The sequence below is a fragment of the Sapajus apella genome, unplaced genomic scaffold (genome assembly GCF_009761245.1).
Source record: "Sapajus apella isolate SASKATOON/1434 unplaced genomic scaffold, GSC_monkey_1.0 scaffold47, whole genome shotgun sequence".
NCBI lineage: Eukaryota > Metazoa > Chordata > Mammalia > Primates > Cebidae > Sapajus > Sapajus apella.
Genome location: NW_022436987.1, coordinates 17,179,926 through 17,464,124, shown reverse-complemented (window position 1 = coordinate 17,464,124; position 284,199 = coordinate 17,179,926). Strand labels below are relative to the sequence as shown.

Sequence of the window (284,199 nt, the reverse complement as noted above, 5' to 3'; positions counted from 1 at the left end):
AAAAAAAAAAAAAAAAAAAAAAAAAAAAAAAAAAAAAAAAAAAAAAACTCAAAAGCTAGCAAAAGATAAGAAATAACTAAGATTAGAGCAGAACTTAAGGAGATAGAGACACAAAAAACCCTTCAAAAAAATCAATAAATTCAGGAGCTGGTTTTTTGAAAAGATCAGCAAAATAGACAGACCACTAGCCAGATTAATAAAAAGAAGAGAGAAGAATCAAATAGATGCAATAAAATACAATAAAGGGGATATCACCACCAATTCCACAGAAATACAAACTACCGTTAGAGATTACTACAAACAACTCTATGCACATAAACCAGTAAACCTGGAACAAATGGAAAAATTCCTGGAAACTTATACCCTCCCCCCTCAAAAAAAAAACAAAAAACAAAAAAAAACAGGAAGAAGTTGAAACCCTGAATAGACAAGGGCTGAAGTTGTGGCAGCTTTAATAACATACCAACCAAGAAATGTCCAGAACCAGACAGTTTCACAGCCAAATTCTACCAGAGGTATAAAGAGGAGCTGGTACCACTCCTTCTGAAAGTATTCCAAACAACCCAAAAAGAGGGAATCCTTCCCAAATCATTTTATGAGACCATCATGCTGATATCAAAAACCGGCAGAGACTCAACAAGAAAAGAAAACTTCAGGCCAATATCCATGAGGAGCATAGGTGCAAAAATTTTCAATGAAATACTGGCAAACTGATTCTAACAGCTCATCAAAAAGCTTATCCATCATGATCAAGTAGGCTTTATCCCAGGGATGCAAGGCTGGTTCAACATATGCAAGTCTATAAATGTAATCCACCACATGAACAGAACCAAAGTCAAAAACCACATGATTGTCTCAATAGATGCAGAGAAGGCCTTTGACAAAATTCAACAGCCCTTTATGCTAAAAACTCTCAATAAACTAGGTATTGATGGAAGGTATCTCAAAATAATGAAAGCTATTTATGATAAACCCACAGCCAATATCATACTGAATGGGCAAGAACTAGAAGCATTCCCTTTGAAATGTGGCACCAGACAAGGATGCCCTCTCTCACCACTTCTATTCAATATAGTATTGGAAGTGCTAGCCAGAGCAATCAAGCAAGAAAAAGAAATAAAGGGTATTCAATTAGGAAAGGAAGAAGTCAAATTGTCTCTATTTGCTGACAACATGATTGTATATTTACAAGACCCCACCGTCTCAGCCAAAAATCACCTGAAACTGATAAGCAACTTCAGCAAAGTCTCAGGATACAAAATCAATATGGAGAAATCACAAGCATTCTTATACACCAATAATAGACTAACAGAGAGCCAAATCAAGAACGAATTGCCATTCACAATTGCTACAAAGAGAATAAAATACCTAGGAATACAACTAACAAAGGATGAAAAGCACATCTTCAAGGAGAACTACAAACCACTGCTCAATGAAATAAGAGAGGACACAAACAGATGGAAAAACATCCATGCTCATGGTTAGGAGGAATCAATATTGTGAAAATGACCATACTGCCCAAAGTAATTTACAGATTCAATGCTATCCCCATCAAGCTACCAATGACCTTCTTCACAGAACTGGAAAAAACCATGTTAAACTTCATATGGAACTAAAAGAGAGCCCACATAGCCAAGACAATCCTAAGCAAAAAGAACAAAGCTGGGGGCATCATGCTACCTGATTTCAAACTATACTACAAGGCTACAGCAATCAAAACAGCATGGTACTGGTACCAAAACAGAAATATAGACCAATGGAACAGAACAGATGCCTTGGAAGTAACGCCACATATCTACAACCATCTGGATTTTGACAAACCTCACAAAAACAAGCAATGGGGAAAGGATTCCCTGTGTAATAAATGGTGTGGGAAAAACTGGATAGCCATGTGTGAAAACCAGAAACTGGACCCCTTCCTAACACCTTACACTAAAATTAACTCCAGATGGATTAAAGACTTAAACATAAGACCTAACACCATAAAAACCGTAGAGGAAAACCTAGGCAAAACCATTCAGGACATAGGCATAGGCAAAGATTTCATGACTAAAACACCAAAAGCAATGGCAACAAGAGCCAAAACAGACAAATAAGATCTAATTAAACTCCAGAACTTCTGCACAGCAAAAGAAACAATCATTAGAGTAAACCAGAAACCAACAGACTGGGAAAAATTTTTTGCAATCTACCCATCTGACAAAGGGCTAATATCCAGAATTTACAAAGAACTAAATCAGATTTACAAGAAAAAAACAAACAAAGCCATTCAAAAGTGGGTGAAGGAGACGAACAGACAGTTTTTAAAAGAAGACATATATGAAGCCAACAAACATATGAAAAAATGCTCATCATCACTGGTCATTAGGGAAATGCAAGTCAAAACCACATTGAGATACCATCTCACGCCAGTTAGAATTGGGATCATCAAAAAATCTGGAAATGACAGATGCTAGAGAAGATGTGGAGAAATAGGAACACTTTTACACTGTTGGTGGGAGTGTAAATTAGTTCAACCATTGTGGAAGACAGTGTGGGGAATCTTCAAGGGCCTAGAAATAGAAATTCCATTTAACCCAGCAATCCCATACTGGGTATATACCCAAAGGATTACAAATCCATCTATTATAAAGACACATGTACACGTATGTTTATTGTGGCATTGTTGACAATAGCAAAGACTGGGAACCAACCCAAATGCCCATCAATGATAGACTGGACATGGAAAATGTGGCACATATACACCATGGAATACTAGGCAGCCATAAAAAATAGTGAGTTCGAGTCCTTTGTAAGGACATGGATAAATCTGGAAACCATCATTCTCAGCAAACTGACACAAGAACAGAAAATCAAACACTGCATGTTCTCACTCATAGGTGGGTGTTGAACAATGAGAACACAGGGAAAAGAACATTGCACACTGGGGTCTGTTGTGGGGAGCCTGGGGGAGGGACGGAGGGGGTGGGGAGGTTGGCAAGGGATAACATGGGGAGAAATGCCAGATATAGGTGACAGGGGGATGGAGGCAGCAAACCACCTTGCCATGTATGTACGTGTGCAACAACCCTACATGATCTGCACATGTACCCCAGAACCTAAAGTATAATTAAAAAAAAAGAAAATAGAATTCCTAAAAATGTATGCTATCTAATAAAGATGCATCCAATATTGATCTTTTAGCCACACCTTATCTAGATTGAAAGTTAAGTACTCAACAATTATAAAGTGTGACTGTTAATCATTCATTTTACCTTTGCTTTGATGATTGTCTAAAAATTAGTTTTAGGTCCTAAAATTCAGGATTATTTTTCTCAGTAAGGAGTTAACTGTCACTCCAGCTAAATAATCAACCAGTATTTCCTCTTTAGATTTATGTCATTTCCAGGAGCAAATTTCTAATTATCATCACTTTTGAAAATTTTTTTTTCAGATACAAATTAGGCAAGAAGAAATTTTTCTATCGCTCTAAAGTTCACACTTCATGGGAATGGAATCATTTGTTTTGCAATGAAAGTTAATTACCATTAGGAAACAACAAAAAAAAAAGTATTTTTGTGCTGATAGTTTTATGTGTGAGGATCTGCCTTTCAGTATAAAGTAGGACGAAAGGATTCTGTAACATTGACTTTCAAAAATCAGAACATACATGAGAAACCAGGAAGAGCAGGCTCCAACATGTTTCTCTAGGCTGACTGCATTCAGGGGAAGGTGAATCTGGGCAGATACTACAGGGCATGAGAAAATGTTTAATATTAGCCTTTGGATTCTTGTGTGTGGGTTTGATGAGCTGATAGTACAACTGGGTCCTTTCTAGAAAGAAATTGTGCTTTCAGTCTTTCCCAAAAATTTTTGTGTACTTTGATACAGGATTGACAGAAAGTGAAAACATTCCAACTATGAGAAAAATAAACTACTTGGGGTGCAAATATCACAAACTTTTGTTGTCAGTTTTACTCTTTAAACTTTCAGAGATGTAGCTAAAATAGCTAAGTTTCTGCTTATAATAATTAATATACATCTATATTTAAACCCGTTTTATTAATGTTTATAAATATCCTATATAAATTTAGAATTATTACTTATTTATATCCCCACCCATTTCTTTAAACAGTTGTATTCAACTTCTTCATATGTGTGTTTGACATTACTGTTTTAATTGTCATTGGAGCCTGGGCATGGTGGCTCACACCTGTAATCCCCAGCACTTTGGGACGTTGAGACAGGTGGACCACTTGAGGCCAGGAGTTCAAGATCAGCCTGGCCAAAACAGTGAAACCCCATCTCTACTAAGAATACAAAAATTAGCCAGTCCTGGTGGCACACACCTGTAATTCCAGCAACTAGGGTGGCTGAGCACAAGAATCCTTTGAACCCAGGAGGCAGAGGTTGCAGTGGGCCGAGATGGTACCACATACTCCAGCCTGGGCCACAGAGGGAGACTCTGTCTCAAATAATAATAATAGTTGTCACTACAACAACTTTTTGCATCATATAGTGATTTCAAAACCTTATCCTTTCACTTCCATCTCAGTGCCTTCAAATGCAGCACATTTTAAGTTCTAGTTTGATGCTGTTACATGTTACAGGGAATCTATCCAAAGCCTAGACGCTCTTTCATATTATACTAGAATAGTTATTCATTTTTATTTGTCCTTTAAGTGTGTATTTAGGATCTCCAAAGTGTAGCCATTTATTTATTCTATTCGCTTTGAAAGTTATCTTTATGGCAGGGTGTGGTGGCTCACACCTATAATCCCAGTACTTTGGGAAGCCGAGGTGGGATCAGAAGGTCAAGAGATCAAGACCATCCTGGCCAACATGGTGAAAACTGGTCTCTACTAAAAATACAAAAATTAGCCAGGCATGGTAGCATGCACCTGTAGTCCCAGCTACTCAGGAGACTGAGACAGGAGAATCAGTTGAACCTGGGAGGCAGAGGTTGCAGTGAGCTGATATTGGGCCATTGCTCTCCATCCTGGGCGACAGAGCGAGACTCCGTCTCAAAAACAAAAAAGTGATCTTTAAAAGATTTGCTTATAATTACCTTCAGAACGCTAAAAGGTGAAGTTTTACCCCAAGAAACAATGAGTAACTTTTTCTTGACTTTTTTTACAGATTCAGCTAGGGGATACGAATAAATATTAAAAGTTAGCATTCATTACTTCTATTTCCAACTAATGTGTTTTCCTAAAAAGAACTTTATTTTTCAAAATAAAATAATTGAGGAAGAGCCCTGAAATAGAGACTTCATAAGGGATCTGACGTGAAGCAACTCTCTTCTGTGAAATAGCTTTAAGGAATAACTTGACCTTATCTTGGGTCGGGCATGATATGTATGAGTCAGCAAAGGTAAGGAAGCTGAAAACATAGATCAAGTTCAAAATAACTAAGAAGAACATTTAAATGGGTGGACATAATTGTTCCTCAAACTCAAGAAGTTGGAGAGATGGGTAGAGGAAAGAAAGAAGAGAGGCAGTGAGAAAAACGGCAATCACCACGGGTTTGGGATCTCTGAAGCTGATTTATTTCCCTTTTCTAGTATCAACTCTTAGCTCTGTTTTTAACCATTTAACCTTACCTTCTTCAACTGCTAGATTCCACCCATTAGTCTCTCCTGACTATAGGCTAATGCAAAGATGTCCCTTACATGGTCCCTCCTGGCCTATAAAACCATTTCTTGTGAACTCTCTCTGATTTCCCTCTTATCCCTCCTCTGATACATTCATAACTAATGTATTAATATAAAGTTAATTTAAGAAAAGGGCAATGCCCACTTCTAATTTCCTGAACCTTGTAGACTCTCTCTAGTTCAGACCCCTCATTGCCTCTACTGAACATGCTTGTTCTGCCTTATCCTTTTTGGCAGCAGACTTATGACTTATGGCCTTGGTTTCTATTCATCTACCAAGATTCATGATTTATGATGCACCAACACCAGCCAGCAGCTCACCTCTGCCAGCTTGTGCCTATGCCCAGCCTCCACTAATCCGCTAGTCCAGAAGGAATTCAGAGACCAGAAACGGTGAAATGTGACAGTCATACCAAAAGGGGTATGTGATTAAAAGTGCATAATGAAATTGTCAAAGACAAATTCTCATATGTAATAACAGCAAAGGAGGCCATTTATAACTTCCTTTTTTTTTTTTTTTTTGAGGCAGAGGATCTCTCTGTTACCCAGGCTGGAGTGCAGTGGCATGATCACAGCTCACTGCAACCTCAACCTTTCTGGTTGAGGTTGGGAGAATCAGGTGATCCTCCCAGCTCTGTCTTCCATGTAGTGGACTACAGGCCTGCAACACCATGCCTGGCTAATTTTTTGTAGAGATGAAAGGGTCTTGCTTTGTTGTCCAGGCTGATCTTGAAATTCTAGACTCAGGTGATCCAGGAGTTCAAGATTAGCCTGGACAACATTGCTACTTTTAACATTTGAACTGCAGCTCCTGGTTAATTGCTTTCCTTGCAATGGCCCAGTGACCTAGTGACACATTAAGCATGGCCCTAATGTGGTGGCAATGCTATTAGAAGCTATAGCTCCGGGCAGCAGAAAGAAGAAGCAGGTCCTTATGGGGCAAAAGAAAAGAAGGTGAAATTAGCCCCTATCAGGGAACAGATAAATCATGGCCCTAAATATGGAAAATGTGATGCCCTTTCTGCACATAATTCAAAACTAAAATGCAATACTAAATCTGATATGCTGATAATGACTAACAAATATGTGTCCACATCCTATCCCTCATCCCTGGAACCTATAAATGTTACCTTATTTGGAAAATGAGTATTTGCAGATATGATTAGGGTTTTGAGAAAAGGAGACTATCCTGGATTATCTAGGTGGACCCTAAATGCTATCACCACTGTTGCTATAAGAAGGAGGCAAAGAGGGAAATTTTAGATACATACAGAGGAAAGGGACATGTGAAGAATAGAAACAGAAACTAGAGTGACATAGCCTCAAGCCAAGGCAGCCACCAGAAACTGGACCAAATAATCATTTCTATCCTAGAGTCTGTGGGAAGCAAGGCCATGCTGGAATATTAATTTCACACTTTCAGCCTCCAGAACTGAGAGAGAGAATCCATTTCTATTGCTTTTAGTAACCAAGTGTGGTGACTTATTACAGTGGCAATAGGAAATGAAGACACTAACCCATAACACAAGTTTAGGGAAGTCCAACAAAAATGTTGTCCCTCTACCCTGGTGTGACTCCTTCATTGGTTTTAGTTTGTCTTTTTTTTTTTTTTTTTTTTTTTTGAACATTTTTGTCTTTCCCCCAAAATAGAGGGGAGTGGGCTGATTTCTGCTCCCCGCAAACTCCGCCTCCTAGTTTCAAGCGACTCTCCTGCCTCAGGCTCCTGAGTAGCTGGGACTTCAGGTGTGCATCACTAATGCCTGGCTTAATTTTTTTTTTTTTAAGTAGAAACAGGATTTCACCATGTTGGGCAGGCTGGTCTTGAACTCCTGAGCTCAAGTGATCTGCCCGCCTCAGCCTCCCAAAGTGCTGGGATTAGAGGTGTGAGTCACTGTACATAGCCTCCTTCATCGATTTATTTGTTTAATATTAAGTCTGCAGAATTTCACCTAAATTGTTTTTAGAGGTAGGGGGAAATTACTAAACAATCTTCAATATGGACTAGTAGCCTAGAATGTGTCTATGTTTTAAGAATACATTTGAAGAAGTATTTTATGATACAGATTCAGATAAAATGGATATAGTAAGAACTAGTTGAATGCAAATTTGAGTGAAAAAGAACTGAGTAAACAATTCTATTAAAAGGTACTGGTAAATCAATAATGATCAATATGAAAGAAAGCTTTCTGTGCTGTGCTACAGAGCATACTTCTCAGCACTGTTCTATGCAAGGTTTGCATCACAAATTTGGGTGACAACATGACATACTGAACTAGTCCACTGATATGGAGGCATTATGTTGCAGAAATGAATAAAAATGACTTTCGACAACATAGAGTGATAAGTTAAATATAAAAAGATGCAATTTAATATAGACAAATTAAAAACCCTGTAACCAAGATTTCACAAGTTAACTGTACAGGCATGGAAAAGGAAATATCTGCCATATATTCCTTACATGGCAACAATAGTAAAACAGGACATTAAATGTTACCATGTGCCAGATGATAAAGAAATGATATAGATAGATAGATAGACAGATGATTGATAGGTATATAAGTAGATAGATAGATAGATAGACAGATAGACAGATAGATTTCTTGCAAAGTTTGTGGGGTAGATTTATGACCATCTACATAATTTGCAGGTTCTACCACCAAATAAAAATTCACAGCCACTTGTTCAAAAATTAATAATTTTAACAAAAGCCTAGAGAAAAACCATATTAACTCTTCTTTGTACAAAGCCTGTGTGACTGCACAGGCCATATACTATGAAGCCAGCCGCATACTGGTATTATTTTGCATGGTACCCATTCATATAGCAATCATAAGCAATCATATCTGCCTTGTTCAGTACTAAAACTCTAGCACAAAATATAGAGCTTGGAAGAATAGGATGCTCAGTAGATATTACAGATTCAAAGGATGGCCAAAAAGAAAGAGTCATGGATCTCTCAACATCCTATTTAATAAGAGGACAAATAACATTTTGTTTGGAAGGGTAATAGACTTTAATTATAAGAAAAATTTCCAGTATTTAGAGAATCATAGGGCCATAAAAATCTTTACCGCCCCCCCCTTCAAACTTTGTTTTCAAGAAGAAAGTCACAGGACAATACTACAGATCTGAATTACGATTCTCTCATTTACTTTAAAAAAAAAATGGCTTCAGATTATAGGATAAACAGTTATATTGAAATCAAACTAAATAAGTGAAAGTCTATTAATATTCCCAAATGGATTCCAGGGTCCACTGGAAACCCAGAAAACAAACTAATAAAACAGAAAATCAGTGAATGGTACAAGATAGATCAGTGTTGATATTCCATGTCTATTTCTGCTCAAGTTCTTTCATTTATGTGGAAACCCTTACAAATTACTTTTTAAGAACTTACACTGTATTGGTATAAACTTACAAATGTAAAATCTAATTATAGAAGCATCAGACAAATATGACAAATGATTTCCTTAAAATGTAAATAAAATATTTGATGTTTCTATAAATTTGGTTGCCAAATTACCAAGTTTTAAAATACTGGGGGTAAAAGAAAAGAAAAATGGAGAGACATACACGTCAAATTATTTTATCTAAAAAATGAAAAAACAGTATTTAATATTGTTAGTATTTAAATTAACAAAAATTGTGTGGTGACTCAGGTAATTCTTGTTTGGCAGGATATAGACATAGCATTTATTAGTGTAATGCTACTTTAACTAATTTCATCAGTACATATGTATCATGTACCCAGAGAAAAATAAAACAGCAGCTGAAATACAGCACACCTTAACAAGCTAATCTTACTTTAATTATGAAATAGCATTAAACATGTAAAATAAAAATTAGCAAATATTGCTTAGACAGAAAAATGAGAAAAATAATTAGATGTGAGAAAATATGATTTAAGTATTAACATTCCAAATTCTTGGTGTAGTTTATGATATAACAAGGCAATACTTAATATAAAATTATATTTAATTTTCAGACATAACTGATGCAGGATTTTTCTCAGCCCCTTTGCCAGACTTGCAGAAGTGGCATCCTGTCTACTCATTCTGCCATGCTCAACCCCTTGTAGAGGGAGCACATGAGCAAGTGAGAGAGGGATCTGGCTAGCTGCTCCAGGCACCAACATAGAAGCAAGCTCCATGAGAGGCCAGACAAAGCATGTTGCCAAGACGGGAATGCAGCAGTACCCAGCTGAGGGTGTCTGTGACCCTGAAGTTCCAGAGAGGGTGGTACAGTGCTCCTTTAGTTCTGCTGTCCATGGATAGTTGTGTGTTAGTTAGCAACTTAGTTGGCCCCTTGCCTTGTTGCATAGGGTGGTTGCCCTCCGCTGGTGAGGGCAAAGGGTCAGTATGATAGCCTTCCTTGGTTCCCACACTCAGTGGGTCCCGGACTTTTGCCTGGTGTCCGAGAAGAATGAGGTCACATGGATGGTTGAATGATGGTGAAGGTGGAGAATTTTACTGACAAATGAAAATAGCTCTCAGCAGCAAGGGGAACCAGAGAGGGAATAGGAAGGGAAGGTCATCTTCCCCAAAGTCAGGTTGTCTCCCGCTAACTCATGCTCTCTCTTTTCCCCAAAGTCAGGCCATCTTTTCCCTGAAGTCAGGCTGTCTCTTCCTCTACTGACTGAATCTGGGGTCTTCATAGGCATGGGATGGGAAGTACCTGCTAATTAGTTTGTGAGTATGTAAAAAGATTAAAGCAAAGACACCACTCAAAGGTGGGCATGACAGCATAGAAAACCAATTAGGAAACACTAGGTATATGTAAAAATAGGTGAAGGGTAGGGATCAATCAGAGGAAACCACTCCAAACATAAAGACAAGTTCTCAATCTGGTCCAAGGACTTAACTTGTAGCTTGGCTTTCGGGCTTTAGACTATCTTTGGCTTAGATGTGGGGCTTGACCAGGTACCCACCACTATCTGCCTAGACATTTGGCTGCCTCCTGTTGCTATCATAACTGCTATCTTTAACAAAAAATCCTTCACATATAAGTTAGAGATTATATAAGGCATGCTGCCAGGGAGTCCCACAAGAAAGTAAATTGGGGAAACACTGTACAATATATATGCTTCTGAAAATTCATAACCACTTTAACATACTATAGGTTCTATACAGAAATATTTGCATGTGAAAAGTTCTACACAAAACACTGTACAATATATACACTTCTGAAAATTCATTACCACTTTAACATACTATAGGTTTTACACAAAAATATTTGTGTGTGAAAAGTTCTACACAAAAATATTTGTTAATATTTGTTTGACATAAAACTTCCAAAAATTATTTAAACTCCAAACCTGATTAAGGTTGGAAAATAGGTGGCTTGTTTACCTGTTTATTTTTACATCAAATTATAAGCCTTTTGAGATGGTAGTTTTTCCGGAGTTCACTTGGAATCACAACTATATCAAACATGTACAAACAAGAATACTGCCTATGTTTGCATTTAATATTCACAACTTTTCACAATTCATTTTACAGTTTAACTGTACTCACTTTTTGAAAATGTAATGTTTATGAACATTATGTATGGAATCAGGGAGCTAATACTCTTTCCCCTTACAGTTTTTACTCTGTGTATTAGTCAGAGTTGTCCACAGAACTAGAACCAATAGGATATATCCTACTAAAACATTATATAAGTATCCTATTTTATATACAAAGGAATTTATTACTTAAGGGATTTATTTATGTCTATAATCAGTGGGAGTGCTAAGTCCAAAAACAGCCCATGCTCCAGTTTGAATCTAAAAGCTGGCAGGCTGCTTTACAATCAGGAAGAGCTGATGTCCCAGTTCAAAAGTCATTAAGCAGGAGAATTCTCTCTTAATTGGAAAAGGGTCATCCTTTCTTTCTATTCAGGACTTCAGCTGATTGGATAAAACTTCCCCATTACATGGAGGACAATCTGCTCTAACCTACTGATTTCAGTATTAATCTCATTTTAAAACATTCTCACAGCCACATTCTAAATAATAGCTGTCTGAGCACTTTAGCCAGATAGTTGATTCATAAACTTAACTATCACACTTGGCCTGATCATAATTTTGAGATTTCTGTCCTGTGTGGGATACTGGCTGACTATGGTATAACAAAGGTTATCAACAGATGGTAAGGAAAATGGAAACCAGTCTAAGAATGTCTTAGTCCATTTTGCAATACTAGAGAGCAATACCTGAGGCTGAGTAATACATAAAGAAAAAAAGGTTTATTTAGGTCATAGTTCTACAGGGTATTCAAGAAGCATTGTGCCAGCATCTGCTTCTGGAGAGGGCCTCAGCTTACAGTCATGGCAGAAAACCAAAGGGGAGCTGATGTGTCACATGGCAGGAGAGGAATCAAGAGATAGGGAGGAGGTGCCAGGCTTTTTTTAAAAATCAGATCTTATGGTAACTAACTGAATGAGAACTCACTCATTGCCATAAGGAGGGCACCAAACCATTCCTGAGGAATTTACTCCCATGATTCAAAAACCCCTTACTGGGCCCCACTCCAACACTGAGGATCACATTTCAACATTAGATCTGCAGAGGACAAATATTCAAACTATACCACAGAAGTATCATTGAAGGAATGCTTGTGGTTTAGCATGACATGGTTGGTGCCACTTATTAGGCTGTTGTCCTTCAAATGTAAGTTCACTCTTTCATATTCTACTTTGTGAAGGCAGGATTGGAACTGTTCATGTTTTATTTCTTTTTAGAAATAAAAAGCTACAAATTTATCCAGCTGGAGTTCTTGTAGGTGTAGCCAGTATGGAGGACTGGAAGGAGACTGGAAGGCAGGTGGAGGGGGTAGGATCTTGCTTGTTAGTTTGTTTGTTATTTATTGCTCGCAGTGTCATCCTAGCAACGACAATCGACTTTGCAGTAGCAAATGTTTCTAGCAGCAGTTGTTTCCAGTTTCCAAGATCTTACTACATTCCCAGAACTGGTTTTATCATTCTTCCCTATTCATACCAACACCTGCCAGATACTGCCCCCTTATAAGACATCTCTAATCCCCAGCTCTGAAGGACCATTCCTGCCCCACTCTGCCACTACCCTCTGTCCAACTTCTTGTGATTCTGTCTCAGATTGGCAATGTTCCTCTGCTCAGAGGTATGACTCCTAGCTTATGGAACTGCTCTTCTGAACTTCTAGATTCTGACAATCCCAGCCTCTTCCCCAGCCCTGTCATCATGTAGAAAATAATGAGTTTGTTTAGTGAGGACTTTGAGAAGATCACTAGGACTAATAGAGTAACATATTTCAAATCAATGTAGGTAAGAAGGTTTCAATAATTGGAGGTGTCAAAACATTGAATGGGTTGGATTGAATTTTCGATCAATGATTTAATCAAAACAAGCCAAATTGCCACTAAATGAAGATATTGTCAAGGGGGAGGCAGTATCTTCAGTTAGTGGCAAACCCCTTGGCAATATCATCATTTAGTGGCAAGTAAGTAGGAGATTCGGCTGAATGACATCTAAGGTTCTTTTCATTTGAAGGATATTACAATGTAATCCACAGAAAAATATAACTACCATGATCAATAACCACTACCTAACAAGTACTGGATTCAATTCCTTATTTATATTATTTATAAAGATTGTTACGACCCTATATTGTTGGATATTATCATTCTCATTTTAAAGATATAGGAAAAGTAATTGAGGATCATGCATAATAACAAATTGGCCTCAAAAGGTTAAATTAAATACTAGCAACTTATATACCTTAAATGATTATCGAAAATTACTGGGTGATATTAATTGGCTTCACCCCATCTTGGCCATGACTAGTGATGTTGCAAAGCCTGTTTTCTATCTTAAAAGACAATGCTGCCCTGGATTCTCCCAGGTATTTTACCCTTGCTGCAAAAAAAGGAAATTGAGGAAATAGCAAGCTATTTCTCAGAGGCAACTACATTACATAGACCCAAAATATTCAGTCCCAAACAGGATTACTAGGACAGATGGCCCCAGGGCTACACTTCCTAGAATGAGTTTTTTGCTCACATATCAGGACTAAAACACTATTTTCCTATATCCAGCCAGGATATAGGAAGTCATCTACTTAGTAAAGTCATCTACACGTGCTGCAGATGATGTAATCTGTTGCTAGGTTATGACTCTGATGTCGTAAGAATTCCTTTGAGTTAAAAGCAGTTTGAAGCAGTATTGCCCCTATCTCTAAATATTCAGATAGCACTCTCTGATTAGGCAGGCCACAAGAGCATGCCCTTCTTGCTGACAAACTACTTCAGTTCTTATCTCATACTCCTATAGCAAATTGTTTGGAACCACACCATACATTACTATTCAGTGATCACATCACTGAATAGTAATGTATGGTGTGGTTCCAAACAATTTGCTAAGATGGGAAAGAGGGTATGCTTGTGTTCACACCCCCTCAGGTCCTCTTTGGAGTCCAGCACATCACAAACTATACCATGGTGTGGCTAGGACCCAAACTGGTACCAGAAATGAAAGAAATGACCCTGTAGGACCTGCAGCCCCAGACGATGCAGCTTTCTTGGATGACACAAGCCCGGACATTTCCTGGGAAATGCTGAAGACAACTCAGAAGGCTGAGCAAATCCTGCTCTGGATGCAGACACCATTCACTCCAGATAATTTGTTCCTTTTTTATTTTCCCACTTTGCCTGCTACCTATACCTGCTACACTCTATTGAGCTCATCTTCTAAATCTGCCTTTTTTCCAGCCTGTTACCTGGGCAGACACCCCCTTCCCAGTCTCTAATAATGTAACTGCTTGGTAAAGGAGGGACTGACTTACCCCTAGTGGAGTCCCTCATTAGTTGCACACAGTGGACTGAGGTGCCAAGTAACACTCAAGAATGTTACTGATTACAATCATGTTTTTCTTACGTTATTTACTAATTCTAGGATGCAAAGCCAGAAGATGATTTGTAACTGTTGTGCCTGGCAAACCTGTTACTGCACACATCTGTACTCTTCAATCAACAAAACCTGATGCAAACAAGCAGAAAGGGGGAAATGTATGAGATCAGTCAGGGTAGTGGGAAAAATTATAAGAAAAATGTAAACCTTCCTGGAAGGCCGGAAGATTTTGCAGAAGCTTTGAGGAAGGATTAGGGCTGAAGGCAGCGTAATCCACTTACCTTGAGCTACTAGCAAAGACCAGATAACAAGGGAGTGCAAAGGAATTTATCTAGATAGGTTTATTTACCTATTTCCCCGGAAACCACCTTTGACCATCTGCATGCAGGACTGCCCCCTACTTGAGGGTTCGACGATATTAATTACCCACAAATGGTGTTTGCACTAGGCATTTGTAATTAAATCTGTACTAAATAAATGTGAGCATCTCCAGCTTATTGGGGGCTGCTGCTGACTCTAGCAGGGGTCCCCTAGCCGTGCTGACAGGCAAGCCTGTGTCTGCGTACTCTATTCATCCATTGCTCAGCCAGGGTCTGTGGGACAGACTCAGCAACTGCCTTTGAGGGAAATAATTTAATTTATTAATTTTGTATGCACAGGACCTGGCAAGATATCTAATAGTAGTATTCAAATCATTTTCTATGGTATAGCAAGTCAATTCCTGGTTTGTGATAATGGGGAAATTTATATAATTTTTCTAAAACTAATTGCTCCCAGAGGGGAGAGTTTCAAGAAGAGCACAGTCAATGGTTTTGAACATGACACTTGGGCAAAACTGTTTACTTTTTCTAAGCCTAACTTGTTGGAGAGAATTTTCAGTGTTTCTAATGTGATACAAAAATCATATGATAGAAAGTGTCTGTTGAATTCAGCAGAAAGATCATTTGATTTGCCATTTTGAGAAAAGACACCAGTGGAACAGTGGGAGTTGAAGGAGTTTTCAGTGAGCCAAGCCTTATGCTGAACACAAAGAAAAGGCAGAGGTATAGATCACTCTCATAAATACTTACTTTATATAGAGGGGATGGGCAATAGGTACAATTGGTTGTTATCTAAAGAGTTTCCTTTATTAGTTTGGAGAGGAGGAGATTTGAACATATAGTAGTGAAATGTTTAAAGAAAAGAGGTAATATAGAGAAGTTAACAAGGAGAGGAACAATTCACAGAGCTAGATCTAAGGAGGCCCTTAGGAGGGAAATGGTATGGAAATGCAAATGGAGTGATTTATTTGAGACAACAGAAGGGATGCCAATTTTTTTTTTTTCCACTTCAACAGGGTTACAGGAAAAAAGATAACGTGGATATTGATAAGGCTACAGGCTTTTAGATGGTACTGACACAGCCCCAGTGAGGGCTTCAAAAGCAAATTGGTAGCACAGCACATAATTAGAAGCATGTCGTCTAAGGGCCGACTCTGGATTTAAATTCCAGCTTCCCCTCTTACTAGGAACATAACCTCGAGCAAGCAACTTAACATCCAGTGCCTTGTTTCCCAGTGATTATAATCATGCACTTACCCTCCTTGAGGGGTCTAAAGAATTGATCAGTTAACACATATAAATTCACATAACAGTGCTGAGCAGAGTAAGCACTGAATGTGTACCAGCATCAGTGTGTGAAACACAGGTTGTCCCACTTCTGCTGGAAGTGTCTGAGAGATGGTGGATTCAGAGATTTTAATAGAGAGAAGACAATTTGAACAGAATACTGCAGAGCACAAAAAAGAGCCGGTGCAACATAAAAGTGGTAAGTAGCACTGAGGACCCAGTTTAAATTGGAGGTCACAGCTAGGTGCAGTGGTTCACGCCTATAATTTCAGCACTTTGAGAAGCTGTGGTGGGCGGATCACCTGGGGTCAAGAGTTTGAGACAATCCTGACCAATATAGTGAAACCCCGTCTCTACTAAAAATACAAAAAAAAAGAAAAAAAAATAGCCAGGAGTCATGGCATGCACCTGTAGTCCCAGCTACTCAAGAGGCTGAGACAGGAGAATTGCTTGAACCTGGGAGGCGGAGGTTGCAGTGAGTCAAAATCATGCCACTACACTCCAGTCTGGGTAACTGAGTAAGACTCTGTCAAAAATAAACAAATAAATAGGGGGAGAAGAATATGTATTGCAACCCTCTTCAAGCTTCTCCTCAGTTCATTTGGTATAGATAAATGGGAAGAGGGCAGACAGTTGGGTCACCCAGCTAGAAGCTGTGATGGAACAATAACGAAGTGGTGGAATTGAGAATCCTAACAATAGACAGACTGAAGTGACAAAACATGGAGACTAAGCTAGACACAAATGAAAGGGGCTTTATAAAGAGAGAGACTAGAGAGATGAAGGCTAGAAAAGGTGGGAAATTGGTATTATGCAATTTTCTGAGGAAGAAGGAGATGATATAGGGAATCATGGTAAACTGACATCCATAATTCAAAGATACTGTGGACAACTTGAGGCCTTGCCTTCCCTGCACTGGACTGAAATACAGCTGGGGAAAGGGAAGGGGCCATAGCAGGAAGGAGAACAAAGAGAATTGTGATGGAACTGGGTGGGCGGGGCTTGAGGGCTGTGGGTGGTGGGTCCCGCAATCAGTTGGTCCAGGACAGGCAAGAGGTGCCAGGCGGCACCCTTAGGTTCCGAAGCATGTGCCTGTACTGCTGGGACATCGAGCCTTCCCAAGTCAACCCTGTGAGTCCGGTGGGGCCCTTAACCTCACCTCTGCCACTCCGTCCTGGGCTTTGAACTCCAGGCTGCTGTGGCTTTGGCCATGGCACTTCTAGGTGTTGCAAATGTGGTTTGGTGCTAGGGGTTGGGAAATTCCAGGTGAAGCAGACAGACTAAATCCTGACTGCTAGACCTACCTGAAAAAAGAAAAAGCCCCACCCACTGTTTGCTAGGGGTCAGACACCTCACCTGTATGTTGACTGCCCCACTGATCTGCCCTAGGAGGTGGAGTAGAAATTACAGAAGTAGGGAGAAGGATAAGTTCTCAATTGCCAGATGTGGAACAGATTGCTCTTGGGTCTTCTGGTTAAAAGACTGGATCAAAATGGGGGAAGGGGGATATATTTAAGGTATGATCAAGAAATAGAGGGTAGGGTGAGAATCTCAAAAACTAACAGCCAGGCTCCCTGTGCTTCAGAAAACCATCTGATCTCAATCACATCACCAATTATTCCTAGGCTTTGAAATCAGCTTAAAGACTAGATTGTTCAATGGCACCACTGAAGTCCTGTGCAAAGTGCAAGTAGAAACATGCATTTTTGGATTTCTCATACATTCCTTCCCTCCCGAATAAGTCTCCATACTTTGCCTGTTATCTGCAAGGTGGTTCACAGCTGGTTCTTTTTTTTTTTTTTTTTTTAATCATAATACTGTCTCCATCTTCCACCACAATCTTTATCTTACATATTTTGAACCTGCATTTTTTGTGTGTTTTTTTAACCTGCCTCTTACTGTTGAAATGATTCATATAATACATATATTTAAAAGTAGCATAGGCTTCTTCCAATTATAATAACTAATTTGCTGTTTTTTAATGACTTTTTAATGTGTGAATCTGTTTTGATTTTGCATATTATATAGGAAGGACCAAGACATCATCCTTCAGAGGTCACTGAGCGGCAGGTAATGTTGAAATAAAGAACTAGGTTCTGGTTGTTTCAACACTGTTCTTGTAACTTGTTCCTTTATGTAGTAGTCCCTAACATAATAGACCTGTACTGGTAGACACTTCAATATATTTCTTGGGACTCTGGGATCACATGACTACTATTGGAATGGTCTTAACTATATACTTAGTTTTTAATGTGACATTTGATACATATACAAAAAGTATTTATAAAATATCATATTTCTCCCATTTAAGGATTAAAATATTATGGGTACTTTTGAATCCAGCTAGGGAATGCTTTTCTATTCTACCTCCTAAGATTTCTCCCAGAGGTAACCACCATCTTGAATTTTAGTTACATCAATCTCTTCCTTTTCCTTAAGTTTGTTACATATGTGCCTCTAAAAGTTCATTATTTGCTTTTGCTTGGTTTTAAACTTTATAAACATAAGATCACACAAAATTTAGTGTGATTTACTCTTCCTTCTCAATACTATTTCCTAAGATTTGTCTATATTGCTATATATAGTTCCTTTATTTTCACTGCTGCTCCATATTTTCTCATGGAACACATCACAGTTAATTAAACCTTTTTCTCTTGTTTAGACATTGTATCATTTTTACATCAAACATTCTAGTACATGTCTTCCTTCCCCATGTACAAGAATTTCACTTGATTATTTAGGCAGAAGTGCAATGGTTGAATCATAGGGAAAGCAAATTTTTCATTGTTAGAAAGTAATGCCATATTGTTTTCAAAGCAATTGTTCAAGTTTATACTCTGTTTGGCAGTGAATTTTTTTTAAAGTTTATTTTCAAAGCAATTGTACTAACTTATACTTCATTGGAAGTAGATAAAAAAGTTCTTGTTATTCATATCCTTTCTATTCTATTTCTGTATTTCATTGTCTGCAAAGCATTCGAGTTTGATCTCCTAGGTCTGCTACTTGTAGATGCCATACAATGGTGGCATAAAAAGCTATGTGTGTCATGCAACATTTCAAGGAAGCAAATAATTGTTTTCTTATTTCTACAGAGAAAATCCCCTAGGAGTCTTTAATGAACATTACTTTTAAAATAAAAGTAAACACACTAATCCATGAATCTGGATCTGTTTAAAAGTATACAGTGGTAAGATGAAATCAAGAATAGTCTTATTTGAAAACTCTACTGATGCTCCAATGTTATTTTCTTCACCTATGAACCACACATTTGAATGAAAGGGATTTCCCCCATTTCTACATAGTTATGGAAACTGTTTGCAGTGGTGGTGGTGTTTACCTTTTTTTATTGACACAAACCAAAAATATAATCAGCATGTTGCCTTTCTATGTTACAAAAAAGTATGATTGTTCTTTCCTTTTAATTTTTCTAAAGCTTGCAGATAAACGTATTCAGAATATGCAAAACCTAAAGAAAGAGAAGAGGAGACTGAGTAAAAGGTTTGCAAGGGCTTCTCCTGTTCCAGAACCAGGACTCCTAGTAAGTATACAGGTTTCACTGAAATTAACAGATAATTAAATGCAACTGATATCCTCATTTTAATTCATGTAATATTCACTATAAATTTTGTTGTTCCCTTTCTCTTTGAGAAATTTGTAATTTGTCTTAAAAGTCTTCTAATCAAATTCTCATCTAATATCTTCTGCAGTCATCTCCTGGAGGTGATATGGTTTAATGAAAACAGGAGTATCTTTGATAATCCAGGTTGTTTTGGATTCCAGCTCTTATTTTGCCATGTTAGCTGACTACATAAGGTTATTCATTTAAGACTTTTGGCTCTTTATCCGAAAATTTATTGCCAAATTTAAGATCATATAAGTTCTCCCATGTATTATCCTGTAGAAGTTTTGCAGTTGCATATATTACATTTAGGTCTATCATCCATATCTAGTTAATGTTATTGAAAGGTGTAAGGTCAGTGTCTAGATTATCATCATTACTGTTTTCATGTAAATATCAAGTTCTAGTACCATTTGTTGAAAAGACTATTTTAGGTTTGTTGACTATATATTTGTGTAGATATATTTCTGAGCTCCCTATTCAGTTACATTGAAAACTATAGATTTACAGTAAGTCTAGAAATCAGGTAGTGTCAGCCCTCTTCTGTTCTTCTCCTTCAATGTTGTGTTGTCTATTCTGGAACTTTTCCCTTTCCATATACAATTTAGAATCGGTTTGTTGAAATCTACAAAGTAACCTGCTAGAATTTTTATTGGGATTGTGTTGGATCCATAGGATCAGTTTGGAACAAATGCTATCTTACCAATATTGAGTCTTAGTATAAATTAACATAGAATTTCTATTTATTTAGCTCTTTTTATAAGAGTTTTATAATTTTCCTCATCCAGATTTTATACATGTTTTCTTGGATTTATGCCTAAGTGTTTTATTTTTTGTTGCTAATATAAATGGTGGGCTGTTTTTAACTTTGCATTCCAATTGTTCATTGCTGGTATAAAGGAAATCAATTGAATTTTCTGTATTAAACCTACATCCTCTAATCTTACTATAATTGTTTATTAGTTCCAAGAGTTTTTTGTTTTTTATCGTTATTGTTGATTCTTTGGGATTTTCTACTTAGTCAACTAGGTCATCTGTGAACAAAGACAGTTTTATTTCTTTCTTCCCTAACTGTGTAACATGTATTGCCTTATCTTACTGCATTAGCTATGATTTCCATTATGAGGTTGAACAGAAGTGAGATGGTACATTTTTGTCTTTTTTCTAACATTAACTGAAAAAAATCTCGTTTCTCACCAGTAACTACAATGTTAGGTATAAGTATTTTACCGACATTCCTTATTCAATCAAAGACATTCCTCTCTATTCCTAGTACTGAGAGTTTTTATCATAAATGGGTATTGGAATTTTGTCAAATTCTCATTATGTATCTGTTGATATGATCATATGATTTTTCTTCTTCAGCTTTTTGATGTGATGGATTTCATTAAATAATTTGTAGATGTTGAAACAGCCTTACATTCCTGGGATAAGTCTTGGATTGTATATATTAATTTTTATACATGGTTGGATCAATTTGCTAATTTTTTGAGAATTTTTACATCTATGTTCACGAGAGATATTGGTCTGTCATTTTTTTCTTTTAATATATTTTTCTGGTTTTGGTATTTGGATAATGCTAGGCTTACAGAATGAGTCAGGAAGTATTCCCTCTGCCTCATTGTTCTGTAAGATATTGTAAAGAATTAGTAAAGTTTATTTAAATGTTTGATAGAATTAATCAGTGAAACCATCTGGGTCTAGTATTTTCTATTTTGAAGGATTCCTAATTATTAACTAATTTTTAAATAGATAATAGCCCTATTTAGATGATCTATGTCTCCTTATGTGAATTTGAATAGACGGAATCCTTTTTAGATTTAGTCAGTTTCATCTAAGTTTTCAACTTTATGGGCATAGAGCTGTTGGTTATATTTTACTATTCATTTAATGTTCATAGACTCAACAGCTATGGTCTCTCTTTTACTTATGAGGTTGGTAATTTGTATCTGTTTTTTTAGACTGGTGGAATTTTATCAATTTTATTAATATTTTCAAATAATTATATTTTGGTCTTATTGATTTTCTCTGTTGTTTTTTATTTTCAGTTTCGCAGACTTCTGCTCTAATTTTTATATCTTTTCTACTGCTTACTTTGAGTTTAATTTGCTCTTTTTTTCCCCTGTTTTCCTAAGGTGAAATCTTAGACTATTGAGTTTAGATCTACCTCTTTTCCAATAAACTAATTTAATGCTATAAAATTTCTCTAAGCATCATTTTCACTATATCCATAAATTTTGATAAATCATATTTTCATTTTTATTTTGTTCAGAATATTCTACATTTTTTGAGACCTCTTCTTTGGCACATGTGTTAGTTACAAGTATGTTCTTAATTTCCAAATATTTAAGGATTTTCCAGCTATCTTCCTTGTTATTGATTTCTAGTTTAACTTCATTGTGGTTTGAGAACATACTTTGTATAATTTCTATCCTTTTAAATTTGTGAAGTTGTGTTTCTGCTTTGTTTGTTTGTTTGTTGTTGTTTTTAGATGGCGTCTTGCTCTATTGCCCAGGCTGGAGTGCAGTGGCATGATTTTGGTTCACTGCAACCTCTGCCTCCTGGGTTCATGCGATTCTCCTGCCTCAGCCCCCTGAGTAGCTGGGATTACAGGTGTGCACCACCATGCCCAGCTAATTTTTGTATTTTTTAGTAGAGATGGGGTTTCACCATTTTGGCTAGGCTGGTGGTGAATACTGAACTCTTTACCTTGTGATCTGCCTGCCTCAGCCTCCCAAAGTGCTGGGATTATAGGCGTGAGCCACCACATCCAGCCTAAGGTGTGTTTTCATGACATTGAATGTGATCTGTCTTGGTGAATGTTCCATGTGGCTTGAGAAAAATGTGTATTCTGCTGTTGTTGAATAAAGTAACTATTAATGTCAATTAATTCCAAATGACTGATGGTGCTGTTCAGTTCAAATATATTCTTAACTGATTTTCTGTCTGCTAGTTCTGTCAACTACTATTAGAAGGAATTGACATTCAGTTATGATAGCAGATTTGTCTACTTCTTCTTGCATTTTTATCAGTTTTTGCCTCACATATTTTGATGTTCTGTTGTTAGGCACAAACGCATTAATGATTACTATGTAATTTTACCCCATTATTACTATGTAATGTCCCTCTTTATCATTGATAATTTCTTCTTGTTCTGAAGTCTGGTTTGTCTGAAATTAATAATGCTACTTCAGCTTTCTTTCGACTATTGTTAGCAAGGTATAGCTTTCTCCATCCCTTTATTTTGATTCTATCTGCCTTTATACTTAAAGTGAGTTTCTTGTAACCAACATACACTTGTGTCTTACATCTTTATTTATTCTAAGAGTCTTTGTCTTTCAGATCATTGACATCCAAAGTGGTTATTGATATTGTTGAATTAGTATGTGCAATATCTATTACTGTCTTTTAGTTGTGGAGTTGTTTTTTCTTTCATTTGTGTCTTTTACTTTTCCATTCTTCTTCTGCATTCTCTAGTTTTGAGCAATTTATATTATTTAATATTCTCTCCAGTCTTAGCATATCAATAATACTTGTTTTATTTTATTTTTTAACATTTTTAGTGGTTTTCTTTGCATTTGAACGATAAATTTATAAGTTGTTCAAGTCCACTTTCAAATAACACTATGCTGCTTTACGGGTAATGCAGGTTACTTATAACAGAGTATTCCCCTTCTCTTTTTCTTATTCTTCAAAACATTGTCATTCACTTCTCCATAAAATATAGACACCACATACATTGTTGCAATTATTATTTTGAACAAACTATTTTTCTTAGATCAGTTAAGAGTAAGACAGATAAAATATTTTGTTTTACCTTCATTTTTTTCTTTTCTAATGCTCTTCCTTTCTTTATGTAGGTCCAAGTTTTTGACTTACAACATTTTCTATTGCTATTTGGGCAAGCCTACTAGGAACAAATATTATTTTCGTGTTTGTTTGTCTGAGGAAGTCTTTAGTTCTCCTTCACTTTGAAAGGATACTTGCATATGTTACAGAATCCTAGATTGCTGCTCTTTTTTTGAACACTGTAAATATTTCACTCCATTCTCTTATTGCTTGCATGATTTCTGTAAAGAAGTGCTATGTAATTGTTGTTATTCATGTTCCTATTTAGGTAAGGTATCCTATCACTTTTCCTCAGCTTATTTCAGATTTCATTTTTGTCTGATTTTTTTTTTTTTGCAGTTTAAATTTCATATGTCTAGATGTAGTTATTTTGGTATTTATCCTGCTTGCTGTCTTATGAATTTTCTGGATCCGTGGTCTGTTGTCTATCATTAACTTTACAAGCTTCTTGTCTATTATGTCAAATATTTATTCTGTTTCTCCTCCTCTTCCTTATTCTTCTACTTTTTCATCTTCTACTTCTTCTTCTCCTTCTCCTTCTTCTTTTCTTATTCCTCTTTCTTCTCCAATCAGGTAATATTTAGACTTTTTGTAATCGTTGCCCAGTTCTTGAAGAACATATTCTATTTTTTATAATTTTTTCTCTTTACTGTTATTTTGGAAAGTTTCTATTTACATATATTTAAGCTAACTAATTTGTTTCCTCTTAGTCTATTAATGAGCCTATCAATGTCATGCTTCATTTCCATTAAAATATTTTAGGCTTTTAGGGTTATTTTGATTTCTAGATTTTCAATTTTGCCTCATGTTACCCATCTTTTCTTGCATCATGTCTACTTTTTCTATCAGAACTTAGCATATTAGTCATAATTATTGTAAATTCCTAGTCTGACAATTCTAAAATATCTGCTATTATCTGAGTCTGGATCTGACTGATAGTTACTTTTTTACTTCAGAGTGGTTTTTGCCCTTTTTAGCATGTCTTGTTATTTTTTTTCCTTTTTTTTTTTTTTTGCATTTTAGGTTTTGGGGTACATGTGAAGAACATGCAAGATTGTTGCATAGGTACACACATGGCAGTGTGATTTGCTGCCTTCCTTCCCATCACCTATATCTGCATTTCTCCCCATACTATCTCTCCCCAACTCCCCACCCCCCACTGTCCCTCCCCTATTTCCCCTTGACAGACCCCAGTGTGTGATGCTCCCCTCCCTGTGTCCATGTGTTCTCATTGTTCAACACCCGCCTGTGAGTGAGAACATGCGGTGTTTGATTTTCGTTCTTGTGTCAGTTTGCTGAGAATGATGGTTTCCAGGTTCATGCCCTACAAAGGACACGAACTCATCGTTTTTGATGGCTGCATAATATTCCATGGTGCATATATGTCTTGTTATTTTTTATTGAAAGCTGGACATGATGTATTGGGTAACAGAAACTAAGATAGATAAGCTTTTAGTGTAGGTTTTATGCTTATCTGATTAAGATTTAAGCTGTGTTTTCTATTTACTGTAGCTGTGATATCAAAGGATAAAATTTCCCCTGGTTCATTTTTGTCTTCCCTCTTATTTTTGGTCTCACTAGGAACTCTTTCTTAAATAAAATGTGAAGCTTGAAATTTTTTTTTTAAGCTTGAAATTTTTAAAGTTGGAATCATCTGATACATACAGGAGACTGACTGATGTATTTATAAGCTGTAGGGGAAGAAGGGTTCCATAGCCCTATGATTAGAATTCAGTCTTTAAGTGAGGATGTATCTGTAACTGCTTAATGGGTTCATTTTACACACTACCCAGACAGAGCCAATTTATCAAGACAGGGGAATTGCAATAGAGAAAGAGTCTAATACACACAGAGCCAGGTAAGCAGGAGACTGGAGATTTATTATTACTCAAATCAGTCTCCCTAAAAATTTGGAGGCTAAGCTTTTTCAAGGATAGTTTTGTGGGCAGGGGCCTATGGGAATGGGTGCTGCTGATTGGTTAGGAATGAAATCATAGGGATGTGAAAAATGCCTCATGAGGTGAGCTTACTTCTGGGTAGGGACCACAGGACCAGTTGAGCTAAGAGTCTTTGGTCCATGTGGGCTGTCTGGTCATCCGAAATGCAAAAGCCTGAAAAAACATGTCAAAGTCAAACAGGGGAAGCTGCAAATCTTGTGGCCTCCAAAATAATGGCTGGTAATCATTTGACTATGCCTGCATCTTAGCAGAATTCAGGCCTTTCTCATTCTCCTAACCTGGTGGCCTTCCACTAGTTTTACAAAAGTGGTTTATTTTGGGGGAAGGGCTATTGCTATTAAAACTATAAATTTCTCTCATGGTTAGCTTCATTAGATGATCATAGTTGATTGGATCAGAGCTTTCTACTGTCATAATTTTTTTCACTGCAAGGGCAGTATTTTATTCCTGGGATGTAAATTTCACAACTTCTTCTTATCTACCCTCCCCATTAGGTAAAAATAGGAAGGCTATAGGGAACAGGAGTTGTGTATTTCCTTTCCCCTAAGTCACCTGTGATTTGGTAAAACCCAATTTATTCAGGCTCTTCTAAAATAGTTTCTCTTGAGAGCATGCTCTGGTAAAGAGAACGAAGAGCTCCGAGGTATTTTTAAATGATTACTTTTCCCCTTTCACTGCTAGAAGCAAATAAAAGACTGTTCTCTGATCTTCACAGTGAGATCTGGTGAGGCTCCTGGAGGTAAAATTCAGGAAACTATGGGGGCTTCCCTAAGACTGTCCTCCTTAAACACCGAGTTTTTAACTTTAAAGGTTATACACCCTGGGCCTACAGCCACACATCAAATAAAGTTGACGTGTTCCCACTTGCATTTGCCTTAGCAGAAGCTTTCCGTTCCTGGCAAGCTCTGACTCTCCACATCCACTTGTCTGTCTCTCTGGTTTTCAGGGCAGTAGTTTGCCTTGTGCCCTCATTTCTCTGATGAATATAAGAAGATTAATTGCTTTTCAGTTTGTTCTACCTTTTTCTTATTGTAAGGATGGAAAGAATAATTTGCAAGCTCTTTATATGTCAGACTGGAAAGCTCCACATAAATTTCTTTGATCAAAATTGGTTTACTGGCCACCCCTAACTGCAAATAAATTTAGAGATGTGAAAAATTAAACTGACTCCTTTGCTGCCCCGAAGAGAATAGAGGTAACATCAGTATAGAAGAAAGTACTTTCCTTCTTTATTTAGACTGTGAGGATTCTCTTTCTGTAACTTGCCCTCCTCTCTGAGTTTTTGGAATAAATGCATATTATGAGTAAAAGTTCAACCCATTTGCTTTGTTTACCATTTGTTTTTGCATAATGAAAAGAACCTATACGCTGCCATATAGAAACCCAGGACCATCAACTATACACTGTTACCATTTTGCCTTAAATATCTACAAAGCTCCTCCCTTGATGATATACCAGTGTTTATAACCCCAACCGCATAATCTTTGTCTCTCTTTTAAGCATTAAAATATGTCTGTGCAACATATATTTTCACTTTCCAAGTTATGCCTTAGTATAAAGTATAATAATTTGAGGTATGGGAAAGAAAAGAGAATTATTCCTGAGTCCACCTTTCTATATGCAAGACAATTGCCACCATTTCTGAACCCTGTACCTCTTGATTGATTTACATACAATTATTTTGGTTACTCTTTCTATCCCTTTGTCATTTCAATACCTAGTACCATCAATTTTTTTTTCTTTCATAACTTGCCCCTTAACTAACCATCTAAGGATTTTCATTTCCAAAGCTCCCCTTTTTAACTAAAAGTAGAACTACCATTTGATCCAGCAATCCCACTACTGGATATCTACCCAGAGGAAAATAAGTCATTACATGAAAAACACACTTACACATGCATGTTTACAACAGTGCAATGGGCAATTTAAAAAATGTAGAACAAGCTTAAATGCATATCAAGCAACCAGTGGATAAAGAAAATGTGGTTTATAGATATACCATGGAATACTACTTTGCCATAAAATGAAAGAAAATAATGGCATTCACAGCAACCTGGATGAAGCTGGATACCATTATTCTAAGTGAAGTAACTCAGGAATGGAAAACAAAATATCATATGTTCTTGATACAGGAGTTAAGAAGAAGTTACTTAGGCAGATAGTGAGGGTATGGAAGTCCTTATTAATGTTTTCCCTTTAATGAAAAGCAGCTCCAAATCATTTTCCTTTCTAACAAAGAGCAACCTATAAAATTGAGCTGCGGTCATAGGTGCTGGAAGTTGTGCCAATCATGTTCAAAATGGCGGCTCCATCTTCCCTTCTCTGCCAGTGACATGTATAGTAAGAAGCAAAAAAGATGGCGAAGGCCAAGAGGAAAGTTCATTTGCATAATAAGATTAGGGTGGGGTAGCCAGCCTTCCCTGCGTGCTATGTAAACATCATACCTTATTGAACCAATCTGTGAGCCCTATGTAAATCACATTCCTATAAAATCCATCACCTCCACCACTGGCCAGTCTTTCCTCTCAGAAATCCCCTCTCTCTCACTAGAGAGCGAGAGAGAGCTGTTTTCCTTTCTCTTGCTTTGGCCTATTAAACCTCCAGTCCTAAACTCCTCGTGTGTGTCCACCTCCTAAATTTTCTTGGCATGAGACAATGAATCCCAGGTATTTACCCCAGACAACATAGCTGCTTCATTCTCACTTATAAGTGGGAGCTAAACCATGAGGTCACAGAGGTATAAGAATGATATAATGGACTTGGGGGACACATGGGGAAGGAAGGGAGGGTGGACAGTGAGGGCTAAAAGACTATATATTGGGTATAGCATACATTGGTCTGGTGATGGGTGCAGCAAAATTCCAGAAATCACCACAAAATACTTATGAATATAACCAAAACCAACTGTTCCCCCAAAAACAATTGAAATAAGTTTATATAAACTGAAAAAAGCCCCACTTTTTTTTCTTGAAGTGCCAGATGTTTTTTAGAGAAATGTCTACATAATTGTTCTATATCATCCATCCCACCAACTTATTTGAGGTTTCAGAAACAACTGAAATGTTTCACAAATAAGTAAGATTATATAAAATAAGATATATTAAATATGAAAATCCTAAGTTCACTCTGGTGCTTATGTTTTCATTTTCCTTAATACAAAGATTTGGAATTGTCTTCAGAATATCCAGATACTTTTCACTGATGGTATTTGGCAATTATAAAAGCTGTGATAACCCATAAAAAAGAAAGTATACCTTTCTTCCAAGAAAGAACATCAAGAAGCTCAAAGGCCCCAAATACTCACTTTGCTAAAGGGCTTCTCTTCATTTTTCAAAGAATAGTAATAACAAGGAGTTACTGTAACAACCCTATTCTAGTTTTTCTTCTATATATTAACCAAGATGTATAGTATCTCCTGTTTAAGCTCGGGTATTCCATGCTTCTCAAATGTAGTCAAAATCAGTTTGTTTGATTTTTTTTCGTTTCGTATCATTTTAATTTTCAAATCATTCTGAATAAATTTTAACATACAATCATTCAAATTGAGAATAAACATTTATTTTCATTTGTAACAATTTCATACTAATGTCATATTATCAAATTGTTACAAATGAAAATAAATGGTTACTGTCAATTTCTCTATTAATCTTGTCTCAAAGTGATAATGAATATGACACACCACACCACACCACAGAGTAACACTGCTTTAATCTGTGTTGATTCTTCTTATTTTACCTTTCATCTCTTAAATATTTTGCAATTTGCTTTGTTATAAGCAGTATCCCCACTAATACTCTATTCTCATTTTTTTTGCTTAAACTGATCTTTGACTTTAAGAAAAAAATGCAATAATAGTCTTTGTACAATTTAAATGTTTTGGGACAAAATAAAGGCCTGGATTCATACGAATAATTACTTCATTTGATAAGTAAGTTGTGCCCAGTAGAACAGAGGATGTGTGATGAAGTTAGAACACTTAGTTGTTAAAAGAAGTTTGAAAAAGTATTTTTGTTTTTATTTTTGTGTACTAAAGGTTTATATAACCTTTTAATAATTACATCATTAAGTATATATATTTATGAATATTAAAATTATCCTTAAATATTACTTTAAGGTTAAATTTCTGCCAGTATTGATACAGTTTTTTCATTTTTCTTGTATGTTATTTGTCCATGTTGTTCACTTCATTCTGGGTCATTTAAAGACATAAACACACTCAACAGATGCCTAAAATATGCTGTGTTAGTCACTCACAGAACATAAGACTTGAAAAATAAAAACCTTATATTTAACATCTCTATCACATCTATTATGTATAGAAATGACTGACATTTCTCAAAACCGATATACTAAGTTCCTACAAATCCTTTCTGCTTGCTATATTTGTTGTATGACTAATAGAGAATTGTTTTATATCTTATCCATATTCAGATATGATTTGATAATTTTTTCATATCTGGCTTCTATCTGAACATGACCTTACTTTAGTTTAAAATAGCATTCCCAGCTATTAAGAATTATTTTTACAATACATCTTGTATGAAATAGGTTTTCCCGAGACCTTTTCCAAATAATTTATAGTATATATAATCTTTTCTTGTAGAAATTTTAATTGAATTTTTCTTTGTGTATTCTAATCTTGTCTAGTGGTCATCTTGACAAAGTCGGAGTCTATATGAAGGAAACCATGCTCCAGACCAAAAGATGTGAATTTCAAACATCAAGTGACATATCATGAATTGATCATCTGAAAAATAAATGCAATACTCCGCCATTTCAGGAAAATAAATGCAGTGCAAGTATTTAATATCCAAGCTATAGGCTCTAGAATTTAATTAAACACCATATCTCACTACCATGTTTTTTTCCTTGTGGTGTACTTGAGATCTGCTGCTTTTCAACAAATAATAATAAATATGTATAGGTAGGCTTTTGAAAAATATTATTCTCATGTTTAAATTTTGCAGATGTTTTATGACATATTTAGAAGTATGTTTTAGTAATAGAACACCAGAATTCTTCTGCTGTATATTTATAATGACTGCTGTTCAAACAAAATGTTAAATTCTTTAAATAGTCCTAGGAGACTGTTATTATAAGTAACTCTATATTATGTGTTGCTATTGCAGTTAGGCCAGAGTGTAATTAAAATTTCCATTTAAAATAAAATTTGAATATTAAAATTTTATCTTTATGTATGAAATAAATGATAATTATCCCTATCTCTCAAATACTTTCTTAATTAAAATAAGTAATTTCTAATATGTAGGTTAAATTATCACAATTCTTTTATAAATTAAAAGATTACAAACTATTAGATAAACATGAACATTATATTTGGTAACTGACTTACAATCTCTAAAATGCAATTTAAAGTAAGGTACAGGGAATTCTACTATTGGAAACGATGGAAGTACTATAATTGCATTTCCACAAGCAACTAGAAAATAGGACAAAATATTGAAAACAATGGCTTTCCAGAAATGGAACAAAAGTGAAAAGGACTGTGATTCCTAAGACAAGAGAAATAAATAAGAGGAATCCTATAATTACCCCTTTACTGCCTGGAGGAGCATTCCAGATAATGATCCAGCAAAAAGCATTGTAAGTAGAGCACAGCAGTTTTCCTGAGTTAAAGGTGAGTTGATGAACCAAAATAAAAATTCAGGGAGTCTGGGGAAGCTGGAAGTTGTAGGGAAGGGTTCCACAGTAAGACCTATGCAAAGAACTTTGTAGATGTGCATATTGCTCATGTTGAGTCTTTGCTCACTGGTAAGCTACATATGCACAGAATGAAACTGGAAAAGGTCAGATCTTTTTATTTTTTCTCTTCCCCACTATGCCAGGTAGTAAAGAACTGGTTAGTTATAAGCTAAACAATCCTTAGCATTCACACTTCCATAGGTAGATGCTTGAGTTTTGGCCAGCAAGCACGGACAGTCCTTGTTGCTCAAACAGGGTGTTTAGTAGAGAGACCAGAAAAGTCATGTCTCAGTAGCAGTGATAAATTACCTGCAGCATAAAGATGGCTCTAAACCTAGCCTAAAGATGCTTAAAAACTAGTTTGAAACAATCAGACTTATCTACAAGTAACTGTCCACTATAAAAAAGACTACAAAATCCAGGTATTTAACATACACAATGTCTAATATCCAACAATAAATTTCTAGGCATGCCAAAATCAGGAAAACAAAACACATGATTAGGGGAAAATAAAATCAATAGAAACAGACATAGAAATGAAAAAGATGATAGAATTAGAAAAAAGAAATTTAAACATACATTATAAACATGTAAACTATGCTCAGTAATTGAAACAAAAATGTGAACACAAAGAGAGGAATGAAAGATATTAAAAAGAAGTAAATGAAACTTTTAAAAAATACCAAAAATCCAAAAATTCACTAACTTAAATTAACAGCATATTTAATGCAAATAAAGAAGTCACTAAAATTGAAGATATAATGGATAGAGCCAAAAAAAATCCAAACTGAAGCAAATATTAAAAAAAAAAAAAAAGGAAAATAATTAGTGCTTCACTGACTTGTGAGACCATATCAACTGGCCTAACATATGAATAATTGGGTATGTTAGAATGATTTAGGATAAGAATTTTAAAAACATTTTGTATTAGTCTGTTCTCACGCTACTAATAAAGATACAGCTGAGTTTGAGTAACTTATAAAGAAAAGAGTTTTAATGGACTCACAGTTCCACATGGCTGGGGAGGCCTCACTATCATGGCAGAAGATGAAGAAAGAGTGAAGGGACTTCTTACATGGTGGCAGGCAAGAGAGAGCTTGTGTAGGGGAAGTCCCATTTATAAAACCATCAGATCTCATGAGACTTACTCACTACCATGAGAACAGCATGGAAAAGACCCACTTCCATGATTCAATTACTTCCTACTGTGTCCCTCCCACAACAATGTGGGAATTACAGGAGCTATAATTCAAGATGAGATTTGGGTGGGGTCACAGCCAAACCATATCATTCTTCCCATGGCCCTTCCCAAATCTTATGTCCTCACATTTCAAAACAATTATACCTTCCCAACAGTCCCCCAAAGTCTTAACTCATTTCACCATTAACTCAAAAGTCCACAGTCCAAAGTTTTACTGAGACAAGGCAAGTGCCTTCTGCCTATGAGCCTGTAAAATCAAAAGCAAGTTAGTTACTTTCTAGATACAATGATGATACAGGCATTGGGAAAGTACACCCATTCCAAATAGCAGAAATTGGACAGAACAAAGGGGCTAAAAGTCCAATAAAAGTCTGAAATCCAGTGGGGAAGTCAAATCTTAAAGTTTCAAAATGATCTTCATTTATTTCATGTCTCACGTCCAGGTCATGCTGATGCAAGAGGTGAGTTCCCATGGTCCTAGACAGTTCTGCCCCTGTGGCTTTGCAGGGTACAGCCCTCTCCTGGATGCTTTCATAAGCTGGCATTGTCTGCAGCTTTTTCAGACACATGGTGCAAGCTATTGATGGATCTACCATTCTAGGTTCTGCAGGACAGTGGCCCTCTTCTAACAGCTCTACTAGGTAGTGCTCCAGTGAGGACTCTATGTGGGTGCTTGTACCCCACATTTCCCTTTCTCACTGCTCTAGCAGAGGTTCTCCATGAAGGCTCCACTCCTGCAGCACACCTCTGTCTGGACATCCAGGCATTTCCATACATTTTCTGAAATCTGGGCAGAGATTCCCAAACCTTAATTCTTGACTTATGTGCACCCACAGGCCCAATACCAGATGTAAGCCACCAAGGCCTGGGGCTTGCAGTCTCTGAAGCAATGACCTGAGCTTTATGTTGGCCCCTTTTAGCCACATCTGGAACACAGGGCACCAAATCCTGAGAGTGCACAAAGCAGCAAGACCCCTGGCCCACAACATCATTTTTTCCTCCTAGGCCTCCTGGCTTGTGATAGGTAGGACTGCCATGAAGACCTCTAACATATCCTGGAGACATTTTCCCCATTGTCTTGTCAATTAACATTTGGCTCCTCATTACTTATGTAAATTTCTGCAGCCAGTTTGAATTTCTCCTAAGAAAATGATATTTTCTTTTCTATTTCATTGGCAGGCTGCAAATTTTCCAAAGTTTTATGCTCTGCTTCTTTTTGAACACTTTGCCACTTAGAAATTTCTTCCACTCATACCCTACATAATCTCTTTCAAGTTCAAAGTTTCACAGATCTCTGGGGCAGGGGAAAAATGCCATCAGTCTCTTTGCATAGCAAGGGGCAGGGGAAAAATGCCATCAGTCTCTTTGCATAGCAAGTGAGCTTTACTCTAGTTCCCAACAAGTTCCTTATCTCCATCTGTAACCACTTCAGTCTAGACCTTATTGTCCATGTCACTATCAGCATTTTGGTCAAAGTCATTTAGCAAGTTTCTAGGAAGTTCTAAACTTTCTCACATCCTGTCTTCTTCTGAGCCCTCCAAACTGTTCCAACTTCTGCCTGTTACCCAGTTCCAAAGTCGCTTTTACATTTTCTGGTAACTTTACAGTGGCACCCCACTCATCCAGTATGAATTTACTATATTAATCTGTTCTCACATTGCTAATAAAGACATACCTGAGACTGGGTAATTTATAAAGAAAAGAGGTTTAATGGACTCACAGTTTCACATGGCTGGAGAGGCCTCACAATCATGGCAGAGATGAAGGAAGAGAAAAGGGACTTATTTTTTTCCTTTTTCTTTTTTTTTTTTTTAAGGCAAAGTCTCACTGCATCACCCAGGCTGGAGTGCAATGGCAAAATCTCAGCTCACTGCAATCTCTGCCTTCTGGGTTCAAGTGATCCTTGTGACTCAGCCTCCTAAGTAACTGGGACTACAGGTGTGTGCCACTATGCCCATCTAATTTTTGTATTTTTTTTTTTTTTTTTTTTTTTGTAGAGACAGGATTTCAACATGTTGGTCAGGCTGGTCTCGAAGTCCTGACCTCAAGTGATCTGCCCACCTCAGCTTCCCAATATGCTGGGATTAAAAGTGTGAGCCACCATGCCTGGCACCACAAAAGGACTTCTTACATGGGGGTAGGCAAGAGAAAGCTTGTGCAAGGGAACTCCCATTTGTAAAACTGTCAGATCTCCTGAGACTTACTAACATGAGAACAGCATGGAAAAGATTCACTCCCATGATTCAATTACCTCCACCAGGTTCCTTCCACAACACATGGGAATTATAGGAACTACAATTCAAGATGAGATTTGGATGGAGTCACAGCCAAAACATATTACATTTCTAAAACAGTTTCAAATTTGATGAAAAAGAAACCCACAGACCCAAAACGCTGTAAAGAACACCAAGCAAAACAAAGAATAAACCTGCTCAAATAACCTTGTAATCAAATATCTGAAAAACATTGAGAGAGAAAAGCAGCAGGGGAGGGGCCACATTAAATGCTAAGAAACAAAGATAAGGAAACCACAAACTTTGTTGGAAACTATGTAAGCTAGAAGACAATGAGAAGACATCTCTAAAGAAATAAAAGGAAATAAAAAATTGTCAACCAAGGATATTTTTATGTAAAGTAAAAATATCCTTCAAAACTGAAGGCAAAATGCAGATTTTTTTTCAGAAAATAAAAATCAAAACAGTTATCACTAGCAGAGCTGTAGGAAGAACTTCTCTAGGTGAAAGAAAATGACATCAAATAGATTCTTGGATCTATATGAACAATACAGGACTCTGGAAATGATACATATACTGGTAAATAATAAATTATTATCATTATTATTTTTTTTTAGATAGATTCTCACTCTGTTGCCTAGGCTGGAGTGCAGTAGTATGATCTCAGTTCACTGCAACCTCTGCCTCTCAGGTTCAAGTGATTCTCATGCTTCAGCTACCCAAGTATCTGGTTTTATAGATGTGAGCCACCACATGCATCTAATTTTTACATTTTTAGTAGAAATGAGATTTTGCCATATTGGCCATGCTGGTCTCAAACTTCTGGCTTCAAGTGATCCACCTGCCTTGGCCTCTCCAAGTGTTAGGATCACATGTGTGAGTCATTCTGCCCGGCCAAAATCATATGCATTCTAATTTTTATTACTTTAAAAAATAATTGTTTTAAGTAAAATTAAAACAAGTTATCTATCTATCTATCTATCTATCTATCTATCTAACTATCTGTCTATCTATCTGAGACAGAGGTTTGCTCTGTTGCCTAGGCTGGAGTGCTGTGAGCAATCTTGGCTCACTGCATCCTCTGACTCCCAGGTTCAAGTGGTCCTCCTGCCTCAGCCTCCCAAGTAGCTGGGATTATAGGCATACACCACGATGCCCAGCTAATTTTTGTGTTTTTAGTAGAGGTGAGGTTTTGCCATGTTGGCCTGGCTGGTCTTGAAGTCCTGGTCTCAAGTGATCTGCCCGCCTTGGCCTCCCAGAATGCTGGGATTACAGGCATGAGCCATCTCACCTGGCTGGTTTTTACATTTTACATGAAGAAGTATAGTTACAGTCTTGCCAATGCACCATAATGTAGCAATTTCTCATTGTGAAGTACTACCTGGAGTCCTTTGTGTCATGACCAAGAGAATTAAGTAGAGTGGACACAAAGGGTGATGTTGGAATGAAAATTTAATAACATGAAAAGAAAGCTCTCCGCAGTAGAGAAGGGGCCTGAATGGGTGGTCATATTTTATAAGACTTAGACTGTCATTTTTACAAGCTTGTGAATGCAAAGGCTTTTATAAGAAACTGGTGAGGGGTGGGCATCTCATTTGCATAAGGTGTGAATTTCTGGTAGCTTCATTCCATTCTCCTAGTGGGGATGTGGGCCCTTAGCTTGAGTTACTCCATATTGCCTTGTTCCTTTTACTGTGCATATATCAGGGGATGAAATTTTCCATTGTTGGTATGTGTGGGCAAGTCATTAGTGTAGCCCTTCTTATCTGTGCAGCAGTGGGCATGTCTTAAGCAAGGACCCCTGTGCAAGTTTCCTTATCTGTGCCTGCAAGCTGTTCTTTTCTTTGAAAGAATTCAACCAAGGACACACCCTAACTTCCTATCTGACCAGTTTCTACCTTTCTCCCCTCTCAATATATTATTTGAACCAATTATCAACCAAAAAATGTTTAAATTTGCCAATAGCCTGGAAGCCCCCACTTTTGAGTTGTTACACCTTTCTGGACCAAACCAATATGTTCCTTAAACGTATTTGATTGATGTTTCATGCCTCTCTAAAATGTATAAAGCCAAGCTGTTCCCTGACTACCTTGGGCACATGTTCTCAGAACTCCCTGAGGACTGTGTCATGGGCCATGGTCACTCATATTTGGTTCAGAATAATCTCTTCAAATATTTTACAGAGTTAGACTCTTTTCATCAGCAGAAAACAGTTTTGAATTTTTTTTAAGTTAAAGTGCCTGTACCATTTTCAGTCACATCAGAAACAAGACAGTACCAAGTTGTTTCTCATCCTAACCAACAGTTAATACAGTCAATGGTTAAGTTTTACCAATTCAAATGGCTGCATAGTGGTATTAATTTGCACTTCTCATCTTTTCATGCACTGATTGCCATTTACATATCTTCTTTTTAGAAATATCAGTTTAAATATTTTGTTCATTTGATTGGCTTGTTTATATTATTTGATTCAGTTCTAACAGGTTTTTAAAAAATAATTCATAGATATAAGGTTTTTTTTTTTTTTTGGTCGGGTATAGTTATTGCAAATATTTTCTCCTAGTGCTTGGCTTGCTTTAATTTTCTTGTTACTTTTCAATAACAGAAGTTCTTAAAGTTCTTAAACTTTAAAAACGCAATATTTTATCCCTTCTTTAGCCAGAGCAACAGCTTTTAAAACTAGATGTCTGTTTACCTTGGAAATTCCATTTACAAACCAAACAGCTCATGAGAACTATTAGGCACTGTAGAATTTAGCAGTCCTCACAATTAGTCCTAGAAAAGAGGCTCTCTGCTTATTAGGTATCAAGATTTTGTGTAAGTCATTTTTATTTATCACAGAACTCTCTTGGGAAATATTATTTCCATTAGCATAGGGGTAGCTTCAGCTAATATTTCATAGCTAGGCAGTAAATGCACCAAGTAGAAATTCTCTAGTTCAGTCATTGTCATTGAAAGGTACTCAGTTTTTCTCCATCAGCCCCAATAAAGCCTCCACATAAAGGCCTATGGAGCAGAGGAATTGGCCCAAGTAGAACGCCAGCTTTAGCCTATATTTTGTGGGTTTAGACGATGGTACTAATTCCTATTTAGTGTGTTTACATGACATTTCCTAAAGAGCCAATTGACATGCCTTCAGTTTTTATAGTACTAGAAATGGAAAAAACATTCCCCAATTAGATATAGTACCCATTTTCATAAGACTTCTAGGTAAAAGGGGTTACAACTACCTTACATAAAGCTTGCTTAAACATCTTAAATTTTATAATTATATTAAACTGTATGTTTTTATGTTCAGGTCTCAGGAATCCTTTTTTACCCCTAGACCATTTTACCTTTTCTGATGAAAGGGGTTGGTTTCCCAGCAGGGAGTTACATCTATCAGGGGTATGAGGGACGGCAGATTTGATAAGGCTTCTTAAACAGTCCTGTAATTCTGTCAGAGGGATACCCATATAAAAGGGGTCCCCATAACCCTCAAATTTACCATGACTTAGGTAACAAGCATATTTGGCAGGAGGACATCCCAGTTATCATAAAGCTAGTCCAACATGGCTTGCATATGAAGCTTATTAACGGCTTCATCTGGGATACTTTACTTTGTATTTTATAGGGAGAGTTGGGCAGTTCCCTTCTCAGGCCAAACAGACCTTACAATGGCATTATGTGGCCCACTAGGCTGATTGCTTTCTTAGGAATAACCCCCTGTGCATTTGGAACCCATATACACAGTGATTGTTCAGTAATGAGTATGGGTCTTACATTAATCCAAACAAGCTCTTAAATTCTATAGCATTTAAAGTTAATAATTTTGTCGTTAGAGTGGTTATTTTTACAATCTACTACAGTAAAGATATTTTTTAAAAAGCTGAATGATACGAATCTACAAAATTGAATGATTGCTTTATATTACACCCTTTGGTTTTAAATAGTTATTTGGTTTCACTCCTCTCTATAGCAACTATTTTCTTGGTAACCATGGGGCTCAGAGTTTTGCTGCCCTGGCTTGTGTGTGTTTTTTTTTTATTTATTGAGTTTTATCTGTATAATTTCTTTCATTATAAAGCAACTCTTAGTTTATTAACCCAAAAAACTCACATTTTTTGAGAATTGACATCCTTGTGCTTATCAAATTTTAACAAAAGCATACTTTATGCTTCTACTTCTTTAACTTTTTAGTGACCCAAATTTCCAGTGGGAAAAACCTGAGGGTTTACTCACTGCTTTAAGATTTTTAAATTACTAAAGAGTTTTGAGATTGAGATTAAATTTACCAAATTAATTTTACTAAAGATTACCAACCTTATGTGAATTAAAAGGCCTCTGAGCTAGCTTCTACCAACTTGATAAGCACTTACATTTTTTAAGTTACTCAATTAGAGCTCTTTTATGTACGGTGGTGAAATATCACTTCCACATGATACATATAAAGATAGGTATATAACAGGCATGCGAACTAAAAGTCATGTCTTTATTTGCCTGTTTTCAAAAAAAAGTCTTTCCCTTATTTTAGATAATTAGTACAAGGTACAGGAGCCAACAAAAGGTAAGGGAAAGAGCCATTATTCTAGGCCTTTTCAAAAGAGAAAAAGAGTGGTACTTTTAAGATATCAGTCTGAAGAATGCTAAAGAGGAGGTTATAGAATTGAGAAACTTAAAAACTTCTTGCATTAAAAATAAGTCAACATTTGTAATAAAATCTTGTTTTCATCAATTATTTAGTTTAGTATTAGTGTATTTTTAATATTAAAGACTCATCTCCAGAAAGATTATTGTAGTTTCTTTTTAATTACAGCCAACTGAATTATACAACCCTTTTAAAAATTATTTTTAGTAACCAAGTTATGACTTAAATAGACCATTCACGGTGGTTAGACTTTCTGTTTTATCCTAAATATCCCTTTTTCTCGAACAACCCAGTTGTTTATATTTTAGGGGGAAAATTCACCATGCAAAATTCTTTCTTATATAAAATTACTTTCCTTTTTACCTTCTTTACCAAAAATACCTCTTCATATCTTTAACTTTCTTTATATCTCTTATTTCCTGATTCCTTTTCCTTGATTCATACATAACTCTTAAATAAGCTTTGAATTAGATGAAGATATTTTACCTTTAATAACAACATTTTAAAAAAGTGTTTCTACAATTTTTAAATTGGAAATTACCCAGATAATATCAAATAATAACCTTAGATCCTAAATTATGACAAGTTTGTTTACAGGAATTTATTCCATTACACTTGCCTGATTATTAGTTTACCTAGATTATTTATAAAAACCATGATAGCCAATATTTAAAGTTATTTCCCTATTAACCATTTTTATAACTGAATTTCAGGTACTTACTTAAGCAATAAAACTTATCATTAATTTTAAGGATATTTATACCAATAACTCAGGATTTAGTTGTTTTCTTTAAGCCAACAATATTTCATAAGTATATACAAGCAAAGATCATTCTTTCTTGGGCTGGGCTTTGCCTTATGGCAAATCTTATAGTATTCTGCAGGAATAAACATGAAACTATTTGATCAAAGGATGCAAACAAAATGATAACATTGCTGATATTATTGTACCAATAATTTTAAAGCTACCTTATTTATTAAAGATTTTACTTAAGTCATATAAACTTGAAAAAGTATTTAACTAGTCTTTTTTATGTATTTGATTTAAGCACTTTACCTTTTTTTTATTTTAATAGTGAAACACTGTATGCACGGCATAAATACATGGACATATCTAGGTATGCTGACAGAGCTACATTTTATAGATTCATAAAGACCTCATTTTCCTTTTTTTTTTTTTTTTTTCAATTTTAGACTTTCAAATTCTTGATAACATGTTGCACCAGGCTAAGCAATTGTCAGCTAAATAGACCTAAATTTGCATATTAAAGAAACAACTCAGGTGACAATCATTCAGCAAAATTTACATCATAAGGTACAGGGAGAAAAAGTTTGGTATGCCAAAGGAAAATTAAAACGGATTTAACTACCAATTGAAAATAAAATTATACAATTTATAAAGGCCTTCAAATATATACACACATATATACATACATACACATACACATACAAAGATTCTATAGGTTTACTTTAGTACTTTGGCCATGAGATGAATATAAATTCGCTGGCTTGCAAAAAAGTGGCTAGATCCAAACTGGTTTTTTTTAATCTCAATATGAAAGTAACACTAGATTTAAGGCAGGCAGAAAAGAAAATAGAGAAATAGAATTTAGGAACTCTATAGTTTGTGGGTCACCTTCTGGCTCTTTTTCCTTAATGTAAATGTGCACAAAGACTATATTAGTTCCATTTTACATAAACTCTGGAAAGTAGAGGTGCCATAAAACCTACAGAGTGCTCAAAAGGGGGTTATTCTCCTTGTTTTCTCCATATTCTTAATTTTTTTCCTACTTTTTTTTTAAAGGAGGAACTGATGAGCTGTAGATGTAAATGACAGTTCGTTTCCTCATGCAAATGTGCACAGACAAGCCAAATTAAGATTAATTCTGAGAGAAAAGCAATTGAGGAGTGCCTTTAGAAATGGATCTCCAGGCCAGGCATGATGGCTCACACCTGTAATCCCGACACTTTGGTAGGCCGAGGCAGGCAAGTCACAAGGTCAGGAGTTCGAGACCAGCCTGGCCAACATGGTGAAACCCCATTATTACTAAATATACAAAAAATTAGCTGGGCGTGGGGGCAGGTGCCTGTAATCCCAGGCACTCGGGAGGCTGAGGCAGGAGAATCACTTGAACCCAGGAGGCGGAGTTGCAGTGAGCCCAGATCATGTCATTGCACTCTAGCCTGAGCAACAGAGTAAGACTGTATCTTGGAAAAAAAAAAAAAAAAAAAAAAAGAAAGAAACGCATCTCTGAACTCAAGCTGGCATCCTTAAACAACAAATTCCTAGGAGAAAAACCAGTCCAGAACAAATCAAGGAACATCAACCAAAACAGGAGGTAGAAGGCTCAGTGGGACTTACCAGTTCCTCAGGAGGAGAAGCTCAAACTCGGTGAGGCTTCAATGGGCTCCAGCTGGTACCTTAGCTCTGATTTCCAGATACTCCTTCTGCAACTTGAATCTTCTCTGAGGCCCCAGCTGGTACTGATTAGCTCTGATTTCCAGATACTCCTTCAGCAACCTGAGTCTTCTCTGAGGCCCTACATGTTTGGGCGCCATATTATTGTCCATGCGAAGAGTTGAACTCTGTAAAAGATTTGAAGAGATTTATTCTGAGCCAAATATGAGTGATGATAGCTCATGACACAGCCCTCAGAACATGTACCCAAGGTCCTTCGTGCGCAGCTTAGTTTCATACATTTTAGAGAGGCATGAGACATCAATCAAATACATTTAAGAAATACATTTGTTTAGTCCAGAAATTCAGAACAACTCAAAGCAGGAGCTTCCAGGCCATAGGTAAATTTAAACATTTTGTGGTTGATAATTTGTTGAGTTTGTCTAAAGACCTGGAGTAGACAGAAAGGGAATGTTCAGGTTAAGATAAAGATTGTGGAGACCAAAGTTTTTTTGAAGTCTTATCGTGGCCACCCTTGGAGACAACAGGTGGGAAATGTTTCCTATACAGATCTTAGTTAATCTCTTTAGGATTGGGAGGGTCTGGAAGAAAAAGATCTAGCTATGTTAATAGGGATTCTTTACAGATACAAATTTTCCCCCACAAAGAAAAGGTTTAGAGGGCCATTTCAAAATATGGCAAAGACATGTTTTGGGATAACGTATTTTAATTTTCTTGTCTCCTAATATTATGCCAGAGTTAGGTTGGAATATAAATCATGATATACAGGGTTAAATAAAATCCATCTGATGGGAATTTATGATTTGTAGAACATGACTTCCCAGAACCCTTAAACAGGAATTTGGGCAAGATAAAAAAATCAGAATTTAGCCGGGCGCGGTGGCTCACGCCTGTAATCCCAGCACTTTGGGAGGCCGAGGCGGGTGGATCACGAGGTCAAGAGATCGAGACCATCCTGGTCAACACGGTGAAACCCCGTCTCTACTAAAAATACAAAAAATTAGCTGGGCATGGTGGCACGTGCCTGTAATCCCAGCTACTCAGGAGGCTGAGGCAGGAGAATTGCCTGAACCCAGGAGGCGGAGGTTGCGGTGAGCCGAGATCGCGCCATTGCACTCCAGCCTGGGTAACAAGAGCGAAACTCTGTCTCAAAAAAAAAAAAAAAAAAAAATCAGAATTTAGTCCTCATTTCCACACATGTAAAATATAACTCAGTTATCCCATTTTTAGGTAGTCAAGAGACATGAAAAAATTTCATACAAGTAACTGCACACAAATATTCATGGAGCTATGTTCCTAATGGCCTGAAAAGGCTCAAAAGAGCCCATAAATCCATGGATAGGTAAATTGACTTTTGGGAGTTTGGGGGGGTTGTTGTCATTGTTTGTTTCGAGATGGGGTCTCACCCTGTTGCCCAGGTGGGAGTGCAATGGTGCAATCACAGTTCACTCCAGCCTTGACTTCATTGGGCTCATGTAACTCTCCTACCTCAGCCTCCCCAGTCTCTGGGACCACAGGCACACACCACAATACCCAGTTAATTTTTGTAGAGATGGGGTCTCCCTATGTTGCCCAGGCTGGTCTCAACCTGCTGGGCTCGAGTGATTCTACCTCTAGGCACAAGCCACTGTGCCCCCTGGCAAATTATCTTTTTAAATGCAGCATACCTATAACAATGGAATATTACTTAAGAAAGACACAATATCACTGATGAATTTCAGAAACTTTATGTAGAAAGAGCAGAGACAGACAAAAGAAGAATTTATGATATAATTCAATTTCTATGAAATTCTAGAAAATGCAGTTAATAGAGACAGAAAGCAAACCAATATTTATCTCGGGCTAGAGGTCAATGGGGGTTATTTGGAAAGTGGCACAAGGTAACCTTTTAGGGTAATGAAAATGTTGTATACTTAGAGTGTTTACATGGGCACATATAACTGTCAAAAACTCAACTAATATCGAAGACAATTTGCATCTGACAGAGTTAAACAGGAACAAAAGACTTTATTAAGACTACTGTAATAGAGCACCAAAAGAGAGGGCTCAATGTCACTGAAAAAAAAGCAGGAGCAATTTTAAGCACAGAGGTCACTAAGTGGAAATGCACTGTATGTTAGTCAATATGGTTGTACCATCTGTGTTTGCTGATTGGTGCTTAGGGAAGTCAGAGTAGGAGATAAGGAAAGGTTCTACTTTCTTAATTATTGCATTTCAAAGAGATGGCACCCAGGTTATTGAGAAAGATGGTTCTGCATTCTAGTATTGATAAGAGGACAGAAGATTTACATCTTAAAAAAGCAGAAAAAATTTACAATTTGCAAGTTTTCTAAAGAAAATGGTCTAAAAATAGAGAGGTCAGAGGCCAACAATCAGACCCTGTCTAAAGGTTAGTCAGGCAATGGGAAGCATTAAGGCCATCTTGGTCAGTGACTGTTTCTGCACTTTTTTTCTATACGTAATAGATGATGCCTTTTATGTATCATCTCTGATGCCTATGATATCATCTATTACGTATAGAACCTAGGTAACTATACCTATGATAAAGTTTAAAGTTAGATGCAATAAGAGATTAACAACAATAACTAATAATAAAATAAAACAATATAACAATATGCCATCATCACTACTCTTGCACTTGGGTCCATTAATAAATAAAACAAGAGTTACTTGAACACAAGCACCATAATACTGGAACAGTTAAAGTGACAACGGAGATAGCCACTAAGTGACTAATGGGCGGGTAGCTTAGACACTGGATATGCTGGACAAAGGGATGATTCACATCATTAACATCCTGGGTGTAATGGATTACCACAGCCTAAGATTTCACCAGATCCTTAGAAGGCATGTAATTTATAATTTATGAATTATTTCTGGAATTTTCCATTTCATATTTTTGGACTGCAGTGGACCACACAGTTGACAATATATGCAAAACATAGATTGCATATTTCATTTATGTAAAACTTAAAGACTATAGTGATATTAATATTTATGTAAAACTTAAAGACTATAGTGATATTAAACAAATTAATCGTTTCCTGGATCTAGTTTTGGGATAGAGTATTGAATGGAACTGGGTACAACAGAAGTTTTTTGGGTGATGGAAAACTTACATATCTTGAATGTGGTGATCACATGAATTAATGTTTTTTAAAACTCAGTGAACTCTATAATCAAAATAGGTGCATATTATATTTAAATTATATATCTATAAAAAAACCAGTAAGAATATACATCAAAAAGCTGAGAATGGTTTCTGAGATACTATCAGTATACATCCTACATTTTCGTTACGTTTGAAAATTTTCAAAGAAGCAGAAATAACTAATAGAATGCAAAAAAATAAAAATAAAAATAAATCAAAGCATTGTGTGGAAAGGAGATACGTAACTTCAGTATCACCTATGGGTTTACTGGAAATGAATCTCAGGCCTCACCTTATACTTACTAAATCAGCAGCTAAATTTTAACTAGGTGCCCAGGTGATTCTCATACTTACTAAAATTTGAGAAAAATTTCACTAAAATATTTCCCAGTAGATGAAACTTTATTATTACTCTTCGAGGTATGATTCCTAAATACCAGACACTAGTGAAAATCTCAACTAATGCCACATTTATGAGGCAAGATTCATAGTCATAATAATGGATTTCATATTCTGCCCTCTCAACTGGAATGGCATTGTCATTAAGAAGGCAGCAAACGGTGCTGATGTTAACTTGGAATTTTGGCTTTAATTTCTAGGACATCAGGGTCCCATCTTATAAGAAGGTAGCACGAACTATCTAACTCATTTGTAATTGGTAAGGCGAGCTTAGCAAGAAGAGCTTTGGAACCACAGCCAAACTTTTCCATCCTTTCCCTGCATTGCTGCCTGCAGCAGGTGTTTCCCCGAAACCTAGCCTTTGGCCACAGGCCCGGCTCTCGCGGTGCGGGGCTAGGAAGAGCTGTGGGTGGGGGACTGGGCAATGCCTTAGGTGGGAGCAGCTGAGCTGCGGGGACGGGGTGGAGTCGCGAGAAGAGCGGGGCGGGGCCACAAAGAGGCGGGGCGGGGCGGGGCGGAGCTGCGGGGGTGGGGGTGGGGCGTTGCCGCAGGGGCGGAGCCGAGCCACAGGACGGCGGTGGGGGCGGGGCAAGCGCGGAAGACCAGGGACGCGCACTGTACCGCGCAGTTAGCGCCGCCTGGCCTGGGGCGGACCCGTTAGGGGTCCCCCAGTTGGTCGTCCCTATGGGGCTGTGTTTTCCTTGTCCGGGGGAGTCCGCGCCTCCCACTCCTGACCTTGTGAGTAGAGCAGGTCCCCGCGTCCGCCGGTCCGCGCCTCGAGCACCTGTCCTCGGGCGGCGGGCTGCGGGGCGGGCCGGGCTGTTGGACCTGGTGGCGCAGGTCGAGAGCTCGCAGCCGGGGTGTGGGGGGGACCCTGGTGGCGAAGACGGGTGGACGCGTCCCGAGGGTCGTTGGGTCCTGTCAGTGCGACCTAGACCGCCGCCTACGGGTGGAGCTGCACTTTTGTAACAAAAAAATTGTCCAAAGGCGGCTGTGGCGTCTTTCTACCTTCGGCTGACTGCCGGCCCCGGGAATTCGTAGGGCGCCGGCGCACGCAGAGGGCGCAGCGCGTGGGATATTCTGGGAGATGTGGTAGACGGAGTTAGGCGCAAAAAAGACGTTGCTTTTTCTGGGAGCTGTTTAGTCGTCTAGGAGATGTGCATTTTCACCTGTCTACCAACTTTTAAAAGAAGGTGCTCAGAAAGTCGCTTATACGCCTGAGCTTTATCAGATATTTTATTAATGATTTCTTTGTAGTATTTATCTCATTCTTTTAAGTTCTCATTTTAAAATAATATTTTATGTAGTATAGAGTGTCCAATTTGTAAGGTAGTCATATTGAACAAAAATACTGGACACCCAGTTAAATTTGAATTTCAGTTATACAAGGAATACATTTATAATACCGTTTTGTGCCATGCAATAGTAGGTATCTAGTTCTACAAAAACATTACTCATTGCTTATCTGAAATTCAAATGTAGCCTGTGGGCGTGTGGTACACACGCTTTCTGTTAACAGTATCTTTACATTGGTACTCCTTACGCGGAGTTTACATAAACCTGTTTCTCTCTCACCTCTAGCTAAAAATTAGTTGAAGAAAATGAAATATTTAGGGAAGTACATTAACTCAACTTATTAAAGTATACCTACTAAAAATTTAGCATAAATTTTATGTGGGAAAGTTCAGCTTCTCTGTTGCTGCTGTTGTTTTAAGTGATGTTGATTTTGTTGTTGTGGCTGTTGAGAAAATACAATGTGTCAGATTTGTTAAACCCTTCTCCCATCCTCATGCTATATACCCTTTTCGCTTGATAATCACACAGCTCACTGCTTGGATGTCACTTTATCAGAGAAGCTTTTCCTGACCACGCTAAATTAAATATATTCCCCACAATACCACCCACCCATTCTCCCATTACTTATCTGCCATATCATCTGACAGACATTTATTAACTTCATTATATTTGTCCGTGTGCCCTCAATTGGAAATTGTTTCATTTGGGAGGAGATATTTATCTATGTTTTTTCGCTGCTGTATCCCCATCACCTAGAAAAAGTGTTTTATAATAAGTAGTACATGGTCTAGAAAAATAATATTCACTGTTTTCTGTTATGGAACAATACCTCTCATGAAATTACTCCCATCCTTCCCTCCTACACACTGAGATTAGCCCACTTTATTCATTAACCTCTTCTAAAAACACTAGGTTACTTCAGACTCCATTTTTACAGGCAGTACCAAACCATGTATTTTCCTTCTTGGATTTTTAAACATTATTTGTTTTATTATTGCCCTGACTAGCTGTAGACCCTTTTGTTAAAAGAGAGAGAGAAAAAAATAAATGATTATATAGGGAAACCTTGTGTTCATTTTAACATGTGCTGATTTGAAGGTATATTCAAGAAGAATGAAATTCGGGAAGTTGAGTAGCAGCATTCTTTGTGGGACATTTAGGGCCAGTACTGAATATTTTTGTAAACTGTTACAGTGCCTATGAAATATAGATGTATAATTTATTCATAATAATGTTTTTTATTATTTTAATACATATTTTTACACATTTTCCTTAGGAAGAGAAAAGAGCAAAGCTTGCAGAGGCTGCAGAGAGAAGACAAAAAGAGGTAAATTTTGCCCACTTAAATAATTTTCTACTTTATTTTTCATAGATGTCCATAGCTAGATTCTCTAATGCAAATGGCCTTTGAGATCCCAAAAATTTACATTTAAAGATAATTGTTTTCAAAATGATTTTCATGTTTATATAAATTGCATTAATATATTTATATTATTTAATATATGAAAACTATCATATCTTCTCTAAATGTAGATGCTCTTTTAGTAACATCCTTTTAAAATGGCTGTGCATTGTAAAATAAGATGTGAAGCAAGTTTAGGAGAAAATTTGTATAGTTGCAAAATACCCAATGAAGAAACGATGTGTTATGTTAAGGCTGTTGTAGAAATACTCCTTCTGTGTTACCAAAAATAAACCAACTCCCTACCCGCAAAGAGAAACCTAGAAAGCAAAGACAGACAAAAGAATGTTTTGCACATTGGACAGATTTTTGTTTTCTTTCTGTATTTCTTATCACTTTTTTAAAGGCTGCATCTCGGGGAATTTTGGATGTTCAATCTGTGCAAGAAAAGAGAAAGAAAAAGGAAAAAATGGAAAAACAAATTGCTACATCTGGGCCCCCACCAGAAGGTGGACTTAGGGTAAGTATTAAAATTTACTTAATGTTGAACTTAACTGGGCATTTAAAAAAACTTAAGTAGCTATCCATTGAATAATTTTCTCCTGACGCTCATTATCAGAATATTTTGAAATTATTTAAAAGCATGAATAGTAAATATTGGAAGTAATATCAATTTATTTTAACATTTATTGGAATTGATTGGCTTTTCTTCCCCAAAGTGAAATAATAATTTGTTTCTTATTATAACACTATATTTTAATGCTCTTAGGCTTACTACTAATCTTAAATAAGTCAAAAATTCAGGCAATATGGAAAAACATAAAGAAGTGTAAAAGTTATCCAAATTAAGTATCATTTTAAAAGACATAATTTCTAACCTCCATTTACATGTTATTAAACTGGATTACACTATAAATTCTGTTTTATGACCTGAGTTCTTTTACCTATTGATTTGGAGTATTTGATCTTTCCATTGCCTCCCTTTTCTATAGTTCTGTAAATGTTAATTGGGATCACAGAAGGTATACAGGTGTGGGTATCATGCACATACCCTCCCAAGATATGGATACCAGAGCTAGACTGGTGGACAAGTTAAGCAGAGTCTCTGAATGCTGGAGTCTTTACAGTCTAGCAGGACTTTAAAGGATTTATTTTAAAAATCTTTTAAAGCTCAGGACAACAGTGGTTCATATGTTAAGATTTTATTCTTGGTCCATTTTTAAAGTAAATGGAAGTAAATATATTTGTTAAAAGGAGAATGTCTTTAATTTCAGTCATTTATATTTGTCAGTGATTTATGAGTGCTTTTCAACAGATTAATTGGTTTTGCTCTCAAAACACACACACACACACACACATATGTGTACATATACACATATACATGCTTACATGTAGATACTCTTCTAACGTGTGGGGCAGGCAGCTTATCAACACCCTGAGCAGTTGATTCTGGCTCAAGAATATCATAAAAATAAGAGTATGTGTCTGTGTATTTTAATATTGTAAATTACTTCATCTAATATTTAATGAATGAAAAATTTTTTATAAAGTTTGTTTTTTATGGGGTGAATTTTTAGTGATGTATAAAGTAGTTTCAATATAAGGTAAATAAGTCTGACCATTTTGCCTTTTATACTTCTATAAGAGAGTAGATCTAGTGTAAAGTAAAACAGCTGGGTGACAACAAGGTCAATTCTTTATCAGAAATATAGATTCATTCTTTCAATATTCTGTTGAGGTAAAGTGCTGTGTTACTAGGTTTACTTCATACAGGATTCTCAGAAACACCACTTGAAAATTAAATTGTAGGACTAGAAATGTTGAGATCCACTATTTCACAGTAGAAGTGGTGAAGGTATTACGTTAAAGTTATATGTATTGTTATAGGAAAAGGATACTTTAATCAACACTTAATCATAATTAAGAAGACACTTATTTCACAAGTTCTAATGAAATTAACATCAGCTTTTAAATTATAAGAAAGAAAGAAAGGCTTTCTTAATTAAACTTGAAGCTTCCACACTTTGACATCTGTACATTAAAAAACAGGCCTTGTATTAGTTATGATCCCTTCAAAAGTGCTCAAAATGTAAAACATTCCCAATGTTAAATTTAGTTCCTCTTTTTCTTTGTGTACTGTTCTTGTAAGAAATCTCTCAAGAACCCTTAGTAAAAATGACCCGCAGGACCATGAAACTAGGTAGTAGCAGGAGGATTTTCTCCAGTGGCTCACTGTCATTAGCCACTGCTGTTGCCCACTGTTAGATTTTTCCCTTGGAATATTCCTCATCACCTACCACTAACACATTGGCTTCAAGGGACATGCTTTATTCTGCTTGACACAAGCACAGCATGTCAAGAGCATGAAGTTAAAAGCAAAATCCTGGGAGGCTCAGGGATAACAGAAGGGAAAAATATAAGACAGAAGGTACTTAACCCTCAAAACTCTTGGCCTGTGGTCCTTTAAGGGCTCCTGTCTGGCTTGTTCCATGGGCTGGCCTGAAGTATCCTATAGAGTAGGTAGAGTCTTCCTAACCTAACTTCACAGTATAAATCTAGTTTGTATTCCCTGTCTTCATGCCGTGCACATATTCATCTCCTGACCAGCACTGCATCTTTCCAGGGTAATTAGCATGGGTAATGCTCACTGTCTTCTGCAAAAAGACCCTTACCTGCAGAAGTCAATGTGATGACAGCATCGAGATGCAAAGTACTATCAATACAGGAGATAGCAGCACAGGAGTAAGGGTAGACCTCTAGTACAGTGACTTCAACCTTAGCTGCATGTTGGAGTCTCATAGGCAGCTTTCAAAAAGAATTGACCATTGGGCTCCACCTCACATCAGTCAGTGTCTCTGAGAGTGGGGTTTAGCCATTAGAGTTCCATGGGAAAAAAATGTTTAAAAACGCTAAATTGTATATTGTAGACTATCCCCTTCTTAGAGATTAAAAATGGCACAAAATTATGGCCTCTAACAAGTCATGCAATAAGGAAAAGCAAGTTTACTTGGATTAATCTTTAATTTTGAAAATTTATTTAAACATAGATTATATATATGTATTTATACATACCCGTACATATGTGTTTATGTATATATATACATATACACACACACCTATATATATAAAACACCCAGTAATATTCCTTGGATGTGCTTGGAAAAAACTATCAAGAGATTGCCAAACATCTCTTGTTGTATCCCAATGGCTCTTTAGAACCTATCATAGATTTAATAGACTTGGTTAAACAAAACATCAGATGGAATATTTTCTCAACTTAAGCAATGAAAAGACCTTGCCAAACCATTATTTAATGGCTTCTGCCATTTCTTGACTCCCTGGCTAAAATAAGAATTTTTAAATTTTTGTTTTATGGTGGTTTATTTTGTGTTCCTTTACTGATTATTGGATATTTGGTATCTTGCTACTGAAGAGCAGGTTCACTGTGCAGTGGTTAACAACTTCAGAGTCCAGTGGACAGAATACCCATGCATGTAACATTTACTTGAAGAGTCCAATCACAGTCCCTCATACCTGTAATCTCAACTGAGAGGGGGAGGATTTGGGAGGCTGAGGTGGGATGATGACTTGAGGCCAGGAGTTAAGAGACCACCCTAGACAACATAGTGAGACCCTATCTCTAAAATTAAAAATAAATTAGGTGTGGTGACCTGTGCCTGTGGTCCTACTACTCAGGAGGCTGAGGTGGGAGAATGACATGAGCCTTGGAGGTTGAGGCTGCAGTGAGCCATTCCCAGCTCACCCCAGCCTGGGTGATAGAGCAAGACCCTATCTCAAGCAAACAAAAAAACAAAAACAAACCCAAAAACTTTTATGTGGAGTGAGTTTATTACTTATAGATAGGCAGCAAGGGACAATAGAAGCCTAGGATTCATCATAAGCTGGTCTCCCAAAGAAAACTGTCTGGGGTTGATTGCATCTGTGTGTGCCCTGCTTGAACCTTAGATGAGTGCCTGGGTTTTATGTCCGGGGGTTAGAGGGGGAGGTACAGCATGACTCCTTGGTCTAAAGCATTGAAAGACATCCTGTTTTTAGGGAGGGACTAGAACAGAGCTTGGACTATCCTGGCCATTACATGCTATCCCAGGATATTACATTACCAGAATATTCTACAGTTATTCTTGAAAACTACAGGCAAGATAGTGGGAGAGAGCTATCCTGTAACTACCCACCAATCTGACCAGATATTTGCCTTCCTTATACTTTTAAACTATCATCTTATTTCAGGCCTTGGACTATAACGTAAAATTTTATTAATAGCTACAATTCACAAAAATTATTTTATAGTTCTATGTCCCATATTCCTCTTTTTACCTGTTTATTCACTAAAATATTGTTATAATTTAAGTATTATATATAATTATATATTATATATTAATTATGTAATATAATTTTATATAAGTAAATTTAAGTAAAATTTACTTTTCTGTTTTTTGTCTTTTCTAGTGGACAGTTTCATAAAGCAGAACGTGAGTAGAAGAGTCTACTGCCAATAACTGTTTATCTACGATCAAGTGGACTTCCTCAATTTAATTTCTTCTCTTTGAATAAATAAAGATTCAGACTTTGTAATATTATTGCCCTTAAGTGCAATGCTAAAAAAAACCTTTGATTTTCAAGCTTAGAAAATGGCTAGACTTTTCATTAAATACTAATTTTCCTACATTTGCTCTTCTGCAGTTAGTAGGTGATTTGCTATTTTTCTTAGTAGTTAAAAAATGGAACTAAATCGTGAATATACATACATTGCATGTAAAAATTTTCCATACACCTGTAAGATTAAAATTCGTAATTGTATTTTCATCCTTTATAAAATGATCTAACTACTTATATTTATGCTGCTTCGCCTTACATCTGTTTTTATTTCACTATGTATGAAGATGTTTGATTAAACTTACGGACTTAGTGCCTTTAAACTGATCATCGGGGAAAATCTTGAAAAAATAATTTGAAGGGCTGATGTGAAGGAGCACTGTAAATTTTTATAACTTACTAAGTAATGAATATTCTTAGGCAGATGTTAAGTTTCTTCTAATTTAATTTTATGTTTTACATTTATGATAAAGGATTTTTTTATTGTTTGCTGAATTTAAAATTATATATTAGTGATACCATCAGAGGGCAGTGATGTTCTATTCTATATTAGATTCAGCTCTGTAAAGATCTTTGTAGTAATTCAATGAGTTAAACTAAGAAGCTGGATGGGTTATGAGTGGTAATATATTTGTCCATATTTCATAAGTAGTGTTAATCTTGTCTACTTAAAAAGAGAATGATGTAAGATTTATACAGATTTGGAATTGTCAAGGCAAGTATGAATGTATGAAAAAGAAACAGTAGGTACTGTACTTAAAAAAGGTTTACTTCAGATGTAAAAATATTGAGGTAATTCTATATAATGCATGTTCATAAACCTTTACATTTTTATTAGAAACCTGAATTTTATAGCGTTTTTGGTTTCTCCTTCTATAATACACTGAAAATAATTGCTATTAGCTATTAAAGTTGATAGCTGTTTTTAAATGGCAAGGCCCCACGTTGAGCCCTAAATTAGAATTTGCAGATATTAAGTACCAATAGAAGTTATAAGTTAAATCGACCAAGTCTACTTGCTCTACACAAAGGAAACTGAGACACTTTCTTCACCTATCCCTACCACAAGACTTAAGTTATATTGTGGTGTATTGTACATGTTAATTTTAAAAACTTTGAACTGTTATATAATACAGGTTTCTTGACTTCTCACTGAAAAATTATTTTTCTTATTATCATATGAAGTATTCTGTGAATATCTAGACAAAACATACAGTTAGCCTCAATTTCTTTCTCCTTTAGAGGATTAGTGCTGTTTTTGTTCATAAAGGATAGTAAAATCATTGAACTATATTTTAGTGAAAATTTTTGATTTTATTAAAATGATTTTTTTCAAAGGAAAAGGAATAATAGCTGAGTGCACACAGAGCTAGAGCATAGCATCCTTGAACTGTGCAAATCCTTTCTCCCAATAGCAAGAACAATTTTGTCTTTAATACATCTTAAAGAATTGGGACTTGGGTTCATGTAAATGGCTTACTTCCGTGGAATTATGTCCTATTTCTACCAGCAGTTTATACTCAAATGTCACGCTTATCTATTGTTAACTATTAATTATATTCAGATGTATTTCTTTTTGGGAAAAGTGGGACATATTCCTTCCAACCATTGCCTGTCACCATGAGTGTAATCAGCTTTCTCCAAAACCACAGGGGTTGTAGGGGCTAAGGAATGGTACCCATATGTTAGGAACAGTGTTAGGAAAGGGCAAGGAAAAAGATGTGACTGGATGCCTAATGAGAAACCAGTAGTGTGTATATATATATTATATTGGTGTGTGTGTGTACATATATCCAGACATCTCCCTCATAAAGTAACCATCAGTTCCTGTGAAAACCTTATGTCGAAGCCAATTTCCCATAGTTAATAATTTAGGAGACAATTATAATGCCTAAAGTGTCACTTAAAACCCCTAACCAAATTACCAAACTATAATTGGAACAGTAAAATGCATATATGTAACTATCATGATGTAAAATGCTTAAACCACTGCTGCTTAATACTAATGAAACATGGCTGCTAACGAAAGTTGTGAATTATTATACAGCCCCTCTGTAACATGCTGCATGTTTTTTAAAACATTTCCGTGTTTCTGTTTGTTCCACTGCTGGCATTTGGAATGTAATTTAACAGTTCCCATACATGGTTTGGTATAAATTCTGTATTGCCTTTTAGGGATATAAATAGACATTTTTTTCTATGTAAAAATTACTTTTAGCTGTCTCTTTACTAAAATTGTATCTTTACTACATCCTAAATACTTAGAACCTGAGTTGGTGGCTAGGGAAACCTCAGGAACCTTTTAATCACATTGGGATTCAGAAGAGCAACAGAACCAAAGGTTGTTTGGTATGTTCATATAATCCCTGGATTTATAGGTGGATTTTCTATAAAGGAAAAATGATGTAATTAGTACCCTGTTTTTCTCTAAAGAAATAATACTATAATAAAAATTTTGTCTGTCGTCATCCTTTGTACCCCAGGAAAATGGAACATGAACTTCGGATTTTCCTTTTCTCCAAGAGTTTCACTTTTTATATTCACTGATAAGTATTACACTATGTCCTTAGAAAACGAAAGTAATTCTTCTCAGTTTTGAATAATTTGTGTATAAATAGACCAGTAAGAGGTAAGTAGCCATGACTGCCTGTATGTGTTGAGACATACAGTATATTTCTTTTAACATCTTCTCCAGCAAGCATTCAAATTCTCTTTACCACACATGCTCTAAATTAATTCAAGTATAGTATTGTGGCTTTTTTCTTGATTTTTCTCAAAAGCTGTAGACACAAGGCAGTTGTATGTATAACAGACTTTGATGCAGTTTTGGTTCCAGTAACTCAAACACTTTAGTTTCCTATTTGACATGGCTTTTTATTGTCATAGTCTCCTTCTTTTAGTTATGCTTCATCTTGCAAATATTGACTTTGAATGTGATTACTGTTGTCTAAGAAATAAGTATTCATACATTACTCCCCTGGATAAGATACTTCTTTTTTTATTCTGAATTGCATTGGCTATTTTTATAGTACCAAATATGTGTTGAGTTTTGTGGTGTTAATGTTTTTTAGTTATAAAATCGGGTTTGAGCCATTCTTTGCAAGCATCTCAAACTTATCTGAAATGGAACTAATTAGTTTTGCACACAGATTGATGCTCTCTAGGCTATTTCTTTGAAATTTATCTTGTCACATAGGTCAGATGTCAAGGAGTTACGCTAAACTCCTTTTCCTACCTAACTCCTAAAATGCACTTTTCTCTGTCTATATTTCTTAGACATAGTTACATTATAAGTAACAGACATATTTGAAGTAGGTTAAAAAATACCAAGTGTCTTATAGGTAGAAAATTCTCATAGGTTCCACAAAAACTTATGGAACTAATAAATGACTTTAGCAATCTTGCAGAATGAAAAATATATGAAAGTCAATTCTATTTTTATATGCAAGCAATGAACAATCTATAATTGAAAGGAAAATTTCAATTATAATAGTATAAAAGGAAAAACAAACTCTAGACATTAAAATGACAAAACATTGCCAAGAAATTAAGATCTAAATGAAGAAATATTGTATGTTTTTGGATTGAAAGATGGTATTTCTCAAATGGGCCAGTAAATTCAGTGCAAAATTCCAGCACATTTTTCTAGAGAACTTAATAAGATGATTCTTGAATTTGTATGGAAAGCAAGACTTAGAAAAGCCAAAACAATTTTGTAAAAACAAAGTAGGGAGGGAAGTACTTTGACGCCAGAACAATCAAGCAAGAGTAAAAAATACAAAGCATCCACATAGGAAAAAAAGTTGTCAAACTGCTTTTCTACGCTGACAACATGATGCTGTACCTAGACAGCCCTAATGACTCTGCCAAAAAGCTTTAAAATGGATAAACAAGTTAAGTTTCAGGATACAAAATCAACGTACCAAAATCAGTAGCATTTCTATACACCAATAATATTCAAGCTGAGAGCCATATCAAGAATACAATCCAATTTACAATAGCCAGACACACAATAAATACCTAGGAATGCATGTAACCAAGGAGGTGAAATATCTCCGAAAGGTCAGTTACAATACATACTGAAAGAAACAAATGGAAAATTAGTCCATGCTTATGGATTTGAAGAATCAATATCATTAAAATGGATGTACTGCACAAGGTATCTATAAATTCAATGCTATTCCTATCAAGCTGTCAATGTCATTTTTTTCACAGAGTGGAACAGAATAGAGAATCCAGAAATAAAGCTGCATAACTAGACTCATCTGGCCTTTGACAAAGTTGATGAAAATTGGCAATGGAGAAAGTACTCCCTAGTCAATAAGTGGTACTGGAGTAACTGGCTAGCCATCAGCAGAAGAATGAAACTCAAGATTGATTAAGATTTAATTGTAAGGTCTCAGACTATAAGAATCCTGGAAGGAAACCTAGAAAATAGTATTCTGGATATCGGCCTTGGGAAAACATTTATGCCTAAGTCCTCAAAAGCAATTGCAACAAAAACAAAAATTGACAAGTGAGAAACAGTTACTGCAGAGCAAAAGAAACTTTATCGATAAACGGAGTAAACAGACAATCCACAGAATTGGAGAAAATAATCACAAACTATGCACCTGACAAAGATCTAATATCCAGAATCTATAAAGAACTTAACAACTATATTTTTTAAAAATGGCCAAAAGACGTGAACAAACACTTCTCAAAAAAAGACATACAAGTGACCAACAAATGTGAAAATATGCTCATCATCACTAATCATCAGAGATATGAAATCAAAACCACAATTAGCTACATTTCATGCCAGTCAGAATGGCTAGTATTAAAAAGTTAAGAAAACAACATGCTGCTGAGGCCACTGTGAAAAGGGAATTCTAATACACTGTCGGTGGGAATGTAAGTCATTCAGTTCAGCCACTATAGAAAGCAGTTTGGGGACTTCCCAAAGAACTTAGAACTGGCATTGTATCCGGCAATCCCATTACTGGGTATATATCCAAAGAAAATAAATCATTCTACCAAAAAAGACATATGTATTCACATGTTCATTGCAGCACTATTCACAATAGCAAAGACATGGAATCCACCTAGGTGTCCATCAATGGTAGACTGGATAAAGAAAATGTGATACATATATACCATGGAATATTACACAGCCATAATAACAACATAATCATGTCCTTTGCAGCAATGTGGATGCAGCTGAAGATCATTATTCTAAATGAATTTATGCAGAAACAGAAAACTAAATACCACATGTTCTCACCGAAAACTAAGCACTGGATGGATACTCATGGATGTAAATATGGCAACAATGGACACTGGGGACTACTCTAGAGGGGAGAGAGGGAGGATGGCAAGGTTTGACTATTGGGTACGATAGTCACTTCCTGGATGATAAGATCAGCTGCACCCCAAAGCTCAGCATTATGCAGTGTATCCATGTAACCTTCATGTGTACCTGCTGAATGTAAAATAAAAGTTGAAATTATCTTTCGAAATTGTAATTTCTGAGAGAAGAAATAGGAAAATTTATACTACCTGATTTATAAATGTACTATAAAGCCACAATAGTCAAGATAGTGTGGTATTGGCTTAAGGATAGCTAGCTAGATCAGTGAAACAGAATAGAAGGTTTAGATATAAACTTAGATTTTTTACAGGGCACTTCAATGGAGAAAAGGGGATATAACATTTGCTGCTGGGAAAACTAAATCCATATGCCAATACAATTAAAAAGCCTTCACACCATACACAAAAATTAAAATGTATCATAGAGCTGAATGCAATAACCATTTAATTTCTAGATGAAAACATGGGAAAAAACCCTTATGATCTTGAGTTAGGCAAAGATTTCTTAGATACGACACCAAAAGCATTATTAATTTAAAAAATTATAAATTTAACTTTGTAAAAATTTTAATTTCAAAAGCACTATTAAATTTCAAAGGCAGCTGTGTGCAGTGGCTCATGCCAGCAATCCCAGCACTATGGGGGGTAAAGGTAGGTGGATGGCTTGAAGTCACGAGTTCGAGACCAGCCTGGCCAACATTACAAAACCCTGTCTCTACTAAAAATACAAAAATTGGCCAGGCATGGTGGTGTATGCCTCTAGTCCCAGCTGCTTGGGAGGCTGAGGCACAAGAATTGCTTAAGCCCGGGAGGCAGAGGTTGCAGTGAGCTGAGATTTGCACCATTGTACTCCAGCCTGGACGATACTCCATCTCAAAAGAAGAAAGAAGAGAGAGAAGGATGATACTCCATCTCAAAAGAAGAAAGGAGAGAAGAGAAGAGGGGAGAGGAGAGGAGAAGGGAGGGGAGGGAGGAAAAAAAAAGGAAGTAAGGAAAAGAAAAAAAAGAAAGGGCAAACCATAGACTGTGAGAAAATACTTGCAATTTTACATCAAATAAGTAGCTTATATCCAGTTTTTTTTTAGAACTCTTACAACTCATTAAGATAATCCAATTAAAAATGGGCAAAATATTTGAATGGTATTTCACCAAAGAAACTGTAAAACAAGCATTACTACCAAGGTATTCAGCTTCATTAGTCATTAGGAAAATGCAAATTAAAGATGCCCTCCCTTTTTTCCACTAATGGCTATGATCAGTAAAAGTGGAAATACCAATTCTTGGCGAGGATATGGAGAAACAAACGATCGTACATTGCTGGTGGAATAAGGAATTGGTACACCCATTGTGGAAAACAGTTGGATATTTCTCAAATGATAAAAAATAAATTTCCCAAATAACTCCCCAAAAATAATATTAATAACTTTTAAAGGAGATAAACACATTATATAGCAATGTGAACAGCAGTTATCATAGTCTTCAATAATTCAAGGCTCCTAACTCTCAGCTACTAAGACCCTTTTATGCACAAAGGTTTTGACACTAGAGATCATAGAAATAACACTTAATTGTGCATCTAAAGGCATGAGTTTAGATGCATGTTTAACTTTGGGGAAATGTAGCTATAAAATCTCAACTCTGAAATCAGAGGATTTGAGATAATTTTTAATCTTTCCACTTTTGAGTTTCTATGAATTGGGATTGAGATTTGACCGTCTTACCTTACTCTGATTAAGAGTCATGAAATAGAACTCTAAAAAGAGAAAAGCATTGGAATTAGAGCCATCACCTGTTTAACCTTAGGCAGATTATTTAAACTTTCTGATGCCTATGGCTCTTAAAACGCAAAATGAGAGGATGTAGGAATTCATAACTTCACAGTTAATCTGAAGATACTGTACACATTAGAGATGTAGTTGGTTGGTTTCCTTCTTCATATGTCTAGAAAAACTCATTTCATGCTCTGTTCTGAGAGATAGTCAATGCTCTTCAGAAACCCTAATGACAAAGAGCTGAACATGACCCAGAGAGAGGATCTGAGAAAAAAATTTAATTACAAACAAGTTTAAATTTAATTTACTCACCCAGTGTTTTTAAATGTTCCTTTGGTAATATCTTTAAGAAAGTCAACCATCTAGTTGATACTGTCTTTTCAATGACAAAGTGTCAAGTACCTTATGAGGTGGGCATTGTGTCTGGATCATTTCTGTAATGAAGTTCCTCTTTCCTTTGAGCTACATTGGTGATTTGTGATCCAGAGTTTTCTATTCATCCTCCCTGTTTCTATTCTTTCGGCTAGTACAGAACAATCTGTAGACAAGACAGCTAACAGTTCTTCCAAGTAATTTAACAGTAAAAAATGAACACCTCCCAGGGTTCCTGAAATCTTTCTTTATATGTCTCTGATTCAAGAACTTTGACCAACCATCCTGTAGGTACTATTCTGTTCTCACCCACATCAGAAGACACTGAATATGATAGCAGAGAGTCAATTTCAGAATTGGCCTTGTCTGCTCAATATGTTGATAATATTTCTCACTGTGGCCTTTTTACTTGGACTTCTGGTTTGAGATGTTTCCACTCTTTGCAACCAGATTATTACTTAAGACTTTTAAATCCGTTATTCATTGGGTACAGGACACATCTCTCCATTGTTCTTCCTTGGATCTTACATCTAGCTGAGAATAAGATGACATTAACTTACTTTGGTCTATGTCCTGGCCAGTCTTCAACAAGAAGTTGAGGAGTAAGAAGCTGAATATAGTCTAATTTTTTTCACATCACTGTTTCATGCTGTTTGACTAGCAACTAGACTCAAGTGCCAGTTTTCAGTGACACTTAAAAGACCATCTCAGATGTGGTATGGGTGTGATAATCCTTCCCTCCCTTCCAAATATGTTCATGTCCTAATCCCTGGAACCTGTGAATATGTTGTTACATGACAAAGTGGATTTTTTAGATGTGATAAAGTTAATGAACTTAAAATAGATTATCCAGGTAGATCCAATCTAATCATATAATCCTTAAAAGAAGAAAAATTTTCTAACCTATGAGAGAAAGATGTGAAGAAAGAAGATGGGTCATAGAGATGCTACATTGCCAATTTTGAAGATGGAGGAAGGAAATAATGGAGCCTAGGAATGCAGGTGGCCTCTAGAAGGTGGAAAAAGAAGGGAAATGGATGCTCCCCTAGACTCTTTTTTATAGTGAAACCATGATGAACATCTAACTGCAGAAATATAAGATAATAAATATGCTTATTCAGCTACCAAGTTGGTGGCAATTTAATGCAGCAATAGATAACTACTAATGCAATAATGAGGTTAATATTACTTTTGTTAAGCTACACTTATTCTTTAAATTAATGAAGTTATTTTTAAATTTCGTTTAGAGATAGCCAATGGAATAATTATAAGGATACAAATATGCTTATGGAACAAATTTAGGCACAGGAGAAAATTTTGATGGAAATATTGTCATTAACTATACAAAGAAATACAGTGTCAATATTAGGTAATTTAAAGATCTTAATCTTTATCACTCCATGTTATATTTTAAAATAGATTAGAATTATTCACTATACCAAGGTGACTTTATCTCCTACAACACTTCAGTGTCGTTTTTAATTCATTTTTATAGTTTCACTGACTTTATTTCCCCCAAATGATTATCATCACTTTCAGCCCTACAAAATTGTGCTATGTGTGTTGTTTACAAACTTCTCAGTTAACAGGTTGCGTGTGTTTTGACAAATTTGTCATGTGACAAACATTCTCCGTTCCTGACTTTTTGGAGCAAGAAAGGTAGATTTCTTTGTTGATGTTGAAAAATGAATAAATGAAAATTTAATTTCCTATCCTTTTTATACTTGGAGTAGCACTTACGTTACTACCTATAATAAAACCTGAACTCTCTGCTAAGGAAAACTATCACCCCACAATCATTCATCTCCCAAAATGAAAAAGTGCAAGGGAGCCCTAATTTGATTCTTCTTATAACTCTTGGGGAAAGTTGCCATTTGAAAATTAACTTGATTTCAGAATGAGGCATTGATTTAGAGACAGATAACGTTTTAAAAATTTATCCTTTTAATTATTGAATCAGTAAGGACTATATTTTGCTGTTTATTGGTATAAAACAGCCCTGTCCCAGGTATACAAGGGTATACGTAAGTCTGTAACATCATTAGCTACGGTGAATTTACTAGACAGCATAGCAAAATAGGATTAACTAAAGATATATTTTTAATAAGAAAATGCTTTGAAATAACATGAAATCAATGAAGAGTTGACTGTACAATTTACTCAAAATATCAACGTATGTCAGCTCATGTGTGAATTATACTAGGTCATTCTAAACACAGCCATGTGCTCAGGAATGTGTGAAATAACTCATAAGCTATTCTCTAAGGGGGTGTACTGACAACTTCCAAAAGTACCCCAGATATTTGGTCATAGATAAGAGATATACTTTAAGGCAAACTTCCATGTAAATGTAAACTTTTCTAAGTGGCTTTTCCAGTAATGTATTACTACTGTGAATACTCTGTACTTATTTGTAGTACTGTTGGATATTTTTTTGGTAGCACATTATCACACTAATCATCATTTTGTTAAAAAAAAAACAGTGTAAAAATCCTGCAATTATAAAAATGTCTGGGGTGCTTTTACTCATGGACATAAAGCAGGCACTTTCTGTTGACATATCTGCAAATCCTAAATGTTTTCTCCTTATAGTGTTTATGTTTAGCTAGAATTGTTTCTAATATTATTTGTGTTCTAAATACTGTTCACATATTGAGAAATAATTTGCCTAAAATTTGTCTAATTTAAATCTGAGTTTAGAATTTCTTTTCATAGGTCATATTCTACAGAAGCATTAAAAATAAATAGTGCTACTCTTTGAACATTTTTCAACATGATGACATTTTTCTGTCTGTTATACCTTTCTCCAAAACAGTTTTCAGAGCATATGAACTAAACTGACTATACTGGAGAAGCAGATACAGGCCATTATAGGGTCCCCTTGTCATGACCAACTTGTTTCATTTAATCTCCTTCTTAGCCTTATAATTGGCAGAGACCACCAAGTAGTTATCTGGATTCATGTCCTTTAGAGTTGGAGATTTGCTTTGGATAGGGGATGTTTTGCCATCCACACGGGAGATCTGCAGCATTCGGCAGGGGTCGTGTTTCAACAAATACCCTGCAAAAGTTTCCCAGCCTCCTCCCACACGGACCATGACATGTTTGTTGTGCAGCATCTGAAATGAAAAAACATTAAAAGTGTTAAATTTGCGAATTCTTACAGTATCCTGAATCAAACCCTGGTTCTAGTGAAATTAGTGTTTTGGTTCATATTTCATGAACCATTGTTTTTCTACTTGGTGTACAATGTCTGAGTTAGCATACAGTCTATGAAAGAAGTCCTGCTTTTTTCTATGGAAGTGGATTAAGGATAAACATCCTCAGAACCCAGCTTTGCTGTGCTATGGGAACCAGCACCTACATATAATTCTTTGGTTTAGTGTGCCTGGAGGTTTCTCTCTGACATCTAATGTTCTATTACAGTTCTTATCACTGCCTCTGGTTCCTGCCTACTGACTTTGCTTGGTGCTCCATTTTCCCCAGTGGGTTATTCTCCTCTGAGTCAGGATTTTAAAGACCATGGAAATGTCTGCTATTGAATTATAATGCTAAGATTCAGACAAATATTCCATACAAAATAACATTGAAAATGCACTAAAAAAATTAATGGAGTTTTACCCAGTCATTGTCTGAGCCCTTGAAGGCAAGGTGTTTTTGAATAGGCAAACATCTATATTTTTCTTTATTATTTTTCTTCCTAATTTTTGTAAAATATGGCTTTTAAAACAAACAAACAACTTACATCTAGGACCAGGAGCCATCTAGAGCTCCAACTTAACAAAGTTATTGATTTAAATGTGAAGAATGCATGAATCTTTCTGTCTAGCAAAAATATGTTATGGAGGTTTGGCATTGAAAGCCAAAGAATTTGTCATCAGCTTCTTTCAAATATCAGAAAATTTACTATTAAGAGGTAATGTTGCATAATCATCAAAGACCCTGCTGACTCCCTCTCCCCCTCTCCTGCCCACTATGTTATGATACATATGGGCACCATAATGTTGAGAAAAGGATGTGATTATGAGAGAACGTCTGGGAAGTCACATCATAGAGGCCACAGAATCTGTTTCAATTCTTCTTACTCTGTGTCAGCTTGAGATCTAGACTTTTTTTGACTCCCAGCCAGTGGGAGATGACTTGTGTTCTTACCACTTTCATGTAGGTTTTGATGAAGGTTTTGGACCCGCTTTCTATATGCTTGTACCTAAAATTTATACATGTGTATTTGGGGGTTTCACAGAATCTCATTTATGTGGTTGACATGAAGTGGTTTTCAAAATCAAATATTGTACCAACTAATAAAAATTTAATAAAAAATAGTAATTAAAACTAATAGATTTATAAGAAGTAAGTGTATTTCTACTGGTTATTCTCATTTAGAATATTAGAATTTTATAAAGTGAAACCAGCAGAACTGTCCCATAGAACTGATGTTTTTGGTTTATTTTGAATAAACATGGGAATTGACCTACCTAGTCTTAAAATTTGAGAAAATTACAATTGTCTTATTTGAGTTCCCTTCTCAGGAAACCAACCAGCAGACTCCCATATTGTATGAAGGAGCTGAAACTCACTAGATCACCGCATCTAGACAATGAGACCTCCGATCCCTCCTCTGTTGTGATTGCCTAATGGACCATCTGCTTCCTGTTGACCAATTCCTCTTCCTTACCCCTCCGTAATTCCTGTTTTCATGGTTACATTTCTTCCCTGGTATATAAATCCTTAATTTTAGTCCATCAGGGAGATGGATTTGACACTGACAACCTAGCTGTCTGGCTGCAGCACCTGAATAAGGCCTTTTTCCCTGGCAATACTCATTGTCTCAGTGACTGGCCTTCTATGCAGTAAGCAGCAGGACCTAGATAGAACCTCTGGCATTTCAGTAACAAAAGGACCTTAGAACACATCTTCTAGCTGGAAGTCTTCAAAGTTATTTTAGCATTGGAATGTACTCATTAAATAAAATCTCAATGAGAACCGCTGAAATAAAAGCAGATAAAAAGAGAGTTTAGCTTGTAACGACTTTGCCTTTCCTAGCCCTGCCAGTGGTACTGAAATTGGCTCAAGTGTCCCACAGAACTAGTATTTACTTATATAAATAAATATAGAAATTGAAAATTTGAAACTTAAACTTGCAACTTAAATTTGCCTTATCTGAGTTTCTCCCTAGCAAACTGACCTTTGGTTAAGGAACAGATGGTACAAGATAATTAGATGCCAGACTCCTTACCCTCCCTAAAATTCCTATTTTCCTGTATGTAGCTACATTCCTTCTCCACTATAGAAACTCTGAATTTTAGTTGATTGCTAAAATGAATTTGAGACTGATTTGTTCTTCTTTGCTGCAGCACCCAAATGAAGCCTTCTTCCCTGGCAATACTCATTGTATTAGGGATTAGCTTTCTGTGTACCAAGCAAGAGGGCCTAACCCCTGGTGTTTTGGTCACAGTACCATGCTGTTTTACAGATGCAGACACTGAGAACCAGATCTTAGGACCTAAGTAAACCAAATAAAAGATCTGATTCTCAGTGTCCGATTCTGTAAAACAAGAACCTGACTGAAGTCAGGTTGGACTGGAGTCAGGTTGGACTAGAGCCAGGTTCTTAGCACCTGATTCCAGTTTAGTGCTTTTCTCATGACAGTTTTTACTAAAGAAATAAAATCAACTAGGGCTTTTATAATTTCATCCGCATATTCATAGTCCCACATGTTTCTGCATGTGTCTCTACTGCCAGCTTCCAAAACTTAAAGTCACTGGGACAAAAGCTGCAAAGGCCAATGTCAGAATAACACTTTGCTTCTCCCACCGTTCTAGAGAGCAACTTTGCCTATTGTTGAAGTTCTGGCACTTCCTAGCTCTGCAACTTACATTTAAGAGTTGCCTCCAAATATCCTCAGTTTCAACACCCCTGGCAAAATGCCCAAGTTCAATTCAGTGCTTGTGAACAGGCCATTTCAACCAGAAAGAACCGCCAGTCAGAAAGGTTTTTAAACAATTCTGGGAAGCAGTGACAGAAACATTTTTCAGCCTGGGGTATACCGGCCATTTAGGCACAAATTCAGTTTGCTAATTTCTTAATGAATCCATAGTACTATGCAAAGTGGATACAGCATGAAACAGAGTCATACAGAATATGAATAACACAGGAATTAAATTTCTGCTCACTTCCTCTTCCACATCCTTTCTACTGCAGATATTAGTCTCAGTCCAATATTCTTACCACAGTCAATAAGGGAGAATTAGCCAGAAATACTTAAAATGTATTTAGGTTCACTTTCCTGCCTTGGTAAGTGGAGTCTAATGGACATAATTGTATTTTTGTGAATAACATCCATCTCCAAAGTCTAGCTTCATTATGTGAATGTTCCTTTAATAAGAGCTACAGTTGGAGGAAGCATACAGATTTGTTGATTGATTTTGTGTGATTGTTGGGTGGAGGAATCTATTTGTTGTTTTCTCATTTTGAAACATGAATCTAGGGGTTTCATGAGATCATCTCATCCTTTTGAAACTTGCCCTAGTGTCCCATAGAACTAATGTTTATGATTTCTTTTGAATAAGCATAGACATTGACCCTCCCAGTCTTAAAATCAGAGAAAGTTAGAATTGTTTTATCTGAGTTTTTCTCAGAAAACCAACCATCAGGCCTCCCAGATAGCGTCAAGGAACTAAAACTTACCAGATTATCACATCTAGACAATAAGGGCCAGACCCCTCACCCATCATGATTGCCTAAGGGACTACCTGCATCTTGTAACCAACTTCTCCTTACTCATTCCTAATTCCTATTTTCCCACACATAGTTATATTTCTTCTCTGCTCTATAAACCACTAATTTTAGTCAGTTGAGATGGATTTGGGACTGATCTCCCATTCTTGGCTGCAGCACCTGAAAAAGCCTTCTTTCCTGGTAACATTCATTGCCCAGTGGTTGATTTTTGATGTAGAGAACAATAGGACAAAGACCAAACTGCTGATCCATTGGTAACAATTTGCCTTTGATTGTGGTTCTGTAGGCAATACCTGGAGAGGTGTTTTTCTCCAAGGTATGAGCCGACCTCCTTCCACTCCCAGAATTTTAAAGGAAATAATGAACAGACAATTTATACCTACATTTTTGAAACATGTTCCACAAAAATAGAGAATTGTTTTAGAAACGGATGCAACTTCTTGTAAAACATTTACAGGAGACATTGCTTTATATGCACACCTTAGGAAGGGATATTACTAACAGTAAAATCAGATATCATAGGTTTCTTTCTTTTGGAAGATTTCTATTAGGTATCAGCCTTAGTAGTCTGTTTGACTTTTCCAATTATTGCAAAAACAGTTTATATTTTTCCTTATCTCCTCTATGGACCTAGTCACTGCCCTCTGGGTTGGGTCCTTATACATTTATCAGAACTGTAAAATGCTTCTCTCTTGCTTTGAAGGAGTTGTTTTTTCCTTTTTCTTTGCTTTTCTAAGCTACGCTGGAAAAAAAAAGAGAAAACATATATAAACACACTATTGCCTTTCACTGAATGCTTCCTTGATGTTGTATTTGACAAGCATCTAAGCATCCACGATTCATGTACTTACCCATAATACTTAAAACCAAAAGGACTTTCTACAATTTCAAAGAAGAATATTGATTTCATATCGAAGAGGAGTAATTGTGGAATCCATTACCTTTCCTCATGCCTCATTTTGGCTACTCTTGGGAGATGGAAGGGTTTTAGGTCAATATTATCAGGTTTCCACAGCAAACATTGCCACTCCTCTCCATGAAATTGGTGGTCCTATCTGAGAATATACTCTAGAAAACAGATTTTCAATTCTGAGTCATTCTTGCTGAATTCTCAGACCTGAACACTATAATTTGCTAAGAAAGCCAGTGGCTAAGCTGTTCAAAAGTTTCAAGCATGGATTAAGATGTTAGGGTTATATGAAAGATAAGTGTTGGCAAGAATGTGGAGAAAAGGAAACATTTACACACTATTGGTAGGAATGCAAATTAGTAGAGCCATTATGGAAAACAGCATAAAGGTTCCTCAAAATATTAAAAATAAAGGTACCATATGATCCAGCAATCCCACCACTAGGTATATATATATATATATATATATATACACACAAAGAAATGAAATCAGTATATCAAAGAGATATCTGCACTCTGATGTTGACTGGAGCACTATTCACAATAGCCGCTATAGGGAATCAACATATATCTCCATTAATGGATGAATGGATGGAGAAAATGTGCTATATATACACAATGGAATACTATTCAGCCATAATACAGAAGAAAATCCTTTTGTTTACAACAGGAATGAACCCAGAGGACATTGTGTTAAGTGAAATAAGCCAGGCACAGAAAGACAAAAATACCACATGATTTTGTCAGAGGCATTTGAACAAGAGCAGCTCCATCTTGAATAGGGGCTAGGTAAAATGAGGCTGAGACCTACTGGGCTGCATTCCCAGATGGTTAAGGCATTCTGTCATAGAATGAGATATGTCACAGGATAATTCATAGGATAAGATATAGGATAAGGTCAGCACAAGATACAGCTCAGAAAGACCTTGCTGATAAAACAGGTTGCAGTAAAGAAGCCAGCCAAAACCCACCAAAACCAAGCTGACGACGAGAGTGACTTCTGGTGGTCCTCACTTCTACACTCCCACCAGTGCCATGACAGTTTATAGATGCCATAGCAATGTCAGGAGTTTGCCCTGTATTGTCCAAAAGGGGGAGATGGATAATCCACCCCTTGTGTAGCATATCATAAAGAAATAACCAGAAAATGGGCAACCAGCAGGCCTAGGGGCTGCTTTGTCTATGGATTAGCCATTCTTTTATTTCTTTAGTTTCTTAACATACTTGCTTTCAGTTTACTCTATGGACTCATCCAAGAGCCCTCTATTGGAGTCTGGATCTGAACCCCTTTTCTGTAGCAATTTCACTCATATGTGGAATCTAAAATCGCTGATCTCATGAAAGTAGAGAAAAGAATGGTGGTTGCTAGATGCTGGAGTGGTTGGTGGATGAGGGTCATAGGAAGATGTTGGTCAAAGGACGTATAATTACAGTAAGACAGGAGGAATAAGTTCAGGAGATTTATTGAACTGCATGTTGACTATAGTTAAGAATGATATATTGTATTCTTCCTTAATTAAAAAAGAAATGCAAAAAGAGTGGATGTTAAGAGTTCTTGCCATAAAAATGATAACTATTTAGGGTAATACATTTTTTTACTTTGCTCTATTTAGTGATTCTGCAATGTATATTACTTTAAAAGTTTATGTTGTAAATGATGAAAACATATAATTTTATTTGTCCATTTAAACAAATACATAAATAAACTGAAGAGGACCCATATATAAATTCTTTTTTTTAAAGGTTTTAAAGATTTAAAGTTCATAAAGATTTATTGTCCTGATTATAGAGATTTAAATTCCATGCTTTTCTGGTATGTGACCAATCTCAAAAAAATGTTTAACACTCACCCCCATCTCCATAAACCAAATTCCTACTGTTTAACCTAAAAGCAAATCAACCTGCTATTATTATTCAAACTCTTCCCTCCCTTCCCCTAGAATGTCTATACTATGAGCTTTTCCAGCAGAGATGCTGAGCTGGTTTAGAAGGAAGATTATATACTTCATCCAATAACTCATTCCATCTCAGAGATTAGTGACAGACCAACTGCAATTAATTGATCCTTTTACTTTTTGTTTTGGTCAGCTCCTTTTCCCATTTTTATCTATTATTGTCAAACACACTCCTTGTACCCACCCTCAATCAGCCTACTGATGACTTCACCTTTATCAAGCATGCATCCTGTCTTGACATCTCTACTGGCTAATATACCTGAATCTTTATTTATCCTTTACTCCATCTTTCTTATCTCAGAAAGAAGTCCTGTCCAAGTTCAATTCCTCCCACTATGTTCTAACTCTCGTTAATTCCCACTCTTATTCTCATAACTTCTCCTCACATCTGACCTTCTTGGTAGTTACATTCACACTTGGTGTCATCTCTTCTAACTTGCCAATCACTGTACAACTTGCAGTACGCTTTGCTTCTGCCCCCTACATCTTAACTGACTGCACAGGGAAAGGGAACCTAATGATATTGACCACTCCTTCCTTGAAACTCCCTACTCCTTAACTACCTATGACAAGTTTGTCTCCTGAATTGCCTACCACCTATCTCATTGTTCTTTCTCTGCCATTCCAAAATATTCTGTCCTTTGTCTACCACTTTTATGACTCTAACCACTCTCTTTTTTTAACCTCATGGTTTTCACTACCATCTACTTTTGTCTCACAAATTATAACTCTAGGCCTTGCCTCTTCCCTGATGTTCAAAACATCACCTTCCCCTGGAAAACTGTCCATGGTCATCTCTTTCCCCAGACATGTGAATCCTTCCTTGCTGTGGGATGTTTAATTTACACATGATTTCATTGTTACATGCATCCCACAATATTGCAATTGCTGATTTATCTGTATGTCCCTTTTCAGAATATGTGAGCTCTCTGAAGAGAGGGATGATGATGTATTCTTCATTTTTGGAATCTCATATATGCAAGCTCAGAACTGGATCAATACTGTTATCATATAATACTTCTTTTCATTTTATACTTCCATAGGTTGTACTCACTTTAATCTACAATGCCATTATCAGTATTACTCCTTTTATAGATAAAAATACTGATGCTCTCAGAAGTTAAGCAACTTAGGCAGGATCACACAACAAATCAGTAGCAGAACTGGGACAAGAATCCTTCATTCCATTATACCATACCTGCGTATTCTGCAAAGTGCTAGCTTTTGGTTTTCACCCATGCTTGGTTCCTTGCCTGTGATAATTCAGCACAGGCAAGATATCATTAATATCAGAAGTAGTAAGTAGTGTAAGCAGATTAACTGTGCTTATTTAAAATGATTCATAGGCTTATGTCCTAATAAATCTAAATAAACATTAAATTTAACTTCAGAAGATTATTCTCGAGTAGCCCTAATTATTTCAGAAGTAAACATGTGTCAAGTGAGGTAACACGAAGGAACACATTCATATCTAGTTATCTGTTGGCATAAGTAAGTAGGAGCTTTGATTTTTGTTCAGTGTGTATCTCACTGCTTTTTTATTTTAATGCTTCACACAGTTGAACTTTGTGCTCTTCATTCCAAAAGATAGCCACTCCAGTAGCATCAATGCATATGCAAATTGGGTATGGTCATGCATCATGTAACAATGAGAATAAATCGCCTAACCACACATTTCTCAGAAGGTAGGACTACATACAGCATACTGCAGTTGTGCAGTGCACATCCTGCACAGTCATACGTGATAACTCTGGCATAGTGAGAAAGAACGTGGGAAAAGAAAATAGTAGCTAGGCCATAAAGTGCTTTGTGAGCCAGGTTACTTATTCTTATGCAGGGATAGGGGTAGAAGTAAAAGAGAAGATATCAGAATCACTGTCAAATTGTCCAAATTATGTATGCTTCTGACCACCATGGGGATGCTGATATCCCTCTCTTACATGGTTTACAAGAGTAATAAATTGCTTCATAAAATTTTCACCCTTTCCTTTTCTCTCTTTTAACGCTTAAGTGCTGTGGTTCCCTCCGTGCAACTCTGGGTCTCGTTAAACGATTCCCCACTTAATAGACCACAGAGGCTCATGTTTCTGCACAATCTGTTAACTGCTCTCCACTGAAGCCATTGTTTTAAGAGGCAGTGGTATCTGACACTGACTGCCTAGAGGAGACAACCCACCTAAATTTAGATCTGCTCAGCCCCCTGGGATATCATATACTTCCCAGCACCTTCTTGTCAACCCCATTCACTGCGTGTTTTTACAAGCCATCATAACTTGAAAGAAAATATTGTTTTTAGAATGCAGTCATCTGCTCTCCAGAGGAAGAATGTTAAATTAATTTATAGGACGACAGACTTTGTCATTGTCTAATATTATTCTGAAATGGCATATGCTCAAAATTGGGCGACTGGGAATTCAGCTATCTGCCTGAAGTACCCTGACACATGGAGGAGTGAAATAGCAGGTGTTCCATGGATAGTTTGCCATGTCGAAGGCTTGATTTTAGCATTTTCAAGATAAGTGATAAGGTCACCTGTTAGCAGGGCAAACTGAAGCACTACTAATAACAAATAACATTGGAAGATATCCTTGCCAAAGGTGGAGAATTCATTTCAACCTCTCTAGTTATGTATAGTTATAAATAGTTAACCACAGCCCAAATAAACCAGCTTCTAGAATTAGCACTTTAGTGTTTACAAGTATTTTTCTTATTTATTATCTTATTTACTATCTCATTTTAACTTCCTAATCGTCCTTTAGCTTTTTAATCATTTTCTTAGATAAGAAATCAGAGAGATAAATAACAGTAAACAGAGCAGAAGCTACTAATTGTTTTTTCTTTATCAGACTGCCAACTTGCTGTATGACTAGAGTAAATTTATTTAATCTCTCTGTGTGTCAGTTTCTCATCTGCAAAATAATGACTATAGTAACTCCTTCTTCCTATAGTTGTTCACACACAGATTTTAATATGTATACGCATGTAGAAACAGTGCCTGGAACATGGTATATACTCAGTAATAGCCTGCTTTTGTTATTTTAAAATAATAATGTGCTGCTGCCGCCACTGATAATGATAAGATCCTTAAATATTTCATTTCATTTAATCCTGGGAGCAACTCTGAATGGTTTGCATTATGCCCACATTTAAAAATGAGAAACAGTCGCTCAGCAAGGTTAAGTGAATCGCCCAAGGTCACCTAGCTAAGAAGCAACAAAGTTTAGATTTGAAAGTCTCAGGATTCAGACAATACTCATTACCACTCAACTATACACCTAAAGTGACTTTGCCAAGGGTTACAGTCACCTGAGTTTTTATCCAAAGTCTTTCCAAGGACAACAGCTCTTTTATTTAGGGACACATATTGTCATTTGATGAAGTCCTTTGTAAATATGCTGATGATCATATTGCCCAACTGGGAATGAACCCAAACTTACAACAAAGAAGGTGTTTTACATGCTTGGAACAATTTACTTGAACCTGAACCTGACTGTTTTACCCATACAAAAATGCTGAAAGTTAAGTGCAGGCCAGTGTTCTTAGCCCTTGAGCCCACGTACAAAAACTGAAAACTTATTAAAATCCTGACAGTACTTCCTCATATATAATTTTGTTATCACAATTACCCAGTGGCTCAGTAGGCAAGTGTTACTATTACCATTATCTGGATAGAGAAATAGAGCCCCAGAGAGGTTGAATGGGTAGCTGAAGGACACACAGTGCACTACTCTTCTGATGCCCGGTTGTGAGGCATTGACTCCAGTGATAATCATACATCAGGGTGAATGTAATCCTCAAACCTTTATTTGAAGGGTAAACTACCACAGTGCCCTAAATGGTGAGAACCAATCTCCAAACATGGACAGGGCATTGGGTCAGAAATATTCTGGCTTTTGGAGCTGAAGAGAAACAAATTCCTGGCCTGCTGTAGTTGTTTCCCCCTGGTGCGGGAGGGAATTCAGCTTCATTAAAGTAGGCTCATTGTAGAGAAAAATGACTTCCAGTAGCCTCTTTCTAGAAGCAAACATGGGAAAAGCAGCAAGCGATGATGGACTGGTGAAAAGTTCCATTTGCATGTGCTTGGAAATATGTGTAGGAGCACTTAATGCCAACTGCCTGTCAGTTCTCATCTCCTTGTTATGTAATAAGGTCTCCATTTTCCCAGCCCTGCACCAAATGAAATTAAGAAGGCTTAGCATCCATGTAATTACCAGTGTATGGTACCATTTCAGACAGAGAGGACAAAGTCATAATAAATATTTTATAGAACAATCAGCATAGTGAAAGCAAAGAGATTGAAACTGTTGATGCTGGAGGAAGGATTTGTAGCTGGTCTATACCAGAGTGAAATTATAATTTATCCACCCCAAAGATGTAACAACCTATTTAGGAAGAGGAGCTGAGCTCCACGAGGCAAAGAAAAACCATTTCCTCTACTAAGCAGACAGGGTCACATTTGCCTGATTCAATCAGAATTCCATTATCTCTTCTAAACGCTAATACTGAAATCCAACAGGCAGGTTAGAATAAGTAAGCACTGAGAGAGCCAAAGTTTAACACTACATGATGATGATACACAACAATGGTTTCCAAATTGGTGTCCTCTTGAGTCTTCAAAGGCAACAAAAAGGTTAGTAACCTAGATATTCCAAAAATCTATTACTTTGCCACTGGTTTTAATGTATCTTTAGTATATTGATATTAAAATGAAAAATTTAGTATTAATAAATACATTCAGTTCTTTCTAATGGTAAAATATTTGAAAATATGAGCCTCTTTTCTTTTAAAACCCTACTCCACTGAAGGGGAAAGAATAAAGATATTACAAAGTCAAAGGACAAGGGAAATTGAGAGGATAAAATGATAGTGAAGAAAGAGTATAGATTTTTAGAAGCTAGAAAACAGACAAATGAGTTGTAACTAAGAGTAACAGAGATGGAACTAAAAGCCTGAAATGGCAGCTGTCAAAAAGAAGCAAGCCAAACAATTCTATAAAACTATAGAAAATGTAGGCTTTGGAATCACCAGGTACCTCCATCAGGTGAGGAGAAACATGCAGTTTAATAAAGGAGAATGGGTTGAAAATTGGTATAAGGATTGGTTAGCACCCGGAACTGCTAGGTCCCTACCCCAGATTTCCTATGCCAGTGACTGTGTCGTCACAGCAGGAGACTGAAGGTTTATCTCTGCAGAAACTGAATCAGAGACATGTCTGGCAGATGACTCAGTCATGGGATGGAGAGAAGGAAATACATATGATAAAGCAAATACAGCAAAATTTTCATTGCAGAACCCATTTGGCAGTTACGTGGGTATTGGCATCTCTATGTGTTTGAAAATTCTCACAGCAAAATATTAGAGGAAAACTACATCCAATCTGCTCTCATCATCTTTACTGCTATCTCCTTAGTCCAAGTTTTTTTTTAATCTCACCCAAATTATTGTAATAATATTCAGCTCAGTCTTTGGGCCTTCCCCTTTTGCCCCTCAGTGTATTCTCAATGGAGCAACTAAAGGGATCTTGTTAAAACAGAAGTACCTCATGCCCAAACTCTTCAAAATCCTGCATGGCTCCCCATTTCACTAGGAGTAAACTACAGAGTTCTCCCAATAGCCTAAATTTTCTAGGGACCTGGACTCCCATTACTTCTTTGACTTCATCTCCTACCACTGGATCCTTCAAATGCTCTGTGACAGTCACACTGGTATCCCTGTTATTTCCCAAACACTCAGGTCCACTCTAGACATTCTTCACTTGGTGTTCTTTCTGTCTAGAATCTTTCTTCCCAGATGACCTCAGAGTAAACACCTCACCTCCTTCATGGCCTTGCTAATATCTCATCTTCTTAATGAGGCTCATCCTAACCACCTTTTAAAACTTGCTATCCCTCCTCCTGGCACTCCCAGTCTGCCTTACCCTGTTCTGCTTCTCCTTCCCCATGGGAGCATGGCATTTATCTCTCTCTAACAAGCTATTTATTTACCTAGGTTTTTTGGTATATGGTCTAATACCTCCCAGTTAGAGTTGTCATATTTAGCATATAAAGATACAGGACACCCAGTCGAATTGAATTCCAGATAAACAATGAACATTGTTTTTAGTATATCTCTTATAATATTTGGAAATACTCCTACAAAAAGTATTTGTTATCTGAAGTTCAAATGTGATAGAGCACTCTATATTTTAGCTGGTTAGCCTACACAGTACACACATGAATATAAAGTCCTTTAGAAGACCGGGCACAGTGGCTCATGCCTGTAATCCCTGCATTTTGGGAGGGTGAGGCAGGTAGATCACGAGGTCAGGAGATGGAGACCATCCTGGTGAAACCCTGTCTCTACTAAATAGAAATAAAATTATCCAAGCATGGTGGCACACGCCTGTGGTCCCAGCTACTCAGGAGGCTGAGGCAGAGGAATCGCTTGAACCCGGGAGACAGAGGTTGCAGTGAGCCGAGATTGCACCATTGCACTCCAGCCTGGGGACAGAGCAAGGCTCCATCTCACAAAAATAAAAAAAGTCCTTTAGAGAGTCATGGATCTCCTGTTTTGTTCCCTGATATATCCTTACTTCTTAGAACCCTACTTGTTTCATAATAGATGTTGAATTACAGATTTTCTCAGGAGGAGCTCTAGAAATCAAGGGAGTAATCCACAAAAGACTCTGATCCAGTAAACAGAGGATCCAACAGAACAAGGTAGAAAAGCTTCAGGGGGCACTGTGAACAGACCTGGCGAGGGAAATGGGACGGGGTCAGAAATTAAATGGATAAATTCACTGGCATGTTTCCCTGTGGCATGATTGTGAGGGTTTTACACTTCTCTAAGGGGATCTGGTAAGGGCCTCTTTATCGTACTCAGGACAACACAATGAAGCATTACTGACTTCAAGAAAAATAGGAAAAGTAATTTTTTTTATTGCAAAAGGAAAAGTAATCATGATACACTGTAATATTTACATGATCATTATAAAGCAAATGCTGAATAATGATTTGACCAACACTGTGGCATAGCTAATGATATTGAGCAAATAGAAAGAAAGGAAGTGTAATATGTGTGATGAGTGAGGAAAGGGGAGAGAAAGACGGCTAGATCATCATCTTCTACTCCTGCTACACTGAGTTCATAAATATGCCATAGAAAATATCTAAAATTTAAAACTAAGATAAAGCAGCATAATTAAATAATTTAGAAGCTTGGAAGCAAATACAAGAAGAAACAGCCTTAACAGCTGCCTCTGGGGAGAAGTAAAGAGAAAAAAAGGGTGGAAAGGGGTAAGAAGGGAGGAGCAGGTTTGCTGTTTTGAGGGTGTAAGTCTTACAGCACCATTTTATTAATAACGTATATGTGTTTTTTCATAAAAATAAAATTAGATTTAAAATGCCCAGCTCAGCTACTTAAAAAAAAAAAGCAAGAGAGAAATATTTCCAAAATATCTACCCTAAGAAAATGTTTTTTTTTTCACTAAAAAAATTGTTTCATTACTATGAATATCTTATTCTTGTTTTGTGGACTAGCTGGCACACTCTCATACAATTCAAAATTTTACCTGAAATCATTACAAAAGTAAGGATGAATAATGATCGTATTTCTGCCCCTCTCTTAGCATACTTCCAGAGTAGCAGATAATGGAACAGTCCTCAGACTTTAGGCACAATTTAGCCGCCCAATTTCAAATCTTTTCCTAACATGTGAATAGCACTTTATGGTTACAACATCCTCTCTTAGGCCCTTTCACTTTATCCTTTAATGTTACTTTTTAAATTATTTTCATATTACACATTATTTGAACTCTTCCCATCCCAAAACACAACCATCATAATACCCTCAGACAAGGCCATGACTAAATTAGGATTAAAAGCTTTGCTTTTTGTATTGCTTTTTCTTTGTCTTATCTTCCCCTTTCTATAACATACTTCTGACTCCTGAATAATTAAAAGCCTTAGTATTTCTCCCTCAGAAACCTTCTCTCCAAGATCATCATTCCCCGTTCTTCCTATTTCTCATCACACTTTGTATAGCTTCATCACTGTGTTCCCTATAATTCTAATAGGCTCCAAACATTTTCTCTGGGGCACAAAGTGTTCTTCTTTTTCTAACTCTGTTTCTCAATCATTTTTTGCCCAGGCTACACTAGTTTACTTATTTCAAAGCTTTAATGATCATAAAGTTTTCATACTATCTGAACAGTTCATGAGCATAGAAGAAATTATAAACCCATTTCATTTATCTAAATGTAAAACTCAATTTTGTAATTATGGCTTTTTTTATTTTTTTGAGACTGAGACTTGCTTTTGTCACCCGGGCTAGAATGTAGTGGCATGATCTCAGCTCACTACAACCTCTACCTCCCAGGTTCAAGTGATTCTCCTGCCTCAGTCTCCCTAGTAGCTGGGATTACAGGTGTGAGCCACCACGTCCAACTAATTTTTATATTTTTAGTAGAGATGGAGTTTCACCATGTTTGTCAGGCTGGTCTTGAACTCCTGACCTCAAGTGATCCATCTGCTTCAGCCTCCCAGAGTGCTGGGATCACAGGCTGAGCCACCATGCTTGACCATGGCTTCTTTTTAATCCCTGTTTTTGTCTTCCATACTTATGATCTTTGTTATGTCTTTTAAATTATTTGACCTATTCTGAATTCCAAAGTCTTTCTTTACTGAATATTTTGATCCCACCACTTATTTTCCAATATGAGTAGGTGAAGCTTGGAGCTCAGCTCCAAATTGTTCAGTCTTCTTAAAGATGAAGTCCAGAAGAATTAAACAATTCATCACTGACTATGCCTATCCACCCTTGCTTTAGAGCTGGCCACATGCTGACCTATAAATGAGCCTATTGTTCCATTGGGCCACCCAGAGGTCTCTGGAGGGAGGTTGACACAAACACTGTTTATAAAAGCCACACATATCGAATGCCCTAGGAACTTATCACTACAAACTGCCTGCTGAAATTCAGCCAGTTTTTAGACATGAACTCCCAAAGCTCCCATGTTGACTCTGCTCTTAAATTTACTTTTGCCTCAAGAAATTCTAGTAACTGTTTTCCTTTCAAAGTTTACACTAAAAATTGTCACCAGTTCATCTTCTATTTTGATATTTCCACAATTTTATACTTCTATTCTCTCATTTTTATAATTTTTCTCATGATTTCCTAAAGTCTTTCATATTTGTGTACATGTCTGTTATATGCACACAAGTAGAGAAAAATGTATATAAATTTATCCCATCTGATATAAAAATACATATCCATCCTCATTCCCATGTTTTTTTTTTTGTTTCTTCAACTATTGTTAGAATGATATTGTTTATCTAATTAGGGCCCAGTTTGCATACTAGAACTACTTTCTATTTGTTTAGTCTACCTCTCTCAAATGATGTTTATTTTTTTACGACAAAATCTATGGCACAAATCCTCAGCTATTTGGGTCCCTCAGTCACTTCCTTTTCTTTCCCCAATAACCCACTGTGTACAATGTGTTCCTGCTTGCACAAATATCTTTAATATTTCAGAATCTTCCCTGCATAGCCATATCATTTTGTGTCAGTGAGAAACCATGAGTTTTCTGGTCAATACCTTCCTGTGTCCTTTTTAAGCTAAAAATTATGTTGAAGGAACACCAATATTCACTCCTCATTGATGTCTAACCTATATTTCCTAACACTTTTTTTTTCAGTTTAGCTCAGCCTCCAGGGATGTGCTTGTTTATATAAAGGCCTAGTCTACATAACTGTCCCTAAGTTGCCACCACTTTAGCTTCATGAAGTCAACCCCTTATCCATAGCAGGGAGGCAAAGCTGGCAACACTGTAACTCACTCTGATTCTGTTCATTCCTTCATTTCCCTTAAAAACCCTCTTTTTTTGATTCCAATATCTTTTAAATTTACCCAAAGCTCTTTTCTGCCACTTTGTAATTCATGCTCCCTAGTATCTAGCCAGCTTATTATAGTGATATCAGAAAAAAAAATTAATTAATGTTAAAGTCACATTAGCAGCCTCCAGATTTGAAGATCCTTCCTCTTTCTTTTTGTGTATATTGTGACTAACACGTACACTTTAATGGAAATGGATATCCCACCCTTGGACCATTAGCTTCTAAAAGTAGTTGTCAAAGCCATGTCTGTCAGGTCCTAAAGACCTCAGCAGTAAGACCTGTAAACTGAGATGTGCTATCCATCTTCACCACTGACCTGGTGGTAATCTCTGATGTGTGATGTCAGCACCTAAAAGGCTTGCCTCTCCCTTTTTCAGTTTTTAGTTTTGCCTGTTTCTCTACTGAGAGGCCCCTCCATCCCCTCTATACCTTTGCTAGATCTTTAACTCAGTTTCTCAATAAACTTCGTTATCCAGTCTCTCACTCAGCATCTTCACCATAAATTCATGCTTAAATCTCAAACTTACCATCTTTTTCTTCTCTGCCTATCCATTATCCTAACAGATCTTCAAGAAGGGGATTTAATCTTGACTAATCTATTTTTTCATTTTGAGTTATATGATCTCTGATAGCAGCTATGTCTGCCAGAATTTCTTTACCTTTGTGGTCTTGTTATCTATGCTCTCGGTGTTATTTGTATTTCCTCTCTGATGCCCATTTATACAGCTGTTTTATCTCCCAATTATCTTTGATACTGTGAAGAAAAAAAAAGGTCTTCTCTGCATGTACGACATTTCAAATTTCTCTTTATTATAACATAATTTAAATAATCTCCCATATAGCTTTGTTAAGCTTATTCTAATAAAGGATGCTAAGAAAACATACTGAGGGCTGGATGTGGTGGATCATGCCTGTAATCTCAGCATTTTGGGAGGCCAAGATGGGCGGATCACTGGAGGTCAGGACTTTGAGACCAGCCTGGCCAACATGGTGAAACCCTGTCTCTACTAAAAATAGCCTGGTGACATAATGAGGATACTTTCAGCCTAGTCTTTGAGGGGTAACAGGTTTTGTGAAAGTGTCCTCATTGGAGGAAATGCTATGAGCATCAAAGAAAGGTGGGACTTTGTTGGATGAAGAAGGATAAAAATACATCCCATCTAAGGGAAATCAGGTGCACAGGGACAGAAATGTAAAACTGCATGGGTCTGTACACAGCACTAAGTAGTTCACTATTAACACAACTGTGAAAGGGATGGCAGAGACTGTTAGGGCTGGTGAGGTAAATAGTCACCATGTATAAAATGACCTTGATATCCTTCCTACCCACATAGGACAGGAAAGGGTTACTGGCGCATTTCAGCAAGAGATTTTTATGACTAGATTTATACTGTGACACAAGGAATCCTTCAGCAGACCTACAGAGAAGACAAGACCCAGTGGAGCAAGAGAGATTAGATGGAAGCTTTTACATTCTAGGTTGAGCATCCCTTATCTGAAATGTTTGGGACCAGAAGTGCTTTTGGTTTTTAACTTTTTTGGATTTTGGAACACTTGCTGGGCACTTGTTGAGCATCCTTAATTTGAATGTTCCTTTGAGTATCATGTTGGTGTCAATCTACATCTGGGAAAGTGGTGAAAATGGCTGAGTGTTCGGTTAATGGGCAAAGACATGTTGAAATACCTTTGTGTTGCACCCTCATCTCCAAGTAACTGTGTAAGTTACCTGTTTTATCCTCTGACTTTTAGTTTTAATTATAGTAGATAGCATACAATTATGAGCATTACATTTCAATGTCTTAACTTGAAATTTCTTCTAGCCCGAGGTAGGACACCACATGGTTATGGGATCCCAGGATTTGAAAGTGTATGTTCTTGGGGATATGCTACAGGAAATCTCAGTCAGGAATAAAGGAAGGTTTAGGGAATGTCTCAGAACATATGATGTTGAACAAGGAAAAACAGAAGAGACCCCAAATAAGATAGAAAAACTGAAAAGCCAATCCATGCTAATATTGATAGGCTTTAATTTCTGATCTCTCTCAATAGTTCCATACTTCCTTACTCCCATTACTGATTATCAGATCCTTGTTCTTTTCCCTGAATAAGCAATGACTGCTTCCAGTTGATCTGCCTTTATTTTCAGGGTCTCTGTATACACTGCAACAAGACTGAACTTGCCCTTTACTTAAGAATCTTTGATACATACATTCTATGTTTTTTAAAATATGGCCTGAATTAAACTTTTCAACTGTCTTCCCCATATATATACCGACTTTACATAGGCATCAGCAAAACTATATTCCTGTTTCTTGGAAGCTGTCATCTTTTTCAAATACTTTCTTTTTGAACATACATAAAACATATATCTTCTTGGACATATAGAAAGCCATTCTAAATCTGTTTCTTTCACAGAACTCTCATGGTTTTCATTCCTTCCTATCTCCCGATCAGATGCCAGCTGTCTGGTTTCTGAATCACTCTCTTATGAATTATAGAAACTCTGTTACAATGTATTTATTCGCCTTATCGTTTTTAGAAGGCTGGAGAGAAAAATAAACACTTATCGAAGGACTCTTGCCCAACGTTTTTTCCTCCATTATGCCAACACTAGGTTCTCCATATTATTTATTCATGCTTTCAAAAGATATTTACTAAGCAACTACTATGTGACAGATAATTTATTAACCACTGGAGATATTATATGGAATGAATCCAATACTTCCCTGCACCGATGGAGTATAAGAGTCAGTTGAGGAAACAAACCTTGAACGAGGGTTGTAAATATGATGAGTGCTGCTAAGGATAAGTCCAGGGGGCTAAGGGCTCAGAAAACATGTTTTGAAAGTCAGTTTGGGCTCAGAAACTCAGCAGCCATTTTCAATCTTCTTTCTCTTTTCCCTCTACTCTAGAGGAAGGGAATTCTAAATAACAAGCTTTCTCAGCTTTCTTTGCAGCTGAGATGGCCGTAGACTTGTACTGGCCAACACGCAGCAGTGAAACGTCTGAAAGGAATCCATGACTGGCTCCACCATCCTTTTCCTGCCTTAAACTCAGACATGATAACTCCAGCTTGCAGCAGCCATTTTATAACTATAGGAAGCAATGTGATCATGAAACTAACACACTAGGGGCAGCAAAGTAGAAGACAGAAAAAAAATGTGTCCTTAATGGGGTTGGTGTCAATGAGCCAAGAGCAGCAGTAACTGATGTCCGAACTTCAGAGTATGCAACATTTAAGCTCCCATCAACACAGTTTTCCATGACGTGTAACTAAATGCAATCTAAATAGATCCAAAGGAAAACTGACAGTGTAGAGAAACCCATGGAGGCTTCCTGGCAGAGGAACTTCCTTGTGCTGAGCCTTGAATCATGTGTATATCTTATCTGACAAAAGAAGTTAGGGGTAGCAGACAAAGAGAACATTGCAGCTACAGCAATAGAGTTGGGCTAAGACACTGATGTGAGGCACTCTTGGTTCACCAAAGATGCTACATAAGTGTATATGGTGATGATGGCAAAGAAAACAAAGCAGCAGTGCCATCACACAAGCCTGAAGAGCCAGGCAGGAGATCCATAGGCTCCACTGAAGGATTCTGATGCCTAGTTCAATGCAAAATCTTTTAAGGACTCTGGGGAAGGACAAAATGTGCGTGTGTGTGTGTGTGTGTGTGTGTGTGTGTGTGTGTGTATTTTTTTTTCTGTTTGTTTTTTTTTTTTGAGACAGAGTCTTGCTCTGTCGCCTGGCTGGAACGCAGTGGCACAGTCTCGGCTCACTGTGCCTCCACCTCCCGGGTTCAAGTGATTCTTCCACCTCAGCCTCCAGAGTAGCTGGGACTACAGGCATGTGCCAAATGCCTGGCTAATTTTTGTATTTTTAGTACAGACAGCGTTTCACCATGTTTGCCAGGATGTTCTTGATCTCTTGACCTCGTGATCCACCTGCCTCAACCTCCCAAAGTGTTGGGATTACAGGCATGAGCCACCGCACCTGGCCATGTTTATATTTTTAAAAGTTCATTCTAGCTGCACTATAGGAAGAGGAAAGAGCAAATAAACTAGGCCAGCCTGAAGGCTACTGCAGAGGTCCAGGATAAAGAGGTTGGCTGTGCTGGGGTGGTGTAGCTGCTAGAATCCTTCTCGCAGCGTTCCAATTACCTCATTCTCTTCTAATTTCCCACCAGAGTTCTGCTCTCCTTTTTCCGGGATGCACCACTGATTCACAGATGGAGATCATGCCATCGTTTGTGACATGCATTAGGTAGGTAAGGGTAGGTAAGGGTACACGTAACTCATTCAACAGAGGAGAAAAGGGAGGCACAGAAGGAATATTTGCTTAGCAAATATATGGTCTCTTCTGAGTGAGTTCCAGAACAGACACGGAGAGCCATGTTTATATATCATGCCATGTTAGAAAAATAAACATACAAAATTGAACATTTTCTACTTCAGCCCATTAACTATTGACTAGCAGTTGATTCTCAAAAGCATCTCCATCAAATTAGTGTCAATCCTAATAACAATGACGCATCACAGGATCTTGCACTTCTCTGTTACAGTCGTGATCAAGATGATTAGAGATATAAAACTATATTTGAATTATATTCCCGCTACAATGATCTACTATGGGAAATTACAAGTAAATCATTATTATTTCCCTAGTAACTGCCACAATTCCTGGCACATAGAGGGATTTAAAATATCCATTAAATGATAATTAATAATTACTGAGTAATTACTAATTGGTAGACATTGTGACATGGACTTTAAATGCAATATCTCATTTAATTTTCACACTAATTTTGTGAAGTAAATATAATAACTATTTCTAGGTTATAGTTGAAGAAAATAGAATTTTAGATTTTAATATTAATAGAGATAGTAAGTTATTTAATCGCAAAAGTAAGTGGCAGCATTGGGATTCAAACTTATACTACTTATTATAGGATGTTGTCTCTCCCAAATATGTAAATGAGGGAAAAAGTAATTAAATAGATTGAATTTGCTGGCAATACATGAGGCATCACAAAAGCTCTGTCTGCAATTAGTGCAAATCCTAGACTAATTAAAAATATAAAAATCACTTTTTATCTGTAATTACCATGGTTTGCTTTTCTATCAGTGGTTCTCAGTCCATAGGACATTTGACAATTCCTAGAGACTTTTTGGTTCTCACAAGTAGGGCCAGGGAGGCGGGTGCTTACACTGGCATCTAATCGGTAATGGCCAGTGATGCAATGAAATCTCCTACAATACACAGGACAGCCCCAGTCCCCAGAAAAGGAATAGTCTCACTCAAAATGTCAATGGCCTGAGTTTGAAAAATCCTATTCTATATCATGTGATTGTTCATATGAAGAAGTCAAATCATACTAAAACTTTTCCTGTCAAAGGAAGAAAAACATATTTTAATCATATTCTGAATCTCAGTGATAATTCCTTGTTTCTTATGTCTCTTAGGCTCTCCTTTTGGTGTCACTTTTACTACCATGAGCTTAATTAACATGCAAGACTTGCAATATAACATTCTACTATAAAATAATAACAGGGAAAGTAGAGCAGACCTTGCAGCTACATTCCTTTTTCTTGTACAGCAGCAGTGTCTTGCTGAAATGCCAACTTAAGGAAACACACGCCATTTCATGTTGCAGAGGCACCCTGACACCTTTCAAAAAGATGAGCTACATGACAAGCAAGAAGCCAATAAACCATTCCACTTAAGCCAGCAGCTATTAAAAATCACATACTCTAAAAGGAAAGGTGAACCAGTAGACTACCACAAACATATCTCAACCATATTTAAGATCTCTTTCAAAAGAACCAACAAGGTACCAAGCTGTTTTCCAACCCTGAATACATTGAAAGAAATGCATAGCAAAATAGTAGTTATTGAATCTAAGCACTAGGTGGCGGCAGCAGCACATTAAGTGCGTGGGTTTGTCCCGAAATAAAAATGCAGTGCTGCATTGTTTAAATTCTATTGGAACCAAAGAAGCAAACATGTTTTTCCCCCAACATTTCTCACCAATGTTGCCTATTATTTTACTTGGCTAAAAACTATTAAACTGCTCTTTCTTTTTTTTCGGAATAAATCTACTTGTCACTCCAGCACGTGTTTCTCTGTGTTAAAATAACAAATATTTAATGTGCATGTAGGTATACACACATACACCCAATAATGATGTACACGTAACTTTGTATATGCACATGAACTGCATATATTGTATATAATTGTATAAATTATGCACATGAAATTGATAATAAATACTAAATAATAGGAACAATATTAGTTTCTATTGAGCACTTTATCTCATTTAATGCTTCTAACAACCTTATGAATAAAAATATTTGCTTTCTCCCTTTGCAGTTTAATTACCAAGGATCAGAGAGATTGGACAACCTGGCCAGGGTCACACAGCATAAACAGCTACAGAGTCTGGATTCACAACAGACATTTCAGAAAACTCTAAGTTTTGGAGCTTTTTCAGAGCAGAAATCTTGTTTTATTAGTGTCTATTTTCTCTCACCAAATATAGACAAATGCTCAAAAATGTATTATATTAGTTTTAAGAACAATTGTGCATTTTCATGGGCTGAGGAAAATTTTCATGGTAGTGAGGAGAGTTCATGTGGGAAAACGAAGTGATTATTGGGATTCATGTTAAAATGTGAATTATCAGGCCTCACTCCAGAAAAATTAAATCAGGATTTCTTATGGAGAGTAGTTTTCTTTTTCATTTTATTTTTTTGAGATGGAGTCTCACTCTGTTGCCCAGGTTGGAGTGCAGTGGCCCGATCTTGGCTCACTGCAACCTCTGCCTCCCAGATTCAAGCGATTCTCCTGCCTTGGTCTTCTGAGTAGCTGGGACTACAGGCACCTGCCACCACACCTGGCCAATTTTGTATTTTCAGTAGAGATGGGATTTCACCATACTGGCCAGGCTGGTCTCTAACTCCTGACCTTGTGATCTACCTGCCTCGGCCTCCCAAAGTGCTGGGATTACAGGCATGAGCCATTGCACTGGCTATGGAGGGGAGTTTTCTAAAAGCTATCCATGTGATTCTAATATGCAGTCATTGTGGAGAATGTATATGGTAGTGATTATGAGAATGAGATTTTAAGTAGTAGTAGAAGCCTTTCTCACTTCTTTTTGATAAGTCTTCAAAAATAAAGCTGAAAATATCTAATAGTTCTGGAGAAAGTATGAGTTTGATGTTTGGCATTGAAGGAGATACAAGTTTGCAGTTCACCAACATTGACAATGTCCTTCCCATTTGCGTCTACTTTTGTGGTCAATTTTGTGACTTCATTGTCAGTGACAGGTATCTATTTTTGTCTATTTCCACACAAGGCCAACATTTATAGAAGTAAATGGTAGATACAATTACAATTGTTTCTGTACTACATTGCAGATTATCTCTAGAAATTCAGCAACATGTTCAAGACAGGTCTTAGATGTGACTTATTATTGGCACTATTCTAAATTACTATTACTGAACACCAGTCTTTGCATAGTGGACAGTGAGAAGCTGTTTCTGTATGAGTAAGTGGAAACACGCTTATCTATCCATAAATAAGTAGATGGATGGACACAGGACGACTTGTTAGGTAATGAGATATATGGCTGATCTTTTTGGTTAATCTTAAAAAACTCACTTCAAGACATTCTCAGTAATTTCTACCACTGTTTCTATCTGGCCAATGGTTTTAAAAAATAATAAAGATTGATGGTAACAGCTCAGATGAAGTTCATTTTCACATTTTTTTTTATCAACTCATGTAAATGTCGATCTGTTTTCAGAAATAAAAGCTTGGCAAGCTTTGTGATTATTTTAACAGAAGTACGAGACACAATTAAGAACATTTTAAGCTATTCTGAGGTGGATACCACAGAAATGGAATCTGTTTTTTGACAGATATAACAATAAAAGGGTAGTTCTTTGCTTGGTTTGTTTTGGATTTTAACAAAAGCTCCCCTTAGACAACTAAGTCCTTTAGAAGGATTCATTCAAGAAGCATGTCTTGCATTTATTATATCCTTTCATGTTCAGAATCAATTTCAGATAACCACATATTATTCATAGTCCTTATCATCATGAAGGTAATTCCTGAATGTGCTAATATGTTGACATCTTCCAGAATTATAATGCCAGTTTCCCCCCAAAAGTACAGCTATCGATGTTTACAGTTTTTTGTCCTATATGTCCCTATAGATTTATAATCTTAACAGAGACACAAGGAAGAGTACACTAGGAAACAACCTTTTCAATGAAAGTGGTATACATCCAGGACTTGGAACGGAAAGCAGCTTAGAGCAAAAAATCAAGTGCTGAAGATATAGTTAAAAAAATAAAGGTAGAAACATGCTTAGCAAAGAGTCCCCCATAAATCTTGTAATCTGCATAAACTGTCAAGGCACAGCTGTGGAGGTGACTGGGATATTTCCTGATTCCCAAGACATCACCAAAGTCCTTTAATCAACACGTACATTATTCTGTTCTGTATGTAATATTGTTCTTGAATATTAAGCAGCCAGTGATTCAGTGCCATCTGGCACTTCCTGGCTAAGCACAGCTCTGATACAGTAAGAATGTGTCAAGAGTACGGAAAAGCAGTTTCCAATGAGTGTAATGCAACAGAGTGAATCAGACAGGCTAGGTAGGAGTGGGAGAAAATGCACACTGTTCCCTCACCCAGGATGAACAGAAAAAGAGGAGGTGGTAGGGCATCAAATTCTTTGTGCCCCTGACCTTCTTCTTCCATGCAGACTATAAAGATGTACTTTCTGAATGCTGTGGGGAGTTTTGCTTTTATTTTTTATCCCTCAGCAATGATGCAAAGTGTGGGAGAGTACATCAGGCTTAGATGACAAAACATCTACGACTCACACAGACCAAACAAGCTGTTCTTGGCATTCAAAATCTCTAGATTTGGAATATGTAGAGTGTGATGGAGAAACATGGAATTTTTGCTATTCTTTTTTCTCTTTTTGTCCTCTAAGACTGAAGATGTCCTTGCAATTTAATTACAGGATTTTGCCTGTGTCAGGTTTACTGGAGGCTTCTGTGGCCATGCCAGAGATCAAAGTTGTCTGCAAATGAATATAAACCATGACCTCAGACCTTATAATTAAAAGCAACAATGAGTTGGAGAAACCAGGTAGAACAAGAGACAACAGAAATGTCTCAGAAATGAAAGTAAATGTCTCCATATAGGAGAAGACAGAAGATACACAGAGGATTTAGACTACTTATGAGAACATATTTGTAGGACTGGGTTTGATTCTGAGGCTCATATTGGAGGAAGGATGTAGGCAACTTGGAGCATATGCCGTAAGTGTGCACAGGATGGTGAAAAACCTACGAAACCTTACTTGTGGGGATGGGCTGAGTGAGCCGCTACCATTTACACTGTGAGAAATTACTATGATATGCTAGGTTCTTAATGTATAATCATCTGAAGGGCAGTTATTTCTATATCCATTCTATAGATAAGGAAATTTAGACTCACAGAAGATTGATGCCTTGCCAAACAATACCATGTGTAGCCAAGTTGGGGAGGTTGGTATATGGTGAGGAATATGAACTATCTGACTTAGAAAGTAACTTGAACTTTAGTTAACTTTACTGGTAACTTACTGTCATCAATCCAAAGCTTTCCTTTTCAGAGTTGAGGACAAGGAGGCCTTAAATGATATCATTACTTTCCCTAGAAGGTTTTATAACAAAAAATACAAACACTGATTAGTTGAGTTTTTACTTCATTAAGCACTCAAACAGTGTTTCCCATTTTATGATTCAACAGTATTCCTATCAAACTATCAATCATTTGTCACAGAACTAGAAAAAGCTAAAATTCATATGAAACCAAAGAGTCCAAATAGCCAAAGCAATCCTAAGCAAAAAGAACAAGGCCAGAAGAACCACATTACCCAACTTCAAACTATACTACAAGGATACAGTAACCAAAACAGCATGATCCTGGTACAGAAACAAATATAGATCAGTGGAACAGAGGAGTGAACCCAGAAACAAAGCCATACACCCACAACCAACTGATCTTTGGAAAACCTGACAGAGATAAGCAATGGGAAAAATACCCTAATTCAGTAAATGCTGCTTGGATGGCTGGCTAGCCATATGCAAAAGAATAAAACTAGACCTCTTCCTTACACATACACAAAAACTAACTCAATGTGGATTAAAGACTCACGTATGTCTCAAACTATAAAAATTCTAGAAGGAAACCTAGGAAATATCCTTCTTGATATGGGGATTGGAGTAAAAACTCACAAATAGTAAAGGAAGATTTTCCCCTTCTCCCAAAGGGGTGCTAACTCAAAAAAGCAAGTAAGAGGGATCCATAAAGGGCCAGAGTGAGACCCTATGCAGGTGAACAAACTGCTTCAAAAGTCACTGAAAAACTCGCCCTGGGGGGTAACAGGAATGAAACGTATATGGCAAGTCATAAGGAGCCTTGACAAATAATTTATGGCTAAGTTCTAAAGAGCATTAAACTAAAGAACTTCTGCAAAGGAAGAGAAACTATCAAAGAAGTAAACAGATATGCTCTGGAATGGGAGAAAACATTCACAAACTATGCCTCTGATAAATGTCTGATATCCAGAATCTATAAGGAACTTAAGGAATTAAACAGGCAAAAACAAATAGCCCCATTAAAAAGCAGACAAAAGACATGAACAGACACTGCTCAAAAGAAGACAAACAAGAGACTAACATAAAAAAATGCTCATCATCACTAATCATCAGAGAAATGCCAATCAAAACCACAATGAGATGCCATTTCATACAAGTCAGAATGGCTTTTGTTATTATGTCAAAAATAAAAAGATGTTGGCAAGGCTGCAAAGAAAAAGGGACACTTCCACACTGTTGGTGGGGTATGTCAATTAGTCCAGCCTCTGTGTAGACCAGTTTGGAGATTTCTCAATGAACTAAGAGTTGAACCACTATTCAACCCAGCGATCCCATGACTGAGTATATACCTAAAGGAAAACAAATCATTCTACCAAAGGAACACATGCATGTGTAAGTTCATTGCAGCACTATTCACAAGAGCAAAGACATGGAATCAACTTAGGTGGCCATCAGAAGCAGATTGGATAAAAAAAATACGGTACATCTATACCATGATACATATATACCATACAGCCAAAAAAAGAAAAAAATATATACTTTTTTTTTTTGCAGCAACATGGATGTAATTGGAGGCCATTATCCTAAGCAAACTAACACAGTAACAGAAAACAACATACTGTATGTTCTCACTTATAAGGGAAGCTAAACATTTGGCATATGTGGACCTAAAGATAAAAACAATAGACACTGGAGACTACCAGAGGGGAGAAGGATGTGGAGGCCAGAACTGAAAAACTCCCTACTGGATACTATGTTTACCACCTGGATGATGGGTTCAGGTCATACCCCAACCTCAGCATTAGGCAGTATAACTTTGTAACAAACTTGCACATATACCCTCTGATTCTAAAATAAAAGTTGAAAAAGGAAAACAAAATACAGCACTTTCCAGTTGGTTCACAGCTAAGAAACCCCTTAACTTTATTTTTCTTTTAAACTCCTGGTTTTGGAGGAAAAAGGATGATTATGATGCTGCTGCTGCTTCTACTGCTGATGATCACTCTCCATCATTAAGAAGCCAGGCTACTACGTGCCAGTTAGGAGCTGGGTGTCCTCTCTAGCTCTCACAATAAATCTGTCTAATTAATATCATTAATCCCTTTTATGCAGATGAGGGAATTCATTCCCACAATAGTTGTGTAACTTACTCAAAGTGACAAAACAGTACTAGGGTTCCATCTTACGATTCCTTCCAGTATTTGCATTATTTTTCATATATCATGCTGAAAGACTTTATCAGCAAATGTTATTAATACATAACTTGCTCCCCATTTTAATTAATAAAAAACATATATGTGATATGCAGAACATCAACTGATTAAAGAAATGATTATTATATTAATTTGGCCTAAAGCCTGGTATTTGGTGAGTCCACGCAACCTTACCATTGGTAAAGGTTCTAGTTCCATTGTCCTTTCTGAAACACTGAAATTAGCTTATGAATCCCGATTTTTATCAGTACAAGACCCAGGGATTTAGACAGCCCAAGAGGGGAACTGCTTTGTTACATTACAGTATTATAAAAAATAATTCCTGCTAATATTATATTTTTGGACCTTATAATGTATTACACTGAGTTCAATAATAAACCTCAGGGAGTTTACTCACATATCTTTAGCTTAAAACATAGACTAACAATTATGATTTTCTTTCCACCAAGGTTCCCAGTGAAAATCTGTAAGTTGTTAAAGAGGTCACTAATCTCTTCCTGTAGAAACAAAGGCACCATAATCATGGAAGAGGTCATGAGTCCTCAACATCTTTCTCTCAGAGAGAAAAATTACAAAAGAGAAATGATAGATGGTGCTTGCTAGAAATTTTAATTAAACCTGTGAGTGAACAATTCTGAATCAGGCTGAATGACAGCTGCACTCATACATGACCTGCTTCAGTAGCAGAGGCGGGAACATGTCAGGAAATAGATATTCTGTAAGAAAGGCCATAATGCCCTCGAGTTTCATTTAATCTAACTCTCCACGAGGCCTAGTTCTGAAGGGCCTTCTAGGAGACCCCCCGCCCCACTTCAGTGAATAGCTCAGAATACAAAGTAATCTACTCTTGGTTGCTAAGTGACAATAGAGTGTGGACCACAGGATGTCTGTAGTGTGTGTGGGCTGTCCCTTATTTGCCAAAGGACAGCAGACTCTGCCACTCAGCAACTTCTGGTTTTGCTGCAGTGATTAAGCAAGACTCTATATGAAATTTCTCTAAGAACTATGATTAAGAATACTAGCTATCCATATGAATATCATAATATATGCTCCCTTTCTATATTGCCTACTGTACCAGAAAGACACTTAGGAGATGCATCTTTTTTCATCCATAGCTTTACACACCAGGCTTTGACATGCCCTGGGAACAGGATGAAGAACTTGGACTTAACACAGGATGAATATGATTCAGTCTTGACTCTATCAATCACTTATAAGTTGTCTGCCTGTAGTCTGATCTGCTTTTTTCTCAGGTTCTCACCTTTTAATCTATGTAGTGTTGGGGGGATTTTATAAGTTCAAATGCCCCAAATCAGGCATTTTGCTTTGTAAATGGTAAAGATGCTGTGTTTATCTTTTTAAAATTTTTGAACCACATTTACTTTGTCATACTTTTGGAAATTTACAGACATAGAAGGCTGATTGAATTTAATCTTGAATACAAGTTAGAATTAAGCTGCTTCCAAGTCAATATATTTCATCAGAAAAACATGCAATTCCTTATAAAAACCATCTTTTTCTCTATCTTTTTGCCTGAGACACAGAACCACCTTGGACCATATGTGTCTGAGACCGACCACCAGTGATGGCATAGTATTAAGCTAGGGGAACTGAGTCTCTGGGGACTTCAAGAAGCAGAAACATCAAACCAGCCTGGACTTTTATGATGGAGAAATAATCTTTTATCTTCTTTAAATAACTGTTGCTTGATTGGTTTATGTTACTCATAGCCTATCTTAACCCTAGCTGGTGAAATACTTTTCTATTTTTCAGAATTTCACAACTTCCAAAAATCCTGCATTATGTCTAAATTTTTTTTTTTTTTTTTTTTTTTTTTTTTAGCTCAATTCATTTAACAAATAATTACTAAGCAACTCGTATATACCATGCAATGTACTAGAGAGTACGCTGAACTGGGAAGAGAGCGGCAATTAACTCAAACACAAGTCAACCCTTAAGGTCAAAAATAGTAAATAATGGAAGAAAACACAGCAAAGATTATATGCAACATCATGAATGTCATGAAAGAAGATTACAGGGTGCTTAGGATCAGTATCCATCAACAGGGAGACCTAATTTAACAGTGGCCTTATTTGGGGAGGAAGGTTGGTTGGGTGGGTGGAGGACAGGACATGGGGAGTAACCACTAAAAAAATAAATAAAATGAGATGGTAGACAATGGGCAGAGAAAGGAAGTACATTCCAGAAAGAGGTTCTGTATTTCAAAAGGCCCTTGAACAAGGAACAACACACTATGTTGAAAGAAGAGAAGACCAACATGACTACAGAAGAAACAACTCAGACATAGGTGTAGAGGTGGGCACCACCCCCACATTTTCACTCTATTCTCTATAGTTTCCCCATCATCTCCAAAACTTTGGGGGATGGACACAAAATGAGGGTGATGACTAGGGCTCATGAAGAGAAAAATTCCAAGACCCATTTTTCAGAATTTTTTTTTGTGGGTGAGGAGATAGAATTTACACCCACACAACAGAATCAAAGTATTCCCTGATTCAAGTTTTTTTTTTTTCTTTTTTTTAACCCAAAAAAGAAAAACACTGAAGCAGCAGCAGAAAAAAAAAAAAACCCTTAATGGGATCATTGTTTTGCCCTAGTTTATATAAGAATGAACAGACCAAACTAAAATATGCAAGTCATCCCTCTCAACAGAACACTTCTTGTTCCCCTCTGTTTCCATTCCTTCTCATTTACAAAAATAAATAATATATTCCTCTTCAACAGAAGCTGCCTTCTCAGAATTCTGTTTCCTACATAAAGGAATACTAATGTATTTCACAGAACAAATGCACACATACACAGTTTCAACCTTCTTCATGACACTTAGAAAACCCTATTAACAGGATTAAATAAGCCATGGAGGACACTAGAGGGCATGTGACCCTTTTTAATCTGCTATGATTTCTACCCACAGACTGACAATTAAGTATTAGATATGTAGGTGTGCATTTCCTAGAATTGCTCAACTTTAGGCTAAAAACTCTGCTAAACTGCTCCTCAAATAAGACAACCTTGGCGCTTGCTCTTCTTGTCACCTCTAAACTGCTTTTCTGCTCTTTGCAAGCCGGCTCCTTCTCCTCATTTACATCTCACTTCAAGTATCACTTCCTTGGAAAGACCATCTCTTTGAGCTTTACCCAAAGTAACCCCTCCTGAACCCCATTATTCTGCATTGAATCAAATATTCCCTTCTAGCATTTATTAGTACTCAAAATTATCTGTATATTTGCTTACTGAGAAAGAATCTGTCTTCACCAGAAAATATACTCCTTAATGGCAGGGATCTTGTCTCATTTAAAACTCTATTCCCAGGAGCGAGACAATAATTTATGGAATATCAGCTGAATGAATAATCAGCCCTCTAAAAATGAGTAGCATTATAATTCACATTATAGATGAGTCACAGAGATTTTAAACAACTTGATCAAGGTTACACAGCAAGTGGACAACAGAATCACTTGACCTCAGAAACTCTTTTAAGTCAGGACAATTTCTTTTCAACTACATTTTTTTCTAGGGGAGGAGTAATTTCTTTTAAGAAATCACTATTTTCAAAATTCTAGTTTCTTCTTCTCCTCCTCCCTCTGTTCCATTAACATCCAATCAAGTCTACCCTCAAAATACTACTAACATTGTCCATCATTTTCTGATTCTCTTTACCATTTTTGTTAATGCTCATGGCATATGAACAACAGAAATAGCCTCCTAACTGGCAGAATTGCCTTTGGTTTCTTTCTCCTCCACCTATAATTCTATATACAAACCCCTGCCAAATTACTTGGCTTAAACTTCAATTTACTATCTCCAATTGCTGTGTAATGCCTTCATGTTAAAATGCCAATTTTTTTGGCTTTATCAAGGCCCTCCAAAAATTTTCCCCAACCTACCTTTCTCACATCTTTCCCTGCTGAACTCTCTACATAATCTCAAGTCAAACCAACTGTACTCATTGTTCGAAGAGCCCTTGAATTTTTCCTATTCCTCTGCCGTGCTTACCGTATTATCCTTTAAAATGGCTCTCTCAAATTAAAATCCCATATACTTCTCAGGACACTGGTGAATTTCTACCTTCTCTTTGAAAGCTTTCCAGATAAATCTAAATCACATTGATCCTAATTGTCACAATTTATCAGTGCCTAGAACAATACCCAGCTCATTATAAGTACTCAGCAAAATTCTATTGAATGAATGAATATGTACTCCAAATCATGCTGCTTTGTGGAACTTTTCATTTTGTCTTATTTAATTGTGTAATAAACCCTTGAATCTTTTTTAAACCAGATCATCGATGTCTGAAGCCATGACTTCCAGTTCCTTACATACAAGAAGTAATTCCTCTTGCCTGACAGAATATTCCACACGCATCAACCAAGGGAGCCAAATGGCACACAGTATTATTGACAAACTTGTACTCTTTAATCTGTTGTATGGCTTAGGATTTAACAACTACAGTACACATAAAACAACTAATCCAGGGCTAAGCATGGTGGCTCATGCCTATAATCCCAGCACTTTGGGAAGCCAAGGTGGGTGGACCATGAGGTAAAAGCTCAAGACCATCTTCGTCAACTTGGTGAAACGCTATCTCTACTAAAAATACAAAAAATTAGCCGGGTATGGTGGCACATGCCTGTAATCCTAGCTACATGGGAGGCTGAGGCAGGAGAATCATTTGAACCCAGGAGGCAGAGGTTGTGGTGAACTGAGAACGCGCCACTGCACTCAGCCTGGGCAACAAGAGCAAAACTCCATCTCAAAAAAAAAAAAAAAAAAAAAAAACAAAACTCAACTAACCCTACAAATCTTAGAGGGATCACTTGAGATTCACAAGTGTGCCTCTCCTTTTTCTTCAGCTAATATTTTCCATATAGAAAGTTATCATGCACTGTGAAAGCAAATTATCAATCTGAGCCACCTCTTGTTGGAATCCTAGCCGCACTTTTTTAACTTTTCTGATCCTCATAAAATGGTAATTCAATAGTTATGATATGCCAACTACAGAAGAGTGACAAACTGAGCAGCCAATTTAGAAGCTAATATAAAACACTGCATACTTCAGGTCAGTATATGCAAAAGGTACACTAACCAATATTACATTTTCTCAGGGCTAAGTGAATCTCATCATTTAATAAATGCATGGAAATTCAGAGGAAAGTATGAATTAACGAAGGCTAGAACTTTTGGGAAAGACATTATCTGAAACTCTCTTCAACAAGAGCACAACAATTATTGAGTCCAGGTATATGTCAGCATGTTCTATATGGTTCCTACCTTCTATAAATGTATAATATGTAACTTAATTTTCATAGTTTTACATATAATCTTAAGAAAAAGGTAAATAGAGGATAAATAGATGATGTTGACAACTTGCTCTTTAATCACTTAGACACTGATTTAACCCAATCACAAAAATTCTTGCCCAATCATTCTAGCCAACATCTACTGTCCTCTGTTCTATTTTATTTCTTATTAGTACATAAGATGAGTTTTCTTATTTAATGATCTATGTCAGGAACCAGCAAACTATGGCTTATAGAACAAATCTGGCCCATACACTATTTTGTAAATACAGTGCTATTGGAACACAGCCACACTAATTCACTGCTAAAACAATAGAGGTAAGTAGTTGTTAAGAGAAACCATGCACCCCACAAAGCCTAAAATCTGGCCCCCCACCCGGTCTATGTGTTTATTTCTGTCTTCCCACTCCCAGAACATGAAATAAAACTGTTTTGTTCACTGCTCGATTCATGACAGCAGTTCCAGGCACATAGTAGGTACTTACTCTCTGCTACTGACAATCAACAGACTTAATAGAAGGTGACTCAGTTGTGTTAACGTGTACTGCGCTCTTAACTCAGCCATACGTCTGGAATCAATGCTTTCTGGGTATTTGTAATGAACTCATGTGAAGAAATTTGTAAATGGACAAAGAATGCTGGGGAAAGGATCATGGTCCAAGGAATAGTTTTGATATAATGCCTTGGTCTCTATGAAAGGCTTACTGTGGGCAGAGCCCTGTATTTTTTATAGTCCTTCTCTGCTAAACGAGACATGTACTAAATCACCAGGCAGACCTGGAACTGAGAACCTGAATAACATCTGGAGAATAAGAGCTTAGGGTAACAAACTTTTAAAAACTTGTTGATAGGAGCACCAGTCTGTGCATTTTTATTAATTTATTTGACTCTTATCAATTAACATTACCTGGAGGTTTAAAAACAAAACAAAACAAAACTCACTACAGTGGCAAAATATTAAAATACTATTTCTCCTCATTCTCTTTTAGTTTCTATGAGTAGCCCACAATTTTATTCTACATAAAATTCTCACCAAAGAAGCCACTCATTAACAAGCAGAAATTCTGACATTTTGAAACCCAGCTGACTCTCCATGCCAAACAGATGTATCTAAATAAGGCAAAATCAACCTGTTGTTTTTCTGTTACTGTTTAAGGGACAAAGATGAACGTAAAGGTGTTTCAATTTTAAATAACCAAAACACCAAGATAGAAAGCCTCACCCAGTAGATAGTATATATATACCTGGAATTTCATGATAGGTCCCCAGGCTGAGCTGCCACTCTCTTGGCCTACACACTCCCCAAGCCAAAATGGTGGGATGTTACTCCTCCAACTTACCTTTTCGATTCATCATCTGCACTACAGCTTGAGTGATTTAAAATGCAATCTACTCATGCTTCTGCTCATCTAAAAATTATTCAGAATCTCCTTATTGCCTTTAGGAGAAAGTCAAAGTTTCCACCATACAGGTAGCTCTCCATGAGCTGGCTCTGTGTGTCTCCTGGCATCCTGTCTCCCTTGCTGCACCAGCCTCTCATTGCCCCTCCTCCTCTTGACCTCATCTCTCAAGGCCACACTTCTACAGTTCTGATGACATCTGACTCTTTCTCTTTTTCTCCCATCTCCTCCTCTGTTACTTCTGGGACTTTTTGTATGCCGTTTCCTTTCTGATTCTAGTTGAAACACTATTCCTTCTACTTTGTTTAGCTAACATGTGCTTATTCTTCGAGTCTCATCTCAGACTTTACTTTCTGCAAATACCTTTTCTTGACTCTTGAAGTACAGATTAACAGAAAAAAAAAAAAAACCGAGATAGGTAAAACCCTACTGGAATCTTCAACCCCAAATCTAACCCTAAGAAAAGTATTGCATGAAATATCAATAAAAGGAAAATCTCTACGTCACCTTTGATGTTAAGTTGACATCTCCTCAAACATGATCTCAGTTCTTAAAGTCAACATACCAAGTACTGCCTTTAGTACTCACCCACACAATTCAGTTTGGGTCTCCTAATCTTCAAGTGCTTTGATACCAAAAAAATCTAGGAATTATTACTTTTTAAAATGCCCTGTTTAAAATGTCACACTAACTACATTTTAAGGAAACATACATCTTGTTTTGAAAGCCCTTCACTTTAAGAAAATCAGAATGTTCACTGCAGCACTGTTTACAATAGCAAAGACTTGGAACCAACCCAAATGCCCATTGATGATAGACTGGACAGGGAAAATGTGGCATATATACACCATAGAATACTATGCAGCCATAAAAAACGATGAGTTCGTGTCCTTTGTAGGGACATGGATGAACCTGGACACCATCATTCTCAGCAAACTGACACAAGAACAGGAAATCAAACACTGCATGTTCTCACTCATAGGCACGTGTTGAACAATGAGAACACATGGACACAGGGAGGGGGCCACCACACATTGGGATCTGTGGGGGGATCTAGGGGAGGGATAGTGGGGGGTGGGGGTTGGGGAGGGATAACATGGGGAGAAATGTCAGATATAGGTGATGGGGAGGAAGGCCGCAAACCACATTGCCATGTATGTACCTATGCAACAACCTTGCATGCTCTTCACACGTATCCCCAAACCTAAAATGCAATAATATATATGTGTGTGTGTGTGTGTGTGTGTGTGTGTGTGTATACACACACATATATATAAAGAAAATCAGAAAGAGATCATGGCTGAAGATAATTCATTTGCAGTACCTCTAACACCTTGTAATTTGAGAGTGTCCTGGGTTATTTTAGAGAAACACTTGTAACAGAGTAAGTAAATTTGGAGATCACTGAATGTAAAATTACACATAAAATAAAAACAGAGCTCTGATGTATTTAACTGGGAATGTCCAGGTAGGAAGCACAGGCCAGGTAGGAAGCACTTTACGTACATCAATGCCTCCCTCACTAGCCTCTGGTTATATGAAAATTGCTGGAATCTAAATGCTTAAAATGGTGTTTGCTACCTTTTTTTTTATAACCTGCTGTGAAAGAGGGGTCAGGAAGGAAACCATTTTTAAATGATGATCAAATGAAAGAATATGATCTGAGAAATGCAAACAAAAACAAGTAGAAAGACCAATCTTGCTTCAGAGAGAAAACATTTCATAGGAAATAAGCCCCAAGGAGAGTGGCCAATTCCAGTCCTGTACAGATCTGGCAAGACTTGAAGGGGTTCTAAAGAGGAGGGATTAAGATTGAGGTATGACATTGGACATAAAGAGCAAAGATGATTGGAGCATAAGTCCCATCCATTGAAAAGTGCTTGAAATTAGGCGGGGAAAACCAGGCCTAGACATGAGTAATGAGACTCAGGAATGTAGATAGCTTGGCAAGCCTCCACACTGAACGTCAGAAGGGCCACTGGATGGAGCTCACTTTGGGGAATACTGGGAGAATGAAATGCGACCACAGACAAAAGACTGTAGCCTCTAGGAGGAGAAGGAATTAGGAGGTTGGCACTGTGTAGCCCTCTGCTGGCCTTCAGGTGTTTCAGCCCTAGGCGCCAAGGTATAATAAAGCCTGAGCCTCTTAGCATTCTCCTGAAACTTTCTGAGTTCAAGAGTGGAAGGAGGGATGGCTCTGGAAGGGTTATACACGCTAAAGGCCCCTCTGATTATTCTAGGACTGAAAAAGAGTCCACCAATCTAGCTCAGCTCCACATTCTTTCTTTGGGCATTGCGGTGTATGAGAAATGCAGGAAGCATGCTTTGCTCTTGATTTTACTGCATTTAAACTCTAAGTAGGGTAATGCCAATGCTATCATTCTATACCTGCATTTAGATAGAAAAACAAATCAAAATGGGGATGCCACCGCCAAAACTTAGCCAATTATCCTCCTTTCTACTCATCTTCTCTGGGAAAAGATGGAAGGCAGAGAAAAGGAAAGAAGAGAGCTCTGCATGATTTTTAGCATCCCCAAGTGGAGACCTGAACTGCCTTCCAAAAAGTATCATGTCAGCTCCATTACAGAACTCCAGTATAAAATCGATGATGCCTATGGAAATCATACTAACTTCAGTGTTTTTTTTTTCCCCCTCTGGGAGATTTATTCTAAAATAAAAATTATTCCTAGGGTTTTTAGAAAATACCACTCCTGTCTCTCTAGTTCCATACACATACCCTTCTAAAAGATACTGATGAAAATTAAAAAAGAAAACATACTTTTATAAGATACAAAGAGAATTGTGGCAACTTAAGTAGTGCAAATAACACAGATACCAATATTCTTTGAAGAAAGAAAACCTGTAAGCCAATATCTCCCTCTTTAACCAAATGACACCTGAATAGGGAAAAGGAAAACTTAACACCAGCCAGCAAGAGGGATTCAATCGACTTTGGTGATGAATGAGGGGTCAGGGCTGTCATAGCCAGATTAGCTCCACAGACTTAGATTTCATGCTCATTTACCAGTAACTTGCTTCATGAGTCTCCAATACAAGTATAACTCAGTTATACTTGTATCTTGCATAACACATTTGCAGGTCTGTTGAAGAAATTTTAGTAGTAAATTTTCAGAAACTCACATCTTTTCTCTGTCAATTATTAATGGGGATAAGTTAAATTATACTGAACTGTCAGAATAATTAGTAGTATATGACCAATATTTAAATTATTAAGCATTTTCTTTGCAAGGGAAACAGAACCTACAGAGAAATTGCATCTTAAGATTTCTAACAGTTCTTTCGAATAGTACCCCCTCATGTATGTGGTGAATGAATGACAGAATGATGGATAAGAAAATATATTTAACTGTGCTGTTTTAGAAATCTAAACATTCTCATAATGTAGTTTCAAGATATATTCATTCAGTTTGAATTTATAATATGGGGTTTCTCTTATAATTATTTTGTATTTATTATACAATATGAGGTTTATAATATGGGGTTTCTCATAATTATTTTGCATTTATGTATAACAGACAAGACTTTCTCAAGTAAGCTGTGTTTTCTAGACATAATTTCCAATATTTAAAAACTAAAAATGAGCCAGTTTTCCCATGTGCAATGGCAACCTTAGTACTTCAAAATTAAGTCCCATTCCATTTCCATCCTCTCTAACTTTTATCGTACTGAAGTGCTAAAACACGACTGATATCTGGAAGTTAGGTACGGTGTCAGGAGCAAAAGTTTGGTGGAAGTCCATGAGGTTCCTTTTGTGTTAAACTAAAATGGGAGTAGAATTTAAACATTGTGAAATTATATGGTATTTCATTTTTATTTTATCAGTGTTTTGTTTCAAATATTTGAAAGCAAAGACCAAGATGATATTGCATATAGAAGCTAAGCCCAGGTTCATACAAACATTTTAAACTTTCCTGCAGCACAAAAATTACATCAAGAAAATGACAAATATTATATTACTAGGTTACTGTCTTCCATCCACCCACAACAAATCTCAGATTGCCATTTTAAAAAGTATCATGGGAAAAACAGAAGAAGAAATAGTGTTTTAGTACCTCATGGAAAAACACAAAGTAAAATATTAACTTGTGAGTGCCCAACTTCCCTAATTTGATTGAAGGCCAAGATGCCACAGTGAAAGCAAAGTGGAGGTTTGCCCATTAATTATCTAAGTAATTACCTTAAATGTCTGCTTTGCTTTGGCTGTGGAGATATAGTCACAACCATGAAGACCCTACTGAAACAAGAAGATATGAAGTTCATAAAATGCTCTCCATCTGCAATGAAGAAAGGTACATGAACGCCACCTAAAAATGCAAATTGTGATCTTTTGTGACAAGACCAAAGAAAAGCTTTTTGAACGACAAAGAGAATAACTATTTCTATATTTTCCATATTTTCTAGTGAAGTTTCATTGCATAGTAATCCTCATTAAATAGTACGTGAGGCATGTACACTCTGAGAATCTCAGGCTACATTGGCTGTTGGCAGTTTGAAATACATATGTTAGAATTATCTCTCTTCTGGGGTTTTAGTCTCCTGTTCCAAAATAAAAGATGCCTGTAAGAAAATATTTTTTGCTTAAGAAGACAGATATCAAGTCTGTGTCTCAATTCTGTAGGAGAAACATATCAGACTCTAGAGAATGTCTAATAAAGTCCTAGAGAAAATTGTTAAGTAAATGAAATATTTAATTTCAGTGTAAAACTTTCTACTTTGGGGGAATATCCTACCATATTGTTCTCAGTTTCCACTGACTTCTCTCATGTTGGCCCCTTGCTTCCTGTCTAGGACCTACCACTATATTATGAAAGTAATGGCCCTACCATTACTATTTATTTATTTATTTATTTAATCTAAGTTTTACTTAAGTTCCGGAGTACCTGTGCAGAAAGTACAGGTCTGTTACATAGGTATACGTGTGCCATGGTATTTTGCTGTACCTATGAAGTTGTCACCTAGGTTTTAAGCCCTGCATGCATTGGCTATTCGTCCTGATGCTCTTCCTCACCTCACCTTCCTCCCTCCCACAGGCCCTAGTGTGTGTTGTTCCCTTCCCTGTGTTCATAAGTTCTCATTGTTCAACTTCTACTTATGAGTGAGAACATGTGGTGTTTGGTTTTCTGTTCCTGTGTTAGTTTGCTGAGGATGATGGCTTCCAGCTTCATCCCCAGCCCTGCAAAGGACAAGAACTCATTCCTTTTTATTGCTGCATAATATTCCATGCCTACCATTAGTTTCAATGGCAAAAACTGCAATTACTTTTGCACCAACCTAAACTTTACCCTTAGAAAGTTATATTACACAGGAGGCACTCTTTTCTGCTCTACCACTTTCTTATGTTGTAATTAAAAATGTAATTCATGTAGCATTTTAAACTCACAATTAGAGAGATGAACTCACAATTAGAGATTCCAAACTCACAAAAAGACAGTTTATCTGAAAGGTAATTTGTTGACAGGCTTTCAATTGGAATCAAAGGATATGTTTCAGATTCTCTGGCTAAGCATCAGGATGACAAAGTCAAGTCATCTTAGGGAAAACTGTTTTCCCTCCCATGAATAGATAGTAACATGGCTATAATTTTTAAAATTTATGAGTTAAGGCTACCTTTCCTTTTATCTTTAGAATATTTCATCTTCACTCTTCCTCTCTTGATGTATGTATATATGTTAACCATCAGATCTATGAATGCTGTACATGAGGGAAGATCCTGTTCATATCACTGGTGCTGAGATGTCAATTAAAATTCAGGTTCATGTGAAATTCTTTCAGTGCTTATTGGTGGATTTCTTTTTGTTACAACATGTTGGAGAAATACAGGAGATAAATAAGATCTTCAAGGTTGGACATGTTCTTCCTTACTGTGCTCCTTAGAATGCATGCCCTAGCTGCTTGTCATGTTGGCTGTAGGTTGTTAGGGAAATAGTAGACGGTATGAAGGTGTTTTGTAAACATCACCATGGGAGAGGAGTTTTGAGACATATATCGTGCAGTTCAAAGTGCCTCCTTGTGCAACGCTAAAGCCCACCTTAGCCCACGTCCTACCAGGTGGGCAGGAAATGTGATGTGAATAAAACTGTGTGCCATATGAGTTTTCTAATTTTTCTATTAGCCCTGGACCTCATTAGGAACATAGAGTTCGTTAATATCTTAGCATGATTACCAAAATAGAGTCCTGGACTGAGTAACATTAGCATGAATAACACATTGGTAGATGATGACAAATTAATGTGTTACTTTGTCTGCATGTTACAGTTCTGGAATAAAATTCTTAGAGACTTTATGCCTAATGCAAAAGTTAGAGACAAATTTGAAATCAGGCCTGCCGTTTAACTGCCTTTAAATGAGATATTAGAAACACCATTACATTGTCTCTGCATTCCCCCATATTCTATGATTTTAGGAGAAAAATGACAAATGAAATATGTTGAGTGTGAAAGTTAGAGACTGGGAACCAAGGTATCAGTTTCTGAGAAAGGGAACTAATAAAACATTGGATAGGTTTAGTAACAACAACAGAAGGTCAAAAAGCCCATTATGAGGTGGTGTCTCAAATAATTTGTTCCCACAGAGTTTGTAGCCTTTAAAACTTGCCTGTAACATAAGCTAGATTATTAAGTACTCTGGGCTAGAGAGAAGGCTATTTTCCATAATTAGCAAGAGTGTTTGAAGGGTGAGGTATGAGTGTGGTGCTGGGAGATGAGAAGTTAGCATGAAAATCTGGGGTGTAAAAGAAAGCTACAATTGGGAGATGAATAACACCTTGATGCAGTGATTTCTTACGACTGGTGTTTGTTTAAAGAAATAGACAAAATACTGTTAAATAACTTGCCACAGTTTTTGTTGTTATTTTGTTGTTGTTCTTGTTGTTTTAGTAACATCTGGAATTTCATTGCAAAGAAAATGGAATGATATATCCTTAGAACACTATGCAACCCAAATTTTCACAAAATGTTCCTCCCAAAACCTACATGTAGAGTTCCTTAAGGTCTTAGTCTGCTTCTAACAAGATGGCAGACTATACCATAAAACGATGTACACCCAGGCTTCCGATGAAAATGTTAATATACCATTTCAGTGAACTAAAAGCTTATGTGAATCACTAAACCTCTTGAAGCGGAAGGACTGGCCATTTAGATGACAGAGGTGCCTACCGGGTCCAGGACCAAGATTACGTGTTTTTCCTGAGGAGCTGAAATTCAAAATGTCAAGTATTAAAGGGAAATGCAAGGCAAGCTCTAAAATGACCAGTCATGTAGAAACCTAACTCACTAAGTTTATGAAAAAGATAGCACTAAATAAATGAGTCCAAATTTATCATAGTGAATCTTGAAACAGTAGCATTGCCACCATGCTTGACTATATTCAATACAAACTCAAAATGGCCACACTTGCAAAGCATATTTCTTAATGAATCTAGCTTCACCCTATTTATGCAACTTGAGCCCATGCGAGAACAATAGATAATTCGTATGACAGTTATTTCACAGGATTTTTTCTTTGGCAGCTAGAAGACTTATTAGTTATTTAAGAACACCATACGTTATGCATAATTATTTCATTTCTTTCCCCTTTGCAAAAACATTCATATATCAGTATAGAACATATAAACCAAGAAATATTCTTTTTAGGATGTCTACAAAAAGATAAAAGAAAAATTTTCAAACATTGTGAGTAGACATTATTATATATTGTTTACTTTGTAATTTAAGGAAAACAATGCCAAAATAAAAAACACAGTGAAGAACTAAGTATTTTAATTTACATAAAGTTTTTTTAAAAAAAAACTTCAAAAGGAAATTTTATTGTGTGAAGTTTAAAACATATAAATTCAGATATAAAAGTTTCAGCTGGGTGCAGTGGCTCACATCTGTAATCCCAGCACTTTGGAAGGCCGAGGTAGGAGGATTACCTGAGGTCAGGAGTTTGAGCCCAGCCTGGCCAACATGGTGAAACCCCGCCCCTACTAAAAATACAAGAATTAGTCGGGTGTAGTGGCACATGCCTGTAATCCCAGCTGCTAGGGAGGCTGAGGCAGGAGAATCGCTTGAGCCCAAGAGACTGAGGTTGCAGTGAACAGAGATCATGTCACTGCACTCCAGTCTGACAGAGTGACATGCTGTCTCAAAAAAAAAAAAGCTTTATAATATATTTTAACCTGGATCAATCACTTCCTAGCAGGATTGCTTTAGGAAAATTACTAAATTTCTATTAGCTGCAGTTTCCTCATCAATAAGTGTTATAAATTAACAATCACACTGATTTTTGTCATAGAGTACTAATGAAGCTAAAATGAGATAATGTATAAAGTGAAAGTGCTTTACAAACAATATAAATGAAAGATATCTGTACTGCTATCAAGAAATGACAAAAACAGTTAAGAAAAAATATTATGTAAAAATTACTTGACAATTTTAGGGAAGTTGCTTTCAAAGCACTAGTTGCTATGCCAACATTTTCAGTTTGCACTTGGTCATAAGTTTAGTTTAGATACTTTAATAAAAGTAGAATATGATACAAAATGCAACTTCATCTCTCTGCCATACCATAGCATGCTCAGAAAACCCTTCCATACCTAATGAAATTAAAGGATTTAATCTTAACTGACCAAAGGCCATAAATATGTTTATAATTATAGTAAATTATAAATGTTCCTTAGTTTCTTTAATCCTAGAATAAATTTTTGTTTCTGGAAGACTTTTCAAGTATGGTCAACAGATTGAAAAGAAAATCAATATGTATACTGAACAACATGAAAATCATTCTTACTGAGTTTTCTAGTTTATGTTGCTGTTGTTATTGGGTCTGTTTTGTAAGATTCCATTTCCTAGGTGCTTTCTTCTGACTCTTGAATAGGGATTGGCTGTTAAATTTCTTGTTTTGCCAAAGCACATAGGCAAAAAATAAGCAAACTAGGAGCTACACATTGAGTGTAGGTCAATTACTAAGGGATGTTAAAAGTTGAGTAGTAATACCTACAAAATGGCATGCCAAAAGTCTATATGGTCTGAAATGGAATGAATAGCATATAATTAAAACTGTGGGCTCTGAAATCAGATACATTAAATTCAAATAAAGGCTTTGACACTTGCTAGCTGACTGTGTAATCTTTGACAAGCAATTAACTCTCTAACACTTAATTTCCTTATTGTTACTATGAGGATAATAATAGTGCCTATCTCGAAGAGTTGTGAGAGCTGAAAAAAAAAAAAAAAAAAAAAAAGGATCCTAGGAAAGCACTCAGACATGACACCAGATACCCAGAAAACATTTGGTGAGCGTTAAATAGTATATGACACAGTTTAGATATTTGTCCCCCACCCATGTCTCATGTTGAAATGTAATCCCCAATGTTGAAAGTAGGTAATGGTGGGAGGTGTTTGGATGATGGGGCAGATACCTCATGAATGGCTGGGCCATCCCTTGGTGATAAGTGAGCTCTCACTCTAAGTTCACAGAACATTTGGTCATCTAAAAGTGTGTGGCACCTCCCCTCCCACTCTCTCTTGTTCCTACTTTCACCATGTGAAGTGCCTGCACCCTCTTTTCCTGCCACCATGAGTAGAAGCTTCTTGAGGCCTCCTCAGAAACAGATGCTGCTTTCTGTACAGCCTGCAGAACCATGAGCCAATTAAACCTATTTTCTTTATAATTACTCAATCTCAAGTATTTCTTTATAGTAATGTAAGAATGGCCTAATGCAATGTATAAACATGATAAAAGGTGTATTTTTCCACAAAATTTTTGACTTGACATTCAATTTCAGCTGTAGGAAAATCAGCCTGAGATATCTGTTAAAATCAATTAAAATGCCAGATCACTGGATCAATTCAACTCTCTACTATATTGTTGCTTTTCACTATACACGTCAGTTTTGTGTGTGTGTGTGTGTGTGTGTGTATGTGTTTGTATGCAGATGTGTGTCTATCTATATGATCTACACATACACTATAGATACACACATATATATACACACACATAAAATCACTAGGTATGAAATATACATATATAGAAGAAATTTATTTTAATGGTAGGAATGCCATAGCAATGCAGAAATTGGAACTGCAGATTATAGAAGCTGTGTGGTTTTTCAGTAGTGTCATTTGTCTTTTCAATGCTTCCTTAAGTTTATTTAATTTTGATTTGTGGCCAATCAAAAAACAATTGTACATTGATTCTAGAAAGAGCATAATGGTAAAAGAAAATTATTCAAGCTGAAGGTGGTATACGTATTGCACAACTTAAAGGCACAGTAAACCTTGCTAATTGAGTTGGAGATGAGTAAGAATGCTTATCAGGTCAAGTGAAGGTAGACACCATTGAAAAATCTACTCATTGCTAAAAGGCCAATAGTGGTAAGTTTTTAGTGAAGAATAATTTTTGGGTTTGAGTTTCTATTTATTTATTGTTTTTCACATTTAATATGTCAGTGGAAGATGAAATGAGTTAACTAACTTAAATTAGAATAAAGGAAACTGCCCAGGTATATTATTAGGTAGAAGCAAAAGTACTGCAGTTTTTGCCATTACTTTTAATTCTTGTAATAAATATTAAATTTCATTGTCTTTCTTTTTAAAAAAAAACAAAGTGGTGTCAAATGGATATAGTGTCAGGGTGTAATCCTTGACAAACTTTGTTTTGAATTTTTAAGATATATTTAAAGGTTTTCAACCTCAAAAGATAATTCTCAGAAAAACAACAACAACAAAAATCAGCTGAATTATTTACAGCAATTGTTAGTTATTTATATTGGATTTATCTAAAACATATGCCTTTCTCAGAGATTAGGTGTTAAGAGTATGAATTAATATTTGCAAAGTCCTTTGAGATATGTTTTACCAAAGTGTAAATTACTTCAATGAATGACAAAACAAATGAGAACATCTTTAGTGAAGCAAAAATATAAAGGAATTAAAAGCTAAAAGCATTTGAACACATTTTAAATGCAATGGCTTGCATTTCCTGAATTAGTGTTTAGTTTTGAAGCAGTTGGTCAAACTGAGTTTGGAAATATTCATGTGTTAATAGCACTCATATTTCTCTTACTATGATTTAGAGCACTATAAATGTTGTCTGAGATTTTATATACATCAGAAGCAAACACGGCCATATTTTCCCCCTAGAAACAAATATAGGCATTAATATAATTTTTATATTATATTCATGGTTCTCATACATTGCCAAATTAGAAGACAAGTGTGTATGTGTGTGTGTGTGTGCGTGTGCATATGTGTGTGTGTGTGTATATATATATAATTTTTAATGAATTGTTGAATTTCCGCTGCTGAGTAACGGCTGCTTCTGCATTTCCACTAAGGATAAATGGGGGTTTTAATCTCCTTGCTAGTTGTTTAAAACTCCTTTGCATTCTTACACAACAGCTCATTTTTCATCACCAGGAAAAATATGCAATTTGAACTATGCTACTTTTTACCTACAGTAAATCAGTATGTGTCATAAGAGCAAAAAGGAATGTAATATCACTCACTATCGTGGACCTTTCCTTAGAGCAAGTCCCAGAAGACATTGCCAAGTTCAGTTGCTATAGCAACAGAGCTCTGGTGTCTCTCTTGCTTGGATGTTTCAGTGAGTTGATTTTTACCACACAGGCATAATCCTGAAGACTTTTTATGCTAAGGAAGAAATTACACAGTCAATAACAATGTGTGTGACCCTTCTGTTGATCTGTGATGATTTAATTTAAAAGTAGTACAAAGCAGGTAACTCCATAGCATTTCAAATCACTTTGCTGACTTCCAGTTAAATTATTCACTGTGTTTTCTTTAGGCCCCTCAAGTACTTGTATTTCTTAAATTAGAAAAATACCCTTAAACCACTGGAGTATTAATATGGAATTTCATATTATTTTAACCAGCTGTGAAGTGCTGCTATAAAAATGTCTTGAAATAATATCAATCTACTTAAAAAATACTACAATTAGCAAGAGAAGACTCAATACGACTATACTGGCAATATGGAAGTATTATCTTCGGATTTCTATTGAAAAGATGGAAGGACAGATAACAATATGTCTTATTATAGAATTCTAGTTAGTTTTGCCTATTAAGGAGATAGACCACATAAGCATTTTATACAGTGCCCATCATACAGTAATGAAAATATTGTCATACTTTTTATCCTGTCATAATATAGTCAGGCAAATATATATTTTTATACTGAGCACTATTGACTATGCAATTGAATGCCCTTTGTATTCTGAATACCTTTAAAGTAAAAATGGTGTAAAATACTTTACTATGGTTGATCATTAAATATATCATAAAAGGTACGGATGATTTTTAGAGGACTAGCCTTGTGAATAAGATGCTTGCATTTAATGGATATGCCACAGGAGGCAGCTTGGAGGGGACTGTGTTGTAGGTTTGGGAAGTCAGGGCTTTGACTTTTATTTATCATACTACTTACTTAAGAACTTCTCTAAGACTTTATTTTTTCACCTGTAACAAAAAGATAAAAACAATTTCCAAGCTCTATGGTTTAGAAAGAATCCTGTGATATAAATATAAAGCAGCTGGTCAAATGCCTGGAAACAAATGATCCTTATTAAATTTTTGCTGTCTTTTCCTTAAAGGTTTTCCAGTCATGTCCTTGAAAATCATTTCCAAATGAAATCTGAAGGTAAAAATGAGTACAAATTAAATATTTCTTAATACCTTAGAATACATGAGTTTTAACTGTGGCAAGATGTGGAAAACTTTCAATATAAATTATGTTACAAATTATTACACTTGCTTCAAATGACAATGTCTTTCTCAAACTATGTTTTTATGACCTCCTAGCACAGGAAGATGCTCTGGGGGATAAAAGGTGGGTAAGAGACTATTCTATGGTTAAATACATTTAGAAAATGCTGAACAATATACTTGTCTCCAGGAGCTTACAGATCACATTAGTTTATTGAACCGTCCAAGAAATTCCAGGTGAAGAGGTCAATATTGTTTAGTGGTAAAGAGCGTAAATTTAGGATTTAGGCTGCCAGGGTTTAGTGTCCACTTCCAACGCTTATTACCTTTTAACTTTGAGAAGTTACTCAACCTCAGTGTCTCAGTTTCCCCATCTATAAAATGGAAATGGCAACAACATTTTCTACACTAGTATGAGAGGTTATAATGAGATATATCAAGTGTTCTGATACAGGCTAACAAAGGCAATTATCAGTAAATAAGCAATTAAAGAAACCTGTTTCAACTCTTAACCATGTTAACTTTTCTTTATAAATAATATTTTTGAACACCTTCTGGAACTATTATTCTTGGGAACGACACTTGGAACAACTCTAAAGTACAATGTTAGGGTAGTGACAAATTGCAATTAAGTAAAAACGTATTCATCACATTAGTGAGAAAACCAAGTACCACAAAATATCATCTACCTCACAACATGTGACCTGACTTGTTGCTATTTTGCCAGAAATTTTTATTGTCAGAACATTAGAGCAGTTTAGTTGAGTGTAAAGACCTTATCCCATAGATGTTCTATTCATTGGGGCTGTCTGCATCCATTTCATGAATTAGCACAAATAAGTTTATCACATTAGGTTATTTTCCTATTACTGAAACTGAGCCCTAAAGGAATGGAACACCAAATGAATAAAACTGTAATGATTAGTAGAGAAAAAAACTGAGTATGTAGATCACTGATAGGGTCTGCAAAGACAAGGAAAGACAAGGCACATTATCCAGACAGTGAATAAACATTTGCATATTTCCTAATACTAATCCTAAACAACATCAGTTTTAGTTTTATCCCTCCAAAATGGAGGGATAAAATAGCAAAGGAAGATAGCTTCATCTAAGGAAAAATATGCTACAATTTCACAACAATATGCAAAATTTATCTGTAGTCTAAATAACACCATGACTCCAAAAAAACCACCCTACCCTTTTCTGGAAGATAAGAAGCTCAGCAAAAGGACCATTCGAATGAGCAGTCTGCTAATTAACCTGACAACTTTCAGAGAGCTTTGAATTTATTCTCAAATTTTTAACTGTATCCGGTTGCTGGTTTCTCTTAAAGAGTTCATATTTTTAAAATCTTCATTAGAAACTTACTGAACAAAAAAAAAATCACTCTCGTTCTGTGTCCTTCACAATTAAAAACCATTTTCTATTATTCACGTTTTCTTTGTCTTCATCCTATTTCCACACAGAGCTATTTTATAGGTAAATATAATTTAAAAGCCCATTTGTTTCACTTACAATTACGTCTTAAGCACTGCCTCCCAAGAATACACAGAAGCCTTCAAAATGATCATTTTTAGCACCTGAATGCTAATATTCTTTCATGACCAGACATGCAAATGATTTCCAATTGTGTTGTTGGTACACTGAATCCCTTCCTATGCATTGTTTTAAAGTGGTTTTCAAACTTCAGGACACATATGAAACACTGGGAAGGCTTATTAAAACATAGGTGACTGGGCCCTACCATCAGAGTTTCTGATTTAGTAAGTCTTGGAGGAGGCCCAAGAATTTGCATTTCTAACAAGTTTCCAGATGATGCTGATCCTGCTCATCTGTGGCCATTTTAAAAATTACTATTGGAAGAGGCTAGGTGTGATGGCTCATGCCTGTAATCCCAGCACTTTGGGAGGCTGATCACGTGAGGCCAGGAGTTTGAAACCAGCCTGGCCAACATGACAAAATTCTGTCTCTGCGAAAATGCAAAAACATTAGCTGGGTGTGGTGGCACACACCTATAATCCCAGTTACTTTGGAGGCTGAGGCATGAGAATAGCTTGAACCTGGGGGTCAGAGGTTATAGTGATCCAAGATCACACCACTGCACTCCAGCATGGAGTACTTAGGTAGAACATAGCCATCACATTGGAAATAAGTCAAATAACATAGACATTATTATTGCACACAGGCTAACAAAGGCAATTATCAGTAAATAAGAGCAATTAAAGAAACATAATTTTCAGTAGATATGAGCAATTAAGGAAACATAAGACATATTTCTGAAATCCCTTTCTATAGGCTCATTTGAATTTGTATTGCCAAATGACTTCTTGATACTTGAAGCCTATGTATATACCAACTGATTGAATAAACAAACATGAGTCCTGCGATCCACCTATTTACATTTCAAAGATATGTATTATGGTTGAATGGGAATAATCCAAATTTCTATTACTGCAGAAATCAGCAAGGTTTTATCATTGCTCCCCAAATTCAAAGTCACTGAAAAATAACAGAAATATTTACATTTTGGAGAAGAGTACATTTGCATCTGCACAATATAAATAAAAATTAGCTGCATTTGATAGTTCAAAAAACAACAGTGCCCTTTGGAGAGCACAGGGCAAAAATCTGGCTTTGAGAAATTATTTTTTCATAAACTAGAAACAAAAAAATTCCCATTTGGCAAGAGGTTTTTAGGATGTTTGCCTAAAACCTCAGAGGTTTTTCTTTGTACTAAAGGATTCTTTATATTTAGGTATGGATTAGTCCCCCACCTGTAAATGGAGGAATATGAACATAAACAAGCCTGTCTACAAAAGCACATAGATGCCTCTATTAATACATCAGTACAGCAAATCTCATTTTCTCTAGAAATAATACATGAATAGATTTAACCAAAAGATAAACATTTCTTGAAAAGAAAAATGGAACATCAAAAAACCTGCCTTATATAGTAAGAACATTAAAAACATGTTCTTCATAAACACGGATATTAAAATCTTTGACAAATGACTAAATATGAAAGTTCAGATGCAAATAAACCTACGTAACATATATTTTTGACTGAAGATATTAGGTTACATTAGAGGGAGAAGTATATAATTAATCATGTGTTTTATTAACACTTTTATTACAAAAAGGAATAACTGTGTAAAAAAATGATTCTCTATATTTTGATTCTAAACTCTGGAGCCTAATATTCTAAAGAAGACTGATTACCAATTGAGAAAGGTCAACCCGGTAAAATTTAAACATATCTCTGGAGATTCTAGATCACTATTATTTAATGTATGAAAGGGAAAGCAGGCAGCTTGACTAAAAAAATATGTATCCTATCCTTGCAATTAGAACAAAAGAACAATAAGCAACTCAGGCAACTAATTGCCTTTCCTAGTGAGGCCATCTACCCAGATCTGTCTCATATCCCTAATAATAACATATTGCTATATCATTTTTGTTGCTATTCCAAAGCAGAATCACAACTGTTTCCTGGAAACTTAAGAAATATATTAGTAAATACTAATCTAAAATTAGATTAAAATTCAAAATAATTAACATTATATTTTAAGGCTAAAATTATGATTAAACTTTCTTTTTTCAACTACATGTTGCAGAGCCTTTAAAAAGACCTGTTACACAAATACGTTTTCGGTCAAAAGTAGAAATTAAGAAAACTTTACATGGGCAAAATTTCAACAGAGTCATTACAGATTTGAGCGTTGCGAGAGTACACATTGCTGGTACTAGATGTATATATTCGAATCATTCTATTCTACAACAGCAAGACACTTTTTAACTTATTCAACTGAGGAAATAATATAGGTTTTTTTTTTCCGTCACAACCTTCATTCCTTCAGAAACGACTAAACCGTAGAGCAGAAAATCACTTCTATGTACAATTGCAGATTTCTAGGAATGTATCTATATTTTTCATTTTCTTATTTTTTAACAAAAATATTGGTCTTAGCAAAAGTCACAAACTTACTTTGAGAGATTAAATTCCCTTGATTCTTAGCAAAACAGAACAGAAGTAGAAAGGCTTCTGCATTCTATTTGATCTCTATGGTGCCTTTGGTGTGTATGTGTTTTGGTAGATGTACAAAGAGAAAAACAGTTCTATTTGTTTAACCTCCAGTAGTACATTATAATGTATGCTACTTAAAAAAAATTCATACCATGTTTCTTTAATTGTAAGCACCATATGGAAGTTCCTGCTGTTGTCTGTCATATTTCCCCCAACTCAAATTATGAGTGTTCCCATAAAGAACAAGATAAGTGAAAAGTAAAACTTTACCCTGATGAAGAGGATCTTTTCTCCCACCCGGTATCTTCCTTGGGAGAGTCGCTCCACACAGAACTTGTTTGGGCATTTGCAAGGAGGATCTTCAGAAATTCGTTTCACCTGAAATAGAAGACCAGGCAAATTCATTCTTCTTAATTAGGTTGAATTTATGTTAATTTGCTCCAAGGACTCCAAGGCCCATGAACCCTTAATGACTTTAAACTTGTTCTTTATGTGAGCATAGGAATATCGCATTAAGTCATTACTATGTAAAGGTCAGGTCCCAAAGACCTCTGAAGGCAAATGACTGCACTAAGGCAAAGGTTGCTAATGACAGTGATGATTTTGGAGGATAAGGAGCAGGAAGTCAACAGGAATCATAGAATATAAATGATCAGCTGGGTTTCTACTTTTGGAGGACTAAAAAGACCATGCAGATTTGGGCTGTCAAGGTGAACCTATTAAAAACTAGAACAGAATGTATGTTAACAGAGAGTTTATATTACCTCAGTATAATTTTAACTATATGTTACCCAGTTTCAAAATAATGAGAATGAACCTAACAAATCTTTTTAAAGAGACTATTGTTTCATCGTATTTTGAACTCGAAGATTTTCTCTGAGAATTAATCTCTCATTTACTTAGCTTTACCCTGCAATTCACTCCATCTCAGTCATTCCTATCAAACCCTACTTCTGTGACCATGTTTTACAGCTTATATATGACCTATGTAATCGATGCCTGCATATCAGATTTTTATCTCCATTACATCTATTCTCTCACTCTTTAAAAACTACATAATCTAAATGATATGTGCATAAAGCTAATGAATAGTTGTGATTACTAGAATAGTCCAAGATTTTAGGAATGATTTTATGTTTTCCTTAACTGGGAACAACCCAGTCTGTCTGCTCTTCAACCAACTAACTAACCAAACAACCCAAACAATAATGTCCTGTGTTATGAGGAAATGTTTCCATGGAAGAAACAGAAAGCTGTAAATGATGTGCAGCCTGCATTTAGAAACTATATAGAACAAATTTAGAAATTGGCCTGGATTTCCTCACCCAAATTCTTCCACGAAGATGTCATAGTGTCTAGAGTTAAGTCATGAAAAAAATGCAATCATTCCTTCAAATAATTCAATGTGTGACTTTAATCAGCCTTCTAAGCAAAGACTGTGCAGGGAGTAACACATGAACTCAACTACCTGTTGATGTAAAGGAATTAAACAACTCAGTTTCACCAGAATAAGAAAGGTTCCAGAAGGTACGAAAGCTAAAACAGTGGAGGAATAACCACAAAAAGGGAAAAATTCCTGAATTAAATTTATCTGAAAAACTATACAATTACGACTCAATAAGGATGTACAAAAAGAGAACCAACACTATTTTTGGAAGAAAAGGACAAAAGAACCAATTTTAATATATACATTGCCATCAGTCCTTTCTGCCATCCCTAATTTTACTGACATATAAACCTATGACTTTTGGTACTTATTTTTATCATAGCATATTGTAACTCATTTATTGGTTAACATTAATGTCTTCTTGCTAGACTGAATCCTTAAGAGTTAAGATAGTATTTTATTATATTTTAAAATCAGTAATACAAAGCACATCCTAATGGCAAATAAATATTCATTAAATGCATATTGACTAAATAGATAAATAAGAACATGGATCTATACAGGACATGGAAAAATTAGGGTAACTAAATAAGCATGGATTCAAAGAAACTTAGAAATGGCCTTCATTGAAAAATGAGAAAACTACTTAACGTTAAGTTAGTGATTAGGGCAATGACTTTGTGTTATGAATTTTTTCTATATTATACTTGATCTATAGACACATTCACCCCAGTATTAATAGACTTCTGTTCTTAGAGATTTTTTGAAAGGTTATTTCTGAATGGGATGATGATAATAAAACAAGATGTACAAAAGTTGAATAATGATCACATCATTTCCTTCCAGTAATTCAGAACCACATTCTGGGGTGAGGGTAGGTTTACAGGACTAATGAATGTTGTCTATAGTTCCCATTTTCAGTATTTTTCTATGTCTATCTCTTTCTATATGTGTTTATAAAATATGTTTAAATATAAATACGTATATATATGTAAATTATGTTTATGCCATTGCTAGAAGTGGTACAGTTTTCCTTATCACCACAAATAAAGGCTTCCATGAGGAAAGCAAGGATGCAAAACAGGAGGGGCTGATCCTTCAGAAGAAAATCAGACTGACAGCATCCAAAAAGTACATGGCCTGAGGCCTGAGCTTTAGGAGGATCATGCTTGGCACAATTTTACTTGCCATGCGGTAATTAACCAAACAGTAAATTGATGTTCAACTGGTTTCTTCACTAAAAAATGACAATCACAAGTCTGTATGGAAAGTATTTCAATTTTTCAGTGTTCTTAGACAAAAGACAGAACCTCTTGGTATCAAATGAAGTAAAATACAGGAAACATTTTCTCAAGTGGCCTGCTCTTCTCTAATGCCTTTGTGGCTTTGAAAATGGAGTTGATTTTAAAAATCAAGGGCTGTTTTTGTAGTTGCATGAGAGGTGGAAGCAGAAGTGGAAGAAACAAGACCAGACTGTGGCCAGTGGAAATATATTGTTAAGTAAACAGTGACTGATGACATCTGTGCTTCTTGCATTACCTAGGGAAAAGTCAGTCTGGAAGGTGTTCTTTCTTGGCTAGGAACCCAGCCAGTTTTCAGCTGAAATGGGATTTCAAGAGAAGCCTGATTACTCAGAATTACATTATCTCTCGTCCCCATACTGAGGAAGTTGATGGAGAAGAGGAAGAAAGTAAGAATGGTTTCTGAGGACTGTATTCAACTCATTGTGTGAGAACTAGCTCAGTGAAGAGGAGAACTAAACCTGACTCCACTGTTTATCACAGCTGAATCACTCTATCAGGACATCTGGAGAATAAATTAATCTGAATGGATATCACTGTGTTTATTTCTCGATATCTTGATTAAAGAAGGTGAGATGTATTTTCCACATAAAGGGTCAACTATTTTTTCCCACCATTCCCTTAAATTTCAAACAAAGAAGTGTGAAGAAACATTGAAGGTTTCAAAACTGGCAGTTACTGCTGAAACTGTTCACTGGAATATAATATCTTAACACAGATCTACTTCTCTTGCTTTCTCTCTTTTTTATTTCTTCTTGTTTTTTTTCACTCCTCCTCTTTCTCTTTTTCCTTTTTTTCTTTTTTGGAGTGGCAGATAATAGCTTCCCCAGAGTAAATATAGCCAGTATTATTAACTAAACGCAGGAACTCTGCAAGCAATCTCTATTTTATATCTCTATTCTAAAACCCATGTCGGGGTACATCAATTTCAACTCCCAACTGCAATATATGCCTCACATGCAGTGAAGCAGTTGCTATAGGAACAGTTTCCTTTTATATTAGATATATGAAGTTCTGATTTAAACCATTAGTGAAGCTCAAGTTACTTTTTCTCTCCTCCACAGTTACTGAAGTAAAACACTTCAGTAAAAAAACCTATCGCTTAAACAGAATGCAAATAGTTCAATGTAGTTTTCCCCAATGTAAAATGAATGGGACTATAAGAGGCTTCTGTGGTCAAATAAGTTTGGAAGATTCCAGGTTAAACAAGATCTTATTATGGAATTCACCAGAGCCTTTGATATGCCAAAATGTACTACCAGACTCTAGATGAGGACTATAGTAATTTGTATTTCTCAAACTAATCTAACCATGGTGTGTTTGATCAAACATTTCTTGAAAAATGCCATTTTAAAGACTTGTAGAAACAGTATTCTAGCTGGCAAACATACAGAAATATCCACTTTGTAGATTTCCTATATTTGATTAAAACTTCTTAATTAAGCAGATGGTTATGTTCTGAACTCCAGTAAACTTTAAAGGAGGTTTAAAGCTTCTATGAAATCCCTTCCGTTTTTCTCAATTGAGAGCATGCAAATTGAGAGTAGGGGAGAACCACCATGGAATGGCTGGCTTACTATTGTATGGAAAGTCTTCATTGCACTCTCTTTTTCTGAACTAGAGTATTGGTAAAACTCTAAAACCCTTTTCATCATTTTTCCACCACCTTCTTGCCCTCTCTTGTTTTTCTCCTCATCTCAAGGATTGCCAGATATGAGACAAGTTAGTGAAGAAAGAAAACCATTCTAGCTACTTCTTCTAGGTTCATAGAAGTAGCTTCAAGTGGCAATATCTCCTCCCTCTACAATGCTACACCAGAATTGAAAAGTGCATTCATTTGCAGAGTATGTGTCCAATTTGGATAAATAGAATAAGGGAGAAGGTTAAACTTTAATTAGCTACATTGATAACTGATCCAACGAACATGGTACTGGATATAGATGGATAAAATATGGTCCTTGTCTTTGAGTACAAGGTCTACACCTTGACAGGAAAGGATATTTGTGCCCAATAAGATAAATGCTTCATTAAACTTATACAAGTACTTGCAGCACCAAGGAGTAATTTGCCAGTTATACCTGGGATGAAAGATACCAGAAAAAAACTTTATGTAGGAGGTAGCGCAACCTGAATTTTAAAAGATCAAAAGGCGTTTAAAAGTAGTGTAAAAGGTGAGTAGACAGAAACACTATGAAAAGCAACAGTGGCTACATCAAAATGCAGGGACCACTAATCCAGAGGACAAAATAGCTGGAAAACGCACAGTAGGCCAGAACATAGAGGGCTATGAATTATATGACATATCAACGAGCTTGGGTTTCACCCTAGATGTTATAGAGAACCCTATATAATTTTGATCAAATCCAAAGTGCATTTAGTTTGATCCTTCTGGTAGCAGAAATGTTGTAGAGATACATTTCAAGAATGGAGTGATCAACAGTGTCAAATACCAGGAAGTGAGCTCATAATTTTAGGACTAAAAAATTTCATTTGATCCAGTAATCAATTCAATAGGAGGTTAAGGGGGACATTGGCCAGCTACTCTTCAGTGATCTGGAACCCCGACTATAAGGCAATTTTGTAAAATGAATGAAGGTTATGGCTGAGGGGAAATGGACTATAAGCAAGTATATCTGCCCCAGGGGCAATACACTTATAAGAAAAAGACTAGAGGAACATCTTACCCTAAAGTAAGTCTAACCAAAAAGTATAATTGATAGAGAAGAAAAAAATGTTCTCATCAATATATAAACAATAGACCATTATCTACTACTAATATAGTATTACTCAATTACAAAATAAAAAGTGAAATACTATAAAAAAGCAAGACATATGACAAATTCATCAAATAGGTAATGTGATTTTAAAATCCTTTCAGTAGCATTAAATCAAAATGTCTTGCCCATTCTTCTTTAGTTCCCAAGTGATTAAACAGTTACCCAGAAGACCGCAAAATAAACAGGTTATGATACCTTTAAGAGCTAAAATGTTTGCTGCCGTTAACAGAAATGAGGGTTCTTAATCTGTCAGATGAACTGTTGCATTCTGCTCATCTAAATCTGCAATATAGTTTGTAGTGTCACATGAAGAAAAGCAAAACACAGAGAAATCTCTTTTCTGCATCCTGTAGTGTCAAACCATTTTCCCAGTTCTTTTCTTCCATTCATACCCTAGAGGAAGAAAATCACAGCTACGGACCACCAGTCCTTTTCAGTTCTGCCTATTTTTATAGCTGGCATTGTGGTTGGTGCTAGTTTCTTAGGACTCTCCCCAGGTATGTGAGACATATGCCCGCGTAATGCCTCTGGCATTATCATTTTCTATAAAATGCAAAAGCAACTACAGCTCCCAAAATACAAACTTTGCATAAACAACATCCCAGTCACTCCTGATTTGTCTCATTTACTAACATTTTTACAGTGGCACTTAAAATATATGTGTGGAGGGCATATGCACACGCATACTACTTTTCACAACCAAGAACTACTTTAACAGACAACCAAGGTCGCCTGAGAGTTTTAATTCACCGTGTTTACTGTTATACCTAAAAATGGTTTACTGTGATTCTGAGGATACCGTTAAAACATTTCCTTACTACAAAAATTGTGACTCAATGACTCTGCTAAGTAGAGGGACCTTGGAGAGTTAGACAAAACTGTGTTGGAATCTAAGGTCCTCTCCTCCCCTCAGCAGGTTACTCAACTCTACGTTTCCATTCCTGGAGAAGGAACCTGCCTTTCATATATGAGAGCACTTGAAAAACAATGGTAGTACATAAAAGGCACTTATCTTCTCTATCACATATTTACTTTCCCGTCTTTTAACAATCCTCAAGACCTTGTGTCTTCAGGCTTCTTATCTGTGAAATGGGGAATTGTGACCCAGTGACAAAGAGGCTTTCATGTCTTCAAATACAATTTTCAGGGAGTTGACTTATTATTCTAAAGTTTTATTTGTTGTTTAAAATAAAGTGTCATTAATTGTTTCAGTTTTGAATCTCAAAATGAATTGTAGGACTGCAAAGTTTTTCATATGGGCTTAAAATAAATTTCAAGAAAATTGATAGAGGTAAAGGTTAGACTGATATGACATTGCACAGAACGTGTTTTGTAGTACAGGAAAGACTAAGCTCTGGTAAGAAGTCTGACTGATTTTACTTACTGCATCGTCCAGTAAGTTTCCTGTACTCTTTTTTCCAGAAGACTTTGATGAAGGAGAAGGTGAAGGAGAAGGGGCAGAAAGAGTTTCTTCTTGTTCAATCTCTTTTTCCAATTTTATCAAACCAGGAGGCTCCACACCATACCTTTAAAAGACACTGGATCATTACATCTGCATAACTTAAAATGATGAAATTACCATATATCATTTGATAACAAGCACCATGGGAGTAAATTCCTTACTTTTAAAACCAGCATTCACTTTTTTTCTGGCATTGAAATGGTAAGTTCTTGAATTAGCATCCTTCTAAGCAGAGGAAAAACATGTATACCTGCTGTGTATCCATACGTGCACATATATGGACACATAAGATATACTAAAAATATATACAAACACTCAATGCAATATGTTAATGAAACAATAAGATTAATACTATGTACAATTTGGCCTTCAGCATTTACATTTAGCAGCTTTACTTATATTAGTGCTGTAAACTATTTTGAACATAAGTTTGTTAAAAATAGAAATACAATCAGAGGGTCACAGTCAAGTTTGCAAACAGCAATCCCCAGAAATAAAAATTTTTAAATGATTTAGCAGGAAAGAAATTAACTTCTAATATATTTCCTATGGCCCTGAAACAATGTACTATGGGTTATACAATGTCATAGGCTCTGCTCCTAGGAACAGCATAATGAAAGCACATATATTGTTTTGGGAAGCAACTGAGCAGAGAGAATACAGAGATATAATTTAGAGTAACAATGTGTAAAAAAATGTGTATTGCAAATTATAAAAGCCAGAAAAGGTCAAAGGGTGAGACATAGTTGTTATCTCCTGTAGTCATATATTTCTTTAGCTAAATATAAAATTACATTTGGTTTCCTAGGTACATATCAACTGTACCTAGGCAGGGAGGCCAACAATAATTCTAGAATTTGAGAGTTGTGAAGGATTTGGGGGATCATCAATTTACACCCTTTCACTTTTACAGATAACAATAGAGATCTAGAAAAAATACATAACTAGTGAGGAGCAGGATAAAGACTTAAATGCAGTTTCTTTGGCTTTGATCAGGTGATTGGGTGTTAAAAAGGAGGGGAAGAGTCACTTAGAGATGAAAAAAAATAGGTTATGGATAATCTACAAAGGAAATAATCTATATGTAGAGAATATGTTGACAATATGTTTTAGTACCTCTTAATGAACAGTGTATGAAATCATCATTAGATTTAACCTTAAAAAATTTTCCTACTCTAATGGGTTATTATTTTAACTAACATTATTACTCATATGTTCAGTACATACTACTAGGGGAAAGCAATTTCCCTATTCTTGATGTTGGTTTTTTTTTTTTTTTTGCAGTGGATGCTCAAGTAGTTTTATTCTTGGCCTTTCTGCTTCATTACCCATCCGCTACAAGATAAAGGGATTTGTCAAATTAGTAAATTTAATAATAAACTGAGCATGCTTTACTTAGTTTACCCTACTTCTAGGGAAGAAACTGTTCCCCAGAAACCCTCCACATAGACCCCCCACTTTGCCTGCGACTAGGTAGTTAATTGGCCTAATGCTAGAGCTCTGTTAAAGACACTAAGCATATCTATCAGCTTGGATCTTTTTAGTTGTGAAGGTGATACGCAACTCTTTTATTTTCTACTTTTTCAGAATTTGGATAGTAAAGAGGGGTGCTATATGTTAGGAGCCCTTTGAGAGGTGGAAAATTTGAACAAAACAGTCTAGTGAGCACAATTCTACTGAACAGTTACTGCTTTGAGAACAGCTTCTAGTTCACAGATTAATGTTTAGCTACATAGATATCATTAGCTAAAAGACTGTAGGCACCATTTAACATATTTCTAATATTTTGTACATAGTTACCAGTTTATGGGACAGGACAATGGTGGAAATATGCTGGACTGCAAATTCTGTAGTGGGAGAGACCATTGTCTGTCTCATTCTGAGAATCACCAGCATCTCATATAGACCTTGGCACAGAATAATTATCTAATAACTACCATTTGAATGTAAAAAAAATCCTCTATTCTCATATAAAAATAATGTAAGGTTCTTAATATGAATTCAGGCTTATGGTTTTGAATTCCTAAATGCATATGCTTTAATAAAACATGTCTGTATTAAATGTACAAAAATACTTGACCAAAGTTTATCAAAAAGATTTTAACCTTGTCCAAATTTAAAACACATTTTTTTTCTAGTAATCATTAATAATGCTGAATGCTACAAAGCATCTGGTTAACTTGCTTTTGACAAGTACCAACAATACTCACATTGAGATTTGCTTCTCATTCTTTGAGTTAGATTTTGAATTAACTGTTCCATAACCTGCTTTTATAGTTTTTAGGTTTTAAATAATTTTAATTTGTATTTTAGATTCAGGGGTACATGTGCAGAATTGTTACATGGGTATATTACATGATGCTGAGGTCTGGGGTACAAATGATCCCACTACCTAGGTAGTGATCATAGTACCGAATAAGCAGGTTTTTTTAGCCTTTCCTCCCTTCCTTCCTCTCCACTCTAGAGTTCCCAGTGTCTATTGTTCCCATCTTTATGTCCATGAATACCCAGTGTTTAGCATTCATATATAAGTGAGAACATGCAGTACTGGGTTTTCTGTTTTTTCGTTAATTTGTTTAAGATAACTGCCTTTAGTTGCATCTATGGTGCTGCAAATAACATGATTTCATTCTTTTCCATGACTGCATAGTATTCTATGTCTTACAGTTTCTTTATCCAATCTACCACTGATGGATGGGCAATTAGATTGATTCCACATCTTTGCTATTGTGAACACTGCTGCTAAGAACACATGAGTGCATGCATCTTTTTGGTAGAATGATTTATTTTCCCCTGGAGATATAGATATCTAGCAAAGGGATTACTGGGTTGAATAATGGTGCTAAGTTCTTTGAGAAATCTCCACACTGATTTCCACAGTGGCTGAACTAATTCACATTCCCACCAACAGTGTATAAGTATTCCCTTGTCTCTGAAGCTTCATCAGTATCTGGTGAGTTTTTTGTTTGTTTTTGAGGCATGGTATTGCTCTGTCACCCAGGCTGGAGTGCAGTGGTGTGATCACAGCTCACTGCAGTCTTGACCTCCTGGGCTAAAGTTATCCTTCAACCTCAGTCTCCTGAGTAGCTGGAACTACAGGCATATGCCACCATGCTTGGTTATTTTTGTTGTTGTTGTATTTTTTTGTAGAGGTGGATATTTTTGTAGAGGTGGAGCAGGTCTCACCTGGGCTCAAGTGATCTGTCCGCCCTGGCCTCCTAAAGTGCTGGCATTATAGGCATGAGCCATCGTGCCTGACTTCTTTGTGGTTTTGATTCATATTTCTCTGATGATTAGTGATACTGAGAATTTTTGATGTGTTTTGGGGCCACTTGGGGCCACTTGTATGTTGCTTTTTTCTTTTGTGTGTGTGTTTTTTTAAGAAGTGTCTGTTCATGTCTTTTGCACAAATTTTAATGAGGATTTTTTAAAAATTAAGTTTCTTATGGATTCTGAACATTAGACTTTTGTCAGGGGTGTAGTTTGTGAATATTTTCTCCCATTCTGTAGGTTGCTTGTTACTCTGTTGAATTTCTTTTGTTGTGCAGCAGCTCTTTAGTTTAATTGAGTCCTGCTTGTCAATTTTTGTTTTTGTTGCAATTTCTTTTGCAGATTTAGTCCTAGTATTTAGACACCCTAGTATTTTCTAGGATTTCTTCTAGAATTCTTACAGTTTGAAGTCTTACATTTAAATCTTTAATCTATCTTGAGCTATTTTTTGTATATAGTGATTGGTATAGATCCAGGTTTATTCTTCTGCTTATGGATACTCATTAATCCAGCACCATTTATTGACTAGAGAGTCCTTTCTCCATTGCTTATTTTTGGCAACTTTGTCAAAGATCAGATGGCTGTAGGTAGGCAGCTTTACTTCTATATTCTATATTCTATTTCATTGTTCTGTTTTTGTACCCGTACCATGCTGTTTTGGTTACTCTAGCCTTAGAGTATAGCGTGACGTTTCTTCACGCTATACTCTAAGGGTTTGTTCTTTTTGCTAAGGATTGCTTTTGCTATTCAGGCTCTTTTTTTGGTTCCAAATGCATTTTAGAATACTTTTTTCTACTTCCATAACAAATGACAGCTGCAGTTTGATAGCAATGGTGTGGAATCTACAGATTCATTTGGGCAGTATGGCCATTTTAATGATACTCATTCTTCCATTTGGTTGTGTCATCTATCATTTCTTTTAGAAGTGTTTTTATGGTTGTTCTTGTAGAGATCCTTCACTTCTTTAGTTAGATGTATTCGTAGGTATATTTATTTATTTCTCTCTTTTTTTTTTTTTTTGTAGGGAGATAATTTGACTTCTTCTTTTCTTATTTCAATGCTTTTTAGGTATTTCTTTTGCCTGATTGCTCTGGCTAGGATTTCCAGTACCATAGTGCATAGGAGTGATAAGAGTAGGCATCCTTGTCTTATTCCACTTCTTAAGGAAAATGCTTCCAATTTTGACCCAGCTTTCGCTTCAATATGATATTGACTGTGGTTTTGTCATAGATGGCTCTTATTCATTTGAAGTAGGTTCTTTTATTGTCTAGTTTGTTGAGGTTTTTTTTTTTTTATCATGAAAGGATATTGGATTTTATCAAAAGCTTTTCTCACATCTATCAGATGATCATATGGATTTTGTTTTTAATTCTGTTTATGTAGTAAATTATATTTATTGATTTGCATATGTTGAACTAACCTTGTATTCCAGGAATGAAACCTACTGAATCATAGGAAATTAACTTTTCAATGTGCTGATTCAGTTTGCTAGTATTTTGTTGAGAATTTTTGCACCTGTGTTCAACAGAAATATTGGCCTAAACTTTTCTTTTTTCATTGCGTCTTTGCCAGATTTTGGAATCAGAGTAATGCTGGTTTCAGAGAATGAACTTGGAAATAGTCCCTTTTCCTCAAATTTTGGAATGGTTTCAGGAGAATAGGTACTGGCTCTCCTTTGTATGTCTCGTATAATTTAGCTGTGAATTCATCTGGTCCAGGACTTTTTTGGTTCAACTGCAGAATTCAATATTGGTCTGCTCAGGGTTTCAACTTTTTCCTGATCCAATCTTGTGAGGTTGTGTGTTTCCATGAATTTATCTATTCATCTAGAATTTCTAGTTTGTGTACATATAGGTGTTCATAATAGTCTCGGAGGATCTTTTGTATTTCTTTGGTATCAATTGTAGTGTCCCCTTTGCCATTCCCAATTGAGCTTCAATCTTCTCTTCTTTGTTAATCTAACTAGTGGGACATCAATCTTGGTATCATTTCAAAGAACCAACTTTTGGTTTCATTGATTCCTTGCATGAATTTTGGGGTCTCAATTTTGTTCAGTTATGCTATTATTTTAGTTATTTCTTTTCTTCTGCTAGCTTTGGGGTTAGTTTGTTCTTACTTTTCTAGCTCCTTTATAACCTGCTCCTAAAATTTCACAAATCACTTAACCTCTATGAGTCTATTTTCTATCAGAAAAGTGTAAATGAAAATGGCCTGTTCTCAAGATCTATTGTAGCAGTGGAGGGAGGCAAGAGGAAGAAGCTTAGAAGAGCAACTGCTACTGAGCATCTACAATGCATCTGACACTGTTGACTATCTTGACACATTATTTCTGAACCTCAGTTTTATTTAAATATAAAATGGAAATTCTAATTTCTATGTTTCAATGTTATTAGAAGGAATTAAAATAGTATGCTTTACATGCTCAGTATAGTGACTGACACATGGTACAACTTCTGAGATTGTTGATACATTAATTGATAAATTAAGTGTTGTACAACCTGCAAACTGTAGCACCAAGGTTCTGTTGCTAAAAGTCTTGGTTTTAAAAATATATTACACCACTGAATAAGATCATGTTAACTTCAAAATTAGGAGCTAAAATACAAAGTAATATTGCTATATTCTTTACCAAAAAGTTTACTGTAGCCATTCTTTAAATAAATTTCTCTGGAATTGTGAAATGTGAGAAATATCTCAGTACTGGAGTTCAGCAGATCAAGTTATAAATTCAGCTTTGCTACTAACTCACCCGATAAACTTTGGCAAGCAACTCTTTTTAATCTCTGTAGACTTTTCTGCCATCTTATTTCCAGGAAGCTATAAAATTTTGTTATGTTTAATGTTCTTAAGAGAATAGCATAAACTTGGTAGTAAGGCTAGAGGAACTTAAGACATGAGAAGTCACAGCCAATTAAAAGTCATCCATAAGTTCAAATATCATAGTTGAAACTTAAATTAGGTGAATTGGAAAATATGATTTCATTTGTAATTGTAGGTGGATTCATGGCACCTTTCAGGAATATATTGCATAATTTTAAAATTTTTTTACAAAGTGAAATAATAATATATATGTTAGAGTAACAACAGACTTGGCTGTATGTCCAATATAAACAAAGTAGACTATGTTTGAATAAAATTGTTAACAAAGTCACACATGGAAAACCTTTCTGTGGATATTTTTCTTTATCTGGGAATGCTGAAAATTAGTTATGCCACTGAACATAGAAAATCAACACTAAGTCCCAAATCTCTGCTTATACTGGCTTTTGAATACTTCAAACTGCCTAAGGTATAGTCAGCCAGTCCTGAAATGCATACTTAAATACGATTCATTGGCTTCCTGTCTGTCTGGAGATGTCAACAGACTGTAAATCATAAAATTCCCTTTGGGTTAGGGGCTTGCACCTGCAAGCCAACTTAGTCATCAAATAGATTGTTTTACTGTTCTCCAAAAGGCTGCTTCATTCTGGTTTCCATGAACTCCATACGACGCCACATTTTTATTTTGTCTATGAGGTTTTAATACATTTATACTATTTTTCACTCCTTTCCAACTACAAAATTTCAAAGTTTTAGAATTGGGTAGCTGTTGTTCTCAAACTAATTAAGAGTCACATTAAAGAGATAAAGAAGGTTGAATCCACTAAAATAAAATCCTCATACCTTTATACCCCAGTGATGTGAAAGTAGGGTGAATACTCAAAGGGCAACACATTTTTGTCTCATTTTTTTTTTAAGTGCTAGGGAACAGGTCTTATGTTAATGACTTTATGATGAGGTTTTAGGAATGGATTTCTCATTTTTCTGGCATTTGACACAATTTTTGAGCTCTAGATAAAATAACTAAGTCCACAAACTAAGGCCTGAACTAGAACATTTACTCGAACTATTTAGTAGTCTAGAGTTTTCAAACAGAAGACATCTGGATCCTATTTTACTAGGGTTAGAGGGACAAATTTTACAGCCTAATGGGAGAAACTGCCCTTTTTAAGACATATAACAGACAGTTTATAGATTCTTGCAAGATAATTTTTTCCTCATTTGTCTTCTGTTTTAAAATGATTTAAAGATAGATTTAGATTTGGAAGGAAATTTCAACTATGTGAAAGCATATGATGGTCTTAGCAGTTAGTTCAAGTGCTTTAAATAGGATGGGTCAGTTAATCGTCTTTGTATAAGAATACTTTTTTCTTTTAAGTAACATTTCCTTTCATAAGGCCATGAATTAAAATGAGAGATTAAAGAAAATGTTCAGAAAGTATATTTCTTTTAAATGGTCATAAATTTTGCTCCAAATCAAGAAAGTACTCAAAAATAAAAATCATATAAAACTCCACTATATTACTGATTATTATGACTCTAAACAAAAATATCAAAATATTTTTTTACTTTGTTTTTAAAGATCATTCTTAATTCTACAGTCCAAAAATGTTGAATTTATACTAACTTTGTTTTCAGCAATGCATATCAAAGCACTGTCATTAAAAATATCTTTGAGGTTTTATTAACTTGCTTCTGCACAGAGTTTTACTTTTCACAATTCAAACACATATATTCAGAAACTGATATTTTATGAAATATTAGCAGGGGGATTTCCCTCTACAGTGATGATAGCTGTATTTAGCTGAAAATAAAAGGAAGTTTTACCCATGAGAACAAAAAAAAGTGGTCTCATTCTGCCATCTCAGAACTCAGAGAAGCCCACAGCTTGCAAAGGAGCTTTACTAAGTGTCCCCAGATTGGAAAACATGGCAGAGAATCAGAAACTCACCGGGAATCTTTTCCAAGGTGATGTCTGTGGTTTTAAAATTATGTTTATATAATCTGGAAAAGTGTTTAGAATCAAATATAATAATGCGTTGTCTATCAATGATGAAAACCACAAAACTTACAAGATTATATTGGTGAATTCATTAAGGTCAAAATTCATCTGCTTTCTGGGCAAATTACTTTTGTGATTATTGACAGCTCTCCCAAAAATCACTTCTAGTTCTGCCTAAAAGTGTTTTAAGTCATTAATGTGTATAATCCTCTCTGGGTTTGAGAGGAGCACAAATTTAAGCTAGATATATGTTTAATGTATGTAAGGCAAAATTTAGGAGTAAAGTTAGATTAGAAGAAATTTCTTTTTTTTTTTCTTTAACTAATTATGCTTCAACACAAGGGTAAAACGGTAAGATCTAAATTTATTGGGTTGATGTTTGTAAAACACATTTGAATTTGCTTCAAGCTAAAAAACTTTAAATGCATGTAGAAAGAGATTTAGACATTCTTACTTAAATGCTCAATTTATCCTACTGGTATTTAACTATTTAATATCATGTCACACACTAAAACAATAGTAGCATCATGAATAATTTTTTTTTTTTTTTGGTTTTTTGCTCAAAGTACACAACAGTTCACACCTTCCAAGTGAGTAAGGAAGATAAAAGGCCAAATTTACAAATCAAATATTTTAATGTAAGGGTTATCTTAATTCTTATGGAACTTCTTTTGTAAAATCCATAATTTATTTTTGGTAATGTGAACAATCAATGTTTTTATCAGAGTGTGTGGTAATGAAGCATGGTCAGAAATGGAACAACCCCAAATCAAAATTTAAAAATATTTGTGTGGGAGGAACTCTTCGTTTGATGTATCACCTTGAAAATGACAAGGCCATTATAATTCACTTTCATTAACCAAGACTTTAATTTGTTTTACCTCCTGTAACAAGCAGCAATTTATGCCAGACTCCGAGCCGGAGGAGACATGATTCTTAAAGGCATTTTATAATTGGGCAGCTTGTCTTCTTCTTTGATAACCTGGCTATATTTAAAATGTTTATTCAACAGGCTCCCTAATCAGAGACTCATGTAATACAATGTTTAATAACAATATATAAAATAAAATCTAGAAAACAGGCAAATACTGTAAATTAAATGGCAGGTAAAATTTAAAATCCCACCTAATTCTAGAGATAGTATAATACCCTCTGTTTACATCTGTATCACAACTTTCAGAAGCAATATGCTTTTCGGATGCAATATTTAGAATATTTAAGTAATAAAAATATATCTGGCATTTTAGAGTATTCCAACATGATAATCAACTAAAAAAGCTTTTTGTCTATTCTCTAAGTAGGAACTCTAGACAATTCATATTTATTTTACTTGAACACAGCCTTGGCAGCAGTTCATTTACTGAAATTTTACTTTGTGTGATTTTCTACCCGTTGTATTTTTAACTTCCCCTTTCTTAAGGGATAGATGCTGAGTCCCTGGCATTCACTTGACTCAAGGCCATTTGTCCTACAGGCCAGAAGCCCCAAGGTTGGTGGGGGAGTAGGTAAATCAAGGTCCTACAAGCAAGAGGTAAATCTTCATCCTGCTCCTTCACAGAACCCAAGGATGTATGTGGCAGCAATAAAAGCGAATAAACTCCTAAGAAACAGCCAGATGCCACAAGTTTGAACTATGCCTGAGTAGTAGAAATCTGAGAGCACAGAAGACTAGAGAATTATCCCCCAGGGGCCTTCCCACAATTAACTGGGAAGAGTGTGGGGAAATAGAAGAATGTCTCAAATGGGGTTTTTTACCCCATGTTGAGGTAAGACAAAAAAATATTAAATTTGAATTGAAAAACATTAAAGCAATCTTTTGCACACTCAATTATTGTGACAAAATGAAATTTGTACCTGATATACAATTCATTAAGATTATATTGTTATGATGACCTAAACAAGTTGTGGTTATATATTCTAATTACCGGATGAAAAAAAGGTTTATTAATTGGCAGCAAGTTTTCTAGCTATGTTGTAAATTGCTGATGTGTTCTCCTATTTTTTCTTGATTTTATCAATAAATTCTTTGAGCATACTCATTCAGTGTTAGTTCTCTCTTCCTCTTACTTGATTGCAACCCTAAAAGTATACCCAGATGTAAATAAGAAACTGTTTTCTAATTAATCCTGAATTTTAAATTTGCATCAACACCTCTTCAAACATTTGCATCTTCATTTCTTGTTCTTTGGGATTCATAGGCTGGCCAGAAGCCCTATCTGGTGGTATGCAAGATAATAAATGGGAAAACATGAAATCAAAGCAAGTTGGTTTAGCTGAGAGTTCCTTCCTCTGCTTATTTAGCTATTATTTCTGCAATTAATTCTTGTTTTTCCTTCATACAGAAAAAAAACATAGGTTTAAAGATGCTTCTACATAAGAATAACATTCTATGTCTTTTTCTAATAAAAATATAGAGAATAATTTAAAAATTATCATCCCAGTCTGAAATGGAAATGAAAAGAGTGAAGTGTTGAATGAGGGAAATGAAGAAAAGGAATAAAAAAGGAGGTAAAAACTATTAAAAAGTAAACAAGAAGCAAGGAGGTAAAGAAGGAGGAAGATAGACAGAATATGGGAATAGACTTTCCACTGAGGAGAACCGTCATATAAAACCGCTTCTACAATGTCCTCCCTAACCCCAGGGAAGTTTTGAAGGGAAAATGTATTTTACTAAAAAACACTAGCAAATGTTTAGACATAGTGGCTTTGACAACAAGATCTTGATGTTAAGAATATTGGTGGCACGTTTTTAGTTTGGTCAACTGCTGCCCTCAAGATGTTCAAATTATCATTCGTGAATGAGTAGCATCTCACAACCAGGTTAAACATTAGCAATGAAAAGCCAGCAAGCTTCTGTGTTGCTTGGATGCTGAGATGGTCTATGTCTTGACATAGTGGCAGTGGTTTGACCTACCTGGCTGCAATCCGGCCAAGCTCTAGCAAACAGAGACACACTTCTCTGGGTTGCTTGTGGAGGACTGAAAGACAAGACAGAGGTGAACACCTTTACAATAGAAGGAATACGCAGCTCAACAGTGTAGGCTTGCCAGTGACCCTCATCCCTCATGGTGCCAGGAAAGAGCTACACTTCATTCTGACGGTCATAAAATCCATATAATTCCACAATCCACCTAGCTCTACTAAAGGCTTAAATTACTTCTCAAAACTCTGCCTATGCTTCCTCTTGAAAGCTATTAGTCTCAGGAACTCTCACCCTGAATAAATCTCACCCTAAAAATATTTTCTTCGATTAATTAATATTGGTAAGTCAATATTGGATGCCTATGTAGCTATATTCATGATACCTGTCAATAATTGATATTTCCAAACACACAACTATGGAGCAGGGACTAGCCATTTTAATATCATGGGTCTACCTCCAACAGTGACTTTAGCAAGAAAAAAAATGAAATAATGATAAACATCTTACACTACACTCCTTTGTTGTCCTCCAAAGAAAAATGTCAAAGGGAGACCCTGTTACTTCATGTGCTCTTCTAATCAAATCTGATTAAATAATACTTTAGAAAGAAACAACTTCAACTGACTGAATTTTGTACATATATACCAATGCACCAACAGCCAGTTTTGCCCATCAGAGAAGCAAATTAGAAGGCTATATTTGAATTTATATTTCTATTATAATATAATCTGATAGACAGTCAGTAATGTTGACAAATCACACTTGCTTTTGTCGGGCTTACAGGAAGAGCATTTAGAAGAGCATACTATTCTCTTTTTTAAGCCAAATTAGGGGATTTTTACAATGTTCTTATATTCAGCACTGAATAAAGATGAGAGACTGGAAAAAATTTGCACTGAGAACAGATTTTCCACTGATACACAGTATTCTAAAAAAGGAAACCATTGACTGTTAATTGACTTTAAGAAAAAGAGCAATATGCTTTTATTCTTAAACACAGAATTATATAATAATTTAACTTTCCAGTATTAATCTATTCACTTAACTGAAATATTCTAATTCATTCTCTTCATAGCTTATGATAGTGGCAATATTTGATTCACTAACACCACAATGGAATTTCCTGGGCATGTGTGGTAAATAGAAAAAACACTTTTACCTGATTGTAAAAGTATGTGATTTCATTTGGTTTTAAGGAGACATATAAATGTATTATTATTTGGTTATAAAAATGGCACTTTAAAGCTTTTTTTTTTTTTTTTTTTGAGACGGAGTTTCACTCAAGTTACCCAGGCTGGAGTGCAATGGCGCGATCTCGGCTCACCGCAACCTCCGCCTCCTGGGTTCAGGCAATTCTCCTGCCTCAGCCTCCTGAGTAGCTGGAATTACAGGCACGCACCACCATGCCCAGCTAATTTTTTGTATTTTTAGTAGAGACAGGGTTTCACCATGTTGACCAGGATGGTCTCGATCTCTTGACCTCGTGATCCACCCGCCTCGGCCTCCCAAAGTGCTGGGATTATGAATTTTAGATTCAGATGACCATTAGTGAATTATCACAAAGTCCTAGTTAGGGAAATCTTGAATTACTTTTAATTAAAATGGCTTAAAATAATGATATTTACTACCTCCAGTTTCAAATATACTACAAGTTGACTGTAACTAGAATGATATTAACTTCATAAAGTTTAGTATATTAAATCAGTTCCAGCACAAGGTAACATAAGGGCTGCAACATCACACAGGCATCAGTTTCATACAGAGAACAATAACAAATATCACAAAACAGAAATAAACAAATGAAAATGGATCTTCCTGTCTAGATCATCAACTTTTTTCTGATTCAGACTTTTTTTTAACATGTCCATGGTATAAAATCACAATTGGGAGTTCTGAGTGGGAGAAAGCAATACGTAGAAACTGAGGAGAGGAGGACTTTTAAAGCCCTGCTCATGCCCTCATCCTTAGTAAATGCTATGTGACGCAGTGGCTATAGCATCAAGAGCTTTGGATACAATGCCATGCATTTCTTGATGACGAGTGTCAAAATGTAAAAACTATTAATTAACTGACTAAATTGTGTCAATGTGCAGCCAATAACCAACTATAAAAGGTAATACTTGATACAATTATAATGGTTATTTAACCAACTTATTGTACATATTCTGAGGACTATATAAGCATTAATATGTAAATAGGTATACTTTATGGAAAATCAAATTCATTCTGAAGAAAAATAATAATGTGAATGCTATAAGAAAGACAATTTGACATGCAGGATGCCTCAATATTGTGTATTTCCTTGCTTCTTCATTTGTCAATTTAAAACAGTTTTGCATGCCAAAACTCAATATCAAATCTGTCATAGACTCATTAGAAAATCAATTTGGCAAACTGAGAAGAAACTGCATGATTCCTTATTTTGTTTCCTTAACAGAATCAGCCTATTAAAACTTAAGACAGATAAACCTCTTCCCCAGCATCACTTCTTAGGAAAATGCTAACAAAAAAACAGTGTTTTATTTTCACTTTTTTTTTTTGGTAAATATTGCCTTTTTATAAAGCAATAAATCTGCTTTAAAGCATACCTGTAATATTACCTCACATTAATAGCTTTTCAAATAACAAACATACCAAGCCTGGCCCCTAATGGACAAAAAAAAAAAAAAAAAAAAAAAAAAAAAAAGAAGAAGAATGATTGGTGACTGGTAAGCAATGACTAAGATAAATCTGTAGAGCTGCGCTTAGAATATAGAAATGCCTTAGTAACTACGTTCTATGTAATACAAGGAAGATGACGGTTATGTGGTGGTGATAGGGGTTGTGATGATTGACAAAGTGAATAAAGGCTAAAGTTTTACCTACCATCTTCAGGAAAGACAAAAATTTAAATCATGTAAATGTTTAATTGCAAAGGCAAGCACTCTTATCTTATTGCTATAACATTTAAATTCAAATGTCTGTATGTAATATCCATATTGTACTAAAGAGGTAACTTTGGTTGTGGCACTTAAGCAAGTTATAAACTAAAGTTAATAGAGGGAAAGAGTATAATGGTTGTGTAACTCATGCCTCAAAGATCTGGGTGTGGGTGTGAGCACTAATATTTGCTGGTCATGTTATTTTGGGAGGTCACTCTACAAAATCTCATTTTTCTGCAGGAAATAAATAGTGCCCACCTCATAATATTTTTGTGATGATTAAACAAAATAATATTTACTGTTATGCTTAGCACAGTACCTGGCACATAGGAAACACCTGCCAAATGTTAGTTTCATTATTTTTTTCTTTTCATTATTTATTTTATTTGGTTTAGTCAATTAACCTTAATTCACTTTTTTTCCCTGTAAGCACTTTTTGTGCATCATAATATGTCAGTTATTAGACAGTGAAAGAAACTCTGGAATGAAGATAAGATTACTGTCAGGAGATATAGATTGGTTCTATTAAAATGGCTACATTTTAAATTTTTACCTTTTAGATTATATCGGATATAGTTAATTCTAAATGTAATCAAATTTCAGGTTAAATGAGTCAATTTGGTCAGCATATATAGATATAAAGCAGATATCCTTCACCAGTTACAAGCTTACGCTAAATATAAAGTTCAAGTAACAACTGCATTAGGACCTATGTCATTTTTTGAAACACCAAATATCTTGGCTTTAATTTTCCTTTGTGATTAAAATACCTTGATAGAGTTCATTTTTAATAATTAACTATGTTGATTATATATGGTATATTTTAGAAGATCAAATAACTGAATATATACCTTTGTCAAGATGATTTGACAGGCAGCTTTCATTGTACTGTGGTTGTAGCAAAGCCCTTGCATCCAGTCATGTGTACTACTCATTTAAATTATACAAGGAGACTTTTTCTTACCACTTTATCGCTGGAACATTAACAAGGTCTTTTGCTTTGAGTTAGGGGTATGAGAAAGGATTGCTGTAGCTTTCCTCTGAACAAATCCTCTTCAAAACAAATGAAGAGTTTTCTAGTCAATGGTGATTATTACACAAATGGTTTTATCATTGATGGCTTCTTTTTAAATAATCAAAGCCATTTCAAGAAAAGCATAATGTAAAACATCTCCGGGAAAAGTAACACAGGTTTCCATTCAAAAATATGTGGCAAGAGACTCAATCCCATAACCCAGATTCTATAAAAACTCTCATGGGCAACAAATGTCAAATGGAACACTGCTAGCTCCAGGAATAGAGAATGAGGCCTTCCATTAAAGAAAGAGGGTAGAATTTCAATGTCACAGAATCTGCAAGGATAAAATGCATTAGACCATGAATGTGTAGTTTAGCTAAACATATTAAGTTTTAACAGATGGGCAAAAGAATGAAAGCATGAAAAATTATGTAGCCCATTTGGTTTCTATATAACTAGAGGCTATAACATGAATCATCATGTTGAAGAAAATTGCATTTTAGCCTTTTATTTAGTAAGGAAACTTGAAAAAAGTATTTTTGAGTAAATGTTGTTCAATTATAAAAATATCATAGATTAACGGCTGCCTACTTTCCCAGAGTAGAGAACTGGTTCTAGTAAGGCAAGAAGAGTGATAGAGTAGAAGAAACAGTGAGCTAGAATTCAGAAGAATTGGGTTCTGCCTAACGCTGCCTAATTTCTTCAACTCTAAAACAAGTGTCATGTCTTCACTTGCTCTTCTTTATCAGGTAACTATATGGTTAAGAACACTTAGTACCTGGTAAACACTCAATAAATGTTACTCTCTTGCACTAAAGTGTGGTCCACAGACCAGCAGCATTGGCATGGCATGGGAGCTTGTTAAATATGCAAATTTGGGGCCCTATCCAGCTCTAATAATCAGAAACTACATTTAAACAAATTTTCCAGGTGATGAGTATATACACTAAAGTCTGAGTACTGTATTAATGTTATAATAATAATAAACATTGGTATAATCCTATATCTGTTTTGCTGAAAATATTAAAGTGAGCTTTGATATATGTAACATGCTTTAAAAATGTGAAGGATAACAATGGTAGTGGTGATGATGATGATGATCAATAGAGTGGAAATAATGTGTATGTTGGATAGGCCCTTAATAAATATTATAGGCCTTTCTCTCCTGCCACGTTCTATAAGATACATAAAAAATTTCATGCTTCCCAAACATGAAACTACTCTCTGTGTCGTGTCATTCTGAGTAAGACCCACACAAAACTCTGTGAGTTTAAATGTAGGTGTCAAATAGGGATGGTAATTAAGGGGATAAAACACTGATCTGAGGCAAATGAGAAGGAAATAGCAAACAATCTCACAAGCTCAAAAATGATGTGTGTGAATATCCAAATTTCTCTGAATCACCAGTCAGAATAATTTAAAATAGAACATGGCATCCATATAAATCATATAAACAAGGAGTATCTATTCATAATTTCATTAGTAATGGAAGCTCTATAGAATAGAATGTATTTTATTGCCTTTCCCAGTTGAGAAATATCCTGAATAAAGAGTGCTCTTTTTTTCTCTAGCACACAGCACCCAGGTTAAATTGATGGATTAAGCCACTATCACTCAGAATATCAATCACAAGTGAGTATTTTCTAAGTTGGTATATACTTTATTTTTCCTTTTGCTTGAAATAATCCTAATAATATCTAAAATTAATGCAGACAAAGTATATGCTTCTATAACAGAGAGGCATGATTTTTGGAGGTGAATAGAGCTGAATTCAATTTAGTTGGGCCATTTACAAGCTGTGTAGCATTGGGCAAGGGATGTAATTTCTCCCTCTCACGTCTTCCCTGGTGTAGGGGAGAGGGACAGATTTGAAAAGAGTTTTCAGCGTAAAAGTGAATTGAAATATTAATGAAGTATGTACTTCATAAAACAAAAATGTGTTAAGAAACAAAAAGTCTAAAAGAAAATGGTCCTGGGAAATAAATTAATATAAATAATCCAGAGTTGAATGAGTATCCTGAAACTATTGTCATAAAATAAAACTAATAACAGTAATAGAGCTATTTTTTCCACAAAAACACTGTTATAGTCTTCAACATAGACAAAAACAAGAATAAGGGTGATTTAGCAAACATTTGAAGGCAGGCATAGATTCTTTTTCTGATGCAACATGTGACTATAAGAAATGATGGAAATTGCTAATACTTAAAAATCCATGGCCTGGCTCGGTGGCTCGCTCCTGTAATCCAGCACTTTGGGAGGCTGAGGTGGGTGGATCATGAGGTCAAGAGATCAAGATTATCCTGGCCAACATGGTGAAACCCCGTCTCTACTAAAAATACAAAAAATTAGCTGGGCGTGGTGATGTGCGCCTGTAGTCCCAGCTGCTGGAGGGGCTAAGGCAGGAGAATCACTTGCACCCAAGGCAGAGGTTGCAGCGAGCAGAGATTGTGCCACTGCACTCCAGCCTGGCGACAAAGCAAGACTCTTTTTCAAAAAATAAAAATAAAAATAAAAAAATTCCACACGCAGTCATTTTTACTGCAGGTAGATAATGTTTGCCTCTGAAGTAAAATGCTGACCAATGTTTAACAGAACAAAAAAAATTATAAAATTCCTCAAAAGAATGATGCATCAAAAGAAGACAGTACCACACAGCAATCACAAACACAGAAAATAAAATTTTTAAAAAGTTATACTCAAACAAATCACACACATTTGCATGCTACACCGCAGATAGCAAACCCTTTTCTTGCTGAGTAGATTCTTTCTCAGAGAAATAGATGAAGCATAGTCACTGGCCTCCAAATCCTATAATTATCCAATAACATAAATGATATTGACACAATTATAGCAAGCAAAAAATGTGTGTATTTTAAAAGAACTTTCCCAGCCCTTTTCTCTCCATCTCCCAGCTCACCAAATGCGTATAAATAAAACAAAATAAATAAATTTCTAGGGAAAAAGTTAACAATTTCCAAATTGATAGGCCAATGTAAATTACAAATAGCAAACTGCACAGAAAGACTAACAATAATTTCAGAAAATAGTTACCTAAAATACCTTAGTAAAAAATTACATAAAAGCACCAATTTCATAATTCATAATTGAAAACTTTCTTTAAGCTTGAAAATATAGATTTCTGATCTTAATTTAAATTGTAAAAATGAGCTACATAAAAACACTCAACATCATTTTAGAAAATGTGGTTAAATTATTTATTTAAATGAACATTTTTAAAATTACTAATTTACTGCTTGGAAGATTATTGATTAATACTGTCCAATAACTTTTACATTTCCATGAAACTGAAAATATATTTTAATTCCATAATTAAAAGTTATTATAAAAATTTCTTATAAAATAACAATTGGGGACCATTTTGTTTATAGACTGATTAACTATATACTTTTGAATTCTAGATAATAATTATGTTTATCTTTTTAACTTAAAGCACAATCATAAATATTTTAAAGGAATCAAATGAAACTGATATTCATCTTAACATATCAAAGTAATGAAAAGAAATTTTTCTATTGTCACTTATATGTCAACATGGTTCATACAGCAGGGGTCAGAGTAAGCATAATATGTAGACCCTTATGGTTACAACATGCTCCACAGACCAAGCAAAAACCTTTGCTACTACACCATATACAATTCTGTAATCACTTAAAGTATCAGTTTAACCTCAACAATGTGAAAAATTCTTTTAGTATGCTGATGTATAAAATTTTATGTCAATAAATCTCTACGCTAATTGGTTCAACTGCATCATAATATAAATCAATTGTTCATGTTTCAGACTACATGACATAATTGTTCACTATCTTAAGTTTGTTAATTAATAGATAATTGAAGAAAATGATGTCATTTACAACCTAATTACTATTTATTTTTCCTTTGAATTCTGAATATGAAATTTTGTTGTTAAATAATAGATATAAATGGGTGACCTCAGGTTAATAGTATATCATATTTTCCCATATCCTTAAACAGTTTCAAGAATATTATCTTTGCATGGTATCTATGGATGACTACAATTTGTTAAGCTGCTACCAAATATCATAGGTTCCAGCTACTTTTAAAAAATATTTCAATAGACATTCTGGTGCCTATACTAATTGCCTTTAATATATTTTTGGAAGCAAAACAACTTCTGAGGTCTTTGATATATAATGTCAAATTGCCTTCCAGAGAAAGCATGCCAATTTCTAATTTTCTTCAGCAATGTATGGAAGATTCTGATATCCTATATACTTACCAATACTAACTATATAATTTTCTTAATTTAGCCGTTTTTTTCATAGTTTTCATTCACATTTACCTTATTATTAAACGGCCCAATATTTTAATACCTTAATTGGATTTTTATAAGTCTTTATAGGTTCTTTATGACCTTTGTCCACCTTTCTATGGGTTTACTTTTGAAATAGTTCAGGATGTAGCAAACATATGATTCAAGAACTGACATTTTACAGAGCAAAAATTATCTTTAAAGCATGTCACAGAATATAAATCGCAGTTTAAACCCTGTATGTGACATAGGAAGTTATCTGCCAAGAATCAAAAAGACAAGAAGCATGTCATAAACATATGGAATTAGTTGCTCTCCATTCTTCCCAGTTCACGGCTAGCACACCTTCCCTTGCCCACTGAGGTTTCTTGTCATTAGCTGTTGTGAAAAGAGAACAGTGAGTTGTGAATCAAGATCCTCTGACAAATAATTGTACAAAAAAAGCACTGCAGCAGAGGGTAGCATATCAGTTGCCACAAAGATAAGGATGCTTTATGCAGGCAAAGACCTTTGAACAGCTAAACACAGAAGCCTCTTCATACACACAGCACAGTGATCTACTTTATCATTCATTCAAACACATTTTTTTTCCATTCATCAGAGCATCTTTTCATTTTATTTGCTGTTCAAAACACTAGGACACAAAGGATGTGCTTCACCTTGTGCGCTACTGAAATGAAATCTTGAGGTAAAAAGAAAAAGAAAAAAAAAAAGCCTTGCCCTAAATTTCCTTTCAAAAGTGAAGCGTGAAAAGACATCAAGCAGAGGACACAGTGTTATTGTTGCAAGAAAGTCAATTCTGCCAAGTAGAGTCCAAAGCCATCAGCAACAGCCCAATCTCTTCCTTACCCTCAATGAATGATAATAATAAAAAAAAAAAAAAAACGAGGAGAAAGGGTTCCACTTGTGGAAATAGAACTTCTTATTGTCCTTCCTCTTGATTATTGTGACCATCTACGAGCACAGCTGTTTCCTTTCTTTAATCCTAAAGTCAATGCCATAATATTGGCTCCCTTCTATTACATCCCTAGAGCCTATTATACATCATTTAGGCTCTATTCTGAGCAGGAGAAATTGCAAATTTATCTTTTCATTGAGCAGCAACTAGAAAACCTAACTAAGTTAACTTGGTACTGAGAAGTTGACAAATAATTGTTTAATTTTTATAGCCTTTAAAATTTGTACAAAATTTTTGTACAATTATATATATTATATAAATTATCATGGACTTTTTACAATGTCAAAATATATATTTTTTCAAACCAGGTGAAGAAGTAGGCCATCTAAAGGTTCTTCTTGACATAATTTTCTTTGCTACAGAGTCAGCATTTTTATATGAGGGTCATTATATAAGCTTCTGTAAGCTTTATGATTTTAGGTAAAATTTATTATTATTTGAATGGGGCTTTTAAAAGCCATTAAAGTAAATACATATTAGAACCTTCACCTATGGTGCTATTTCTAGCAGAGAGGATTTAATATTAGATGGACTCTTCTTGGTGCCCACAGGAACATTTTATTAGTTCAAATAACAAAAGAAATCATGGACAATGAGAAAATGAGACAAGATCATATGTACATTCATAGCTTTTATTAACCCATTTAGTCTATAGTAATCATGGAAAAAAATGCTTCTTTAATGAAAGACTGTACAATGAACAAATTAATAATAGTTTCCCCATGTGATTCTTCAGTAATTCAGAGGCATGCTAGAATTTTAAATCATAATGTTAACTGTCTACATGTGCAGAGTGTACTCCTTGTTACTAAGATTTGATTTTATGGCTATATATTTTTAAAAGATCTTAACATTTACCAGATCTTGTAAATGATTTTATTTGCTTGTTTGTGCAAATAATTCTTCCATAGCCCCTTCCTATAATCCTCCACTCACATGGTTTCCCGTAAACCTGACAGTTAAAATTGATTTGTAAATTAACCACAGGACTGAAAAACATGTATTATCTATGTACACATGCATATTCCACAAATTTTTTTATTTTGATATGAGGAAATGGTAATAACAATACTGTTTTTTTTTATTATTATTATTCAGTTCTAGGATATTGCCCCTGGCTAAATTTATGCTGTTCCATCTTTGCTAAGAGACTTTTCAGAAATTTGATATTTCTTTGCCATATCACACCAACTCCACTGAGAACAAATACAGATTTCCTTAAACATATAAAATGAGTAATATTTCAGCTGTTACCATACATTTCCTAGGTTCCGCATGGGAATATTGTTTTTTGGGGCCCAGAAGCAATAGGTATTTTGGCTGTTTGGAAGGTAATTTGTATACTTGTTCTCTCTGAAGGATACTCAGCTTACTTTGATATTAATATTTTGTATTATATGACCTATTAAATTGATTTTTTAAGGCCTCAGGCAAAAAAAAAGCAAAGATTTTTTTCTCTAGATGTCTCCTTTCTCAACTTGGTTGCATTTTGCAAAAATGAGCCGTTAGTTCTAGTATTTAACTCTAATATTAGAGTTTTACTGTGGTGGAGCCTACATGGCAAGTTTGAGCATTTCATCCTAGTGTATGGAGTAGTGCTGAAACACTGAATACTCCAATGTATGTTTGCTTCAAAAGAAATAAGCTCATTCTATGACTTGGAAGTGAATCTGCCAAAATTCAATCAGAAAGCAACAATAATCTACAGTTATCTGGGTAGGTATAGGCACTAAAGTATCTATCTTTTAATTCAACATCTTTAATGACTTCAGTCTCTTGTTATCTTGCCTGATTTTTAACTCACTAAAAAGTAAATAAATAAACTAATTTTTCCATACCGTTGTAGAGGTGAAAAGAGAAGAGTACTCTCTATGGCTAGAACATGCACTGCTATACTTTAATCCAGATCAAAGCCTGGGGATAAAATTTGGCCCTGTGTTTTCCAAATATCCATGATTTTGCACAAATTTTACACTAATGGCCCTTATATTTATCTTGGAAAGAATTGTGCTACTTCTGTTTCTATTCTTGTACCCATGAGGTAACCCATAGTAAGAGAACATATTCATTTTTCTGTTTTCAAAGCATCAAGTTAGAACAGACTTGCAAGTTTACAACAAACTCAGACTTTTTATAAACTCAGACAGATTTATAAATAATAATCTGCAAAATGATACCATACAGAAAACTTTTTGATGGCAATACTGACAAAGACAAAAGATAATTTGAGTATCTTATCAAGTAAAGTTCTGATGGAAATACATACCCAAACCTTCGGATTCAAACAGACATGTTTCATCCACCCCTAAATCTCGGCACCAGGATAAGAAATTTGCTGTATTGTCTCGGGCAAAAAAGGAGCCCGAGGGTGCACTGGCTTTGCATGGGATCTTCTTCAATGGCAGATTCTGAAAAATAAAGAAATTCATTCTAGGGGAAATCTGTCAAAGTTTAGTAAAATGATATTTTAAAAACACGTTTTCAACAAAATGCTTTGGAATGAACTCATGCCAATAAGTAGGTTTGTGAAGAACCATAGAAAGGAAATATAATGCTGTGCAAACCTGGCAGTAAGAGACTGAAAATCTGTTCCTGCAAGCACATCTCCTTTGCTTTTTAGTACCTAGGAGTGAAGAAAGTTAAGTACCTTTCTTGACTCAGGCTGCTACTTCTCTTTCTCTTCTATAATTTTTCTGTCCTTCTCTATCATCTAAGCATTCTATCAGTATTTTTCACAAAGTGCTTATAAATGTATTTCTTATTTGTGAAAAAGGAATGGGAGAAACAGAAATAGATGAATATTTTGTACATATAACATATATACACTTGCATTCTTACAGGTATACTGTAAAACATATACTGCAAAAATTATACAAGAATTATAAAGTCAAAAGAGAGCAGCAGAATTATTTAACATTACAAGTCTCTTTCTTTTTTTTTTTTTGAGATGGAGTTTCGCTTGTTATCCAGGCTGGAGTGCAATGGCTTGATCTCGGCTCACTGCAACCTCTGCCTCCTGGGTTCAAACAATTCTCCTGCCTCAGCCTCCTAAGTAGCTGGGACTACAGGCGTACACCACCACGCCCAGCTAATTTTTTTGTATTCTCAGTAGAGACGGGGTTTCACCATGTCGACCAGGATGGTCTCGATCTCTTGACCTTGTGATCCACCCGCCTCAGCCTCCCAAAGCGCTGGGATTATAGACGTGAGCCACCGTGCCCGGCAACATTACAAGTCTCAATCGTCAATACCAAGAAAGGGAAATATTAAAAATCATGTAGCAATAACATTTGCTGTGTGTGGTGCCTCATACCTATAATCCCAGCAATTTGGGGGGCCAAGGCAGGAGTTTTGGAGTCCAGGAGTTTGCAACTAACCTGGGCAACATACCTATATACTGTCTCTACAAATAAAAATTAGCCAGGCATTGTGTGCACCTATGGTCCCAGCTACTCAGGAAGCTGAGGCAGGAGAATCGCCTGAGCCCAGGAAGTTGAGGCTGCAGTGAACCTTCATCATGCCACTGCACTGCAACCTAGGTGAAAGAGTGAGACCTTCTATCAAAAAAATAATGTTCTACAGACTATCTTCCAGAACATTTTCTTTTAAACCACAGGGGATAGCCATAGCATATAATACAAACATAATATTGGTCTGAACTCTGCTATCTGACCTCAAAATACATGTTTACATTGTGCATCATTTCTCATAAGAAAGTGCTTAAGATAAGGGTGGATGTGAACCTGGACAGACTTTTCTGTTAACCAACTCATAAAATTTTAAGCAGGAAATCTCTCTTGGCACCATACCAAGTGTTATCTTTTTTCTTTAATAGAACATAACTTATTTCCATGACATTCCAATGAAGCTAAAGAATGTAACTTTTTGTGGTGTGAATGACTGAGCCATGCCTTCAGGTGATCTGGGCTACATAGTACTTTGACTCAACAAGCAAAAAAGTCAAAGGAGAAGTACTTTGTGATTTACATTTATAAAATATTTCTTATATTCACTGTGAACCCCTAAATTAAACCAAAATGTTGCTGATTATTGAGCTAATTTACAAGGATGGTTATAAAAAAATAAAATAGTGACCTAGGTGGATTGGTGAAGTCCTTCCAACGTGCTACTTACTAGATTTCTTACTAGAGTTCCAGGGGTTTTGTAGTTATACATAATAACTTAAAACATTAAGTTACTACATCATTGAAAATCTGTGTCTGTCTAATCTCAAAGATCCATCTGTTTGTTGTAACTTGAATTTGATTAAGGATAGATATAATCAAAGTTTCTGCATAAATACACAGATATTTACACAGGTATATACTTCAGGCACTATAGATATATAAACCATATATAGGGTTACCTATATAGAAATATTTCCTTAAATGATTTGGTCCAGATATCAAGTAATGGTTTCCAAAAGAATGGTTTCCTAAATAAGTTATAAAAACAATCAGAAATAGTATAGTATAATGTCTCCCTTATAAAGTATTCATGAACATTATTTATTATGTATTAAATTTAAATGTAAATTCCTTAACTCTAGCAATTCTAAGGAAATCTAAGAACATATTCTACACATAAAATAGCATTCATGGTTAAAATATATGTACAAGTATATTTGTTGCAACACTGATCGAATAGGAAAAAAGTAAAATACATCAAGAGAGCTGGTGGAACAACATATTATATATAAATACAATGAAACACTATACAATTATCAAAAATACAACATATGTACATGTGTTGAACCAGAAATACGTTCAGAATATAATGTTAAGCAGAAACAGATTTGCCAATAAATACTTGTAGTATGATACATCATTTTATGATGTATGTACATGCATACACATTAGTGTGTGTATACACATGCAATATAGATGACCATATAAAAAGCTAAATTGCTTTAAATATGTAAATATGTTGTAATACATATATAAATATTTACATATTTATAGAATGTAAAATTAGAAATAATTCAAGAAGGAAATGCATTAAATGCATTAAATTGATAGTAATTGCCTTTGAGGAAGGGAATTGACTGGTGTATTAAGGATGGTTTACTTATTTTATATAATTCTAAAACAAGTAATAGGATTTTTAGTGACTTTTATATTTTATCAATACTACCAAATTTTTAAAAATCGGCCGGGCGCGGTGGGTCATGCCTGTAATTCCAGTACTTTGGGAGGCCGAGGTGGGTGGATCACGAGGTCAGGAGATCGAGACCATCCTGGTCAACATGGTGAAACCCCATCTCTACTAAAAATACAAAAAATCAGCTGGGCATGGTGGCGCATGCCTGTAATCCCAGCTACTCAGGAGGCTGAGGCAGGAGAATTGCCTGAACCCAGGACGCAGAGGTTGCGGTGAGCCGAGGTTGCGCCATTGCACTCCAGCCTGGGTAACAAGAGTGAAACTCCGTCTCAAAAAAAAAAAAAAAAAATCAAAGTAGGCAAGTTATGTCACCCCAAACATTTCATTTATAAAAAAATCTGCTGAATAAAATCTCCAAGAGATGGTAGTAAAGCTTTTTAATGATATGAATAAGGCAAAAACTATGTTTAGGAAATGAACATAATTAGATCCAAACAATGAGTCACTTCAAGATATACCGCCTATATCCCTGGTGGGCAGGAGAAGCTACATGTGAAACCACTTCAAACTAACATATGAGTTTGCTTGTAGAAACTATAATCTAAGAAGTATAAAATAATTCATATACCTATATACCTATAGGCTTGCTAAGTGGCATGAGATACATGATCCTAGTAGCAAAAAGGAACAAAATATCCATTTTGCACTGAAGAAGCAAGAGATTGATTTGATACTTGATACACCAAGGGGTATTTTTAAAAATTTATTATTTTTTTATTGCATTTTAGGTTTGGGGGTACATGTGAAGAACATGCAAGATTGTTGCATAGGTACACACATGGCAGTGTGGTTTGCTGCTTTCCTCCCCTTCACCTATATCTGTCATTTCTCCCCATGCTATCTCTCCCCATCTCCCCACCCCGCCATCCCTCCTCCATTTCCCCCCAACAGACCCCAGTGTGTAGTGCTCCGCTCCCTGTGTCCATGTGTTCTCATTGTTCAACACCCGCCTAACATACCAGAATCTCTGGGACACATTTAAAGCAGTCTCTAGAGGAAAATATATAGCAATAATTACCCACATGAGAAGCAAGGAGAGATCTAAAATTGAAACCCTAGCATCAAAATTGAAAGAGCTAGAGGAGCCAGATCAAAAAAACTCAAAACCTAGCAGAAGACAAGAAATAACTAAGATCAGAGCAGAACTGAAGGAGATAGTGACAAAAAACCCTTCAAAAATTCCACAAATCCAGGAGCTGGTTTTTCAAAAAGATCAACAAAATAGACCACTAGCCAGATTAATAAAAAAGAAAAGAGAGAATAACCAAATTGATGCAATAAAAAACGATAAAAGGGATATCACCATAGATTCCACAGAAATTCAAACCATCATCAGGGATTATTACAAACAACTCTATGCACATAAACTAGTACCTGGAAGAAATGGATAAATTCCTGGACACTTGCCTCCTCCCAATCCTAAACCAGGAAGAAGTTGAAAACCTGAATAGACCAATAACAAGGTCTGAAGTTGAGGCAGCAATTAAGAGCCTACCACCCAAAAAAAGCCCAGGTCCAGATGGATTCACAGCCTTATTCTACCAGACATACAAAGAGGAGCTGGTACCATTCCTTCTGAAACTATTCCAAATAATCCAAAAAGAGGGAATCCTTCCCAAGGGGCATATTTTTGAAAGATACCCACAAGGGACAAGTCCTCAAATATCATTCAGCCCGCTCTTTAAGAATTTACAAGAACAACCACTGAGGATGTAAATGAAAATGTAATTTTTTTCCCTACAAAGCTTTTGGTCTTTACAAAATCATGTACCCATCACATGCCAGAATCTAAGTATTTACTTAAAATTCAATGCAATCATATTAGAAGACAGGAAACTTATTTTAAGTCAAATAAAATGAAAGCTGGCTATTGGTACTTCAAAACTTGGGAACCCCCAGTGTAGAAGAATTTAGCAGTAACGCTGATCTAACTACTTGGCATTTAGGCAATTTATAGGGTATTTGCTTCTGTTGTACAGCTGTTAAACTGAGTGTTCCCATGCCAGCTGAAGACTGGGAAATAGTAAACAGTGTGAATAGAAGCTTCCAATTTTCATCCAGATAAAACATTTCATTTGAGGATTTTTTTAAAAGTCACACTCATTAGCCCTATAAAATCCATCACATATAACTAGAAATAAGGATCTCTGCTCATGGGGAATTTAAAAGAGAACCTTCACACATAGCTCACCTGATATGTTTTCCATATCAGTTTCCCACTAACTGCTCGATTCTCCAAAGAACAACATTTAAATTATATATTATCTTTGTTTACTCATGAAAGCTTTTTCAGACAATATTACGTCTTCAAACACTAATTGATGAATGAATGAATGAATGATTAGACTGCCTCCTCAAACTAGATCACGGTCAACTTGAGAACAGGACCAAATTCTCTGTATTAGAATTTTTACATGCCCAAGGGACATGTTCCCGGGGCCTTCAAAATTTACTAAGTTAATGGCATAACTATGCATAAAATGCCTTCCAGAAATTCAGGAAAGCATAACTGAAAAATTAAATACCTTCAAACCTTTTCTGAAAGTTACTCAATATGAAATGAATAGAAAACAGTCAAGCTAAACCAAAATTGGATAGAAATTTAGGCTCACTCATTCACTAACAAGAGCCATGCTATTGTACAACAGTGTCCATGGTGTAGGATTCAATATTTTGTGTTAGCAAAATGAGAAGTTACTACCAATAAGCCATTGAGATTGTGTGTAAGTAGTCAATAGAATGAATAGCAAAATTTCTAATATCAAGACTCTACTGTTTGTATCTCTCAGCAAGATTAACCCAAAATATATACTTACAGCTTCTAAAATACTTATAGATTCGTTGGCTGACCTATAAGAGAACACTTATGCATTCCAAAAGTGTCCTCCCATTCTCATCAGACTTACAATCTATCTTTCAGTCTTCTCTGCTATATGATGTTCATAAAACACAATGTACACCCCATTGGCTATGTGTGTGTGGGTGCAAATTAATTAATTAAAGTGTATTGGTAAGTGTTCAAAAAAGGTCATCAATGCAAGCAAAAACATACTGAATGTCTATGATTTCCTTCTCTCAGATTTGCTTGCCGACATTGCATTATTTCTATTATGGGTACAAGATTTCAGAAATTGACTGGCAAATAATTTACTTCTTCCTGTCTTTACCCTAAACTTGAACCTTAGCTTCTGAATCGCTTTTTAATATGTTTCTACATTGACAAAAATGTCCTATATCTGTGCTAACCAATACAGTAGCCATTAGTCACATGTGGCTGTTGAACATTTGAACTTTTAAGCATTTACTTCATTTACCAACTTAAATTTAAATAGCCACATGTGGCTGCTGGTTATCATATCAGACAGCACATTCATAGTGGGGAAAGTGAAGCTCTAATTTGGAGTTTTATAAAGTGCAGTGTTTGACTACTTGACTAGCTTCCCTCCTAACATCATCTCCATGTCTCTCAACTCCCATCAAATCCAGTAGTTCCCCTGGGTGTAGCTAAGTTACTAAGAAATATAAACATGTAAGTCGTTTTCAAATATTGGATATACATGCTGCTGTATGTCCTAGTTATGGTGTCATGAAGCACATTCTTAACTAATTCCATTTATAATGTTGTGATAATCTGCATCTGGAAAACCAGGATCTTATTTAGCATTACACTGACACAGTGCCAAATGTGGTGCTTTACACATGGGAGGTACTGACTTGCTGTTTTCTGAAAGTTATGGTAGGGTTGGGGAGGAGGGTACTCATGTTATAAGTGCCTTCAAAGCTCTAGGTACACAACACTTACTTTAATAGGGATTGTCCTATTTAATTCTTAAAAAACATATATGAGGCCAACAAACATGAAAAAACGCTCATCATCACTGGTCATTAGAGAAATGCAAATCAAAACCACATTGAGATACCATCTCACGCCAGTTAGAATGGCGATCATTTAAAAATCTGGAGACAGATACTGGGGAGGGTGTGGATAAATGGGAACATTTTTACACTGTTGGTGGGAGTATAGATTAGTTCAACCATTTGGAAGACAGTGTGGTGATTCCTCAGGGATCTGAAATAGAAATTCTATTTGACCCAGCAATCCCATTGCTGGATATATGACCAAAGGATTATAAATCATTCTATTATAAAGACACATGCACACGTACGGTCATTGGGGCACTGTTTAAAACAGCAAAGACCTGGAACCAATCCAAATGTCTATCAATGATAGACTGGACAAAGAAAATGTGGCACATATACACCATGGAATACTACGCAGCCATAAAAAATGATGAGTTTCTGTCCTTTGTAGGAACATGGATGAATCTGAAAACCATCATTCTCAGCAAACTGACACAAGAACAGAAAACCAAACACTGCATGTTCTCACTCTTAGGCGGATGTTGAACAATGAGAACACATGGGCACAAGGAGGGGAACATCACACACTGGGGTCTGTTAGGGGGTTGGGGGTAGGGAAGGGACAGCAGGGGCCAGGGAGGTTGGGGAGGGATAACACTGGGAGAAATGCCTGATGTAGGTGATGGGGGGATGGAGACAACAAACCTTCACGGCATATGTGTACCTATGCAACAATCCTGCAAGATCTGCACATGTACCCCAGAGCTTAAACTACATTAAAAAAAAGAGAATAAAAATGTTGAGTTTAACAGTAATCTAACACCTGTATTTTTCCATTTCAAAATAAACTGGTTTATAATTAATGTTTATTTATTATGTAGAAGAAAAAAGAGGTGGCAGCTCTGGAAGGTGGGCACTAGAGGCTCCTCCTGCTGCCTCACCATGCCTGACCTGATGGAGTCCACCTGCAATAGAAACAAACAAACAAACAAATGGCCAAATGCATTGGGCAGATAAGAGAAGCCTCATTTTCCAGATAAAGAAACTGAGCTTATGGACAGTTCAAAACAAATCATTTGGTCTCTTATGCTCCTAGACTTTCAACTGATCCATGACAGCTCACCAAAGCCTTGAAGGTAGTATATTTCAGCATTTGATTTATTTCCCAAATATTTGTCCAGGCAGCATTAGAATAAAGAATCATATGTTCCCTTTCACCTATTCAAGTCAGGAGAAAAAACGACTGAGAGAATGGCATCTTGAGCTCCCTTGTATTGTGTGAACTGAAAATTTAATACTAGTAGTTTAAATAATTCATTCTTCACAAAAGTTTGAGTCATACTACTCCCCTTGATTACATCAAGCAGACATTTGAGATATAAAACAGAAGAGATACATAAAAGAAGACAGGATGCTTGCCAAGAACTAATATTTTTTTCTTTTCCAAAGGGTATATAGAGTGTACTGTTCAAATAGGCAAGCAATAAAGTCACTCTTTCCATGATGGAATTAATGTTTCCACCTGTATCCCCTTACTACTTTTAGTTTCACTATATATTTAATAGAAAAAGAATCTCTTTCAATAAAACTATTTCCTTGAACATTCACAGTATCAAGGTATCTAACTATGACTACCAAGCAGCTTAAGAAATGATGAAAATATAATCTTTAAGATGCAAATTATAGAAACTTTTAAAAAGGGAGAAAAATATTTTTGTGGTACCCTAACCCTCTCCTGGGGACTCTGCAGTAAGACCCGTTGCCGCAAGCAGTGAACGATGATTTAGGACAGTTGAATGCACAAAGCTTGAATCCAAAATTAACCCTTTCTCCCTTTTCTCTCACAAAGATAAATTCCACTTTACATAGAACAGATCTTAGATCAAAATTTTAGTTTAATATTCATGCTGTAGTGCCATAAAAATATTCACATACATAAAAAAGAAATATTAAAAAACTTTCTTACAGCAGAGTTTTAGTATACTTTTCTTCCTCTAAAATCATGAAATTAATCACAACTAACAAAGTTGGCAAATAAGTATGGCATTTTGAATTATTTGAAATCATCTCTGGCATAATATAAACTAATGTTTGAAATGAAGGTTAAACCTAGTCCTCAAAACTCAGGCTTACAAGATGGACAATAAAAGTTACTATGTAAATGAGTTGAAAGCATATTTATTAAAAATCTGCCCATGGATGTTCATAGCAGTTCTTTTCATAATTGTCAAAAGTTGGCAGCAACCAAGATGTCCTTTAGTAGATGAATAATAAAGAAACAAGGGTAAAGCCAGACAATGGATTATTCAGTGATTTTTAAAAAAAAAGAGCTATCAGACCACGAAAACACAAGGTAGAACTTTAAATGCATATTACTAAGTGAAAGAAGCCAATCTAAAAAATACTACAGACTGTATGATTCCAACTATATGACAATCTGGAAAAGGCAAAACTATGGAGACAGTAAAAAGATCAGGGGTTGTCAGGGAGGGACAGATGAAAAGGTAGAGCACACAGAATTATTACGTCAGTGAAACTATTCTGTATGACATTATATTGGTGGATATATGTCATCTGTAAAAACCCAGGCTGTTTAGCACTAAGGGTGAACCCTAAAAACTATGGACTTTGGGTAACGATGTGTTAATGTAGGTTCAATGACTGTACACCACTCTGGTGTACTTTCTGCTCAATTTTGCTGTGAACTGAAAGCTTCTCTAATAGGTGAAATCTAAAAAAGTTAAACTCGTAAAGTCAGGGAGTAGAACAGTGATTGCCAGGGTTAGGGGAAAGGGGTTGAGGACTTAGGAGATGTTAGTCAAGGGTGCGGTTTCAGTCAGCCAGGATGAGTAAGTGCTGGAGATCTATTGTACAACCTGGTGACTACTAATAATAACATATCACATAAAAATTGCTAAGAGAGAAGACATTAAGTGTTTTTGCCACAAAAGATAAGTGAGGTGATACATATTTTAATTACCTTGATTTAATCATTTCACAATGTGCACGTGTATCAAAACATCACAAATACATCATAAATATATATAATTTTTGTTACACATTAATTATACCTTAACAAAGCTTTAAAACGTCTACAAAAAAGTTCCTATGTAATTGATAGTTTGAGAAGCATCAAATACTTCGCAAAAGAGAAAGTACAGGAAGTTTGACAACAAATGCATGCCTTTCACTTTTATAAACAGTGTACATAATTTATATACACATCCACATGGGAATCATCAACTATGAAAAGCTTCTGTTCTCCCAACTAATTGTTTGCATATGAACACACTGAGATTAGTTTCTTAAAACCTCCACATCTAGTTCTACACTTAAAAATTAAGTCAATTGGTGAGGCTATCTAAAAAATGTAAATAGAAATCTCAGTGTTCATAATGAGGAGTAATAAAAAGATTTTAATATTTATTATTGTTATTTCAGTGGTTTTGGGGAAACAGGTGGTGTTTTATTACATTGCTAAGTTCTTTAGGTATGATTTCTAAGATTTTGGTGCACCCATCACCTGAGCAGTGTACACTGAACCCATTGTGCAGTCTTTTATCCTTCAAACCCCTCCTACCCTTCCCCCAAAGTTCCCATAGTCCATTATATCATTCTTATTGACTTTGGATCTTCACAGTTTAGCTCCCACTTATAAGTAAGAACACACGATGCCTGGTTTTCCATTCATGAGTTACTTCACTTAGATAATGGTTCCAACTCCATTCAGGTTGCTGTGAATTCTATTATTTCGTTCCTTTTTATGACTGAGTAGTATTCCATGGTATGTGTGTGTATATATATGGCATATGTGTATATATATATATATACGTATATATATGTGTGTATATGTGTGTGTGTGTGTGTGAATTCAGTAATTCAGACACACACATGTATATACACATATATATACATATGCCATATATATACATATATACATGTATATACGTGTGTGTGTGTGAATTCAGTAATTCACACATGCACACATATATTCTTTGTTATATATAAAGTAATTCAGTGAATTACTTTACTGAATTCAAATATATGTATCACATTTCACATTTTCTTTATCCACTTATTGGTTGATGGACATTTAGGCTGGTTCCATATTTTTACAATTGCAAATTGTGCTGCTATAAACATGCGTGTGTAAGTGTCTTTTTCATATAATGACTTATTTTCTTCTGGATAGATACTCAGTAGTGGGATTGCTGGATCAAATAGTAATTGTACTTAGTTCTTTAAGGAATCTCCATACTGTTTTCGATGGTGGTTGTACTAGTTTAATTTTCCATCAGCAATGTAAAAGTGTTACTTTTTCACCACATCCACACCAACATCTATTATGTTTTGATTTTTAAATTATGGCTATTCTTGCAGAAAGTGGTATCACACTGTGGTTTTGATTTGCATTTTTCTGATAATTAGTGATACTGAGGATTTTTCATATGTTTGTTGGCTATTTGCATATCTCCTTTTGAGCATTGTCTATTCCTGTCCTTTTCCCACTTTTTGATGGGATTATTCATTTTTTTTTCTTGCTGATTTGTTTGAGTTCCTTGTAGATTCTGGATATTAGTCCTTTGTCAGAAGCATAGTTTGTGAATATTTCTCCCACACTGTAGATTGTCTGTTTACTTTGCTAATTGTTAACTTTGCTGTGCAAAAGCTTTTTAGTTAAGTCTCATTTATTTATCTTTGTTTTGTTGCATTTGCTCTTGGGTTCTTGGACATAAACACTTTGTCTAGGCCAATGTTTAGGAGAGTTTTTCCTGATGTTATCTTCCAGAATTTTTACAGTTTCAGGTCTTAGATTTGATTTTTATATAAGGTGAGAAACAGGGATCCAATTTCATTCTTCTACATGTGGTTGCCAGTCTTCCCAGCATAAATTGGGTGTCCATTCTCCAATTTATGTCTTTATATGCTTTGTGGAAGATCAGTTGGCTGTAAGTATTTGGCTTTATTTCTATCTATTCTTTTCCATTGGTCTGTGAGCTTATTTTTATACCAGTACCATATTGTTTTGGTAACTATATCCTTATAGCATAGTCTGAAGTCAGGTAATGTGATGCCATCAGATTTGTTCTTTTTGCTTAGTATTGCTTTGGCTATGCAGGCTCTTTTTAAGAATTGTTTTTTCCTAGTTATGTGAAGAATAATGATTAAATTTTGATGGAAATTGCACTGAATTTGTAGATTGCTTTTGGAAGTATGGTCATCTTCACAATATTAATTCTACCCATCCATGAGCATGGGATGTGTTTCCCTTTATGTTGTCTATGATTTCTTTCAGTAATGTTTTGTAGTGTTCCCTGTAGAGGTCTTTCACTCCCTTGGTTAGGTATATTCCTAAATATTTTATTGTTTTTTGCAGCTATTGTAAAAAGGGGTTGAGTTCTTGATTTGATTCTCAGCTTGGTCATTGTTGGCGTATGGCAGTACTACTGATTTGTGTACATTGATTTTGTACACTGAAACTTTACTGAATTCATTAATCATATCTAGAAGCTTTTTCAAGGAGTCTTTAGGGTTTTCTAGGTATATGATCATATCATCAGTAAACAGCGACAGTTTGACTTCCTTTTTACTAATTTGAACGTCCGTTCTTTTTTTTTTTTTTTTTTTTCTGAGACAGAAACTTTCTGTGTGTGTCACCCAGGCTGGAGTGCCACAGCGCAATCTTGGCTCACTGCAACCTCCACCTCTTGGGTTCAAGCTAGTCTCATGCCTCAGCCTCCCTTGTAGGTGGTATTACACCTACAAGGTGTGTCCTTTTTTTGTTACCTCCTTTCCTGGTTTTGGTATTAGGGTAATACTTGCTAAATATAATGATTTAGGGAAGATTCACTCTTTCTCTCTCTTTTGGAATAGTTTCAGTAGGATTGGAAACCAATTCTTCTTTGACTATCTGATAATATTCAGCTGTAAATCCTTCTGGTTATGAACTTTTTTGTTGGCATTTTTAAAAAATTACTGTTTCAATCTTGCTACTTTTTATTGGTATTGTCAGAGTTTCCATTTCTTCCTGGTTTAATCTAGGAGGGTTGTACACTTCGAAGAATTTATCTATCTCCTGTAGGTTTTCTAGTTTGTCTGCATCAAGTTGTTCATAGTAGCCTTAAATGGTCTTTTGTATTTCTGTGTTAACAGTTGTAGTATCTTCTGTTTTGTTTCTAATTGAGCTTATTTGGAACTTCTCTATTCTTTTCTTGGTTAATCTAATTAATGGTCTATCAATTTTGATTATCATTTCAAAAAAACCAGTTTTTGTTTCATTTATATTTTGTATTTTTTTGTCATTGTTTCAATTTCATTTAGTGCTGCTCTCATCTTTATTTCTTTCGTTCTGCTGGGTTTGAGTTTGATTTGTTCTTGTTTCTCTAATTCCTTGTGGTGTAAGCATAGATTGTCTATTTGTGCTCTTTCAGACTTTTTGATGTAGGCATTTGATGCTATGAACTTTCCTCTTAGTACTGCTTTTGCTGAATCCCAGATGTTTTAGTTGGTTGTATCACTATTATCATTCAGTTCAAAGAATTTTTTAATTTCCATCTTGATTTCATTGTGGACCCAAGGATTATTCAGAAGCAGATTATTTAATTTCCGTGTATTTGTATCGTTTTGAGGGTTTTCTTTGGGGTTTATTTCTCAATTTTATTCCACTGTGGTCTGAGAGAGTACTTGATATAATTTCAATTTGCTTAAATTTATTGAGACTTGTTTTGTGTCCTATTTTAGAGAATGTTCCAGATGTTGAAGAAAAGAATATGCATTCTGCTGTTGTTGGATAGAATGTTATGTAAATATCTGTTAAGATGATTTGTTCTAGGGTATGGTTTAAGTTCATTGTTTCTTTGTTGACCTTCTGTCTTGATGACCTATCTAGTGCTGTCAGTGGAGTATTGGAGTCCCTCCTGTTATTGTGTTGCCATCTATCTCATTTCCTAGGTGTAGTGATAATTGTTTAATAAATTTGAAAGCTCCTATGTTAGGTGCATATTTAATTAGAATTGTGATATTTTCTTGTTGGACTAATCCTTCTAATATTATATAATGTCCCTCTCTATCATTTTTAACTCCTATTCCTTTAAACTCTGTTTTGTCTGATATAAGAATAGTTACTCCTGCTCACTTTTGGTTTCCATTTGTATGGAATATCTTTTTCTACTCCTTTACCTTAAGTTTAGGTGAGTGCTTATTTGTTAGATGAGTCTCTTGAAGATGGCAGATACTTGGCTTGTAGATTTTTATCCATTCTGCAATTTTGTACATTTTAATTGAAGCCATTTACATTCAACATTAGTATTGAGATGTGGGGTAGTGTTCTATTCATCATGCTAGTCATTACCTGAGTATGCTTTTTTTCTCATTATGTTATTGTTTCTCATTTTTTTCTCATTGTGTTAGTGGTCCTGAGAGATTTAGGCTTCAAGGAGGTTCCATTTTTGTGTAGTTCAAGGTTTTGTCTCAAGATTTAGGACTCCTTTCAACATTTTTTATAGTGCTGGCTTGGTAGTGGCAAATTTTGTTGATGTATTTCTCTGAAAAAGACTTTATCTCTCTTTCATTTATGAAGCTTAGTTTGCTGTGTACAAAATTCTTGGCTGATAATTATTTTAAGGAGGCTATAGATAGGACCACAATCCCTTTTGGCTTACAGCTTTTCTGCTGATAAATCTTCTGTTAATCTGATAGATTTTCTTTCATAGGCTACCTGATGCTTTTGCCTCTCATCTCTTAAGATTCTTTCCTTTGTCTTGGCTTTAGGTGACCTGACGACTATGTATGACTTCATGACTATGTCATGAATTTACCAGGTATTCTTACAGGTTCTTATATTTGGGTGTCTAGATTTCTAGCAAGACCAGGGATATTTTCCTTGATTTCCCTCAAATAAATTTTCTAAACTTTTAGATTTCTCTTCTTCCTCAGGAATACCAATTATTTTTATGTTTGGTCATTTAACATAATCCCAAATTTCTTGGAGGTTTTTGCTTATTTTTAAAATTATTTTTATTTATCTTCATCATATTGGGTTAATTCAAAAGCATTGTCTTTCAGCTCTGATTTCTTTCTTCTACTTGTTTGATTCTATTGTTGAAATTTTCCAGTGTATTTTGCATTTCTGTAAGTGTGCCTTTCATTTCAAGAAGTTGTGATTGTCCTTCCTGATATCTATTTTTCTGGAGACTTTTTCATCTGTATCCTATATATTTTTTATTTCTTTCTCTTTTTTTTTTTTTTTTTTTTTGAGACAGAGTCTCACTCTGTTGCATAGGCTGGAGTACAGTGGCACAATCTCGGCTCACTGCAACCTCTGTCTCCTGGGTTCAAGCAATTCTCATGCTACAGTCTCCCAAGTAGCGGGGACCACAGGCTTGAGCCATCATGCCTGGCTAACTTTTTGTATTTTTAGTAGAGATGGGTTTTCATCATATTGGCCAGTCTGGTCTTGAGCTCCTGATCTCAAGTGATCCACCTCCCTCAGCCTCCCAAAGTGCTGAAATTACAGGCATGAGCAACTGCACCTGGCCTTTAATTTCTTTAAGTTGGTTTTCACCTTTCTCTGGTGACTCTGTGAGTAGTTTAATAATCAATCTTCTTTTTCTGGCAATCCAGAGACTTCTTGGTTTAGACCATTGCTAGAGAGCTAGTATGATCTTTTGGGGGTGTTATAGAATGCTGTTTTGTTATATTACTTTTCTGGTTCTTTCTCATTTAGGTAGAATGTTTCAGTGGAAAGATCTGGAACTCAAGGGCTGCTGTTCAGATTCTTTTATCCCACAGGGTAATCTCTTGATGTGGTGCTCTCCCCCTTCTTCTAGGAATAGGGCTTCCAGAGAGCCAGATTCCTCTGACTATTATTGCCTTTCTGGATCTAGCCACCTAGTAGGACTACTGGGCTCCAAGCTGTGCTGGGGAATGTCTGCAAAGTGTCCTGTGATGCAATCTATCTTCAGGTCTCCCAGCTATGGACACCAGAACGTGCTCTGGTGGAGATGGCAGGGGAGTAAATTGGATTCTGGGAGTCCTTGGTTGTAGTTTTGTTTAGTGCACTAGTTTTCTCACATGTTGGTTATGCTAGCAGTGAAATTGTGATGTGGTCAGTCTCAGGACCTCTGATTAGCCAGGGTGTGTCAGGTGGTGGAATTAGCTGTTGTTTTTCCTTCTTTGGAGCAGGGTTGTTCCGCTATGAGTTGCTGTAATGACTTGAGTTGGTTGGCCTCCAGCCAGGAGGTGGTGCTTTCAAGAGAGTGAAAGGGGAATAGCAGTAGAAGGGGGTTATAATTTTGCCCTACATTGGCCAGGATGAGGGCTGAGGTTTCTCAGGTGGTGGTCAGTGTCACAGAGTTCCCAAGAGATTACGTCTTTTGTCTTTGACTACCAAGCTGGGTAGAGAAAAATCGTCAGGTAGGGGCAGGGTTAGATGAGTCTGAGCTCAGATTCTCCTTGGGCAGGGCTTGCTGCAGCCCCTGTAGGGGTTTGGGAACAGCTCTCAGGCCAATGGAGTTATGTTTCCAAGGAGATTATGGCTGCCTATGCTGTACAAAAGTGTCACCAGGGAAGTGGGGGAAAGCTGACAGTGATGGGCATCACCCAGCTCCCACACGGCCAGGAAGGCTAGTCTCACTCCCACTGTGCCTCCACAATTGCACTGAGTTTACATCCAAGCAGCCTGCCAGCAGGGCTGAGATCTCGCCCTAAGCTATAAGCCTCCCAGTTGAGAAAGCAAGCAGGGCTCTCAGGCCTCGGCCCACCTACCCACACCATCTGTGGCTTCTGCACTTGTATCTGCACTTCCTGTTCTCCCCTTGCCTCCTGATTCTGCTCAGAAAAGTGTGTGGTCAGTAAAAATTATTACAAAGTTCAGCTAGGAGCCTCCCTCACCCTGTGGCCCCTCCCAAATTCCACTGGCTGCTTTCCTTTCTCCAAGGACCTCTGTGAGATAAGGCCAGAAATGGCTTCCCCAGATTTGATCTGAAGACTGGAAGTGTCTATGGGGCTCTTCCTGCTGCTTCTTCTACTTTTATCTTACATTTGGGTTCTTAAATCTGTTTTGGCTCTAGGCAAGGTTGAATCCTTCTCCCATGATCAGGATTGTTTGGTTCCCAGTGGGGATGTGTGTTCAGAGGCTGACATTTCCCCCCTCACACTTTGGGAACTCAAAGTTTTTCAGCTGTCTCATGGCATTTGCAGCAGCAAGCTGCTTGTTTCAAAGGGTCTGTGAATTATTTCTGTTTTCCTGATTTGTTCCTGTGGTGGTTCTTGGAGCAAAAGTTCACAGTGTGTGTCTCCAGACACTGTTCTGTCCCTCTAAGTGGGAGCTGCTCATTAGTCCTGTCTTCTATCTGCCATTTTTCCTACTTGAATTGTAGATTTTAACATTTTAAACTAAGAAGTAACATAGACTTTGGAAAAAATAATTATGACATTGCTGTCAAGAGTGGACTAAAGGAAAAAAATTAATGATACTTCTGCAGAAGTAAAAACAGTGATTTCTTTTATTCTGACACTTCCATCTGGAAAACTCCTAAGTTGCAGCTCAGTGACAAGACAGAAAAAGTGACATACAAAATGGAAAATGAAAGATTTCTCAGAAAAAGGAAGGAGTTTGAGAGAGCAGGTATGACAAACCTCAGATTCTCCATAAGATTAATAGAAATTATTAATTAATTATAGATCAAATTGATGATAGTTTTAAAATTATTTTGGAGAATGTGCATCAGTTTTTCTGTCTCTTCCACAATTGAGGAATTTCCTTAATGAATAAGAAACTTTAAATATATATATATCTTGAATTTTTCATTTCCAACAAATACTCTGCATGTTCTATGACATCATAATTTATCAATATTTGCAGCAAATTCTGAGTTCAGAGTCTCTGGCTCTAATATTTTAGTCAAAACTACTTGTGGGTACCCATCTGTAAATTACCTATCAAGAAAATGTTTTCAAAAGTTTAAAGATTTTTTAAATAGATGGATTCCAAGAAAGGAATTTATTTTAGTGGCTCACAGATTCCTAAACAATTTTGGGGGTAGGGGAAAGTTCTTTCTTCCTTTTTTGCTGCTAACTTCACTGCGCTAATAATGACCAAGAACAGTAATTTAATCTAATTAACCTTTTGGAACTGAAGGCCTAACATTTGTAACATGTTTTGAGAATTAAATAAGATGTCCTATAAAGTACCTAATACCAATCCTAGATAATAACTTATCTTCAATTAATTTAATTTTTTTCAAATACATGTCTGCTTTTAATTCCATTTACAAAGAATGCCATGAGGAGAGCTGACAATTAGTTATATCACCACATCTGTAATTACTGTAGTAAGCCCACATACATATAGGAAAAAATAAAAATTTAAGACAGATGCTTTACCTTTCCATGATGATTTAATTACAATATCTTCTGACTTTTTTTTCATTACCATGCCGTGCAGTCACCTCTGAGCTCTACTCTCTAATCAAATTAGGGTTTTCAAATGGAAAATTTAATTTAGTTTATTTTTTCCCTGCTTAAAAATCTTCAATGACTTCCCATTGCTGTTAGGATAAAGACAAAGCTCCTTATGATGTGGCTTCCATGGTTTGTATTAGCCTGCACACAGTCTACTCTAGTACTGTGGGTCCTCTCTCTCCTGTAGCCATGCTAGCTTTTGTTCCCATTCCTGTATGTTCTACATGCTGCCTCCCACCACATGCTTCTTGCCTATTAAGTGTCTTCTTTTCTCTCCCCATACTGCTTTGCCAAAATAATTGCAAGTCCCACCCCTTACACTTCAGTTTACCTGGGTAAAATCTACGTTCTACTTCTGTTACCAAGTTCTTTCCTATGATTAATTGATTAGCAACTCTCTCTCCTTTTAGGCTATAGGCTTCATGAGGAATGGAACAATGACTGGTTTTGTTCACCACTTTATCCCTAGCACCTAGTGTAATACCTATCAAACAGTACTTATGAAATACTTATTGAATAAATACAAATATGATTGTAGCTAAAGCATATATTCCCTTTAGTGAGGGGCAGCAGAATAGAATGGCTATAAGTACATTTGAAACCAGACTGCCTGAGTTTGAATACTGGATTTTCAATTACTAGTTGTATTGACATGAGGTACATTAACTCAACTCCATCTGTGAAATGGCATAATAACAGCATCTACATCATGAAATTGCTTTGAGGGTTATATAAGTTTATGCAGAAGTTCTGGAAATAATGACTGGCATATAGTAAAATTTAAGTACATGTTTGTTAAAAAACTGAAGCAAAGTTAAACTAATTGAAATAAAATTCAGTCCAGGGTGCCAATGAAACTTTTAGGGATTTTAATAATCACGAAACACACAATACAATGTCAAAAATAACCATAATATCCACCTACACATCCTGCTATTCAGTACATCTATCAAATCATTATGTGTTCCCCCAAAACCCAGAATTTCCTTCTTTGGTTCTGTCCACTAATCATCATATCTTCTCAAATTTCAAAAATTATAGTAGCTTTGATTCTTCCTTCATCCCTTCTTTTTGTGCCCGGTAAATTACCAATCCAGCTCCTTGCTGTTTTCCAATAAATACCTCTTCAATTACCCTGCCCCTTTCAATAAAGTATTGATACACTCACCTCAGACTCTTTAACATCACAGGTCTAAACAAATGTAGAAACTTTACACAATTATCCTCCTGTGTCCTGACTCAAATTTCTCCAACCTAGTATGCCTAGACAACAACCTCAGATTAATCTTCCTAGATTTAGTGCTCTCATTCTCCAGCCCAATGCTTACAAAACAAAGTTCAAATGCTTAATTAAGTCTTGTAGTTATGTGATGTCAGCTTCACCAGTCCATGCGCCAAAAATTTTCTCCATATATGATCCACATCAACCATGTTTTTCTATTCACTATCCTGGGTACACACTTGCATTTTTTCAGCTTTAATATTTTGTTCAGTTACTACATATTTATATTGCATTTGCCACAAATTTCTCCATCCATTTATTTGCACCATGTCTAGACAATTTAAATTCCACTGCTTTCATGAAAACTTCCCCGAACAATTAGACAAACTGTTTCTGAACCCTTATAAGAATCTACTGTGTATGTCAGCAGAGGTCTGTCTAAACAATGGTGTGTCTAGATCAGCTATGAGTCAAGTCTATAGACATTTTTTATTTTTAAAAGTATAGATCTTAACAGCCTACAATTGAAAATATTTTTTATGGGCTAGGTTAAAGCGAATCCAAGGTTACCTCTAGAGCACCTCTTACTAATTTGTTTATATTTCCTTGAGCATAAATGAAAAGAGTGGTGTGACAGGGAGCCAACAAGGCTTATAACCCTCAAGTACTCATGAAGGTATAATGCACCTGTGTGTAAGAAACAATGATCATTCCAAAATTCTACTCTTCCTTAGCCTTTCCAATTGCAAAACAATGCACCACCATCCATCTATGTCCTCAAGTATGAAACTCTGGACCAATCTCCCTTATACATTCTATCCAATTTATTCACAAGTTCTGCCAAGTCCACCTGGTCTCAATGTATCTCAAAACCATCTACTTCTTCCCATTCCACTGCCACTACCCTAGGCTAAGTGGTCATTATCTGTCTCCTGAGCTGGACAATAGCTTCCTCACTTGGGTGGTTAGTTCCACCTTCATTTCTCCTTTCCAATCCATTCTCCACATTTCTAACATTGTCATTTTCAAGGAGTCTATCACGCTTCTGCTTAAAATATTACTACTTGAATGGCATCATGTTATTCTTAAGATAAATGCCAGCATCCAACAGGACAGCACTGGTCTCATCTCTTGATTCTCTTGAGTTATGTGCTAGTCTCCAGACATCTTTGCTTTCCTTTACTTCCTCAAAGTCATCTTTCAGCTTCACATCTGAGGGCTTCCACATGTGCAATTTACTGTATTTGGCACACTCTGTATTCTCTCTCTGCCTTGCTTATTCCCATTCTACTTCAGAATAATGTGAAATATCCTTCGTACATAACTAGTTGTTTAGGTCCCCCTCTTAAAGCTGCTCATAGACTTTCTTGTATTTATACACAGCTGTTGAAATTCACTGTTTATATACTTTTTAATTACCAGCTTAATGTTATTATCCCCTGCTAATCCACAAAGCCAAGAATCATGTGATCATCTAACACTTTTCCTGGTATATTTTAGGTGTTCAATATATATGTGTTAAATAATCCACTGAATGTTATCTCCATAATGTATGCTACGGTTAAACAAAAGTTGAGAACCACTGATATGTATCATTTATTTAGCACTTATCATTGATATCTATATTATTATATGTTCATATTTTATGTACCTAACTAGACTGAAAACTCTTGGGGGGGTCCTAGTAATGCTTTACTCTTATTTGTCAGATCTTGCACACAGTTGGCATTCAATAAATATTTGGCAGTTAAAAAGTCTGTAACAGTAACCTGGAAAGGTACTTCATATAGGTTGGTGAGGGAAGGGCTCAGATAAAACATGACATTTGGGCAGAGACATGAAGAGAGTGACAAGCAAGTCATACACATCGCTGGGAAAATAATACTCTAAGAAGCTAGGAAAATAATTGTGAAGGCCCAGTGGTGGATGGGACCTAGTTGTCAGGTTCAAAGAATTGCAAGGAGTCCAGTGTGGCTGCAACAAATTAGGGTAATCGAAAAGTTATGATAAACGAGATCAGAAAGGTCACCAAGGAACAGTGCATATACAGCCTTGTAGGCTGTCATATAGATTTTGGCTTTTTCACCAAGAAAGTCGAGGTACCACTGGAAAAATTTGAGCTAAGAAGTGGCATGATCTACTTTGAGTTTTAAGTAATTTGATGATTTAATTTATGCAAAAAGTTTACTCTGATGGACACAAAGTAAATACTTAGTTAATGTTTGCTTTATTATCATATCTCATGGCATTCATTGTCTGTGGGAAAAAAAAGATCATATATCTACTTTTCAATCCTTGAACAATTTTAAATATAGCAAATATAACAACATAGAATAACATGGTTTGGTTCCACACATATACATTTGCACACACATTTATAAGTAAAGATTAATCTCTCCTGTGTTAATCTTCTCACTGCATTTTGTTTATTCTGTAAAAATCCATTTATTCTGAGTTTGTATATTTATTACAATATTCCACACTATAAGAAAGGGTTCTTTTCTGGGAGAATCATTAATTGGAAAAAAAATTGTTTATTTTCACTAGCTTCTAACTGAAGTTTAATATCCCTTCAATTATAAATGTAGACAAAAAAATACAGTAGCGTTCTCATCGGTAAACACTGTAGACGTTTGTTTCTTTTGACTTCAAGATATACAAATTACCACATTTTTTTGATTTCTTATATGAAACAGTAATGCTAGCAAGGCATTTATTAGACAAGCAGTCTACACTGGTGTGAAATTAGACATGACCAGCACAGTAATATAAACACAAAACACATACTAGAAGGCTTTATGCATGATATGTAATGCATTTTCAAACTGCTAAGTCAAACAATAGAAGGCATTCATGTACTCAGCCCCTAAGAGCTTAAGACACAGCTGAAGAGCTCTATATACTGTAAACTCAGTTACCTCATCTAAAAAACATTATTCCATTACTCTGTAATGAACCAATACCACATATCTTGGACCACACACACATAAATATGGTGAGTACTTACATTTTAAATCACCTAGCAATTCTCAGATATTTTTAAATGAAAAAGTAACTCTTTTCCCAAAACATTCAGCCTTTTAGAAAAGGCTCTTGATATAAAATCTATGAATGTCTCCTTTAAAAAAAAGGCATACATATTCATTATTGATTTGTTCCAACAACTTGAGTTTCTCCAACACCTTTAGTAAGAGCTCATTTTAAAGTAATTAATTTTCCATTTTCCATATGGTGAGAGTGACTTTTCCTGACATGACATTCTATATCCACAGTGTTTGGAAAGCAGTGACCACAATTAGTGCTATCAAATATCTTGGAAACAGTTCCCCAGTTATACTCCTTTTACAATGTTGTCTTGCTGATGTGCCTGCATGTTGTTAAATGCAGGATGTGAGACCATGAGTAGAAGAGATGATGTCATCAGCGAAAAATCCAGTCAGATTTACTTTTATGCTCAAGGGACGACATTGTGCTGGTGCTAGGAAATCATGTAGATGAAAACTAAGTGTGTGTGTGTGTGTGTGTGTGTGTGTGTGTGTGTGTGTGCATGTGTGCGTGTGTGTGTGTGTGTATACCTCCCTTTTTCAATCCAGAATTTGCTCTTCTTCTCTTTATACTTTCTGGAATTTCAATTTAACATATTTTACTTTTAGTCATATGTTTCACGTGCCTTTAATGCAACTGTTATTTATACTACCAAACAATATATTATGGTTTGAGCTCATGAACAAAAAGAACAATTTTGAAAAGGCCCTTTATAAGCAGATTCATATAAATGTAGCAGCCTCTTGAATCTAGACAAATTTCTAGGTTAGATGCCGCCACCTGGTCTTTTCCCATCTCTTCTCCTTGCTCTGAACTATGTAGATTCTCAGCAGAGTACAGAATAGGGCTAGAAACACTCTTCCCCATATCTCAGCACAAACACCTTATTAGGAGTATAATCCAATATGAAGAGAACATTAGGATTGGGGAAACAGCTTGTTGCTCATATAAGAAGTCTGGCAGCTACTGCCCTAAAACAAATATTAGAGAAGGCAAACATGATAATGATAGATTTTATTTACCCTCTTATAATTTCAGGGAATTCTAAAATAATATTTACTTTTGCCATTTGCTTCTGAGGGTATAACAAGTAAGCCATCTCAAACATGAGCGCTTTTAACAAAGGCTTTCTATGCTTTGCATATGGTCGTTTTCCATTTTGCTAGGGTCTATACTCTTGTACAAATAATTTTAAATACATAAGGCCATAAAGTAGTTTTGTTCAATTTGTAATTCCATCTACAGATGGTTCAACAAACCTCATACTCTTTTAAATGTTATTCCCAAAGAACCTCAGCCTGATATCTTAGACACCCACCTCAAGAGTTACAGATCAAAAGGGTGAGAGACCGTTTCTTCTATGATTCATTGAGAACAAGGAAATGTGAATAATTTAATTTTCACCTTGTGATAATAAAAAGAGTAAACAAAATAATAATGTATGGATAGTTAAATGGTCAAATAAATCAATTTAAACACACTTAAAAATTATTGTAATAGGTCCATAGATAAGCACGTTAGACATTGCAATGTATGTACAGCTACGATGTGTATATATATATATATATATATAATACAGCAGGTATTTTCACTTTTAATTAGTATCCTTTTTGATTTAAGAAGATGGGACACGCTTAAGATCATTTTAAAAGTGTGAAAACGTTTCAGTATATACAATTAAATCTTTTAACTTCTGTTATAATTTCAGAGACATAATAACATAATGCTTTTTTCTTACTTAAGACCTGTGACTGCTTGCAACTAATTTTTTCACAACCCCCCCTTTTTTTTGAGATAGAGTCTCACTCTATTGTCCAGGCTGGAGTGCAGTGGTGCAATCTCAGCTCACTGCAACCTCCACTTTCCAGGTTCAAGTGATTCTCCTGCCTCAGCCTCCCAAGCAGCTGGAACTACAGGCACCTGCTACCACCCTTGGCTAATTTTTGTATTTTTAGGAGAGACAGAGTTTCACCATATTGGCCAGGGTGGTCTTGAACTCCTGAACTTAGGTGATCTGCACACCTTGGACTCCCAAAGTGCTGGGATAATGGGATAACAGTCATGAGCCACCACGTTCAGCCCTTTCTCAACATTTTTTTTTTCAGATGGAGTGTCACTCTGTCACCTAGGCTGGAGTGCAATGGCGGGATCTCGGCTCACTGCAACCTCTACCTCCCAGGTTCAAAAGATTATTCTGCCTCAGCCCCCTGAGTAACTAGGACTACAGGCATGCACCACCACGCCTGGCTAATTTTTGTATTTTTAGTATAGATGGGGTTTCACCATATGGGTCAGTCTGGTCTCAAACTCCCAACCTCAGGTGATCTACCTGCCTCGGCCTCCTCAAGTGCTGGGATTACAAGTTTGAGCCATGGTGCCTGGCCCTTTCCCAACCATTTTTTAAGCTTGATCTCACAAGCTATGCATTACACACATATCACATTTCTCCGTAATAGAGAGTAAACTCCTTGAGAGTATTCTGAGTTACCTTTATTCAAATAATACCCTTTAAATCACAACTATCTTTCTCATCATCGAGATTACATACATGCACATAAACACCTACAGCCAATAACATTATCTTTTGTTGCTAACGTATACTCAAACTATCAAATTTTAAATAACATATATAAATAGGATTCAATTATTATAAAATATTTGTAGCTGCTAATATTTGATATTATAAAAGATTGATAAAATGAACTTGCTATATTCCATGATCATATTTAACTTCTTTTTGATTTACCCATTGTTTAATAACACATTTACGGAACGCTGATAGCAGTATCTATTGTGCATTGTTCCTAAGTGTTAGAATTCTGATTCTCTCCTGCAGTTTTATAGAACTTGTATTTTTACCTTGGTTGTTAAATAGTGCTTTGGCAGACAGCTAATTAGGTGCTCTAAGAGAAAATAAAGGTTGTAATATTCTCATCGCCCTCACCAACTATTTTATTGAGCAACAGGGGTAGTTATTGGGAAAAAGATGCAAAAGAAAAAAAAAACATGATTTCATCTTTATGACTCCTTTGGTAATTTGAAAAACACAACACTTCATTTCAGGCCAAAATCATCTCTTGAGAGCCTATTACCTAACGGCCCTACAATTATTCTTCTTCCTAATTTTCATTGGTGAGGAAATTCATGAAACCACTAGTTATCACTCATCTGATACTTATTTTATTGGACCTGTGGCAAGCAGTATAAACAGGCCTTGAAAAGAAATCCTCAAACTGAATGAACCATTGAATATAAATATGCTCATTTTTACCGTCATTTTTACCTTTATATAATGCTCTGAATGCAAATAATATATCATGTGACTATATAATAACATCTACAATTAACTAAATGATTAACCTCCTCCAAGATTCACATTTTACTATTTTAAATCCCCATGGTCTGTTATTTCAGCCAATCTCTTGTCAGTGCTTTTAACATCCTCAGATCCTTGTTCTTTCCCTAAAGCATTCTAAAATTCTCAAGTCTTCTGTCTTTACTACTTGAAAAGTCAGATTTGCTCCTCATGCTTTGTCACGTCAAAGGCTTTTGAGCTAAGCAAACAGGCAGAGGGAGAAATTTCAAACTTAGTGAGAATAAAAGTCTTCAGGATTAAAGCTCAAAGATGACTAAAACCGATTGATAACAGTATTCTGCATCTAAAAGTGAATATACATATTGGGGCACCTATTTATTCATTCATCCAAAACCATTTCAACTAGGCATCTATACGCTAGGCATTATGTTAGACTCACAGATTAATAAAACATAAGCTATGTCCTCAAGGATCTTAGAGTCTAGCAAAGGGATAAAGACTAGGAAACACCTAAGTACAACAGTATGGTACAAAGAAGGGGAGTTAACATGCAGATGGAGAAACTGTAAGAGAGAGGCCAGATCTACAGATACCAAACTGAAAGAACATCTCTACACTTCTAGTAACCTTTTCTCTTCTTAGGTAAGAATATATTAATTTTCTGTAGGGACACTATCCTTCTTTCATTTTTTTTTTAAATTTTGAGACAGAATCTTGCTCTGTCACCTAGGCTGGAGTGCAGTGGCATGATCTCAGCTCACTGCAACATCTGCCTCCCAGGTTCAAGCAATTCTCCTGCCTCAGCCTCCCAAGTAGCTGGGACTACAGGCTCATGCCACCACACCCAGCTAATTTTTTGTATTTTTACTAGAGATGGGGTTTCATCGTGTTAGCCAGGATGGTCTCAATCTCCTGACCTCATGATCCACTCACCTTGGCCTCCCAAAGTCCTGGGATTACAGGTATGAGCCACTGCTCCAGGACCCTTCTTTCATTATATTCAGTCTGAGTAATCAAGGTATGATGCCATGATCTAGTTAGTACTGGCTGTTAATCAGACTCTTTCTTGCTAAAATTTTAATCTTGAGAGGAATGATACAACAAAGTTAATAACTAAATGTTAATGAGCACTCATATGTACTAGGTACCATTCAGTGGCCACAAAACATTAAAAAATAACATAATATTTTTTATTGATTAACTGCATGAATTAATGCTACTTTACATTTTCTTAAAGATTTTTGTTTTATACTTTTTGGTCACCTCTTCTTAAAACATTGTTTTAGAAATATTTGCATATAAGAATAGAAATATATGGTAATCTTTCCTTTAGCATGATTAATTAGAACAAAGTTTTTAATAATTCAGGAAAATCTCTTTTAATCTCACAGCACATTATTGGTGAATATCATAAATTTTGAAATTGTTTCTGAATTTCAAATTCATTTGACAAATATTCTGTTGTCAAATTTAGAGAAATCGACCAAATTTCTTTCATTTGTGAGCTGTTGGATATGGAAGAATTTTCCACAGAATAGCCATGATATATGGAATTTACAGAATAATATGACTTGTATTTGGTATTGGCTCCTGTCCTTTGCTTAAATCCTGTCCAGATCCTGGTTGCAGATGAGAAGGAAAGAGAGGCAGAGACATGAAAAGAATGGACAGGTTGGGAAAGAAAAAAGCAAGCATACCCTATGGGGAACCAGGGAAGGTACATGATAGATTCCTCCACACTCCGTATGCTCCTGGACCAGGTTAACAATAGTATGTCAATTAACTCAGATACTTCTGAAACAATGGCTCTGTCCTTAAATTTCATCTAGCCACAGAATAAAAAATCCACTTTTTTTTTTTTTTTTTTTTTGAGAAAGAGTCTCACTCTGTTTCCCAGGCTGGAGTGCAGTGGCATGATCTTGGCTGACTGCAACCTCTGCCTCCTGGGTTCAAGTGATTCTCCTGCCTCAGCCTCCTGAGTAGCTGGGATTATAGGTGCATACCACCACACCTGGCTAATTTTTTAGGTAGAGATGGTGCTTTACCATGTTGGCCAGGGTGATCTCGAACTCCTGACCTCAGTTTCCTAAAGTGTTGGGATTACAGGCATGAGCCACCACAACTGGCCAAACCCATACTTTTTTAAGCCATTGCTGACAACCTCTACCAGGTGTCAGAATACTACAGCCTGGCTCAAGATGAATTTAGATACATCCCACAGTAAGGCTCAGGAATTACTGGCTAACTAGTTACAAAGCCTTAATACACATTTAAAATGTTGGGTGCCACTGAAAGTATTATGGCAGAGATTTTGTTTTTGTTTTTATTTTTATTTTTGCTTTCTTTGCAATAGATTTTGAGGGTATCAGTCTGAGGAGAGCAGGATTTAGTTTTAGATTCAGGAAAACTAATCTATTTGTACTGCACTAACAAGATGTCCCAGATTCAATGGGCTAGCATGAAATGACCCTATTAAAGATTGCTCAGTTTGCTAATACAAAGGTAGATTCAACAATAGCCCACACTAAATGACACAAAAAGGCCAGGGATCACTTGTTATGATGAAGATAAAGGAATTAAAAACCTGAAGAAAGAATTCTACATTCCATTGAACCTCTAATTAATAGCTCAGGTAAGCATCCTTTTCACTGTGTCATTCAGTAGGGCCCAAGAGGCTCTATTTTTCACTAAAGGGTGAAGAATAAGTTGATGAAGAAAGCTCCAAAATTTTTTACCATAGCATTATTCTTCAGAAAGTCTCAGGGACTGTTATTGAAACACGCTTCCTCATTTTAGTGTGAATGGAAATTCCCAGGGTAGCAGGGACACAGGTCGGCACTTAATTTCCAGAGGCAAAGTGGACATGGTAGACAGAATACAATCTGGAGAGGCCAATCAGACCTCCTGATCGACCTAAAGCACAGAAAATCTGATTATGGTTTATTAATCATGGGGCCTTGAGAAGTAAATTGAAAGTCAACTTGCTAAATTCTTGGGTTTTTTTTTTTCAACTTTTAAGTTCTGGGGTACAAGTGCAGGTTTGTTACATAGGTAAATTTATGTTATGGGGGATGGTTGTACAGATTATTTAATTACCAAGGTATTACACCTGATACCCATTAGTTATTTTTCCTAATCCCCTCCCTCCTTCCACCCTCCACTCTTTGAAAGGCCTCTGTGTGTTGTTCCCTGTAAGTGTCCGTGTGTTCTCACCATTTAGATCACACTTCTATGTGAGAACATGTAGTATTTGGTTATCTTTGTACAACAAAAAGAGCAACAATATGAGAAAATCTTCTGATCGTGCAATTCCCAGACTAGAACCAAATTATAGACTCAGCACTCACTGAATGAAAGCCATAATGATCTCAAGTCTTTATGTAAAGCTTCCTTCTAATCTCCAAAGGGACCTGATCTGTTTACTACACATTCAGAAAAGGGAAATCCTTTGTGGGGAATCAGGTGACAGTGAGATTTTTACCTAAATCTATTTTATACTATGACTAGTACACCTTTGCAAACATTAGAGGTTATTTGTTATAGTTTTTCCTAAATTCATAATTTGCATGGATATTCTCAACAACTGTCATAATTTTTATCCTTGACACATGGAATTAATTCTTTTGTGGTAAAAGTAGCAAATTAAAAAAGCACACCTATTTAAAAAGTCAGATATTCCTGCTATTATTAATGACCTGAATATCTCAAAACCAAAAGTGATTACTACCACATCTCAATGAAAGTCAGTAAAAAAAATCAATATGACTTCAAAAACAGTGGGGAGATTATAATGAAGTAACATATTTAATCAAAATCGCTGATACAGATGTAGTCTTTTCAATGAAGTGTATCACTCAATATCCTGGTACTTGGCATTCATCTCGGTTTGGAAAATGCCAATTTTCTTCATTCTAATAAGTAGAAAATTCCAGAATCAGTTTGCATCTGTTTGACAGTAACAATAGAACTCTTACTATCCTAAACACCGTCTCCAGCCCTGTGACATAACCTATAGGGACCATGGATATTTCAACATCACAGGGCATCAAGCTCCTCTACTATCTTATGATAATTGATATTGGAGATTTGATATTGGAAAGCAGGAATACCAGGCAAACCAGATGGTTTCATAAAATACACACATTCTGGAGGATAGAGAATGAATCTCATGAAAATGCAGAAAAGGGATTCTGCCAACTCAATGAAGTTTCTGGGTCTAGTAGAAGGGGCCAGGTAGGAACATTGCTGTTTTAGGAAAGGACACAATGCAAATGCTCCTCGCTTGCTCTTGTTGTCTGACAGAGACTGAATTTCTACCATGGGAACCAGTAATCCTGAAACATTAACTGTTTATCATGAACTTAGTGCTGTATGATTCACTGGGCCATATTTTTTTTGTGCCCAGCACTACCTTATTATTGAGTATGTGAAAGGAAAATATCTTGGGCCCCCAAAATCACTAAGCTAAAAGGAAAACTCAAGCTGGAAAGTGCTTAGGACAAACGTGTCTCCCACTCTATTCAAAGTTATACCTCTGCTCACTGAGATAAATGCATATCAGAAACTCAAACCAATGCAACCATTTGTCTCCCATCTATCTGTGACCTGGAAGCTCCTTCCTCACATTGAGTCTTCCTGCCTTTGCTTCAAGTTGTGCTGTCTTTCCAGACAGAACCAATGTCTGACATATATTGATTGATGTCTCATGTCTCCATAAAATGTACAAAACCAAGACCACCTCAGGACTTCCTGAGGCTGTGTCATGGGCCCACATCCATAATCTTGGCAAATAAACTTTCTAAATTAACTGAGACCTGTCTCTGATTTTCTGGGTTTACAAGTACAAGAGCCATGTATAGGATGGGCTCAGTTAAACATGAAGATCTAGATAAGTTCCATAGGCACATCACTCATTCTTATCTGACTCATTTTTTCACATTGCTGCTTCCCCTCCATCTGCAAATGTAGCCCATATCCAGTCTCCTGTGACCAGTTTTATTTGAAAAATAAGTCAAGTTCCTTTACATACTATTCTTTTTAGTCTATATAATATACCAACATTTATTGCTATTGCATTGACGCCCCATTTAGGCATATCTCTGGAAGATGATATAGAACAGAAACAGTCTCAGTGGGGGGGGTGAATTAAAAAAAGACATTTCATTATCTCTTATTTGGAGGTGAATTATTTGGCTATTTGGTCAGAGACTCAGAAAAATCCTGACACAGGGATTTAATTTTATACTGAGAAATAATTCAACCTGAGGAAGCTGATTATAAAGTAAATAAAAAATAAAAAAAAATTAGTGTATTTAAAGCTTAAACATATTTTGTCTATATTTTATAAACCCTGAGGAGCTGGACTTTACTATAACTTTTCTGCTGTTTTTCTTTTTCTTTAGTCTCAGGCAACAACATACCCATCAAAAAAAATTCTTTCTTTCCCCATCATTACACCTATATTCTTCCTATCTCATCATAATATACTCTCTGTTTAATTCTAGCATTATATTTGCAATTTAGAACAACAAATTTTTAAGGAATATAAAATCATTTCGTTGTATAGCCAGCAATAAATAAGTCCAGATTAATCAAAGCTGAGATTTTATTTTCTTTTTAATAAAAAAACCTTTTATTGTATTTACCATACTTTCTTGTTCTCTAAGAGAAATCAGCAGTAAACACAAAACTCTGGATTTCTCAGAACTAGATCTTGATAAGATGTTCTCTAAACAAAAAGTGCTATTGATTTTTCTGAGAAGAAAATCTCTAATCTTTATGTCTTATTTAATTCCCAGATGATACAAAAAAACATCCTGAGGTATTGTTATCTTGCAGCTCAAGGAACCAAGTACTCTTGATGGGCAAATATATTGTAGGCATTTTATCTGCAGGATGTTCTTTCTCCTGAACAAGGACTAGATTCTACACTTAGACGGTTAATGTTCAGTTCCTTCCTTGGAGCATAATGTAGCATTCTACTAGGTAACAGAACTTCTTTTTTCGCCTCCTCTCCTTCATCTGCTTCAAACTTGATCTAACCACCCAGGGCTCTTTAAAGTCAGAGGAACCTCTGAACCCAGAAAAAGTCTGTCTAAAGGAGAGACTCAAAATAAATGAGACACATGCAATAGAAACGTAGTAGAAAAAGAGAGGCTATTCCTTTGGAAAATGTCTTGCCCCATATTGACGCACTATGGTTGAGACAGTTTTGTGCATAAATCAGCATACTTGTGATGGGGGGAAGGGAGCAAATATACAATAGGAAGGGTTTTGTACTATGAAACACTATTTGGACCAGGAAATGAAAGTTCATGCATAAATGTAACAATTCCTCTGTCTTGATTAGAGATGCCAACTTTGAGTCAGGTAGCTGAGAGTCAAAAGGCATAAAACCTAACCTTAGACTTATCATTTGGTTTGGTTTCCTCATCCTAAAATGATATTGAAAAGATTCATTTTATTTAGATTTTTGCCTTTAAATGTCCTCAACTCCAAGAATATTCATATTTATAAAGTGAATTTATATTACAGTACATATAAATGAATTAAATCAAATTACACATTAAACAGCTACACACTGGTCTCAAATGCTTCCAACCATCTAGTGTCCAACTCTGTAAGGTCTCTGCATTGCTTCCATGCAGAGTGAGAAAATAGCCCACTACACAAAGGGTAAGATCAACTGCTTAGAGCTCACACACATAAAGAAGCATTTTTAAATTGATCTATTGATGTCTGGAAAGAAAGAACCATAGGAGAAAAATATTTCCATTCAGAGTATTTTATCAAATGAAAGCTGGATATAAAAGAGTCACAGATTTACATCTAAAATATTAAATATGCAAACTAACATTTATTAAAATTTACTTTCAGATTTAAGAGCATTTAAATCATTCTTAATACAGACATACTTCACACATACCAGGCATAACTTACTCGTTCAAATTTGTTTACACAGCTGTAAAATCTCCAAATTAACTATCAACCAGGAAAAATAAAAAATATTGCTATGAAAATAAGGAGATAAGATTTAAGCTGCTAGAAAAAAATTACAAAGCATGGCTTTGGAGAGGATCAAGTTTGTTGTCGATTTATTTAACGTAATTCTGTTTCAACATCTTCCTGTACACAGTTTCACTAATTCAGAGAATGTATTGACTAATTCATCTATCTTCACCACCATTTTGTCTAAACTTCAAAATGCCAAAATGAGAAATAATTCTATACTAACACATACATGAACACTTGAGTGTAAACACGTGTAAAGGCAGACTTAATATTGTAATCTCCAGATTATTTATACCAAATTTGAAAGCCTCATTTTTTTCCCATAGGAAATATTCACTGTAATCTTAATTACCTGGGTTGTAGTGAATCCATTATGTTTAAATTTGTATTTAGATTTAACAATATCAACATGCTTACAATCTCATAACTTTTTTTTTTGTCTCTAAACAAAAAATGGACTGAAAATCACGAATTTAACAGATGTGTATTTATGAACAATAATAGCCATGAAGATATACATACTGACCTTTTGGCTTTTCATCTTTTAAAAATTTGACTACAAAATGCAGAAAAGAAAATGTAGCCATCTTTGCAAGTAAGGCACATGTTATTATTGATTTAAGCTGCATATTACTGGCAGTCAGTTGTGAATGTATAAATGCTGCCAAGAACACAGAAGGCAATTCAGTCAAGAGCAACTGTGTCAACTTTTACCTCAGATCAAATTTGATGTATTGAGCAGTGGAAGTGAGGCCATAATTAGTTTTTTTTTTTTTTTTGACTTTTATTTTAGGCTCAGAGGATACATGTGCAGGATTGTTACATGGGTAAACTGCACCTTACTGAAGTTGGGTATATAAATGATTTCATCATCCAGATAGTGAGCACAGAACCTAATAGGTAGTTTTTTGACCCTCACCCTCTTCATCCCCTCGCTGCTCAAGTAGGGCCCAGTGTCTGTTGTGCTCCTCTTTGTGTCCAGATGTACTCAATGTTTAGCTCCCGCTTATAAGTGAAAACATGTGGCAGGTGGTTTTGTTCCTGCATTAGCTTGCTTAAGATAATGGCCTTCAGCTGCCTCCATGTTTCTGCAAAGGACATGATTTTGGTCTCTTATGGCTGCATGGTATTCCATGGTATATAGGGCCATATTTTCTCTATCCAGTCCACCGTTGATGGGCATCTAGGTTGATTCCATGTCTCTGCTATAGTGAATAATGCTGTGATGAACATACAGGTGCATGTGTCTTTTTGGTGGGATGATAATTAAACCTGACTTGTTTTCAAACCTGACTTGTTCAAGTAACACATTTAAATTTTTATACTAAAATCTTTATTGCAATCAGAAAAAAAATAGCTTCATATTCAGTTAAACAAAATTACTTAGGTTGAAGGAACTATTTCAAGTTTAATAACTTGCTGCAGTTCTAATAACAGAAAAAAATTCTTTTATTTCCTTTTATGTTTTATAGTTTTATAATAAAAATTATAATATTGAAATAAATGTTTTGAAGGGGAGTAGTTATATAACTATAGCTCTATAAATATTATCAGTATTACATATTATGGAGATTGGGGCAAATGTATACATATTTGTGCATAGCAGCTATCATGCTAAATACAAACATTTACACATTATTTATTTTCTCCCTTCCAAGTACTAACCAGGCCCAATCCTGCTTAGCTTCAGAGATCAGATGAGATAGGATGTGTTCGGGTGGTATGGCCATGGCCATAAAGTATTTATTTTCGTATAATTAATAGAAAATTCTTATAAAGGTCTCTTAACTTTCACATGGGGAAAAGAGATTTTAACAAGAGCCTTATTTTGTGCAATGCTCTACAGAATGTATACATATGTAATTATTAATCCTGTTTTACAGATACGAAAACTACGGCTCGGATGCCTCCCATTAATAAATAAAACTAGAACCCAAGCAAAATGCATTTAATGTCAAAGCCTTTGACCTATAGGCTAAGCCTTTGACCTATAAGTGACCAAATTCTTGGTTGGTCACTTACTATCCAATCTTTAGGGTTATCTTACATTTGAGTCTTACAATTACAAATCTATTTGAGAATCTTTGCTTCTGTTTTAAAAAAGCAAATGTTTGCCAACAAAGCAAAACCAGAAAACTGCACAATAGCCTTAATAGAGTTGGTTAATCTTTATTACTCAAGAGGATTCAATAATTCTTTTTTTTTTTTTTTTTGAGATGGGGTTTCACTCTGTTACATAGGCTGGAGTGCAGTGCCATGACCTCGGCTCACTGTAACTTCTGCCTCCCAGTTCAAGGGATTCTCCTGCCTCAGTCTCCTGAGTAGCTGGGACTACGGCTAATTTTTTGTATTTTTAGTAGAGATGGGGTTTCACCATATTGGTCAGGCTGGTCTTGATCTTCTGAGCTCGTGATTAGCCCACCTTGGCTTCCCAAAGTGCTGGGATTACAGGCGTGAGCCACCATGCCTGGCCAGGATTCAAGGATTCTTAACACTGAGGTATTGGGCTCTCCATCCTCAACAATAAGCAATACAGGTTTCAGGAACTTCGTAATATGAATGTAATTCTTTCAAGAGTCTGGGCACAACAGCTTATTTTCCTCTGTTCATTGCTTTACAGTAAACCTTCTATAAAGAATTTTTAAAAAGCTCCCCAGGTGATTCTAATGTGCAGCAAAGTTTGGTAGCCATTTATTTCTTGTAATTTTCTCCTAAAGTGGGTGGTTGAAGACTAAGTAATTTGTACAAGATTGGATAGTAAGTGACCAACCAAGAATTTGAAAGAGACAACTTTCCAAGTTTAGTGCTTTCTCATTTTTGTTCATTATGAATGAGAGAGCACTAAACTTGGAAAGTTGTCTCTTTCAAATTCTTGGTTACTTAGTCTTAAAAATTCTAGTGCCCAGGTTTCACCCTATGGGACTAAATCAGAATGTTCAGGCATGGGATACAGGTCTCAGTATTATTTTGTTTTATTATTATTTTTGTAGCTGGGGTTACAGGAATGCACCACCATTCCCAGCTAATTTTTTTGTGTTTTTCCAGACGGTGTTTTGTCATGTTGCCCAGGCTGGTCTTGAACTCCTGAGATCAAGCAATCTGCCCACCTTGACCATTGCAAAGTGCTAAGATTACAGTCATGAGCCACCATGTCCAGCCCAGCTCTCAGCATTATTTTAAAGATGCTCAGGTAATTCCAGTGTACAGCAAAGTTTGGAAATCAATTAATTAATACCTTCACAGAGTTGCTTTTAAGATTAAGAAAATAGTAAGAGGAAGACATTGTATATTATATAACACTTTACGTAATCCTTTCAGTATTATGCAATACATAATCCTTTTATATATAAAATATATAAAAAGTAAATTCAGTGCTAACACACACACACGCACACACACACACACAAACACAAACCTTTTATTTTTTCTGACAGAGTTGCAGAAATGGATTAACAGTTGCTTTTCGTCTTAAGCTGTCTTCAACATTTTTATTTAATTTTATTATTTTTTTGAGACAGAGTCTTACTCTGTCACCTAGTCACCTAGGCTGGAGTGCAACAGCGTGATCTCTGCTCACTGCAACTCCTACTTCCTGGGTTCATGCAATTCTTCTGCCTTAGTCTCCTGAGTAGCTGGGATTACAGGCATGTGCGACAATGCTCAGCTAATTTTTTTTTTTTTTTTTTTTTTTGTAGAGACGGGGCTTCACCATGTTGGCCAGACTGGTCTCAAACTCCTGACCTCAAATGATCTGCTTCTCTCAGCCTCCCAAAATACTAGGATTACAGGCATGAACCACCACACCTGGTCAACATTATTTTAATATTTTTTTACATCTCTTTTCACTCTCTATTAAAAATTAAGTACACTCTCTCTTATTTTCTTTAAAAAAGGTTAAACACCATACTTTCATCAAATGTTTATAATAACTAGAAAAGAATATTCGAACTAATATGAAGAAAAGAAATCTGAGCAGTCAGAAAAATAATTTGTCCAAATTTACTTAGTTCAATGGGTACTACTTATTTAGAATAAATAAAAAATTACACTCCAGAAATTTTGTTCTAGTATTCTGCCAGAATATTTTTTAAAACAAGGATCTATTCAGTACATCTTTCTTGGCTGGATTTGTGCATTGCCTAATGACACAATTATTTCTCTGCTAAATTTTTAATCAGTACTTCAGATTCAGCAAGTTTATACACAATACTCTTTTAATACCATCATTTTTCATAAGCTTTAGTTCAATTAGATTCACCAAAAGGATTATGTAATTTATGTAATTAGGGTGCAAATAACATGTTATCTAATTAAAAAGAACCCTCTGTACTTTGATTTTAGTACATACCTTGATGTATCCATTCACAATAAATTTTTAAATTACATTCAATTTACAAGCAATTATAAATATAATCTACCAGCTAAGAGTGATTTTTGCACTGGGATCTTTTACCTTTGTGGGCTTATTAGCATCCATGCTCTCCTTAAATTTCTCCTGCACAGTTTCTGCAAGTTGACAGAGCAAGGCACCATTGTCCAACTTTTCCATAAAAGTTTCTGCTGTAATCTCCTTCCCTGAAATAACAAAAAGAAACATTATAAAAGGAAACTCAAATGTCAGATTCACACTAACTAACAAATTTGACATAATTTTATCACTAAAATTTCTATTCTAGCTGAGTTATGTATCTGGGACAGGAACTTACCAGAAATAGTCATTTCTTTGGAATTTTCTATCTTCCTTTGGTTGCAAGAATCTCAACATTTAATATTTTCATAACATAGTTCTAACTGCATAAAAGCTTTATTTCACATTAAAGGTGGCAAAGTGATATTCTGGGTGAAAGAGTTCCATCATTTAATTATCAGGGGGAATGAAAACTAACCAACAAAACTTAAAGAACCTGCTTTACCAGTGATTACACAATTTGGCCTCCATTATTCATTCCATTCTCATCCTCTGTGGCTCATTCAATTACTTTGATCCACAAGGCAGGACATCATGCAGGACAAGTATTTTTTGTTAGGTGTATGTACGACTACAAGAACACTGTAGATCTCTCTCTCTCTCTCTCTCTCTCTCTGTAGATCTCTCTCTCTCTCTCTCTCTCCATCTCTTTCCCTCCCTCTCTCTCCCTCTCTCCCTCTCTCTTCCTCTTTCTGCCTCTCTCTCTCTCTCTCTCTTTCTCTCAACAGGATTGTACTCTATCATCCAATCTGGAGTGCAGTGGCAGGATCAGAGCTCACTGCAGCTTCGAATTCCTGTGGCTCAAGTGATCCTCACTCTCAGCCTCACAAAGTACTGGCATTACAGTCATGCAATCTGGGGTGCACTTAGCCAGATTAATTTCTTTAATTTAAAAGAGAGTCATGTATGTATTTTTTAAAAACCTCCATTGGGAACTTTGATAACTTGACCAATGTGTAAAACCACATCTCTAAATTCTATTGAACTGTTTGTCCTGATTAAAATAATTACAGGTAGGCTTGGCGCAGTAGCTCAGGCCTGTAATCCCAGCATTTTGGAAGGCCGAGGTAGGTGAAATCTCTTTAGCTCATGAGTTACAGACCAGCCATGGGGCAACATGGTAAAATCTCATTTCTATAAAAATACAAAAAATTAGCTGAGCATGGTAGCATATTCTTGTAGTCCCAGCTACTCAAGAGGCTAAGGTAGGAGAGTGGCTTGAGCCCAGGAGTCCTGGCAGAGGCTGCAGTGAGCTGAGAATGTGCCACTGCACTTCTTTCTTATATACTCTTTCAAAACTTATCTTTCTCAAAGCTCTCTCCTTTTTTTTGGTTCCTATTGATCTAAGTTTCAGAATATTCCATTTTCCTGCCTTATGTTTCCATACATTATTAGTCAGAAGTCCTATAGGAGAGGGCTTCTGATTCAAGCTTCCGTGTATTTCTTATGCCATAACCTTAATAAAAATCTTCATGATGTAATACTTAGACCTCCAGCAACAAGAACAATGGCTATTTTTGTGTCCTCGACTTTTCTCTCCAATACATATCACGCCCCCTGCTAAAATTAATATTCCTAAACACCATCCTCACTGAGGCATTTTCAGATTGCCTTTATTGCATAGTTCCTAGTCTTCTCCTTTAACTGGAATATGAAAACTAAGCACTTTAACCCAATATCCAAAGGTCTCCCTGTATTCCTCTAATCTACCTTTCTCATCTAATATCCCTATACATTGCTCCATGATCTATCTATAGGCTGCCTTCCCCTTACAGATCTTTCTATTTCTGCTGCTATGCTTTTGTTCCCAGCATGGCCCCCAACTTCAGTGTCCTACATTTTACCTCCTTAGCCAAGTTCTACCTTTAATCAGAGTTCCAGAAAGAGATTTTCCCAGTATACATTGATCTCTTGTCTATATGTCATACTCATGAATATACTTACTCTGGCACTGATCAAACATATTCTATTGTTAGTAGTATGTTTTGTATGCAGTGTTTGTCTTCTTTAGTATGCTATAAACCTTGAGGTATATCTTTTAAAATTATTTTTTGTATCTCCTACAGAGGTAAGCATGTTATTCACATAGTAGTAATAACATGTAAATGTGCTCGGTGAGCATGTAAATGTACAAATGAAGAAATACAATGCTAGAAAACTTTGAGATAATATTGAATATTACTTTTGTGAAATACACTTAAAATCAAAAATATGAAAATGAAATTATTTTAAAGTTTTATACCAAGATGCTCAAGGCTCATCTTTTATCTTAAGAAACATGCATGTAGCTCAATTCCATAAACACTTAAAATAACTATAATCCAGCTGGGTGCGGTGGTTCACACCTGAAATCGCAGCACTTTGGGAGGCCTAGGCAGGTGTATCACCTGAGGTCAGGTATTCAAGACCAGCCTTGCTAACTTGGTGAAACCCCGTCTCTACTAAAAATTCAAAAATTAGCCAGGTGTGGTGGCGTGAGCCTATAATACCAGTTACTCAGGAGGCTGAGGCAGGAGAATGAATGGCTTGAACCGGGGAGGCAGAGGTTGCAGTGAGCAGAGATTGTGTCACTGCACTCCAACCTGGGTGATAGAATGAGAACCCCATCTCAAAAACAAATAAATAAATAAATAAAATCCAAGTGGAACAACAGATAAACTATTTAAGTTAAACTCACAATAGCTAACATATTTGGATTTCAAGAAACATCTGCTTAAAATAACTTTTTTGTTTCCATTTTGGGAGTCAGGGTAGGAAAAGAGTGAAAAAGAATTACTTTTCAAAAAATGTTAGTTTTCCCCTACTGGATAGTTCATATTTTAGCCCCCAATTAGGATAATGACTTCTGTAGGTGGAAAAACATCAGTAGCTCTATATATTCACCACACAGGTAGCCTGTGCAAAACTTTTATTTCAAAACTGTGTGCAGCTCAATTCAGAAATGAAAGTAGCATGTCCAAAATACAAAAAAAGCGAGCATAACAGAATTTGTATTGTGTATTCATCATATTGGCCTGCATTTACTAATAATAAATTTATTTCACAAAGTTACCAAAAGTAAATATTAGAAATACTTTTATTAATTATGATGTTATTTAAATAAGTTCAAATTTTAAGATAAAGATAAACTCTAAATTGTTGAATAATTTTTTTTTAATTACTTGCAAGATTTTCTACATTTGGAATAGAAACTTTATGTATAATTATTTCATTAAGTTCTATGGTAATCTGAATATTCCATTCATAATTTTAAGTAATAAAATGGTTATAATATACTTAAAAGAATGTATAAATCATAAAAAGAAAAAATATCTTTTATTAAAAAGCCATTAACAATTTATCAAAAGCGATGATTTTTACTTTTTATGCATTATATCTTTTTAGTTATCCTGTTTTTCATGAATACTTGAAAAAAGAATTTTCCATTGAACATCTGTATCCAATGAAAAATATATTAGGTGTCAGCTTTCAATTCTGTATATTTTATAGCTCGAAAGGTGAGTTTTCTTTGGCTAAAGCAGACTGTTACATACTTTATAGTTGAAATATACTGCCTCAAATGAAGAAAAAATACAAGTCTGAGACTTTTTAAAATAACTTCATATGTAACATATTTTCCTTCCAATGATTAAAAGTTATTAAATATATATTTTATGTATATTAATAAAATTTATTAAATATATATTTTATCACTATATGATTGTAAGATATCAGTTATAATCTTTATATGGGGATGATATATTATCTCATTCTTTATTACATTAATTTAAATATTATCAACAGTATTTTTTGCAAAAAACAACACAATATAAAAGTAGTTGAACTTAACTATGGCAAATCTTAAGAACATGCTGTGTAGAAATAATTAAAATTTCTCAAGTAAAAGTCATAGAAAGGTAACTATCTCTGTTAAACAGAGTCATATCTTCTTTAGTTTAAATTGTGCACCTGGTTTAACACATCAGACTACTGGAAGCAGTGTGATTTTAGCACCAGACAATTGTTTTTTTTCCCCAACCCCATCATTTCATTGTGGTTGGTGATGTTAGTAAAGAAAGAACAATAAATGGATACAATTAAATCATGTTAAAGTCCTGACCAGCACTGGTTCATAAAGACAATTGGATTGAATATTAATCTAGAGTATCCTAGTCAAGAAGTCACAGCTTGGCTTCCTGAGTTTATAATTTCGAACTTTGATCTTCACATGATTACTTTAGTCATGAATGACAACTTGCCAGTAGATCAAAATCAGGAAATTTGATTAAATATTGTGGCTAGTCACTTCCTGTTAAAACATTAGAGCTCAATGGTAGGAAATAAACATCTGCCTGAAATCTTTTGCCAGGCAACTATAATCAACATGCATACTCAAATACATCAGTGTATTCCTCCCAGAAATACGTTTGCCATAACTTTAGATTTACGTATCAGTCTATAAAGGGTTTTAGACTGGGGCTACCTGGAAAAAATAATTTATTTGATCTTCTAAGTTGTTGAGAAAGAATGTTTTCCTCCCAATAAATTAGTAGTATTGAATTTCTAAAGAACTCAAATAATTATATTTAACAGTTGAGTTCTGATTATATGCCAAGTACTGTTCTAAGCATTTTCTATGTATTCATGTATTCAATCTTCTCAAGAAAACTGTGAAGTGGCTGCTACTATTATATCCATCTTACAGATAATGAAACTGAGATGTGTAGATTAAGTAACTTGCCTCAGGTCACATGATTAGTGGGTAGAGGAAGTTGGCTTTTTGGCAATTTAGGTTCAGAGTGGCTTTTGGCCACAATGCCTGATTACTTAAATATTTGCTGAATATACAAATGACTATTTTCTATGACAATGCATCCTCCCTCTATGTAGCTGTCTTTATCTATGTAGAAACACCACAGAAACCTCTTTAGAAAAAAAAAATCAGCTGGGGGTTGAAGATTGTGGTGTTGAAAAATGAATAGCAATCCATCTTGTAGATTGAAGAATGGCTAACAATATCATTCAGGCAAGTTCTAGTATTTGGCATGACTCATTGTAGAAGAAAGTTGGTATATTTTTAATCCCTAAAGATGATCCAGTTACTATCAAATTCTATTTTCATCCCCACTGTACCTCTCAATACAAATATATTTTTTCTAACTGAAGAATTCAAAGTGGTTCATATGTTCTCTTTAACCAAAATTATTCAGTATTTTGAGACTAAAGATTCAAGGTTGCGAGCTAGGAAACGGTTCATTATATGAAAAATCCCTAGACCAGCACCTGCTTCATACTGATTTTCAAGTGTCTACCCTGCATTTATATCAAAAAAGATAAATCTGGTTCTGTTACACAAGTCACATACAAAATTAGAATAACTGCTCTGACAGATGTCAACTTGTGAACATGAAGTTGATTCTATAAACTGTTGAACTAACACAACATCCCACCTGTCCTAAAGAATTTTTATTGACTGTACCAAGAATATGCGAACCCTGCAGAATAAATATCTGGTAAAAGGACTTGAAGAAAAAAGAAAAGCAAGCTGTTCTGTATTTGACAGCAGCAACTCTAATAAATAGTTGCTTAAATTTTTAATGCTGAAAATGTTATGCTTTTTAAGAATAACTGAAAAAAATAAAATGTTATATATTGCTCATATTAAGTAGAAAAGAACCGCATTTTTTATATGCAGAAAGGTCAGAGAAAGAGTAAATCACCATGACATCAACTGTCAATGCATTTTCTAAATATTAGTAATATCAATTCAGCACAATTTGATTTTTAATATATCTGATGATTTACTCAAAGACCCTGCATTATCCAGCACATATGCCTATATCCTAAAGATCTACAATCTTTAAGAACAATGCTAATTTATTTGATGTTTAACAACTATACTCCTATCTTTAATATGTAATCACAAGTAGTTTATACAGCAATATTAGACAAATATTAATTGAAAATAAAGGTAGGCTATAAGTTTCAATTAAATATACATGTGAAATAGATAATTTGAGAACACTTATTTTAGTATATAATCAAAGTCAAGCCAATAATAACCTTAAAAGTTCATCAATAATTATAAAAGTAGTAGAATATGCCCAATGTATTTGAAAAATGGGTGGTTGCTATAATCCAGGACTGTTAATTTAACAACATGATGTTTCCTCACAATGACAATTAAAAATTTCCCCAATATTTATTTACATATGCATTTCATGTTCTAATATACTCTAAGGGCATAGTTAAATAACAAATTCTCAATAGTTGGTTCTCAAAAATAAAAAACAGAAGATCTAAAATAAAAATGAAATGTGTATATTTAAGGTATAATAGACAGCAATGGCTAAATAAACTTTTTATAAAGAAAGACAATGAGATCTTCATGACTGCTTTGCTGTCTTTTTTGAATGTTGATCACAAAACTGCTCTGGGGTGCCACCCATTATTCAAAAACATAGTAGGACTACAAAGAGTATTTTCTACAAGATCAGTAGATATATCTAATGATATGTAAATACTCAGTAAATATTACATGATAATATTTTCATTAATCAGAATGTGCTACCCCCTTGACAAAGCCCAACTACTACAAACCACTTATTCACCTTAAGTAGTTAACATCACAAGATGGCTTGTATTCTATATTCCAATATATAAATTTCAGCTAGCTTAAAAGTTTACAGTTGATGCTTTAACCCTATGCCTAGGAATTTCAAATGGTATTTATTATTATTATTAAGTATATTATCTGGAAATGACAGTATAATATCTACATATGTTACAAGAATATGAACATTGGTTTATGAACCAATGAAATCACTTTCTTCTCTATCAAATCATTTTTAATCCATAAAAATATCAGAATATAAATGGAGTATTCTTTAAGGAACTATATTTTTAATAGTCTGTATGTAGGATCAGAAATATCTGAATTTAGAATATCATTAATTCTAACAGAATTCTAATAGAATATCAATAATTCTCCTTTTGAAAAACATAAAAGAAAAAAATACATTTTAGACAAACACACTAGAAATAAGCAGAAAATCTTTCCACAAGAAAACTCTAATAGCACAAGTGCAAAACCTAATTAAAAGCTTTAATTTAATATGCAAATTTCTACCTCACCTAGGAATTCAGAGGAGATATATCAATTCTGAAGCTACTTTCAAGACTTACTATCTTTTTACTCTTTTTTTATCTCCTTCAAGTAGATAAAAAGCAAGATTTCAAAAAGAGCTGCATAATAAAAGTCTGCAAATATTTCTGAAGTGTAAAATAGTCAATAATAAATAATTTTAAAATTTACTTTAATTGCTCCATTTCCAAAGTATGTGAATACTAAATATACTTAAGTGTAAGAAAGATATCTTCTAACATGAGATATAAATTTATTATTTCCCTCCTTGTTATCACCATTCTAGTACACAATGCATTTTTCTATCTCCAAATGTTTTATCACTTTTTAATAATCTCAAGTTGTTAGCTACTTTTTAAATTGCCATGAGGGTATTGACTTCAAGTCTATTATCTACCTACTTTGTAGGAACTGAAGTCCATTCTAAGGTTATACGTTACTGTATCTTGAGATTCTTTTAGAATTCCTTTTCTGAGAAAATTTCACGAGCCATCAATTGCTTTTGTGTTATAACTACTAAGAAATTCTTAATTTTTTAAAAAAGTCATTCATTTATATAAATCTTCTTATTTATGTATATTGACGACTCTCTCAACTGCCCCAAGCTGGATCTTAGGAGTTGGATTTCCTGAAAGCTTAGGCTTTTGGATCTGGAAAGGACATTAGAGATCATCTACTTCAACTCCTTTATTTTATGGTTGAGGACACTGAGCCCAGGAAAGATAGCTGAGTGACTTTGGGCAAGTTTCCTACCAAGTAGCAGAGCCAGAACCAGAAGCCAGGTCTCCTGATGCCCAGTTAGGAGCCAGGTCTCCTGACTTTTAATCCAAGGATCTTTCCATTACACACACTGACTCTCTATTCTTTGAGGCTGTCTTGGGCTGCTCACACTGATCAACCTGCCCTGTAAATGACTGCACTCACTAAATAAAATGCCTTTGATGACAAGTCATAGGGCATTATAGCATACCTGTATAAGCAGGCTATACTTTAATTAATCACACTTTTCCTCTGTTTAGAACATCTCAATGGCTTCTCATGATCATACTGTATAAGCTTCTTAATATGATCTTCAAATATATGATCTATCCTGAACATGCCTCATGAAACTCTCTTCCTCTTTCTTTTCTGTTGAAACTAGACTTGCTTCATTTCTTGCAATGTACCTAACTCCTTCCTACATCAACATATGTTCTTCCCTCCCTGCAAAGGCTCTTATCCCATGTTTGGTCTGACTAGCTAATAATCTACACTTCTCAGTTTAAATATATGTTCCCATAAAAAAAATAATAAATACAAAAGCCATGCACAAGCCCAGAGCCATGCAGAGCAAGCAAAACCCTGATAAAATGTGCTAAACCCCTGCCAAACCCAAGCCCACTGATCCACCTCATTTTACATTTTAATTGCAACCTGTGTCTTTTACTATGTATAACAAGTAATAGGTTATATATTCGATTAATTATTTACTTTTTTTTTTTTTTTTTTTTGCTAATCTACTCTCAGTTTTGTCAGAAGAGGTAATACGTCTATTCCTAATCACTATCCTCCAGTACCTAGATGACTGTCTGGAACACAACAATCATAATAGTTATTTATGGCTTGATTATATGCCAGACCTTCTTCTAAAGGTTATTATCTCATTCCAACTTCCAACAATCCCATAAAGTTGATTTTATTATAGTATTTATTTTACAGATTATATAACCAAGGCACAGTGCAATAAGAAATTTGCCCAGTATCACACAATAAGTGGTAAAACCAGTATTTGAATTGAAGTATTTTTATCCCAGAGTCCTTTTTTTTTCACCAATGCCTGTGCTGAGGCACACTCAAAAGTTTGTTAAAAACAATGAACGAATTTATGCACAAAATCAAATTACGTTTCACTGAATTATATAAGTGGAATAATAATAACAACAAGAAGATAGTGTTTACTGTGGCCAGACACTGTTCTATTTACTATACATATGTTAATCATTCACTCCCACAGCAGCCCTACAAAGTAGTTACCACTGTTATTACCACTGTACAGATGAGGAAAATGAGGCACAGACAGGTAAGTAATTTGCCCAAGATCACACTGCTAGCAAGTGGCAGAGCCGGGGTTGAAACACAGGTAGTCTATTTCCAGAGCCTATGTTCTTAACTTTTGTTCTATTTGTGATTGTCCATATCTGAAAACTGATAGCTCAAATTTAATAATTAATTACTAACAGAGCAATCATTAGTGAACCCCAAAAAGACAAAAGAGAGAGAAAAATCCATCTGTTTAGGCTTAAATAACTCCCTCTCCTTAGTGGAGATAAAATTTATCCTCTGCATGAATGAATTACTAAAAGGTGTAGCCCCTTCTGGTTGAGACAGTCTATAGTAGTATGCAGGGTCTTCTGGGGAGTGTCTTCTTTTTTTTCTAGCATCACTATCTGTTGGTGCAGGGTACAATTTGCATACCCATATTCAGTAACCTTGGTTAGACTACAGAATTGCCAAAATTGTGTGTGCACTATGAAGAAAAAAGAAACATAGGATAAAGAAATCCTAGGATAAAGACTAAAAAATAAATAAAAGCAAAAGCCATGCACACGTCTAGAGACACGGAGAGCAAGCAAAATCCTGATAAAATGTGCTAATCCCCTGCCAAACCTTGCTAAAATTTCAGATGAACAGGGTGCACCTTACTGAGCTCTTCAGTTTCATTAATTACAAAGTGAGAATAACAATTCTTACCTTGACAGATACCTTAAATAATAAAATAGTGTTGATTAAATCCCCCCTGAAAATGATAAAGCTGCATACAAGTTCTATGTTTACTCAATGCTCAAATCTTATATCTTATCAAATTTACAGGGATTTTTTTCTCACATTTAAATTTAATTCATTAACTGTAAAAAACTTAGTAGAAATAGTGTTGCTATATATGATAATCCTTTAAACATGTGATTCCATTTTCATATAGTTGAAATTTAATCCTGTGAATATGAAAGCACAAGAGAAACAAAAGGAAAGGCAGCTTTACCAGGAGGTAGCACGAGGTCAGCTAAAGTACTCTTAGACTAGACCTTAAAAACAAAAGCAAATGGAAAAGAAAAATTTTAGTTCGAGTTTGGATGACTGTAGTCAGCTCATTTGGAAAAAAGATACATAATTTTGTTCCTGAGTTTGGGTATTCAGCATTTTAGAAGGTGTGTTGTAAAAGTAGGGCAAAGAAATCCAGATTTAGAAGGCAGATTTTACAGACACTGTAGCCTGTGTACAATGTCAAAAGAATAGGTCAAATCGATCAGCGGCATGAAAGAAAAGCCAAAAATAAATCAGACCAGCATATAGATAAAATAAGCAATCTGACCACATATTTCCACATTTCAATGAATCATACTGGAATTACTAAGCACAGTTACTGTGAGAGACACTGGGAAATTCATCTAAATTTTCCACCTGTTTCACGTTTCCCAGATGCAAAAGCCAAATAATAGAAGTCTTTCTTTCCAAGGTACTATCACATGCTTAGGTGAAGGACACTACAGGAGGAAAAATAAAACAAAAACTGTTATCTTTGCTCACAAAATGAGATCTTATAACCTTACCTAATAGATTGGTTAACCATAAGGCCAGATCTTCTTTCATTGGTAGCAAATTAGCTTCATGTCTGCTGGCTAGCCATTGGCTATACTGATGCATATCAGAGAGGCCAGGTCCACTGCGTACCTTTGGGCTCAGAGCAGAGCACATTATTTATCCACTTGTAATACCTGTTTTGGAAACAAAAGAAATTGCTTTTTATACAGATTTCTCTCATTAAAATGTTGTCATCATGACATTATAATGAAGTGGATCCATGGGTTTTTTGATGACAGTTTAGTTTATTAATTATTAAACCCCACGAAACACTATTTGCTTTATCTGTACTGGCCCTCTCACTTTTGGCCAACCACTTGGTAGGAAAACAGCAGCAATCAAAGGTCAAATAGAAAATCAAACAAAAATCTCCACGCTTGTATGAAATGATATACTTGGAAAGAGCCAGCTTTTAGGCAAGAAATTCCGCTTACCGTGGAAACACAAGGAAAAGTTAAAATGTTAGTATCCAATTTGTTAACTCCCATTGTTTGGGCTATTATTTAAAACCATATATTTTCACAGAATTTTATGACTGAACACTAGCAGTGACAGCATTTGTACAACTCACTGTAAACAAATGATCATTACCCTTAATAATACTGCCTAAAAGGTTACGCAAAGCACTTTTTTGGGGGGGAGATGGCCAAGCAATCATGAACTCACAATTTAGAGAACTGGGTGAGGATCAGGGGAGGCGGTACATGCAAAGAGTCTCTACTACACTTCTCCCTTGCAGTCAAAGAAAACAAAAAACAGAGGATAAGTGACTTCACTAAGATCATACAGCTAGGTCATGACAGAACTAGGCTTGAACCTGAGTTTTCATACTCCCAAGACCACTACTCTTTCTGTAATGACACATTTTTACAAAATGGAATGGTCAATAACCCATATTGATAATAACCCAAGAACTGCACCATAATTTTAACAAATGCTGCCAGAGGTGTTTGTTTGTTCTCTGCTATTCCTACAATCACTGTTTCTCTTTCTTTTTATTTTTCCACTTTATTTGTTTTACATACTGGGTTTTCTTAGAAATTATCTTTAGAGTAGAAATATTTAAATATCTTCTGACATCTATAAAAACAAGAGATGCTTTCATTTACCTGATCATCTTGTGAGTAGTGCAATCCCCTATTTGGTAGAAAAGGTATTTGAATATACAATTGGCCTTGAATATAGCACTTTTGTTTGTTTGTTTTACATTTTTTAGTAGAGTCGGGGTCTTGTTATGTTGGCCAGGCTGGTCTTGAAGTCCTGACTCAAGTGATCCAACTGCCTCGGCCTCCCCATATGCTGGGATTACAGGCATGAGCCACCGTGCCAGGACAGAATATAGCACTTTTTTATGCATTATTTAGAGGATGTAAGACTACATAAGATCTAATGAAGCAGCTAATAGTCATAATGTTTAAAAACATGTAAGATTCCACTCTTTACATAAATATGCTTATGAAATAACCAGATGCTTATTACCATATAACAATGAAAATGAAAATATTTGCAACAGGTAAGAAGTAATATTTATGGGGTTTTCAGCGATATTCCAATATTGATGGCATTTTAAAGTTTCCAATAAATTATATATTCTCCTTTTGGTTTTATTATTTGAAAGTCTATATACTATTCCTTTCCAGGTAACCCCAAACTCAAATTCACTTAGTGTAAGTTAATTTCTTTTAAATATTGCTTTTGAAAAAAAATAAGACATGGGTGTTTAGAAAAATGCAAAATATGAGCATCTCCTAAATATTTTGCTGTAGTTTTAGAAAAGACTTGGGATTATGAATAAGTACCTAAAAACTATCATAAATACACAATTTAAAAGCACAATTCCATTTCTAATTAAATTACTCTCTTGAGTAATTTTTTTAAAAAACATTACCATAAATTTGCTCCAAAAACATCTTACATATATCTATCTAAAGTCAACCATTGTAAATGTGACTGCTTTTAATACACTTTGTCATATGCTATTAGACTGTCATTATGGGAATCAGAATATCACCATTGTTTATTATTTCATAGTTAATAATGACATTGCCCATATAAAGTCCTAAAGTTTTCTCCAAATTCTGTGATTAAATGCCAAAAATCTAAAGCATATTTTGCTCCATTTAAAAAAATATGTCTAGTCCCAGAAAAGCAAAACATTTCCTTGTAGCTAAGATTCCTACATGCCAGTTAGCCTCAGAAGCATTTAAGTAACAATACATATAAGCATATGATTCATATATTTAGATAACTAATTGAAATCTTAAAAGGGTTACCTCTAAAATGCCTTTCTTCTCAAGACACAATCTCTCCCACTACTTTCCTGAAAGTGAGATGTGGCAGTTCAGTAACTTTACCTACACCCTATTATGTGCTCTGCAACTTCCATTTAAGCATCAGAGTCCTATTTTGCTCTATAAAAGCAAGAAGACACCTCAGATTCTTAAGCTCATTGTCCAGCAAAGAATTCATCAAGGGATAGTTTACAGTAAGCCTAATGGCATGTAACAATTTCAATGAGCCAGGACACAATCCTTTCCCTTAAAACTTCTAAACAGTGAAGTTTTTATTTTCCTTGACAGTGGCACATTTATTTCTCATGTACTCTGTCCTGTGTTTTGCCAGAAAAGTAACTCAAACTGAATTATAATAATTAGAGATGAACATTAAGTAAAAACAATAAAAATAATTAAGCAACTTTTATTTTGCTACTTTGTCTATAGTCAAAACTTTAGTGGCCAGAAGAAAGCAAAAAACAGTTACATGTTCCCAGGAGACAGAGGTGAGAGAAGGAAGGCTTAGTAATTAACATGCAATAGAAGTTAAACAATTACACATATGTCAAATATGTAGTAACCTAAAGCCACTGTCATAGATAAGGACTCTTCTGTTTAAGTCCCTTCTGAAAAGAATTGGGATTCTCAATCCAATTTCTCCTGATCCTTTTTTCACATTTCAAATCACTACCAAACTTAGCATGACTCAACGGTTTGGCTGAAAGTCAATACCTGGACGTCTTGGATTTAGATTTGGCTAATCCATGAATATGAAACATGAAAATGGATTCAGCTAGCATGATCAAAATTTGGAGTATGGAGAATTTACCCCATGGTGAAGTAGTTTCTAATTAAAAGTATTATATTGTGGTGAAGAAAGGTTAAATTAATTTATATTACTCACATAAAAAGATCACTATGGAATTTTACCCTTCTTATAACTTTTTAAAGAAATATTTAGTCAATATGGATCAGCTGAATTACATCATAAATAACAAGCTACACAAAAAGATAAATTTCAGTTCTTTTAAGTTCATTCAAAAGTTTTCAAAACCTCAAGAGATGCCAAGGGGTAACATTTAAAGGTGGGAAATAAAGCGATTGACGATCCACCAGACTTGAAGAAAACAGTGAGGTTAGGGAGAAAGAAAATCTTTTTTGTATAACATATCTAAACACTGAGTGATGTTTCCAAAAAGTATATATAGTACAAGTATTTAAAAAGCTTGATAAGTAACTTTGGTAAGTATTAAAGTCAATCACTTTAAAAAGAGGAGTAAGGACTCAAATACTTCTATGGCTCCTCCAAGCTTTCTGGGTCTACCTAAAATGTATAACCAACCCTTAAGACTAGAAATTCAGAAAAATAAAACTTAAAGAGAAAAACATGCAGAAACTTAATACAAAATCCTTCAAAGACTGTGTGTGTATATATTTTTTCTTTCTTTCCATAGTAGAAGTGATTCTGGAATAACAATTATGAATACGAAGAGACTTGAAATAGCCCAGGAGAAGAAGAAAAAATTAATGACTTTGTAAGTAAAATATCACATGTTTAAAGACTGTCTAGCTTCTTGTCCCAGAATCCCAGCTGAAGACTTCATAATTTGGACTGTGAAGAAAAAGTATTCTTCCATGCCACCTAGAGGTGTGCTTTGATTATGACCAAAGTGATTTCTGGCTTATCTCTAGAATTTGCTGGCATGTTAGAGAAAATGCATTGCGATATTACATAGAAAAGAAACTGGAAAGACAAAATAAAAATAATAAAATAATAAATATTACATCACTTCTGTCTGCTATGAGATTTAGAAGTCTGAATAATGGATAGAATATTGGAACTGGAATCAGAAGACCAGGGTCAAATAATAGCTCCACTACCTAGCCATTTAATAGCTATGCTAGTCTAGCCATATGAATTTTTCTCTTTGTACCTGTATTTACTGCTATATACAAGGGAGGCTGAAACCTTAAAGATAATTGTGAGGATTATATATGTGTGCCAATGCTTGGCATATATTTAATATTCAACACATTTGATATTAGCAAAATCTAAATGATCACCATCAGAAATGTGCCAAAATAATACTTCTATTGACTTAACCCAAAAAGAAAAGCAATTCTGTGACAAAACAGGAATATTTTATAGAACTCTAAATCATTTAAAAAAGACAAAGGACAAGGAGGAGAACAGAAAAATGTATTAATAATACAATAAACAATGGATTATTCCAAGTTTTCTTCATATTGAAAAGAATGCTGCCCTAAGATGATGATTAATCAGTTAAGAGGGAAATGCTGTATCTCTCAAAGTAAGTATGAGAGGTTATCACTACCACCCCTCCCCCCATGTACACACACAGACTCAGCTGTTCCCTTTAAAACAACGAATCCTAATCAACCCACAGTCAAAGGTCTCATCCCTAAAGGTAATCTTTGCTTTCATCTGCAGCATTGGTCCTCACATCTATTCAGTTTAATGTGTTACAGGTGTCAATCAGTTAATCACATTACCTTTTAAATTAAAAACAAACAGTGCTCCAAACTGAATATCCTTCCAAAATCTGGAAAGAGAAAATGCCAATTGTCTAGCTGGGCTCAAAGAATAAACCACCAGGGAATTTCTAGATGTCTTCTTCATCGTTATGAGTTCTTTACTCTTTTGTGATTCATTTTGGCTCATTAATATTATCTCACAAAATGTACATTTTCAACCAATGTCATGAATGCAAAATCTTACTCTAAAGGTCTAATCAGAAAATAAAGTCCATAATTTCATCAGAAAGGCAATTTCAGATCTCGTAATGGGACCTCCACTTCAGGCTCAGTAGCGCAACTTATCCACAAATTGAAAAGGACCAAACATGAAGCAAAATGACACTTAATGGTATTTTATCATAATAAAAATTTTTAAATTCAAAGGAACCTTAGAAGAACTATATATTCAAACTCCCCATTATTAATAAGGGGTCGGTAGCCTAAGAGGATATTTTGGCCATGGTAAAAGACTGTTTTTTCATAATCATTAAAAATATCTCACTCAGCTTTTGTGATTCTTAATTTTGTGTAGTGCTGACTCTCTTTTAGAGATCTCTTTCTTATCCCACAGTCCTATCTTGATTTGTCTTGAGTGAAATGATGGTAGAGTTACAAATAACAATTTCTTCTCAAGTCATGATAAAAACAAAAACAAAAACAAACAAAAAAACCTAAGACTGAGTGGGGATTGATTTTCTATATTTTCATGTCATTAGGGATGTTGTAAAGTTTTCTTTAAGAAATCATGCCAAACCATCCTTCCAAACAATTTAGCATAGGTTTTTAAACCCCTAACAGATTAGCTTGGAACATAATTAAAATAGAAAACCATCTGACAGTCAGTAACAATATTAACAATTAGAATATTTAAGGGCTTACATCAAAATTTTATCTAAGTTGATTAGGTAAACCTCAATTCATGAGAAAATTCTTTTCTGTTGTTTTAATGTAAAGATTTCTGTTTTACTTTATGCAGTAAATGTATAATGTAGTTAAGAACTAGCAGAGTTATACATTCTGTGGCAATATATATACATATATGAGATGGTCTCACATAAGGAAGATTTGCAAAATTTTAATTGTATTGATCCTGAAAACATTTAATACAGAAAATTACACAAGCCTCTTACTTAATTTTGACAACAGATTATTTTCTACTTTTACTCCAGTTCATTTCTCTAGACAAAAAAAACATTGCGTGGAAACCTTCCTAATTGCTCAGGTTTAAAGAAGCAGTTGGATCCTGTTTGAACCTTAATATCAAAACCACAGAGATACCAAACCAACCTTACAACATATCCTGCAGTTTCAAACAAAAGTCTCTCTGTCAGCAGCTATAGCCGCATCATGCCTTTTCAACCAAGGGAACTTTTAATTTTCCAAAGTTTCCCTGAGTCTTCAATGCAGACTTCCAGTCTTGAAGCAAGATTTTTAAATAACACACAACATACTTACAGTTACTATAAGATCAGATATTTCACCATACTCGAAAGTTTAAGGTTTAACTGAAGTTTCTAGCCAAGATGCTAGAAAATTCCAGGGCAATCACATGACCTTTTGCACCAGTTGAAATAATGTTTGTCATGTGAACTTATTTCCTAGTAAAGCACAGTCCATAACACCACAGTATAGTGTTTAACAATGAAGTAATGAAATAAACCCAAACTTTAGTAGCATACCAGCTGAAATCCAAGCTACCTTTTTCCATGTAACAGGCCATTTAGGTAGCCCCATGCAGTCTCCAGTGTGCGTTGCAAAGGCACACTGTCCCATGCCTCATCCATCTGTCCCTTACCTTCTCTTAGGCAGTCAAAACCCAGACACCCATATTGGAGAGGACCACCACCTTCACCGCAGTTAGAGGAAAGCATTCCTTGAGGAGCAGTTCATTGATTAATATCAAAGACAGGCTGGGCAAATCAGACCCAGCTGTAGCTAATCAGTGTCCACACTGCTAAGAGTTTGGGGTAAAGAAGCAATGAACACAGGGCTTGCTCTGCCTTGCCTCTGTGAATCTCAGGGGACAGGTGAGGAGGAAAGGTGGACTTCCTCTGCCCGGCTCGTACATTCAACCTGTCTGAGCCTTTATTTTAATACTAGGATGTCAAATGGGTGTTCCTGTGCACATGCAGATCTTATTTCCTTAGCATAAGATCTCCCATACACAATTTATCTAACTTTGTTTGAGAGGTTTGGAGGAGATAATAAGAATAGAGTTTTGCAAACTCTTCACTGTAAGATCACGGCGGTGAGAGGATGAAGATGAAGAAGGCTGGAGAAGGTAAAGCCTTGCGATTTCAAAAAGGTTAACTGGGAATAGAATAACCCTCCCCCAATCTCAATTGTTTTTGGAATGTAGAAACAATCTGTTAACCCTTGCTTTTGCTCCCTCTTCGTTCAAGACAATGGAAACTTCTTCGAAAGCCTGGGCTAAGTTAATGGTAATTTAGCATACTGAGCTGACAAAATTTAACTTTGCCAGTATAAATAAAGTCTTCAAAGCAAAATTGTCTCCTTTGTTCCCCAAACAATTTCAGAGTCCACTCTCAACTTTGGACTGAACAAAAAGAATGATACCATGCAAAGTCTTCCCAAAGTATGCTGATATATATCGGCTAGCGTTTGTTTATTCACATAAAACTCAATTTCATCAAACTCATCAGACACAAACAGTGAGTATCACCCCAGATCACACATGTGGCGCTCTTTCCTCCCATTCTGGCCTCAAAGATTCAAGTAAAACATTTAGGACCCGTCCATTAAGACCATTCTGGCTCCATCCCACCCCCCATAACAGACAATGCTGAACATGAATTAGAGATACCCTTGTGCACGAATGCATATGTGTGCATTTATAATCGATGTGTTCATTAAAAATCCTCACTCTGTCCCTGGTTGGCAGAGCTAACCCAACGGGCTTACGTGCTGCAGTCATCTGGGGTGTTCCACAAAAGGGACAAGGAACACATGGTTGTTTCCAGGGAATCAGAAAGTCACCCACTGCAGTGAATACCCACTCTTAGAGACAGCCTGTCCAACTGTCCGTGGCTCCTCACTCTTCCCCTCCTCGTTCCTGAGGTTATTTTTTAATGACCTCTCCCCTCCCCCGCCGCCCCCGGTGCAGTAGACAGGCAGGGGCTCCCGTGAGCCCCGGCTGCAGAGCACGCGCGCTGCGGCGGCGTTGGCGCAGAGCTGGGCCAGCCAGTCATGCTCACCCCCGCGTCCTGAGCTGGGCTACTGGCGGCTCTCAGAGGCGCTTGGGCTCCGGGCTGGGCTCCTGCAGCTTCTCGAGGCCGGCCCCCTCCAGGCGCAGGTCCTGCAGCAGCCGCTCCCCGCACCCCACCAGCCTGGCGGCAGCGGCAGCAGCTACAGCCGCACTAACCCTCTTCATACTTCTCTGATGGCTCTTTTTAGTGCTGTTTGGGAAAACGATTTTTTCTCCCTGCCAGAAACAGATTTCCTACATTTCATCAGTCCTCATAGACCGAGCGGAAGTAAAATGCTTACTTTTTCTGGTGGACAGCAAATGCAATTGACACCGATTTACCCTTCAAACGGGGAGAGATTGTATTACAAGTCCTTGGCAGCAATTCCGAGGTTGGGGCCAAGCTCCAGCCCCCTCCTTGTCCCCTAAACACTAACCTAAGAGGGAAAAGGTGGGGGGTGGGGAGGGGATCATATTTAACTCTAGAGTTTTAACAGAGTCAATGGCTTTAGCACAATATTAAAATTGGGTGTTGGAAAAGTTTTTGCTTTCCTGGCCAGTGATTTTGCAGACGGAGGCACGAGCTTTCCAGTAACTTCGGCCCCTCTTCATTCCAAATTGAACATTGTGATGTCTTAAAATTCTCTTTAAATATCAGATTTTTAGAAGAGGCTGCACTCAAGGCTGTTTTTGCTTTACAAAAGGAAATACAATTCCCCCCTTCCTTCCATCAGCCTCAGCTCAGCGTTATGTTGAATGCCAGAGACAATTTTCTCCAACTGTTGTTTATTAGTACGTGTATCGTGAGATGAAAAGTCTTCCATGAAGTGGACAGATGTTTAAGTGTCTGATTCACCTCTAATGCGCGGAGGCTGCTTGCTGAGTGTACTAATCGCCACAGGTTACCACCTCCCATGGAGCATAGATAAAACATTACACCTTTTATTTTGTTTTGTTCTCATGTTCATCAGTTTCATGTATATTGCCATCCAATGTTTACAGTGGCAATGGCACAAGTATTCTGATCCTTGCTTGGATACCATTTTTTAAATGATGAGTTACCTACTCCTGCTCCCAAATAGAAACTACCAATAGCTAAATGATATGGATAATTTTAGATATAATTGAAAAAAATTATTCACATTTCACATTTATTATTGCTATTATCTGGCAGAAACTGCATCAGTTATTTGCTTCTAGTGGCAATATATATAATAAAGAAGAAGAGAAAACAGATTGAAAAGTTTGGAGTCATTGAACTCCAATCTTTTTTTAGTTCAATTTGCTTTTGAAGCTATCATCTCCACATTCCTCCTTAGCTTTCTAAAAGACGGAAGAAATAGTGATTCTTAATTTTAAGGAGAAACAGCATTTTTAAAAGGTCTACGTAACAGCTTGGATAAATATAAATAACAACAAAAAAAAACATAACTTGTTACTGATGGATTTGAGTAAATGAATCTGAGTAAAATTCCTTAAAATTTAATCAGATTTGAGTATTTCTATGGCCCCAACAAAGAATTTTGAGTGTCTGAACATACACAATTTAAGTAAAAAAATCAAATGTTCTTGAGAATTTTTCCTCATCAAAACATCATCAGCCAATAAATGTTAATTTAAGAATTACCCAGATATGTAATGAGTTCAAAACATTTAGCCCCTCTAACTTGCAAAATCTTACATCCTATTCCTCTCTAGATATGAATGTTCTTGTCACATTGTTAATTATTGGTGTTATAAAATGCAAAGAGTAAGGCAATATTTTTGTTAATTTAGGAACAATGCTAAATCCAGTTTTGGGGAAAAATAAAAGGAGGCTTACAGAGGAATTGGAAAAGCATAAACATTCGAAATTATTCCCTCTCCATGCCCATTTCTTCCAGGTATTTTTTTTTTTTGTCTTAAATTTTGCATTATGTCAGATCCTCTGTCTCTCAGAAAGAGCCAAAGAAAAATATCAGGAGAAATAATGTGTTTTTTCTTTCATTAAGATCTAAGATAAGAGTTGCGCTAAATATTTTTTTGGTGACAAAAGAGAAGTAATACAGAAGATATCTGAAGAGATATGATAATAGTGTATTTTAATTTTTTAGCATATGTAAAAATTCTCATTTGATTTTTAGCTTGTGTTTTTCAAAATTGATATTTCTGTTTATATATTCTGATCACTCACTGATACATCTGTCAAAGATAGCCTTTTGCCTAAGTATTTTCTTAGTTTGGTGTGGCCTCAGCCCCAATTGTTCACCTTAGGAACGTGTGGTCCAACTGAAGCAACTATAGCTTATCTGATGTGAAGGTAAAGGAAGCAAATACCTCACTTAATAAGATGAAAATGTTTAAATACATCATTGAAACTTAACACCATTAAAAAGAAAATTCAAGCCAGATTTAAACAGTTTAGTTTTCTTTTCAAGTTATCACAGTTACAGGACTTTAACATTGGAAGTTTCTGGGTTACTATGTGGGCCCCACATTCTAAGCTTTCAATATTTTCTCCAACATGAATTTTCTCATTTCTCTACAAAATACTTTTTTGAGTTTAAAAATGATCAATAATATACATTATTTTTTTCCTCCTATATAGGTTACTCTCCTTTTCTTTCTTAGTTCTTCCCCAAAATGGAAATAATATATGCAGTACTCACCCTGAAAAGTGAAGCAAATGTTCAATAAATGATTGCGGACACTTTAAAAAAATTAAATAACGTGGAAATAGAAGACACTGGGTTAAATTTGGTAAAATAAATTTCCAAAAGTGACCAAGAAAGACTTATATTCTTAAACTGCTTGAAAGAAGCAGTTAAAAATGGCAAAAGACAACCTGGGAAGCAAGTGCAAATAATGATACAGAAAGCGGTATGAAGGCATGCAATAGTATGAAAAAATACATGAAGAAATATATTTAATAATAACTTAAAATATTGATTTATGTTTTGTTAAAATGCTTCCTCAGTAAAGTCAAATATGTTTATTTTTCCCAACCTAGCATCTTAATCCAAAATATAAGGCCTTCAATTGATATATTTTGAAATATAGGTTTTTAATGTCATAAGACAAAAAGAATGAATTTTTTAAATCCTGGCATGGTAATTACAAATGATATCAGGAATAAAAACAGACTGGTTTCTGAAATTTTAAACAATAAATGCTATTACTTTTCACCACCATTCATATATAAAACCACAAAGGATAAATCAAAGAAATTTCATATGTAAAGTTCAAGGTTTACTCTCTATTTGATATGCAATTTAAAAATCTATTACTTTACTCTCAGTGGAGAACTTCAAACTTTTAAGTACAATACAACAGTAGCATAAATATTCATTCCCTACTGTTCATTTTTTTTTGACAAAATGTGTACGATGTATAAGCATGTTTTCTAATTTTTCCACAAGAAATAGATTAAAAATCATTTTATGAAATATGCCATTTGTCTTATCTAGTTTTATTCTTATTTATTTATTTATTTATTGAGAAGGGAATCTCACTCTGTCACCCAGGCTAGAGTGCAGTGACGTGACCATGGCTCACTGTAGCCTTACCTTTCGGGCTCTAGCTATCTTCCCACCTCAGTGTCAGGGTAGCTGGGACCACAACTGTGCACTACTGATATGGTTTGGCTCTGTCCCCACATGTTGAGAGAGCGACCTGGTGGGAGGTGACTGGATCAGGGGGTCGGTCTCCCTCATGCTGTTCTTATGATAGTGAGGGAGTTCTCACAAGATCTGATGGTTTTAATACGGTGGAATGTCCCCTCTCTCTTTGTCTCTTGCTGCCATGTACGACATGCCTTGCTTCCCCTTCACCTTCCCTCGTGATGGTAAGTTTCCTGAGGCCTCCCCAGCCATGCAGAACTATGAGTCAATCAAACCTCTTTATAAATGACCCAGTCTTAAGTAGTTCTTTATAGTAGATTAAAAACAGACTAATACAGCCACCAACTCTGGCAATTTTTTAATCTTTTTTTTGGTGGGGGGAGACCAGCTCCCACTATGTTGCCCAGGCAAATCTCAAACTCCTGGCCTCAAATAATTCTCATACCTCAATCCTCCAAAGTTGCTGGTATTACAGGAGTGAGCTACCATATGTAGTTTTAAATATTTTATGCAGTATATTCTGTGGTGTGATGTCTCTTGTCTAAGGTAAAGTTTTTTTTTTAAGTTTTCTTTTTTATATATCTTGTAGTTTGCTTCTAAATCTTAAAAAATTCTGTGTCATGTCATTTTAATCACAAGTAGCACAAGTATAATATAAACATTTATGTAAAATATGTTTATTTCAACAACCTTTCTTGTTTTTCCACCACTGTATCTCTGGCATGTAGAATACCATTGGACATATAGTAGGCACTCAATAATTGTTGAAATAAATGAATGATCATTCTAGAAGAAACTGGTATCTTAGAAAATATACAACTAATTGGTTATATCTTTATATATTGTCTCGAATTTAACAGTTTAGAACTCAGAATAGAAATGTAATGTTAAAATAACATTACAAATGATAGTTTCATTCCCAAGCTAGCAGCATTTCGTCTGGTAAAATGTAACTAGAGTTCACTAAAACAGATGCTTGCCTGTGTGCCAGGCTTATAAATGAGGTCAGTCTGTGTCACTTGTCACTTCATTAAAAACTAAGGTTCATTTGGACTCAAGGTTTAATCATAATCAATATAACATGAGTGCAATGAAAAGTAATAGAAAATATTACTACTGCAGTGGCTTTCAAACTTTTGATTGTTACCCACAATATGCAATACCTTATGGAACAGACACATAGAAACACACTTAGACACAAATAATCTAAACATGTTTCACAAAACATTGCATACTTTACTAATATATTGCACTCTGATAATTTTCTATATGACATTGTAGTCTTGTCTGTGCTATTCAATTAAAAAAATGCTATTAGAGAACTGCTAAATTTGTTTTATGATCCACAGTTTAAAAAAATCTGATTGTAAGGAAACTAAGGGGAAAATCAATAAAAAGTGAGGTAGGGTCTCAATCAACGGATAGTTTCATTATAAAGTACAAAACAGATAAGTTTATATATTGTCACTGGTAGACATGATGTCATGTAATGTCACAACATCCCAAACATCTTACACCCTCACACCTTCATACCTTTGCTCATGCTAGCCAAAATGATCTTTTACCTTTCACTGCCTCCCTCTGAATAAATCTGGTTCAGTATTCTAGGGGAAGCTTAATTGTACCTTCTTTGTGGTTCTCTTGATCTCTCTAGCAGAAATATTGTGACTCCACGTCCAGTGCTTTGAGTACTTTGCTGTTTCTTTTCTCATTTATAACGTAGTATCACAGTTATTTGCTTATGCATCTATCTCACAAAACTGTGAGTCCTAGAGTAGGGACTAGGCTATTCATCCTTATATTTCAAGTCTTTATTACCATACCAAGCCTAAGGTTGCCAAATAATTCAATAAATAAATAAATCATATAACCACTGAATATGCAAAAGAGGGAAAAGTGGGTGCCATTGGGTGATAGAAAAGATACAGCAAGAACTGTACTCTTCAAAAAGAAATTGAATGGAAATCCCTCTGTAAAGACAACACTAGTTATTAATTTTGCATCTCTAATACTAGCACAAAGTGATATTTTAGCATCACATTTCTTGGGATTCTCTTGCACTTAGACATTGGTCCAGTTATTCATTGATTTCTAAGTACACTGATAATTTCAAATTTAGGATTATTTTGTTGAAGAATGAGAAGCTTGCTGAAACTTCCATTGTTATAACTATAACATAGTTCACAAATATGAAATATTTGCCAACCGATGATTTCTACAAAGCACTTAGAGATATGACTCTTAAAACGATCTAATTACAGCATTTTGTAGTTCCAAATAATGGAGCAGGAAGCAACCCATAAAAAGGTAGTACTCTAACCCCAAAGTGAGAGAACTGCCTGGGAATGGAGTCAGCATCAGTGGGGCTTCTCTTTGCATAAAGCATTATTGCCATTCAGCTATGACCACAGTAGTTACTTAATCTCCAGAGTCATTTGCAAAGAAGTTTTGCCAGCCATCAACCTCACCACAGCTGTCAAGGAATAGGCATAATAGATTGTGACAAAGTAGTCACTAGAGTTAGCAGAGTAATCTGGTGTCCAGATTTGGTCACAGACGAAATCAGACAGGGCCTACTTCTAGCTCCTTCGCTTGTTTGCTAAAAGTTATAGGCAAATTATTCTACCTTTTAACTATCAGTTTCCACATCTGTAAAGTGGGATTAACAAATACCACTCTCTCATAGGCATGTCCTAAGAATTATATAACATAACACATATAAAATAGTTCACTATTTGACATATAGCAAGTTTTAAATGAATGTTAGGTATGTTATTGTTAATTGAGCATGAAAATATTCTTATTGACTCATTACAACAATTTCCTAAGATATTAGCAGCATTAAAAATACAAACGTGCAGAGAATCTTATACATCCTTTCTCTGAGTCTTCCCCTCCTTGCTTCCTCACATTCCATTTTACTCTCTTTAGACATCCAGTGGCTTCATGGTTTGTTGGTTCACTCACTCATTCACTCTCCAACCTCCTTTGCATTAGGCACTTGTATCAAAATGAAGTCACATGACCTGCTTTCTGGGAGCTCATTCTCATAGTAAAAATGGTTTTAAAAAGCTTACCTAATGACACACATCTATTAAGCAGTATAGGAAAGATTTAAACTCATGCCTAAGTCTGACTGATTTCAAAATCTGCTCATTTCCCAGCACAAGTGGGAAGTAACCTCAAGCAACTTTTCTTCCTTTCTTTCATTTTTTTCTTTCTCTCCTTTTCTCTTTTCCTTCCTTTCTTCCTTCTATCCTTGCTTTCTTTTTTCTTTCTTTTTTTTTCCCATTTATTTATTTTATTGCATTTTACATTTTGGGGTACATGTGAAGAACATGCAAAATTGTTGCATAGGAACACACGTGGCAGTGTGATTTGCTGCCTTCCTCCCCATCACCTACATCTGGCATTTCTCCCCTTGCTATCTCTCCCCAGCTTCCCACCCCCCACCCTCCCTCCCCTATTTCCCCCCAACTGACCCCAGTGTGTAGTGCTCCCCTCCCTGTGTCCATGTGTTCTCATTGTTCAACACCCGCCTACGAGTGAGAACATGCGGTGTTTGATCTTCTGCTCTTCTGTCAGTTTGCTGAGAATGATGGTTTCCAGGTTCATCCATGTCCCATTTTTAAGGAGATGTGGGGAGTCTATATATCATTTTTTAAAATTTCTTAGATAAAAACTGGAAGGATTTTGTATTTAAATGTTAAAATGTGATAATAAAATTATTTGAGAAAAAAAAGTCATTTTTGAAAAGATTTGTGTTTCTGTCAGTTATCCTAACTCCAAGCCAGGCCAGATGAGCTGCCCCATGTGCTGAAGGTTCTACATCACATAGAATTAACTCAAATACCTCATAGAAGTATAAGAAGGAGCTCACAAAATGAATACTGAAGGAAGCGTTTGAGGAAAAACTTTTAACCAGGAAAAGTCAAGAGAAGGTTTCAATTCCTACACAGGAATAACCTCTATTCTTTTGGCTTTGGTATCAAGAGAGCATAGATGGGGGTCAGGAAAGACATCTTTTTAACTAGCTCCCAAGCCTAGGCAGGTTGAATAGCCAGGAGACTGAAAGTGTCTCTTAAAAGGGAGAAGTTGCATTTTTACTTTTAAAAACAAGTTGACTAGGAATTGAGAGGCTAACTCTCAAGGAAATTTGACTTCAAAATAAGACTCGGAATAAGAACATAACATTCAAGATCCAGAGTTGGATTAGTTTATCAGAGCTAATAAGAAAAGATCTTCCCTACCTGGACCACCTAGTCTCACACACTAATCACCTCTGGAAACACCTTCATGAACATACCCAAAATAATATTTCGATAGGTTTCTAGGTATTCCTTAATCCAGTCACATTGACACACCTAAAAAGTTCACACGTCTACTCCTTGTCAATTTAACAACCACATGCATCTCCTTAAACTATACTTAATTTCCGAAAGGGGGCAATAACAAAATCATAGATACGCCTAACATGATACTACTAACGTGATGCAACTATGCTACATACAACCAAAACCATGCTAATCTCCTCCCTACAATTTGGCTTTTGTGATTTCAACATTCAGGTTTATGGCATTTGGGATTGCATCTTTCAGGATTATGATTCAAACTCCTATAGCAGAATCGATAAATGAGGGGAGATGAGATAAAAGTCAGGGAGATCTTTTTAGTGGTTATTCTCTTCTTTTTTCTTCACACTCTTCTCAGTATGCTCATCTTAGAAAAAAAGCAGGTGAATTATGCAAGCATTCAATTCTACTCTACAAACGTACATCATCCATGATATACTTCATCATGATTATTTTAAATTAGGTTTTGTCATGACTTGCTGATAAATGGATATGTCGTTTGAGAAACAGACAAGGAAAACTCCTAGACTTTTTTTTTTAAGCTATCACATAATTATGCTGCTGTTTACTGAAATGGGAAAGATGGAAAGAAGTTGTTTTGCTTTGTTTTGTCTTGTCTCATGTTCAGTGGAATGAAAATCAGGGTTTTAGTTCTAGACAACTTAATTTTTAGATGCCTATCTGATATCTAGAGGGATCTATTGCATGGTCAGTGGGCACAGGAGAAAGGTAAATCAAAGTTAATTGAGTCTTTTATAAGCAAAGGCCAGGCACAGTGGCTCACGCCTGTAATCCCAGCACTTTGGGAAGCTGAGGTGGGCAGATCATCTGAAGTCAGGAATTCGAGACCAGTCTGGCCAACATGGTGAAACACTGTCCCCACCAAAAATATTTTAAAAATTAGCCAAGCATGGTGATGGGCGCCTATAGTCTCAGCTACTTGGAAGGCTGAGGCAGGATGATTGCTTGAACCTGGAAGATGGAGGTTGCAGTGAGCTGAGATCATGCCACTGCACTCCAGCCTGGGTGACACAGTGAGACTCTGTCTCAAAAGAAAAAAAAAAAAGCTAAAAATTTAATTGCATTCAGTTGTCTACATACATTTCTTCCCACAAATACATCTGTATTGTTTTAAATTTCTAACACCAAATATTGATGAATTCCTAAATAAGAGTAGAAATTATAAATAGTTCTAATTGTTTACCAGTTGTTGCCTAACTGTGTGGGGGACTCAGTTCATTACTAAATTGTGAAGTAAATTTAAATTCTAATAAAATGCACCAAAAGTAATAGATGACTGTGGGCCAAGATTTGATGCTCACATAAATGAGGTGTCCCATATGACAACAAAAGACATGGAGAAGAGTGTGAGGAAGCATGGTAGTCACCACCCTACAGGTTAAGAGAGGAAAATTAAATTGTAAAGAATCTTCTGTTCAGGAGTAAACATATTTTTTTTTGCCTCCCTATTATTTTCTCTGTTTTCTTTGCCTTGTTTGTATTTTGAGTTTATTCAGCTCTTTTTTACTTCGTGTATGTGTGTGTGCCTGTATGTGGGTGGGCGGAGGAAGTTGTGCACACACACATGCAGGCACAGCCAATGAAACCAACACTCCAGCCACTTCCCTTAGTGAATTCTCACCCTCTGAGGCACTATGCACTCACCTTAATATCCCCTGGGGCCAAATATTAGACAAGGAGGGAGAGACCCTCTGCTCTAGAGGCTTCAGAATTATTCAAATTAGCAAATCCACAGGGAGGGGAAAACCAACTAACCCCCCCTTGTTTGCCATACACTGCTGCTCTCTACAGCTCCAGCTTGCTGTTACCCTGTCCCAGGGTCCAACCCCTGTGTGGCTCTGTCTGACAGCCCTCTATCATCTGGAGCGGTAACAAAGAGTCCTACCTTTCATCTATCAGGTGTCGATGTGCTGTATTCTGCCATCAACAGAATCTTTGTTTTACAAATCAGTAAGGGATGAAAAAGTTTGTTCTCAGACTGACCACTTAGCTTTCTTCATCTTATTCACACTTCCAGAATTCCTCCTCTTATTTGATTACTAGATTCTTTATACTTCACTGTCTTTCTCTTTTTACGATGCTCTTTCACTCCCACTGTCTTCTTTCTATGGAAATATAGTGATCATACTTCCCTGGGATCAGAAATTTCTGTATGTTATCTCAAAACACATCATAAAAGTTAAAGTTAAAGAAACAACATACGTAAAATGTATGAAGTTTAACAGAGTAAAAATGAAACTATTCAGCACAGAGTATGAAAGCATGTAATTGCTGTAAGTACTACCCCCCACATACACCACACACACACACACACACACACACACACGCACACACACACACACACACACACACACAGTTCATGACAAACACTACCACTGAAAAAATAAAAGCAATAATCTCTGTGTGATGTGCACTGTAATGTCACCTGCCTTTGACTATTTCCACTATTACCAATCTTCTCCAGCTCATACGTCTTAAAGTTTATGAATAAAGTATGGGGATGATTTTTATGTGTTAAGGCTGCTTTACCTCTTGGTTGTGAACTTGTGAAAGCATACTCTTTATTTCTAAATGCTTTTAAGTTTTTCTTAAACCCCAGTAATTCTTTATATTTTACTTGGATTATGCATTGTACTTTGTTTTCTTCAATATATGAAATTCTGTTTATAATCATTCAATTTATCCTTCACACAATTTTGTACTATTTTTTCCTTCCTTACATCAACCCTTTTTCATTCAACAGATTATCTTTTTCAACATTCTGTGCCTTAGGCAGATCTCCCTAATTGGTGTTGCTGTCTGTCATGTGTTGATTTAAGAACAACAGTAAGGGAAGTTACCCAACTCCCTTCATTAATGACATATGTTGCTTCAACCCAGGAGGAGATGATGAAAAATTTTGGGTTTCAGAAAACATAGCCACGTTTAAACCCCTAAAATATAAGCCAAGAATTTAAAGAGACATCAGCAACTGGTATATGCTGTGGTTTTAAGATTTGTAGAAATTATAGATATGACTGAAAGAAAAAAATTCCAATTTGTTTTAAAACATTTTAGTCCCTTGTTCATGAATAAACTTCGTCCACAGTTTCATTCAGACAGCATGACACCATCCAAAAAGATATTTTTATTTTTTAGTAAATGAGAATATATCTATGAAACAGTGGAAGAATATATGACACACTAGGAACAGGAAGTATAAAAACATACTCTAGACAAAATGTTTGCTGAACATTCTACCTCAGAACTATTTAATAGCTGATAAAATCTCATATACTAATCCATCAATATTCTGCTAATTTTCAGGCCCATCTAGACACATACAAAGTAAAGTAATAAAGGTAGGCTCTGTATGAAGGAAGAATATGATTTACATCTTATGGTTTGGTTTATTTGTTGAATGAGCAGACAAGACATTTGTGAGCTCTGCCAAATCATACATTAATTTTTTTCATTGAGGCAGATTTTATAAGTGGAACCAAATTAGGTATAGGAATTATACAGATGTCTTCACGAATAGAGACACTAATTTTTTCCAAAGCAAATTGGCAATTTCCACAATACGGAGTTTATAATTTCGAAAAAATGCAGTGATTTTTGTTTTTGTTCTTGTTTTTCAAATACTTGGATCAAATTTTTGAATCAGTGAAGAGTAGGTGGAGATTCTGATAATGTTTTGGAAATGCTTCATATATATAAAGATTTACGAATTCTTTTTTGAGTACCTAAAATGGGCATTGTGGGACTATAAGATGAATTAGAATATTCTCCGTGAAGAACTTTCTGTTGGTGAAGGAAACAAACATCTGAAGAACTAACCTAATGCAGAATCAAATAATTGCTACATATAAATAGAGATCACATTCCATGGGAAAGCAAAGACAGGCAAGTTAGATGTGCCTCTGAGAATCAAGGTAGGTGGCAAGGTTCAGTGCCCTGTGAGGATACCGTAAGGGATTGAACCCTGACACAGAGGCCTGAAAATGTACAGCCTTCAGAAAAGGACAGTCTGAACAGCCATTCAGAAAATGAAGCACAGTAGGAGGGAGAGAGGAGGCCCTAATCAAATTTAAGATGGTTTTGAACACCATTTTAAGAAGTTTGGACTCTTAGTCAAACTAAGGTTTCCATTCCATTTTCTGACAGATTTGGTTATTAATTCAGGTTTAAGCATCACACACTACGTATTTTTTTCTTTGACAAAAATTCTCGTTTTCTAATCATGAGGACTAGAATGTAGCTCCAAGTTAACCATAACTCTTTATGCTCTTTTAGTGTTATAATAAAATTGAAGGGAGATACTACCTGGGGAAAGAATATATCCTTTATCAGATAAACAATAAGTAACTTTTATATTATTTATTATTCATTATCATTTGGACCTATGAGTTCTTGCATGTCATTTTATAGTTACTTAAAATAGTCCAAGCATGGTGGATTACATCTGTAATTCTATCAGTTTGGGAGGCCAAAGTGGGAGGATTACTTTAGCCTGGGCAACATAGCAAGACCCTGTGTCTCCAAAACTTTAAAAAGTTAGCTAGGCATTGTTGCATATGTCTGTAGCCACAGCCACTCAGGAAGCTAAAGTGGGAGGATTGCTTGAGCCAGGGAGATCAAGGCTGCAGTGAGCCATGATTGCACCACTGCAGTCCAGCCTGGGTGAGGAAGAAAGACCCTATTAAAAAAAAAAAAAAAAGATCCCTGGACCATTAAGTGATAATGACCTCACAGTCTACAGCCTAGTTTTGAATTAAGCACTCCTATTCAAGCATCACCTAATACTCCAGTTACTCTTGTAAAATAAGGCATCCCAGAATTAGTGATGTAAAACAACAACCAAGTTATTTTGCTCATGGATTCTATCAGATGAGTATTGCAGGGATGGTTTATATCTATTCCACAGTGCCTGGGGCATCAGGTGGGAAAAGCTGAACGTTCAAGAATCAAAATAATCTTTGGGCTTTGCCATTCACATATCTGGTGCCTGGTGTGGGATGACTGAAGCTTCTCCATGTGACTTAACTTTCTTATGTTATAGAGGCTGGGTTCCCAGAGAAAGCATCATTAAAGGAGGGGCCTAAAAATGGGTAGAACAGGGTGGAAGCTGCATGGCCTTTTGGGATCTTGCCTCAGAAGCTACATCGCGTGTCTTTTATTATGCTTTATTGATCAAATCAGTCACAAGTCCATTCTGTCTAGTCAAGGAGTGTCAAATAATTCTAAAGCCACGTTTAAAACTGCCACACCTAGTGTCTCAATCCTAACTGTGACTGTTCACCATTTGAAGTTTTTTTTCTCTTAGACTAGGTATTGCTAATGCAGGCTCTTATTATATTCACTATTATATCGCTAGGGCATAGTATAGCATAAAGCACAGGTTCAAAAGTATTGATTGAAAGAATAAACGGATTATTTCCCAAATGCATCTTGCTCACATTTTTTCTTCTTCCAGTTTTCATATAGATCTGGAAGTGATTAAAAACAAGAAAGTTTATTGATACCTTTTTCACCATATTTGCTACTTATGTTATTTTGCTACTTGTTAATATTAACTGTACATAGGCAATGCACTAGTCACTGTGTTAGATGCCTGGCAAACATGGTTTCATTGAGTCCTTGCAATGAAAAGTAATTAATAAAAAGTTAAGTAACTTGCCTGAGGCACAGTTCTTGTTTGAATTCTTCCTATACTACACTAAATTATAACAGCTCTCTTTTTTTTCTGAGTATTTATATGTGAGAATACTTTTTCTGAGTACTTATATGTGAGAATATTTGTACTCTGCAATGTTGATGACTCTTATTCTGACCACATATAGAAACAAATGAGTGTACATAAAGGGAAGAAAAAGCGGAAAGAAGGGAAAGGAAAAGAAAAGAAAGGGGAAAAAAAGGAAAGGAAGGAAAGGAAAGCAAAGGAAAGGAAAGAAGATAAACAAAGAGGAAAGAAGGAAAGAAAGGAGAAAGGAAGCAAAGAAAGGAGGAGATAGAGAAAGGAAGAAGAAAGAGATAAAGAAGAAAGAGAAGAGAAAGAGAAGAAAGAAAGAGAAGGAAGGAAGGAGGGAGGAGCAATTGAGAAGAAAAGAGAAAAGAAGACAGAGAGATGGAAGGTAAGAACTTTTTAATAATCACAAAGCAAGCTGTGTGTCAATATCACCTAATTAAGTCATTTACGGTGGACAGTGTATGAAGTAGGCTTTGCTTTCTGGATTAAATTCTAAAAGAAATGCCATAAAAATACAATATAACAGAGCAAATGTCATATTGCTCTCTGTTTCTAAAATACTCTGTCTTTCTAAAAACAGATTTTTGTTTTAAAAGTTTTAGTTGCATATTTCCTTTAATGCTGTCAGAAGTCCTTACGACTCCCAGTCATCTGGGTATCAGATTAACATTCAGAGTTTATGTTCCTTGATTATATATCTAATGAGATTACAAAATTCAAAAACACATAGATAAATTTAAAGTTGAAAATACTCAGAATTCAAGACTTCAAGTGTTATAGAGCATAAAAAGGGAAAATTTGGCAGACACTATAGGCAATAAAAGGTAAACTGATCCCAAAGCATACTATAGAGACATTGTCATTCTGCTAAAATTAAATTAAGCTCTCTTTTTAAAAAAAAACTATAATCTGTAAACAAACTAATTAAAATGATCACATCAGAGAGCTAGAGAAGAACTTAGCATTTCCCTTAATAACTTCTCATTATATAGAATTACAGATTTTACATGATATTCTCCTGGTTGAGCAGAAGACAGGGATACCAAATTGTTTTTTCTCAGTAAATAAGGAAAATAAAACAATTACTGCTTATTGCCACTAAGAATACCCAGACAGAAAACTTTATCAGAACTAGAAAAAAAAATGTATAATGTCACAATTCAAAATTTACAATTTTGACTAACAAAAATGTTCACTATAAAATTTGACATTCTTTGTTTGGAATATAATTGACTGTGATCCCTAACTCTGTAATATTTTAATAAGATTATTACCTAGAACAACATCTCTCTGAAAATTTTCTCAATATATCCCACTAAATAACAAATTTGGCCTGATAAATTTATTTTATATGTACATGTATATATATATGTATATATATTTTAAATCTTGCCTTGCCTTTATTATTATCGCTGCATTTCTCCTTCTACCCTACAATTCTCTCAGTTATTTAGATTTGTTCTAAACTCTTGGCATTTTATGATATGCAGAATTGGCTATGGAATACAAAACATCTTTGAATGGATCCACGTACAACCAACATCTTAGTAACAGTGATATTGCTCTGTTGTGTACTTCTCCTTCTCTACGTACAGCATCAATAAAATAGACAATTCTATTTATATCACGAAGAGGGAAAGTGAAGACATATTGTATTCCAAGATAACAAGAAATAGGCAGCTGGTAGTGGTGGCTCAGGCCTGTAATCCCAGTACTTTGGGAGGCTTAGGCAGGGAGGTCGCTTTGAGCCCAGGGGTTCGAGAGTAGCCTGGCCAACATGGCGAAACCCTGTCTCTACTAAAAATACAAAAAATTTAGCCAGGCGTGGTGGTGCACAACTATACTCCCAGCAACTTGGGAGAATGAAGCATGATAATCATTTGAACCCAGGAGGTGGAAGGTTGCAGTGAGCTGAGATCATACCACTGCACTCCAGTCTGGGTGGCAGAGTAAGACCATGTCTCAAAAACAAAAACAACAAGTAGGAGCTTTCACTTGTATCTGTTTAAATAATATATGCAAATTCAGAAATTATAGCATTTATTAATCTATTCAAAAGAATAAAGAGAAAAGAAATGCTAGCTATAGTACTTTGGACTTCAAATATCTCTCTGTTCCCTTAGATTCTCTGTAAAGCCTCCCATTATACTTGGTAATTAACTAATAAATACAATACTGGAAAGGATTTTTACATTCTAACAAAATGCCTCTGTGATATTGCAATTTTTTAAAAAATCACTTATTTGGCTTATTTCAGCAAGTTTATTTTGAAATGCTAGGAACCTCTGGGGAAAACGCTCCTTGACATTAACGATATTAACAGACGAACCCAATCTAAGAACTCAGATTATGTCTGGAAGTGATTAAAAAAAAGAAATTTCCTGATACCTTTTACATCATAATTGCTACTTAGTGAACAAATTATAAGAAAAATTAGATTCATCTATTATCTTTTAAAGGAAATTAAAAATGAGTTTACATTATATGCAGGTAATGTACATGCATATTTTTCTTTGCTTTCAATTTTCTTAGCTTTATTTTTTATATTAATTCTCTTAAGACCTTTTGGTTTGTAAGTCTGGAAACTTCAGCCACCCAGAAAAAAAGGGAGGTTGGGAAATAATGAAAAAAATGTGCCGAAAGAATTCACATAAAAGTTTTGGAGATTTGAAAATGGGAACAACAGACACTTAAAAAGTTATTGAACCAGGAAAAAAAAAAATTCCTTCCTGGCAGGTACTTTTATAACAATATACTGATAACTGTTGGATAAAAATAAAGGCATCCAGACATTATTACAGAACTCTTCTACATGAAATCCAGCTTCTTATTCAAAGGTAAAAACAGAGCCTGATCCATATTTTTTTTCTTTGTAGTTTGAACGTTAGAAAAAAAATCAATTGTAAGAGAAAAATAAAGTCTTAAAATAAATTTAGTTTATTTAGTTCAAGTATCTACTTAGTAAGTTCTTCCCATTTATTACACTATACTATATTATAATATATCTGGGTTTTAACATGTAGTTTCAAAATAACTTCTGTTAATATAAATGCCATTGTTGTCTCTTAACATAGTTTGTTTTTTTCTTTTCAAAACAGATACAAAGCAGTGGCAAAAAGTAAAAATGGTAAAAGTCATAAAAGTCTCTTCCAGCAGAACTAATTCAAGTATTTAAGTAGTTTCTGAATATTAGCATTACAAGAAGTTTCAAATTAAATGCTCAGATTCTGGGCATTGGACTGATGATTATTTAAGGAAGAGGATAATTTCTTGTTTAAATTCTTCCTTTTTTTATATTTTAATCCACATTTTTAATAGCTCATCTCTCATGAATTCAAGATGTTGCCTGGTAGTGTTCGAACCAAGTCTGTCTGCCTTTAAATCTCACGCATTAATAAAATCAACCAAGCAAACCTGGAGGCTTTTTATACTTTTCCCATTATTCATTTAGTCAAAATTTATCATAAAAGTTATTTAGAAAAAAAGTTAGAAATCAAAACCAAAGAGATAAAGTGGAGCCAAAATATAAAAATAAAAACATACGTAGGACTTTAGACTCTATGCACTGACTAATAAGAAGTCATGAAAGTCTCTCAAACTGAAAAGTAAGAGAACAAAATGCTATGCAGATGTTGGTCTTGCTGCTGTTTTAACATCCTTTTCCTTCTTCAGTTTGAACCCAACTATAGAGCAGGCAATGGGTCTACAGATAAGGTTCTACATTATTGGATACCTATAAAACATTGATAATTTAGCCAAAACATAAAATCATTTTTTAGTGGATAGAACTATCTTGTTTTTACATTCTGTATAAATTCTCAGATATGTCATTTTTAACATAATTACAAGACACTGCCAAAATCAAATAAACTTTCAGCTGACAAAGATTGCTGAGGAAAAAAAAAAAAGAAACCCAGATGTCTTCTGGACATTTTGTGCCTACCTTAGTACCCACTCATTATCTGTCATATTATGTAATTTTCTTATCCAGGGGATATTAAAGAGTGTGAGGAATGACAGTAGTCTGGGCTTTAAAAAAACAAGTTTATAAGAATTTCCACAAGTTTATAAGAATTTCCATAGCAGAACATTCTGCTATGAATTTTGTTTTCTTTTTCCTAATTATTGGCATCGGTCTAAATTAATACTAATTCGACTCCAAAGATAAAGAGACTTCACTCAATCACGTAAACGAGAAAATGCAGAATATTCTTTTTCATTTTTCTCGCCATTAAGATTTGTTGATTCTTAATCAAAATTTTCAAATCTGAGCATCACTCTCTGAAGATTCCTAATATTTCCTCTGCCACTGCTGTAGTGAGCCATCATTTTGCTCATGAGGACTATTGCAATATTTTTCCAGTGATCCTTCATTTGTATTCAGTCATTCCAGCTAGTAGTAATCAATACTCTACATTGCTTTATAACAGGTATGCTCTTATGATTCTTGTGTTTCAAAATTCTCAATAAAATTGGAATGTCAATTGAACACAGGCTCTCTTATTTAGCAAGCTATTCTAAGGTCTTCACAATCTCAGTCCATCTACAAATAATTCCACCATTTCTCACACTATAAGAAATGCTTTTCCCCTTCAACTTAATTCATTACTTTTATGAAAACACTTCACATTGTTCTGTCATATATTTTTCATTTATTTCTGCAGCAATGATGACTTTGTCATAGATTGGCAACACTGTATGGCAATGACAAGTATTTGGGAATTACTAGATTAGCCTACGCATCATTTTTTGAAAACACACTGATTGACAATATTATGACTCACTAACTTATATTAATAAGAATGGATGACAGTTCAGGCAACTGTCAGTCAAGCTCCTGGCAGGAATCAAGAGCACATTCAGCAGGGATTTCGAAGACAATTTAATAGAGTATATTTATGGAAGTATGGGTAGGGTTAAGGGAATCAAAAAGGTGTGTTAAGGCAGCCAGGAATTAACAACATCAGGAGGCCCCTAAGGTTGCAAGGAGTAATATGTGTTATCTCAATGTGGGGGGTGTTTTACAGGACTTCTAGAAGAACGAACTGGAATCCTGGTACCTTAGCAGAGACTAGGAAAATAAAAACCTTTCATCTCTCTCCTCCAGTCCTCCTGATTGCTTGCTAATGTCTCCCTTTAGTCAATTCAAAAGAAAGCCGCCGGAGGGCAAGGGAACAAGGCTGAAAATGGTCAGTAAAGATCAGTTCACTCCTCTACTCAGAGGAAAGGGAGAAAGGGAAGAAACAGACAAAGCTAAGAGGGAAGAACAAATAAGGATTAACTAGCTAACTTACTTTCTCCCAGTCCTATTTACACAAATTTAGGACAGTAATTTGAATCACAATGCCCTTTCTTTTGCCCCTTTTCTTAGCTAACTGTGTTAGAATGCCTGTGTTAGAGCAGTACTTTCCAACCTTTTTCAGACTGAAGCACGGGTAGTCAACCAAAGAGCATTTAAGAGGCATATATACATACATGGTGAAAACATTTCTTTTGCACTTGCTTTGTATGATAATATGAATACAGGTGATTAAATATTCAATTTACATAAAATCCCCAGCATTTAAATTCTCAAGTTTTTAAGAGAGAAATTAAGCTTGCTTCGTGAATGCAATTTTTTTATATTGATTTTTATTTTTGAAATGGTCAGTAGCAATTCCTGATCAAGACTTTTAAGCAAGGTCTCTTTATATTCATGAGACTCTCCATTGATTTGATATGTTGTTGATAAAATAGGTAAAATTGTTTTGTGAATGTCTATAAAGCCATTCAAAGTTTATAAGAAATGAAATTATATTTAAATAAAAGCTCTTCTTTTCTAACCTTATGAAGGCAATAAAATTTTAAGCATTACATAATGATGCAAATAAATTTAAAATTCAAGCAAATTTTTAAATATCACATATTTCAAAATGTTGGCGAAGCTCTAATTTGTAGAATATACATGCATTGTTACAGCAGTCTTTCTGCTGCTGGCTTTAAAGCCACTTAAAATCACACCCACTGCAACTAAAAAGATGTATCTCAAATTTGTGAAAACAGATTTGTGGACATCATTCAGATCTGTGCCAGTAAGGAGGCCCCATCTTTTACTTCCTCCTCCACTACCTTCCTCTGAATTCACTAGGCTCTGTTATGTCCTTCTTGGACATCTGAAATTTTTCCACTAACTTCATGGGCCCTTTGTCTGTGATGGATTACAATGTATGCCCATTCCAGCTAATGCATAGATGTCCAGGTGGTAATCAATATCTAAAGAAGGACCACAGGATGAATTATCAGATCTCTTTTTGTCTCAGTAATGACACCCACTTCCCAGACCTCAATCATATGCCCCAAAGGCAAAAGAGATCAATATGTCAGGCATACATTTGTAACCCTTTCTGCTGTACACTGAGTAGAATATGCTTAGGACCCACAGCAATTTTTGTCTACTTACAGTCTATTATGGCCTACTGAAAATAATTCTAATGGTAGGAAAGGTAAACCTAGTGTGTTTTCCCCATGAAAATATAAATTTAATATTTTAAAATATGTCGTATGGGAATAAATATCAGGGAATAGTTATAATATCATAGGATGCAAGACTGAAAACCGAATCATCAGATTTTACATGCATAAAGTCTTCTATCCATTACAATTCATTTGACGATTTTCCTCTTTTGTAGGGGAAACCAATGAAATGAAGAAATTGTGATTTTACAAGTAAATACCACTAAGATCTATTTTTCAGTCCATTTTCCACTGCTATAACAGAATACCACAAATTAGTAATTTAGAAAGAAAGATTTGGTCCTGGAGCCTGGGAAGTCCAAGGTGAGGGACTTCTTGCTGCTTCAAAACATGGCAGAAGGCAACACATGGTGAAACAGGGAAAAAGAGAGAGGAAATAGATCTATACTTACTTTTATCTGAAATCTACTCCTGTGCTAACTAACCATTTACTTGATATCATATGAGTACAAATCCCTCATGACTCAATCACCTGCTAACAGCCTTACCTTCCCATACTATTATATTGGCAATTAAATTTCACATGAGTTTTGGAGAGGACATTGAAACTATAGCAATATCAATCCCTTTTTTCCAGAAGGTAGTTTGCAATACCACAAAAATGGCAAACATAGGTGAAGAGTTTCTATTAGAAATCTCTGTAAAAACATTGTTCCAGCTTGTTCTATATAGCTGCTACAAAGCATATAGAAAGGCCTACCCTTATCCCTGACTTGACTGAGGTAGTCAAGTTGGGATTGGTATAATCATTACCCATAATATCTGCCCTCAGAGTGATTGCCAATAGGTCAAATCTTTCCCAAAAAGCAGATTTCTGGATGAGAAAAAAGCCCTCTATGACTGCCTTGTCTGAAGATGTGGAGTCCAATTCTACTTGTTCATATAAAGAAATTCTGTTTCATCAAGTATAGGGCTATAATGAGTGTGCATGTCCTTGACTATAATATTGTTCAGAGTAAAAAAAGAATCAGAGTAACTTGTTTTCATTGGTCCATCATTGCATAATGCCCTATAATTTCTTCACTTCTTAAAATAATAACAGGGTGTGGTGGCTCATGCTTTTAATCCCAGCACTTTGAGAGGCGAGTTGGGGAGGATCATTTGAGGTCAGGAGTTCAAGATCAGCCTGGCCAATGTGGTAAAACCCTGTCTCCACTAAAAATACAAAAATTAGCCGGCTGTGGTGGAAGGTTCCTGTAATCCCAGCTACTTGAGAGGCTGAGGCAGGAGAATCACTTGAAGCCGGAAGGGGGAGGCTGCAGTGAGCCGAGATAGTGCCACTGCACTCCAGCCAGGGCAACAGAGTGAGACTTTGTTTCAAACAATAATAATAATAATAATAATAATAATAATAATAATTAGATCTAATATAGAAAATGAAATCAACTCAAGTTTTCAAGTCTTAATACACTATTGGACAAGATTTTATTAGAAACCTCTCAGGACCAAGAGTACATGCTGCAGCAGCAAGTTGTGTCTTTGATGATAACATTTCCTCCACTGTAGCCCATGAAGATGTTAGTGGTTGCCCTTTTATATTTGGGAGTGGTGGAATAGGAAGAAGACATGGGAAGATGTACACTTTGGAAGCTTATATAATATTAATAACAACAGTAATAGCCAGTGATGTTCACTAAGTATTTGTACCACACAGTATTCCAAAGGGCTTGTATTAGTTGGGTACATCTAGATGAAAGCAAAAGAAAGTAAAACTGAAACTGGCAAAACAACAACAACAACAACAAAAGATTGGTAATATATATAAGGTTATATAATTCCAAACACGTTTTCTTTGAGGTCTGTCTTAATCCAGTTTTTCTTTGTGATTCTGAGATTTTCTTGGTTTGGGGAAGGAGATATCTGTGGAATATTTGGGCTTCAAAATTTGTAAATTTTCTTACCCCATTTAATCCTTATTAGGGCCCATGAGATAGGTTGTTTGTGAAAGCATCTTTTCCTGATCCTTAGTTGTTTATGTTTCCTAAATCCCATGGTTTGAACGACATCTTAATTTAATACAACCTCCTGTTTTTCCAGAATGGTGGATTTGTGGCATTGATAGCATGTCTTTCCCACTTCGAAAGATAAAATACTGTGTTGAGATTCATGCTGGAACTTTTCTCCAAGAAGCAACACAGGAATTTAACAGGAAAACTGAAAAAACAAAACAAAACAAAACCATAGACAAAAAAAAAAAAAAAAAAAAAAAAAAAAAAAAGAAGCTATGGGCAGCAGCCTACACCCTAAGCCAGGTGGAAAACTGGCTGGGATTGGTATAATCAATACCCATAATATTTGCCCTCAGAGTGACTGCCAATAGGTCAAAACATTTCCATGATATATCCATAGGCCAGGTGGAAAACTGTGAGTCCTCAGAGTGTGAGTGGGGAGAGACTGCCTCCATGATATATATTCTCATTGGGAAACCTGGCAATCCAGGCCACAGAGAAAGGCCTTAACCCTATCTGCCACTGGAGCTGATTTAGTGAGTGGTGAGGAGTATATGAGAAAGAGCAGCAGCAGAACATGCTTTACATGCACTCCCAGACTCTGGCGGGGAAAGAGGAAAGCCATCCCAAATCCTACCTCACAGGGGATCTCATAGGAGTCAACCAGCTAACTCAGGCAGTAGTCACAGGTTGAAAGAAGCTCCCAATGGAGATTCACAGTATAATCTTGAACAGGGATGCACTACTTTGGTGAGAACTGAGACAAGTGGGAAGTGCTATAGCCACAGGTACAGGGCCTTGGCACCTCCAGCTTTGCAGGTAGATAGGGAGGGGTGTGGCCTGAAAGCCACAGTTCCCATATTGGTGGGGAAGGCTTATGGCCTGGGGCAGTTTTGAGTGCTGAGAACAGACTATCTGGAACTCAGCTAGCTGCTGCAGTTGGAACACTTGCAAATGAGATGTGCCTTGACAAGTGGATTCTTCTGCAGGACAAAGGCAGCTATGCTCCTCCCATGAACATTCCCTCAGAGGCTACAGAACTGCCCTTTGATCTCCACTGAAGCTGCTGCTTGCGCTGGCATGTGGGAGGCCAGAGTGTGGGACCTGACTGAACCAGCCACCACCTGGCTTTATACCTCCATCTACCCTAGTATCTTAACACAAAGGGCAGGGACTTTGGGAAGTTCCATGACCCTGCCCTTTGCCTGAGACACCAGAGTACCTACCTTGGGTAACATAAGAGAAGCACAAATCCCATCACTATCACTGCAGCTGACACTCTTGCAAGCACTACCTCCTTGCTGGAGGATAACTGACACAGTCCATAACAGCAACTGCTGGCACAAAAACACAGCTCCCCTGAGGAAGAAAATTTTTGGATGACCTCAGTTAGCACCACTGCCTCCATCACTCTGGCTAACCAGGAGGTCTTGAGTCTATCTATGTGACCAGTATATTACTACTACAGCTGGCATTTGAGAATACCGACACATTGAGGCTATTTAAAACCAAGGAAATCTCACAGAATCTACATCACTCCCCTGCCACCCCCATCAGGGCTTCTGCTGGTACCCACTACTGGGAGATTAGAGGACAGGTCCTATCATGGATCCCTTCCAGACATTCCCTCGCACCATCTTGGAGAATGGCAGCCCCACTGGGTGGCTAGAGCCAGAAGAGGACAGCAGGATTCACAGTAGTTTGGCCCTCGGAAATCCCTACACCTAGGGGAAGTAGGACTATACCACATCAAGGGAGCCTCCTGCGAGATCAAAGAATCCAGACTGCAGACCTTGAGTCCCAGAACTGACTGTGGGAAGCTTCTTTCAGCAAAGGCACAGGTGCAGTGTAGGGCTCAGTAGAGAAAGAAAGTTTGTGGCTTTGTCCAAGTCAGGTAGCCCTAGTGCTCATGAAGGATATTGTAATATTTGGACACTTCACCAAATAAGAGAAAAAATAAAAATAAAATAATAAAAATAAAATCTGCTGAAATTTGGCCTTTTTCTTTCCCAATTTACTGTATTCCAGGAATTTGGGGATCATAACCAAGAGGTGGGAGATTGGTCTTGGTATTCGTGGCAAACAGTACACACATTTGTATTCTCACGTATTTTACCTTATATTACTTCTCTCACTTGGATTTTCTTCTATCCCATGATTGTTCAAACACTTTGAGGCCTAAATCAAGTATGAGTCCTCTGTAAAGTCTTCCCAGAACTCTCCTGTCAGTTTATATCTAGTCTCTCATAGCAACATTCTTAAAATTTTCAAAATATATAAAATCTGCTTTGCATTCTAATTAAGTTTTTGTGTTCCTCCTCACCCTGCCTCAAGGATATAGGTTAAAATCCTAGGCTTTTCTTTCTTCTAGAGGGGGAAACTTCATAGACATTTTATTTAATAAAAGTAGACTAATGTGAAATATGTAGGAGTTTATACATTACTATGCCCGAGTAAGAATTTAAAAATCAAGATTTAAATGGATAAGTAGAAAGGTATGAAGCTAAAATTAATCTGCACAATTCTTGCCATACACTGTCATCCCTATTCTGAATCAAAGCTTTTTTTTGGACATTTTCCACTTGCTTATGTAGGTCTGGTTCTTTCAACTCAGGTACCCGCAAAAAATTAAGGGTTCCTGTGGCCTTGAAAACGCCTCTCAACAACTCAGCTTTGAGCTTTCAACAGAAAAGTCAGTTTCTTTTTTCTTTCTTTCTTTCTTTTTTTTTTTTGAGACAGAGTCTTTATCAGGCTGGAGTACAGTGGCCTGATCTCAGCTCATTGTAACCTCCGCCTCCTGGATTCAAGCTATTTTCCTGTCTTAGCCTCCTGAGTAGCTAGGATCACAGGTGTGTACCACCACACCACCACACCACCACACCACCACCACACCCAGCTAATATAGATTTTTTTTTTTTTTTTAATAGAGACAGGGTTTTGCCATGTTGGTCAGGCTGGTCTTGAACTTCTGACCTCAGGTGATCCACCTGCCTTGGCCTCCCAAAGTGCTGGGATTACAGGTAAGAACCACTGTCCCCAGCCTGAAAAGTCAGTTTCTTAAAGAGGCCTTCCTATTACCTAAGACTTGGTAACCATTCTCCATTTTATCCTCCTATCACATTTGAGGTTATTCATATAATGTCTCTCTTAAATGGTACAAGATGAACTTCTCCGTTCAGGCTAGGACTGTGTTTATTTTACTAGTAAATCTGTAGCACCTCATACTACGTATTGTAATAGGTGTTCAATATAAGAATAAATGAATCAGTGATGCCTGCACATTTGCTAAACACAAGCTGTACATTTGGTTCTAAGTTTCTAGTAGCCAAGACAAAGAATTTTAAGATTCATGGTATCCTTAGGATGAAATAACATAATGATTTCAGGACCAAATAAGAGTTTGAGATAACTAACAAAAATCAAATAATAGCTAGGTGTGGTGGCTCATGCCTGTAATCCCAGCACTTTGGGAGGCCGAAGTGGGCAGATCACTTGGAGTCAGGAGTTCAAGACCAGCCTGGGCAACATGGTGAAACTCTGTCTCTACTAAAAATTCAAAAATTGGCCGTGTGTGGTGGGCATGAGGCTGTAGTTCCAGCTACTCAGGAAGCTGAGGCAGGAGAAGTGCTTGAATCCAGGAAGCTGAGGTTTCAGTGAACCGAGATTGCGCCACAGCACCCCAGCCTGGGTGACAGAATGAGACTCCGTCTCAAAAAAAATAAATAAATGAATAAATCTGAATTAACATCATGTACACGACTGCTTTATTTTCTAAAATGTGTAGGAACGCTTATTTTAATAAGTGAAAAATGACTTTCCCTCTTTTAAATTTGTTTCTCTTCCCCTTTTTGTTAAAGTACAAAACACTGTTCCCTCACTTTTTTGAATACTTCTGGCTGTGTCTTTAGGACTGGAAAGAAATTCAGCTCAAATGAGTTACTGTATTACCAACTTTAGTAAGAATCGTTGTGCATTTTGTACACAATGTAACTCCTAGGAGTTGACAAATATTTGTTAAATGCGTCAATGAGTGACATAGGGCTTTCTCCTCCCTACTCTCATAGTTTTTATTTAATCAAATATTTATTATTGTTCGATGCTCTTAAATGCCCTTTCCTTCAACTGATTGTGTGACAGAAGAGTCAAGCTATTTTGTCCTAAAAATTACAAAAACAAAATGTACAATTGCGAAGTAAAATTTTGTTCCTTTGTAAATTTTAATAAATTATTGATGTTGAAGTTTATTTTTTGTTTCAAATAATCTAGGGTTCGGTTCTAATAATGGAAGGACAAAGTGAAAGCCCAGAGGTCAGCATAGTGCCTGGCATTAATAGGATGTCAGTACATTTTTAGTACATTTTTTTCTCAAATTGATCTTAAAATTTCATTTAAGAGAGTTTCCTCACGTCACAGTATGTCTCTGGCGTTACTTTTGAAAAACCTCAACACAGATTCTACTTTTAGGCAAAGTTAGAAAATTTCTACTTAAGGATATTTCCAAAGCGAAAGAAGACGGAGTCTCAAGCACGGAGACGTTCATGACTGGCATCATCTCGCATATGGTTCCGGGAATTCTCGCTAGGATATCCTACATCTGCTCTCCCTTCACCAAGAACCTCTTTGTGTAACGAAAGTAAAAGTCTCAGGACTTTTAAGTTGCCCAGAGTCAAGAAATCCGGAAAAAGCCGCTGTGAGATTGACATGCATTTCGACCAATAGCGTTGCAGAAAGGCGTATCATTTCACAGATGTCCCAATCAGTACGCAGAGAGTCTCGGTCTCCAAGTTGAAAGCGGAAGTAAGGCCTTTCCGCACCTCATGGAATCCCTACTGCAGCACCTGGATCGCTTTTCCGAGCTTCTGGCGGTCTCCTGCACTACCCACGTCAGCACTTGGGACCCAGCCACTGTGCGCCGGGCCCTGCAGTGGGCGCGCTACCTGCGCCACATCCACCGGCGCTTTGGTCGGCATGGCCGCATTCGCACGGCTCTGGAGCGGCGGCTGCACAACCAGTGGCGGCAAGAGGGTGGCTTTGGGCGGGGTCCAGTTCCGGGATTGGCGAACTTCCAGGCCCTCGGTCGCTGTGATGTCCTGCTCTCTCTGCGCCTGCTGGAGAACCGGGCCCTCGGGGATGCCGCTCGTCACCACCTGCTGCAACAGCTCTTTCCGGGCCCGGGCGTCCCGGACGCCAGTGAGGAGACGCTCCAAGAGAGCCTGGCCAGCCTTGCCCGCCGCCGGTCCGCGGTGCACTTGCTGCGTTTAAACGGCTATAGAGAGAACCCGAATCTCCAGGAGGACTCTCTGATGAAGACCCAGGCAGAGCTGCTGCTGGAGCGTCTGCAGGATGTGGGGAAGGCCGAAGCGGAGGGTCCCACCAGGTTTCTAAGCAGCCTGTGGGAATGCTTGCCTAAGAACAACTTCCTAAAAGTGATAGCGGTGGCGCTGTTGCAGCCGCCTTTGTCTCCCCGGCCCCAAGAAGAATTGGAACCCGGCATCCACAAAACTCATGGAGAGGGGAGTCAAGCGCTAGTCCACTGGCTTCTGGGGAATTCGGAAGTCTTTGCTGCCTTTTGTCGCGCCCTCCCAGCCGGACTTTTGACTTTAGTAACTAGCCGTCACCCAGCACTGTCTCCTGTCTACCTGGGTCTGCTAACAGACTGGGGTCAGCGTTTGCACTATGACCTTCAGAAAGGCATTTGGGTTGGAACTGAGTCCCAAGATGTGCCCTGGGAGGAGCTGCACGATAGGTTTCAAAGCCTCTGTCAGGCCCCTCCACCTCTGAAAGATGAAGTTCTAACTTCCCTGGAGACCTGTAAAGCGCAGGATGGAGATTTCGAAGTACCTGGTCTTAGCATCTGGACAGACCTCTTATTAGCTCTAAGGAGTGGTGCATTTAGGAAAAGACAAATTTTGGGTTTCAGCCCAGACCTCAGTTCTGTATAGACAATGCTCAGTTATTACTTGAATATATAGTTTACAAAATGAAAATTACAATGTTCTCTGGTATATGTGCCTTCCTGTGTCCAAACTATAATTATTTTAGATGCTAATTTTGAATAGTTTATTAAACAATTATAAGTATGCAAACTAACTGGCATGTAGTGTCATAGATTTTCTGGATAGAAGAAGTGATTGGAAGTACTCCACTTAAAGCCATGGAATTAGCAATAGTTTGCTTTTGAATAGAAGGCCCATTTCTAAGAATGTTGAAATTATATGTACCATTCAAAGTAAAAGAAGCTTTAAAGTGACAAAAACCTTTTTCTTTCAGTATGGTTTATTTTTCTAGGTTTTCTTTCCCTCCTTCAGTAGTGAAGAGTTCTCTTTAGCCATCCAATATGTGGCAGTGTCAGGAATGTTGGTTTGAAAAGCTATTGGCTGATCTGGATCTGGATTTCGCCTTGTTAACCTAGTATTCTAACCACTTAACCAGCCTCAATATGCATTAAAATTGTATTATTCAGAAAGTTTTTTTCCCGTTTTCTGCAAATTCTTACTCTGAAAATGAATCACCACGTAGTATGTCCATTTAAAGCATTGACTCACAGACAAATGTTTAAAGCATAGTAAATAACAAATATATGCCTCTGGATATTAATGCTTGATGGTAAAAGAATCAAACTTTAGAAGATCCAGGTTTTAGTGCCACTTCTGCTGTTAACTAGGTTAATAAATCACAACCTTTGCCACCACAGTTGCCTTATATGTTAAATGAAGTATTTAGACTAAAATAGTAAAATTTTCTTATTTTTCCCTTGGTGGCTGCCCTATGGAAACAGTTTAGGATATTTGTTTTGCATGTAGGAACCTAGTTTTGTTAGTTTACCTGGGTGTTTCACAGCTGACAGTGATTTCCAGTAACCAAACTTAAGGGCAATCTGTTCATTTTTACTAGGGAGATATAACTTTCCAGCAATCAAGATATTTTTGTCCATTTCCAGGTTAGCTAACAGGATTTTTTAGGAAAAAAAAAAAAAAGGGTATTTAGAAAGTTAATTTCTAGTTCCAGAATGGAATAAGAGCAAAAAGAGTTATAATCTTGTAGGATTTCTCATTCTGTGGTATAACCCAGGGGTAAACCATTATTCTAGTACTAAGTATACTTTTCTAGATACTCTTGAGTGAAAACCAGCAAATTCTTTTTCCCTGTGGTCTGATTTATTTTTCTAGTTCTAATCCATGAAGGCCATTGTCATTAACGCAAGAATAAAGACAATTCCTCCTGTCAGTTACATGAAATTCTTTTTTAAATAAACACCCCAGTGAAGAATTCTACCTTAGCAAGTCCTAATATTAGCTTTAGCTTTAGAAAATAACAGTTTGTGAACTTACTTCCCTATATTTTCAGCTGTATCTCACACTGATTTACAATAAAGTTATAAAGATAGACAGTAGACTTAAGAAATAACGTTTTAAAATCCATTTTATACTAACTACTTTTTATTGCCTTATTTTAGTCTCCATATGTTCATTACATACATAATCTTATTTAATATTTACACCAAGACTATATTCTTACGAATATAAGCTAAAAAATTAAGTAAAATACCCAAGGATATTAACAAAAGCGACATGAAAGTAGAAGTCTTATCTGTTACTTATTTTGTTTCCAGGAACCTAGCACAGTGTCCAGCATATGGTAGATATCCCTAGTGTTTGAATAAATGAAACCAGCATTAGAACTTTATATACTTTCTCTTATTTTGAATAATATTAAGGACTTGTAAAGATTAGGAATCAATGCATGTACTGGGAGAGGAAAAAGAGAGAGGAAGACTATATAAATAGGAAAATGTTTGATAACTAACTACAGAATATAAAAATATTTATTTTGTGGTTCTCCCTTTGTCCTGTCAAATGAGGGTGCACAATTGAAATCTCCCACTGTAACATTGTTCCAGGAAATTTTATTAATTTTCATTTTATGTATTTTGAGCAATTTTATGATATGCAAACAAATATAGAATTGTTATGTCATCCAAATTAATTGAATCTTTTATTTGTAGTGACTGCCTTTCTGCTTTAAAGTCTATTTTTGTCTGTTGTCATTGTCATATATTAACACTATATGATTGGACTTTGGCCTGCTGTTCTATTTTGTGCTTTCCACTTCTTTTGATTTCTCTATGTTTCAATTTTCTCTCAGTTGTTTGATTGACGAAATATTTGTTTGCCTTCTTATTTCATAATATTTTCCCTTCTACCAGTTAGGATGTTATATTCTATACCCATGCTTTTATTCTCAAAACTTATATTTAACTTAAAAATATCTAAAATTAGTATCTTAAACTTAGGAAAGGTCCATAGTATCATTAAGAAGGAGGTTTAACCCTGATCTCTTATCTCCAGACTCAAGGAGTTGTCCAGTGTTTTAGTTTAACAATTTTGTTTCCCGTGATTGTACCTCAGATTCCCTTGGAGAAGGTCTCTTGGTGGTAAACTTACTCAATTTTTATTTACAAAGATTGTTCTTCGTTGATGTTGCTGGAAGGTAGTTTTGCTGTGTTCCTGATTTCAGGTTAACATGTTAGAGATATTCACTCTTTTCTGGTTTCCATTGTTTGTCTACTTGTGGTTCTTTTGTAAGCGATTTCTTTTTGGTTTATTTTAAGGTGGTCCCTGTTTCAGTACCTATAGTCACTTCAGAATATCTAATTGTAAATTTCTTTTTTTCTTGCATGTTTTATGTTGTGTTTCATTTAATGTGTGGCTATGTGTTTTTCTTCATTCTGAAAAATTTCCAGTCAATTTCCCCCAATATATTCTTTGCTCTACTTTTTCTAATCATTGCTGTCACTTTGATCAGGCCTGTATTAGATCTTCTCACACTACTCATGTAATCTCTCTGTCCCAGTTTCTATCTCCATATTATTCTATTTTGCTTTAGAAACTGCTGTTATATCCCAAGATCAATTTCCCCATCTTCATTTTAGCCTACTACCAGGTTTTAGCTGAAAATGGCCACTCGGATAGAGAGTACATTTTCCAGTTTCTCCTACGGTTACACATGGCCATGATGCTACATTTTCACTATTTTATAAGCAGAAGTGATATGTACAACTTGTTATTAATTCCCTTGAAATCTGAAATAATTTGCCCTTAATGCTCTGCTTTTCCCTTTTAATGGTCTAAAAAGTTAACTTGCTGCTAGTATGCTGCTACCTTAAATCATATGGCTGAGAATGACTGGGACAATTGCTGTAGACCCAAAGATGAATGGCAAAACAGAGCCCACCTGCCTAGCTTGTCCTGTTAATACAGGAAAGGAACACACCTTTCTTTTATGAACACTGCTTGGGGTGTCTTCTTATGGCATCAACATTGCCTATAACCCTAAGTAGTGTTGGTATAGTCTTGGTAATTCTGTCTGATCTGATGTTTAAGCCATCAATTGAGTTTTAAATTTCAGTGATTTTTTAGAAAGTTTCATTTGGCTTTTTTTCTCCTAAATCTGCCTGTTTACTTTTTAATAATCTCATATGGCATGCTTTTTGTGATTCTATTTTCATTTTTTATCATTGTTATTTTATGGCCTATTAATCATTTCAAAACCTGAAGTATTTAGTAATCTAAACCTATTCTGTTGATTCTCACTCATGACAGTTTGTTTCTTTACATGTTTTGTAATTTCTTTTTGTGAGTTCACATGTGTTTGGTCATAGTCTAAGTAAATCTAGGAGTCTAAATAGAGTATTCATTGCCCAATGAGGGCATTTTAAAATGTTTCTGCTGGAGAAATAGAGAACTCCCCAACCTAGGACTACTTTGGCTTAGTATAAGAGTTTTGGCTTGAGTTTTCCTACCTTATGGCTTACTCAAAGCATACTTTCCAAATCTTATTTGCTTACTACCCAGATCTCCCTGTTTTGGAGAAGCAGAAGGAGTGGCTTGGAAATGTCCTTTATTTTCTGAAATATCAACCAAACATTCAAAGAATGTTATATTGAGGATCTATTTGTTTTGTACCAGTTGGGGCCTGTGGAATATCTAGTCACTGATTTGCTAAAAGTGGAAGCCTTCATTTTCCTTTTAGCCCACACCAAATTAATTTCTGCCATCAACACTCCTCTGAAATATGTCTTGTGAAGCTTCCCAATCACATGCATGATGCTAAATTCAAAGGACACTGTATTAGTTTGTTTTCACAGTGCTATGTAAAACTCCCCAAGACTGAGTAATTTATAAAGAAAAGAGGTTTAATTGACTCACAGTTCCACATGGCTCAGGAGGCCTCAGGAAATTTACAATCATGGCAGAAGGTGAAGGAGAAGCAAGTACCTTTTTTACAAAGGTGTAGCAGGGAGAAAGAGAGAGAGAGAGGAGAGAGAGAGAGAGGGGAAGTGTCACACTTTTAAACTATAAGATCTCATGAGAAATCACTATCACAAGAACAGCATGGGGAAATGGGGAAAACTGCCCCCATGATCTGATCACCTCCCATCAGGTCCCTCCCTCAATACATGAGGATATGAGGATTACAATTCAAGAAGCGGTTTAGGTGGGGACACAGAGCCAAACCATATGAGACACTTTTCTGGCATTCAGTTATTTGACTTCTCAACAGCATTAAATACGATTGTCCATACCCTCTTTTTTGAAACTGTGCTTGGAATTCTATTCTTATACCTTATATGACACCACTCTATCCTAGTTTCCTCTTCTCCAGCAATTTTTTTGGAGTCTATTTATTGGCTCCTCTTCTCCTAATCATCCTTCAAATATTCAAGGTTTCTCAGAGTTGAATAATTCTGCTGTCTTTTTTGTGTATACTCTCATCCCATGTGATCTTGTTCATTTCTGTGGTGTTAAATACTACCTATATGCTATCAGTTATATCTTTAGCCTAGAGCTCTCATCATAGCTTCAAGACCAATATTCTCACTTGAATGTCTCACAAGCCTCTCAAACCAAACATCTAAACCATCTCTAAATATCACAGAGAGGGTGGAACAAGATGGCCAAACAGAAACCAATCATCCCCTGCCTTCCCAGCAAGGACACTGAGTTAACAACTATGTACACAGAAAACACATCTTCATAGCAACCAAAACTCAGGTGAGAACTCATAGCACCTGGTTTTAACTTCATACTGCTAAAAGAGGTACTGAAGAGATTTAAAAACAGTCCTGAATCAACAATGCCACCCCTTTCTTACCCCAGGCAGCAACAGCTTCTGGACACTGGGGGAGGGAGAACACAGCAAGTGTAAAGCAATGAACTCAGTGCTGTCCTGTTACAGTAGAAGGGAAAACTGGACTACACTCAGCCTTCCCACAGAGGTAGCATTTAAACCAACCCTAATGGGAACCTGCCTTCCTGCAAATCTCACCACCATGGGCTACAGGCTACAGTACTCTGTGTCTCCAAGTAAACTTGAAAGGCAGTCTAGGTCATAAACTTTTAGGCAAGTCGTAGTGCTGGGTTAGGTCCATAGACAGTGGACTGGAGGGGCATGTAGCATACTGAGAAAGCAGCGGGGGCAGCCAAGGGAGTTCTGGCATTGCTCCTCCCCTAATCTCAGGTGGCACAGCTCATGGCTCCAAAAGAGAACCTTTCCTTCCACTTGAGGAGAAGAGAGGGAAGAGTGAAACATGCAAAAGTGTTTTGCATGTAGGATATCAACTCAACCACAGCAGAATAAGGCATTGATCAGAGTAGTGAGGCCCCTACCCCAGACACTACCTCCAAGGTGACATTACTAGATAACACGCTGGCCCAGAAGGGAACAGAACCTGCTGCCTTGAAGGAAAGGACTCAGTACTGGCAGCATTTATCACTTGCTAACTGAAGAGCCCTTGGGTCCTGAATAACCAGCAGTGATACACAAGTACTATAACAAGGGCCTTGGTGAACCTCTGAGATTTGTTGGCTTCAGGTGAGACTCAGTATATAAACAGCCATGGTGGCTATGGGGCGAAATTCCTTCTACTTGTGAAAAGCTGAAGGAAAAATAAAGGAGACTTTTATTCTGCATCTTGGGTACCAGAAAGGGGTTGAAGAGATCAAGTAGGCTCCTGAGGTCTTTGATTCTAGGACTTGACTCTTGGATGGCATTTTTGGACCTGCCCTGGGCCAGAGGGAAGCCCACTGCTCTGAAGGACAACTCCCAGGCCAGGCAGCATTCACAACAGACTTAAGAGACTTTGGGACTTAAGGGAACATCAAACGTAGTCTGGCAGTACTCTCATGGCCTGGGGTGGCAGTGGCTATGGAGTGAAGCTTCTTTGCCTTTTGAAAGGGGAGGGGAGAGTGGGAAGGACTGCCTCATGTGGCTTGAGTGCTAGCTCAGCTGCAATATTTTATAACACCAAATAGACGTCTAAAGTTTTTTACTCTAGTCCCTGACTCCCAAATGACACTTCCGGACCCACTCAGGGCTTAAGGGACCTTGCTGTACTGAAGGGAAGGACACCGGCCTGGCTGGCTTTACCATCTGCTGAATGCAGTACCACAGGGTCTTGAGCAAACATATAAAGAAGATAGGGAGTGGTTGTAGCAGGCCTTGGGTAAGACTCAAGGCTGTGCTGGTGTCAGGTCTAACCTGCAGTCACAGTGCTGGTGATCACAGAGGTGCTTGTGTCACTCCACCCCCAACCTTAGGTGGCTCAGAACAGAGAGAGAGACACAGAGAAAGAATTAGGAATTCTAACAGACAAATTTAACAAAGAGATTGAAATAATTAAAAAGAATCAGGCAGAAATTGTGGTGCTGAAAAATGCAATTAGTGTACTAAAGAATGTATCAGAGTCCTTTAATAATAGAATGGTTCAAGCAGAAGAAAGAATTAGTGAGCTTGAAGGCAGGCTAATTGAAGATACACAGTCAGAGGAAACAAACAAAAAGAATAAAAAGTAATGAAGCGAGTTGGCAGAATCTAGAAAATAGCCTCAAAGGGAAAATCTAAGAGTTATTGGCCTTAAAGAGGAGGTAGAGAAAGAGATGGGGAGAGAAAGTTGTTTTAAAGGGATAAGAATAGAGAACTTCCCAAGCCTAGAGAAATATATCAACATCCAAGCATAAGAAGGTTATAGAACACCAAGTAGATTTAAATAAAAGAAGACCATGCAAGGCATTTGACGATAAAACTCTCAAAAGTCAAGGATAAAGAAAGCGTTCCAAAAGCAGCAAAATCAAAAGACATAACATAAAATGGAGCTCCAATATGTCTGGTAGCAGATTTTTTTTTTTTTTTTATCAGAAACTTACAGGTCAGGAGAGAGTGGCATGGCATATTTAAAGTGCTGAAGGAAAAAAAAAAAAAAAGCTTTTAACCTGGAATAGTAAATCTGATGAGAACAGCCTTCAAACATGAAGAAAAAATAATACTTTCCCAGACAAACAAAAGTGAGGGATTTCATCAATACCAGACCTGTCCTATAAAAAATGCTAAAACACTTCAATCAGAAAGAAAACGATGCTAATAAGCAATAAATAATCTCCAGAAGGTAAAAACTTGCTGATAATTGTAGGGACACAGAAAAACACAGAATATTTTAACACTGTAACTGCGGTGTGTAAATTACTCTTATCCTAAGTATAAAGACTAAATGATGAACCAATCAAAAATAATAACCACAACAACTTTTCAAGACATAACCAATACAATAAGATATAAGTAGAAACAACAAAAAGTTAAAAAAGGGGGATAAAGTTGAGGCATGGGGTTTTTATTAGTATCTTTTTACTTGTATGTTTGTTTGTTTATGGAAATAGTGTTGTTGTTAGGTTAAAATAATGGCTTATACGATAACATTTGCAAGCCTCATGGTAAACTCAAACCCAAAAACATACAATGGACATGCAAAAAATAAAAAGCAAGAAACTAAATTATATAATCAGACAAAATCACCTTCACTTGTTGAAGACAGAAAAAAGAAAGAAGGAAGAGATTACAAAGCAACCAGAAAACAAATAACAAAATATCAGGTATAAATCCTCACTTATCAATAAAAACATTGAATGTAAATGAGCTAAACTCTTCAATCAAAAGACATAGACTGGCTGAATGGATGAAAAACAAAACCCATTAATTTGTTCCCTGCAAGAAATACACTTCACCTATAAAAATACACATAAACTGAAAACAAAGGGGTGAAAAAAGATAGTCCATCTCAACAAAAAACAAAAAAGATCAGATGTTGCAATCCTTAAATCAGACAAAGTAGATTTCAAGGCAAAACTGTAAGAAGAGACAAAGAAGGTCATTGTATAATGATAAAAGGGTCAATTCAGCAAGAGGATATAACAGTTTTAAATATATATGCAACCAACACTGGAGCATCCAGATATATAAAGGAAATATTAGAGCCAATGAGAGGCATAGGCCACAATACAATAGCTGGAAACTTTAACACCCCACTTTCAGCATCGGACAGATCTTTCAGACAAAAATTCAATAAAGATACACCAAGCTTAATCTGCGTTATAGACCAAATGAATCTAACAAGACATTCATAGATTCTTTAGATTTCTGTGAGCTCTTTTCCTCAGCACATGGATCATTTTCAAGGATAGACTATATGTTAGGCCACAAAACAAACCTTAAAAAAAAAAAAAAAAAAAAAAAAAAAACCTGAAATAACATCAAGCATCTTCTCTGACCACAATGGAATAAAACTAGAAATTGATAACAAAAGGGATTTTGGAAATTATATGAATACATGGATATTAAGTAATATGCTCTTAAATGACCAGAGTGGGTCAATGAAGATATAGAGAAGGAAACTGAAAAAAATTCAGAACAAATGATAATGGAAATGCAACTTACCGAAGCCCATGATATACAGCAAAAGCAATACTCAGTGGGAAGTTTATAAATGCCTACATCAAAAAAAAAACAGAAACATTTCAAATAAACAATATTACAATGCATCTTAAAGAACTAGAAAAGCAAGAGCAACTTCAACCCAAAATTAGCAGAGGTTAAAAAAGAAAAAAAGATCAGAGCAGAAAAAAATAAAATTAAAAGAAAAAACACAAAATATCAATGAAACAAAAAGTTGTTTTTTTGGAAAATTAAATAAAATGAACAAACCTTTAGCCAGACGGAGAAAAAGAGATCCAAATAAATAAAACTAGAAATGTGAAAGGGGACATTAAAAGTAATACTGCAGAAATTCAAAGAATCATTAATGTCTACTATGAACAATGATTTACCAATAAATTGGAAGTTCTAGAAAAAACTGAGAAAATTTCTAGATAAATACCAGCTGCTAATATTGAATCAGAAAGAAATCCAAAAGACAGGAAACAACAAATGTTAGTGAGGATGCAGAGAAAAGGAAATCTTTGTACACTGTTGGTGGGAATGTAAATTAGTATACCCACTATGGAGGTTTGAAGGTTCCTCAAAAAAACTAAAATTGAGCTACTATATAACCCAGCAATTCAACTGCTGAGTATTGATATGGTTTGACTGTGTCCCCATGCAAATCTCATCTTGAATTGTAGCTCCCATAATTCCCATGTCTTGTGGGAGGGACACAGTGGCAGATAATTAAATCATGAGGGCAGTCTCACAAGATCTGATGATTTTATAAGGGAAAACCCCTTTCATTTGGCTCCCATTCTCTTTTGCCATCGCCATGTAAGAAGTACCTTTTGCCTTCCACCATTGTTGTGAATTCTCCCCAGCCATGTGGATCTGAGTCCATTAAACACATTTTTCTTTATAAATTACCCAGTCTTGGGTATGTCTTGATAAGCAGTGTGAAGATAATAATATAGTAAATTGGTACTGGTAGAATGAAGCACTGCTGTAAAGATACCTGAAAATGTGGAAGTGACTTTGGAATTGGATAACAGGCAGAGGCTGGAAGACTTTGGAGGGATCAGAAGAAGACAGGAAAATGTGGGAAAGTTTGGAACTTCCTAGAGACTTATTGAATGGTTTTGACCAAAATGCTGATAATGATATGGACAATGAAATCCAGGCTGAGGTAGTCTCAGATTGAGATGAGGAACTTGTTGGGAACTGGAGTAAAGGTGACTCTTGCTACATTTTAGAAAAGAAACTGGTGGCATTTTACCCCTGCCCTAGTGATTTGTGGAATTTGGAGTTGAGGGAAATGATTTAGGGTGTCTGGCAGAAGAAATTTCTAAGCAACGAAGTATTCAAGAGGTGATTTGGGTGCTGTTAAAAGCATTTTGTTTTAAAAAGGAAACCGAACACAGAAGTCTGGAAAATTTGTAGCCTGAGGATGCAATAGAAAAGAACAACCCATTTTCTGAGGAAAAATTCAAGCTGGCTGCAGAAAATTGCACAAGTAATAAGAAGCCAAATGTTAATTGCCAAAACAATGAGGAAAATGTCTCCAGGGCATGTAAGAGGCTTTTGTGGCAGCCCCTCTCATCACAGGCCCAGAAGCCTAGGAGGAAAAATGGTTTTGTGGGATGGGCCCAGGGACCCCCTGCTGTGTGCAGCCTAGGGATTTGGTGTCCTGTGTTCCAGTGGCTCTAGCCATAGCTAAAAGGGGCCAAGGTACAGCTCGGGCTGTGACTTCAGAGGGTGCAAGCCCAAAGCCTTGGCAGTTTCCACATGATGTTTAGCCTGTGGGTGCACAAAAGCCAAGAATTAAGAATTGGGAACCTCTGCCTAGACTTCAGAGAATGTCTGGAAATGCTGCAAGGGAGGGGCCCTCATTGAGAACCTCTGCTAGGGTAGTGAGGAAGGGAAATGTGGGGTCAAAGCCCTAACACAGAGCCCCCATTAGAACATTGCCTAATGAAGCTGTAAGAAGAGGGCGACCATTCTCCAGACCCCAAAATGGTGGATCCACCAACATCTTGCACCTTCCACCTGGAAAATCTGCAGACGCTCAATGCCAGCCTGTGAAAGCACCTGTGAGTGAGGCTGTACCCTGCAAAGCCACAGGGGCAGAGCTGCCCAAGACCATGGAAACCTACTTCTTACATCAGTGTGACCTGTATATGAGACATGGAGTCAAAAGAGATCATTTTGGAGCTTTAAGATTTGACTGCCCCACTGGGTTTCGGATTTGTATGGTGCCTATAGCCCCTTCAGTATCGCCAACTTCTCCAATTTGGAGTGGGTGTATTTACTCAATGTCTGTACCTTCATTTTATCTAGGAAGTAACTAACTTGCTTTTGATTTTACAGGGTCATAGGCAGAAGGAACTTGCCTTGTCGCAGATGAGACTTCAGACTGTGGACATTTGCGTTAAAGCTGAAATAAGATTTTGGGGAACTGTTGGGAAGGCATAATTGGTTTTGAAATATGAGGATATGAGATTTGGGAGGGGCCAGGGGTGGAAAGATATGATTTGACTGTGTTCCCACCCAAATCTGATCTTGAATTGTGGCTCTCATAATTTCCATGTGTTGTGGGGGAAAAATGGTGGGAGATAATTGAATTGTGGGGGAAGTTTCCCCCATACTGCTCTCATGGTAGTGAATAAATCTCATGAGAGCTGATGGTTTTATAAAGGGAAACCCCTTTTTTTGGCTCTCATTCTGTCTTGCCACCACCATATAAGAAGTTCCTTTCGCCTTCCACCATGATTGTGAGGCTTCCCATGTGGAACTGTAAGTACATTAAATTTCTTTTTCTTTATAAATTACCCAGCCTCAGGTACATGTTTATTAGCAGTGTAAAGATGAATTAAGACAGTATATACCCCAAAGAAAGAAAATCATTCTATTGAAGAGATATCTGCACTTGTATATTTGATGCAGCATTTTTGACAGTAGCTAAGATTTGGAGGCAAACTAAGTGTCCATTAACAGGTGAATGGATTAAAAAAACATGGTATATGTATACAAGGTACACAATAGTACTCACTACTCAGCCATAAAAAGGGTGAGATACAGTTATTTGCAACAATGTGGATGGAACTGGAAATCACCATGTTAAGTGAAATAAGTTAGGCACTGAAAGACAAACATCACATGTTCTCACTTATTTGTGGAATCTAAAAATCAAATCAATTAAACTCCTGAATATAGAGAGCATAAGGATAGTTGGCAGAGGCTGGGAAGGGAAGTGGGAGGTTGGGAGGGGAAGTTGTAGATGGTTAATTGGTACAAAAATCTAGAAGGAATGAATAAGGCCTACAATTTGATAGCATAATAAGGTGACTGTAGTCAATAATAATTTAATTGTATAGTTTAAAATAACAATGTAATTTGATCATTTATAACTCAAATGATAAATGTTTGAGGGGATGATTAATCCGTTCTCCATGAGGTACTTATTTCACATTGCATTCTTATAAAAAATATTCCATGGTACTCCATAAATACATGTACCTACTATGGACTCACAAAAATTAAAAACAGAAAACAAAAAGTACTAAAACAACTCTACATATCTCCAGAGAAGCCTGCTTATCCTCATGTATTTCTCAGTAAATACTCAGAAACCTGATAATTATCCTTAAATTATTTCCTTCTTTTAAGAACCATGTCCATCAATACATTTCCCCTTTTCTTTGTTTCTCCTCATCAGCTTAATATTGGATAGGTTAACCATGCATTTTTATTTGCTCAGGACAGATTTGGGTTGCGTCTATTGTCCCAGCATAATTATTACCAGTGTCCCTTTTATTCGTTAAGGTGCCATGGTTTCACTCACAATTTATAGGATCATGCTGGTCTCAGTTATCATATCTCACCCAGATTACTGCAACTGTGTCACGGCTGTTTTCCCTGCTTTCTTTATTGCACCAGTACAATTCATAATCCACATTACTTCTCATTACTTCCCATTTAGTGATCTTTGAGTGACATTCATTGAGAAACGTGAAGGAACTGGAAGATAACTTAGACTTTCACCACAATATCTATTTAGACTAGCGTCTATGCCCATACGCTTTATCTTCTGCTTATTTTCAGTGATATGTTATTCTATATTAACCCAATTTTTACACTTACACACTAGATCTCATACCTCTTCACTCGCTGAAGATCAGGGCTCCAGAAATTCTTTCTTTCTTATATTTCCAGCCTACATGCATGCCACTTTTTTAACAATGTTAAGAAAAAAAAAAAAATCTGTTCCCATTTTAAATACCAAATACCTGCTTCAATTATTTGCTCTCCATTGTAGCAGACTTCTTGGAAGCCTCTATTTTCCTCTAAGACTGTTGCAATCTGAATTTTCCTACTGACCTTGCCGTTCCACCAGCCATGCCCTTTCAAGGACTCTTAGTGTCCTCCACCTTGCTAAATCCATTGGTCAGTTCTCAGACTTCATTTTGTTCAGTTGATCAGCAAAATTTTATATTATTGGTGCTTCTGTTCTTATTATAATTTCTCCATTTGGCTTCAAGAGTAATATACTCCCTTGATATTCCTCTACCTTTATTGTAACTCCTTTTTAATTGTCTTTCTCCTTTCTATAAACTGTTAACTTTGGAGTGCCCCAAGGTTCACTCCTTCATTCTCTTCTCCATATACATGAAATTTTTAAATAATCTTGTCCTTTCCATGGCTTTAATATCATCCCTGTGTCAATGACTCAAATTTTTCTCCAGTCCAGACTTCTTTCTCAAATTCCAGACTTGCATACCAAGCCATATACTAAATACTTCCTTTTGGGTGCCTCAAACTAAACATGTTTCAAAACTACTTGACCTGCAGCCTCCCCTATCCCTGTTATTGGCGGTTCCATCTTTCCAGGTTTCTCAGGACAAAAATCTTGGAGCTGTTCTTATTTCCTCTCTTTATGTTTCTCTCTATCTCCAAACTGCCAGACTCATTGTTCAAATATATTCAGAATGTGTCTGCATAATATCTGTTGCTAAAGCCCTTGTCTGAGCCACCATCATCTTTTACCTGGATTCCTGAAATAGCTTTTTTTCTTTTTTAAATAGGCTTTATTTTTAAGAAGTTTTATATTCACAGCAAAACTGAGCATATGGTAGAGTGATTCCCCCAACCCTTGCCCCCATACATGCCTAGACTCCTCCATTATCAACATTCCCACCAAAATGGTATGTTTACTACAATTAACGAACCTATATCGATGTATCACTCAAAGTCCATAGTATACATTTGAGTTCATTCTTGATATTATACATTCTATTGGCTTAAACTGATGTATAATATTATGTATCCACCATTATAGTAGCATAGAGAGTAGTTTCACTGTGCTAAAAATTATCTGTGCTCTGCCTATTCATTCCTCCCTCCCCATTTACCATTGAAACCACTGATCTTTTTACTGTCTCTATAGTTTTTCCTTTTGCATAATATCATATAGTTGGAATCCTACAGTATGTAGCCTTTTCAAATTGCCCTCTTTGCCTTAGGAATATAAATGTAAAGGTCCTTCGTGTCTTTTTGTGGCTTGACAGCTCATTTATTTTTAGTGCTAAATAACATTCTATTGTCAGAACATACCATAGTTTATTTATCCATACACCTGCTGAAGGACATCTTGGTTGCTTCTTAGTTTTGTCAATCACAAATAAAGCTTTCATAAACCTCCATGTGCAGGTTTTTTTGTGTATATATGCTTTCAACTCTTTTAGGTAAATGCCAAGGAATATGACTAATGGATTGTATGGCAAGAGTATGTTTAGTTTTTTAAGAAACTGCTAAACTGTTTTCCAAAGTGGCTGTACCATTTTGCATTCCCACCAGCAATGAATGCAAGTTTCTGTTGCTTCATATCCTTGCCAGCATTTGGTGTTGTCAGTGTTCTGAACTTTGACCATTTTGTTGTTTTAATTTGTAGTAGGTAGTAGTTTTATAATTTCATTGGGGTCTCTCTATTATTCATTCTGAACAATGCAGTTAGAGTAGTTTAAAATATAAGACAAATTATGTCATTCCTTTCCTTAAAATATTGCATTGGCATATGTTTTTACAGAGTCCTTCTAATGGCCGACAAGGCTTTATATAATAATCACTCTCTCTCTTACCCATCTGCCTTTTCTCTTACCTTTTCCCTAACTCCCTCTGCCCTAGCCACACTGCTCTTACTGCTGCTTTTAGAAAATGCCAGGCATGGTCCTGTCTTATTGCTGTTTCTCTTTGCCAGTGAAACTCTTTTTCCCATTACCTGTTTAGCTACCTTTCTTACCTACCTCAAACCTTTACTCAACTTTTACCTTATTGAGTCTTATTCAAATAATTCTGTTTAATATAGCAACTTTCCCCACTACCAGAGACCCTGGCCACTTTTGCCCCACCCCCACTCACGATACTCCCTGTACTGTTCCATTCTTTTGTTTCCATAAAAATGTTTATAATCACCTACTAATTTAATATTTCCTTGTTTATTATATTTATTATTTTTTTCCTTCCTTCAATGGAGTGTGAACTCCTCGAAAAGAAAGTATTTAGTTTGTTTGGTTCAGTCATATATCCAAAGAGTGGAGAATAGTTTTTAGCACAAAGTGAAAGATCAAAAAAAGTATTTGTTAAATAAATATATGAATGAATGAAGTAGATTTTATAGAGTCAATTTTATTATTTCTGTCAAAACTCTTCATTCTACTCAAAACTCTTTAGTGGCTTCCCATTCCACTTTAAATAAAGGCCATTTTTCTTTCTTTTTTTCTTTACTTGACTTACAAGATTAAATGTATACTCTGCTTCTCTATACATGCTTATTTACTCATCTCTTGTCATTCTCCTTTCTATATACTCCAAAAACAAGGAAATTCTTTCAGTTTTTGAGATAAACAGATTTTTTTTTCTGTTCTAATACTTTTGCTTACATTATTCCTTCAGCCAATAATATTCTTATTCAGGTCTTTCACCACTTAGCTTAATTTTATCCTCTCACCATGACATTTCTATCAAAATACATTTCATCCTGATATTTTTCTTCAGGCAACCCATTTTACTATTAATTATAGTTTTCTTGTTCATTTGTGTCTGTCTTTTCCACTGGACCATAAGCTCAGGGAAGGCAAGAATGCCTCTCTTTTGCTAACCATTGAACATCTAAAACTCTCATACTATTACTGATATACATTAAGTAGCTTATGAATAGGAATGAAGTAGACATTTGATGAGAATATCATCCTCTGTGTCATATCTCCAAGACACATAAGTCATTTTAGTAGTGGCTAAAAGAGTGTAAACTCACATACGAAGAGTGGAGGTCCCAGTATATGGTAACATTTTCAAGCTACTACCCAACAATCTGAAAAATCTTCCAAAGCTGCTTTGTTGCATTTGAGTTGGACCAACAAGATTCATCAATGTCAAGGTTTAGTTTCTGTGAGTAAATTTCCATTTTTTCTTGATCTTTATAGGTCTTCTTTACATGTTTAAAGCTCTGAAACAATATACTAAAGCCCTGAAGTAGAAACCAATTATAAATAGAATGGTTCATCTTCCATAGGAAATTGTAGATATAGGGTATTCACTATTAATATAAATTAATTAATGTAAATCCTCTAGGAAGGAACCATTGATTTCTCTCAGAAATAAATTGGAAATGATCAATCACTATATTAGAAGTATGGCAGTAGCATCATTTATCAGATGCTAATTGTCATAGTGGGCTAAGAATGCCCTTTTGGCTTAGAAATATGGTGTCCCTGGGGAAAAGTAGCTTGAATCATTACAATAATTAACGTGCATACAACTGTCTCTCAGAGCTTCATTACTCTTAATATTGGGTTTAAGATTTGAGTTCAGATGAGCTTACAGTGTTTTAAAGGATCATTGTGGTTTTATTCTTTTAATTCATGAATGATCAGGAGTCAAAAAAAATTTATATACAATGATTTCAAAGTGTAAGTGTGGGGATATAAAGTGTGAATAATCAGTTTCTATTTTATATTTGTATATAATACAAATAACATTGATCTCTAAATGAGGCTATGATAATCTCAGAATGTTGGGCATTTATTTAAAATTCAGATTTACACTTCAATGCTTAAAGTTAATTTATTCTAAAGGCAAATTTATTTATTTATCACTATAAGCAAAGCCTTCTCACTTTATACACAACCTTTAAATTTTATATTAATATTGCAAGATTTTACTCATTTATTTATTCAATAAGAATTTGGTAGCCTATTATATGTTAAAGTGTGATTTAATGCATTAAAATGATTATACACCAATTTCTATAGTTTATATATTTTAATCTTATTAACCACATTTCTCATTTTTAAAAAATGAAAACATATCTGGAAAGCAGTATGTAAAGGACACATATATGTACAGATCAATATTGGATATTTACTCTCCACAATGTTTCAAAGCTCTGTGGAATAGCTGTTAAAATATCCATTATTATTCCAGGCATCTGACATAATATCAATAGATTTTTGGAAGGTATTCTGGGTGAGGTTATGCATTATTTATATGCACTGACAATATGCCAAGATGGAATAAGAAAATAGCGTGCCGTTAGCTTTCATTGTATATAGTCACACCAATGGAAAAGAATGGATAAAAGTTATTTGCTAATCACAGGAACATTAGGCACCTTCAAAATGTTAACTGAATTTAAATGCACAATTGAATTTCAAATAATCTTCCATGAACAAATTGGCTTTCAATATCAGAATAGTAAAATCAATGCAGATTATAAATAGTTTCATAATCTTTTCTAGAGATAAAATAATTTCTTTATAATACATATTCTTTGTGGAAAGAGTATTTTTCTATTTTGTATTTTTAATAGAAAAACATAAAACCGTGTTGGTATCTTTGGTTATTTACAAAAATATTCAGTAGTTTACATAAACCTTAACATCCAAGAATGGGGTGAGATTGAAGGTGCACATACTCTGGTCTGTTTTTCCAATAATTACAAAAACATGTGTTTCTGACACTGCCAGTTTGAAATTGTTGTTGAAAACATAAAATAAATTACAAGTGACTAACGAGCAATTTACAGAAGATACACGATATAGCTCAATAGTCAGCAGACATAGGTTGCATATGGAATTGCTATAGTAACCAAAACTAATCAAGAGCAGGCACCATTTTCTAATTATAGCTGGAAAGCACTGAACCTTGTGCAGTGCACCAGCAAATTGGACCCTGTAGATTCAAAGTGATTTCACTGCTTGTCATTATAGGCATTATCCAGGGCAGGATATTCGTAGAATGAAGTTTCTGCAATTTGTTAAAGGTATTACATTCATATTTATAGTTTAGTTCTATAATGGCATATTATATTTACTGTTACAAAATTATAATTAAAAGACATTTATATGTCTATTTGAGAGTAATATGAAATTTAATAAACAATGTTTTTTTAATGGTATGGGAACTAAAGAGTAACTAAGGAGACAAAAGGGAAAATAAATTTAAAAACTTGTTAAATGGGCTTTTTGATGACATTTTGATCATGTTACATTATCTTGACAACCTTGGATAAACTCTTCATTAAGCTTCTGTGTTCTCATTTATACTATTTAGATAAGAACAATAACTACATATTCTCTCAATAAAACATGAATATTTTGTTAAAGACTTATCTTTTAGGGTAGGTTTGTTGGTGACACATTGTCTTAGCTTTCTTTCATCTGAGAATATCTTAATTAATTAATTAAATTTTTTGAGATGGAGTTTTGCTCTTATCACCCAAGCTGGAGTGCAATGGCATGATCTCAGCTCACTGCAACCTCCACCTCCTGGGTTCAAGTGATTCTTCTGCCTCAGCCTCCCAAGTAGCTGCAGCTACAGGTGCATGCCATCATGCCCAGCTAATTTTTTGTTTTTGTTTTGGTATTTTTAGTAGAGACGATGTTTTACCATGTTAGCTAGGATGGTATTCATCTCCTGATCTTGTGATCTGCCCGCCTCAGCCTCCCAAAGTGCTGGGACTACAGTCGTGAGCCACCGAGAGACACTGTGCCCAGATGCTTATGTATATTCTTAATTCACAGATACCAACAATAAGGCTACTCATTAAGAGTAAGTAGGAAGTTTGGACAGAAAAGAAGTGATAAGGAAAATATGCAAGCACACCACCACCACCAAGTAAGAAATAAAGAAATAAAGAAAAAAAGATAAAAAGAAAGGAAAAAATAAAGAAAGAGAAAGGAAAGAAGGAATGAAGGAAGGAAAGGAGAGAGGGAGGGAGGGAGGGAGGGAAAGAAAGAAACTTTAGTGTATTATAAACAAAAAGGAAACTATTCTTGAAGAAAATATAACTTAAAGAACAGGAGAAAATTACCCAGTGATTCTTCATACTATAAAAAATAAGTTAATGAACTTAATGAAAAATGAAGTCAAAGACAACATAAAAATAGAGATTGCAAAACTAAAAACATAAATGGTGAATTATTTCTGAATATATAATAAACAGACTTTAATGTACTGACATAGAGAAAGGTTTGAGATAATCACAGTGATTTGTAAATGGTGGATGTGAGATTAAAATATTAATGAAATTAGGGAGGAGATAAAAATGTAATGGATAAACATAGTTAAAAATAAGTGTATTTGATGTCCTTGAAGAGGACAACCAACTCCTGCCAAAATGGAACAAATAAAACTATTAAAAGATACGGTAGAAAAAAACTAAAATATGAAGAAAACTGAAACTAAGGAATGAAAAGGCATGCCACATTCTTGGAATAAATTGATTTAAAAAATAAAGCAATATATGCTGATTAAATCATTGCACTTCAATGATCAAAGAAAAACTTTTGGAGAATCAAGTGGAAAAAAATGAGTCACATATGAAGAAAAAGATCAGATTGGCCTAAAATTTCCCCTCAGCAAGTTTGAATGTGGCAAGGAAAATAAGTAATATAAATATACTCTGATGGCAGGGACTGGGGGGAGTGAGTTGCAAGAATATTGTATTAGTCTTGGTTACGTTTTCAAGAACTAGATAATAAGCAAATATTAATCATGAGAGAACTTAGGAAATTTAGAAATAAATTTAAAATAATCTACTTATGTAGGCAATCTAGCCAAAAAGCCAATTAAAAAATAAATGGAGGAGGCTTTGTCCTCACTGAGCAATGAACACTACTTTGGGGAAATAAATCTGAGTCATGAATTCTATACCCAGCCATACCTCCTTTCAAGTATTATGGCAACAGTCATTTTTAAGAAGGTAAGATCTCAAGCAAGAACTCAAGAAATGTCATCTGTAAGAAAAATTTCTAAAGAAATACTTACAATTCAGCCAACTATGAAAATTATTAAATTAAGGAGGACAAGTAAATAGGATGCCTAGTGGTAAGTATTGAACCTATTAAAATGTGTGTGTGTGTGTGTGTGTGTGTGTGTGTGTAAGGTATAATGTGTGTAATAACTTATGACCCAGTAGTGGACATGTAGCTGATAAAAATTGTGAGCTAGAAGGAAATGAAGAGGGAGAAAGTAGAAGGAATAATTTGTTTAGCTTTGTGACAAAAAGTCAGCCAATACTGTCTAAAATTGAAATATGGAATTAACAAAAGTCACCAACCCTTCTTATTATCATTTATTTATCTAGTAATCTGGTTACTGGCTTCCAGGTCTACTTTTCACCCCTGCCAATGGTCTTCTCTGTATGTCATGGAGTCAATTTCTATAAGCTATATTTCTTAGGCTTCTTTACCCAGGGACTTTCAGTTAGGTTTGGGCAATGGGAATCAATGGTGGCAGATAGATGGGTGGGGAAAAGCTAAGATATTCCTTTCTTTCTTGTTCTCTGCTTTGGATGATGTCTCTGGCAGTAACTGTATTTATTGTGTGAGCCCAGCTCCCAAAATACTGCCCCCATAGTGCCTGCTTCCTCCATCCAAGCAGCCCCGGCTTTTGTGCTTTGAAAAGCCACTTCCTTCTTTATCCCTGAATGGTGGTGGTTTCTTGACATTTTTAAAAATTAAATTGTGCTGATTTTTGTGATTATTGTAACTAACTCCTCACATTAAATTTCCCTTATTTAACCATCCAATGGACCACGCGGCATAGGTTTTGTTTTCTTGATTATACCTTGACAGCTATATATCATCCACAAAGATAACTTTAAGTCAGTAATATCTCTTACAGTAAACAGATATGTGTAATCCATTTTTAAAGTTGTATTTTAACTCCCTATCTACATATCTTTATAGATGTGGCTATAGATCTAGATATCTCAGAGATTTAGATATCTTAGAGATATCAATATCTATAGTCACATCTGTAGAGATATATATATATATATATATATATATTTTTTTTTTTTTTTATTGCATAGAAAAGTATCTGGTAGTTCAGCTTAACTTAATAATCATTATTTTTCGATACGATATGGTCTTCTTTTCACTTCTTTTTTGAACTTTTGTTGTATTAAAGAAGTAAACATATATAATTTTCTATATTTGATAAAAATACCATACATTTGTCTTTAAAATAATCTTTTTGGAGGCAATTAAGAAAATATATCAATTTCAGCCACCATCAAATTAATTTAATAATGATTGTCCAGGTGACTAGACACATTAATTTTATACTCACTACCAGGGCATTGACTTAGTCATTTTTAAATGTGAGCCTGTAGATCTTATGAAACTGATTTATGCCTTGTACGAGAGCGATTGTGCAGTTACCAGATACATTTTTCCCTGTGGACCACTAATATACATCATAACAAGAGAAGACAGAAAGATGAGAGAAGCTAGAGAAAAAAGACAATTAACTAAAACATAAAACAAAATATGTGTGTTTGTGTGATGTGTGTATTGCTGTATACAATTATATATAATTAACAATCAAACTTTTTAAACATGTAATTTATTTAAGTAGCTGGAAGTTGTTTTCCTTTATAAAAATTTAAGAAAATAACATTCTTTGTCTAATTAGATATGTGAGTTGAAAATAAGCTGTCTGTAACTTTGACATAGAAATACTAAACTGGATTCCTTTTAAATATTCTTTTGAGTCAGGAAAGATCGATAGAAAGATAGAAATAATTGCGACCTTTCTTCAACAAGAAATTAAGAACTGCTGGCAGGTCTTAAAAGATAACATGTTAGTTAACATTGCCTATTAGTTATCAAATAAATATCTACCTTTTGATGACCTAGTTATGGAAGAATACATAAAAATGTGCAGTGCTGTCACTGGAAGGAAGAAATAAGAGTATAGTCATTATTCAAGTATCCTATTTTACATTAAACTGGGTAAATATACTTCTGTTTGCTCTGCTTTAAATATTTTAAATATTCTATTAATGCTTTTAAATATTCTATTCTGAAGCTCTGGTGTGAGTTAAAATAAGTGTTTTACAATGGCTTCTTGAAGGTATAATTACATATAACAAATAATTTAAAAAATAATACAGTTATAGAATATAGAATAAACTTTTTTTTTTTTTTTTTTGAGACTGAGTTTCGCTGTTGTCACCCAGGCTGGAGTACAATAGCATGACCTTGGCTCACTGCTACCTCCACCTCCTGGGTTCAAGTGATTCTCCTGCCTTAGCCTCCCAAGTAGCTGGGATTACAGGTGCCCGCTACCACACCTGGCTAATTTTTGTATTTTTAGTAGAGACGGGGTTTCATCATGTTGGCCAGGCTGGTCTTGAACTCCTGACCTCAGGTGATCTGCCTGCCTCTGCCTCCCAAAGTGCTGGGATTACAGGCATGAGCCACCGCACCCAGCCCTAGTAGCTTTTAATAAGTGGGAATTTATAATGTTTCGAAGCTAGGATGAAATTTGAGAATTTGTCCTCATAATCTTTTCTGCAGACTATTTCAAAGGAGAGATGTTGCTAAGCTTTAACTGAGTCCAGAAATTGCTAATGGGGAGATTATTTTGGAAATTACTGATGATACTGTCATTCATTGTGTTTATAGTCAGTCATTATTATTTTTTTATTTTTATTTTTATTTTTTCAAATTCTGTTCCCATACCATGTCAGAGAGAAAAGGACAAATTAAAATGTGTGACTTGTAGAAAGTTCAAAGACTCTTCTTTTGACCAAATTTTAGTCAGGCTTCCCTGAGCCTTCTTTCAGTTTGAACAACCCCCACTTCCACCAGTTTTTGGCCTAATCAGCCCAGTCTGAGCAAATAATCCTGCTTTGTCATCCCCTACCTTTGATATCAGATGAAGTTCATTATCATTCACCTTTGATGTCTTGGCCTGCTTTTAGCAAGACTCCTGTTAGACCAGTTTAGCAAGAATTCCTATCCTTGATCTCCTGTTAGCAATTTTTCACCCACTGAGATCCTTACTATGGTTATGGCTATTGCAATACCACTATTGCAGTCTTGAATAAAGTCTGTCACTACTCACAGATGGGGCCCTACATTGCAGGAGGACAGGCACACGGAAACTAATTCCATTACTGAAGGCTCCACCCTCATGATCTCCTAATACCATCACCTTTGGGGTTAGGATTTCAACATACGAATTTTAGGGGTACATAAACTCTCAGACCATAGCAAACAACTTTACTGTTAGCTACTATGCCCAACACAGCATTTAGAATCAGACAAATGCAAATTGGAATCTTGTTGAGCAATAGATTACTTTTTGTTTGACAGAAAATAAGAATCCTAATACTACCAACCTACCAGAGTCCTTGTGAAGATAAACAGTATATGTAGAATATTTAGAACAGTATTTGCATATGGTAAATGTCCAATAAATAATATATATTATATATTATTATGGAATCATGATATTAGTACTACGAATAATAATAATTTGAAGAAGAAGAAGAGGAAAAGGGCAAATGACATATTTTAGGGGTTGTGTATATGTGCATGTGCCTATTTAAAATGGTTTTGTGCATTTTGAAAGGGAAGTAGAGTGGAAATTATTAGCTTATGCCTTCCAGCATGCAGTTCCTCTGCAGGTAACAATACGCTGCTTTTGCTTCAGGAAAAATATACTTTTTATTTGTATACAGCTGGAGCTCTGCTTAAGATGCTCTGCTCTCTCTGCTCACCTTGATGTTGGTGTTCTGAGAGACTTGAGCTGATTGTTTGGGTCCTTAGATGTTTCCTGTTTCTTTGGCCCTTTTGTATTTGTATTTTCATTTTTTTCCAGTCATTCTTATAAGTCTGTGAAGGATTAATATACCTTTAATAAATCCTCTTTCACATAGATTGACCAGGGACAATATCTGTTGTTTGCAACCATGTAACTCTACCTGGTATTAAAAGGACCTAACAATGAGCTAGAGGTGTAAGACATTAGGGAAAGAATAAAAGTGAATAGAATTAAAAAAACAACGAAGTGGAGCTGTCATTCTAGAGCAGAAGGTAGGCTTTCTGTCAATTCATCTAGGATTACAACAGCGGGGAGGGGAGAGAACAGAATTATAGAGAAGAATGTGTGGAAGCAAAAGGCATTATAATAGATTTATATGTGAAAGCACACATAGATAAACTTGATCTCAGTAAAGACAAGTATCACACAATCATCCGTTCTAAATAAGAATAAAAGGAAGGAAGTGGGATCTTAAGAAAAAAAGAGGGAACAAAATAATCACCATGAAGGGTCATCTGAAAAAAGAGGACTCATAAAGCTAAGTGTTTTTTAGGCATTGGCAAGGAAACCTCATATTGAATTTAAGAGAGAGAGCACTAAGTATTCCAATATTTTTTCTTTTTTTTTAAATTATAATACTGAATTTTTATTGAAATAAGCACACTAAATCAAACCAATTACAAAGATACATGGGTCACACCAAGAAAACATTTTCAGTTATGCTGACAGCCCCAAATGTTTTCCACATTTTTCAAAGACAGTTTTTAATGTCATGGGGAAATTGCTCACGACATTAAAATGAAAAAAGCAAAATACAGTATACATGCAGTATCTCAACTATGAAATAATTTTAATATTTATACATTGAAAAAAAGACTAGAAGAAAATGCACCAAACATTGAACTGCAGTTTATCTCTATATAGTGGAATAACAAGATACTCATTTTTTAATTTTTGAAAACTTTCAAATTTTCCAAGAAATTTTTTATAAATCATAAAATCAGTGAGAAAATTAAATTGAATATCAAAACTGCTTAAACAAGCACTAGGCTGAGTCACCTGGCTTTGAGGTATGCTACATGGCCTCCTTTTTCACTGCAATGAAAAAAATGTCTAACAAAATTTTATTGCAGGTTCAAGACAATGTTGCATTACTGATGTTGGAAGCTTTATGTCCCACATCCTCGAACATCAGCCGCTAACCTTAATCTACAGAAAATGCCAACTTTTCACTGAAAACTTTAATGCTACCTGAATTGCCTTAATTGTTCTTTTCAGGGGCTGGCTTGAACAAAGGGGCATAATTTACAAATTCCAGCCTTCACAGGAAATTTAAAGATTCTTTAAAATAACTCATTTTAAGCAATTAAGAGATTGCTTTGGTGCATTAATCTCTTACATCTTAATTTCCTAAAGTTTTTCAGACACATTTCACTGTTAAACAGTTATCAACAGTTATTTCAAGAAGACGCAGACTGCAACATTCAACAAGCATTCCTTAAGAATCTACAGTGTTCCATACACTGCCAGGAGTGTGGATTTCCAGAGAGAAGAAAGGATTCTGAAAGATGGATGGGTATATCCAACAGGTTGGTTCTAATTAATCCTCTGTAACAGAAAACTGCAAGAAGTTTCTTTCATACTATACCATCAGTTTTGTTTTGCTCTGAGACCGAGTTTCACTCCTGTTGCCCAGGCTGGAATGCCATGGCGTGATCTCAACTCACTGCAACCTCCGCCTCCTGAGTTCAAGCCATTCCCCTGCCTCAGCCTCCCGAGCAGCTGGGATTACAGGCACACGCCACGACCCGGCTAATTTTTGTATTTTTAGTAGAGACGGGGCCCCACCATGTTGGCCAGGCTAATCTCAAACTCCTGATCTCAGGTGACCAACCCACTTTGGCTTCCCAAAGTACTGGGATTTTTTTTCTCATGATAAAATCACTCAGTATCAGTAAGCTTTGCCTAATCCAGATTCTTATTTTCTGGCAGCAAGTCATAATGAAAAGTAGTTTCGTTTATATAAGGCAAGCTGGAAAATTAGATTTTCAACCACAGTAAAATATTTGAATCTCAAATAGTGATAAAACCTTGGGAATTAGTGGTATAGTACCACAGTGGACTCAAAGCATAGCATGCCTCAAAGAAACATAGAAAAATATGTCACATCCCTGTCACATCTGTCAGAAAGATGCACAAAACAATATTTAGTACCTAATGGCTGCCTCTGTCATTGAAATATTGAGAAGACTAAAAGGAAAACTTTGAATTATTTATATGCAACACTGTGACTTCAGAAAAAGTATACCTTCTAGTTTCTACGGCTAATTTTATCTCAACTCTCTACACCATAAATGACCAACAGGACTTTGGTGATGATGAAATGTTCTATGACAAAGATAATTTGACATATACAATCTGTGCTGTCACATGTGCCTAGAGGCTAGGCTCCTCTGTTGAATAGCACAGCTTGGCCCAACGTATATGTCTTATTTATCTAGTGATATTCTAAAATCGTATATGCAATATCCAAGAATAGCCCAAATGGAAAGTATAGATAATAATCTAAGAACTGATAAAATATCTAGAATTTTATTGTGGTTTCAATTTGTTTGTAAAGAGAATGCAAATTTTTATTACATATACTAATGCTATCATATATTTTCAGTTTAACTTTAAAAGAAAACAAAGTATGTCGCTGATGGTAAATATTGAGTGTAAATTTTATTGGATTGAAGGACGCAAAGCATTGTTCCTGGGTATGTCTCTGATGATGTTGCCAAAGGAGATAAACATATGAGTCGGTGGACTGAGAGAAGCAGACCCACCCTCAGTCTGGATGGTTGCCATCTAATCAGCTGCCAGCGTGGCAAGAATAAAGCAGGCAGGTCAAAAACGATGAGTTTGTGTCCTTTGTAGGGACATGGATGAACCTGGAAACCATCATTCTTAGCAAACTGACAGAAGAGCAGAAGATCAAACACCGCATGTTCTCACTCATAGGCAGGTGTTGAAAATGAGAACACATGGACACAGGGAGGGGAGCACTATGCACTGGGGTCAGTTGGGGGAAAATAGGGGAGGGACGGTGGGGGGTGGGGAGTAGGGGAGAGATAGCAAGGGGAGAGATGCCAGATATAGGTGATGGGGAGGAAGGCAGCAAATCACACTGCCACATGTGTACCTATGCAACAATCTTGCATGTTCTTCACATGTATCCCAAAACCTAAAATGCAATAAAATAAATAAATGGGGAAAAAAATAATAAAGCGGGCAGAAGAAAGTGGAATAAAGAGACTTGCTGAGTCTTCTGGCCTTCATCTTTCTCCCGTGTTGGATGATTCCTGCACTAGAACATTAGACTCTATGTTTTTCAGTTTTTGGACTCTTGGACCTACACCAGTGATTTGCCAGGGGCTCTCCAGCCTTTGGCCACAGACTGAAGGCTGCACTGTCAGCTTTCCTACTTTTGAGGTTTGGGGACTTGAACTGGCTTCCTGCTCCTCAGTTTGCAGATGACTTATTGTGGGACTTCATCTGGTGATTGCGTGAGTTAATACTCCTAATAAACTCCCCTTCATATATACATATATCCTTTTAGGCCTATCCCTTTAGAGAACCCTGATTAATACAATGTCTAAATCCTAAATTAATTTTTTTACCCAAGTGGGAAAGAATATGAGATTATTTTTTAAAGATATAAAGAATTACCTTAAATTAAATTTTACTTAATTTACACTTAATGTGTTTTTAGGAAATGATTCATTCCTATTTTTGGAGGATTTACTTATTTGAGTGACATATCCACTGAATACATTTCATGAAACATTGAAACAATATTTTGCTTTATCACTAAGAATTTTGTTCCTGGAGTTCTGACCTTAATTTACAAATAAACTAGTATCAAAACTGTTATAATAAAAGATAATTTAACATATATTTTTAACAGTGTGCAGTAAATGTCATTGTTTAAGAAATAGTTCCAATGTAAAATTTCAGGGAATTGGGGACAGTGGAGAATAGGAGAGAAAAATTATTCAGATATTTCTATCTTGGTCCATATAGGTAGCAATGCAAATGCAACCTTTGAGATCCTCTTGCTGCCAGAAATGTCCAATCAACTGAGGAAGATATCATAAGTAATTGTAAGGTAGAGTAGTAAGGAACACATGTGAAAATACAGAGGAAGAAAGATGAATTCAAATCTGATAAAATTCTAGGAGGTGGACAGAAAGATACGTTTCTGATCATATAGATATTAAATGAATTATCATGCTATGTTTATAAACTATGGGAATATAAAAATTAACATCTGTTGAAACCTCTGTATATAAAAAACTACATAAGAAATGATTGTTCATTAACTTACATTTTATTAGAATTATGCAAAAAAAAAAGAAAAGACGTAATTTCTTATGAGAGAGTTCACAATGCAGAGAGAAGTAGATTATATTTGTTAAGATATAGGAGACATATTTTCTGCATGTATAGCATTTTTTATACAAGTAGGGAATAATATGAAATTACTTCTTAAAGATATAAAGAACTACCTTAAATTAAATATTATTTCATTCACACTTAATGGTTTTTTAGGAAATGATTTATACCTATTTTTGGAGGATTTGCTGATTTGTCTGACATATCCATGGAATACATTTTGATAAAACTTTGAAACAATATTTTTCTCTATTCCTAAGCATTTTGCTACTGAAGTTTATATCCTAATTTACAAATAAGTATATCTATTACTGTTGGTAAGTTTAGCTATATTAACAACAGAAAAATATATTAAAGACACAAGTACATACAGAAAAATGGTATGCAAACACACACACACATGCACACACACAGAGACACACACACACACACACAAATAATAATTAATGGATTTTTCTCAAAGTCTAGAAGATTGAACCCCTGGCTGCATCTCCATAAAAACAAAAGGTGTACATTTTAGTCAGTTATATGGATGTGTTATCTTCATACAAGAAAAATGCTACCATATGTATATATCAGTTATCATGTAGGAGCTACCAACACCATAGGAAAACACAATACTTAACATGGCTTATGTGGTAGAATTTAGATATACTTTAGGTTAATATACGTAGGGAGAAGGATATAAGTTAAGATAGTATAAAGGCAGTATTTTGCTTATATATAGCTAGAAATATGTGTATGAGATTCAAATAACTAAAAATTAAGTTGTATCCATGGAATGTAATAACCATATTCAGTACAGCGTGCTTAATGCCAAAATGGATTACAGAATAAATTCTGCCTTAAACATATAGTTTGATTTGGATAATTGTCCTCATAGCTACTTTTTCTTCTCTTAAACTTCACATTTAATAATGACTACATTAATTGCCAGACTTGAAAGCCTGCAATTAGTTTAACATTTAATTTCCCAAAATGAATCACGTGAATGCTAATTTCAAAGGATGTTCAACAAGTTGCAAAATGGCCATTTAAAAATTAAATCATTTTCTTTACTGATGAACTAGTTAGAACTTTTAATATGTTAGTATACATCATTTATTCTCTACCTCATTTATTCTATTCAGGAGACATTTTAATAGTATTTTAAAATAAGCTATTGTGGGCTTATTCTTTGCTGGGGTGAATGAAATAAATAGGGACCCAAGTATCATGGATTTATAGACTAATGTGGAAGACAGATATGAAATAAACAAACATACATACAAGTAGACAAACACATGTAGAAGTAAAAGATACACAGAGAGAAGATATAATATTTCTCACAAATAAGACAACATGACTATTTTTTTCACAGCATCTCAGGGCACTAATATTAGGACCAGATTTAGGGAAGTTGTGATTATGAATTTCCTAGCCTTGTCATTTGTCTTTATGTGATATATTTGCCTTTTGTAACTAATAAACGACACCTTCTCAAATATGTTGCTTTTTGCTTGGGGCAATAATTTCTGTGCTCTGATTACCTTCATATTCTGTGGTTTCCATGAGACAATTGTAATAATTAAACTAAGAACTTTGAAATGTAAAGTATTTTTACTTTTTGGTTTCTAGCCATGATACAATGGCATGTTACTAAAGTTAGGATGACCTCCAACAATAAATATAATGCATTTGTGTAATTTTATTAGAATATATTAATTCAATAATAAATGATAACTGAATTATACTAAATCATATTTTCCTGGGGCCATTTGCAAGAGTTGAAATGATTAACTCTCTATTCTTTCACATTTTTGTAGATTGGCGTGTTTTTCAAATTTAGACTTTTATAAAACTTTTTACTTAATTGTACTCCTAATGTACCTGTCAGTCTGGAGAAGATTACCAAGACAATTTATCAAATAAATAATAGCATTTAAAGTGAAATATGAATACCTATGAAAATATGTCTAACAAAATAGATTATTTGGGCTTTGTGTCTTAATTTTTTTCTTTATCACAAGTCATCAAGCAAGAGCATCCTAATTTTAAAAATATATTTAATAAAACTCATTTTCCTATTGTACACATATTTTGCTTTTGAGTCATTATCTGTTTCTTATCTATATTATTCCAGGAAATAAAATGATTATATGAGAAATAATATACTTCTACTGAGTATTGCGACTAAAACAGAATGCAGAATGCAAGAAAACTTTGTGGTCCCAAATTTCCAATTATGTATGTTACTTGTCAAATTCCTCCATATTTTAATTGCTGGAGCAGTTTTTAGTGAAGCCATGAAGACCATTCACCATTGCGATTCAATGTTGAGTGTGAGTGAGTGTTGTCTACACACAATTTTAGCTACATCTTTATTTTTCTAGAATAAAGACCTAGCTAAAGAGGACTATTTAAACTACTGCAAGTCAGAGACAAGGTCTCATCTACTCTCTTTACAGACTACATGAAGCCACTTATTGAAAGGTTTACCACCAAATTAAACATTGCAAAAATGTAAATTTAAATCAAGGAAATAGAGTTAGCACTTTCTAGAATTTGTTTATGATTAACTTTATTAGTCTTCACTAACAAAACAATTCAGATTCTATGTGGGCAATAGAGAATGAAAAAAGAGACATAAATTTATTATAAATGTGCATAATAAATACACACAATAAATTTTGTGTATCAATGTATAATGTGCTATTTTTACTCTTCCTTTCAATTAAATGACTGTAAATGTCTACCTCAATACATATCATCTATGCATCAAATGAATTATGTTTTTCTTAACCATTTTGTCATTCATGCATTTAATTCTTCACTCAGTCGATGACTTACTACAACTTCTACAAAGTGTTAAGACTTTGATCACATAAGAAATTAACAAATGTGTAAGACAAACACTTTTATTACATAGCTGAGAATTTTTTTCCCTTGGAAACACTGTTAACAAATTATTTCAAGTTCCAACAACGGAATAAAAAATTATAAAATTTGAGTTGGTTATTTCATAAAACTATAAAAAGCAATTTATGAGTAGTAAAACTAAGTAGATTAGCAGAATTTAATAAATAATCAGTTTTGACAGTGGAAATATAACCAGCACCTTAAGTTATATATTTTCTAAGTGCTTATTTTTATATCAAGTAAGATTTTACTTATTTGATTTATTACATTTCACAAAATTCTGCTTATTAACTTATTTGTTATTACATAAATAAAAAAATACACTAAACTCTTTATCAAGTTCTCTTTTTATATTTACTAATAAAAATAAAGGAAAAGCAAGAACAAATGCTTTGATAATAATTTAAGTCTGGCACTAAAATAATAAAAGACATAAGAGATGAAAACCTCATATTAAACTTTGCTTTTTGTTCTGAGGTATTTGAAAATGATGTTTATCTGTCAAGAACCTTGGAAAATACAAAATCTTACATGTCAAATATTCAATCACTCTTAGTTATTATATAGTAAGAAAAAGACTAATAATTCTAGCTTTGAAAGTATAAATCAAAACAATTTTTAAAAGAAAATTTAAAAATTGATTTATTTTTCCAATATAGAGGTCTAAAACAATACTAGGCTACATATTTAATTCTTAACATTCTATTTAACTCATAGTACAGTAAGTGTAATGCCAAAATCATGTGAGAATTACAATAAAAATACTTTTCTATTGAACTGAGTTTTCTTAGTACTCTCATACACTATCAAAATTAAACTATCAAGATTATTAAAACTATAAAATTATCAAGATTCATAGCAATTCCAAATATCTTGATCTACAAAAATTATTGTAATAGAGATAAAGATTCAAATGGTAAATGGAATTTCTTGACTTTCCCCTACATTGGCAAGAATTCCATTTGATTGATAGTAACTTCCTGACTTGTTGAATTGAGAAAGAGTCTGAGACCATGTTGGAACTCTGCATTTGCTGATTAGTTTCTGCCAGCTCCACTGGGATGAAAGATTAGGGACATGTACAGCACATATTTACCATAGGCTGTCTCTAACTTTTCATTAGGAATATTTATTTGTGTGTGCAGATTGTCAGTTGGTCAAACCAGTAATAGAAAGTGCCTCTATTTAGCTGTCTTATTGATTTACATCATAAGTAGAAACTATCCTATGCCATTATTAAGTTGGTGATATGGTTCCACTACAGTTCTGTTACTGAGCAGGGACAGGGTTTCAGAATAACATAGGTAGAAGTGATTTTTAAAATTTTTAGCTGGCATATGGTTCTTTTATTGAAGAAAGAAATCCCTCCTACCGGTTTAGTTATTTTTCATGTTTATAAGGTATAAGTACAGGCTCATATGGTAGATCCATACGAAGCAGTCAATTGAAAATAACTTATAAAACATGATTTATTTACATTAGTTCCACATTTTCCTTTTTATATAAAATGCATTCTGTATATTATGCCAGAGTGATCACATTTTATCACGTACATTTTGCAAAGATTACGGTTATCCTTTCTTCTTTGTTTTTTAGTTTAAAATGAAATTTATTACTTTTGGCTGAAAAAGCACTTATAATGGGAATGCCATATGTGCCTGAAAGATAGTTTACATTTTTGCTTGTGCTGGCCTTGGCTAACTGTCATCTTTGTGGACTCACTTTCTCATTCCTGCTGCATTTTGTAGCTCCAACTCAGGTCTTAGAGTGTGGCCATGCGAGAAATTTCAGAGGCTGGCACCTTTCATTGTGACTTAATGCACATCTCTGTCTTTCACAACTCGAGGCATTCTTAATATCTTTATTTTTAAAAATTTCAAAAATAATTTAAGCTCATATAGAGATCAAAAATAGTGGAATTTGTCTTCATACTGCCACTATTACCTACACCCAACTTCTTTTCATTTTTCAGAGGTAATTACTTGTAACAATTAGGTATATATCCTTTTAAGCAGAGGAGATTGTTTAAAAACTCTTTATAATACATATTGTTCAGTAATTTGTTTACTCATTTAATTACATAGCTTGAAAGTATTTAAATATTTGTCTATATCTAACTTTGTCTTTCTAATAGCTGTATATTATTCTGTTACATGGATAGATCATTATATATACTATATACGTTATTACATATGTTATATAAATAATATATATATATTTAGAGTATATATAGATCATTCTCATTTTAAGACCATTTAGTTTCTGTTTATTGATATTAAAATGTTGCTATGTTTATCTTTTTCCAGACATCATTTTATTTATTTTTTAATTGACAACTAAAAAATCATATATATTTATGGTTTATGTGTTCGTCAGCTTGCGTTGCTATAAAGGAATACCCAAGGCTTCATAACTTATAAAGAAAAGAGGTTTATTTTGCTCACAGTTCTGTGTGCTATAGGCAAAGCATAGTGCTGGCATCTGCTTCTGGTGAGGGCCTAAGAAAGTTACAATCATGGTGGGTGGTGAAGGGAAGCCAGCAGGTCATAGGGCAAGAGGTGGGAAAGAGAAAGAGGGAGTTGCCAGGCTCTTTTAAACAACCAGGTGTCATGTGAACCCAGAGTGAGAACTCACTTATTACTGTGAGAACAGTGCCAAGCCATTCATAAGGGATCTGCTGCCATGACCTAAATGGTAGAAACAGAGAGTAAAATGGTCGTTCATCCATGTCATAGCAAATAATGATATTGCCTTGATTTTAAAGGCTGAATAGTATTCCTTGGTGAATACATATCACATTTTCTTCATCCATTCATCTTATGTATGCGTATATTTGAACTTTAATTTATTTAAAGTTTATCTTTAATCAACCTGGGAATTATTTTTGCCTGTAGTGGGTACAAATGGAGATATTAAATAGTTTTCCTCTGGATTGCAATGCTAACATTTTTAACATTTTAACATTTATTTTAGTTTGAGGGGCACATGTATAGGTTTGTTATATAGGTAAATTTGTGACTCAGGGATTTGGTGTACAGATTATTTTGTCACCCAGGTACTAAGCATATTACCCAATGGTTTGGTTCTTTTTTTTTTTTTTTCCAATCCTTTCCTTCCTCATCCCCTCCTCCCTCAAGTAGGCCTCAGTTGTTGTTGCTCCACTCTTTCTCTCCATGTGTTCCCATTATATAGTTTCCACTTATTAATGTGAACTTGTGATATTTGGTTTTTCTGTTCCTGTGTTGTTTTCTAAGGACTAAATTTTTAAATATTAAAATTCTCATCCAAAAGTTTCTAGACTGTTCCTTCTCTTTCACTAATCTAATCTGTTTCTTCACTAAAACCATTCTGTTTTCATTTTTGTATGTTTATAATATGACGATATCTGGTAAGAAAATATTCCTTTCACTATTTTTTACCAGGTATTTTTTAGTTACTCTATTTTCTGACTCCAGGTGGAATTTAGAATTTGCATACCAAATTCCATCTAAAAATGTAATGGCTGTTTCATTACATGTCGTTGAATTTACATCTTAGTTTGTGACATTTGTAAGTCCTCCCATCTAGAAAAGTTTTCTCTCTTTTTATTCAGAGATTTTTATCTTCTTTGAATTATGTATTTATTTTGCCTTTTATGTTATGTTATTTATTCCAGGTAGTTTCTGAACATTTCTTGTTAAATTTTTTCCTAAGTATTTTAAGATTTTGGTGCTCTTTTGAAGTACCTTTTTTTTTTCTAAAGTACTTAAAGAACCCTAAAAAAGAGTCACTTATTTCTGTCAGTTATTTTTTAGAATTAATATTTTGTCCTACTGTATATAAAATATTTTGTTTGAGAAAACTAATTTTACATACACATATACTTTGGTTCATTGGTTTATTAAGCTTCAGCTATTTAAGGGTTAATCTAAAACTTGCCTCATATAACTAAACTTCCAACATTTCAGAAGAAAATTTTCTATATTTCTCATTCCTGGAAAAGGCAATCCCCCCTTTCTTCCAATTTCAGTATTTTTGGTAACAAATACAGAAAATATATGCAAGTATTTTTAGTTTTTCTCTTAAGATTCAATTTGTGTTCAAAGTGAAATATGGAACTAGATTTGAGTTCTGAATTAACAGAACATTTTAGTTTATTTTTACCCTAAGACATTTCTTTCCGTATTCAGCCCCTAAATTTCTGGCAGTCTAGTTATGAAACATATATTTGCCTAGCTATTTTGGACATCATTAATTATAGTATTGATTTAGTTCTACATCTTTCATGATGGCTTATTCATTTCAGAAAGAGAATGCAAACAAAAGGGGCAAACAATTTTTTAAAGTCGTACGGGTTAACCATATTTTTAGTATAATACTTTTTTTTGTAGCATATGGTTTTTGGACGCTCTTTTCTCTAGTCTACAACGCTAAGTTTTAAGCAGCTTGCTTATAGCTGGTCTTCGTTCCAATTTCTATTTATGCTGTTAGTGCTTACTAACACTTCTGTCATCTTGCTTGCTTTCCCTGGCTCTGCTGCTGAAGAGTAAGTTAAAAAAAAAAAAAGAAAAAAAAAAGAAACAGAAATAAAATGAAATAAAAAGCTCATGTTGAAAAATAAGCCTGACTTGCTGGGAACATTGATATTTCCATGCAGTATCTCACAATAAGAAGCTGCAGGCATTGAAAGAGTCACAGGCAAATAATTACTTTCATTGTTAACAGTTGTCCTGGGAAATGTAAACAATAAAGTTTCTCTAGTAATTTGATATTTAGTAATCTAGCATCCTTCATTTTTGTGTCGCTAAGTCTCTTTTCTTTCTGTAGCGTTTGGCTTTGAACCTTGAAGGCCTATGACTCTTTTTGCAAGATTGCTTTCGGGTACCAGGAACTGCTCTGTCAGCATTTGTGAAGAACAAGAAATGTGTAGGGTTTTCAATTTATGTCTTCCCCAATTCTCTGGGGTGCTTGTAACCAATGAGTAAAACTTCGGCTCCCTTTCCTCAAATCAGGACAAACTGAAGGAAAACTTATATGCCAGGGATTCCCTGAATGTTCTTTTGAAGTTTCCCTCTGAGATGCTTTGTTTGAAAACTCACCCTTGCTGGGATTTCTCCCTTTCCCTACTCAGCTGCTCACGTTCTCTTGCTGGTTTTCCCCAAGAGCACCTCCTTACTAAACCACTTACTATGCATCTTTGTCTCAAGACCTGTCTTCAAGGCAAGGTGACCGAAGACATGGCAAACAAAAGCATTTTGAATATCATTTTTTATTTTCTGCAGGTTTTCATGTTTCCCCATCAAATACATTGGCTCTTTATTTGCTTCTCTTTAACCCTTTTAAAATTCTTTATCTTACGGGAAAATTGCCTTTTTCAGTAATAACCCCCACATTACTATCTGGTGTCTCTAAGTCTCTTTGTTTTTCATTAGTTTTGCTTTCTCACTCAGTCCTACCTGACAACTCTGGGCCTCCTGCATCAATTTCTGAAGGGGCCTGAGAGAATTTACCCTGGCAAGTTTAGGCTTGAGGCTTAAACTCACTTAGCCTACAACGAGTTCTTTGAAAGTATTATCTCAGGAATTGAAAGAAGAAAAAAAAATAGGAGAATAGATAAATACATAGCTACCATTTACTGAGTGCTTGCCATGTGCCAGGCACTCTGCCAGTACTTTTCTATAGTATTTCATTTAAATGTCATAACATCTGTATAAAATATACCATTATTGTCAGCATTTATATATAAAGAAATTAAAGCACAGAAAGTTTATTTTTTCCTGTGTTTACTCAACTAATAAATATAGGAGATAGAATTTGAGCTAATGTTTCTCTAACTGTAATTCATTGCCTTACTCACTATGTGGCATTGGCTCACAGAAATAAGACTCTTATGAGTGAGTTAGACTTTTGTTTCTGAAAATATGATCCCAGGGTTAGTGGCATTTAAATCTTCTGGGAATTGATTAGAATTGCAGAATCTTGGACTTAACTCTGGATCTCCTGAATCAGAATCTGAATTTAAACAAACTCCTCAGGCTATCATATTTACATTAGTTCGAGAAGCATGTGGCTAGAGCTCCTTAAGCCATTGACATAGATGGAAATTAAATTGATGGTTCATTCCACAAAATCTCATTGAAATTTATTTTGGGCAAGCTTTGTATTAAGTGGAAGGAATAAAATTGATACCTGCTTTTAAAGTGTTTATAACAGAGTTAGGATCCAAATGAATCAACCAAATGAAATAGCTCAAGATTCTCACTGAGATTGTCATTGTACAAACCATTGTAAAATATGCAGTCAGTCATATAGTCGATGAAGAGGTTTCCCATCTACAAAAGTTGAATCTCATTGTGTATGTGTGTTTATGTATGTGCATTTATAGCATATTTTAAAACAGCATCTGACCTTGGATGGTAGACCAAAATTACTCATGTTTTAAAAAAGACTTTAGCATGTTAGCATTTGTTTACAATGTGAAACAGAACAGCATTCTGTTTTATTTTGTTTATAATTGATAAAAATGTGCTTGGCTGACCAGGTGTGTACCACAGTATTAAGCAGGGGGGAAGCTTGTTTTCACCTTGATATACCAGCTAAAAATGAAAACTCAGTATCTATTTTACATGGAAAATAGTATTAAAAATAATGAGAAGTCAATAGAACATTGCTTTTTTTTTTTTCAAGAAGTGATGGAGTCTTAGTTATTTCTGTACTTGCTTTGCTAACTCCCTTGTGATTTAAGTAGAATAACTGACACTTCTAAAACTATCTTTAGCCAACTAGGTCAAGGATTCATGCAAACATTATCTTGTCAAGTAGGACTATATATATATATGTCTTGGCACAGCAAGACCATTACTTTCCATTTTGTAGTCCAAGTTTTGAGCTGCCAGATATCCATATAACCACCAGATTACTAATGGAACAATGAAAAACCACTATTCTCCACTCCCCAGTCTAGGACCCAAGGTCAAGTAAGTGTTTGGTGATATGATCATCAGTAACTCAAGAACAACTAAATATTGCCTTGCCTATGTTCCAAAATGTTCCACAGAAAACTGTGTATTAAACAATAGCAGTGTAGGTATTGTTTCAATTAGCTTGTCAAGTACCTGGTATAACTGGTATTCTGATGAAGCTCTGTTAGAAAGTCAGCTTAGATTTGAGATCTAGATAGAGTACCCATCTTCATTTTAGCTCAAGTTGAAAACTTACTCTTAGCTGTTCTCTGACTTAGAGGAAATGACAGTAGCATAGCATTCAGGGAAGAAATGAGAAGCAAAGAATGAGATGGTTGGGTCTGCTCTAAAGAAAGAGGACTTAGTTTACCCATATAGCAGCATAGCATGCACATGGGTACTAGTAAATAGTAAACAAGGCCCAACCTTTGTCTGTAATCTAGACATTCAAATATCTGTATGTATACATTTCCCTTTGGAAAGAGAAAGAAATTTTTTTCCTGACATGAGAGGAGAGTTGAGAGCTCCTTTTTTGCACAAAGTCTACAACACATTTTTTCAAGGAGAATTTTTGACATGTCAGTCTGAAATTTGAACAACTCCACCAAAATCCAAGACTGAATTGAAGATATTGAATAGGAATTTAACTGGGAGACTTATAAAGTGATCTTTCTCACAGTTTAATAGAAAAGAAAGAAAAAATAATTCTGAAAATAAAATATTTTTCTACCCTTAAAATGATAAACATCTACCAGTTTTGACATGTAATCTCTGATTTCATCCATAAAAAGTTTAGGAATATTGAATTTAGTTGGTAGTAACAAATTTAATTAGGGCTTCCATCTTACATCTTAACCCAAATTGGAAACCTAACTCTAGTTGGTTTTTGAACTGAAAGAGATTTGATACAGCCTGTTGGGTACTTGTGAAATCACTAGAAAGGCTGGAAGAGCCAAGCTTTAGCCTTGGTGCTCTAGGAAAGACTCCCAGAATAAACTGCAAAACTAGCTTATGAAGGGACAGCTCTCTTTTATAATCAGGAAGCTGAGGAACTGGAACATGACATGCTAATTACTGGGTCTAGTATCATATTATCTTATTCATAATCCAATCAATCAGAAAGCTGTTAGAAGTACCACATCATTGTCTCCAGGAAATCATTTCTTATTAGTAGTATAAAAGTCAAGAAGAACCTGAAAGAAAGGTTGGCTTCAGATCCGTAATCCACTAGCTGGGTCTTCAACAGTAAAATGAATACCTCAGGTCTTTCAGGGTTCACTTGATTGGCAGAATCTATATCACATCTAGAACTCTGGCTCTAAGGGAGTCTGAAAAATTTCATTTTTACCTTTGCAAACTCTGTCTACCTGAAAACACTACACAAGAAAGCTGAAAAAAATGTTGAACGAGTGAATATAGAGAATAAGACGCAGTCCACTCTAGTCTAATATAGTTCTAGTCCACAGAGAACTTTGCTACAAAACCAAGAATGGCTTAATGATTACAAAATAATTTCACTTTTCTTATTTTATTTATTATAAAGGAAGTTAGGATGTCAAATTATTAAGTTCAATTTCATATACCTGACAAACAAGCAGGAAGGGAACTCTCAGTAAAATAATAAATGCTGCAGAAAATGCTGCTGACAAAATTATAGAAACCAGAAATAAAAAATGTTTTAATTTCTAAGTATACTGATTCTTTAGTCATTATAGAAAACCCTATGAATAATTAATGAAAGCATTTTCTATTCATTATACTTTCCATGGTAAGTTCTGGGAATTTTAGAACATCCTAATTTGTCATGATTTAATTATTTCTCTAATAACTATATTGGCAGGAATTTCAACTTTGTTAATGACTGGCAAGGTTGTATAATTCAGAGTAATATTTTGAGACACAAAGCTGAATCCTGAATCTGTTTTATCAACTAAGAAGATACAATATTAGGCTGACCAAGACCCTACTTCACAATTTAGAAATATATAGTGTAGCTGTGAATAACAAAATCAAATTCATTATTAAAAGTATTCATATTCTCATTTTTTCCCATTAAGATTTATTTTTTCTTTGGATTAATTTTTTTAATACCATACACAGGCTATCTAAAGAAGCAAAACAATGGATTTACAACTCATTTGGTTCCCCTGAGCTATAATGACATTAATTTTCAACCTCTTAGAGAACCTATTCCATATTTTCTATAACATTATATCCATTATAAGCTTAGAATAGTGCTAAGGCAAGGCATCTTACTTCTAAAAGAATGTAACTTAAATATTGTCAACTCACACAGTCAGGCAGTTACCCAGGCACTGTGTGTGAGTTTTCAAGATTCAGACCTGATTACATGGAAAAAAGTAGGTAAAGGGTAAACACAAAACCATAGGTAGATCAAAAGGAAGTAAACATACTTTATGCTTCCAGCTTTCGGTATGCCTAGCTCTTTCTTTTCTTTTTTAAAAATATTTTTTAATAACTTGTAACTTTTCATATTTGTGGGTATGTAGTAGGTGTATGTATTTATGGGGTACATAAGATATTTGTTACAGGCATACAATGTGTAATTATTGTATCAGGGTAAATGGGGTATCCATTTACCTCAAGCCTTTATCCTTAATGTTACAAACAATCCAATTATAGTTTTAGTTATTTTATATTGCTCTTCAATACTAGATCTTATTGATTCTATTTAATTGTATTTTTGTACCCATTGTCTGACTTCTTCTTGACATTTGGTCTCAGCACAGTATTTACCTAAACTGGAGTTTCTGGAAATCAGATACCCATGGCCCTTGAGCCATGAGTTCCTTTCTATCACATTATTCTGTTTCATTTTGTTTTCACTTAACACATAAGAAAGTATCCATTTATTGCTTTGGTTGAATGTCTTCTAACTCCTTCCACTAGGATATTATCTCCACAAGAACAGAGATGGCTTGTCTTTCTTGTTTGGCATTTGTCTCTCCAGGGCTTAAAACAAGGCCTGGAATGTAATAGTAATTCAATAAATATTCCTTAACTGAATGAATAAGTAAATCCTTAGTCAGATGCTCTCTCTTTCTGTCTCAAAACGTGTACTTATGCCCCAATACAGGAATTATAATATGTAGTTCCTGGAATTATCTTCAGTTAGGGAAAATTCCATAAGGGTATTCCAATACTACCATATATCCCTCAGCTTATTGAATCTACTAAAACTAGTCTATAAAATCTCAAAAATAATAACTTGACACTTCTAGTCAGAGCCAATGTTGCAAGTAAAATGTGGTTCACCATTTAGATGCTCTGTGAGGGTTCATGTCACAGCTGTTATTTATTGGATATTGCTAATGAATCAGTTCTTCATATCAAATCACCATAGGTCCATTTTACAGAACATATATTTATATAGAAAATAATAGCGACATTATAAACCTTGGCATAAGCCCTTGGAAAATTCTCTCCCAGGGTTAAACTTTCCTCATAACAGTCATTATTTTTCCTGCCAATATTTCTGGCCAAGGCAATGAACATTCCACCAAGTGTTGACTCTCCATTGTTGAGTTTGGGTTCCACATCCATGGCTTTGCTGCCTATTCATCTCCAGGGTTTGCCCTTATTTTTATAATTCTTTTATTAAGTGTCCAATAGTATATTTGAATTTTTCAGGTTATGAGGATTTTTTTCTTTTCTTTTTTTTTAATTGCATTTTAGGTTTTGGAGTATGTGTGAAGAACATGCAAGATTGTTGCATAGGTACACACATGGTGGTGTGATTTGCTGCCTTCTCCCCATGGCCTATATCTGGCATTTCTCCCCATGCTATCTCTCCCCAGCTCCCACCCCCCCAGTGTCCCTCCCCTATCTCCCTCCTACAGACCCCAGTGTGTGATGCTCCCCTCCCTGTGTCCATGTGTTCTCATTGTTCAACACCTGCCTATGAGTGAGAACATGTGGTGTTTGATTTTCTGTTCTTGTGTCAGTTTGCTGAGAATGATGGTTTCCAGGTTCATCCATGTCCCTAGAAAGGACACGAACTCATCGTTTTTTTATGGCTGCATAGTATTCCATGGTGTATATGTGCCACATTTTCCCTGTCCAGCCTATCATTCTATTGCCCAGACTGGAGTGCAATGGTGCGATCTCGGCTCACAGCATCACTGCAACCTCTGCCTCCTGGATTCAAGAGATTCTCCTGCCTCAGCCTCCCAAGTAGCTGGAATTACAGGAGCCCACCACCCACTCTGCTAATTTTTTGTATTTTTAGTAGAGATGGGGTTTCACTATTTTGGCCAGGCTGGTCTTGATCTCCTGACCTTGTGATCCTCCCGCCTTGGCCCACTAAAATGCTGGGATTACAGCCGTAAGCTACCGCACCCGGCCCTATGAGGTATTTTTATTAAACTTTTTAAAAATTGAGGGTTGATTTGGTAAGTGTGGTGGTATCATTAAATCTTTGATGATAGTAATTTTGTATCGCCAAGGGACATCAATTTGGACATTGACTACCATTTAAAGTGGGTGCAGAAGGAAATGTTTTGTAGACTTCCATGAAAGTAATTTTTTGTTACAACTCAGAAAAAGAGCAACTGATAGGCTGTTTAGCTAATTTTTTAGAAAAACAGAAAGTAGGAGAAAAATCTGATCAATAAAAATTCTATAACTATGTATTCAAAACAAGTGGCATTTTATATATTATGAAATTATTTCAAATATTTGGATTCAGTTGTAAATAAGAAAATGTATTCTTAGTGTTTATTCACTCAGAATCACTCATATTATCAAAACATTTTATATAATTAAAAACATCCTTAAAATCTACTTACAAAACAGGCCATCATTCTCTGTATATTGTGAGACTAAGAGAATCACAATGTGTCTGAATACTGTATCTAAAAATTTCATATTGCCTGTGCAGGTTTGGATTAGAAAGTGGGAGAGGACTTGAGAGTTGGGATCATATGGTAATTTTTTTTTTTTTTTCAACTTCAATTGTGCAGTTGGCTAAATCTGGCTTTAAATCTTAGTACTGATAACCACATTTTGGCCAACTTATTTAACTCAGTTTCTTCATCTGAAAGTGCAAAAAACAATTAATACCTACTTCATAAGATTAAATGAGGGACTATTAGCATGGTAACTGAAACAAAGAAAATCATTTCTAATATTAGATATTGTTGCTGTTGGTTTAATAATTCCTTGTATTCAGAGAAAGTTGTTTCTAAATTATCCTCTTTTGTGAAAATCCAATGATGAAAATATTTATGATGTGCTATAAGATCTCCAGATTAGGAGCTAAATATTTGAACCATGGATTAACTTTGACAGTTTAAGGTTTATCTGTTAGTTCAAACTAGTGACCTGTGAACCACCTCTCCCTATAGATTTGTTTTGTTTGTCTTAGACCTGTTTTGAGTCACTCGTTTGTATTATCAACCAGTTTCCTTCAGGCATTTGAGTTTTGATCTTCTAATACATGCTATTAAAAAGAACAAACACCCTTCTACTCAAAATTACTCTTTTACCTACTATGAAAAATAAATTTTCTTTTATTTCTTCATTCAGCAAACATTCAATGAGCATGTGATATGTTCAATATAGCATATTGGGAACTGGAGATTCAATAATGTAAAGCATAATTTCTCTCATCATGAAGCTCATAATCTGCAATGCATGTGAAAACCCACTAGGATACCCTAGACTAAGTTATGCCACAGACTCACAGAATTTTGAGCTATACTATGTTAGTTTTTTGTTTTGTTGTGTTTTTGTTTCTGTTTGAGGAAGAGTCTCCCTCTGTCGTCCAGGCTGGAGTGTAGATCTTGGCTCACTGCAATCTCCGCCTGCTATGTTTAAGTTACTTTATTGTCTCAGTCACCCAGGTAGCTGGGAGTACAGGCATGCACAACCACACCTGGCTCATTTTTTCATTTTCAGTAGAGACAGAGTCTCACCGTGTTGGTCAGACTGGTCTTGAACTCCTGGTCTCAAGTGACCCACCTGCTTCGGCTTCCCAAAGTACTAGGATTACAGGTATCCCAGTATTGACCTATCATGCCTGACCCAATGGTGTTGTTTAATGCCATAGCTTAAGGTAGCTTTTTGCATAATAGAAATAAATCATGTATAAATGAAAACTGGAAATGAAGCATTGCCATAAGAAAAGTTAAAACATATTGCATTGACTTTTTGATGGGTGGATGGGTAGAGACTGGAATTGCAGTGTAGTGACAAAGCAAAGTATGGAAAAATAGTGATCAGACTGTCGCAGAGGCTGTACATGTGTGAAGAAATTGTAACTGTGGTCTTTTATAACAAACTGAAAGAACGTTGATTTGAAGGGTAGAAAATATACCTAATAAAAGTTGGACTTTGCAAAGGCAAAGGTGTAAAAGTGTCATTGCTTCTTTTCATTGCTTTTGATAAAATGCAGGAATAAGGACTGGAACTAAAGAAGAAACTGCTTAGTTTTTAGTCAGAATTTATTACAGGAAATAGAGAACGGGGTTTGCTGGGTTGGAAAAAAAGTTTATCTTTGCCAATCATTTGGTTATAAAAAGATTCTCTAAATGAAATGAGGCCTGGTAACAAAGATCAAATAAGATGTGGCTATAAAATCATTTACTATTATCTTTGTGATACTTAAGATAATGTTCAAAAGACCATCTTAGCCAGATGAGAAGATATCTAAGAATATGAAGGGCATTGTCCTGCAGCATCCTGAAGTGCCAAAAGCACAAAGAGCATGTCACAAAAAGAAGGATAGATGTGGATTTTGTGACATAGAGCAGATGTAGAAAACATAGGAAGTTCATAACGTTTTAAAGACAGGTGTATCAGCACCATCTGGCGCAGTGGCTCACGCCTGTAATCCCAGCAATTTGGGAGGCTGAGGCAGGCAGATCACAAGGTCAAGAGATGGAGACCACCCTGGCCAACATGGTGAAACCCCATCTCTACTAAAAAATAGAAAAATTAGCTGGGTATATTGGTGTGCGCCTATGGTTCCAGCTACTCAGGAGGCTGAGACAGGAGAATTATTTGAACCCAGGAGGCAGAGATTGCAGTGAGTCTAGATTGTGCCACTGCACTCCAGCCCGGTGACAACAGAGCAAGACTCTGTCTCAAAAAAAGAAAAAAGTAAATGGGATCGCTTAAATTGCAAAAGGCCTTCAGACCTCCAAATTTTAATTGTAAGAAAACAGAATAAAAAAGTAACACAAATGCAAACAGTATCTATTTTTTATGGAAAAGAAAAGACTTCTCAGAGGTCAAGAAACCCAGAGCTCAGAGTCCAGAGATGTGGAGAAGAATGAACCAGAGAAGTTATTCAGAGGAAGTGGTAAGGAGCAGTGTACCGAGGAGCTGCTCAACAGGAACAAAATGACTCCTATTCAAAGACTATTTCCAGGCCTGGGTGTCGGGCAACCTGTCAACTCATGCTCTACAAGACTTCAGAATGATAACGAAGCAGTGATACTATGTGCCTCCCACTGGAATAGGAATATTGATTTCCATATTCTAGCATTGTAACTTAGGTTTGTGGGGATCAGACAAACTGTAATTTTTAGTTCATGTACATCAAGGGGAGCCACTTCTGAGGAGTTATACCACACACTGTATAGATCAGGAGACTTTGAACTTCAAGCTTGATGCCACAATAGAATGGCATTTTGGGGATTCTAGAATGGGATTGACATATTTTATATAGAATAAAATAATATAGAATGTTTGTGACCAGACTGCATAATGTGATAGATTGGGAAAACAACCAAACATTCTTTTCCTCCTTGAATTCATGCCCCACTGCCATGTAAGTTTGAGTGCCCTCTCACTCTGACTCTGGGATTAGCCATGTGACTTGCTTCAGCTGATCGTAAATTAGCCACTATAATGCAGGAAAAGTGGAATTTGGGGACTCTGTGACCTCCACTACATGGGTAACTCGCTGCACAAGGATAAAGAACAATGTGGAAAGAATGTTCACTTGTGCCAGCTGTTCCAACCAAGGTCTGGGTCATATAGATGAGGCTTAGATCTTCTATCCACTAGCTGGCCTCCAGCTGACTATAGTAAAAAAGCCTAGACCTTCCTGGGCCAAAGGGACCCACCCACTGATATCAGCCTAAATTGCGGAATAACAGAATCATTTAATAAATGGTTTTGTTTTAAGCCAATACACTTAGGGTATTCGTTAAGATTGTCAATTTACTCAGCCACACTATTAACCAAATATAATGGTGTAATGAAGATATTTCCATCAAGTGAGAAGACAACTTTTTGTCCTATATCCCTTCTTAGGATGCTACTGGAGGATGTACTTCAGAAAAATAAGGAAATATACCAAGAGTTAGTTAAGTGCTAAGAAATTATTGGGAACACATTGTTTTAAAATTGAAATAATGAGATTAAAACGTCCCTACTTGCAATTTATTAAATATACCTTGATATAACCCTAAAATAGAATAAAACAGATTAGGGAATATATAACCTTAACAAAGAATGAGGCCAATCTGTTTGTACTGATATGGTTGATCTCTCTCATAACTTATTAGTGGAAAAAAGCATGATGTAACATTCTATATAATATTATTGTTTCCAACAAAAGGCATATATATACATATATATATGCTAAGATATGCATTTTTCTGAAAATATGTATAAGAAGCTATTAGTGTGAACAGTGTTACTTTCAGGGAAAGGTACTTGTTTTTGGGAAATAGAGGCTTTAAAATGTATATATATTTTATAGTTTATAGATTAGAAAATACTATTTCAAAGCAGTTCCATCCAAAGCTCCTATGTTAAATGAGTGGGGACTGGATGAGTCCTTGGATGTTTAACCCTAACCCATCCTGTTTCTAGTCATAAATTATAGAATGAAAAGTATGAAAACATTTGTGTTCGATTATCTCAACTTCTTCATTAGTTTAACAAAGTTCTGCTTATGAAATTGAAGATAAGCAATGCTAATTATATAATGAAATGTACACTCCTGATAACCATAACAGATTGTTTATTTGCTATGGATTTGAGGACACAGTCTAGTTACAGTTTTGCATGAGTGAGAACTGGCTAATATTATAAATAGCATTCCACACAGAACACTTCTAACTTACCCATGGAGGCTTTGTGTTTCATTGATTGAACATGCCAGAGTTTCTCTGATGAAGTCTTGCTCAGTAATGGTGGCTGATTCTTACAAAAACACCCAGGGACTCAGCCCAGTCCCCACTCATTTGACATAGAAGCTTTGGACAGCAATGCTTTGAAATATATTTCTTACATGTAAACCGTAATAAATCAATTCCAGAGACCATCTGGAATAAACTTCCAAAGCACAATGTCATCAAAGGTGAAGAAATATATCATTTTAAGACATTTGACAGGACATATTTACCATAGAGAAGACGCTTGAATTATGTCTAATTAACAACATAGTTTTAGCTCCTTCTAGAAGAATAGTCAGATGGAGTGAGAGACAGATTTGTTTTGTTTGAGAATCTTTAATATGGGCTACAAGCAGAATCAATATCATCTTCTGAACTGTACCATAAATAAATTTCAAAATCCCATGATGCTCAGGGATCTATTTGGGAGTTATTCATCTAGCGAAAAGGGAAAAGGGAGAATGGTAGGCTGTTTACTTTTGAAAAAATGAGGCAGGTAATGGGATACAAAGAGCCCTTTGTCCTCAGCAACAATGTATGTCTTTGGGCACCAATGGTTAGCATTTATTGAGTTTTCCTTTGTCCCAGGAAATGTACTGAGTATCAATATGTATTATCATATTTAATCATCTTAAAAATCCTGTGAAGTAGGAACTATTATCTCTATTTCACACACATACAAACACACACACATACAAACACACACACACACGGTGGGGGGGAGAGAGAGAGAGAGAGAGAGAGAGAGAGAGAAGTTAGTTGAGGCTCAGAGAGGTTAAGTAACTTAGCATGAAGCTTGTACATAGACAAGGTGAAATTCGAACTAGGACGTCAAATTCCAAAACTCATGCTCAATGAAAAAGCGATGCTCATTTTAACAAATTAGATCATTTAGCTGAGGGATATATTACACAGTTTCTGGAATTCTTTTGAAGTGAGTGATAATCCATAATAACTTTTATATAACCTGTAAATAACCTTTAGCAATTTATGCTGACCTCAAATTAGGACTGCTGCAGTTGTCTTACCTGGGATCCCCAACCTTTATACTGAAACGATATCCTTGATGTTACCTGAAATACTTGCGATCACTCTAAAAAGAATAAAAGGTAGAACAGTTGCATATGGATGAGAAGTTAAGGGGAAAATATCTGCTAACTTGTGTCATGAGAAAAGCCCATTTTTCTAATATCTTGGAGTGTCTGACTAACTCTAGGTTTCGTCCTCATTACAAACTTACATAGTGGGTATGATTAATAGTATTTTACTCATGAGGAATTGAAGGTGAAAGAGGTTAAACAACTCTCACAATTTTACACAAAACTGTAATGATTTGTCTCTTATGTATTTCCTCTGAATCATACTGATATTTTATGATCAACTTGGTGAATTTTAGTAATTAAAGAACTCCTAGAGTATCTTATTTGAACTTTTCAGGCACCTTCAGCCTTCAATATACCAGCTGTCCAGGAAGCATGTTGAGAACTGCTGTATAATCTATCCTAAGTAGTTATTAATATGGTATAAAACAAAGAATTAAAAAGTGAGACTAATGAATATCCACAGAGTTCTATTTGATCCATGCTTAACAACTCGTGACCCTAAAGAATAGAAGAATAATCACAAGGATAAACAAATAAAACACCTTGAGTTACTTTTGCATATGGTTAAAGGGAAGGGTCCACTTTCATTCCTCTGTATATGGCTAATCAGTTATGCCAGCACCATTTATTGAATAGGGAGTCATTTCCCCATTTCTCTTTTTTTGGCAACTTTGTCAAAGGTTAGATGGTTGTAGATATGTGGTTTTATTTTCAAGTCCTCAAAAACTATTAAAACAAAATCAAAAATTAACAAGTGGGACGTAATTAAACTAAAGAACTCCTAGTTCACAGCAAAATCATCCATCAGCAGAGTAAACTGACAACCTACAGAATGAGAAAAAATACAATGAACCTGAAAATTATTTAAGGGACTTGAAGAATTCAGCAAACAAACAACAAATAACTCCATTAGAAAATGGGCTAAGGACATTAATAGACACTTCTCACAAGAAGACATATGGCCACGGTTGCTCACGCCTGTAATCCCAGCACTTTAGGAGACTGAAGCAGGTGGATCATGAGGTCAAGAGATCCAGACCCTCCTGGCCAACATGGTGAAACCCTGTCTCTACCAAAAATGCAAAAATTAGCTGGGTGGTGACACACACCTGTAGTCCCAGCTACTCAGGAGGCTGAGGCAGAATTGCTTGAACCCAGGAGGTGGAGGTTACAGTGAGCCAAGATTGCTCCATTGCACTCCAGCCTGGGTAAGAGAGTGAGATTGTGTCTCAAAAAAAAATAATAAAATAAAAATAAATAATAAAAGATATACAAGTGATCAACAAACATAAAAAAATGCTCAACATTACCAATCATTAAGAGAAACGCAAATCAAAACCACAGTGGGATACAATCTCATACCAGTCACAATGGCTGTTATTAAAATGTCAAAAAATAACAGATATTGGTGAGGTTGCAGAGAAAAGGGAATGCTTACACACTATTGGTTAAAATGTAAATGAGTTCAGGCACTGTGGAAAGCAGTTTGGAGATTCCTCAAAGAACTTAGAATTGGCGTTTCAACTTAGAAATCCCATTACTGGGTATACACCCAAAAGCAAAAAAAAATCACTCCATCATGTTTACCACAATGCTATCCACAATAGCAAAGACATGGAATCAACCTAGATGCCCATCAATGGTAGATTGTATAAAGAAAATGTTGTTTGTGTCAGTTCAATGGCGGAATAGAAGCAGCTAGTGTATGCCACTGTCACAGAGAGAGAGGAAAAGTGTCCAGTAAACATTAGCTCTTCAACTGGAGCATCCAGGTGGACACATGGAGATTCATCAGGGAAGCAATGTGACCCACAGAGAACAGACAAGAGTGAGACAGGACAACTGTCCATCACCTGGGAATGGCAGAGAGTCAGGGGAACTCCCTCCCCCAGCTATGGGGAAATGGCGAGTGAGTGAGAGCCCTTGCGGACTCACACTTCTTCCATGGACTTTTGCAACCCTGGGTTGAGGAGATCCCCCCAAAACCCCCAAACTGGGGCCTCCATACTGACACAGGGAGCTATGTGGAGTCTGGGCAGAGCTGCTGCTCAGGCACATGCAGAGTCCTGGGGGCCTTGGATCTCTGGGCACCCAGCACCAGTGGCTGCAACTCCAGCCATAGAGGAGGCCAGCTTCCCTTGCTTGCCCCCAGAAAAGGGGCTGAATCCAAAGGGCTAAGCAGCTATGCACTGCAGGCCTCACTTCCACTGCACTTCACAGGGAAATTCTAGCAGCCTGGGACCCTAGCAAGGCCACTCCAGCTTCTCTGAGGTCTTAGGCCAAAAGAAGCTCTGCATACCCTGGGACAGTGCTTCAAGAAGGAGAGGCAATCAGCCATTTTTTCTGCTCTGCAGCCATCACTCCTGTTGCCCTCAGGCTTGGGAGGGTGCACAGTGATTCAGACCCTCCAGCACAGAGCAGCCACCTTACAGAAAAGGGGCCAGACTATTTTCCAAGCAGGTCCCCATCCCCACTACTTCTCACTGGGCAGGGCCACCCAACCTGGGACTCCATCCATCCCCGACCTGGGCTCTTGGGCTGGTGACAGCCCTGGACTTCCTGAGATGGAGCTTCCAAAGGTAGCAGGCTGCCATTTTGACTGTTCTACAGCCTTCATTCCTGTTGCCCTCAGCCTCGACCAAAAGTATAGTAGCTGGGAACTGATGTGGACCCTCAGCACTGCACAGCTGCCTTATGAAAAGTTGCCAGACTGTTTCTCATGGAGTCACCACCCCCAGTACTCTTCACTGGGCAGTACCTCTCTACCTGGGCACCCAGCACAACCACCCTGCCCCTGCTTGAACGCTGCAGTTAGTGGGGCTGTGCATTTCCATGAGGAAGAAAAATCCCTGAAACAACCCACAAGCCCTTTGCCATTGCAGCTGAGTGGTACCAACCTTACTACCCTGAGCTGAGGAAGGAACAAAGGACCTGGCAGGTATGCTGGCACATCCAGAATACTGTAGTCACCATACAGAGAGGACCACCATACACCTTTCTTCCCTGTGAACCCCCACCTCGTACTCTTCACTAGGCAGTGCCCTGGCTAGCGACCACAGAACAACCGTGCCACCCATGGCTAAGCATACCCAGTGGCAGTGGCTCTGTGATTTCTTAGGGAGGAGCTCCCAGAAGGGACAACCCCTCTGCTACTACCATGGCAGCAGTTCCATCCCTGCTGCCCTCAGTTGGGGGAAGAAACAAAGAGCCTGACGGCTTTTCTTCTCATGCATGACTCAGTTACCGTAAGATGAGCCCAGTCTCTTTCTTATGAACCCTCGACTCCACCCCCCTTCACTAAGCAGGGCCAGCAGTGCAAACTCCTCAACTCCTGTCTGAACTTACCGAGTAGCAGCCACTCTGTGTTTGTCTGAGGTGGAGCTTCCATCGGCAACTGAAAGCCCCTTCATCACTACTGTAGGGTACTGCCCTTGATGCCCTTAGACTGGAAAAGGAGCAAACCCCTCAGTCCTTTAATCACACCTCCAACAAGCTATAGCTGCCCTGAGGAGCAGAGACCAGGTGATCACCCGTGTAAGGCCCCTGCCACCTTTGCTTGTCAAGAGTCAAGCTCCCACATCCCTCATAATACCAATCACACTGATTGATAGCTGTTCTGCTTCTCTGAGGTGGAGCCCCAGGAGACATGGGAACAACCCTCTGCTACAACCACTGCCGAGGTCCCTTCCCCTGCTGCCTCCCAGCTGGGGAGGAAATATAAAGCCTGAGCTCACCTCAGGGCTGCAGTGTGCTGCCTGGGAGTGCCAAGCCAAGATCTGCAGCCAGAACTTAAGTGGGAGAGAGGAGCCAATCCAGGCTTTCAGAGGGAGCAAGGCTGCAATCAAAAAAAAAAAAAAAAAAAAGAAGAAAAAATATTTACTAATTAAATAAGTTACTGTGAAGGATTCTGGTGAAAAATTGATGTGGACTAGCTTTGTAACTGTAAAACAACACACCTCATGGATATGAGGTTTTATTAAAATTAATAGTTTGCATTAGTGTATTTGTGTATTCCTTCAGATTTAATGCAAGCCTGTAAAAAGGACTTGGGCTCTTTCCCAAAGGAACATTAGGATGGAGTCTGAAGAAAAATCTTATCTTTCATGAATAAAGCCAGTTATGTTTTATCTGTCAGAGTGATGCTGTTATATTCAGTATGTAAATAGTAAATATGAAAAATATATCTATAAACCTGATACATTTTACGCAGATACTAGAGGTATGTGCTGAGCATGTTCTAATCCTTGTTTCTCCATAACCTAGAAAAAGCAGTTGGCTCTGGTTCTTGTTTCACTCTCAATTAAACACGTGCTTTTTAGGCACTGTCTCTGGGCATTGTATTAAACCAAAGACATAAAGACAAATACACGTAGGTCTGGCCTGCACTTCAAACACTTTAGTGAGAGAGAGAACATTACTATAAATCAGGTTGAACTAAGATAAGCCATATATTTAAATACTATGGGGCCCAAAAGAGAAAGCACATTTTGATATAAAAATATTGAAAGAGGCTTAGAGGGTAACTAGGATTTTGAATGTCAGAAAAGAGACAAGAAAGGAACATATATTTTGTACTTATTTTTTGTCTTATGTTATTTTTAATAAAGTAAATTTTGGTGCTGAGTAGCTTACACAGATTAAAGTAGATATGGAGAGGGCTACTTTCCAAGCCTTGTCAAGAGGCCATGTATGTCTTGACATCCCTTGGATGGGATGTGTTATTGCATCTTACTGGAATAGCATGTTTTAAATTAATGTTAGAATATTTATTTTATTTACAGAAAAATCAGTTGGGCATATATAACCCAGTTTGGTTGCAAGCTCTTTAAAAACCTTAAAAATTTTTCTTCAATATTTGCAATGTGAATGAATGATTTAAAAAATAACATTTGTATTTCTGACTACAAAAGCAGTCCATGAATTTATTGGACACTCATTTTATGAAGATTTATTATATAGCTTGCACAAGAAGCAGCAATGTTAATACAACAATTTGGAGTGGTTACAGAAGAGAGAAGTGATATCAACAGAGTGGGCATCTGGTTCATTAAAGTAGTAAGAGTGGCATCATAAGGTGGAGTACCAGCATAACCATGGGTGTCCTGGGTTATGTAGGAGTGTGGAAGAGACACCATGGGCATCATTTAAAAGGTAAGAATAGGAGGAAAGAAGTTGAATGCTAGGGTTTCAGGAAATTATACTGATCAGAGAATGAGCTTCGATATCTTTCCTTTCCACCATTGGGACTCACATTTTTCAGCTGCAAACTTATTCTGATATGGCCAGAATAAAGTGTCTTTCAATTTGCTCTAATTGTTTTACTGTGCTTATATGGCTCTTTCCATCTCTTGCTGCTAATGTCATACCATGTGCAAAAAGAATCATTGAAAACCTTCCACGCATATGTATCACAGAAATTGTAGTGGTAAACAAGAAAATAAACTCTTCCTTCATGGAATTTACAGTCTTATTGAATTTATAAGTAAGCATATATTTTCGTTTGTGATTTTTTTTTTTTGGCCTTAGAGATTCAAAAGAAAAAATATGCATCAGTTTCTTTGGGTCTTTCTAGAAATAGTGATGAATGCAGCTATTTAATGTATTTACTTCAATTAGTCTGTAGAACTAAACAGATATTCTGACTGCTTTTACAAAGATTATTTTTTCCCACTGTGACCCTTGCAAATTACTTGTCACATAATAAAGTTAAGTAGAGTAAAATGATATTTTTCAAATTATTTTTTTCTGTCTTCTTTCCTCTGACAAATATACATTTAAGGTGAGATTTAAATGCAAACTTTCAAACCACTACTCAGCATGGAAGTGTCTCCAACGTACTCTTATTTATACAGGGCTATAGAAAAGTAAGGCATGGAGAGATATTATAATAAAACGAATTGGTGATGAGAAGAAAATGAAACAGCTGGGACAAGATGAAGCCATGGACTCAAGGGAAAATTAAATTCATGTCCACACTAATGCTCTTACTAGTTGACTTGTTGGAAAACAAATACAATTTATCAGATAATTTTGCTGTAGTGAATGTTTTTTGCAGAATCACTCATCCACTGCTGCTGAATATTACAATAGTGGAATAATAAATATTTTTAATCAAAATGATTACTGATTTTTTTCCATTTTAAAAGCTGTGTTAAAAAAATTCAGTTACTTGCTGTTTCATTTGGCTTAATGAAAAAGTGAAACCCAATATGAGTTCATTTTCTTTCCTTTTTTTTTTTTTGGTATAGATTTTCAGCACATAATAATTTATAATGCATTTCCTTCTAATTAGACTGAACTGAAATTTCAGCTAACACAGGCATGAGCCCCCTATTGTTTTATATGAATAATAACTGGTAGGAAACCCAACATTTAATCTAATGCAGAATGGGGAGCAGGTCTAGAAGGTTACCATTGAGAGAGAGAATGGCTGTTTTTATTTAAATGGAAAGTTCGTATTTGGTGACCTTGCTGTATAATGTTTTCTTTTTATGTGTGTGTGCAATTTTTATTTTTTCACAGGGAGGTAAGACCGTGTGCTGTGGAGTTTTCTCTGGAGGCCTGTTCTCCTGGCTAGATGTGTGTGACAGGTTTAGGCATTAAATGGCTTTAAGCTTGTCAAAGAAAGGTTATTAAAAATGTCCCTGCCTTTCAGGCTCCATGCTCAGTAGGAGCCCAAATGCAGTCCTCTGAGGCTGTCTTTCTATTTAGTCATGTCATTTGGCACTGTGCCTATAGGAAAGAATGAGACACCATCTGTTATTTCTCACTAATGGCTGTCGGTCCCAAGCTTGCCTGGATTGCTGTGCTTACCCTTTTCCCACCAGCCTCTGGACACAGATTCACTAACATGATTCTCTATAGAGAAGTGTGTTTTATTATCAATGGACTAAGAAATGTGTAAGTGCTTAATTACTTGAAAACACTATTTGAGTCTAAGCTATTGTCCTTATTTCATTACCATTTTGAAATGTACATATTTTTGTATTGGATTGATCTACATTTTATGGGAGAACTAGCCTTTTTTCTTCTGATAACAATAGCTTATATTAATTTAAGGCGTATACGAGTCACTCTTTTAATTCTCGCAAATTCCTTTGTACTAGGCATTGTTACCTCCATCTTATAGATGAGAAAATAAGCACAAGTTTTCATTACTTGCTGAGCTCCATATCTATTAGGAGCACAATTAGTATTCATCCAGATCATACTTTCCTCCAGAGTTATATTCTTGACCACAACACTGCTGCTTCTTCACATAATGTACTGAGTAACTTGAGGTAATAATGTGAAACTTGAAGCTTAAAAAACACTATATG

At 35.8% G+C, this 284,199-nt stretch overlaps 4 protein-coding genes across 9 annotated transcripts; 3 read left to right on the top strand and 1 right to left on the bottom strand.

The window, feature by feature from the left end:
• Positions 1–17,118: 17,118 nt before the first annotated feature.
• Positions 17,119–30,385, top strand: CCDC179 (coiled-coil domain containing 179). Its single transcript, XM_032241005.1, has 4 exons — positions 17,119–17,232; positions 18,130–18,171; positions 19,535–19,639; positions 30,175–30,385. The coding sequence occupies exons 1-4, from the start codon at positions 17,188–17,190 to the stop codon at positions 30,184–30,186; spliced, it is 204 nt and encodes a 67-aa protein (XP_032096896.1). The 5' UTR covers positions 17,119–17,187; the 3' UTR covers positions 30,187–30,385.
• Positions 30,386–45,811: 15,426 nt separating this feature from the next.
• SVIP (small VCP interacting protein) lies at positions 45,812–52,812 on the top strand. Its single transcript, XM_032241003.1, has 4 exons — positions 45,812–45,999; positions 47,834–47,884; positions 48,366–48,479; positions 52,427–52,812. The coding sequence occupies exons 1-4, from the start codon at positions 45,946–45,948 to the stop codon at positions 52,439–52,441; spliced, it is 234 nt and encodes a 77-aa protein (XP_032096894.1). The 5' UTR covers positions 45,812–45,945; the 3' UTR covers positions 52,442–52,812.
• Positions 52,813–61,987: 9,175 nt separating this feature from the next.
• Positions 61,988–200,709, bottom strand: GAS2 (growth arrest specific 2). Of its 6 annotated transcripts, none has more exons than XM_032240999.1 (9): positions 200,625–200,709; positions 192,276–192,440; positions 181,551–181,672; positions 144,286–144,427; positions 132,817–132,880; positions 121,733–121,874; positions 115,154–115,261; positions 102,333–102,386; positions 61,988–63,185 (listed from the first exon to the last, which is right to left on the bottom strand). In XM_032240999.1, exons 2-9 carry the CDS (start codon positions 192,418–192,420, stop codon positions 62,967–62,969), a joined length of 996 nt encoding a protein of 331 aa, XP_032096890.1. In that variant the 5' UTR covers positions 192,421–192,440; positions 200,625–200,709; the 3' UTR covers positions 61,988–62,966. The 6 variants fall into 6 exon arrangements, with proteins under 6 accessions (XP_032096890.1, XP_032096889.1, XP_032096888.1 ...); XM_032240998.1 differs by lacking the exon at positions 200,625–200,709 and adding an exon at positions 200,333–200,616; XM_032240997.1 differs by lacking the exon at positions 200,625–200,709 and adding an exon at positions 198,913–199,130.
• Positions 200,710–226,853: 26,144 nt separating this feature from the next.
• Positions 226,854–230,460, top strand: FANCF (FA complementation group F). Its single transcript, XM_032240996.1, has one exon. It carries the CDS (start codon positions 227,302–227,304, stop codon positions 228,424–228,426), a length of 1,125 nt encoding a protein of 374 aa, XP_032096887.1. The 5' UTR covers positions 226,854–227,301; the 3' UTR covers positions 228,427–230,460.
• Positions 230,461–284,199: the final 53,739 nt, after the last annotated feature.

Bases quoted from the DNA above. Each gene is read 5' to 3' on its own strand.
- FANCF (XM_032240996.1), top strand. From the start codon at position 227,302: ATGGAATCCCTACTGCAGCACCTGGATCGCTTTTCCGAGCTTCTGGCG.
- CCDC179 (XM_032241005.1), top strand. From the start codon at position 17,188: ATGTGCCTGTACTGCTGGGACATCGAGCCTTCCCAAGTCAACCCT. The intron at 17,233-18,129 runs GTGAGTCCGGTG...CATATTATATAG, and splicing joins AGCCTTCCCAAGTCAACCCT to GAAGGACCAAGACATCATCC. The intron at 18,172-19,534 runs GTAATGTTGAAA...ATTTTTCTAAAG, and splicing joins CAGAGGTCACTGAGCGGCAG to CTTGCAGATAAACGTATTCA.
- GAS2 (XM_032240999.1), bottom strand. From the start codon at position 192,420: ATGTGCTCTGCTCTGAGCCCAAAGGTACGCAGTGGACCTGGCCTCTCT. The intron at 144,428-181,550 runs GTAAAAGATCCC...TTTATTTTTCAG, and splicing joins ATGCTAATAAGCCCACAAAG to AATCTGCCATTGAAGAAGAT. The intron at 63,186-102,332 runs GTAATTACTTAG...TTTTCATTTCAG, and splicing joins AAGCAAAGCAGACATTTAAG to ATGCTGCACAACAAACATGT.
- SVIP (XM_032241003.1), top strand. From the start codon at position 45,946: ATGGGGCTGTGTTTTCCTTGTCCGGGGGAGTCCGCGCCTCCCACTCCT. The intron at 46,000-47,833 runs GTGAGTAGAGCA...CATTTTCCTTAG, and splicing joins CGCCTCCCACTCCTGACCTT to GAAGAGAAAAGAGCAAAGCT. The intron at 47,885-48,365 runs GTAAATTTTGCC...ACTTTTTTAAAG, and splicing joins CAGAGAGAAGACAAAAAGAG to GCTGCATCTCGGGGAATTTT.